A 288,358-nucleotide genomic window follows, 5' to 3' on the forward strand; every position below is an offset into this window, starting at 1 on the left:
AACGGTCACATTTTATCAAATACTTTCCAAAAATTTAAATGCAATGCTGGTACAAATCGTTTAGCAAAAAAAAAAATAATTAACTCCCTTGCGGCGGTATGGCGGCCATTTGGAACCGTCCGAAGAGTATGGCATGGTGATGTCCATGAATGGCTGTTCGACGATGATCACCTGTGCAAAAATTAGCTTGGCACAAATGGTTGAATTGTTTTTTTTTAAATTAATGTGTTCGCCTCAGTATGGCGGGCTGTAAGTCACACCGGAGAAGTATGGCATTACGCTACCGCCTACTTCTTTTTTATGGACTATCGGAAAATACGAGGATTTTTGTGGAACAAATCGTTCGACACTCGTATTTTATCCGACACGTTCGACTAACGCCCACGCGATTGGGCCGCCGGTACCAGCGCTATGACCATCATTTTTCTTTCCTTCATTACATGCTTAGACCCCTGACGAACCGCCATACTGGTACAAATGATCCAGTAAAATGTGTCACTATCTCCCGGTCTAATAAGATAATTCATGTATTTTCTATGAATAAGTAGGATAAGTAGGTAGAATACGTTACTATAGAAATCTCAGTCAAATACTTCTTGTATTTTTTAACTCGAATATTAATTTACTCAAACACGCATTTAGCTGTGTGCATGTTTGTATTAATTCACCACACACTTCGCACAGAGTTTACAAGCTGAACTAGATGGCGCTATAAGACGCCATGTTTTGTAGTAGCCGAAATGTATATAAAATGTCAACAATTGACAACCCAAGGTACCATCGCCCACACTGTTAACTCTACATCGGTGGACCTTATGCCTTTTGTAATAAGGTCGACCATATAGAATGATTGACAGTTAGGAGTGATGCTGTTTGTACCACGTAACCATCACTAGCTCAGAAATTCGAAAAACCAATATTTTGAAGACTACACCTCTTACTATTAATTAGTTTAATTATTCGTTGATTTTAACTTTATCTATACAAATAGATGTCTAATGTCACTAGGTCGGGCTACTCGATCTGATCGAGTTGGCTCGTGAGCCAACCCGGTATCCATTGCGCGCGGCTGCCTCGCGAGCCAATGTTCGATAGTTTGCCGCGCAATATGGAGACAGGCCTTCATATTAATAATTTCATAATATTGTATATCGCCTGAACAACCTTCTAAATACCAAAAGGTACATTCTTGCTATGTACAAAGTAAGCTTTACCACGCGATCCAAGGGGGTTGGTTCATTTTGCTAATAGGTACGTGCGTCATATTGACGGGCAGGTTGATGACCGCGTGGTTCCTCTTGAGCCGGCGCAGCGTTCGCAGGATGGTGGCGCCACTGCGGCCGAGCAGGAAACCTGCAGGGATGTTTACTTCTGTATCCATCCTGAAAATTAAAACATTATATTTAAGTAATTGTACTTGTGACATAATCATGTGACTGACACCGATGGCCAACTTGAAGCGCGAGCAGTAAGTAATCACTTTGTTAAACACAAAATAGGTTTTATTATTCTTTAAACATATTTAATTATGTACAATACAGTACATAGTACATATAATATTAGTATGGGCAGAGATTCATCGATTGTGTAAAATGTGTTAAATCTAAGACAATTTCATGCTTTGAATTGCTAAACGGCACACGGCACTGTGCAATATGCGGTAACTCTGGTTATCAGAATTAACCTATCCAGTTACCACAAAACATGGTGCAGTATATACTGCCAACTTTATCCCAGATTACATCCCTTCTACGATCAATAAGTAACTCTTTCAACACTCTTGTATGGGTGTCCCACCCACCTGTCATCCACCATTTCAATGAGATGGTCCATTGAGTCCTCCCACTTGTCCACAGACTCCGTGATGATCATCGCTCTGGCACCAGCCTGCTGGGCCTTCACAGTCTTGAATACGAATGAACATTCACTGTAAGTAATAACAAAACTTGTGAAAAAACAAAAAAATGTATATTTATAAAAAAAATAATGTAAATTTTGGTAATTCTCCGATAATTTTTGGCATATTCATTTTTACCGCATTGTTTTATTTGGTTGTAATCAACAAACAGACCAATTTTCAGTACCTACCCTCTCTCAGACAACGCAATATGGCCGGTAAGCTCATCAGTATTCAAAATATCTGAGCAACTATGGATGGGGACAGTTGGCACTAAACGGGCTTTTTCGAAGTGAAAGCTCTGGTTCTGAAATCAAAAGATGTCACATGTCAACAAATAAGAATATAAGAGTTAATTTAAAAAGTAAAATTTATATTTAACATACAAAGAAGGAAGTCAAGGAATGAGAGGTGACTTGTTGTGACAAGGGGGAGGGGGAACTTGTGATGTCACTGTAACTTTGTATGTAATCCAACATTGTTTTGTTTTATTTCATTCTCTGTACTGTTAAATTACTCGTTTTTACAATGATACCCAATCGTTTTTATTCATGTAATTTTATTCATAATTGGTTTTGTTCCTTTATATCATGTTATATTCTCTTTATTTATTTTTCTTCTTAAGTTAGGTTAATTATAATATGAATATAAAAGTAAAATATAAAAACACTTACAAAACAATAAAAAAAATTATAAACACATTATAAAAAACCTAACCTAGGGTGCCGCCGGCAGCGGGGCAGGGCCCAAGCTGCCGGTGGTCAGGGCCGCAGAGTGAGGAATCGACGTACTATACGCGCCATGTCCAAAATTACCGCCTTCTGCATCTGACCCTTGATCCAACCACCTAGCGAGAGTCTCTCTAGGTGTTGGTCGAGACTCTTCGCTATGAGACCGTTCACTGACACAACTATAGGAACAATGATCGTCGAGTCAACATCCCACAAGGCGGTTATCTCGTGAGCTAAGTCTAGGTACTTGCTGGACTTGTCCTTCTCGGCCTTCACGAGATTCTCATCATGGGGGATGGTGACGTCGACGAGCACGGCCCGGCGCTGCGATCGATCTATCAGCACGATGTCAGGCTTATTGGCTACAATAGTCCTGGCAGTGATGATAGATCGATCCCAATAGAGCGTGGCACGACCATTTTCGAGAACTGGCGCAGGTGAGTACTTGTAGTAGGCACTTCACGGTCCACAAGGCCGTATAGGAGGGCAAGTTGCTACTGAATAATTCTGGCTACGAGATTATGTCTGTGCAAGTACTCGCCGTTAGCAAGATGAGAACAACCGGAGATAATATGCCTGAGTGACTCTCCGGGACAGCGGCATGCCCGACAAATGTCGACCGTACCGTCCTTCAGGATATATCTCCGGTAGTTATTTGTCATGATAACTTCGTCCGCAATTGCACAGGCAAAACCCTCGGTTTCTCTGAAGAGGTCCCCGTCATGTTATATTATTATTATGTTATTACACTTATTACTTTAATTGCTTTTATCATAAATATTTTTTATGAAATTAATAATACCTTATATTTGAATTGCAGATTTTGTTGATTTGTGCTGATATAACATCCATGATCCTTCCTAGAGGCCGTGGCACCAGTCACAAATGCTAAAGATGCTGGTCCAAATAATTTATTTCACTTTCTAATTTATATAGCAAAACACTCAAGTTTTTCTACATTCAAAATCACAATTCAAAAAATTTACTAACTCGTAAAACCTGTCTCAATAAATACTTTTTACTTCGTGAAACAGTTCTAAGCATATGAATAGCAAAACTTACAAAAGGAGCACCAAAATCTTTAGCTGGCCGAATCCGAAAGGAGTAGCTCAACTCAGGGGGGTCCACAATCTCGAAGAAAACATCTCCAGCAATGATGTCAGCCGTTGAAGAGCCGTCATAGAAATGGAGATCATTTGCTTAAATATAAAAATAGCAGTTATGTGGTTTTTTTTTCATTCTTTAACCCATCAACTCCCACCGTCGTTACGCGATTTCACAGAAAATGTATAGAAAATTAAACCTCAGTGGATTGGAGGTTTTTCAAAGTGTGAAATAAGACAGTTGATAAGATAAAATCCTTCTTAATTAAAACAACTGCAACGAAATAAGAATATCTTACCACCAGGTGAAACATATGAAGTACACATCAGCAATAACAATAAATGTAACATGGTGAAGGACTTAAATAAAGTCAACATATTAAGAAACAGCATTGCCGATTGTTCTTTGAAACATAATTATGATTTATGATATTCCAAGAATCATTCGCAATTGAGAAAAATAGACTGGTTAAATTCTTCGCCTACTTAGCCAAATTGCCACTTATACGGACTGACATGACATAAGCAAGCTGTATTTTTCTATATTTTTGCGTGGCCACCGTAGAGTCCAAACAATGGTAGCGGATTTCAAATTATAAATGACTCTTTTCATTATATTTTTAACTACGTTGACGTTATATTTATTGTTGATTTTTGACATAAACATGTTGAAGCAATTAAAATATTGTTCATTATCAAGTAAATATTTTAATGACAAATTAAATCTAGCGCAGCGGATCAGCATTGCTATACAACGTGGGCACGGCGATTTGGGGCAAATTTTCTATTCATAGTTTATTTTTAAGCTTAGTTTTTAATTTTAGTTTATATTTTCAATCAAATCTATTATAGGTAATACGGACCGTTATTTTGCACTCAGTGATTGGACTGCCAAGTGCCAAGTGTCAACGTCATACAAGTGTCAAAAAAGGTAAGAAACAAAAACAAAACAAAACCTCAAAACTGCGTGGTATTTAGTTTGATTCCTTGTTTCACAAGTTTATAAAGCAAAGGATTTACCATGGATATTCCTAGCGCAAGTATTTTTTGTAACTATATTGTTGTCAGATAAAAAAATATTTGCATTTAATTTAATGTACACAAATTCAACATTCCAACACATTTGTCAATAAAAAGTTTTTCCACTATGAAAATCTATACCTATTGTTAAAACTGGCCATCAGGTAACATATAATTTTCCAATGTTATTTTGACCGACGTCATTAAAATAGTTCTGTAGGAATATTTGGTTTATCAGGTTATTGTCTTGTGGTTAAATATAGATGGTCAAGCAAATCTTGTCAATAGAAAAAGGCGAGAAATTCAAATTTTCTATGGGACGATATCCTTTCGCGCCTACATTTTTCAAATTTGCCGCCTTTTCTACAATCTGCTTGACCCAGTATATTTACAAAATTAAATATACCTTTTATAGTGAGTTTATAGACATAAGGACCACCTTGCATGGTACAGTAATTTTATTTCACAAATCAACAATTCATTTGATTATATCCTTCTTGTCCACTACTTACATAATTATTTGAAACAAAATCCCAGTAGCACCGACTGTGGTTATTTTTTATTAACTTGTATCTGATACACATACATTGTTTTTAATTTCAGGTACCTCTTGAAGGCCCCGCCGTAAAGTTCAGGCGCACCCAGGCTGCGCGCCTGCGGCAGCAGCATAAACTACTGTTACATACATACAAATGTCAGAAAGAAGAGACACGCGCGCAGGCCAAAGGCCAGAGCTGGCGGTGTCGAGTCATGGGCTGTCAGAAAATGAAGGGATTTCTTAACCATATGGTGTCTTGTCCAGTGGGTATATTGTCACTTTGGTTAGAGAGGTTATTATGTTGTATCCCTTCATTTATTAAAAATGTATTGTATTTATTTATTTATTTATTTTAAACTTTATTGCACATACAAAAAGTACAACAGGCGGACTTAATGCCGGTATAGGCATTCTCTACCCGTCAACCATAGGGCGAAACAGAAAAGCGTCCATGTGGGTGCAGTGAGAAATAAACAGAAAAAAAAACGTAACTTTTGAGCGAATAATTTTGTATCCAATTTGGATACATTTAAACATCCGAGTTAACAATATAAAATTCTCTACTCTACAATGACTTTTTGTTTGCATGAACAGTTCTCTGTTTCTGGTTCTGTTCTCAAAATTTATCTATTATCTCTGCAGGCTGACAAGAAATGTTCTTGGCCATCTGGGTGTTCGTCTTTAAGAAAACTAATGCAGCATTATTCAAAGTGCACAAAAGAATACTGCCCAGCTTGTACACAGAAGACAGAGTGGCAAATGACTGTAACAGAAGAAGAAAGAAGTGAAATTGTTGACCTACTGTAAGTTCTTTATCTTCTCATTCTCAAATGACATCAACTTATCTCATGTGGTTGTAACCAGAGACATATTATAGTAAACCATAGTTTAGACTTACCCTTGGTGCCTAGAATTTTACACACTATAGGAAAGATTACGATTTTATATATAAGTACATATTTACAGTGAGCAAAACTATTAACTTAGCAACCCTTCATACAGATATGTATACTTTGCTGAGTGTGCAGAGTTATGTATACTTGGGTAATAATTATATTTGGGTTGTGTGTTCCACAGTACTGCCTTCATAACTTTAATATCAGAAGAGTGGTATCTCAAAAGAAACAGTTTTGAAAATGGAATTTTAAGATATTACTTATAGTATAAATTGAGGGTAGAAGTTATGGCTATGGAGGGCTGTATATGAAAAAGTTGCCATCAAAAAAAACATTAATATGTGGTGCCACAATACCTAGATTCTTCTTCCTGGCGTTATCCCGGCATTTTGCCACGGCTCATGGGAGCCTGGGTTCCGCTTGACAACTAATCCCATGATTTGACGTAGGCACTAGTTTTTACGAAAGCGTCTACCATCTGACCTTCCAACCCAGAGGGGAAACTAGGCTTTATTGGGATTAGTCCGGTTTCCTCACGATGTTTTCCTTCACCGAAAAGCGACTGGCAAATATCAAATGATATTTCGTACATAAGTTCCGAAAAACTCATTGGTACGAGCCGGGGTTTGAACCCGCGACCTCCGGATTGAAAGTCGCACGCTCTTACCGCTAGGCCACCAGCGCCCACAATACGAGTAGGTACCTAGATTATTTGATAATTTCGAATCATTGACAGCACAGTTCACTCCATAAGCCAAGTTCATAGCTACTCCAGCGCCACTCAGGAGAGATTTGGAACTGTTATTTATAGCTGACATCTGGACACTTTTTGCAACTGTTCTCCCATAAGAGACTTTTCTTTTTACCTCTCCCTGCATAATATAATTAATATAGAATTTATGGTAATGTAATTTACATTGAATTTTGATTTGAGATACCACTTATTGACTTAACAGGGTAGAGTAACGCCATAAATACTGGGGTGAATTCGACTGATGATGTGTCAATTGATTTGTTTATATGTCGCGGATGATATAGGCTTGGCCACGTTTTTTACCATCTTTGGAAGTATTTTTTTTTAGCAAAAAGACCATAGTGGAGTGAAAATCTCTCAAACATTTTGTTTAATGTTGATACTAGTGCAATATGTGCAAATGTCAAATATTGGTGTCACAAGACAAACTAGTGCGATACATACAGATGTCAAATATTGGTGTCACAAGCCATACAAGTGCGACAGACGCAAATCTCAAATATTGGCGTCACAAGCCATACTACAGCGAAATATGTAATGAAAACAGACACAATACAAGACATGAGCATGAGCACGTCACCAGCCTTTCTTAACTTCGTTCCAACCGAGTGTTACACTCACCACTTTTTTAACATTTTTTTTCTTTTTTTTTACAGTGTGAATATGGTTCCAAGTTCAGCTACGTTCTTTACGATGTGGTTTTTGAAGAGTCGCTCCAGCTTTCCTAATGAATCATACATGAAGGTAACGGAACGCTTCGCCTACATCACTGCCAAAAACAGGGACGAGTACTTCCGCTTGCTGGCTACGCACAAATTGGACATAGAAATGGAGATAATGGAAATAGAGAAGGAACTAAAAAAGAGACAAAATGTACAAGATGTACATAGTGCGTCAGAAGAGCCCGACATTCTTGAGCCATTATGAAACATATGTTAGAAGACGCTCATTTTGGTGTTATATTTTTTGTTAGTACTCAGTAAGAATTTGTAAATAAATCATTAAGAATCCACTGTTTTGGTTTTGTGGTTATTTATTTCATTCAGTGAAACGATCGTCACATTATTGGAGCTTTAATATAAACCTTTATAATAGCGAATAACCGATTTTTGCAACCTTTGACGTTGAGTATATAGGTATAGTTCGTTTTGTAGCATTAGAAAGAACTTGCAAGAAGGTAAGCGATCTTGACATGTCTTTTAATTGAAAAACGCTTTTTAAAATTCAAAAACTATTACTTATGAAAGCAGAAGAATATAAATGATCGTATTAGATTCATAATTATTGTTACATATTTGCCGTAACTTATTTTTAAAATGTGGTTTTCAATTAAAAGACACATCAAGATTGTTTACCTAATTTCTAATGCTAAAAAAAACGAACTATAAGTACAAGAATCCTGAAATAACCTGTTGTTGTGTATTCTATTCTGGCCATCATAATTATGTGTAGAAGGTATGACAGTATTCGTTTTTTGAGTATCGATGCATACATAAATATAGAACACTATAGATGGTTAAGCAAACCTTGTCAGTAGAAAAAGGCGCGAAATTCAAATTTTCTATGAGACGCTATCCTCTCGCGCCTACATTTTTCAAATTTGCCGCCTTTTTCTACTGACAAGGTCTGCTTGACCAAGTATATTTAAAAAAATTAAGCAAATCGCTTGAATACATCCCGAAAAACAATACATTAAAGAAAATAAAATAAAAAATCATAAGTCAAAAACTGTTACTAGTAGGATGTTGATACTCAGCAAAAATATCCTTTATCATAAGAGGTACTCACAAAAAAAAACCCGAGTCAAATTGATTTAAGGGCCAACTTACTATAGAAACCCGACTATGGCCTTTACGGGGGGAACAAAAAATATGAGAGACTGTGACAAGGACAAACAATAATAGCGCTTTCGCTGCTACTCCTACTGAAAGATACATAAGACTATCCCGTTCTGTCAGTGATCCCCAGGATCCCCACCATTCATGCCCATCCAGTTTTATACTAGATTCATGATTCTGGCGGTTTTCACATTTCGGTGCTCCGGTGTTCAAGCCGGACATCACTACATAGCGGTACGCAACAAACAATAGCGCTGTCTCGCTCATCTACCGGAATGCGTGTGGATCTGCATCAGTCAGTGGGATAACCACTAACTACGTGAATGACTTGGGCGATCCAGAGGTGCTACCGCGAAAACCGAAATTTGCAAATTGCGGGGATCTTTCTCTTTTACTCCAATGAAGGCGTAATTAGAGTGACAGAGAAAAATGCCCGCGATTTGCGAACTTCGATTTTCGCGGTTATAGCCCAGGAGGCTAATCTAATAGTTTTAATACACCTACCACCGAACCAAAGCAAGATTAGACAACTACAGTTAAATATTGGTTGCGTACTTAGGCATAACATCATGTTTCCTTGAAATAATAGGAAACTAACCGAGGAAACTAACATCAAAAAATCAGCCGTGGATTTTTTTCACAATATTTAGTAGTTCCTAGGTACTACAAATTTGAGCAGCAAGCTCTAGCTATATTGAAATTGCATCCATATTGCATCATTCAATATGGCTATTTCTGTATACTTGGCTTTTGTCCGGGATACAGGGGAGTGTAGGATGTTCTAGAAAAAAGGTATATAAGTTATGGTATATCAACTCGACGTGGCACCCAAACGTAGTGATTATATGCTCAGTGGTGGCACCGATAGAATATGGCCACGTGTAGTGTTGTCTTTGGTAACGGGAATAACCGTGAAATAAAAAACCTTATGTAGCTTTCAAACGCCTAGTTTTACGTATTGTTATTACAAATTACAAATAATTTCAAGCCACTTCAGTTTATTTTAATAATGGTAGTAGATACGCCAGTAAACAATATATTTTGTATTATTAAACTTCGATAAGTATCTAAATATAACCGAAAATACAGGTTGAAACCGGTTTAGTTCAAAATTACATCTGTACGTAGAACGGAATGGCAAGACATTTTTTTACTACAGTGATACCCGCCTTTTATGGATACTCGTTTTTCGGAGTATTTTAAGTAATTTCGTTCGAACATTTGCAAAAACAGTGGTATACCGTAAAACGGGGTGAGTAGGTTTCGCGGGGGAGTTGGATTGCGAATCCAGAATTTCATTTTTGAGTAGCTACTTTAATTTTTGGGCTTAGGTTGCTCTCAAAGTAATTTGATTATATTTTTAGAAATATTTTTTCTTCTTTTTGCAACACTAAGCAGCCAAATCATACAATTTTGAAACACAAATTCACTGTCAAAGTTGATGCTCGAAATCGGCGGATTTTTAGTTGAATTTAACTTTGTTTTTAAGTGATGTTTACCAAAGTAAGTGTTCATCCACCTTTCAGATATCGTTTATATACTAACATGGCTTGTTGGAAACAGAAAAACTTAAGTTATATTTTCTTTATTTATAATGGTTTTAACATAGAAAACGATCCAACCGCATTTGAGGATTTTTATGGGGAGAGTAGGGTTGTACTGAGGGGTGCGTTGGCTCGACAACGGGGACAGTTGGGTCATGAATGGGGAGTGTTGGTGTTACGAACGGGGTGTACCGATTTGATAGAGGGGGGAGTTGGTGTTCGTAGTTCAGGGTTGTCGATTTACATAAGTCGTCAAAAAGTGTCTTACATTATGATAAAATGGTAAATATTATTAAAAAAAAGATTGAAGTAGCGAAGGAATTAAATAAATTGCAAATTAAATAAATATGTTATATTAAAATTTGCATTTTATTTATTTCATACAGTAATTATGGAAGTCGGTAGTCGATATTTAACCATGATTAAATGTCAATGTGCAATGTGCTGTGCTGATCATGCATTTGCATACCTAATTACGACACTACGTCGAAAGACGTCCCTTCTGACAACGCAGTGTTATGCTAGTCATGTGTTTGCACACAAAATTGTGACACTACGGCGATAGACGTTTCTGTCTGTTGACGTGTCAAAGTGTGTCATGCAGGTCATTAATTTCATATTAATGTTTTTGATGGGATTCACCTTACTAATTCCATATAAATTAAAATATATTTTTATAAATTGACCTAAAAAACTATTTATACGTCATAAAAATAAGGGTCACTACTTACAGAAAACATTAAACCGGTTTAAGTAGGAGCATAAATAAAACATAATTTTGCTACATTAATAAAATATTCTCTTGACAAGTCGAGCTATTGTCTTGATCCGAAAGTGTCAACCCTAACAATTTTTCCATCTCACCCCATTGCTAGGCCTTACAACCCCAACTACGGGGTGAGCTGGCTTTACCTACTATTATGAATTTTTCATTGAAACTATGCAATGAAGCAACAAACTATCATTGACAAACTAAAATTCATACCTCCAGAACACTTTTTGTTGTATATAAATCAATGTGCCACATATAAAAATAAACTTTTATCCAGGTTTGAACTTCTATTTCGAGCCAACTCACCCCGTTTTACGGTACCTATCTTATCCAAGATTGATAAATACAAGTTATCAAGCTTATTATTTCCAAACACACATTTAAAACTTATGAATTTATCTAACTCTTCTGAAATACTACTGCTTATGTAATTGTAATAAGAGATTACGAACTGTTGCGGATAGGTCGTCTTCAATGCGATAAAATATTTATAGTCTAGCAAACCCAAATTGTCCATAAATAAGAAGAATATACTATACTTATTGCTTTTTAGCTGCTAGTACTATTAGTGTATGAGACAGTACCTATGATTCTTTCTTTCATCAATTGGTCAGTCCCTGACGTGAAATAATCCCTGGCTAAATCATAGATGGTAGGTATACTATGTTGAATGTTGAAAATAGTGTCCGGAGTTTTTGCTGAAACAGAAACCGAAGGGTAGGTTTTGTTCTTAGTAGTTTGACTAGTTTGTGGCTGAGCCGAACGGAGCCGAGAAAGCCTGAAAGGAAGAGTTTCGCACCCCTACCGAAACTTCGGTTGTGAATAAGCAAACTTTCAGGAGTCTGCACTAGTTAATCTGGTATCCCAAATGTTCAGCTGCTGTCAACTGTCAGACATTAGCAATCGTTTCATTTCATTCAATTTCATTTCATTTCATTGTGTGTACCTAATGTCATGTCCATCGCATATATTATAGTTTACCTTTGTGAAGTGAATAATAATTATATTATAAAGTAATAAATGCTTATTTTTATGCCGGTGTTCACGTTTTTGTGATTTTTTTGAATGAGACATTAGAAAATTTTAAAAATGGAAGAAGAACATTTGATATCTAGGCCCTATCAAGCGCAGCTCGAAGAAGTGGCTATCAACAAGAACACAATTATTCATTTGCCGACAGGTTTGTTTTGAGAAAGATACATATAAATAGCTTTTGTTCTTTAATTATATATCCTTAAATATTTTAATCAGTTTGACTTTGTGTTTGTCTTTCATGATATGAAATGTCATCATAAAGTTCATAAACTTTGGTTTTACACTATTCTTTAACTGATTTTAGTTTAATGCTCCATTCTTCCTTACTGTTGTTACTGTTTAAATTTCCTGCATAATTTTTCTAACTGGATTTAAAATCTATAATTTATACCATAGTTTCTAATGGTCTTTTAAATAATGTTGTAATGCACTATTTTTTGTAGCTCTCTTGCTACATTACCAAGTATGTCACTATAATGTTAGTCATAAAGAATATGTCTAATAGATGTTACAACCAATTAAAATACCATAGGTTCTGGCAAGACTTTTATTGCCATCCGCCTGATCACCCGGTTTCGAGAAGCCCTTCAGAAGCCTTGGGGTGCAGGGGGCAAGCGCACCTTTTTTCTAGTCAACACCATACCTCTGGTGAACCAGCAGGTAAGATAATCTTGAAAACTTTTCCGTTTAACACATTCACTGCCATGAACATGCCAGGTGTGTTTATTTTGTATTAAAAGTGGGGAACTGAAAGTGTTAATATTTATAGGTCCAAAAATATCTCCTATAGTTGGCATACAACTTTAATTTTTTATAACACTTCTTTTGGACTTGGAGTTATACAGCCTATGTATTATAACTAGTACTTACTAAGTACTTGTTTAAACAAGATTAAACATGTTGGAAAACAAAAGTCTGAGTCATAAAAGCATTATTACATAACTCAAAACATGGTGCAATATTTTGTCTGATGCAACACTAATGTGTTATGTAACAGGTTTAGAATACAATTTTAGCCTAATACTCTGCAAAGGGGGGGGGGGGGGTAATAGTTTTAAACATTATGAATAAGTACATTCACTTTGGAACTATCATTACACTCCTAGATCTTCTTCTTCCTCGCGTTATCCCGGCATTTCGCCACGGCTCATGAGAGCCTGGGGTCCGCTTGACAACTAATCCCATGACTTGACGTAGGCACTAGTTTTTACGAAAGCGACTACCATCTGACCTTCCAACCCAGAGGGTAAACTAGGCCTTATTGGGATTAGTCCGGTTTACACTCCTAGATACAATGATATAAAAAGAGAATGGAAAAACCAATTGATTAAAAGATTGTTGCACTGTGATCTATACCAAACAACATTTGGGTAACAGAATCAATGGACGTTAATTTGTGTAAATACATATTGTGACAAATGTTAATTCCTAACATATAATAAATAGTTTGAAGAATACCTATGCCTACCTAATGAAAAAATTGACTTAGGTACAAAGTTAACAGGTTAAATATGCAATCTAAATGGGTCAGGCCTAAAGTTGGGTAGTAGAAAAGAAACATAAATGGGATATTCAAGGCAGATTATAGAAAATATAAAAATGGCATGGGAAGATTTTCAGAAATAGCTAATAGCTAAAGTCTTTTTAGTGGCATCAACGATGTGACTCAGCGTCTGGCCAGCCAGACACAACACCCAATCTTAAGCAATCTTAAGCGACCACTAATATCGCATCGTTCTGTACAAACTGCGTTATGCTAAGCCTGAATTCTTACTTACATGTATGTTTTAACTGTCATAATCCTAAGTTATTATTTCTGTATGCCCTACGTCAGCGGTCGGCAACCTTTTAGCAGCCAAGGGCCAAATAGTAGTTACCGAAGTAGATGCGGGCCGCACTTTGTTAATATTTATGACTTTATCAGACATTGTCGTTTGTCAATATTACATACAAAATAGCCAGGTAGGCTCGCGGGCTGCTTGTTGCCGACCGCTGCCCTACGTGATGACTGACAGAAATTAGTTTCCTTCAGGTATAATGCAAAAAAAAAAATTGTTTTCAGAAAAAAGTAATACAAAAGCTCTGCCCTGTCAATGGAGTCGGAGGATATAGTGGAGAAGACAGGGTGGATTACTGGAAAAAAGAAAAATGGGATGAAGAGCTCGCTAAGAACCAGGTTAGAATTAAAGATATTATGTTTCCACACTGTTCATGTAGCAAAATTTGCTCAAGCTGTTGCTGTAAAATAGTTATTTACGATACAAGTGCGAAAAAGAGGAAATTCGAAACGAGTGGCGATAAATTAAAACACGACCGAAGGTAGTGTTTTAAATCGACACGAGCTGCGAATTACCTATTCGCACGTGTATCGTAAAACGTTTTACAGTACATATGGCCCTTTAAACTTGACATACGCACGAAAATTTCTATTTCACACACTAGTGCGGAAAAGTAGGGCCATATGTACTGTAATAGTTATTTACGATACAAGTGCGTAAAAGAGAAAATTCGAAACGAGTGGCGATAAATTAAAACACGACCGAAGGGAGTGTTTTAAATCGACACGAGTTGCGAATTATCTATTCGCACGTGTATCGTACAACGTTTTACAGTACATATGGCCCTTTAAACTTTTGACATCGCACGAAAAGTGCTATTTTACGCACTAGTACTGCACTATGTACTCTAAAATATTTTTAGGCAAATTATTTTATGAAATGCCCCTAGTTTTAAAGATCCATTGGCTATGGTACGAGTAACCTTAGACCTTTCAATTAACATGATATCATTATATAAATCAATATACTACATATAACAATGAAACCTACCGTTTATAAGCAACTGTTTCTGAAACATAAACATTGGCAGTCATTCATACATTGTCAGAGGAATTCTGCTTATAAACTTTAACACTTCCTGGTACCATTATTTCAGTGAGACGGAGTAATCATCATCATCTTCCTCACGTTGACCCAGCTTTTTACATACATGGACCGAGTTTCAAATTCAAATTCAAAACATATTTTCTCAAAAATGCAATGAAATATTGATGTTATGTTCCCTATAATAGGCTGCGAAGTATGACGTTTCAGGTGCGGCTAGGACAAGAGGTCGTTAATGGAATTTCATACAAATCTTGCAGGCCTAGGCCGGCAAAGTCCTCTTTTTTACTTTCCATTTCACAGATATTTGTGACACAGCATCGTGGCATTCAGCCATAAAAAAAAACTAGAGGCAGTATTTGCTTTATGGTTCGTAATGAGGTAATGACACTCTTGAAAAAATTTCATTCTGTATTTCTGTTTTATTGGATTTATGGTTGTTGATTTTTTTACTTTAATATTAGTTCCGACTAGGTAAATAATGAAATTAATATTAATTGTAATCGTAGGAGTTGGAATTGGCAGCGTAAGCTGAATTGATTTTTATTAACTTGCTGCCTCTGCCGCCAAGTCAAAGACGAAGTACGAGTATGTATATGGTTGCTTATGGCGATTTTATTATTTGAGAAACTAAGAAAAATGGCTTACAGTTTATTAAAAACAGTTTTGTGGCATATTTTAAAGAAATGAAAGTAACTACAAAATGGTCAATGTGGAAATTATACTTATTTTCTCCATGCATAAAGCAACGACGTAAATATGTGAAACATGATATCAACATGAAAGACTATGTAAACTTATGTGACGAAAACGATAGTCAGACGGATACAAGGCGAAAAAATCAAAGATACATGAAAATATACGGATAGTAAAGATACACGACTCGTGTAAAACATACGCGTGATAAAGATACGTGTTAGTTATATTTTGGGTGTAGTTTACTTTTAGTTTTTTCTATAAATAAAACTTGGGTTTCGTGGATTTTTTATTTTATTTATTTCATTGCACGTTTGAGAAAAGCACTATACATGCCTCGGCGGGAAATGGGGTTGCCCGCGCTCAGACCTATCCGGCCTCGCTTCGCTCGGCCGTCTATATGTCTTTGGCCGGCAACCCCTTTCGTCCCGGCCTCTGTAGTAATGTACTATTATTTCATAGCTTGGATGATACATAGATGAAGTACAGTGATACAGTGAGTTATATTAATACATATGTATTTAGTTAAGTGCTCTTACTAACTATGCTAGTAGTAAATTCAAAAACTGTATTATTCTACTTAGCATTCATGATCCTACATGTTTAACCCTTTATAAGGCCCGTTGACAGGGACGTGCTATCGCAGAATTTGTTGCAGCTATCAGAAGCCTACATTTCAAAAATCTATTTTAAAAGCAAGTTGAATATTCAATTAATGCAAACGATTTTGAGCCCTATTATTAAAACAGTATGGTTGAATTTCTGATTGAGCGTATGTGGTCGATATATCGCCTCTGCCTTATAAAGGGTTAAAGCACATTTTTCACACAATTGTTAGTTCATATGATTATGTTCAGAATTTTTAGTTACCTATTACCAAGTAATCACATAACAAACCACTATTATTTATATATTATTATACTGGTACTTACCATTCCAACAATTTTATATTGATTCTTTAACAATTAAAACAAAACATGTTTATTTTCATATAAACAACAAATTAATTTCAGCTTTTAAAAAACGTACTTCACTCACGAGTTGATATAAAACAACTGCATCGTCATGACGTGTGGAAGCCAATATCCCTGGATACTAAAATGGTCATCCTTAGAGCATTAGAATAATGCATAATTAATTAACGTATTGTTCTTTCCCAATCGAGAAACATTTTTGGGTAGGTATTCTGTACTGACAGCAACACTCCTGTGCCATCGATGGACCTTATGCCTTTGTAGTAAGGTTCAGATTATAGTAACTCGCCATATAAGGATGATGTTTACAAATATGGCCTGGCCCTGGCCACAGACGTTCGAATTAAAATTAAAGCCGCAAAAAATACACAGGCTTTATTCCTTAAGACTTAAGGTCACGAAGATTGGTGTGCTTGTCCGTAATCCTAAGTTTATCGACATCGATAGTAATGCTCAGTCAACTTGCTTAAATATTGAAGACATCGCAGATGGACACATGAATTTCAAAGCTTTAAGATTAAGATTCTTTTTAATTCACATCACGTAACTACATCAGCATCACATCATAATGCTTGCTTTTTGGTAGGAACACGTACAATTTACATCCTGTTTATCATGTTATCTTAATTTTGTTAGTTTAGGACAGTGAATGGTTGTGTGGTTCGAAATTATCAATAGTAAAAATATTTCCTGTTAAGCCATTCCAATTTTAATTCTATTGTATGGGCAAGAAGCTTCAAAATTGAAGTGTCAGTTGTTTTAAACTACACTCATTTAAAGTGATCTCACTACACTACATTGTAAATATAATGCCGTTACAGATTACAACTTAGTATAAGTAATATCACTACAAGTATTCTATCAAGAACTACTTAAGTACTACGTATGGTTCCAATAATGTCTTTTTCTGTGTTTTTATGTATAGCTACCTATGCATATCATGTTAGACACCGAATTTAATTGCAATTACCTACATAAGGTTAGCATATCTAACACGTTGATTACTTCACTCAATTTCTGAAAGAAGTAACGGACAGTTTATAAGTAGCCTTTGTTTTATCTGGTATCCGTTTGTAGGACACGTACGATTTGATTATTGTTTACTCATATCAGTGCATGGAATATTGAACCGTACTAGCATAGTCGATAGTGTTGAAACTGGAATGGCTTATATCATTTAATGTTAGGCTTATATTACAAAGTCAATTTCATTTTTATTTCGACGCTTTATCGGATTTCTTGAGTTGATCACATACACTATCATAATACACAATACTTCTAATAAAATCACAGACACCAAGTATGAAGCGTTTACGAAGAGCGTGTGACAAATAAGTAGGTACGATGTATTTTGGTAAATTCTTGGTTGACTGGTAGACACTGCCTCCTGGCATTAAGTCCGCCATTTGTACTTTTTATGTATTGTGCTATTTGTGCTATTGCATACATAAATAAATGAATAAATATGTTAATGAAATTTCAGTCGGAATTTGGAATATTCAGAATTTATCAAAGTACATTTATCGGAAAAAAATTCTACGTGTTTTGATGGCTACCTTTCCTCACCCGACTTATGGATGACCAGGTGACGTTCACGAAACGTCATAACACTTCTTCCTTAAACACTAAACTTGACAAGTTATCGCCAGTGCTTGAAAAATGTCTAACTTTACTTGGTCCGGGGCCAATGATTAAATTTTGCACAGTCACCATTAGATATATTGGTGTAGCCAAGGTGCTAAAATATCGGAACACGCACTGTAGCGCCTTGACAATAGAGGCATGTACAGATATTTTTGAGCACCTTGGCTGCTTCGATATATCTGATGGCGACTGCACAAAAGCACAGAATAAGTAATAAGTAGTATTATCATACAGAACGGCCACGCACCGCCCCGCCCCGACTCGCATTACCTCGCCCTGCGACTGGCCGCGACATGAATCTGGCGGACTTCTGGCGTCCTCTCAGCAAAGCGACTTACCCACACATACCTACACAATGACGCGTGTACAGACACGTATACATATATGTATATATATGTATGGCGTGTCCGCCCTGTGACAAAGGCAGCAACTTGTTGAGATACCTACAATTTTATGGAGTAATGTGGTTCTGTTTCAGGTGATCGTAATGACCTGCCAGATATTGAGCGATATGCTGACGCACCAGTACATACAAATCGAGGATATAAACCTGCTCATTTTCGACGAGTGCCACCACGCGGTCGACGACCATCCCATGCGGCTGGTCATGAAGCATTTCGAACATTGTTCTCCGGACAAACACCCTAGAGTCCTAGGTAAGATATCTTGGCCGCCTCACTTAATTCAATTATAACTGTAAGTACACTTTTTTCCTTCGCCAACAATAGCGTCTATCTATCTCCACGACTCCATGTGTAGCTTAGAGTATTTAAAAAGGAGATGTCATCGCTGTCATTTTCTTTACGAAACAGTCTGCCGATTTTTGCGGGGGAGGGGACGTCAAATGTATTGCTATTTAACCTTTTAACCGCCAGGAATTTTTGAGCGAGCGTGCTCGTGTCGCCACCGGCAGTAATTGTACCACGCAAAGTAAGGTTGGCATAGTTACGGGAGTTATAAATGGGCTGTAAAAACCAAATCAGATCTTTGTGTTATTTATCAGACTGTGGCGAAATGAGCTGGATATGTAATGTCTTATATATCAGACTCTGGCGGTTAAAGGGTTAATCTATATTTTATACATGATTTGTATACGTAACGTACAAATAGCCATGTCAGTCCATACAAAAGTTTGCACAATTGTGCAAGTTTTTCGGCAGAGGGGTTTACTCCTCTCTTAATGGCCACTCCAGTTATTAAATGCTCTAAGATGTGTAGGTACCTAAGTTATTTTAAATGTCAATTTTTTATGAAATTACGACGTATAAATAACACTTGCACTGCGTAAGCTATCAACATCGCTGCAGACTTTTCTTGGTATAACTCTACATATCTTTAGCTTTTTAGGCATATTATTTCTTTGGCATATTCACAGTCATACAGTTTGATGTATTTTACTGAAGACCTTTTTGTTTATTGCACTTGTTTTATGAGCATATTCTATTTACATTTGCTTTTTAGGTCTGACAGCGACGTTATTAAACAGCAACGTTGCAATACCAAGCATTCAACAGTCATTGAAAGATCTTGAGACCACTTTTCATGCGACCATCGCCACTGTAAATGAGATGGGGGAGGTATTGAAGTAAGTATTTTTTTTATTTTTATCATCATATCAGCCCTTTATCACCCACTGCTGAGTATAGGCCTCTCTTCTAGTACGCCACTTGTCCCTGTCCTGAGCTAATATCATCTAGAAGTGACCCGCAATTTCCGGATGTCGTCCACCCAACGAGCCAGCGGACGCCACGCGCTTCTTTCATCTGAAAGCGGCCACCATTCTGTTAACATTTTAGTCCACCTGCCATCACTCTGCCTAGCGACAAGTCCCGCCCAATTCCATTTTTGTTTAGTAATGACGAATTTTTATTATTGGGTCGAAGTGTATAGATATTTAATTGAACAAAAAACATTCAATATTTAACAATAGAAAGTCAGCCCTTTGAAAACGACTGGCTTACAATACAATAATTAAATAAATATAATAACGTAACTAATAAAAGAGCCAATACATATGCCACAGGAATGTCATAGAAACACTTCGAATGAAATCATAGCGGGATCCGATTCTAGTACACTTTTTACTATTTTTTTTTATGTTATAGCTACTCCACGAATCCCAACGAGTTTGTGGAGTTCTACCAGACGCCCCAAGTGACACCAGCGGCCGCGAAAGCCATAGACATCTTAGAGGTGCTGATAAAATACGTACTGTCCGTCGAGCTGCCACAAACGAACCTTACGCCAGATATTAAATTGAAAAAGTACCAGCAGGATATCACGACTGATCCTAAAAAGGTGCGTGTCGAGTAGCTTTATCATCAAGCAACAATTCATCAGGTAAGAGGTGAGGTAAGAGGAGATGGCGTAGTGGCCTACGAAAGTTCACATTTTTATTTAATCTTTATTGCACAAAAGAAAAACCTTACAGTACAAAATGCAGACTTGATGCCATAAGTCATTCTCTACCATTTTCACTCGTCACTATTAGTCTCCGTCTCTCCGCATCATACTTGGATAATAACCAATAGCAGTCCATTGCCATTACAAATGTACAAGTACAATAGGCCTCTTAAATGGCTTCCCTATTGAACCAAAACTATGTGGTTCTATACTATCTTATCTATATGGTGATGAAGTCACAGACACCGCATTATAAAATACCTCGTTTCGAGCAGTACAACTCTTTTCATTTTGTACAGCCCAATATCAACCTTTGTGCGTTCGACAAGGTTCACGATTAATGACGCGCCGAGCACGATGCATGAACTATAGGGGGCAGCATAGGAGCCGTCAAGAGGCGTATATGTGTCGTTGATGCTTCCGATGTAGCCCACAAGATGGCAGAACCTAATATGCACAAGGAAACGTACTGACGAGAACGGTAGATGGTAGCACTTGCTTTGACAATGTACATGTGCATATATGATGTATGAAAAAAATAAACATAAAATATGTTTTCGATTCAGGCCACAAGATGGTAGAACCTCCAACGCGCACGGTCCCTATAGTAGTGGCGTTCAAATGGTTACCAGAGACCAGTGTTGGCCGAACGAAACGTGAATGCGATTCAAAATGTTGGCCATTAACAATTATAAATTGAACCTTGGTTAATGGCCAATATTTTCAATTGCATTAACTTTTCGGCCAACACTGCCAGAGACTCTATGTACCTTAAGGTACCTTGATACATCACTATTAAATAAATATAAAACATTAAATTACCTTAAAAATTATAATACAAACTATCTCTAAACTAAATAAACTTAAAATAAACAGCCTATAAATAAAAAACCGGGCAAGTGCGAGTCGGACTCGCGCACGAAGGGTTCCGTACCATAATGCAAAAAAAAAACAAAAAAAAGCAAAAAGAAAACGGTCACCCATCCAAGTACTGACCCCTCCCGACGTTGCTTAACTTTGGTCAAAAATCACGTTTGTTGTATGGGAGCCCCATTTAAATCTTTATTTTATTCTGTTTTTAGTATTTGTTGTTATAGCGGCAACAGAAATACATCATCTGTGAAAATTTCAACTGTCTAGCTATCACGGTTCGTGAGATACAGCCTGGTGACAGACGGACGGACGGACGGACGGACGGACGGACGGACGGACGGACGGACGGACGGACGGACGGACGGACAGCGAAGTCTTAGTAATAGGGTCCCGTTTTACCCTTTGGGTACGGAACCCTAAAAACGTCCCCCAAGTCACTGCCGATGGGCAGTGTGCCCAGAAGGCTGGCCGCATTGCCATCGAGCTGATCTGATGATGGAGACACGGGGTAGCCATAGGAACTCTGTGATAAAACGACGCGACCTAATTGTGTGTTTTTACAATTGTCTCTTTTCAAAGAAAAGTACAGTCGACAGCGATATTTAAAAGCTTATACCAAAATGGTTTCAGATAATAAAAGCAGTAAAGAACATGATTAATTCGATGATTATGTTTATAAGAGACCTAGGCGTATACGGCGGGTCTTTGAGCATCACCTCATATATTATTCTTTTGGAGCGGCTCAAGCGGAAGTCTCTAAGCAAGGAACAGGAGTTGTTATACGAATTTGTCGTAACACATTTAACCAAGTGAGTGGCTTTTTTTTATTTTTCAAGAGACGTTAAGATAAAGTAAACATAAGCGAAATTACAATTTTCGTGGGAAGGCTCTGTTGTCAGCAACTTTTGATTTGCAGTACAATTTATAACTTCAAAGCGTTAAGTTGTTCCGTACAGCGTACAGTACACAGCTGCCTACCACCATAAGGTGACAAAATCATAATGATTATGAGCTGAAATATAGCGTGCAAGGGGGCAATAACCTCTTATTTGCGTGAAGTGTCAATGTAAACTTTACATTACGTAACGTTTTTCGATTTGGCGATAATGGTAGAACTTCCAATACGCACGATCCTTATACATAGTATTTAAGAGCCAAGGAGGCCAAATTCTGATTTATATTTAACAATTATTGGTGCATGTGAGATGCACTGCGGATCGCGTCGGGGTCATATCATAACATGATCAATACATTAACAAATCGATAAGTCCGAATCGACTTTAAATGTTTAAGAATGCTTTTTCTTTTACAGGGCAAGAATGATATTACTGCTGTCTATGTCAAAAGAAGAAGGGTATGAGAAAATTATCAAACATTCTTCAGATCAGATTATACAGCTGCTAAACGTGCTGAAAGAATTTAACCCCGATTTATATAACAAGCCTGGAGGTAAAATACCCGCATCATACATGTAATAGTACATAACGATAAAAGTCCGAAAAAAAAGGGAATTCGCAATGTATCAAAAGTTACAATGTTCCACTTTAGGGAAGACGAATTAGAACCTAAATTTGTGTATAACCCATCCATATCCTGATAATATGTGGCATTCCATCAGAGAACGGTCCTTAGGCTTCATCCGCATCAAGGACGTGTCTATCAGAATGTCAGATGAATTCTGTGATGGCAAGCCACATCTTTTGTAACCTTAAGAAAAACCGCATACAGAGACATATTTCATTCATGAAACAGGCGAATCGAGGTTTTGTTATATAGATTTTTTTCCAATTTTCAGTTATAAGAAGAAGAAACCAATCGAAGGAACCGCTCTCGGGAATAATCTTCACACAACAGCGATTCACCGCCAAAATCCTCTACAACCTTCTCAAGGATGTGAAAGAAGCTAATCCGGAGGAGTTCAGCTTTCTAAAACACGATTTCTTGGTCGGTTTCAACATCGACCCGTATAAGAGCACTAGGGAACAAGCGTATGTCAAGAAGGCTAGTCATAAAGCATTGCTCATGTTTCGGAATAAGTAAGTTTACTCAATGTTTTTTTAGCGATATCAATGTTAATAAAGGTTTATCTCGCCGCGAGGTACTGTCGCGCCAATCATGTGCTAGCCCGGCTGTCTAACATCAGTTATCGATGTACAGTCGACATCAACAATTATGCCTTATTACAGTACAGTCGACTGTACCACAGACGCCGCACGCAACATATAAAAGTTAATATTTGTTCGGTATCATTTGTCATTTTACGTACGTAGCATTTGACATGGCACGCCTTTAAATCGACAGTGTAGTTCATTCATTCGTCATTTGTGACGTTTTCAACCAAAAATTACATTTTCGGTTGTCGATAAGTTTGATTTCAAGTTAAAGCTATATGGAAATATCGCCTTTTTGACAACCGACAATAAGCACCCTTTTGGTCGATATATGACGATTTTGGCGTTGGGTTTGTAACCAGACGTCGTACGCAACATATCAAAAGTTAGAACTTGATCGTTACTCATTCATCATTTGACTTTTAAGCGTTTGGGGCAGGGCTTTCAGTCGACGTGTTTTGACGTTTTTGGTGTCATGGGATTACAAAGATGCGGTATTTTATTTTGTTCTCTTTTTTTTATATTATTTAATAGGACCTTTATACATTTGTACATATCGGCCCTATAAAGCCGCTTCGTATATCTTCAGAAATAAGTGTACATAAGTGATTTTGTTCTCTTGTTAAATGAAACTGGATAATCTCTTATACGAATTCTGTTTCAGGGAACTCAACTGTTTGATAGCAACGAGTGTAATTGAGGAGGGCGTGGATATTCCCCAGTGCCTCTTGGTACTGCGCTTCGATGCGCCATTGGAATATCGCTCTTATATCCAAAGCAAAGGTACACCGATGATTATTAATTTAGTAACTTGTCTATGTTTAAAGGCCTGTGCACACCGGCTTGCGTGTGCGTGACGTGCACGTGCGCTAAAATGTTGGAGCCGCACACGCACACGTCACGCAAGCGGTGTGCCGTCTCTCATAAGGATCTGTATACTACAACGCTGCACGCGCACGTGCCCGTCACGCACACGCAGCCGGTGTGCACAGGCCTTAAGCCCCATTTAGACGGTTCAACTTGCATGCAATAATCGATACATTCCTAACTACAGAGTGCAATGAATAAAGTCGATCGACCAAACTCCGTAATGTAACGAAAATCGCATGCAAGTCCTTATGGGGCGTCACTGTCGACTTGTTGAGTTTACAGGTGTCTAAACACACATGAAAAAAAAGGTAACTTTACAAATTGACAACTTTTCCATTGCTCTAATAAGTGTAGTTACTAATGGCCACTTGCACCATTCACTAACCCGGGGTTAACTGGTTAAACCTGGAGTTACCATGGTTACCAGTACGGTACTTCTTCACATCTGTGCCCGGCGGGGAGAAATAGGAATACACCATATCGCGCCATTCCTCATCATACCTTTAAAAACATCTTTTTTTAATTGTTACATTATTTTAGGTACAGTGAGCCATTCAAGAGTTCCGCCATCCACCATCCGATCAGATCAGCTGAATTGTACCTGATGATTTAGTTATCACATTAAAAGCAATACGGGTACCAATACCGATTACAATAAATTTGTAAGATTTTATTCCATAAAAATCGGTATAAATTAGAGAAGAAACTACTCGTACTATCATTTACTTCTATCTATACGTAACGCCTAAACCGCACTCAGACTAGATTTTTAATCCAGGAATATTATTTAGAATATAAAATCATGATTACATTTATTTGATTAAGAATAAGATTATTCTTATTCAATTTTTACACATACGAATTATTCCAGACCAAAATTATTTTAATAATTTTAACGGGAATAAAATCAACATGATTTTATTCTTAGAAATTCTTATTCAAATAATGATTTTATTCTTGAATGCCCAACACTGCCAGTACCATTTGACACTGGGTTAACGGTTTAACCGCTTAACCTCGGGTTAATAGAGTGGTGCAAGTGGCCCTAAGTGTAGACTAGACTAGAAATTCTAGACTATAATTTTTTTTTTAATTTTTGACGATCTTTTTGTGAAATCCTTAGTGTTAAATTTGATCTGTATAATAATCCAATATTATTATGGAATAATATTAACATCAATAAATTGCTCTGATAATTAGATTAAGATTAATTACTATTCATAAGAGCTTGTTGCTAGGCCTACATGAATATTTTGAGTTTTGAGTTGAGTTCGAGTTGTATAAAATTTTCAGGTCGAGCAAGGAGTGCAGATTCCAGCTTCGTTTTATTAGTGAACTCTTGCGATCGAGAGAAGTTTATGAATAAATACCATAGCTTCATAAAAACTGAGAAATACATTCAAAAGGTAGGTATTCTGATTTAGCAAAGCCTTGTACTCGTACTTTTTAAAATAAATATTATTTATACGGGGTGTCTCATATCATGAGGCTTTAAATTCAGAATTCGATTCTGACTGAGCTACTTTTATTGTAGGACCAACCCCGAGGTCGCGAAAATATTTAGGCTTCTTCATACATTTTGGCTGATGTCGATGGAAAAGCAAAAAATTTTTTCGCGTGTTCTGGGTTGGTCCCATAGTAAAAGTAAGTCGATTTGTCGAGCAGAATCGGGCCCTGCATTTAAAGCCCCATGGTGGGAGACATACTGTATTTTACTTTTGATTGTATCAATCTAGCCAACACACAGTTTACTATACTTTATTTTATACTTTACTACAATAATATTATTACCTTGAATAATAGTGTATGTTTGCAGTTACTCGTAGGATCCTCGGATACCAGAGAAGCTCCATCAGAGTCTTCCATACAAACCATGTATGACGAGGATGACATTCCCCAGTACAACAATCCTTATGGAAGTAAGTTCACACATTCGCCGTTGAGCTACGGTCATAGCCGATAACATGGGTTTCCCGGTATGTAGCGAAAATGCTTCGTAGAGGCAAAACGGAATCGTGTGATTAGCGCTGAATGGGTTAAAAGAAGCACATATAAGCAAATGATATTGTTTGAGGATAATGCTTTTTAAGGTCTGTCCTCGATAGCTTATCTTGGTTAGGTATGTCTGTAATACCTAGAAGTGGTATGCTTTAACAAGTACTAGTATATTGACCTGACAATTTTGTATGCAACATATGCGTTCAAGTGCTAAAACGCACAACTCAAAGATCGCAAAATGTAAAGGGCCGTGCAACGCCATAATTCGTCGCTGGAAAGCAATAATGATGTAACCCGCACTTAATTTGTATTGAGGGTTACAGCATTATTGCTTTCCAGCGACGAATATTTGAACTAGTCTTTGTTTTTTTGTTTATGGTATTCATTAAATTATATATTTTTACATGTACAGGTTGTCTCCATGCAGTGGGTGCTATAAGCTTGCTGAACCGTTACTGTTCCTGCCTGCCCCATGACCAGTTCACCACGATAACCCCCATGTGGATTAAGGAGTCAGTTTCCGACCATATGGGCCATTATGCGGGAATAGTTGTCACTATCATCATGCCCATAGCTTGCCCTGTTAAAGAACCAATTAAGGTAAACTTAAAAAAAAATCAGATTTATAAAGTTAGACCAAAATCTGCAGTCATTTTGATAGCATACGCAGTGCAAGTGTTATTTTTACGTCATAATTTCATATCTCTTTGTGAAATTCTTAGTGTTAAATTTGATCTGTGCAACAATCCAATGTTATTATGGAATAATATTCACATCAATAAATTGCTCTGATAATTAGATTAAGATTAATTACGATTCATAAGAGCTTGTTGCTAGGCCTACATGAATAAAGTATGTTTTGAATTTGACAGAGAAAGATGCCCGCAATTTGCGAACTTCGATTTCGCGGTTATATTAAATTATCGCGGGTATTTATTTCATTTTTTTTTTTGCATTATTTCTTATAGGGCAAACCCTACTACAACCTGAAGACAGCTAAGCGATCAGCAGCGCTCAATGCCTGCATAAGACTGCATCAGGAGGGCGAACTAGACCGAGTGACCATGCTGCCACGAAATTATGGGTATGATGTTTTGTTTTATCTACTATTCGACTCGTTCAGCCCTTTATCTAATATTTGACTTGTAATCTATTAAAATAATCTATGGAAACAGATTATAGTGAATTTATAATATAGGTACATCCGGACTTCTCAAACACTTTATAGCGGTCATGATCAACGGGTGACTGAGGAAAAAATATATATTAACCTCTATTATGCCTCTATTATTGTTATATGAAAAACTACCCACATACAAAAATAATGAATCATAAACTATACATTTTAATGCTAGTCGATAAATTTACATAATCCGTTTCTATAGTTTTCTTTAATGAGTAACTATTGCGGAAACGGAAGACAATATTTTGCAATATATTATTTATTTTATACTATTTATAGAGTCGATAATCCGTTGAGCATTCAAGATGGTTCTAATCAGTTTTTCCATCGTGTTTTCAGTGATTTCCGGTAAACTTTACAATTGCTTTGTTTTCTTAAGTATGCTTTTACGGGATAAGTTCGCCTTTGTACACATTTATAGTATTCTCTCTGTGTTATGTACTTGTTTTGTGCAATACAGTGTTTACTACTACTACTAATTTCGTGAACAGTTTCGATAATAATTTTTGACTTTGTCGATTCAGTTTTTTTTTCAAAATGACTTAGCGATGGTAGTTATTTATTTATTTTAATCTTTATTGCACAATACATGAAGGTACAAATGGTATAGTTACACGAGGTCTATAGCGCAGAGATCCAGCAGATAAATTATTGGTTCTATAAATTTTGACACTTACAAGTAAGATATAGAGATTACAGAAAAAAATTACAGCGTTAGTCAACAAATGCGTGTCATGGAGGTTAAATTACATAAAAAAAAATAGAATGTTTACAAAGTTAGGGACTATGAATTTGAACCATTGTTTTTGTACAGTAAAGTGGACTTTGAGGTCCCGGACATAAGGTCGTGTTTCTTAAACTGGCCGTGGGACAAGGAAGAGGATGACGACGAAGATGCGTCGCATAAGGCAGGGACTAAGAAGAGAATGCGGAAGCATGAGAAAGCGGTGAGTTGTCTAACACTCTTAAAAATCATACTAAAGGGGCCCACTGATTAACAGTCCGCCGGACGGTATCGGCCTGTCAGTTATAACAAAATGTTGACAGTTCCGAACAACTGACAGGCCGATACCGTTCGGCGGACTGTTAATCAGTGGGCCCCTTAAGAAAATGAAGAGAAAATTCATCCAAAGGTTAACTGGAAGGGATAAGTTCGTACATACATATATACAAAATTCGGCAATATCCAGATAGCTAGTCACGCGATTAAACCGAAATACCGAATCGTATGATTGGTTTTTTCAATGTAAGTCCTAACTAAACTATGCGTCTTTCATCAAAGAGGTCTATAAGTTAACAAAAGTAAACTAAAATTGCTACAAAGACCAGAATCAGCTCTGTAGGTTTAATTCTTAATGAGCTCTTCACTCAAGCAAGTCTTCAAAGATAGGCAATTTTGTCCAGTATAGTGAAAGTTTAAGATTTACCTTTTTGATAAGAAACGCATACTTAGGACGTACGAGTATTTAGAGAAAACCAAAAAAAAGTACGAAAACCTGTTGTCATTATCAGTCCTTGTCTTACGCGTAGAAAGGCGTATGTTAACACAGACGCATTGCCTTGATCTTAGTATAAGTTTATAGATTTATTTCTTGTCTATCTACTGATTCTATATATATTTATTGGTTTCCAGTTCCCATTATACCTATCCGGATCCATGGCCGACAGCCAGCAGTATTATTTGCACATAATAAAACTGAAAATCGGATTCGAAAGACCTCAAGAAACTCGCGAGCGCGCACTCTATGACCTTTTACTTAGAGACGAAGGCTATGGATTCATAACGCCAGAAGCGATCCCCAAAATATGCCAGTTTCCGATGTTTTTGGCGGTCGGGGATGTAATGGTGAATGTGCACATGAATTATGCGGTCATACCGCTTAATAGTGATATGGTGGATCTTATAAAAAGGTAAGAAACATGTTTGTTAAAAGGTGCTTCTGGATTATAATTAAATTAAATGGGTAGCCCGGCTAACAGAACCGTATGCGAATAGCACGCACGCTAAACATCCTACCAGTGTTATTTCCCTCAATCGCTTAACTCCTGGCTGCTTTGAGCAGTAATTAAAGACAGTAAAGAAGTCTAATCTAATCCGTGATACTACGAAATGCACTCAGTGCCCTGTTTGTCAAAAGCTTGTAACTTGTAATACAAGTGGAAGTCCCTTTTTTAGAAAGACAGCTTTTGTTAGATAAACAGGACACATATAGCGAACGTTTTGCAATGGTGAGCCAGATGCGGATTCGCCAGATCTGAATGAGATTTTAGTTTTTTCAAATTCTGCTTGTAGAAAAAGTTTAATTGTTCTCTATTGGCTATGCTATAAGTTCTCATGTTTTTTGTATATTATTTAATGTGAACGGTGTTGAACTTCTCAATAAATAAATAAATGATATGAAAGCTTCACATATCTTGTTTAACGTTGATCGGTTCGTCAATGTGCGTAGATGTACATACATCCCGTGTGAATAAAATGATTGCATATTTTAATCGTGGATCGCGTAAACTCAGCCAAAGTGATAAAATGATTTTTTTTATTACTTCAATATTTAACATAATTTCATTTTCTGTAGTGCCCAACCCCCGAAGTAGGTTTATTAATCGTTGTAGGTCTGTTTAATTTTTCACGTTGTATTATTTATCTTAGCTAACAATCTATATAGCGATAAAATTGTACTTTTGTTGAAATAAAAATGTTATTTCAGGTTTCACTTTTTCGTCTTCGATCAAGTCCTCGAAATAGCGAAAAAATTCCTCATCTACGACGGCACAGTCAACAACCTGTTTGTGGTGCCAGTTAAAGGCAGCGCCGGGGGCTACGACATCGACTGGGATGTCATGCAGCAATATAAGGAGATCCCTCCGGTACCCCTTTCAGGGCCACCTTACGAGGTTCATACCTATCGTACCTATTATATTCTTAAATTATAAAAAGTTCCTGATCTACGAGGGCACAGTCAACAACCTGTTTGTAGTGCCAGTTAAAGGCAGCGCCGGGGGCTACGACATAGACTGGGATGTCATGCAGAAATATAAGGAGATCCCTCCGGTACCCCTTTCAGGGCCACCTTACGAGGTTCGTACCAATCGTACCTATTGTACTTATAAATTATAAAAAGTTACTGATCTACGAGGGCACACTCAACAACCTGTTCGTGGTGCCAGTTAAAGGCAGCGTCGGGGGCTTTGACATCGACTGCGATGTCATGCAGAATTATAAGGAGATCCCTCCGGTACCCCTTTCAGGGCCACCTTACGGGGTTTGTACCTATCGTACCTATTATATTCTTAAATTATAAAAAGTTCCTGATCTACGAGGGCACAGTCAACAACCTGTTTGTGGTGCCAGTTAAAGGCAGCGCCGGGGGCTACGACATAGACTGGGATGTCATGCAGAAATATAAGGAGATCCCTCCGGTACCCCTTTCAGGGCCACCTTACGAGGTTCGTACCAATCGTACCTATTGTACTTATAAATTATAAAAAGTTCCTGCTCTACGAGGGCACAGTCAACAACCTGTTTGTAGTGCCAGTTAAAGGCAGCGCCGGGGGCTACGACATGGACTGGGATGTCACACAGCAATATAAGGAGATCCCTCCGGTACCCCTTTCAGGGCCACCTTACGAGGTTCGTACCTATCGTACCTATTATATTTACACATTATAAAAAGTTCCTGATCTACGACGGCACAGTTAACAACCTGTTCGTGGTGCCAGTTAAAGGCAGCGCCTGGGGCTACGACATCGACTGGGATGTCATGCAGAAATATAAAGAGATCCCTCCGGTACCCCTTTCAGGGCCACCTTACGAGGTTCGTACCTATCGTGCCTATTGTATTTATAAATTATAAAAAGTTCCTGATTTACGACGGCACAGTCAACAACCTATCAGTCGAAAGTCAGGTGACAATTGCCACCGTGGTGAAACAGGGGTCTTTGGCTTTTATAGTACAGTCAGCCGCGAGAGATGTCTGACCCCCTCTGCTTAGAAATTTGGTAGCAGGAGGGGGGTCATCTATCTCTGCAGCTAACCATACCTACCCTAACCTTTGGTCTTTAAGGAATTTCAGCATACACATACAATTTGCGATTCCTTAAGTTTTCTACCAATATGTACTGTACTATAATTACTTGTTTTTGTTTGTCTGTTTATGTTTGAGTTTTTTTTTTGCAACAATATCGCATTGGGTTCTGCCTGTAATGATATTTGTATGTGTGGAAATAAATAAAATAAAAATAAAATAAAAATGTTTGGTGACATGTTTGTTTTCCTTCCAGGAGAGAAAAGCGCTGAATGTGACGCAAGAAGATTACCAATATTCTGTAGTGACACCCTGGTACAGAGGCGTTATCTTGCCTAGCCGGTAAGTTCCTAAGAAAATTATACATAAGTTATTTATAAGTTGTCTTGTAAGTGAAATTTCTGTAATTTCTTAGACAATAAAGTTCTTTGAACCAAAATATATCTAAAGTTAAACTATGCATAATTTACAACTTAAGGCCGAGCCACACCGGCTTGCGTGTGCGTGACGTGCGCGTGTGCGTGCGCTAAAATGTTGGAGCCGCACACGCACACGTCACGCAAGCGGTGTGCCGTCTCTCATAAGGATCTGTATACTACAATGCCGCACGCGCACGTGCACGTCACGCACACGCAGCCGGTGTGCACAGGTCTTTACTGTTACGTTTTACTAGGTATATAGTGTCGAAAGTGATAGAGTACATGACGCCACAATCCGCTTTCGACGATTCTTCGTACGACACCTACAAGCAATACTACTCAGCGAAATACAACCTGGAGATTATTGGCGAAAAGGACCAGCCGCTGCTTGAGGTTAGTTTATATTGCTATTCAACAAAATCAAGATTAAAATATTATTTGTTTCCCTTCTTCCTCGCGTTGTCCCGGCATTTTGCCACGGCTCATGGCCTGGGGTCCGCTTGGCAACTAATCCCAAGAATTGTCGTAGGCACTAGGTTTTACGAAAGCGACCGCCATCTGACCTTCCAACCCAGAGAGAGGGTAAACTAGGCCTTATTGGGACTAGTCCGGTTTCCTCACAATGTTTTCCTTCACCGAAAAGCGACTGGTAAATATCAAATGATATTTCGTACATAAGTTCCGAAAAACTCATTGGTACGAGCTGGGGTTTGAACCCGCGACCTCCGGATTGCAAGTCGCGCGCTCTTACCGCTAGGCCACCAGCGCTTTTTCGCGCATTAAAATAGTATTTGTTTATAAAACGAATTATTAGTCTTTTTATTTTTCTCTCTATAATCGTTCCTTGTGGAAAACCAGGAGAGAGAGCTTTGCCCAGCAGTGGGACACTCCAATAGGCTATGAAAACGTCCCTTAGAACACATCAGGCAATTTTTTATAGTTTCTATTTTTTTTTGCCTGCGGCTGTCGTGAATTAACACCCTCGTTTCCAACATTTCACATACCCCCTTGTTGCACAATGTACTATAACATTTTCAGGTTTGCAACATAACCACGCGTATGAACTGCCTCCTACCCCGAGCGGCCACCATCAAAGCCTTCACCGACAAACAGAAAAAGCTGATCTCAGTCTCACAGGGCGACGACAAACCCAAGAGTTTCACGGAGATATTTATTCCCGAGTTCTGTATGAAATACGACTATCCTGGCGTGCTATGGTACAAAGCGACGATGCTGCCTAGCATTATACACAGGTAATTATTCCATGTTTGTTTCCATACATCTATTAACCATTTGATCACCATAGACGCCGCCTGACGCGCGCGGCTATAGCCCATTAAATCACCATAGACGTCGCCTGACGCGCGCGGCTATAGCCCATTAAGTACCTTATTGATTTATATTATTTCAGAGTTCACATGTTACTGATTGCGTACGACCTTCGCGCTGAAATCACAAAATACACTAAATATGGACAGGTCCATTTACCACAAGGTAATTTAAATATACAAATTCATTGATGGATATAGTATTGCACCGTGGAAAGATACTAACGTGCAGTTAGCTCGTGACACATGAAATTGTCAGTGACATTTTAAAATTTAAAATTTCGATACCATTCATTCGCCATTCATAATATTTTCCTCACTCTTGTGCGAGACCCAAAACTAGCCTTCTGATTGTCTAGCCGCGTATAACCATGTTGTTAAAAAAATTGACAAATAGGTATTTGTATTTTTAGGCGAGGAATGGGAGCCAATAACGATAAACATACAAGTCGCGATGAAATCACTGCAGGCGCAAGTTGAAGAGCCTACGACTATCAACAGTATCGACAGGTGATATATTAAACCTTACTTTATAGTTACTTACAAAACATATACTAGGATTTTGTATAGAAAGTGATGCTTTAGGGCCACCCCACATTTAGCGTCTTTCGAGCGTCGGCGTCTATGGCCGCTGCTCGACGCAACGTCGACGCTACTGCGCAGCGACGTCATTTTCCCTAGCGCTGACCAAACGCTGATGCTCGAAAGACGCTAAATGTGGGGTGGCCCTTATAAGGGCTGTCTGTTTTTTTTTGCGCCACATGCTAGGAGGACTGCGATATTTTATAGGAACATAGTGCTGACTTTAAAAATGTTTTCCCTCAAGATAATAATGAATACTTTTTGCAATACCCATGGCAGATAATTTTAAATTTTATCAATATGAATGTACAGTCTTCTTTTTTTTTTTTAATCTGCCTACACACGTTATTTCTTACTTTAAATACCTACGTGATACAATCACTTTTTTGTAAGCCAAAAAACCTATATCCGTACGTGTAGGTACTTTACCTACAGTGTAGGTCCTACACCAACTAAAAGGGAAAGGGAAGAGGTACGGAGAAAGAAGAAGAGTGACAAAAACATGTAAAATAGTGAAAGCTCTTAAAATGCTGTACTGCTGTATGTTACTTTTTGCTCTAGAAGAGTCATATAAAATCCATATTTTAAAGTAAATATTTTCCAGGATAAATAACCCCATAGACCCAGAGAACGCTCCTCGTCGGCCAATCGTGTCCATGAAGGAAAGCCTGTATCAACTGCAACAGAAAAAGATAAACAGGGAATATCCTTGGGATGTAAGTATTTTAGATGCTTAAACCACAGAATAATTAATAGTACTACCGTACAGAACGGAAACTTCCTACAAAACCGAAGTTTGACAGCGGTTCAGGGTCGAATCATGCTGTCTCTTTCTAATATATGGCACTATCCCTTTCGGCTATTTAGGGTTGTCAAAAATCAAGTGATTATCTTATCTGTGGTCGTACACGCAAAAGGAAGTCAAGTGATGCCAACCCTAATAATTGCTCGGAGCAATGCTGAGCCGAGCGGAGCCGAGTTTGACCGAAGTCTGGAGTTTCGCACCCCTGCTTAAACGCACTTTTGACAGTTAGTTAAAACAGCTGCTAATTATTGCAGCCATTAAAAATGTATGCATTGGACATTGACAAACTTTTTTAAGTCGTGCTCTTAACACATTCAGGCCATAATTCAAGCCAGGCCTTTTGACCTAACCTAACCCAGTCTTCAAAATCGTTCCCACGGGACGTTTTCCTAGGAGAAAAGGCTACGTATCCCCCGCAAAAAGGAAACGGTAGCTCCGAAGGACTGGCTTGGCCAAACTAAATCGCAATTTTTCTACCTAGAGTCTTAAGTAGTCTGTAGGTAGGAGGATATTATAGGTCCTAGACAACTCAATTTATTTTTTTACTCACAGGCAACAATGGAACCGATTGACATAGAGCGCAACATATCGTCAGTAACTCTTATGGACATAGAATGCTACGACGAGTTCGTGTCAGCACCTCTCTACGCGCGCGAAGAAATGTCTCAATTGGCGGTTATGCGCTCGCCACCGCGCGTTCCGAGTACTTCGGCAGCGGCCATCTTGCCGCCACCTCTCAAGTGAGCATTGCAATATAGTCTCTACTACTATGATATAAGATCTATATATGATGCTACGTCGAATTCGTATCAGTCCTGACCAACGCACGAGAGAAAATTTCTGGAGAATGGTATGCTTCCTCGCGTTAATACTTTTGGACTTTGTCGCCACCACTTAAATAGAAATACAAGTAGAGGGACTAAACCTTAAGAAATACTCAAACATGTATGTCTATGTATAATGTATGTATAAACTCTTTATTAGACTTATATCGACCGGGATATGAACCGTGATTACCTCTTGTATTGTTTTCGAGCTCCCGATATTTCGACGCAGTTACATGCATTGCATCTTGTTCACGGGTTCATATGCCAGTCGATATAAGTCTAGTGAAACTAACCGTGAATCATTCAAAACTTTTTATTGTTTAAACCACAAAACTAAAAATCTAGGAAGTCGAACCCTATAATTTTAAGGTTTGGTAAAACATAATACTTTAACAGCAGTCAGCAGTATGACTTATATGGCGTCAAGAATCTAATGCATATCATTCTCACCATACTAATTTCTCACCAGATACAACGACAAAATCAAGCTGCTCTCCCTAAAGCCAACGGGCCGTGGTCCCGAATTGCGTGACGTCCTGTTTGCTCTCACAACCATCAATTCTCACGACACGGCCAACTTGGAACGGGCGGAAACCCTAGGAGATTCCTTCTTGAAGTTCGCTGCCAGCTTGTATCTGTACCACAAGTTCCCTAAGCTGAACGAGGGACAGCTGACGAATATTAAAGGCAGATTGATTGGTAACAGGTGAGATTCTTATTATTTAGAATGAAAATGTTCAAAGTTCTCGTTCGACTCTAGAACTACCACAACATGGTCAATTTAACTCTTTCCAGTGAGCAGAAAGTATAAGATTTCTTAAGGGGCCCACAGTCCCCACAGATTACCAGTTCGCCGGACGATATCAGCCTGTCAGTTAATTACAAAAGGTGACAGTTCCGAACAACTGACAGGCTGATATCCTCCGGCAAACTGGTAATCTGTGGGCCCCTTTAGATGTCTTTCTTTCTTAGATTAAAATTCTTGAAATTGCGAAGCTAGACCAAAACAGCTGTTGAATATAAAAGGCAAATTGATTGTCTATTATCACCAGTATTCATAATGTTCATTGCATAGTATGTTATCGCGATATCCAGTGGGATCACCTGAGTGGCTTACTCAAGTAGTCATAGGTATTTTACGGAAGAATCTTAACGAGATTTCCCAGACAAAAACCGACTTCAACCGATTGGTGTGAAAGGCCGTCTTTTTCTAATTAATACAGTTTTCCTCTGTATCTTTAGGCAGTGGGGAGACACTCCTGACTTCGGTCGAACTCGGCTTCGTTCGGCTCAGCATTGCTCCGAGCAGTTATTAGGGTTGGCACCGCGTGCCTTCCTTGTGCGTGCACGACCACAGATAAGATAATCACTTGAATTTTGACAACCCTAAATAGCCGAAAGGGATAGTACCATATATTAGAAAGGGACAGCATGATTCGACCCTGAATCGCTGGAAAACTTCGGGTTTGTAGGAAGTGTTCTTTCTGTACGGTAGTACTATTATTTCTTCTGTGCTTTAGGTATTTAAATAAAAGTAAACAAAATCTACCCTCAAATGGCTCCTTAAGCCAGTTGAGGGTAGATGAAAACATTACATAAGTAATAGTTTTATATTTTTATAAAGCGTTTTTCAATTAAAAGACATGTCAAGATCGCTTACCTTCTTGCAAGTTCTTTCTAATGCTAAAAAAACGAACTATATAGGGGGACTATAGGTTCTGGCGTACTTAGGAGGAGTAAATATTGATTGCAGCCATTTTCGACAGGAACTTATACTACGCTGGGGAAAGGGTGAATCTGGGCGGTCGCATGAAGGTCGAACAATTCAGTCCGAGGAAGGATTTCCTCGTGCCCGGCTTCTTTGCGCCGAGGCAGGTGCAGCAGTTCATGGAGGGCCATTGCGTAAGTAACTTGCTTTTTACTACAAAGGTCGGAATGGCGTTCTAGTGTTCATAAGAAAGTAGAACAATTTGAGCAGCAGCGTCTGGAAGACCTAGATGCTAAGCGTCATATCCGCATGACGAGACCTATGCCCTCCTACACATACACCCGCAACTGGACTGGATAACTCCATTGCGCAACGTGTGACAGCATCTTCAAGACAAAGTTTGGTCTTGCGAGCCACATTAGGGCATTTCATAATCCGGATAACAATTGTTGATGGAGTTGCCATTGCCGGATACGGCAAGGAAGGACTACTAGAATGAACAATTACTCTATAACATAGGTATACAAAAATAAATCTAATAGGAGCCGGACTTCCTTGTTAGTACTTTAGATGTTATCAAGGAAATTAACAGGGAATAAACAATACGCGGTATTATCGCTTTTTAGCGATTAGACCACCTATTGTTATCTAGGCTTAAACATGTATTTAATTTTCTGTGTATTCATTTTAACTTTATGTTCTACAACAAAGAATATTTACGAGCGAGGGAGCGAGGGATACTAAAATAGAATCCTTCGCTTCGTTCAAGATCCAATCGTCCTCGCCGTAAATATGTAATTAATTTTGCTATGATGGATACTTGGTTCCTACTAACGATTATCAGTGGCGTGTTAGACTTGACATCCCTTTATGAATAGCGCCACAATTATTTGAGCACTTCGTTGCTTCGCTTACATCTTTCCATTAGCCTCATGAAATTTCTGGAACTCAGCTCCAGCAGCAAAAACGTCTTCAGCTAATACTTTAGGTACTTCTAGGGCGGCATAATGCCCTCCCAAATCTAAGGTTGTGGACCGCACTAGGTTAGGAAATTTGTCACGAAGAACCCAATCGGGTTGCTACATTATTTCGTACTTCAGCTTGATAGCGGCTGTCGGTACCTTCGTAGGTATCCTGAAAGAATAATACACTGATGTTAATTAAGACGTAATTAAGGGATCCACAAAAATCTATCAGTCAAATTTGAACTTTCTGTCAAAAAGAAAACTTCATTTAAATTACATTGTTGATGGATCCTGTTAGCTAAACTACGTCCATTTGAGTTTAGTATAGTTAAGTGGGCTACGAACGGTTATTTTTCTTGCCAGCTTAAAGCTATTACTGATCATTCATTTAACACCTTGATGGACTCTGGACGCCTATAGGCGTAATCCCATTGTTCTTTTTATTGTGTCTGGAGTAGTGTCCAGCATAGTGTTAAAAAGGAGTTCTTCACTTGTTTCAATGAATACCCCTAAAATTCAGCTGAGCGGTGCCATAAATTAGATTCAAATTAAGCTCCCCGTAATCTTAATTTTCCTTCGGCTTTCAGTTCAAAATGTTTGCCGCGGTAAAGTGTAAACTGCGAACTGGATAGTGCAAAGTATAGAAAAGCAAGTTCTGAATAAGGAAGGCCAGATAAAATTAAAATAATGATGATAACTGTGATCTTATGTGCGTGTACAGAGTTAAATACTGGGTATTATACACGCACTAAGCTAGAATGTCTTGGTCGTGGTTTCATAATAAGACTTATTAACAATACATACATATATAAATAGTGTAAATAAACTTAACTGACACAAGAGAGATGCGCAGAAATCACTACATACAATCTTCAACATTGTTAACTGACAATGAGTTAACTTTGTTGCAATTATATTGATCTATTAGTTTTTGGATATTTTTGGTAAATTACGGAGCTATATTAATTCAATGATAAAAATACAGACTCGCGAGGTGTACAACACCTCACTGCCTGCAGCAACACTCCTAACTTTACATCGGTGGACCTTATTACAATAGACATAAGGTCCACCGATGCGCAGTTAACAGTGTGGACGATGGTACAGCTCACGGAGCGACTAGTTATTATTATCTACCTATGCCTACTTACATTTGTAAAGTATACTGATTTTTGTTTAGGGATATTCTATTATGGACTCACTTGTGCAATTCATAAACCTCTGGTGAACTAGCAGAGTAATCTTCAGCATACACTCTCATGGAGGTGACAGCGCAATTATTTACCCATTGAATAGTGACGGTATCTAACACGTCATCCAATTCCAGGCTTTCCAAACCTCCATGAAGCGTGTCTAATTCATCCCTGTTAGTGCCTACAGCCATTTTTTCTGTTAGGTAAGCCGCCAAACCGGTTGGCGACTCTGTTAAGGCGCTCTTATAGTTGAGTTTTACGTTTCCGAGGGGGTGAAGCAGACGCGTGGTAGAACAGGCGGGCGGGCGCCCCGCGCGCCCCGCCGCACCATTCCCGCGCAGCACGTCTACATCCTTATTCTGGCGCCATCGGTATTCTGAATATTCTGATTTGTCAGTTCCGGGATTTTTTCCGGCAATTAATATCGAATAAGGTTTATTAACAAATTCGTATTTTAATGAGTATTTAATGAAATTATATACAATATGAGAGTATACCCCGACAAACTAAGAACCTAATCAAATTACACCCAATTATTATGAGACAGAAATTGGTACTTACTTACCTTAAAAATATAATAGAGTTAGACCAAGAAAATTCTGCAAGGATTTTGATTGCACACGCAGTGCAAGTGTTATTTTGAACGACAAACCTTTATGAAATTATGATTAACACTTGCACTGCGTGTGCAATCAAAATCGTCGCAGACTTGGTCTAATTCTAGAAGTCAATTTCGGGCAAGTAGGTATTGTAAATAAGGAAGAATACTGTAGTTCGTTTATTTTAAGCATTAGAAAGTACTTGAAAGAAGGTAACCGATCTTGACATGTCTTTTAATTGAAAAGCGCTTTTTAAAAATCAGTAACTATTACATATGAAAGCTTATTTTATATATTAGGACTTTAATTTTATATAAAATCAATCCACATTTGGCATGATGTGTCACATCCCCGTAGCTGCAGGCGTCCATAGCCTATGGTGAATGTGGGTCGTATGCTTGCTTGCCACCAGTGTGGTATATAAAAACAGTATTTTTTGGAATAAATTTCCCATATCGCACGGTACGGACTTGGCGGAAATAAGGTAGAAGTACTAGTGCTCAACGCTGCACTAGTATTCGACACGGGCACTTTATGTCAAAGTGACAAGAACTAAATTTGACTACAGAAAGATCGTCGCCGTTCAAATTTAACCTATATTACTTTGACATAAATTATAGTGTGTAGCTTTCAAATAGAGCTCAACGGCTAATCCTATTGTCTATTGTTAAGGGGCTGTCCATAAATTACGTCATCGATTTTTGACGATTTTAGACCCCCCCCCCCCTTATAATCATCAAAAAATCATGCTCCAAATGACCCCATTGCCTCCTACTTCATGCTACCGTCATCCGATGTCCAGACCCCCCCCCAATTTGAAATGACGTAATTTATGAATAGCCCCTAAGTAAAACCGCACGTGCTACTTACCTGCAAAAAAGGGTCTTAATTATTTTATTTGGCACCTGAGCCACAAAACAGATAGTACAGAAATCAATCTACATACAAAGCGCGCTCGAGCAACGCACACATAGACACTGCTCACGGACACGATATCTCGGACCGGTTGGGACCACTGCGAGCGCGAGTGCCATCCGCTTGAGACACGCGTCTGTGAACATTCTTGTGCAATAATGGAGAAAGAAAACAAAAAGTTATTATAACTGTACAGTGGACGGTTGTTAAAATTCAACATTAAACGGTGAAGTGTCGTTTTTTAAGCTACCAGTGGTTTCAGCGAGAATACGAATGGGAATTTATTACATTGTACATGAGAATGCGTATTTATTATACTTTAAATTATAATAATCGTGCATTTCGCCTATCTCGAAATCATCGCAGGATATTTTCTGTTTGTAATATAACAATGACATTAAAATTAAAATACCTATTTGAGTTATTAATGTTATTACTAATTTATATTTCCATTCTTCCCGTTTCATCCTCAACAAGAAATCAAACAACTAGATACGAGATACGATACGATAGATACGAATGCCACTACCACAATAGTTTTTTGTGCATAAGTCATAGTTCGCAACAATCGCAACCCTAGAGCGACCGCCGAGCGAGCGTAGGTATGAAAAGTAAAGTACATACATGTGATTGACTTCTGTTCCTATCTGTTTTGTGCCTGAGCGCGGACTAGGCCAACGCTCAAAAAACCAGTGTAGGTGCGCTCTCCGATAACGCGCCTTTGTTACGCATCTCGATGACACATTTTAAACTGGTTCTGTAGCGTTCGACTTGCCGGCACTCAGTAACCGAAGTACGTATTTTTTATGCAGGTGGTTGTGGCACGTGGCACGAGCGGTTTTACTTAACAATAGACAATAGGATTAGCCGTCGAGCTCTATTTGAAAGCTACACACTATACCTTGTCAAATACTAGTGCAGCGTCGAGCACTAGTACTTCTACCTTTTTTAGGCATTTGTCGACCACTTCCCTTAAAACGCATGTAGGTAACTCGGAAACTAAAAGCGGTGAAATGGTTACCACCATACACTAAACACTCCCACATAGGTATTTGAATCCCGTACACATATGTTTAAAAATGATTCAATTTGATTAATTTAATAGCCTTTAATAAAATATGTTTACACAATTTATCAATCGTGACTGAATTCCGGATTGGTTAGATGGGTGTGTGCCTTTGCTTCCCAACTTGTTATAAATTGACAATATGACGGGCGAATGTCTGAAATGTCACAATAATTAAGAATTATTTTGCTTTTCTTCGTAAGTATGTTGAAAAACATTGTGTGTAACACATATTTGCATATTTATACAGTGGTTACCCATTTTATGAAACGTCCAGTAAACTAGCATAGGTCCGACGCTGGCAGTGGCCACGGGCGTACTGGCGCGGGGAATGGGCGCAAGGTCGTAGGGTGTAATTTAGTAGGCAAAAGTTGAATTCATAAAATTATGAATGAAAAGATTAACGTATCGATAAAAGGACCAGTAATAACGAAGATTTACTTAAAAGCTATCGAATGAGGTAAGTTTCATATCCATTTTCGTCGTAGTACTTCTAAAATATGGATCAAAAGACAGCTTTAAGCATGTTTTCAACTTAAGATTCTATCGAGAAAATAATGAGCCGTTGTGTTTCTGACAAGCAATAACGTAGTTCAAGGACTAAAGTTATACATACTAGAAAATCATGCTTAAAATCCTTGTAAAAGTCTGTAAATATGGTTACAAAAAAGCGCATTTTACTACACACCGCGCCTTAAGCTGACACCTGGAATATATGTAAAGAACAATATAAAGAAATAAGATAAGATAAGATAAAAGATAAAAAATAGTTTATTCAAGTAGGCATATTACAATGCGCTTATGAACGTCAAATAAACCTTTACCGGCTCCAACCGTACACCTCTGCCCCGAGAAGATTTAAATCCCCCCTCAATTGGAGGAGGGTATCCCAATATGGGACCGGCAACAAACTCGGCGGGACACATCTTTTCAAAACATTATTACATCTTATAATTAACATGCATTACGAGTAATTAAGGAAAATACAATTTAAATTACTATAGAATTCATGCAATTATACTCAGTGAGTACATAACTTTATAGAATTTGATATAAAAAATAAACATATATGTACATGAAATCACAAATACGTAGCTCTTTCAGAAAACATATCAAATCTTACAAAAGGAAAAGAAATTAAAATCAATAAAAGAAATGAGAATACATATTATATGAATCTGACTGATTGTTATGAGATGCTTTCATACAATTTGATGTGCTTTCTTACCTGAGCTGAGTCACCTTTAACTCTACACAACCAATACAATACTAGAAACAATGAATCCTTCAACATCCAATACAATACTAGAAACAATGAATCTTTACTGCTGGTGAAGCTTACCGATTGTGTCTGGTTTAGTCGCCATAAGATGGAAATAACCACTTTCTCTAACAAGATATAATAGCTGACTTAACGGATATAATCGGTGATAATGATCGCCGGTTAAGCTGGGAGCTAGTGACCCTAAGAGGATCTTGAGACCACTTTTAAGGCTTGCTGATAATGGCATATTTGTATGGAATCTGGAAATAAAAGCGCAGCGTAATTAATTTGTTTGTAATTTTACTCAAGAATAGACTTAATTTACATTACCTATCATTTTTTGCCCGTGTATTCGTATTGCGTAGACTTTTAAGTTTGAAGTTATATTTTATGTTGAAATAAGTTATTGAACGTTGATTTAAAAAAATAAATCACGCACGCAGAGTAAGGCGCGAGGTCTACCGCTTAATAGAGCCACTAGTATTTGATTATTTCTATTCTTACCCCATCACTTCATCAGGGAATATGGTGACCATGTGCGTGGCGGCCTGCGAGCCCCAGTCACCAGCGTGGACGTAGAATTTGTTGAAACCAAGTCGTCTCATCAGGTTCCTCATTATTATGCCTATCTGTACTGGATTTAGTCCTGGTTTATTCGTGCCCTGTAATGAGTCAAGAAATATACAAAAACGTATCGTAAAATCGTTTTTCTCTGTATATTTTATTCTTCTTCTTCTTCTACCTAGCGTTATCCCGGCCTTTGCCAGGGTCCGCTTTCCTACTTGCTTTGCTTTGCTGTCGCTGCATATTTTATTATCTTAATATTAACATTAGACTTTTTATGACCTAAGAGACCTGCACGTTTTTCTTAGCCACCGTGATTTACTCATCATCTATAAGAAGCGAGGTTTTAGTTTGCACAATCAAGTAGGATGTCATGATTCATGATGAAATTTGGTATGGAAAAGTTTGAGGCCCGGGGAAAGATATAAATATTAATTTTAACTATATATTTTTATCAATCATCATCATCATCCCCTGCAGACGAAGTCGTGGGGAAAAACTAGTTTATAATTAAACAGTTTGTTGAAACATAGTATAATTAATTATGAATATATATTATTTAACGCCATATTTAATCGATCTAAGAAGTATGAATGAAAATGAGGCAGCATTCACCCTGGGCTTTAGGCCTAAGGTAAGTACCTACGTAAAATAATTTCGTTCATTTGTTTGCCGCCATGTTTTGAATATGAAGTAGGTAACCTTGTCAGGCTTAGGTTATAGTGGAAGGCCGTTGATAGCTATTGTTAACGAGTTTCTATTTCATCAGTTGGTGCCGGTACAGATGTAGTGCATAATTATTATCCATTGTATTTTCACGGAAACTAAACGTGTCTTGCTATTTCAGTCGGTCTCGGTACAAAAAGTACTGGCTGAACAAGGATGACAAATACGAACGTTTCCGAGAAAATACGATGGATAACAATTTTTCGTGTACCAAAGAAGTGAGGACAGTGGTTACGTAATTTTGTTTTGCACTCACTCTTATTATTATAATTCACATTAGCCACGTCAAATTAAGCCGAATTTGGGCAAGCTGCGGAAATAATTCGTGTAGTTTTGAAAATTGGTACAGGCATACCTTGTGGTGTCTAGATAAACATACTAAAAGTCCTCGAGGGTAGGGGGTGTGCTGGGGGTGTAGAGGGGGGTTGAAGGTACCTTTTTTCATACTTTTGCTCATATCTCGAAAATGTGTACGAATTGCATTATAATTACTTCGGACAAAAGTTTTAACATAAAATTTACTACAAATTTGGTTATGTATATTTATACTCTGCGATCAATACTTTAGGAGCTACAGGCTCTTAAAGTTAAATAAGAGATAAAAAAATAGATGGTTTAAAAAAACGTCGTATTTTCATAATTGTTCATCATAAATAAAAAATTTAATTGAGAATAAGCAAGCTAAATGACCTGCTGATAAAATATAAAAAAACCGGCCAAGAGCATGTCGGGTCATGCTCAGTGTAGGGTTCCGTAGTTACCCGTCCGTCAAAATAGACTATTTGCAAAAACTCAAAAACTGCTTAATCGATTAGGTTCGCTATATTTTTCTCTGAAAGTCTTTACTAAGCTGTACTTTCACGATTTTTTTCATATTTTTTGGACCCATGGTTCAAATGTTAGGGGAACTAAAGTGGAAAACACAACTTTTTTTCTTTCAGATCGATTATTTCCGAAAATATTAAGCAGATCAAAAAATGGTTCTCGAAGACCCGTATTCGTTTTAAAAGACCTATCCAACGACACCCCACACTATAGGGTGGAAGCGAAAAAAAATTTCATCCTGATGAAATTTTTTTTCGCTTCCTCCCTATAGTGTGGGGTGTCGTTGGATAGGTCTTTTAAAACGAATAAGGGTCTTCACGAACCATTTTTTGATCAACTTAATATTTTCGGAAATAATCGATCTGAAAGAAAAAAGTTGTGATTTACCCCTTAGTTCCCCTAACATTTGAACCATGGGTCCAAAAAATATGAAAAAAATCGTGAAAACATAACTTAGTAAATACTTTCAAGGAAAAATATAGCGAACCTAATCGGTACAGCTGTTTTTGAGTTATGGCAAATAGTCTATTTTGACAGACGGGTAACTACGGAACCCTACACTGAGCATGGCCCGACATGCATATGGCCTATTTTTTTTATATTTTATCAGCAGGTTGCTTAGCTTGCTTACTCTAAGCTAATTTTTTTATTTGTGATGAACAATTACAAAAAAACGACGTTTTCTTAAACCGTCTATTTTTTTATTGCTTATTTAACTTTAACAGCCTGTAGCCCCTAAAGTATTGATCGCAGAGTAAAAATAAACATAACCAAATTTGTAGTAAATTTTATGTTAATACTTTCGTCTTAAGTAATTATAATGCTATTCGTACAGATATTCGAGATATGAGCAAAAATATGAAAAAAAGTACCTTCAACCCCCCTCTACACCCCCAGCACACCCCCTACCCTCGAGGACTTTTAGTATGTTTATCTGGACACCACAAGGTATACCTGTACCAATTTTCAAAACTACACGAATTAATTCCGCAGATTTTTCTAATTTGCTTAGGCTACATTCACTATTAATATTATAAAATATGTATGTATATTTATTAACAGGCACTGACCTCAGAAAATCCAAATCCAGGTAAATCGGCAGCAATCACTTCGAACACAAAATTGTATCCATCTTTAGGAGTAGTCAATATTGGGATAATTTTGTCAAACTCCTTTGACGAGCTGGGCCAACCATGCAGCATGAGCAAAGGCAATAAGGTAAACGGCCCCAAGTTCGTGTTAGTACGTTATTTCGTTAGTTTTTTTTCTGGCGCAAATAATAAGGAATTCAAATATATTTTATTCAAATTATACATATGAAAAAAATCTGTATTATTTAATCTCTTCAATAAAATAATAACCAATATTTTAGTGATTAAACTGAGAGTAATACGACGGTCGACACTGTCAGACGGCCGCGAACAGCTGTGTTGTATGCGTGCACTTTTTTTAGGCGTAAGGTGCGCGCTCTCACTTGTTAAGCTTATAGGAAGGAAAAGCTAAACCCATTCGAATAAAAGTTATTGGGAGTGTTTCTGTGGGTTCCTTAGTAATTGATTTGATAAGAAAAAAGATTGAATATATGCATAGAAATAACTTAAAATTGCAATAAATCGACTCACGAAATAGCGGTCATTTTATTTTTCGTGTGTCTCCTATTTCGTGCCACTAACGAATCAAGGATTTTCTAGGTATATTTTGAGTGATTGTTTTTAAATATAACAACGAAGATAATTAAAAAAATTAACTAGAAAACAATTAATGTATTTCATGAAGTTTCGTATGAGTGAAATTCGGTATATGTTTTTTTCACTAGAATTCTCATAAAACGAGTTTGAATGTGACCCGAGTAAAAATTTTTAAGGTATGTTCCACGTATATACTCATATTAACTACTAGCACAATTTTATTTATTATTAAATTTATTTGGTTTATTTTTGTGTATGTTTATATTTAACGTATAAGATAGTAAATTATTTTTATTTTTAATTTTTTTTTTATTATTTTTAATTTTAATAATATATTTTTTTTATTTAAATAGTTTGGCTTTTAATCAAGTATTAAAGTACCCATATGGTTTACACAAAGTCTTAATTCAACCATTAAAGTCGACGAGTACAAAAAACTTTAAGCTAGCTCTCAATTTAACATTTTTTAAATATTATTTTTAATTTGACCTTACAATTATTCGTAAGTAGGTAAGACCGTTAAATATTTAAAATGATTATCAGCAAATTATCACCATTTACTCTAAGAAAACTTTATGCCGAAACAGGGGACACGAATTCACGAACTTAGGAGCTGACCTAAATTTGTATCACGAAATGGGAGCCAAATAAGAGGTTCACGAAAAAATTAATATAAAAAAAAAGTTTCAACTAAAACCCCACAGTTTATACATTAAATTATTAACAAAGAACTAATATAACTTATTCAAAAGCTTTCAAGGTATTGATATGCTTAGTAATATTTAAAAAAAATATACAAACTCTCAACTGACTCTCAAGAGCCTTAACCTGCCGAAACAGGGGACCTTTACCTTACTTTGACATTCTTCACTGAGGGCTTCACTCGTATAAATTGGATATCTAGACCTTGTATCTTGGTTTTAAAATGTGGGAATCGGTTCAATAGTTCCGCTCGCTTTTTAAAATCGTATTTTTCTGCCCAATAAGTTAGCAGATTCTCTAAATAGACGGTATTTATTCCATACTCAGAGTGAATGCCGTCTAAGGGCCGTGTAAGGGGCGCCTGTTTTTTATCCTCTGTTTTAAATCAATAATCACCTGAAACATGACATGAGTAATATTTACTTATTATTTTTGAATGTAGTCATAAATAGTTATAGAAGCTAATAAAACGGTAATCATTGAATAATTGTAACAACAAAAACAACATGGTCACATGGTCTTATAAATTTATGCATCATTCTTTAAATTAGTGTTGTTTTTCAATCTGTGGGTCATGACTCGTGGCCTTCTGTGAGGTCGCTTAGGCTCACAAACCGTAAGTAAGAATAGAACAAACATAATACAAACAGCTGAAGTCAGGGTTTGTGAAATTTTATTCAATGCCAAATAGGCTCGCATGTTTTTTTTCAATGGCATCGCGTCATAAAACAGCTTAAACAATACTTTAAAACGCGAGAAACTTAAGAAACATGATCTTGAAACTGCCTATAACTGTTAAAGTTATTATAATACCGGTTATACCTCATTTTTTACCAAACAGCACGGCTGTTATTTCACATAAAACATTTAGCCGAGAATGGTGATGGCGGTATAAATTTCACGTAACAACTTCTGATTTAAATGGTCAATTTAGTTTTTATTCTAACAAAGCCTATACTTAGCTACATTTTGATGATGGTTCGATTAAAAATATTTGAAAAAGCTCTCACAACTTATATTGAAAGAAAGAAAATACATTTTCTCAAACATGCAATGAAATATTGATGTTATGTTCCTTACAGGGCTGCCAGTACATAAATCTTGATTATGCGATCCTGTGCCCGCAATTATACGAAATTCGATTGCATTATACGAGTACAAAAAAAAAACTATTATTTTAATTCGATTTTTTAATAACTGGTGAATTTTTTTCTCTTTTACTCCAATGACAGCGTAATAAGAGTGACAGAGAAAGATGCCCGCAATTTGCCCACTTGGATTTTTGCGGTTATAGCCCGCGTTGACGTGTATTTAAGTATAGTTGCCGTTCCATTAAATCGTATAACAGTATTGGCACACTATTTTTTGAAGCATTGACAGTAGTTTAACATCGGTGTTTTTTTCGTATCCAATTATACCGATTGACCAACTATACGACATGTATACGAAAATAATTTCATTATACGAATTTCGTAGCCTATTATACGATCTGGCAGCCCTGGTTCCTTATAATAGGCTGCGAAGTATGACGTTTCAGGTGCGGCTAGGACAAAAGGTATTTAATGGAATTTCATACAAATCTTGCAGGCCTAGGCCGGCAAAGTCCTCTTTTTTAATTTTCATTTCACAGATATTTCGTTGCTTATCATGAATAGTGACACAAAACAAAATGAAATGCCATTCGATTTTAAATCTTACCAGTAAAAGATAGAATATTAAATGCAATAGCATTTCATTTTGAGTTGGGCCACTGTTAATGATAAGCGTCGATTTGTGACACAGCATCGTGGCATTTATCCATTAAAAAAAAAAACTAGAGGCAGTATTGGCTTTATGGTTCGTAATGACACTGCCACTACGCCTATAAAAAAAAAAACAAAAAACAATGTTTGCTATAATTTGCAGTTTTATTTCTATAAAATCAACATGAACTTAATAAATAATACATTATTAACCAAATTTTATAACTTTAAATTATAAATTTAACTACACAAATAAAAACATTTAAAATATACTTGGTCAAGCAGAGCTTGTCAGTAAAAAAAGGCGGCAAATTTGAAAAATGTAGGCGCGAAGGGATAGCGTCTCATAGAAAATTTGAATTTCGCGCCTTTTTCTACTGACAAGATTTGCTTGACCGTCTATATTTCATCTAAACGTTAGCGGTAAAAAGGTCTACTCAAACACGCGTAGTTATTTTTTTTTAAATTGTTATGGAGGTAAAGTTGAAAAATTTTCATTCTGTTTTATTGGATTTATGGTGCGTTGTTGATTTTTTTTACTTTAATATGAGTTCCGACGAAATAATGAAATTAATTGTAATCGTAGGTGTTGGGATTGGCAGCGTAAGCAGAATTGATTTTAAATAACTTGCTGCCTCTGCCGCCAAGTCAAAGACGAAGTATGTAAGTATATGGTTGCTTATGACAATTTTATTATTTGAGAAACTAAGAAAAATGGCTTACAGTTTATTAGAAACAGTTTAGTGGCATATTTTAAATGAATGTAACTACAAATTCGTCAACACTGTGGAAATTATACTTATTTGCTCCATGCATAAAGCAACGATGTATGTGAAACATGATATCAACATGAAAGGCTATGTAAACTTATGTGACGAAAACGACAGTCAGACGGATACAAGGCGAAAAAATCAAAGATACATGAAAATATACGGGTAGTAAAAATACACGACTCGTGTAAAACATACGCGTGATAATGATATAGGTACGTGTTGGTTATGTTTTGGGTGTAGTTTACTTTTTTAGGGTTCCGTACCCAAAGGGTAAAACGGGACCCTATTACTAAGACTTCGCTGTCCGTCCGTCCGTCCGTCCGTCCGTCCGTCCGTCTGTCACCAGGCTGTATCTCACGAACCGTGATAGCTAGACAGTTGAAATTTTCACAGATGATGTATTTCTGTTGCCGCTATAACAACAAATACTAAAAACAGAATAAAATAAAGATTTAAATGGGGCTCCCATACAACAAACGTGATTTTTGACCAAAGTTAAGCAACGTCGGGAGGGGTCAGTACTTGGATGGGTGACCGTTTTCTTTTTGCTTTTTTTTGTTTTTTTTTTGCATTATGGTACGGAACCCTTCGTGCGCGAGTCCGACTCGCACTTGCCCGGTTTTTTTCTATAAATAAAACTTGGGTTTCGTGGATTTTTTATTTTATTTATTTCATTGCATGTTTGAGAAAAGCACTATACATACCTCGGCGGGAAATGGGGTTGCCCGCGCTCAGACCTATCCGGCCTCGCTTCGCTCGGCCGTCTATATGTCTTCGGCCGGCAACCCCTTTCGTCCCGGCCTCTGTAGTAATGTACTATTATTTACGTCAACAGACCAGTTAAATTACAAATTTTATATCGAGACATAGTCGTTAAATAGGACCCCCACTCAGCGTAATGCTGCGACGGTAAGCTGCAGCGCTGATTTTCTGTGGGGACCTAATATTCTGTAGTTTGTAGTTTTTTCTTCTTACCGTGTCATTAAATTCAATTTTAAATGGTCTAATGGAGGTGTCTTCTTTCTTTGGCCTCGGTGCTTGGCCCCACCACAGATCCCGGTCCAATCGGGGCATATCAGGTACTTTATAGATGTAGTAAGTTAGGAACACCCCATAGCTTATGGCTACGGTGGCTACAAACCATGATATGTACTTAAACATCTGAAATCGTGACAAAAAAAAACCTAGTTTCTTTTTAATTCTTTTTTCTTTTACATGGTGCTTCCTGTAACAGGAGCAATAAATTAAACTAAAGGCTGTAGGTACTCCTCAAACTGACCAACATTTGTTCAGCAACTTTGAAAAATGATGAATCCTTTAGACTTCTTCTTTTTCATACAAAATAAAGATTGCCTTCAATGTACGCTGACATCAGTGTGTTTGACGTTACTTGTCACGCTCTTAACATAACAAAATTTGCAATACATTGCGTCTTAGAATAAACTTTAAAGTGTAATAAAAAACAAAACATGAGTTATTTTCAAAAGTTGCTGAACAAATGTTGGTCAGTTTGAGGAGTACAGCCTACAGTTTAATTTATTGCTCCTGTTACAGAAAACACACTGAATAATAGCAGCCAAAGTCCGAGCTAACTAACGATTTAATTACCTACTAATAGTAATTATTTACTGATAGTGCACAGTTAAATATAGGTACAATTACGTAAAGGAAAACATGCAGTGCAACAATTAATTAAACATTTTAAAAGCAATAATTCGTACTGGTCCTTATAAAAACTATATTTATATCTACTTCCAATTGAAAAAAATAATGATTATTGCAAATATTATAGGTTTGTAAATATGCCATTAGGTTTAAATAAATAAAAAATGTTTTTTGCAACGTATTTTACTGGGCTATTTATGTTGACCCTAATCAAAATTAATTTTAATATAGTTTATATAAAATTGTTGTCAAATGCAACATCTCACCTTTTACACACAAATCACACAAAACTACACGAGTGTTCTGATCAACGTGACTGTTTTAAATACTTGGACATCGGCCTTACGTTGTCTTCGCAAACGTCGCAATCGTGTGTAGGGCGTAAACCGCTACCTAACTATAAAATATGTATTAAAAAAGATATAAAATAGTGTTGCATCGAATAGTACTTTTACAAATACGAATGAAATTTTCTGAATTTTACGAATACGAATAACAGCTATGTTTGAGGTAGGTACAAAATTAACATTTAACCTCACATCTCTGGGTAGCGGCATGGCCGTACAGACCGTCCGGCATTCCTTCAGAGGCCGTGGGTGTCCAGACTGTCTACTTCTCTTTCGCAGGGACAGCAGTGGGAGACAACTATGTATTTCGTTACCTGGCAGAGACTGATAACCAGTCTAAGAGAATTATTATTTGTGATGATCATTTTGAGTTCTGGAAGTAGCTTAGTTAAGGAGCCAGTTGATTCATAATTTCTTACCAAAATCGCTGTAGAGTTAGACCAAGAAAATACTGCAGCGAGTTTGATAGCCCACGCAGTGCAAGCGTTAGTTTAAACGTCAAACTTCTATGAAATTATGTATGACGTATAAATAACACTTGCAATGCGTGAGCTATCAAAATCGCTGCAGACTTTTCTTGGTCTTGTTGGTTTGGTTGGACTTGTCTGTCAACATGTCTTTGCCCGGGCAAACCGAACACAATGCGTTGACTGCGAATTTTAAACTTTCCTCGCGGTGACGTATTTTTCAAACCTGTAAAACTCGCAACAAGAAAAGAAATTGTACATACAAATATCTGCTGCGAGGGCAGATTAACTCATCAGATGGCGCTGATAAGCTGTTACAATTTTTTTGAGATGTTTAAAATGTTGAACATATTATATTATTGAGGATTGAGATACTAAAACTAATCAAGTATTTAAAGTAAATTTATTTTCTAAACTTAACTATAATGCATACTTCGTAAAAAAACTAATATAAAATATTAAATTGTTACAACAAAATCAGTCAGTGTATAAAAAAAGAACAACGTTGTTGTTTTATATACTATTATATTTATATGTATATAATATGATATCTGGGTGACCGAGCTTTGCTCTGAAAACGTATAACTAAAAACTCAAAAATGCGCATTTTCCCAGAGATAAGACCTAACTAGATCGATTTATCGCCCCCGAAAACCCCCATATAGCAAATTTCATCGAAATCGTTAGAGGCGTTTCTAAGATTCCCGAAATGTAGATATAAATAATAAACAAGAATTGTGAAGGTATTAGACGGGTTTCTTAATAGGCGCTGAAATTACTTATACATAATTAACTAATTGCGTAAAAAAAGGAAACTATAACTAACTGAAATGCAAGGTTTTTAAGTTGAATAATACAAAATCTTAACGTACGCTGTAATTGATTCTCTCATCACATGAAACTATATACTTATTAATTACAAGAAAAAAAAACACATACATTATATACACACATAAGTATTATCGCACAGCAATGTCTTCGTCTGCGGTAACTGTATAGTACCTACAAGGCACTAATTTCAACATTATAGATCCATTGGTACATTTTAACTCAAACATTACACAGCCGAAGGTCAGCCAAAACATGTCCACATTTCTAGAGTTTTTGTACCTCCTAGCTGTACTCAGTTTATTATTAACCCTTAACTGTACTTTTTTTTTATAAACCTATTTCTTCGTCTCGTGAAACTTCAGGAATTCAGCTCCAGCCGCGAAAACGTCGTCGGCAAATGGTTTTGGTGTTTGTAAAGCTGCAAAGTGCCCTCCGAAATCCAGGGTTGTGGACCGCACTAAGTTCGGGAATTTGTCCCGGAGAACCCAATCGGGTTGGTACACTACTTCATAAAGGAACTTTATGGCAGCTGTTGGTACTCTTGTGGGTATTCTGAAAGAAAAAAAATCAAATTTAATATTTAACTGGTAGAAACATCTGCCAACGATGCTATTAAGCTTAGAATAACTTTAAAAGTGGAAAACCCCAAGGCAGTAATTTTTCCGCTTAAAAAAATCAACTCAGTCATTAGTGTATTAGCCATTTTCTGAAAGGAATCACTACACCTTATAAAACAAAGTCCTCCGCCGCGTCTGTGGAAGTTTGTCTGTTTATGGAAGTTCGCGATAAACTCAAAAACTATTAACGGATTTTCACGCGGTTTTCATCTATCAATAGAAAGATTCTTGAAGAAGGTTTAGATGTTTAATTTGTTAAGGTTTTGTGTAACCCTGAAGCCGGGGCGGGGTCGCTACATATAAGAACACGTGGGTATGTGTGTTCATTTTGTACTGGAAACGGGGCGCCCGACACCGAGAAACACTCTCGGCTCAGCTTTGTACAAAACATTACTTAATTTACTTACCCATGCAATGCATAGACTTCGGGCGCATTCGTAGAATAACCTTCCGCGTACAACCTCATAGAGGTCACAATGCAGTTGTTCACCCATTGTATGGTCACTGTATCCAGTACGTCGTCCAGTTCCAAGTTTTCCAAACCTCCATGGGCTGTGTGTAATTGATCCCTGTTGCTGCATATAGCCATTTTTTCCATAATGTAAGCGGCCAGGCCTGATGGCGAGTCTGTTAAGCCGACTCCTGAAACAATATTTGCATTTCAGTAAGTTTATAAAAACTCCTCTCTAATCTATAATGACCTCTCAAATTGAATGTATTGACCGAGCGTTAGCGAAAGTCTCCGTTTCGCCTTGGCCAAAATGCTTTTGTATGTACATTCAGCTAGGGTTCTCCTCTAAAGGTCGCATTTCTCAACTGATTCTCGTGAAATTTTGTGAGCAAGTTCGGTGATTTAGTAAATCTTTTTTCAGATTTTTTTCATAATGGCTGAGCCATACATTTATTCAGTATTAAGCTATGTTCACTAGCTAGGTCTACAGCTAACAAAGTCACACTAGAGTAGGGTTTCTGCTCGAGAATTCTCGAGGCGAGAAATCTCGAGAAATTTGTCCTAAGTCGAGACGGGAAAAAAATACTCAATGCCTCGAGAACTCGAGAAATAAAAAAGAAAACACGCGTATAGCACATGATGTGTCTATAATGTATTATCTTTAGGTAGTTAAATAAAAATGAACAATGATTTTTTTTACATTTTAGGTACTTACTTAAAACATTTATTAGGTAGTTATCCAACCAAATAACAAACTACCAGTGATATATAGCTTTATTTTTACGTTTAGTAAGTACGAGTACCTATTAATAATACGTCAGTAGTAAAACTTTTGTAAGTTTTGTCACATCGAGTTAAATTTATTGATAAAACTCAATGCCTAATAAAATATCTTATTGTGGTTTGTTTACATTTTGTACAATACCTTAAGAAATACAGTATAGCAGCGGTCGGCAACCTTTTAACAGCCAAGTGCCACATAGTAGTTAACGAAGTTGACGCGGGCCGCACTTTGGTAATATGTGTGACTAGCATACATTGTCGTTTGACAATATTCCATACAGAATAGCCACGGGCACGGGGGCTCGCTGGCCGCAAGTGAGAGGTTCGCGGGCCGCCTGATGCCGACCGCTGCACTATAGCATTAAGTAACATCGCCAGTGTGCACCACCTGCACCTATGGTTTTTTTTGTTGTTGTGTTTTTGAGTATTAAGTGCAATTTATGGTGACTAAAAATTTACCATATGTTTGGTTATTGATTTCACCTACGATTCCTATGAGTCTGATTTGTAAAAAAGCAAAAAAATTAAAATAACATGGTGTTTTTTGGAACTTTCAAAATTTCTCGAGGTACTCGAGAAACTCGAGAAATCTTGGTCGAGAATTCCCGTGCCTCGAGAAATTAAAAAGGTCGAGAAACCAGAAACCCTACACTAGAGATAGCGCTATTCGGCTTAGGATGGCAGAAGAACGTTACATATTCGAATATGCGGCAGTTCGTGACGCCTACTTGTTTAAATCGACCGCGTGGTTCTTTCAAAGTTCAATTACAAATCACAATTGGAGAATCCATGGGAAAATCTATAAGAATTCAGTTAGTTTAGGTACCTCTTTGTATCTACTATATTCTTGGAGTTTCTTCGTTGTATCCCCTAGATTGTAGTGTTCTTGCCGGTTTGTTACTTACCAACTGTATCAGGTTTAGTCGATTGTATGTGGAAGTAGCCACTCTCTCGTACAAGGTATCGGAACAGATTCTTCAACGGGTATATACGATGCGAATGGTTGCCAAGCAGGCTGGGTGCAAGCGAGCCTAGTAGAAGCTTCACACTGCTTATAGGCATCGACGATAGCGGCATGTTTGTATGGAGTCTAGAATAAATAGGAAATTTGTTTTTATTGTGTTTACAAAGGAAGTTCGACTTTATTGGCAAGGAATAGGAATGATTCCTCGTTGCGTCTATATTGTCAACTGGCTACCGGTTGAAACCACGTGGTTTTAACTGATAACAATTTAGATTCACAATGCTTGCTCGATTATTATTATCAAATAATGTGCAAGTAATCAAAGGTCATTCACATTTGTAAGTATAGCGGTAAGAGATTATGATCGTATCGGGTATTAAAAGTAGGTAGTTTGAATATTACTTTCTTTAAAAGTAACACACTTTTGTAAAATTCCACTGCGTGTTATTGTGCTAGAATTATGTAAGTCAGTCGGACAAGTGGGCCTGAGGGCAATAGCACCTACCCACGATGCTAGGTATAGTTTGCCCCCTATGCGCAGGATTTTTCTTTTCTTATTTTTCGCTCACTTTGGCGCGGTGCCGGAAGACCCTAAGGGTCTCCCCAAATATATCGACGCGCATTCGGCAAAAGCCGACAGGAAAAAGCTTTATGTCCGCGCAATAAGAGCGAAAAAGTCGTCGTTCGGCTCGGCTCGCATCGGCCGGCGCCGGCCGACGCGTCGTCGGCTTCTTCGCTCTTATTGCGTGGACATAAAGCTTTTTCCTATCGGCTTTTGCCGAATGCGCGTCGATATATTTGGGGAGACCCTAAGGCAATAAGTTATTCTAACTAATATGTTGCACCGGCTCAATGCAAGGCTGTCACAATGGCTCAGCTAGTTCAGCTACAAAGGCATATTCTTCTAAATAATAGCTGTTTTCTTGAAGACTGGATTGACCGTCCTGTGGCGCCCTCATTAAGGGAATTGTGTTTTCTAATGAACCAATTTATGTTTAAATCAGTATATTACTAAACACAATTCCCCTAATGAGGTCGCCTCGGGCGCCTATGGACGGTCGACCCTGTCTTAACGTACCTTCAGCAGTTGAATTACAGGAAAAAAACCCTTTTTTTTCCATAAAACAGATTTGAAAAATCATACTTGTACAACCATAATATAAATATGTTGCCGCGGTACGAAACCACATGGCTAATCATTTATGTTGCTAAAAAAGCGGCAGAATTGTAAATTGTTGGTTTGAATGACGTATGGTAATTAGAAATTCTTGAATTATAACGTCGGGTGACAAGCAAAAGTCACTAAGTACTATCAAAAAATTAAAGTAACAATGCACTTTATTACACTTGTAACACGGTTTATTGTCCAATAATTTCAATGGTGTTACTTAGTGACTTTTGCTTGTCACCCGACGATAAGTTATAACTTGTTCTTACCCTAATACGTCATCGGGGTAAATGGTAGCCATATGGGTGGCGACCTGGGAGCCCCAATCGCCCGCTTGGATGTAGAATTTGTTGATTCCCAGCCGCTTCATCAGATTCTTCATTATTATGCCTATGTGTACTGGATTCAGACCCGGCTTGCTCGTACCCTGAAATGCAGTTTTAAAATTTTTATAGAAAAAATATTAAAAATTTGTATGTTATTAGTATAAAAATTGTTAGTATTTGACTTAAATAAGTGACTGAAAACGAAATTTTAAAATATGATTATTCATCAATAATTCTCAAAAATTATAAGCAAAAGGTATTTAACCATTTAACCGCCAGCAATTTTTGATCGAGCGTGCTCGTGTCGCCACCGACAGTAACTGTACAGTCACCTGCAATAATATGTCACTCTTCGAAGGCCGCAGAAATATGAGACACGCTTTTATCGCTCTACAAATAAGATCGTGTCAGATATTTTTGCGGCCTTCAAAGAGTAAGATATTATTGCAGGTGACTGTACCACGCAGAGTAAGGTTGGCATAGTTACGGGAGTTATAAACGTGCTGTAAAAACCATATCAGATCTTTGTCTTATTTATCAGACTGTGGCGAAATGAGCTGGATATGTAATGTCTTATATATCAGACTCTGGCGGTTAAAGGGTTAAGGAAAAAAAAACCGGCTTTAGTTTACACCTAATTTCGTGTACGAGTAAAACCAGAGACACATTTATTTAAATTTCTGTTATTGTAGGTATAACGTGGGTTTTATTTACAAAGACAGTATAATCCGTATGAGTAATCACTAAATAATTATATCTATCAATGGACACAGTATTTATGATACCTATTACGTATAGTTTAGGGTGTCTTTTTCAACTTTACTGTGACCAGACGCGACCAACCCATAAATTGCGTATCGTTTTAGATATCGTTTTTTTCTTCTAAGTACCAAGGCAAGTTGTGCACTATATTACCTGTGTATAGCTGTAGGACCTTAGAGAATATAACCAACGGAGACGACATGTCTAAAATTTTCGGTACAAAATAGTCTGCCGTTTTTTGCGGGGGAGGGGCACATCAAATGTATAGGTACGTCAGGTCAGATAAACGTCAGTCCATACATAAGGTTGACATGTGGTTGACCATTGGCCGCCTATTTTCGACAGAGGGGAACGCCTGTTAATGGCGGCTCCATTGTTAATTACTCTGAGTGTAGGACTGACAAACGAAGAATAAACTAATACGGGTTGTAAACACATTATGTTATACCGACCTCTGAAAATCCAAATCCCGGTAAATCAGCAGCAATTACTTCGAACACAAAATCATATCCATCTCTAGGAGTCGTTAAAATCGGGATAACTTTATCAAACTCCTTCGAGGAGCTGGGCCATCCATGCAGCATGAGCAATGGTAATACTTTCACGTTCTTCACTGTAGGCTTCACTCGTATAAAATGGATATCTAGACCCTGAACCTTGGTCTTGTAATGTGGGAAACGGTTCAGCAGTTCCGCTCGCTTTTTAAAATCGTACTTCTCTGCCCAGTACGATAATAACTTCTCTAAATATGCTGTATTCATGCCATACTCAGAATTGATGCCATCGAGGGGAGGTGTTAGAGGGCGTCTGTTTTTTATCCTCTGCTTTAGGTCAGCGATCATCTAAAAAGAATAATAAGATGTTATGTTTTGATGACTGTGTAACTGCGTGTATAATGTATATGTGCTTATTTATTAAGTTGTTAAGAGTTCATGGCCATCATACTACACAACAATAGTAAGCAATTTAAAATGTTACGATCATTTATGTAATTTTATAATTGAGTATGTTTTGTCTTTTTTAGGGTTCCGTACCTAAAGGGTAATAACGAGACCCTATTACTAACCAGTGTATTAATGTCACCAGACTGTATCTCATGAACCGTGATAGCTAAGCAGTTGAAATTTTCACAGATGATGTATTTCTGTTGCCACCAACAAATACTAAAAACATAGCTCCCATAAAATAAACGTGATTTTTTCGCCGTTTTTTGCGTAATGGCATGGAACCCTTCGTGCGCGACTCCGACTCGTACTTGGCCAGTTTTTTTGTTTTTATTTTCAATTTGGGTATTTAATAATATGAATATAAGACAAACAATAAAAAAACTTATAAACACATTATAAAAAACCTAACCTAGAGTGCCGCCAGCAGCGGGGCAAGGCCCAAGCTGCCGGCGGTCACAGGGCCGCAGAGAGGAGAACCGGCGGACTATCCGCGCCGTGTCCAAGATCACCGCCTTCAGCATCTGACTCTTGATCCAACCACCTAGCATCTCAAGATGTTGGTCGAGACTTCGCTATAAGAGCGTTCGCTGAAACGACTATCGGGACAATGATGTCGAATCAACATCCCACATGGCGGTTATCTCGTGAGCCAAGTCTAGGTACTTACCAGATACAGGTTTATTGTTATGATATGACTTGTATGTTTAAAAATAAACTATCGACGAACATCTATTCTGTTGATTATTATTCTGAGTAATAATTAACAAAGGAAACTTCAATCGGGTACAGTGGGTGGGTACTGTTTTGTGATTAGCTTGTTTACACTCGGCGGTCTAGACTAGCCGCAAAAACTTATATCAAAACGTAAGGTAAACGTACTAGTCCTCGACATGGTAATGCCCAATAGATGACACCTTGCTGTCACCTCTATTGAAATGACTTAAGTTTCAAGATGACATGTACTGGGACTGCGTCGAGCACCAGTACGTTTACCTTATTAATGGCTTGTAATGGACATGGATGACACATGGCGGACACGCCATAGTACGATAATTGTTTCACTGTTTACGAGTATGTGCGCAAGGCATGTCTATATGCGCATGAATTGGTGTGTGTGAGGTGGTTTAAGAAAAAGTTGTTATTCGAAATTAGCAAGAACCCGTACATGGCACGCTTAGAGCATTTATGGCACCTTACTAATCGAACTCAAATTCTATCAATCTGCCGCCGCGGGGTGAAGTAATTTAATTCGGGACGGGGTGGGTCGTGTCCATTCTGTAAGAAATACTATTACATGCTTTATCTGTGTTGACGTAGCTGGGCTATAACCGTGAAAATCGAATATCTCAAATTACTGGCATCTTTCTCCGTCACTATAATTACTTATGCCGTCATTGGAGTAAAAGAGACAGAACCCCACAATTTTCGAATTTCGGTTTTCGCGGAAGGCCCCTAAGGTGGTCATTTATTCCTAGGTAGCTCGTGGTTTTAGGACTTTTTATTGGGCCTATTTATTGGGCGACGTAATCGCGTAACTAACCTACAAAAATATACCGTTCAATTTCCTCCCTTTCCTTTTAAATATCAGTGAAATCCTTTATATGTACCTATAATAGGTTTTCTTTGAAACGTGCATTTTACCGTGTCGTTAAACTCAATTTTGAACGGCCGAATGCTGGTATCCTCTTCTCTTGGCTGTGGTTCTTTTCCCCACCACAGGTTCGGGTCCAGTTGAGGCATTTCAGGTATTCTGTGCAGAGAGTAAGCCAAGAAGACCGCGTAGCCTATGGCCACGGCCGCTACTAACCATGATATGTATTTCAACATCTGAAATTGTGACAAAAATGATTTGTATAATTCATATAGGTACATAAATGTTAGCACCATTCTGACGGCGCGATTCGGGAAATGAAACTCCTTTTGCCGTGGAACGTCACATATCTTTACTATTTCATATCTAGTGAATCTCTAATTCATTTCCCGAATCGCGCTGTGAGTTCCGACTATTCTTATTAATCTGTGGACAAATCGTAAAATCACATATTTGATTGGGTTTTAGGTTCATTTTAGACTATAATAAATATACTCTTTTAAGGCCTGTGCACACCGGCTTGCGTGTGCGTGACGTGCACGTGCGCGTGCGTTAAAATATTGGAGCCGCATACGCACACGTTACGCAAGCGGTGTGCCGTCTCTCATAAGGATCTGTATACTACAACGCCGCACCCGCCACACGCAGCCGGTATGCACAGGCTTTTAAAGTAGGTATCATAAGACGCAGAACATTATTTACGGAGATTTACGATTAATTATTAATTTGTAACGCTTCTAGTGACGTAACCTCATTGAACTCGTAACTAACATATCAAGTCCATCTGATTTGCTTTTTAAATAATGGTACCTACTTATTAGTTTGACATTGACATTTGTATATCATAAATAAATTATACAGTATGTTTTCTTTCTTCGGAAATATGTACATAAAACACGTTAGAAAATAAGTTTTTTTTTTACTTATCGTCTTATTTAACATATTTCACATATTCCTGTAAAGTGACTCTACGTTCACTTTACGATTTTATCCTTTGTTTGGCTCCTCTCAGCTCTGAACATTTGTGCCAATCTCAACCAAAAGGGTACTTAATTTCGGTTGTCGATAAGGCGCTATTTCCATATATCTTCTATTTGAAATCAACATTATCCACAACCGACAATGGTACCTTTTGGTTCAAACGTCACATTTATACATATTTCACGTACCTAATATTTATTATTGTAGATTGCGTAACATTAAGAATGGAATGGCCTTTTATCCGGTTTGATAATGTGCCGATTTATAACAGTAGTAGGTATTACCTACTCTTTGTTGCCAATAAAGGCAACTATTATTTGTTTGTGTTAATTCTCACGATATAAATAAATACCTACGGTGCTACGTCTTCTCACGACCAAAAAAACCTGTGCACCAAATTCATCAAAATTAGTAAATTATCTTTTATCTACAATGCCGTATTGATGCTAGCTTGTGTTGAATATATTATAATAAATATCTACTAAATTTTATGTAAACATACGTATATTTAATTTTAATAAGAAATATATTTTGTTGTTGATATCTTGTTGTTTGATCAAATTAACATAGAGGCTCAATAATTTAAACAGGTTTAAGTACCTGCCAGAACATTGACTACCTAATTACAAAATATGACTAGCCAGAATCGAACTTAACAATAATTAAAGCTGAATGAACCTTATAAATGTATGTAATACGGTTCAAAACCACGGGAATTAACAATGTTTATTAGACACACACTTTTTATTTTTAACACTTTTTCTTATGTTTTTGCGAACTTTCAGAATCATTTTATCTACTAAAATAAACAGAGGATAGGAAGCTAAATGTAATAGATTTTTAGTTTTGTCCCGTTTACGCCCGTTCAACGCTAAGTGATGGCTAATTAGTAATTCTTAAAAATCTGTAAACAATGTATGTACTTACTACGTGTATTTAACTCATAACTTAATTCTGCTGCTAACTAAAAGTGTTACAATAGGCTAAAAAAACTAGACTCAACTTTACAATACGGGACAATTTAAAATTACAAATATTCACAACCTACCTTATACACAAAGAAAATAAACACTATTCACCGGTCTTCATAAATGTGCATAATAATTTAATATGTGGTCTCTTCCGCGAGCGTACTCGGCACGTGCTCGCGCGCACCCGGCACTTGCCAAAATCGCGCTCGAGTTCGTTGGAACAGTTTATTTAGCCTCGACCTTACGTTGTCGTGGTAATCACTGATACCTTCAGAATGAACGATACGCGCCGCATCTATTACCTTACGACACTAACTTGTTTATCTAGTTCCATACACCTATCTAGAGAGGGATAGATACTATGCCACTGATATCATTGATGTCAACGATCTCACGATATATTTTTTTCTGATTGCCATAGAAATGCTTACGTTGTAAAGGAGTATCAGTACTTGTGTTACACTGTGCGTGTCATTTTACGTAACATGTATTGTACGCCTTAGTAACGGGACATTCTGAATAATAAATAGCTGAGCAGCTAGCGGTTTTTGTTCTCTGTAAGAGATACATATATTTTTGAAAGAAAACAAGTTATTTATGTGTGTTTAGTTTTTTGTAAGTATATCTGTTTTTAGTCTTATACTTTTAATTTACCATAATTATTTTATACAAAATTTACAAAACAATATCCCTCTAGATATTTTTTGCAAGTAACTAGGTGAACACAGCAAAAGAGTAAACGGACACTTTCACTACATTTTTCGTTAGAAAGAACTTAAAATTATTTACATGGCTCCTTTACATTTCCTCCTTTTCAATTATATTTTTTTATAAAAAAAAAATCAAACCTCTGCCAGTTTAATATTTTTCCATTCTGGATATTATTAAGAACACATTATTACTAGTAGCAATTTACATTTTCAGTTTTATTTTCTATAAGATCCGTGGGTAGTAAATATAGGTACTTATTCATAAGTGTTGACTGTGTAATAAGAATATATCTACATAATGATACCTAAGTATATCTCGAATTTGTAGTTACACTTTTATTAAATCGATTGATCGATAATCCGATATCTTCAGCATTGTAATACTTGTAATGGGGTTAAATATTGGCAATTACTCACTTCAGAAGATTGGATTGAATTTGGGTCAAACGGTCTGGCCGTGAAAACTGGCCCTCCGAGTGCCTCCGATGAGCAATGACAATATAATACGAGTATGAACCAAACATGAATGTCTCGAGATTTTGCCGCAAATGGACTTACGCTTTCCTTTTTAACCAACATGCTGAAATAACATGAAACATGACATGAACACTCGGAGTAATTAACAATGGAGCCGCCATTAACAGGCGTTCCCCTCTGTCGAAAATAGGCGGCCAATGGTCAACCACATGTCAACCATATGTATGGACTGACGTTTATCTGACATGACGTATAGTTAAAATTTTTCGAACTGATCTTGTTCACTTACCTGTACTAACAATGGCATTGTTCTATTACAATCCTATTATCTGCTTTTGTTCTCGTAGGCGCCAACCAATTTACTTACAAAATAAGTTCGAAGTACATTGCATGTATATTGAATTTTAAACCTTATTTCTTGTTGAATGGGGTTAAAATGGTCTAAAAAGATAATATCATATTCAATCTTTTGGAAAGTCACATGCACCTTAGCCACGACAGGGACGTATTCTGGTGTTAAATAAAATATGTAGAAAGATAAAAATGTATAATTATTAATAATAATTTATTATACATATTAGTTAACAAAAATAATCACATTTAATCAAAATCAACAAGGTCTTATACAAATATATATCAATATTCAATCTGCGAAATGTTTTACATGCTACTAGAGGCAAAAAAAGTTACATAAGTGTATATATAAAAAAATAATCCCATGTGTCCAAAATCAACAGATTCTTATACAAAAATATGCCTATAATCTTAACACACACAATTTGATAACAGGCCAGGTAATTATTTTTTATTGGTGTCTCGCTCGCTCTTTTATTAGGTATAGGTCAGAAAAAATTACCACTAAATAACATTCCGACATAAACAGATAAACCACGTGCTTATCAATTGCAACAATGCGAGTACGACCCTGGCGGCACATCTGTTATCTCTAAATGCAAAACGTATGAAGTGTTATTCTTACCTTCAAAGCAATTTTATCCTTATGATAAGACTATAGAGCCGATAATATAATGAAATTTTATGGTATCTCATAGCTGTTTTTCTACTGAGTGCATTATTTTTGAGTGTCGATGGTTGTTAAATGCAAAAAAGTTAGGTTAGCCATTATTTAATTAGTGTATTTTGTAGTCTATTGTTTAAAGAAATAGAGTCGTTAATCTATACTAACATTTCAAGGCGGTTATAATCCGCTTTTACTACGAGGTGATTATCCTAATTTGTGGTTTACGATCCACCAGATAATAGGATTGTAATAGAACAATGCCATTGTTAGTACAGGTAAGTGAACAAGATCAGTTCAAAAAATTTTAACTATACCTATACATTTGATGTGCCCCTCCCCCGCAAAAAACGGCAGACTATTTTGTACCGAAAATTTTAGACATGGCGTCTCCATTGGTTATATCCTCCAAGCATGAACATAATGTACCTATCTGTCACTACGGTGACAGCGACAATTGTCGACATAACTGTTACTGACGTCAGAGGCCTCTATAGACTACGGTGGTTACCGATGGTAAGCGGACGGACCATCGGACGGGCGGTGGGCTTGTTTGCCACCACAATTCGTTTTAGTTGCTAGAAATTGTGGTCCATCCGCTGGTTGAAAGTATTAAATGCAATTTCTTTTATTCGTATTGCGTTTGTAAAATGGCTACCGACGCAAAGAGAAAGTATGCATTGAGAAAGTGCACTCTTGACTCTAAAATATAGGTCACCATTACAACCCGGTGACCGTTAACTTACAGTTTTACGTGCTTTTGTTATGTTTGTGTATCACTTATATGAGATGATACATTCAACATGACATGTCTATCTGTTAAAATGTCAGAAGGTATTATACATATTTGAGATTTGGTCACGTAATAAGCGCGACTCATAGGTAAGTTGTACGTGGTGAGGCCGGTCCTATGTTGTAAATTCTTTATAATCACTAAGAATGTAGTGTTATTGTTGCTACGAGTTAACCTCTCTTCTCTGTTCTTTGCTTTTCTCTATCCTATTCTCTTCTCTGTTCTTTGCTATCCTTATTCTGTAAATTTCCTTTCCCTTTCGTCCTTGGTGGTGACGGACGTGGCCCTTTCGGCCACGACACCAATCTCTTCACACAAAAAGCAGTCGCTGGTCACTGTGTCGACCAAACTGTGGTAGAATGTATAGAAAAATACCGAAATGTATAGAATAGAAGAAGAATAGAATGTATAGAAATAATATATAGAAGGTGAGCGATCTTCAAATGTCTTTTAATTGAAAAACGCTTTTTAAAAATCAGTAACTATTACTTATGAAAGCAGAAGAATATAAATGATCGTATTATATTCATAATTGTTACATATTTGCGGTAACTCATTTTTAAAATGTGTTATAATTATCACGTCGAAAGACACATCAATTAAAAGACACATCAAGATTGTTTACCTTATTTCTAATGCTAAAAAAACGAACTATAGGTAGGTAGTTAAGTTACAGATTTAAAAAAAATGTACGTAAGTTAAATACTTAATCGAATCAGAACCTATAAGGTAAATGTACGCTTCACCGAATGCTTAAGCCCTAAACTTACGTTTAATTTTTTTATTAGTTCTGATATTTTCTTACGAATATGTTCAATACTAAAATAGAAACATAGATAAATTTGTCCTCATTTAAACATACCTATAAATTACTGAAATGATTGGAAGTGTATTAAAAACATTTTTAAAGTCATTTCTTCCAATTTCCTTGTTTGTACCGTTTACCGAACTAAGAAATGTGATTTGCACATTATACCGAATAGGGAGCCCGCATTACCGAACTAGGAAATAATTGTATGAAAATATGGTGTTGAATGGTGCTCAAACTTCAGTAGTTCACTATTAAATCCCTACTATGCTTCGTTTTTTAGCATTATAAAGATGGTAAGCGATCTTGACGTGTCTTTTTTATTGAAAAATAAGTCAGTAAGTAAGGTACGCAACAATTATAAAACATGTACGCATGTGTTTAAAAAAATTTGGCGGTTTCATAAATTTTGGCTCGTCCATTTTCTATGGAAGGGTAAATTTTTTTTCACGATTTCGGAGTTGGTCCCATAGTAAAAGTTGCTCAGTATAATCCCAAAACCTCCCTGGGAATGGGAATGTAGTTAATTTTTAGCCACCCTGTATGGGAACCCCGGAATTTCATAACAAAAGATAAAAGTTTAAAAAATCACAATCGCCCACGACGAGAGGAATCTAAAAAAAATTTTTGGACATCTAGGTTCGGACCACCCTGTATAAAATATTATTGCTTCATTATTTTTATTATCCTATTCAGTTTTTTTGTCCACATTCCAAGACTATTATCAGGCGTCCAATAAGTATGTCTAAAGTTTGAAAAGCGCTGGCATTGAAATAATGGTCACAAAAAATAACATATAAATATCGACCTAGCCGTTATCGTAATAAGGATTATATTCTCATGAACGTCGAATAGAAACATGGCCAACGCAAACATGAGTTCGGTAGCAGAGACCATGGGTACCATTTACCGAACGGCCGTTCGGTGAACGAAACATGGAAAATATGTGGAACCTATTTCGCGAACGGATTTTGAAAATAGTATTTAAATCGTAATCAATGTGGTATAACTACAAATCTATCATTAAATTTAATACTTGAATCCATTACAAAACCGTACATGTGTAAAGTTCTTGCTAATACTGACGTAAAATATCTAAAATTATTGTTTGATAATAGTCTTGCCAAAAACCTTATTTTGATGCCAAAAAGTCGTAAAACATGAACATTTCAAACGCAGTTTTATAATAATATATATAGGTTATTGTTGTTCGGCAATTGCTCATAAAATTACAAATACATTAAGTTATTTGTGAAATTAGGTAGTTAATCTAAATAGTTCGTAATCAACCATTAAAAAAATTATTTCATAAACATACGCTTTCCCTGATTCCGGACGCTGTTCGATAATACCTTCCAATCAAATTGTCGGTGTACTCATCACCAAACTCACATTAAGCTTAATTTCTGATAATATGACTGCACTAAATTAATTAAATTGACTAAAATACACAAACTAATTAAGTAGTCACACTGAAAAACCATACTTTGAAACACAGAAATAAATTTAAAAGGTTTTATGACCTTAAGAAATATACGCAACTTCTTACCGATTTCTTTAAGGTTGCCCATACAAAGTGGCAATCGGCAGCAACGATCCGTTTCGATCAGTTGCCACGTCCCAACTGCGGGACAAATTGGCCGACTCTGAGGCATAGTGGAAGAGATAGGTATTTAACTCGTGGAAAAAAAATACGCAAGTAAATATCAGCTGTAAATAATCGACTTACAGCCTAAAATAGAAGAAATTCGGTAATACGGACGGATATTGAGCGTTCGGTGGAGCGTACTTTTACCTTAGTAGTTATAATAAGACTTAGTCAGCGTGAGTCTACTGAAAGAATATAAATAATTAAATAATAATCACTCGTGAAATAAACTTAAAAGTCTCGCAAAAGGAATGAATTTGCTGAATTGCTGGTCCTACACGTGTAAGCAAGTGACCCATGGTATCGTTTTCTAAGGGCTTTAGATTTGTCCTTCGAATTCTTTTAGTAGTGTCTAGCCTTACTAAACCTACTTATTCAATAAAATAAGTGTCATAGATTTGTTATGAACAGTAAACTTATAAGTTTTTTTGTTAAAACTTCATTTTCGATATAAAATTTTATCGCCTACTATGTTTTTTCTAATAATCATTGAGATGACAGTAATAAATCCAAAATCAATCACAGAGTTTCTTTTTATGGCCACCGGTCTTCACTATTACATCATCTCGACGCTATCATAATATTTCATTGTCACAATGTCTTTTATAATTTATAAGTACATATATTAAGTATATAAATATGCAAAATTTCAGCTCAAACGGATACCAAGTGGTCGAAAAATGGTTTGAATGAGTTAAGTGTGGAATAGGGACAAATGTAGCTAGTTTTATTGGGAGGTCATTATATTTACCACTAATAGGTACGCGAGTAGCAAATGTACCTAAGAACTCTCAGTAAACACTAGAACAGGCCCCAATGTGAAGGCCAGCCACACTTTGTTCCTATGCCACTGTCACACTTACCCGTATTAACCTTACCTTCTTGCCTATACCTACTATATTATCATACAAACAATTGCAAGTAAAATTAACGCTTGTAAATTTTATCAACATCAGAATATATCCGTATCAAAAATTATTATATCCTCTTATCAACAAAATTAATTTAGGTATTAATTGGAAATATCCCTCCTTTTATTTAGCAAAATGTTATCAGATAGTGAAAGTGAAATGTCCCCGATAAATCGTTATCTTACCTCATCTTTTACCGCGTGTATTTATGCCCTTGACGTTACATTGCAGTTACTGCTACCAAAATCACAAGATATGTTGTGTCTGCTATACGAGTAACTTGACCTGGAGGGCGATTGGAACTTTATATTCCGGGCATGAATATGTTTTTTCCGCTTTCATATCCATAAGTAACAGTTTCATAAACAGGAGTCCTTCCGCGAAAATCGTAATAATGTATATGTGAGAGAGAGGTCTATCACTCGAATATGGAAGAGCGGTAGCGAGGCAGATAATGAAATTTCGATTTTCGTTTTTTGCGGTAGGCCCCCAGATTATACTTAAAGCTCTAATCCGCCTCCTATACAGTGAGCTGCGAAATTGCATGGATAAATTATGAATGAATTCATTGATAAAATCGCCTTGCACTTTTAGGACTGATGGTATACAATACATCCTTAATGACTTATGTAGGTTCAGTATGTACCGTACCTGAGCATTTCTCAAAAAGTTTGTACATTTCGATTACCTCTTAGATTTCTATAAAAATTGGTATGCTGGTAAAGTACATGAAGCTGAACAACTTTCACCATATTTCCCGAAAAGTCCCAGAAAGTTTCTAACTTTTTTGTTACCAAATGTGTCAGGAAATCTGGTAACAAAAAAGGAATGTTTCATACAAACTTCCTGGGACATTTTGGGAATATAGTGGAAGTTGTTCAGCTTCATGTACTTTACCAGCATACATTTTTATAGAAATCTAAGACGTGATCGAAATGTACAAACTATTTGAGAAATGCTCACCTATTAATTCATCACAGAGAACCTCTAAGTTTTAAGCGTTCTAAATAACTGGTAATGGGTGCTCATTCTGAACGACAGAACAGAGCACGAGTGAGGCACATATACCTAAACCATTTTTTTATGTAGAGGCCACGTTACTCTGGTTGACCCAAGGCTGACCCGCGCTAGACGGAGTTTCTTAAAACTGTATCACATGCAAATTGATTTTATTGATATTTATGTTGCTTCTGGGTTTAATAAGTTCCATGCGTATAATTTAGTAAGAATTTGTGACGCATTTTTTCTGTTGCTCGCTACACGTGTTAGATTATTGATAAAACCCGTTCTGAGAATTGGCAAATATTTACCTTACTTTATAGTTACAATATGCAGTGTGTTCAAAATATGGTGTTGATTCCAAGTACCTATGTATTCCATTTGACGGCATCCTAGCCTAGTCGGTAGTGAATCCTGTTAAGAGCGTTTGTGTGAGTTTATTTGTTCCTGAGTCATGGGTGTTTTTAAGTCTATAATTAATACATATATATTGCAACACAAGCCTATTTTTGACAATCCTCGGATTTCATGCGTAATTTTCACTATTAATGCTAGTAATAGAAGTAAGATCTTAAAATACGCGATTTTTAAGATCGCGAACTTACTCGGCGCGACGTCGGTGACACACGTTGAACCTTGCTCATTTAGCTTCACGCGTCTCACCTGCGTCGACCGTCGCTATGTCGTCAACGGAGGATATTTTGTATGTACCTTATAATATAACTAATTCAAATGTTCTTTGCAGCTCCGACCAACGTTCCTGATAGGCATACAGTTCCCCCTACACGAGGCGCTCAGCGGGAACCTTTCCGACGAGAGCTACGAGCAAGTAACTCAGCGGTACAGCGAAAATGGTGTCGTCGAGAGAGAACCTCCAGGCGGCGCGCAGAATGTCATGCAGTGCTACGTGCGCTCCCAAGTTGTATCCGACAAGGTATTTTTGAAGTGAAAACTTGTTTAGCGGCGCTGTTAATCTCACGAGAGCGTAATACGTAAGACGCTTAGTAAGACGGACACGTGACCTGATTGAAAAACTATTACAATGTCATTTGAGTTTTCACTTCTGCCGGCCCTCCCGGAGTGCAACCCGTTGTTTTTTTTTATGGTATGGCTACAAAACTGGTCGCTTACTACAAAAATATTTGTGGAAATATCGATAATAATTAAGGACTATAATTTAATATCTAGGGAAAAGCAAGTCTAGGGAATCTCCAGTGTACAGGAAGTACACTTCTTTGGACAGTCATAGATAATATGTTTTATGATGGACACACGCCGATTAGTTTCTCCAGGCACACTTAAACATGTAGTCCTCGCAGTGTCCATGTTCTGTTCTAAGCCGGTTGAACAGGCACCAAATCCGGATGGACACTTGTCGGCAAATCCACCTATGTGGCATCTCTAAGTGTAAGGCCTGAGTGGACGCTCGAGTTGAGCGTGCAGCGAGGCGGGGGGTGCGTCAACAAATGCAAACGTATAGGAGCGGCCTTAGTGCACGCTGCTCAAATCACTTGTGAGCCCGACGCCACGCTGCACGCCCCGTCGAACGCTCCGCGCTCCGAGCGTCCACTCAGGCCTTACACTAAGATGTAACATAGGACAGCGAGAATAACAGAGTATGAGCGACAACATGTCGTCAGATGACAACCAAAACTCACTAATTACTACCACAAGTTCAGAGCCATGAGTGAACCTGAACAGTAACCTACTCGTATTTACTATTTAGTACCAAAACAAAGTTGATTTCTGAATTGTAGGTGTACCTAATTTGATAATGAACTCTTAGTTCAGAGTTTAGCTCGGGCGGCTCGGCGCGGCGCTGGGTTAATTGTCTAAGCGCCACTTGCACCATTACACTAACCCGGGGTTAACCGATTAAGCCTGGAGTTACCATGGTTACCAGTACAATTTGACACTGGGTTAACGGTTCAACCGGTTAGCCCCGGGTTAGTGGGATGGTGCAAGTCGCGCTAAGTCGATCAATTTGTTTTGCTTGTTTTGCCAATTTAAATATGTATTCGATATCTGTTATACCCTGTGTATAATTTCAGAGCGTGGCGGACTGTGTGGAGGCGATCATCGGCACTTATCTGCTGCACGGCGGCGTACTCGGCGCCGTCAAAGTTCTCGAGTGGCTGCGTGTCCTACCTCCCCAGGTAAGTTTTAGGCTGGTTTTAGTGTCACGCGGACCGTCCGTGCGGATCGCTCCGCACCGGACCAATATAATTCAAGTTCAGGGAGCGTTACAAAGGTGACGGGTCCGCGCGGACAGCTTTCTCATAGGCTGGTTTTAGTGTCACGCGGACCGTCCGTGCGGATCGCTCGGCACCGGACCAATATGTGTTAAGTTCAGGGAACGTTACAGAGTAAAGCTGACGGGTCCGCGCGGACAGCTTTCACATACAATTTGGCGGTGCGGAGCTATCCGCACGGACGGTCCGCGTGACACTAAAACCAGCCGTAAAGTCACCGCACGGGATTGTTATGCCATTTAGGGTTCTTGCTAAATTGGATATTCCATAGCGTAAGTATTAAACAACCAATTCAGCTAGGACCTTATATCGCGGAGTGTGATGGTACAGACAAGTTCATAAATAACAAGCCAATGTTCCAAATAACGGATTGTGTCAAGGGAGCAAAATTACATAAGTATTTATGACGAGGGCATACATTGAACCCCGAACGAAGCGAAGGATTCTAAAATAGGATCCCGAGCGTAGTGGTGAAAGATGTTTTAAATTAAATTATAATCTCTCTCTCTCTTCAATCGGTCCCTCATTGCTGAGGATCGTGACTCCGTTTGATTCCGTCAACTAGTTGTCTCCATCCGTCCCGTTCTGTAGCTTGGTGGAGTGCGTCGCTGACAGGTATTTTTAGTTCCTTCGCTATTTGGTCCGACCATCGTTTGGGACTTCTACCCCTAGGCCTTTTTCCCTCTATTTTACCGGTCACGATAAGGCGTTCCAAATTGCTGGTATCCCTGCGTGCAACATGGCCAAAGTACCGCAATATTCGTTGCAAGCAGGTTGTGGATAGACGTTGAGTCTTTTCTATTTTTAATTGTTTTAGAATAGATATGTTGGTGCGGCGGGCCGTCCATGGTATTCTTAGCATACGTCGGAAGCACCACATCTCAAAGCGTCGATTCTCTGTCTATCAGCGGCTTTGAATGTCCACGTCTCTGTACTGTATAGAGCAATGGAGAAGAAAAGGGTGCGGACCAGGTGTATTTTAGTCCGGTGGCTAATATTACGGTCTCTCCAAATTTTGCTCAGTTAGGTCATTGCAGATTTTGCCATGCCAATCCGTCTACGTATCTCAGGTACGCTACTTCCTTTGTTGGTAATCAGTGAGCCAAGGTATTGGAACTTGGTTACGGTTTCGTAGTCACGTAGGAGATTGGTGTATTGGATAGCTGTGAAACGGTCAATGATCATGAGCTCAAATTATAAAACTTAATAATTAAGATGTATAGTTGGTATGTTCAACTGTAATATAGCCTCCTCAGCCCCTGACGCCGTTATAAAGGATTTAATCCAAATCGAATTTTCAATTAAAATGAAATACAAGAAGGTTCCAATTTCAAAACTGCAATAATGACAAGGGGGGACTCAGGAGGATAGAGTATGTGCGGAAAGAGAAGAGTCGTGGGATTTGAGGGCGCGCCAGTGCTATTTTATGGTTTTTGCTATGCTGACAACACTGGTCACGTGATTATAGTACGACACTAAAGGTCATGATACTTGTATCCCTTTTGTTTCGGTTTCTTACCACGGCTTACTAAACGGAGCCTGGTGGTGGTGTCGGCTCGTCAAATCAATCCTCTGATTTAGCGCAGGCACTAGTTTTCTTTTTAAAACACACTCTTGTTTTTATGTCTCAGATACTAAAAAGTGACAGTGCGATTGACAAAACTGCTAAAACTAGTTATAATACAGTAAAATTATACATTTTGCGTTTGCGTCAAATCCGGTAGTTCTGATTTTTTGCAGGCTTGTTTATGATGTTGGCCCAATGAATAATCCAAGTTTGTGACCTCGAGCGCCGAATGCAACTTTGTCAAAAATCGAATAAACCGCAATTTTTTTTAGATTTGGGCGATTATAACCCTAAAGTACTAGTTTTTGATAGTAACTTCCTTAGGGCGCTTTTAAAGTAGACTAAATTTGCTACAATAAGACACTGGAATTGTCTCTGTACATCTAATATTTTCCGAGATAAAGCCTTTCAAAATTTTATAATTTTACATCAGTTCTTAGCTATAATATAAGTGTTAGGTAGGTAATTTATATGGAATTCATCACCGGCACGTTCTACAAAATATTTATTTTCCATAAAAAAATGTATGAGTGCCTATTCTGAAAAAATATTAAAAAATATAAAAATTTAAATATAAAATTTTGAAAGGCTTTATCTCGGAAAATATTAGATGTACAGAGACAATTCTAGTTTCTTATTGTAGCAAATTTAGTTTACTTTAAAAACGCCCTAGGAAGTTACTACCAAAAACTAGTACTTTAGGGTTATAATCGCCCAAATCTAAAAAAATGCGGTTTATTCGATTTTTGACAAAGTTGCGTTCGGCGCTCGAAGTCACAAACTTGGATTATTCATTGGGCCAACATCATAAACAAGTCTGCAAAAAATCAGAACTACCGGATTTGACGCAAAAGAGCCAGGTTACAAAATTCGACAAATTTACTGGATTATTAAGAATCTGCCCAATACAACTGTAATTTTAGTACCAAACAAGATAGTCTCATTTTATGTACTACCTAATCTGTGCAGTCCAACAGTTATTTTAATACAAAACCGGGTAGAAATTGGGCATTAGAACTGTAATTTTACTATCTGGGATATATTTCACCCATTGTAAACTTGACTTGTAATGTATGTGTACATTATTAATAATAAATATGAATATGAATAAAAATAGTGCATAAGTAGGTAGGCCTTATTGGGATATCTCCGGTTCTCTCATCTCACGATATTTTACTTCGCCGAAAAGTCTGCTAAATATGAAATACTTATAATTTCGTAACTAACAGAACCTAGTAAACGAACTTACAAATAAAGAAATATTTTTATGAAAAAGGTTTATTCTTTGTAATCGACGTCTGAATTAAAATATTCAATGTCACTTATGTTTGCGCTAGCTTCAGAACAACCAGGGACTGATGTGAGGAACTGGATGTGCTTGAATCCGGCACGTAGATTACGAATTCTTGCATAAGGTTTACTCGGGTAATTCCGAATGTCGAAAACTGTCGGATAATTCCGAAATGAGACTTTTATTATGATGGAAATAAGGGTGATTTTCATCTGAATTTCTTTCATGTTTTAGGCGTGTTGTATCAAAGATACTGCAATTAGTTTCCACATATTTAACAAATTAAAACTATGCTTTTTTCTCCAGTCATGGACACCAAAGCTCCAGTAATGGGCCCCCAGTAATGGACGTGGATCCAGTAATGGGCCCCCTATAATGGACATTGCTCTATCAGTATAAAATATTGAAATGGGGAATAAGTTACGGCAAAAAAAAACAATTTTTGGTATAAGCTTTTATCGCTGAATGTATTTTTCTTTCCACAGCCAATTATTATTGTATTAGATCCATCGAGACATTCTAATATACCCAAACACAATTACTTAGGGTTTATTGCGATAAAGTTCCCATGGCCACCTCCTGTCTCCATCATCAGATCAGGTCCATGTTATCATAATATTGCATTATCATCCGATTTGCATACTTAATTACATACTTACACAAAATTTTAACTGAATCGGAAATCAAAAAGTGGCTCAAATTCAGCTACCAAGATTGGACCCACACTAACTAACAGGGCAAGTTAAATAAAAGTTTGGAAAAACGATATTAATTTATCCGAAGTCCGAGAATACCTCCTGGTTGACATATTTCGTAACTACATTTTACTTCTGTATTGTTTAAACATGAAATTATGGCATGGCAAACATCATTCTGTCAAATGTCCCATCATAGGAGGGACGCAGTTTTACAGCTCCTATAATGGGATTGGGCCAAATACCACAATTTTTTACATCTGTGGAGTCACAACATAGTGTGTTGTATACCTTATCTCATGGTAAATGCAATTAACAAAACACATTCAAGTTTTCATCAAGTATTAATTAATTAAAATTTAATAAATTAACTCACCTCTCTTAGCGAAGTTGTTAAGAATTCGTAGTGGTATTTTTTTTCAGTGACACGACAACTTTTGGGTTGACGCCAATTTCTTAAAAAACAACCAAATTTAATGAAACTTCAAACTGAAACAGCTCTAGGACTCTTATTTATGATAATATACAGCCAGTGTTTATAAACTAATTTTAGATACTTATTTTAGAGGAATTATGTTTTTTTGTCCCATTACTGGTTCCACGTCCATTATAGGGTATACTACTATAAATATGCATAAAATGGCAAGTATCAAGACTATTTGTCAGTTATTTTAAAGATCATGAATGACCTGCATATTTATGAAAATTAATATATTTTGAATGAATATACTTACCGATTATGTACCGGAGACAAGTTACTTAGGGGGCTTATTAAATAGGTAATTATTTAATATTAAATACAACATCAATACCCGTGAATAGCGGAAACACGTTCCGCGACTTTTTGTAAGTCGATAGTCGGCTTTTAGCCGTTTTCTTCCCGCTGACAAAACCGAACAATGTTAAATATAATTTTTCTTGTGGTTTTATGTACGGTTTCATCGTGTTATGAAAATATTTTATACATAAAACTTGCGCTTTTTGTTAATAAAAATATACAATGACAGAAGTTTGTTTACTTTTTACAAGACAGGTGTCAAAGGTTTGATTGCCATATAAAATTTAAAATGTTAGTTCCCGTTTCTGCCACGACTCTTCTCTTTCCGCACAGACTCTAGTGTTAAATAGTGTATGACTCACAATAATCCTCATCTAACCATTAAGATACATTTCAGGATGACTTCGCATCATACCTCAACAAAAAAGTGCCCACCGTGATCACAGAGGGAAAGAGCACGCTAGATGAGCTGGACTTCCTTCTCAACAGCTGTCAGAAAGACATCGAGCAAATACTCAACTACAAGTTCAAGGACCCTTCCTTTTTACTTGAGGTTAGATTTTTCGAACCTTATTAAGTCTGAATACTTAACGACTGGGCCGCGACATTGCGCGACTGGGAACGGCGGCGGCGACAACCATAGGTTTGAGCAAGACACCTATAGTTGCCGCCGCCGCCGTCGCCAGTCGCGTAATGTCTTGGCCGAGCCTTAAACGCGAATGTGTCCTTTTCACTATATTAAGGGTCGGTTGCACCAAACCATCTATCACCGTTAAAGAGTCTTAGTATTAAAAAGGTAGTTAACATTCTAATATTTTTCCCAGGCTTTATCGCACCCGTCCTACATACGGAACCGTCTGACTCGCTCCTACGAGCGTCTGGAGTTCCTCGGCGACGCCATCTTGGATTTCCTAATCACATCGCATATATTCGAGAACTGCGATCAGCTGAAGCCGGGAGAGCTCACGGACCTGCGCTCGGCGCTTGTTAACAATGTCACGTTCGCGTCCTACGTCGTCAAACTGGGACTGCACAAGTGAGTAGCTTCACTCTTAGCACGTTACTATGTGTTCGAGAACTGTGATCAGCTGAAGCCGGGAGAACTCACGGACCTGCGCTCGGCGCTTGTTAACAATGTCACGTTCGCGTCCTACGTCGTCAAACTGGGACTGCACAAGTGAGTAGCTTCACTCTTAGCACGTTACTATGTGTTCGAGAACTGTGATCAGCTAAAGCCGGGAGAACTCACGGACCTGCGCTCGGCGCTTGTTAACAATGTCACGTTCGCGTCCTACGTCGTCAAACTGGGACTACACAAGTGAGTAGCTTCACTCTTAGCACGTTACTATGTGTTCGAGAACTGTGATCACCTGAAGCCGGGAGAACTCACGGACCTGCGCTCGGCGCTTGTTAACAATGTCACGTTCGCGTCCTACGTCGTCAAACTGGGACTGCACAAGTGAGTAGCTTCACTCTTAGCACGTTACTATGTGTTCGAGAACTGTGATCAGCTGAAGCCGGGAGAACTCACGGACCTGCGCTCGGCGTTTGTTAACAATATCACCTTCGCGTCCTACGTCGTCAAACCGGGACTGCACAAGTGAGTAGCTTCACTCTTCACGTAACTATATATTCCAGAACTGCGATCAGTTGAAGCCGGGAGAACTCACGGACCTGCGCTCGGGGACTTGATAGCATAAGCAGGGCAAATATTATTTATACGTCATGATTTCATAGAAGGTTGTCGTTTAAAATAACCCTTGCACTGCGTGTGCTATCATTGCAGACTTATCGTAGCGTTCTTGGACTAATTCTCCCGCATATCGGTTCGAAAAAAAACGAATCGTAAATCCCTCTGTAAATGAGTAATACAAGGCAACTCAAAAAATCTCAAAGCTTCTTTTTCGTCGTAACACAACGGTGTATTGGTAGCAAATTGACCCTGTTACTTGATATTTAAAATCGAAGAGCCCTTATTCCTTAGACTCCTTAGAGCGTTCACCGATTTTGCGAAATAACACTCGATAGATGGCGTTAGCGCTCGGTACGCCGTTTCAACGCAGACACTATGTTTCATATAATATTTTCTCGGCAGATTCCTTTGCTCCCAACTGAACCCGAACTTGGATAAGGCGATAATGATGTTCGTCGAGCACCAGGAACAGAGAGACCACGAGATCATCGAGGACGTGCTGTATCTCATCGACGAGGAGGATTGCCACATCGCAGATTACGTGGAAGTGCCTAAGGTAAAAAATAATACTAACTAATACCAAAGAATAAATAATAGTACTAGGTACAGAAGGCCGCAGCAGTAACGCTGGTGCATTACGAATTATGAGTAACTCATAGGTTCTTATTTAGGTTACATTTAGGTTGGCGTGTACTTAGGTAATTACTAGTATTTAAGTACATTACAATAGCGGTCTATGATTATAATGTACTTATATTTCGAAGACCATGCCCGTATAAAATGTTGATACTTTGCTGTCCTCGACAATAGCTAGTGAAGCCATATTAATATTCAAAGCAATCCTGCACTGTCGCTGGATCTGATGTCGCTGGAGACACACTCTCTAACAAAAACCGTCTGTTATGATCAGGACAGATACGGCCGCTAGGTGGCGACAGCGCCACGCGCGGGTTATGGCTAGCCACCAAAATTGATGTGGAACGGATGTACCTGTTGCAAAGCGACGAAATCGCGGCGTGAGCCACGCCTGCTAATACTATAGTTCGTTTTTTTAGCATTAGAAAGAACTTGCAAGAAGGTAAACGATCTTGACATGTCTCTTAATTGAAAAACGCTTTTTAAAAATCAAAAACGATTACTTATGAAAGCAGAAGAATATAAATGATCGTATTAGATTCATAATTGTTACATATTTGCCATAACTTATTTTTAAAATGTGTTTTTCAATTAAAAGATGCATCAATATTGTTTACCTTATTTCTAATGCTAAAAAAAACGAAGTTTAATGTACCATCACGCTCCGCGATTGTTGCGCCATTTAGGGTCCTAGCTAAATTGGTTGTTCAATACTTACGCTACAGAATTTCCAATTTAGCAAGAACCCCAAATGGCATAACAATCCCGTGTGGTGACTGTACATAAGTAAAGTGTACCTACTCATCCTTACTACATTTGATAGGACATATCATGTAAACAAACACTTTTCGAAGACATTATCACACTTTCCTCTGGGATCACACAATAATCATCACTTAAAATGTTATTACACACTTAAATAAACTCACGAAGTACAACCGAATAAACACTGAAAAATATCAATTCTAATAAGATTTTCATCAATAATCGCAGTAACGAACGGATCACCTCAAAAATATGATGCCCAGATTGTTTATGAATCGTATTGTTGGAATGTCACTTTGACGTCACGTTTGTTTACTAGATAAAACACGTAAGGATGAATACACTTTGCATCGGAATTTAAAAACTATTATCATAACTATTCACTAGTAATAGTAGTTTGGTAATTTGTTTTAGTAATTGTTCTTTTCTTTAGTCAATATCTTTATTTAATATTTTTACTATTTTGATGGCAGGTGCTAAGTGACATATTCGAGTCGCTAATGGGCGCGATATACTTAGACAGCGGCGGCGACCTGTCCGCCGTGTGGGCGGTAGTGTACCGCGTCATGCACCGCGAGATCGAGGCCTTCTCTACACGCATCCCGCAGCAGCCCGTGCGGGTACTCTACGAGAGGATACACGCGTGCACCTCGTTCGGGTAAGACACGAGCTCGGTGATATACCTAGACAGCAGCGGCGACCTGTCCGCCGTGTGGGCGGTAGTGTACCGCGTCATGCACCGCGAGATCGAGGCCTTCTCTACACGCATCCCGCAGCAGCCCGTGCGGGTACTCTACGAGAGGATACACGCGTGCACCTCGTTCGGGTAAGACACGAGCTCGGTGATATACCTAGACAGCAGCGGCGACCTGTCCGCCGTGTGGGCGGTAGTGTACCGCGTCATGCACCGCGAGATCGAGGCCTTCTCTACACGCATCCCGCAGCAGCCCGTGCGGGTACTCTACGAGAGGATACACGCGTGCACCTCGTTCGGGTAAGACACCAGCTCAGTGATATACCTAGACAGCGGCGGCGACCTGTCCGCCGTGTGGGCGGTAGTGTACCGCGTTATGCACCGCGAGATCGAAGCCTTCTCTACACGCATCCCGCAGCAGCCCGTGCGGGTACTCTACGAGAGGATACACGCGTGCACCTCGTTCGGGTAAGACACGAGCTCGGTGATATACCTAGACAGCGGCGGCGACCTGTCCGCCGTGTGGGCGGTAGTGTACCGCGTCATGCACCGCGAGATCGAAGCCTTCTCTACACGCATCCCGCAGCAGCCCGTGCGGGTACTCTACGAGAGGATACACGCGTGCACCTCGTTCGGGTAAGACACGAGCTCGGTGATATACCTAGACAGTGGCGGCGACCTGTCCGGCGTGTGGGCGGTAGTGTACCGCGTCATGCACCGCGAGATCGAGGCCTTCTCTACACGCATCCCGCAGCAGCCCGTGCGGGTACTCTACGAGAGGATACACGCGTGGACCTCGTTCGGGTAAGACACGAGCTCGGTATTACATCGAGGCAGCGGCGGCGACCTGTCTCGACTATAATGTATCCTAATATCTTTTAGGGACTAAGTTTAAAAGTAATAAGTCAATTGAAAGGCGTATCCAGTCCAGATGAGTACTTTTTTTGCCAATCTGATTAAATTGCCCGATCGAATCAGGAGGTGCGGACGCAAATACCAATTTGGCTCGCCCAATTCAACCGGCGATAATGACCGATATTACCGATAAAATGGGATGCGGACGCAAGAATACCAATTTGTGAGGCCAGTATTTTCGTTCTGGGGCATTTTTGTAATTTAGAGGGCTCTAATATCACCATAAATTTAAAATAGAAGATTGACGCCAATTTCATTTCTGATCACGTCGACCGATTTGATCAGTCCCGTCTGGATACCACTTTATGTTATAAATTGTATCAGACTAGCAGTGTCCAACAATACTAAGGGCCAGTTGCACTAACCATATTTGACAGACTGATCAATGTCAGCCGGCACGCCCCGGCGCTACTATGAAACTTTCTGGTACTATGAAACTTATGGTACTATGAAATTTTCCATACATAAAAATTTAGCGAACTCTTTAACGATACGACTAGTTCGGTGCAACTCACTCTAAATCGTGTCAATTTTCCACAGAACCGCCAAGGTGGTAGAATGTGGCACGCCGCGCGTAATGGTCCCCGTGACGTTCACCAAGAACGGGCGCCCGCACACGGCGCACGGGTTCGGCGGGAACAAGTTCCAGGCCAAGCGCGCCGCCGCCAAGCTCGCGCTCAAGATACTCGACTCCTAAACTACTACACGTACAGGGCTATAACCGCGAAAATCGAAATTCGCAAATTGCGGGCATTTTTCTCTGTCACTCTAATTACGCCTTCATTGGAGTAGAAGAGAAAGATCCCCGCAATTTGCGAATTTCTGTTTTCGCGGTAGCCCCTCAGGTGTACCCCCTTATTCATAAACAGCTTTGTCTTTAAATTGTTTATACGACAACGGTTTCACTCACTTGAATTTTTAGTCGCTAACTCCGGCTGCGGAGTGCACCGCGCCCCCCCGCCCCCCCCGCCGCCGCTCTCTCAGCGCGCGCGCAACGAGCGACGAGGCGGGCGCGATCAGTGCACGAGTTGCAGTCGCCGCGAGCACTCGAGCCTGAGGAAGGACCCCCCGATGGGCCCGAAACATGTCGCCAATAGCGACTAAAAATTCAAGTGACTGAAACCGATGTCGTATAAACAATTTAAAATATGTCTCACGAAAGTTTAATATCGATTATTGCAGAGCTTTGTCTTTATCTGTATTTGTAAGAAAGAGATAAAACATTATTTAACTAAATTATGGCCGTAAAGTTTTATGAACTAGGGTATTTGACTGTAAGTATTTAAAATAAACTATTTTACACCATGCAAGAAATAAAGTACCAGAAGATTAATAGAGAAACGTAGACAGCAGTTAGTTTTAGACACAATTTCTATTTTCCTTCTTGTCTTTATCTGTCATTTTGACTTATGTATTTGTAAGAAAGGGATAAAATATAATTTAGCTAAATCAGGCCCGTAAAACTTTATTAGTTAGGGGGTTAGTGCATAGTTACTTTCTTTCGCATTTTCACGGAAACGTACGAACGTGTTTTGTTATTCAGTCAGTCTGTACAAAAAGTAGGTACTCAGGTTGACTGAAGTAGCGACGGACGACAGGGCTATAACCGCGAAAATGGAAGTTCGCAAATTGCGGGCATCTTTCTCTGTCACTCTTATTACGCCTTCATTGGAGTAAAAGAGAAAGGTCCCCGTAATTTGCGAATTTCGGTTTTCGCGGTAGCCCCTCTGATCTTCCTGTATTAGGAGTGTAAGACGATATTTACTTGCCAAATTTTATAGGTATAGGGAAATACTTTATAAATTTTGATTCCGTTAAGAGTGTCGTAATTTATGTATCTTGCGGCATCATAAACGGCCGTATCTTTTAGAGTCGGACCAAAAAAAGTCTGCAGCGGATTTGATAGCCCACGCAGTGCAAGTGTCATTTATACGTCATAATTTCATAGAAGTTTGACGTTTAAAATAACACTTTCACTGCGTGGGCTATCAAATCCGCTGCAGACTATTGTTGGTCTGACTCTAGAAGTCTGATCTTTTCAAAGCTTCAGGGGACTGTAGACCTGAGTTTTAATTTCGCGTTTCTGAGATTAAGGGCCTTGACAGACAGACGGACGGACGCACAACAAAGTGATCCTATAAGGGTTCCGTTTTTTCCTAAAGTACGGAACTCGCGGTGGGCGAGTCCGATACGCACTTGTCAGGTTTTATTGCTTATATGTTGTATTTTAGAATGGAATAACAAGTTAGTTCTCTAATTATATGTGTACCAAAGGGTGGATTTCCATCTTTTCAATATATTGGTCCATTGTGCATTGCGTCTCACTCTCTCATTAAGTAAAATGTGAGACAAAATACACATTGGACCAAGAAATTGGACAGGCGGAAAACCACCCTAAAGTTAGATAATTATTTCAGTTGCGGTCAAAAGTTTGAAAACTCATCATTATTTTGCTAGTATTTAACGTTACTATTTACGCAGAAGTCGGGTATCTCTTGCTTCAGGTACGGAACTGATTTTAATTAGAGTTTGTAGCAATATACCTAACTGAGATTTTTAGAACTTTTCGTAGTAACATAAAGGTCTGAATAGTCAGATAAAGTCTATTTCAATAGAACTTGCTAACTATGTAAACAAACCGCCATATTGAATTTGTCTCTGAATGATCAATTTACTAGTGATGGGCAAGACTCCTACTTACTACTTTACTAATGTCAAACCATATCGAATAATAAAATACCAAAAGTAAAAAACAAGTAGTTACTTATTTTTAATTTGTTTAATCACGATCAGAAGACTAAATTAGTACTTAAGAATTATGTATTGATGTATTTTATAACCGTGGCGATAGGTACAGAGCGTGGGTTGGGTAGTGTGTAGCGGGTTTATATTACAAACTTTAGTCACAACACTACCCATCATAGACAATTGTAGAATTTAAAAGAAACAAAACCGCCATTACATCAGGCGCTAATAACCTAACTTATGAAACCATTTTAAACTTTTAATTAAATATCCAAGATACAGGTACATATTTATGTATTTTACGGAACGGACCGTTTCAATAGTGTATATGTGTATGGTTTCAATGGTATTTGATGAAGTGTTGTGAAAATTCAAAGAGAAACAGTGATAAAACAAAATTAGGTTGTTTGTTTACATAGTTAGCAAGTTCTATTGGAATAGACTTTAGGTGTGTTTACATTTGGACCTGCCGGGCTAGCATATGATTGGCGCGACAGTATCTCGCTGCGAGATTACCCGTCCCTCTTTAATTTATTCAGTTAGTAAAAGACGGGTAGTCTATCTCGCGGCGAGATACTGTCGCGCTAATCATGCGCTCCGCCTACTGAACGATTAGAGACTTCAAGACTTGTTATGATTTTTGCAGCATTCCTTAGCTGTTTATTTCGGAAGCCTATGACCTTAAGAAAATAAGCAGGAAATGACTACTCCATTTTAAGAGAGTCTCTGTATTGAAAAGCGGCTCGATTCGGAAAATGAATTAGAGTTTACTAGATATTAAATAGTAAATATATGTGACGTTCCACGGCAAAAGGTACCTTATGGCGGCTGGCGCCGCGATTCGGGAAATGAATTAGAGATTCACTAACTATGAAATAAGTTAAGATATGTGATGTTACACGACAAAAGGTACCTTATGGCGGCTGGCGCTTACGTCGTATAGCGTCGCAATAATATTGTCGCGACATCGCAAAACATCACAAAAGTAGGGACAGATGTATTGCATAATTATTTTCATTCTTATTTTCACGGAAACGTACGAACGTGTCTTGCTATTTCATTCAATCTCGGTACAAAAAGTAGGTACTGACGTTGGCTATAGCAGCATATGACAATACGAACGTTTCCGAAAAAATACGACTGAAAACCATTATGCACTACATCTGTACGTTATATTATTATTTATATTATATTTAATCATAATTACGTCACCTGTCGCTTCTCCATTGAAGCAGATCCCCCGTTATATGAATTATGTTTGTGGTGTGTTTTAATTTGATAGAATTTAAACAAAAACATTTTGGACCTAAAGGGTAAGAAACATTTATTAGGTATAACAATTAAATTGCTATACGTAGTTAGTGACGGTATCCATTTTTAATAATGTCATACTTATTTAATGGAAAATGTAAAATTAAACCTAGATTATAAATTATAAAGATATGTTGAATTGTAAAGCGCAAAAACTAAGTTCTTTAATCGACTGAATAAAATATAGTGTAATGTAATGTGTAATTTTCAGACATCGTAAATTTTATAGCATTTTCGGTGCAGTGTTAACAATTTCAACCCTAATGATTAATTAGCGTTAATTACGTTAATTTCAACCTTAATTTACCATTTCAGTTGGAATTATTTGTACCAATTCCGTTAACACCACTCCGCTGCACCTATTTAATGGCTCCTCTACACGATGGGCCAACGCCGGCCACTCCAAGGGACGCAGCCATGCGGTAGAATGAGTTGGCAATATCACTTGCTCCCTCTAACGCATAAATGCGTCCCTTGGAGTGGCCGGCGTTGGCCCATCATGTAGAGGAGCTATAAAATTTACGATGTCTGGTAATTTTTGACATAATTACAATCCCAAATCTAGAGTCCGTGTAGCTAACATTACAGTTACACCAATTACAGTGAAACCTGGTTAAGTGGGACCTGGATAAGTGAGAAACCTCTATAGCTGGGACTCATGGTGCGGTCCCGACACTTTAGCACTGAATTACCTCTGTCACTGAGAAAAAACGAACCTCTATAACTGGGATTCGTTATTGTGATTTTATAGTCACATTTACCTCTATAACTGAGACAGAGAGAGTGTATTTTACCTCTTTTACTGAGACTATATTTATAAGATTACATTTTCCTAATTGTTTTTTGGAATTTTATAGGGAATTGACTTCTGTATCTGAGATAACGTCAATCTATGACCTCTCTAACTCGGACTTCATTGAACAATTTCCGTATTCTTACTAACTCTTAGTCAATCCACAAATTCCGCATTTGCCTAATTGTGTCTAAACAACTTCAAGTTTGATTTACTTAGTTAATTTATGTAAGTAGTTAAAACTATCGAAACGAAAGCTGAAATTTTGATAAGTAACACGAAAAAATAAATTTTCATTTATTAAATTTCTAATACGCATTGAAGTCCATATCAAATTTAATTTAATTTTGAAATATCTATCCTTTGGAGAATCATTCAAAATTGATTCAAAGAAATATTTAAACTAAAAGACTAAAAAAATATTTAGGGACAAGGATTACTTTACCTAATTTATTTTTAAAGATAATTACTAAATCCCCTTTTAACCACCTCTATAACTGAAATATACTCTATTCTCACCTCTATTAATGGAACCCTCTGTAAATGAGACAGAAATTTATTTGTACCTGGCTAACTGGGAGCCTGGGTAAGTGGAAAACCTCTTTAAGTGAGACAAATTTGCTCGCCCCTTGAGATCTCACTTATCCAGGTTTCACTGTATAACATAAAGTGAGGCGTGTCATTATGAACGTCTTAATTTCATAGAAATTTGACAATAATGATGACATTGCCACACTTTGTCATTGGCAAATACCATGCCGAGTTAATTTCATTAACTTACAGGCTTAGGGCGTAACTGATTAGGTAATAAATTATGGCGAGTGTATGTTAAACTAAATGAAATATTGTCGTCCATTACCAAAATAGCAGTAGGTAGAGTTAAGACCAAGATAAGACTGCTATTTTAAACTTGTATGAAATTATGACATCTATGAATTAACACTTGCATTGCGTGTGCTATCAAAATCGTTTCTGACTTATCTTGGTCTTACTCTTCTATAACATGACCTATATCAATATCAAGGAATAAATAAGAAATGAAATTAAGTATATTTGTGACGTTATCTATGAAAAGGGACTTTATTGTCCTTAAAGGGACCTTATCTTATTGTCTATGGCGCTTACGCCATTATTAGCGATGCTCCGATATAAATTCAATGCCGCGCGACGCTGTGCGGCGTAAGCGCCATCGACAATAAGGTCCCTTTTCATAGATAATGACCCGTCTAACTAAAAAGCACCCATTTTTTTAACTGTAGTTATTAGTTGTTGTGTATTTTTTATTACGTGATGCGATATAATGTGCAGGATATTTTTTAATTGATGAAGTTTTTTGAATTGATGAAATATTATATTTGCATTTAATACCAAATAAATTAGTCAAAAATTCGTAGGATTTTGATATTGAATAAAATGTTTATTTTATCTAACCATTGTTTCATTTTTAGTGTTCCGTACAAAACTTTGTTTACATTAAATATTTCTATCCTAAAGGCAAAGGATATTCCCACCCTAAGGGTCTCCCCAAATATATCGACGCGCATTCGGCAAAAGCCGATAGGAAAAAGCTTTATGTCCACGCAATAAGAGCGAAGAAGCCGACGACGCGTCGGCCGGCGCCGGCCGATGCGAGCCGAGCCGAACGACGACTTTTTCGCTCTTATTGCGCGGACATAAAGCTTTTTCCTATCGGCTTTTGCCGAATGCGCGTCGATATATTTGGGGAGACCCTTATCGTTACTGCTAGGTACATTTTTTAAAGGCCCCTGGTCATATTGGGCCAACGTAGGCCACTCCAAGGGACGCAGCCACGCGGTAGAATGAGATAGCAATATCACTTGCTCCCTCTAACGCATAAATGTGTTCTCCAGACTGGCCCAATATGTATGTACCTACAGGTGCCTTTAGATTAATTGCTCTCAAAATAGTGCCTTGCTATTTAGTGAAAAAAAAAATCTCCAAGTACGTTTGAGCTAATAGTGTTTGTAAAAGTGCCAACAGACTGATGTACCGAACCGCGGCCTTGTTCAGGTCAGCTATCTGTTTCGCTTTGACTCATAGTGGCGTCCTTGACGGATGTACGGTGATCCATTTTCCACTCGATCGAACAGGCCTCGAACCGTACCAAAGTCACAGTCCGGTATGTACGCCAGTCTGTTAGTGCTTTACCTCTGCCACTCAAATCTGCAGCAGAGTAATTAGCTTGATCTCAGTAGTTGCCACAAATTCATTTTGGTGGTAACTACCGTGATTTTCTTTTCTCAGTAGTTACCATTGGTAAAAGATAGGAAGAATAAAGGTTTAATCTCCCGGCCCGCTAACCCCGCGCTGCAGTTTGACGACGCCTCATTTCCCAATATTTACCGCCAAAATATTTTTATTTTAAATGGTCAGGTACAGCTGTACTTGGAGTGGCAGCTGTACCTGACCATTTCCGTGGGAGGCACAAGCTACGTCACTACTATTAAGCTCTATTTAGACGATGCGCGAACTCGTAAGCGAGTGTCTTTACATTGCGGTTTTTGACGTAACCAACAGTCCGCAATGTAACTTTTCGCATGCGAGTCCGTGCACCGTCTAAATCAGCCCTTATGTTTCAAGTGTATCCTTCTTGGACCAGCATGGAATAAAACACATAGTCACGTTAACGTGGTTATAATTATCGCGTAAATTACAGGAAGTAGGTGCTGGGCCTCTTGTACGCGAACTTGTTGAGTCGCTTGTGGTGGTGCACGCGCTTGGGCAGCGGGAAGCGGATCGCGCTGTTGTGGAACTGCTTCACTTGTGGTCGGCGGCAAGCGGCGGCCTTGATCACCTCCACTTTAATGATCTGAAGACAAGAAAAAATACGTTGGATGGATATACCGATACGTCCAACATATACACAAGAAAAGCGAAACGCCGGACGCGGTCGCTGACCTGCGCGGTAGCAAGGTCACATTTTTATCGCCTGTCACTATGCCTGTAACGTTTGAACAAGTATGTAAGAGCGAAAGTGCCGCATCACGCGACATGCGATAAACGCGACCATGCTACCGTCACTGATACATTATACCAGGCGTGGCCCACTCCGCGATTTCGTCGCTTTGCAACAGGTAGCTACAAGTACATACATCCCACAGTGTGGGGCACAATTGGTGTGACACCAATTTTGGTTGTTAGCCATAAGCCGCGCGTGGCGCTGTCGCCACCTAGCGGTCATATAGAAAGAAAGAAAATACATTTATTTACGTCAAACCAACAACTTAAATTACAAGTTTAATATCGAGACATAGACGTTAAATAGGACCCTCACTCAGCGTAATGCTACGACGGTAAGCCGCGGCGCTGTCCTAATCGTAACAGACGCGTTTTGCTAGAGAGTGCATCTTCTGTACCTAGACTATTATTTATTCTGTGATTATACCAGAGTTAATTATTAAAAAAAAACGTGCCCCTAGTTTAGTTTAAGAGTCAAACCAGATGACAAAATGAAAATAAAAATGGAAAACATAAGAAAGCTGGTCAATAATTTCAGTTCCATAAATGTTATCATCATATGTTTGGTAGTCCAGGTGCATTCACCCTAAAGTACAAAGGTAAGTAACATACCTGGATGGAGTGAGCGCGGGCCCTGTGGCGAGCGCCCATGTCGCGGTAGCACGTGGTGACGGCGCCGCCGACGCTGAGGTCGCGGTACTCGCGGTACATGTTGTGCACGCCCGACCGGGACTCGTAGCGCAGCCAGATGCCGAAGTTCTTTATCTTGACTGGGGTCTTCTCTGGGATTTCCTGGAATGTCAACGTATTTCGAATTTAATGGGTGCTTTACATACAGCTTGTAACAAAAATAGTGTGGATCCGTTTAAGGGGTTCATTATCGCGTTCTGCAGGCGTATTATGGATGGTTTTATCCATCTTCTTCTTGTTCCTCGCGTTATCCCGGCATTTTGCCACAGCTCACATAATATGAGCCTGGGGTCTGCTTGACAACTATCCATCTATTGGATGGTTTTATCAATGTGACAAAATAACCGTTATATACTTTTTAACAACACGCGATTGAAACTGACGGACACCGTTTTATCATGTTGTCACATAGACAAGAACAACCATAATATCCATAAATCGGGGTTTTCGGTGCGGGAATGATTTTGTGTTTTATAACTTTGTTTATTGTAAAATAATTACTAAACTATGAATTAATACAAGGTCCTTAATGTGCTTAGAAATGTTAAATTAGTATCGTTTTTTACAGTTTTTACCTGTAATTTGACTAGTGTAAAACATTCCTGCACCGAAAACCCTGATGTATCATAATATCCACACTGATATTCATACAAAAATTCAAACCTCAAAAATAATTGCTTTACCCTTTACAGAAAAGGAAATAAACACCACTCACAATGTCAAGTAGTCTGCAAGTCTGTTATGTACATAGGTATTATAGCCCAAATAGAAGTATTTGTGAGACATAAACATTTCCTACTAAATTTAATTACAATAAGGCCAATGTAGATGTGCCTCGCGTCCACCGTCGCCGAGGCATGTCTACACTGGTCGTTTTGTACGCGAGGAAATAGCGTCGCGCCTGCCTATGCCTAGCGTATGCCTGCTCTGTGTGGACCTGGAGTGACCAGGCTAATGTAATGTTTTGTCAGTGATTTTTCAAGGTTTTAGAAATTATGTAGGATTTGTATCAGAGCTATTCTGCTTTAAACAGGACACATTTAGTACCTGGAAGTCAACAAGTATCTAGGTAACCGGTTTAACAAATATAAATGCAAACCTTGATGGAGACAATTTCTCCAGTGGTCTTCTTGAACTTCTTCAGCTGACGCAGGAAGTACCAGAAGCGGGACTTGGCCACAATTGGGTCTGGAGAGAAGATTCTCATTTTGTACAGTGGCGTCTTGGGCTCACTCTCAGAGGGCAGTTTTCGCCCAATGACTTCATATTCCTTCAACTGGAAATTAAAAAAAAATAGGTTTATTTACTACACTTTCGATAGGAAAAGCTGAAATATAGTACCTATCATTAATTTAGTTAGCAGTAGTTTTGATTGCCACTCAGGGTAAATCACCTCAAACTGCTTATTTAATGTTGTATATTTTATGAATATGTTATCTATACTCAAATCGCATTTTTTTCAAGCAGCTTAAAGGTATAGCGGACTTCAAGGTGTATTCATATTAACTTGATCTGCAGTGTGACATCCAAAACCCCGATCCTAATATAACAAAATTTTGCGTCATAAAAATCAGGTCCCAGAAGTTATAATTTGGTTTTAAGTACTTTAATTTTGTATTTGCAAAGTGTTCTGTTCAGAATGCAAATTCAATAAATGCAGCTAATGAGTTTGTATACGTTGAGCTTACTGCTGTTTAACAATATAAAAAAACCGGGCAAGTGCGAGTCGGACTCGCGCACGAAGGGTTCCGTACCATAATGCAAAAAAAAAAAAACAAAAAAAGCAAAAAGAAAACGGTCACCCATCCAAGTACTGACCCCTCCCGACTTTGCTTAACTTTGGTCAAAAATCACGTTTGTTGTATGGGAGCCCTATTTAAATCTTTATTTTATTCTGTTTTTAGTATTTGTTGTTATAGCGGCAACAGAAATACATCATCTGTGAAAATTTCAACTGTCTAGCTATCACGGTTCGTGAGATACAGCCTGGTGAGAGACGGACGGACGGACGGACGGACGGACAGCGAAGTCTTAGTAATAGGGTCCCGTTTTACCCTTTGGGTACGGAACCCTAAAAATATGATAACAAAAGATGGGACAAGTGGCTTGCCCTGAATAAAGTAAAACTTTTAGTAGTTACATGTCCATACCATACAATGGAACCATATCACAACATGACATAACCTCAAACTAAATTTTCGTTCTTAGTTAATTTCACTTCATTAACACAGCGGAATGAAATAATTATCGTTAAAATCCGACACGTTGGCACTTTCTGGGCGCAAATCAGTCTTGCTATATTCTTATTCACACAAGAAACCACTAAATTGAAGTAGCCGCAACGTGTACTTCACACGCGAAAATGAACCTGTCCGTTTAAAGCTTCGTTTCACATTTTAAGGTATTAAAAAATATAATTTTATGTTTATATAAATCATTAGGCATTAATTTCCACATATTGTATGTTTTTTCACAATTCTTACCTCTCCTTTAGCCTTCATTTTCAGAGGATTTTACCTAAAAAGAATCTGTCAATGGAAGCGGACAGACGCAAAAGAAAGATGGAGGCTGGGTAGCCAGCCTGTATAAAATGTTACAGCTTATAAAAATGCACACTTAGCATAAGGCACCTACAGACCTTGCAACAATTTTTTTTATTGCATGTGTGGCCTAAGCTCTCATTAGCACGAGCGCTTTTTCAACGCACTTAAAAAAGCGTTTGAATGACACAAATGGAAACGTGTGTAGTCGGACTAAAAAAAATGTCTGCAGCGGATTTGATAGCCCACGCAGTACAAGTGTAATTTATACGTCATAATTTCATAGAAGTTGGACTTTTAAAATAACACTTTCACTGCGTGGGCTATCAAATCCGCTACAGACTCTATTGGTATTTGTAGCTTGGTCTGACTTTATTTGTTCACACGATGGCGGTGGCGCTTTTTATCGAGCGTTCTTGGATTTTCGACTTTAAGCGTTGGTCGTTAAGCCCCCTCCAGACTATGTGCGTGAATCGCGGGCGAAGCCGCGAACGCGAGTGTGGAGTCGATTTCGCTGTCTGCGAAAATCGACGACACACTTGCGTTCGCGGCTTTGCGCCGCGATTCGCGCACGAGTGTGGAGGGGGCTTTAGATCGAATTTAGCGTGTGGAGGGATTCAAGCGCTTTTTTCACACGCGTTGAAAAAGCTCTCGTAATATGGGAGCTATTGTAAGCCCCCATTCGTACGGCAGCTTTTTCAACGCGCGTTAAAAAAGCATTTGAATGACAAATGGATAACCAGGTATGTATTCACATATCAGCGGTGACGCTTTTTAACAAGCGTTGTTGGATTATCGACTTTAAGCCTTGGTCGTTAAATTGAATTTAGAGTGCGGTCAGATTCAAGCGCTTTTTTAACGCGCGTTGAAAAAGCTGCCGTGAGAATGGGGGCTTATGCAAGTAGGTCACTAGGTCACTCATTTCATTATTTGAGTAGATGTTGAACGGAGACAGCCTGTCATTGTCAAATAGTTTCTATTGACGTTGACGTTTAACGTCATCTAAAACTCAAATTCCTTTCATACTCAGTAGACATTTATATTCGCATACTTAGATTGAGTAATACACTAAAGTTATCATGTAATATTTATTATACGAGGAATCTATCTCTACAATCGTATATTTTGTTGTATTTGCATACAAATTCAAAGTGCTTTCGTTATAGAACTAAATGTAAAATTCTATTATGACATAATATCCGTGATACCTACTAGTATTTTTGTAATCGAAAATGATTCGTAAACTTTTTCCAAAAGTGGTCAAATATGGGTTAGTCAGTGGTGTAGCAATCGGTAGTGCTGCGTATGCTTTGAATTATGATTACAATAGTAATGTGTTGGTGAGGATTTCAAGGACGTCAGTGACGGCTATAGATATTGGCAAAACCTATAATGATATGTTGTATAGCAAAGAATGGGATAAGGAATCGAAGGAATACAATCAAATTAAAAGTGCAGCCCACCTTATATGCGCGGAGAAATTGTTGGAGCTCTGCAAAGCTAACAAAGGTGTTTATATTAAGGTTGGACAGCACGTTGGAGCATTAGAATACTTATTACCCACTGAATATGTCACCACTATGCGTGTTTTGCATAAAGATGCGCCGCAGAACACTGTAGAAGAACTTTATAAAGTTATTAAGGAAGACCTGAAGAAAGATGTAAGTTCAGCTTCAAGTGTTTATCAAGCTATTTGAAGTAATTAGTGTTACAAAATATATGTGGCTATTTTTTACTTATAGCTTTCACCTTTCAGTCTTCTAACCAGGATGGAACAGTAATAGGGTATTAAAGTATAAAAAAGTTGGGGATTTTTTAAATAACACTTCTTAAATTTTTCGCCTATTATTGCTAACATTAGTTGATCTTATCTTATGCATGCACAGCACACTTAGATAGGTCTATGGCAGCGGTCGGCAACAGGTGGCCCACGAACCTTTCACTTGGGCCCGTGAGCCTCCCTAGCTATTTTGTATGTAATATTCACCAACAACAATGTCTGATAAAATCACAAATGTTAATAAAGCACGGCCTGATTCAACTTCATTAATTACTATGTGGCCCTTGGCCCCCTTGGCTACTAAAAGGTTGCCGATTCCAGGTCTATGGCCAATTACTGTTTTTTTAATACACTGGACCATTGGACCAATTCTAGACAGGTAGCTGTGTTAGCACATGTTTAATTTAAGACTATTGTATTAAAAATATGTACAGTCACCATCATATATATCGAAGCTGCCAAGGTGGTCAAAAATATCTGTACATGCACTTTAATGACATGCGTCTACTGGCTTTCTTCAGATATTTGTGCACACGCTGGCCGCTCTGATATATAATAAATAATTTTTCACATTTTCTTATATTTCAGCCTGACACTTTGTTTGACGAATTCGATGAGAAACCACTAGGAACGGCCTCACTAGCTCAAGTACATAAAGCCAAACTAAAAGATGGAACACCAGTTGCTGTCAAAGTTCAGCACCATTTTGTGAAAAAGCACATTGAAATAGACATCATATGGATGGAATTTGTTTTGAGAATGATGATGAAAGTATTTCCAGATTTTGAACTCACTTGGCTCATAGATGAAACAAAGAGGAATATTGCTAAAGAATTGGACTTTTTACAAGAAGGCAGAAATGCTGAAAAAGTTTCCAAAATGTTCAGCCATTACAAATGGCTGAAGGTTCCTAAGATATATTGGGATTTCAGCACTTCAAGGGTTTTGGTTATGGATTATGTGGAAGGGGGCTATGTTAATGATCTAAAATATATTGATGTAAGTATCCAGGATTTCATTTTTATACTAGCTCTCACAAAATTAATTTCTAAAATACCAAATATCAATATTATGTCACACTGTCATGTCTAGACATGAACAACCATCATATCTGTACTGGTAAAATTTATCCAACCATCTTAAAGAAAAATTATACATTTTTGATGATGGGTTTAAAGTCATCAGCCTATCTGCTGTCAGCATGTCTTCATATATTTTCTTATAATTATAGAGTCACAAGATAGACCGCGCAGATTTGTGCCGGAAACTGGGCGACCTGTACTCCCATATGATCTTCATCAGTGGGTTTGTGCACAGTGACCCGCATCCTGGCAACATTTTGCTCAGAAAAGAGCCTGGCGAGAAGGAAACTACCATGTATCTGCTGGATCACGGTTTGTATGCTGTAAGTTCTATATTTCAGCAGTGTAAAATACTATTATCTATTTATCAGTCTAATTTATGGTATTTGGACTGGTATGACTGCTATTTGCAATCTGAAAGAAAGAAATTACTCTGGAATATATGAGCAAATACAACCGATGTGTGTTGGTATTTTGTATTCATTTCATTATTTGTATAGGTATGTATAATTTACGTTCTCTTTCTATTCGTTCGTTTATCGTACGTAAATAGCAAGACATGTGCGTACGTTGCCGTGACGATGGAAAATAATTGAGACGTTCCATGGGAAAAGGTACCTTATGGCGGCTGGCGCTTACGTCGCATAGCACCGCAAGAATATTGGAGCGGCGTTAATAAAAGCGTAAGCGCCAACCGCCATAAGATACCTTTACCCCTTACCAGGGACAGGAACCGGTTACCTTAACCGGGGTTTTTCATAGGGTTATTTTAGAAGCGGTTGTAAAAACCCCTACCATAACGGTAACCGTATGATAAGGTAACACTTTGATTCGGTAACCGTATCAGATACGGTTAACCTCTGTTACCGGTAACCGAAATAAAAACCCAGTCTATTCAGTTACCTCATTATAAGGTTTTTGACTAGTTCAAACGATTGCAATCTTTACGCCCACTTAAATTCAACTTGTTATTGAATAACCGAGGTTGGCATGGGCGATCTATGAAGCCTCCAGCACAAACAAGTTTTTTTGCCGTTCCTTTGCTTGTCTTTATACCTACCCGTGTGGTGTGTTCTTATTTTAAATCTTATTATATTATAAATAAAATAATTAAAATAAATAATGTTAATAAATAAATAATTTAAATAAAATATATAAAGTAATAAAAAAATAAAAAATAAAATAAAATAAATAAAATAAATAAAATAAATAAAATAAATAAAATAAATAAAATAAATAAAATAAATAAAATAAATAAAATAAATAAAATAAATAAAATAAATAAAATAAATAAAATAAATAAAATAAATAAAATAAATAAAATAAATAAAATAAATAAAATAAATAAAATAAATAAAATAAATAAAATAAATAAAATAAATAAAATAAATAAAATAAATAAAATAAATAAAATAAATAAAATAAATAAAATAAATAAAATAAATAAAATAAATAAAATAAATAAAATAAATAAAATAAATAAAATAAATAAAATAAATAAAATAAATAAAATAAATAAAATAAATAAAATAAATAAAATAAATAAAATAAATAAAATAAATAAAATAAATAAAATAAATAAAATAAATAAAATAAATAAAATAAATAAAATAAATAAAATAAATAAAATAAATAAAATAAATAAAATAAATAAAATAAATAAAATAAATAAAATAAATAAAATAAATAAAATAAATAAAATAAATAAAATAAATAAAATAAATAAAATAAATAAAATAAATAAAATAAATAAAATAAATAAAATAAATAAAATAAATAAAATAAGAAATAAAATAAATACAATAAATAACATATATAATATATAAAATAAATACTTCCGGTCCTGTAATAATAAAATTATAGGTCGCCCGTTTAAAACGAATCCTCAGCCCGCAAGTAGCTTCCGAGCCTCGACAATAATGTACTAAAAATGTAGCAAACCAATAAGCAACGGATAATAAAGGTTACCATAACCTGTTGAAAACTTAAAAGAACTTAAAAAAAAATAAAAGAATGAAAACCTGTTGAAAACCCTTAACAATGTTAGGGTTACCGTTTCAATAAGCTTACCATTACAATCAGGTAACCGTATGATAGGGTTACCGAATGATAAGGTAACCGAAACGATTGGGTTACCGAATTGATAGGATTAAGCGTAAAGAGGGGTTTTCCGGTCCTTGCCCCTTACGTCACAATCATGCACTACATCAGTACATAGTTGTTAAAAGAAATGGACAGCCTGTCAGGACAGCTTGTATTGAGAATAATTTTTTGCTAATGCTGTTTTGCAGAATCTCACAGATAAGTTCCGGTACCACTACTCGAAGCTGTGGCTGGCCATAATTGCGCGGGACCGCGAGGAAATGCGGCTGCACTCCGAAGCCCTGGGGATTCGGAGCCAGCTGTACGGGCTGTTCGCGTGCATTGTCACCGGTCGCCCGTGGGAGTCCATCATGAAGGGCATCGATAATACCAGGCCGTCTAGCAGTGAGGTGTGTTGATAAGCAAAGCCCGGACGACGGGAGCAAAAATGCACTTTTCACTAGTGCTCTCACATCTTCTCACATTAAATATCGACTATTCTATAGTCAACCAAGAGAGCAAGCGGGCTTCAGGAGCGGGTACTCGACTGTGGACCACATTCATGTCATCAAACAATTGTTCGAAAAAGGCAAGGAATACAACATAACATTCTACTGCTGCTTCGTGGATTACAGTAAAGCTTTCGATACAATAGAGCACGAGAATATCTGGCAGGCACTCAAAAACCAAGGTATCGAAAATAAATACATCAGAATACTAAAAAACATTTACAACAACAGCAAGGCCACAATAAAACTAGAGCAGGAAGGCAAAGAGATCAGAATAGAAAGAGGCGTACGTCAGGGGGACCCACTATCGCCGAAACTCTTCACAGCCGTCCTAGAAGAAGTCTTTCGCCAATTAGACTGGGAGAATTGTGGACTATCTATTAACGGTGAAAACCTTTCACATTTGAGATTTGCGGATGACCTGATCATACTCTCATCATCAAGTGAGGAATTGCAAATAATGCTGAATGACCTAGTTAGAGAAAGTGGGAAGGTGGGATTGGTTATGAACACACTAAAGACCAAGGCTATGACTAACGACAAGCAAAAACCTATTCTCATCAATAATAACCCAATTGATTACGTAAATGAGTACATCTATTTAGGCCAGATAATCTCTCCGGTAGATCTAACCTCAAAAGAAATAGATAGACGTATTGGAAATGCTTGGAAGACATATTGGAGCCTAAAGGAAATAATGAAAAATAAAGATATCAATGTAACTATCAAGCGGAAACTCTTTGATACCAGCATACTTCCTATACTTACTTACGGCTGCCAAACCTGGGCTCTCACTAAAACACACATTAGAAAGCTAGAAACTTGCCAAAACTCCATGGAAAGAAGTATGCTGGGGAAAAGACTATCGGATAAAATAAGAATAAAATCCATAAAGAAGATCACCAAAACAAAAGATGTCACAAAAACAATAAAAAAGTTAAAATGGAAATGGTCAGGACATACAATTAGAGGCAAAGAAAAATGGTCGAAATCGATACTGAACTGGTTCACAGGCCATAAGAAAAGGAAAAGAGGTAGACCATTTAGAAGATGGGTGGACGACATCAAAGCCACAGCAGGAACCACATGGACGAGAGTTGCCAAGGATAGAGAGGAATGGAGAAGGTTGGAGGAGGCCTTTTGCCAATAAATGGCACACAGACAGAAAAAAAAAACGCAAGAACTGTAGAAAATAATGCAATCTACTGTCTGAAATAAAGGATTATTACAATTACAATTCTATCGACATCCATACGAACAATTTTTGAATCAATGGATTCAATGGATCAATGGATTCAAAAATTGTTCGTATGGATGTCGATAGAATAGTCGATATTTGACTAAGCACTAGTGAAAAGTGCATTTTTGCTCCCGTCGTCCAGGCTTTGTTGATAAGTTTTCATTTTTAAGCTGTGATGAATTTAATATCGTCTTTGGTTAGCGCGATAAGTGATAATTATTCATTAAAACAATTTAAACTCACACACTTTACCCATTGGCCAAAAACTGTAAAGGTTTTGAAACGTTGGGATGTAGGTATTTTAAATTTTTTAAATTATTTATACGCGATATAATCCTTTCATGTTTTAGCTCGATAAAGTTTTCTCTGTAGAGTTTAGTGTGGAACCTTGAGTTTACTTTTAGGTATTGTTTATTCAACTATTATTTAGCAACATTAATCAGAGCGGCTACCGCGAAAATCGAAATTCGCAAATTGCGGGGATCTTTTTCTTTTACTCCAATGAAGGCGTAATTAGAGCGACAGAGAAAAATCCCCGCAATTTGCGAACTTCGATTTTCACGGTTATAGCCCTGTAGGAGTGGTAATAGATTGCGTAAATCTCAATTACCACATTATTTACATGGTAAATAACTCAAATGTGCGTATTGTATTGAAATAGGCGCCAAATTGTTTGCCTAATGCTTGACAAATATTGCTAGCACACGCGACTGCAAGGTCTCTAATAACGTTTGACTTTTCAAAATGTAGGCTAAATTTTATTCAAGTTTTAAGATTTACCTCCGATTCGATTGAGTCTTCACCGAGACCACGGGCACAACGCCGTCCTCGAAACGTCGGAGATAAATCTTAAAAGAGTACGGTAACAATATCAAATACTCGTAGCATAAATCATACGCGATTAAGTCCCGTTTTACATTTAATAATGTATAAGTACACATCTTGAAATATATCGTTTAATAATGTAAATCAGTGAAGGCTAAAATCTCAGACATGTAATTGTATAGTCGTGCGAAACAGTGACGAACTGATGACAAACATGCCCTGAATGAATATTTTTATTATTATTTATGAACACTGATTTCTACAATCATGTAGGTATCCGCAGATTCGTAGTAAAGTAAGGATGATAAGCCCGCGGAATTTCTTACTTTGATTCGACATCTCCTATCTATAGTACTAGGTACAGAGGGTTCACTCTCTAACAAAACGCATCTATTACGACCGGAAGGTGGCGCAAGCGCGAACAGGCGTCCGTTCCGTAGCGGTGCGTGGCAACTACTACTGCTAGACACCAAAATTGGTGTTGGCCGCATGTTCTTGTAGCGACGCGACGAAATCGCGTAGTGAGCCACGCCTGACACTACATATTTAATTGCCCGGCCGTTCTGAATCCCAATATCTTTCATATTTGCTTTAATGTCACAATCTCCATTTCCAGAAAACAGTATTCCAAAACGAGCTCCCAAACTTCGCGCACTACATAACGCAATGCTTGGAGCACGTCGACCGGCAGGCTCTGCTAGTACTAAAAACCAATGACTTGATCCGGAGCATCGAGTATGCAGTCGGTATGGAGGAGCGGATGTGCGGCTTCTTAGTTATGACGAAATGCTGTATGGAGAGCGTCTACAAGGTCGAATACGAGGTATTAAAACTAATATACATATTCATAAAACTTTATGGGCCTGAAGCGGTATTTTTATCACCTCATGTCATACATGTCATGGCATGTCATACATCACTTTCGCACTTATATACTTGTTGGAACGTGTCAGGCATGGTGACAAATGATAAAGAGCCGGCCTAGCATCTTAGCCATCTTAGGCCTTACCTAAATTATGTTTTATCCCTTTTTTGTAAATATAAAATTCAGAATGACAGATAAAGACAGATAAATGATTATTAGCTCATTGAGGGTTGTAGTGCGTTTATGAATAAGGGGATAAGTAAAAATTGTGAATCACAACGCTAGTGTGAAGGGTTGATGATGAAAATGTAGATTCATTGAACTATTTTATACCCCAATAAAATTTCAAAAAAAAATTCAACCGGGCTAGCACATGATTGGCGCGACAGTATTTCGCCCGCGAGATAAGACAACCCTTCCCTCTTTTAATTAATACAGTTAGAAAAAGACGGGTAGTCCATCTCGCGGGTGAGATACTGTCGTGCCAATCATGTGCTAGGCCTACTGTAGAGAGGCTATAACTAAAATAATGTATATCGCCTCCAAAAAAAGTTATCACATCAGATAATACCTCACTAAAAAACTATAAAGACTTAACGGTATTGACCTACCTATATAAAGTAAGTAGGTACGTACGTAGTGCGGCTGGATAACAATATCAAATACTCGTAGCATATATATTTTTTTTTAATCTTCGTATTTTAAAGGGAACCTTTATCAAACGGGACATGTCGGCTCCGTTGGGCCTCTACATTACCTACATCACATTACATTATCTAGTTTTAATAAATGTTATACTAGTTATCAAAAAAATGGTACACTAATTTTGCAGTTTTAGATAGGGGTTCCGCCAAAATCGACTGAAAAACCCCAACATCCATTTCTTTATAGCCCCCAGCTTCAAATAATTGTGCCCTCTTGTCTCGAGTCCGGACACATTCCATTAAGAAGTGTTGTACATCTTCGACGGAGCCGCAGATATCGCAATTGGGCGAATCTGCTTTCCCCATCAGATGAGCAAACTTATTTAATGGAATGTGACCGGATCGAAGCCTGTGGGCACGTACAATATTCGCCCGGTTTAAGTCAGCCACTTCCCACCAAGGTATCCGAGGAGGCTCACATTGAATGGTCTTGTACCAAATTCCTTTCTCTTGTGATCTTTCATCAAAGAACTCCTTCCAGCGACCATACATTTTACTTTTATACTTTGCGACTATTTCTGAGAAGTCTGGAGCGACATCGACTTCAGTTCCCTCAGAAGCAGCCGCTGCCGCCAAGCGGTCAGCCTCCTCGTTTCCTATCAAGCCGATATGTGACGGAACCCACTGTATTTTTAAACACCTTCCGCAATTTCGGAGCTTAAAAATTTGCATTAAGATTTTGTATGCCAGTGAAAAGCACCGTTCACCTGAGGCACATCGGCTCAAATGCTGAATGGAGCTTTTACTGTCTGTGAAAATTGCCACTGGGATAATTTTGATTTTCAATAAACACTAAAGCCTGATAAATCGCACTGAGTTCCGCGGTCATTATAGAAACTCCAGTTGAAATTTTATATTGTGCTCTTGTGGCACTAAAAGGATCAAAAAAGGCAGCCCCTATTTTTTTATCACACTTTGACGCATCAGTAAATATTCTATAGAAATTGATATATTTTCTATTCAGTTCTTGAACCACATCGATACGCAGAGCATCGGCGTTGTGTTTGTGTTTTGCACCAACAACAGATTCTAAACCGCTGTACAAGACGTCATGTAATTCAATTTTTGACACCCAAACTTCTAATTGAAACATTGGTAATGGGAATGACGACTGAATATGCTCTTCAGAGGTTTCCTCATTTACGACAGCTAGCAAAGGCTTTTTCCTTATCTTAGTCCAGTACCCTCTTTGGCATGAGGCTCGCAACTCCAGAACCTCATCAACCGTGGCGCTATTTGAACAGGTCAGTGATTTTAAGCAAAACCTAGTGGCCAGGAACCATCTACGGAGATGCAGTGGCACAAGACATAGTTCACCTTGCATAACATGAATCGGTGTAGACCTGATAAAGCCTCCGATTACCCTTAGACCTTGGTTTTGAATTTTTTCAAGCTTATAGATATGTCTGTTGGCGCTATTGTGAAAAAGTGCACTCGCGTAATCCAGCCTACTTCTAATCAAGGAGATGTACAACCTCCGCAGGTGCTTAGGATGTATTCCCCAAGACGCGCCAGCTAAAGTTTTCAAAATGCTAAGGTATTTTTGGGTTTTTCGACTACACGACTACATAGTTAACATACTCGTAGCATAATAAAAATCGTTTCCGTTGAAGCGATTAGCATAAAAATCTATGATTAAAATTGTAATGATTTTGAATAATATACGTCAATTTAGTTTTAATGAATATAATTGCATTTGGCCTTGCACACACAAACGTACCAACGTTTTACCTATCATCCTAAGGCGCAGCCGTACCAGGAAAAAATCCAAAATTTGTCAGTGAAATTTGAATCTACAGTGTAAGAAACAAAGTTGATTTAGTTTTGTTTGAAAATTTTACGGAACAAAACAAATGTAACTCTGTCCCTTTAGAAAATTATTTACGTTTTATCGAACTTAATAAGTCCTATAGTTCGTTTTTTTAGCATTAGAAAGAACTTCGCAGAAGTAAGCTTGTGGTTCCAAATCCGGCACTTTTAACGGTAATAAATTGAAGTAAATTATATGTATTGACCGTGCTACATTAGATAATTCAATAATTATTAAGAATTAAAGAGGCTGATAGAAACTGTACGCTTACTTCTGTGGAGTTCTTTCTAATGCTAAAAAAAACGAACTATACAGTAGGCCAAGCACATGATTGGCGAGACAGTGTCTCGCCGCGATATAGACTACCAGTATTATTAAAGAGAGACGGGTAGTCTATCTCGCGGCGAGATACTATCGCGCCAGTCATGTGCTACAGGTAGGACCGTGAGGCTATTACAACTATTTCCTAGTACTAAAACTAAACTACGTATTTGAATTATCATTCAATACTTTCCTCTCTAAAAGTTTAACACGGATAATTTAACATTATAATCCTTTTTGTTTCAGAACGCCAATTCAGTGTTGAGAAGGCAGTACCTCAGCCTGAAATTTAGATGGTCCATATTGACTCTCTATCTGTACTCCGTGTTTCTGTCTTTGAAAGAAAAGTTCACATCACCCAGCCTGCGCGTTACAGTTCATTCCACGGTCAACCAAACCTTAATACACTAAACTGAGCGAAAACTGCAAAATGCGCTAAGACATCAACGCCATCTCTTGCGAGTTATCACTTTATTTATATTCACTGTTACTCGTTAAGATGTTTCTTATGCTAGAGCTTAGTTAGACTATATTATAGTATATATATGTGAAGTGAAAAGTCTGACCATTCACCAAATAGCCTCATTTATTCAGTTTTACATTATCATTTTCTATTGTAGCTTTAAAAACTAGCGTTATTAAATTATTTCATTAACTATACTAAACTCTAGCAATTATGAGTAAAGTAATGTTATCGTGTTGTCTTTATGATATTAACTAACAATTTTTAAGCCTTATTATATTGGGATAAGGTTTACAAATCGTCTGATTAATTTGTCTTCGACTGTACTGGGTCTGTACCTAGAATTTACAGAATCTACGAAAAAAACAGTATAATAATCTCATTTATTATTATACTGGCAGTTAGCTAGTTTTTTTATTAGATTTCATGCCGTTTTTGAGCACTTTTATGAAATATTAGTGCAGACAAAACCAATTCCTAGTCACGGGTAGTCCATATCATACCTCAAAGGCTTATAATTAAGATAAGAGTGTGTACTGCAAAAGTATTTATTTAAAGAAACGCTACCAAAGGGTTGAAAAATGAAAACTGGTTTAAGAAGTCAAAACTAACCTATTTCCATAGAAAACATACCGCACCTTCATGTCACAAAAAAAAACCGAAAAAAAATGTTTTTTTATGGTAGCTCCTGTACAAAAAAAATATTTTTAATTTTTTTTTCATTTAATCCTGTGATGTGGGGTGTCGTTGGATAGATCTTTCAAAATGAATAGGTGTCACCATCAACAAGTTTTTGATTAAGTGAATATTTTCGGAAATATTCGCATCGAAAGAAAAATAATTATGATATCTTCGAGAAACAGTTTTTATTGTTAAGATAATGTATTTTAAAATAATTCAGCATTTATTACTTATATTTTTAATCGAATTTATTAAAAAGACAATAATTTCAATAAAATGAGCCATAATTTCGTATAAATCTGTCTTAATTTCGTACTCGTAACACCCGAAACGAACCATGAGTAACACCCGAAACAGGTAATTTATTTTATTAAAATTAAATAAGAAGTGATACTAAGTGTTACTTCAGTGTTTCAGTAGACTATACTAACTATTATTACTTGACATAAATAAAACTGGAGCTTACTTGATAAAATTCGCTTAATTATGCATTTTGGTACTGATGGTCAGAAGGTATAGGCCAATTCGCGTAACGCCCGAAACAGCTACTTTTTAGTGATTCTCTCGTTATTTCTCTTATACTTTAATAATGTGCGTACAGGAAAGGAAAATATTATCAAAGTAGTAGATGAATCAATAGTTATAACCTCCTAGTTCCTGTTACAATATCGAATAAAACCTTATTTTATGAGTTCAAGTGTAACACCCGAAACGGTGGAATGACCCTTCTATGTATATTTTGATAATTGTAAGTATAAAATCACTATGCGCTCAAATCTACAAGTTAATTTTATATTGTAACATGTTTTAGAGACCGTTTTCATGAAGTCCAATGTTAAGTTATTTAAATAAATTATTTTATTAAAAAAACTTTGTTTTGTTTGGCATTACTGCGTATATTTGTGTAGGTATGTGCTTCAAATCTTGTACCTAACTTAAAAATGAACCATTTCCTGATATCTGATTCAGAAAAAAATTCTACTACCGGAGACCCATGGCAATACAATAATAATGCTAACATGGAGCTAATCTCATAATGTAGTAGGAAGTAGCAAACGGAACTCCTTGATGGAAAAATACAAACACATCGAGTGTCGATAGACGTGCAAATGAGAAGTACCTAGTACAGTCAGCAATAAAAGTGTCACAAAAACTTTTTGACAGTCATTTATTTCACAACACAAGGTACTACGTTTTAATTTTATCCTCTATAATCGACAATTTCTCGCTTAGAGCCATTAGGTCGTCTTGAAGCTTGAGTAAGACAATTCCGAAGTTTTCTCGATTCCTTCGACTGGGTAATTTGAATAATAAGGACGTTGAGGAAATTTTGCAAGAAAGCTCGGAGCTCTTGTATTCCGGTGGCAAGGTGTTCATAAAACACTTCTGTCGTAACTTATTGACTTCTTTAGAGGGTGCCAACATGGTTTGGGCTGAAAAACATAATAATTAATTAATAGTGTCGGTATTTTAAATCTTAGAATAGAATTAGAATTCTTTATTGCGTAACCATGGTAATTTACTTATATTATATATTAATAAAGGTTGTGAGAACACATGGCACCCTGTTAGGCCATTGCAAATAAATCTTACATCTAGCTAGTTGAATATTAGAACTATGCCTAATTTTAAATTTAATTAAAACATTTTCTTAACTTATTTCTACTAACAATTAAATAGTTGTATGCACTAAATCTGTAACTAATGTTAAATAAAGTGCCTACGAGCGGATCTTTGAGGTATTTTTTGGGTATGTCAATAAATTCTAGCAGATCAAAGCGAATTAAGACTTACTTGATTCGATGTCTTTGAAATCCTGTTGAGACTCTGCTTGTGTTGTGGAAAAATTGTCACAATCTGTTACGGACGCCGCGGCGTTGGAACGAATGTCGCTACCCATCGTCAACATGTTATGTTTGAATGCTGTTAACAATGCGAGTCATCGTCATTATTAATATTACTATACTACGATTATTTACTTCGACTACCTACCTACTTAATGATTATACTGCGCCGGAACTAAACAGTCATGATACTCGTGATGTATACAAAGTCCAAATATCTACGGCTATTTATTAAGCTCTTAAGCAGATATTAATTAGGTACATTAATAATATACCTATACATATTCGATAGGCAAGGAACCCAACAAACAAATCGGTAGTAGGTTGGTTGTACCAGAATTTATAATTCATGATCAACTCTACGGGCCCGATTCGGATTTTGAAATAGACATCTATTAGACATCACCAAGATACGATAACGATATGTTTAAGATCTAACCTGTCAAATTTGACATTTGGGCGATTCTGGAGATACTCTTGAACGATTTCCACAGGATATGACTTAGAGATCTAATTCACATCGAATAGATATCTTACTCTATCTAACGTAAAAGTGACATTGGTTGCCCGAATTGCGCTGCAAAAGAGAACTATAGTTCGTTTTTATAGCATTAGAAAGAACTTGCAAGAAGGTAAGCGATCTTGACGTGTCCTTTAATTGAAAAACGCTTTTTAAAAATCAGTAATTATATATTACTTATGAAAGCAGAAGAATATAAATGATCGAAGAAAAAAAAGAAGATTCATAATTGTTACATATTTGTAATAACTTATTTTTGAAATGTGTTTTTCAGTTAAAAGACACATCAAGATTGTTTACCTTATTTCTAATGCTTAAAAAAAACGAACTATAGTGTAGGTATCTAGAATGGATCTAGTTCGTGTCGCCTCTTGTCAATATCTTGAAGTTCGAATACGGCAGTATAGTCTGCTTGGATTCCAAATCCCTTCAGCGAACTTCCTAATGTCTTAAGGTTCCAGAATGATTATAAAACGTGAAACTCTTATCAAAAAGGACTATAGCTACCTATACTATACTATGTACCTTTTTTACCAATAGGTATTTTTACTTACTTTGCATGTTTTTCGCCGGCCACACCTCCAGTATGAACGGTTTCTGAGGATCGTTCCCTTTCCTTAGTTCTGTTAAAGGTAACTCGACATCGTTCGACTTGAGAACGATAATCTCTTCGCAGAAATCCGGCAGGTCTAGCAAGTGCCATATTTTCTGCCGCAGAACCGATATGGAGGCTGAGGGTTTTACTGATATGTAGCGCAGATTGTCGTTGGGAACTGAGAAGAGGTAGAGGTGTAATTAATTTTGTGGCACCCCTGCATAGGGACACATTTATAGCCAGTTTTGCTGACTGTAGATACATATAATATAAGGCGTGGCGTTCAAAGGGATATCAGCGAGCTCTAAGCAAAAAAAGTAATATGGATTTTCGTGCTCGCCCTCTGAATGAGACACTATACAGTCAGCAGCAGAAGTTGCTAAGCGGGCGCGGTGTTCAAGATTACTTGACACGCTCTTATTTTCTTAACCATAAAGTCGCGTAAAGATCATTTTGAACACTTCGCCCGCTTAGCAACTTCTGCACACTGTACTTACCACCGATATCGTATCGACGAATTATAAGAAACGATATATTTTCCTTCCTAAACAGTCTGCCAGGCGCCTTCAGGATTTTCGTCAAAGACATGGCTGATGTGAAATTTCACATCGGTTATTTACGTGTTTTTTGCCATGAATTTCTCAATAAAATGGTTAAAAATAAATAATGACCTCAATTTTTTCTCAATATCATGACAGATTTTTGATTGAAATAATCAAGTTTTTTTTCGACTATGACCAATGACAGAAGAGTGATTCATGAAGGTTTTACAGGTGGCGCCCACACTAACTTATTTTTTGGGGTCACCATGGTCACCATATGGTCTCCAGCATAGTGTCACTCATTGACATAGACATAGAAATAGTCACTCACCTTGCTCCGTCGTGAAGTGTTATGTAAACTTATGTATAAACCGACCGCTTAAGGAGTCCTCGCCTGCCGCCCCCATTAGTCGTCCTATCCCGTGGCCCCCGTACCGCGCAGGCCTCATTTATTAAGCGGTCGGTCTATAGGTAGGTATTATTATTATATACTCGTAATTAATGTTTTGATTTGTCTAATTAATTGTAATAATAATATACTAATATACTTAAGTTATTGTATTCCCTAACCCTATTGGACTTCAAGTTTAAAATAAAAATATTTAATTTCATTCTTTTCATATATTAGGTATACGATACGACTAGAAAGTATAAGAACATTCACGTTAAGTTGGTTATCTGGGCAAGGATTCTTCATCTAGTTTAATGGCTTGCAGAGCAAAGAATAAGGTGGTGGAGCTGATCCAATGCCACTTGTTCTGGAGTATGTTGTAGAAGCTGCCGAGAACCGCCTCCACGTGACAATTGTCTGCAAATAAAAATAAACAATTGAATATACTTGACAGCAAAAGTTAAAAAAATCTATGACTTTGCAAATTGCACGGCGCGCTCATTCTTTCTTCCGTGGCAAATTGTCACCAAATTTTTTAGGTAAAGTCAGACCAAGAAAAATCTGCAGCGATTTGATAGCCCACGCAGTGGAAGTGTTATTTACGTCAAACTTTTATGAAAGTATGACGTATAAATGACACTTGTACTGCGCGGGCTATCAAATCCGCTGCAGACTTTTTTTGGTCCGAATATAAGTACTTTCTTACTTTCATGTTTTTGACGACCGGTTTGGCCTACTGGGTAGTGACTCTATGAAGTCGATGGTCCTGGATTCGAATCCCGGTAAGGGCATTTATTCCCGAGTTATGGGAGTTTTCTAAGTATTTAAGCATTTGTATATTCACACAACACAAGCTTTCGTGGACTATTGGTGAATAGCCCCACCAGCAGCCAGCGCTTATTAGTATAGAAAATTAGAAAAACCGGCAGATTTTTGGCCGAAATGGCACCTTTGGCCGAAACTTGAAATATCGGGCGGAGACTATAGTTCGTTTTTTTAGCATTAGAAATAAGGTAAACAATCTTGATGTGTCTTTTAATTGAAAAACACATTTTAAAAATAAGTTACGGCAAATATGTAACAATTATGATTCTAATACGGTCATTTATATTCTTCTGCTTTCGTAATTAATAGTTACTGATTTTTAAAAAGCGGATTTCAATTAAAAGACATGTCAAGATTGCTTACCTTCTTTCAAGTTTTTTTCTAATGCTAAAAAAAACGAACTATACTACGTTGGCTAGTTAGACTTTATGTACTCACTTCTCTCTAATAACAACGTCATTTCGTTCGGCGTGGTGAGCTTCTCATACTGGTGTGTGCCCCTCGGTATAGCATTCAGCACGTTCTCCGCTAAGCAGATCGATGTGAACTGTGTCAACCTGGTTCTGGTGGGTGTCGTGAAGAAAATCCTTCCGCCCGGCTTCAGCGTGTGTATGCAGGATTTCACGAACAATTCCTTTTTGTCGTTTTCGATGTGTTCTATTATTTCCGAAGCCACTACTCCGTCGTAGACGTTGGCGTGATCTTTTGCGTGTTCCTGATAAAAAAATACATTTTCTCAAAAATGGACGGCAAAGTCGACCTTGCCGTCTAAAAAATAGGTCGCGAAGCGCGTAGTTTATGGTTAGTCAAAAATTAAAAAGTTAAAAACATTGCAGTCTCGATTTTGGGACTGCAATGTTGCATACAAATTCCATTATTTGTCGTGTTCCAAACTTTTTAAAAATTCTAATGGCCATATCAAATAAAGGCACCGGCCCATTAAACAGCCAAACAGATGATAAGTACAGCGACTATTTAGCTGTCTCAAATAGGTTGGCGTATTTTTGGCAGAAAAATACACTTCTATCTTTTTATTAAAAAAATAAAAAGGCGGCAAGGGCTTTTTTCTGTGAAAATATATACGTAAGAACGTTGCTTTTGTAAAATATTTCTATGATATTTATGTTTCTTGCATCATTTTTGAGAAAAGCACTATATATGACTCGGCTGGAAGGCTACTTGCTGGCTTCGGATTCAATTAAACGGACTCCCAAGGTCGTCCGTTTAAAACGAATCCTCAGCCTGCAAGTAGCTACTTCCGAGCCTCGACAATAATGTACTATTAAAAGACAGTGAACAAGAAATATTAGGTACCTACCTATATTTGTAACGATTATCTGTTCACATGAGGCAGTAAATAAGCTTCCTAATAGTTCTCTTTCTACCACAAAACAAAATATATTGCTTGGCTTAGTTGGCTCAGAGAAAATAGGGTTAACCTGTCTATTCTTGGCGCTCCTCCAATAGGCTCGTTTCCTAATGGAACAAAACAGGTCTCATTATACTTCGTTTTTTTTAGCATTAGAAATTAGGTAAACAATCTTGATGTGCCTTTTAATTGAAAAACACGTTTTAAAAATAAGTCACGGCAAATATGTAACAATTATGAATCTAATACGATTATTTATATTCTTCTGCTTTCATAAGTAATAGTTTTTGATTTTTAAAAAGCGTTTTTCAATTAAAAGACATGTCAAGATCGCTTACCTTCTTGCAAGTTCTTTCTAATGCTAAAAAAAACGAACTGTACGTAATGTCAAAATGTTTATGAGAAACACGGACCTGGTTTATACAGCGAACGAAACAATCGCTTCTACTCGTAATTTAATAAAGTTGTGATTGGTCACCAAAAATGTTGGATTGGCTAAAATAAAATTCCAGGTATATGTCAAATCCCTTGCGCGGCATTGCAATCATTGTTATCAAGCAGCGCGGTGATCAGTTGAGTCGCTCGCGGCATTCTTCTTCTTGTTATATGCTCCACAACCTATACCATAATCAGTATCACTGCGACCATTCCTGATCTATTGTGATCGTCACCTACTACAACTCTCGTTCCAAACCTGCAACTTCAAACAGCTGCAGAATCTTTTTGATCTCGAGAGACTTTAACTCCTCCAGGCGCAATACGTGTCTGCCCAGGATTAAGTCACGAGTGTGCAAGGGCACTCTGTGAGGATGTGCAAGGGCGTCTCCTCTGCCTCCATACAGAGCCTGCACCGCCCCATGTCACGTTTCCCCATAGTGTGCATGTACCTACTTACTTAGGCCGCGAAGCCCAGTATGCATCCTTACCATGTTGCGCAGTTGGTTCCTAGACAGCACTAAGGCGTTCGAAGACATATTTCGCTCGCAGTATATTTCGTGCGGTCATTTTTGAGATCTAATAAGACTGTCATAGTTATTCCTGTTCTTTGGTTTACCTCAATCGACGTGCATATGTAAGTGGGGGGTTTCCCAGGTGCAGGGGGGTGCGCCTGGCTGTATTCTTGAGCCATTTCTATCAGCTCCTTACTGGCGTCGACGCCGGTTACCTCGGCGCCTAGTTTGGCTAAAGGCTGCAATGTAGTTAAAACTGAATTTATATTTTGAATTTATACAAACTAACTGTCTGAGATATTTTTTACAATTTGGTTTTACATATTTCAAATCAACGCAAATTCTCTATTCTGTATTATACTGAAAATCGTAATTCACGACTAAATAAAAAAGTTAAACAATGTTGCCACTGCAATAATTTGTTTGTAAAATTGTAAATTCCTTTTTATAAATAAACACGCCAAGATTATTTATTTATTGGTAATTTTACTTCTACGATTTAAAAAAGTGTATTTTTACTATGTAATAATACTTATATTGTATATTAATTTCCATTTTGTAATCTTAATTTTATTTTAATTACAGTAACATTGTATTGTATTTCAAATGGATTATAATATAACTGTATGTCAAGCTTACTTGATCACGATCTGTTACTAGCTCAATAGTGGGACCGGATTTTTGCACGAAAAGTTTTGATAATTCTAAAGTTGAAAAAGTGATACTTATCTGATATAGGACATATTTTTAAGCATATATGCTATATATGATGAAAAGTTAGAACGAGCGTTAGATATAAATTAGGTATTTATATATTTTTAGTAATGATTTTTTAATATTGAATTAAAGTGCAATGTTTAAGTTCCATTGTTTATAATATGTATGACGCTTTATAATGTAAAATTATTAGAAATTTTTTTAACGTGCTTCTTTGTCAAACTACAATTAGCTTATTATTTTGTCGATATTGAATTAAAGTTTAATAAATCCACAACAACATATCTAAATTTATAAGTTAATAGGCAAGCTAAAAAGCTAGAAGAATAAGATATATGCTTTAGAATTAATATGCGTTTTTTGTCCTATAAGATCTAATATTGAATTAGAGTCTGTAAAAATAAGTCTATTACTATAAAATAATATATGCAGCGTATATATGGAAAGTAAGAAATTTCTGTGTGTAGCTTGCATTGTAATAGTAAAATCTAGTTAAAAAGGCGCGAAATTCATAGATACGCCGCGCTGGTCCGTCCGTCGCCGGCGCGGCGCTCGAGAGCCTATCATACCTCGCCCCTCGCACCACCTCCCGCTCAGTAACAGTCTGTCTTTTTTATCATTCATTTGTTTGTTTACCGTGCACATATATAAATTATATGCGGACATTACGTGAAATTAAAATATCTTATTAAGTAAAAATACCTACAGCTGGTCAATCGGATCTTGTCAGTAGAAAGAGGCGGCAAATTTAAAAATGTAGGCGCGAAGGGATATCGTTCCATAGAAAATTTGAATTTCGCGCCTTTTTTTAGTGACAAGATTTGCTTGACCAGCTATATTTCATTATCTTGACTAATATTGTAATAAAAATGTACAAGATATTCACAACTATTTTTTACTATAAAATAAAATAAAATAATCTTTATTGCAACTTTGAGTTGTTACATAACATTGGTTCCTGGCTCTCAAAGTAGGTTTCCCTGTGTCTCAAGAGCCAGTTCCTTCCCAATTACAAGCGTAGGTAATGTTACAATGTTAGACATTTTATACGACATATTAACAATATTAAAATTAATTTTAAAGAAAGATGAAACTGTGATGTGTGTGTACGCGCGCGTGTGTGAGTATTCTGTGTCTGATTTTTAGAATATGTGTGTGTTTCTGTGTGTTTACGCGCGTGTGTGTCTGGTTATTTTAGAATGTTTGTACTAGAACACGCATCGTAATAGCTCTTCTGCTTCAGTATAACTTAATGATTTTAACCAAATCTTAATTTTGTTTTTTAATTGAAAATTACTAATGTTGTTTATATTAAGGGTTTTGTGTGCTTTGTTATATAAGTATGGTGCCAAAAATGAAAAATGCCTTTTAGACCATGCACTATTACAGCGAGGTACGGGGTAGTGAGCTATGCGTTTGTTGCCAAATGTGATTGTAGGGGCTATTAGTCTGTGGTATCTGCGTAATGTTTGATAAATGATAAAACTATACATAGTTTGTCAAAGGACTGTCTCATTTCAAACATAGACAGGGAGAATCATCATACTATCTTTGACTTACACTAGTACTAGCACCCAAAAGAAAAGGATGAATATAGTTTTTTGTTTTTATTTACTGACAAATTGGTTTGACCAACTATACCTATTTCTGGTTCCTATTGTCATGTCCTGTCCTATTCAACGTCAATATCATAATATGTATATTATAAACCAACTGCTCAATATTACACGGTATACATCCTGAATATACAATAAGGTAAGTGGCCTCACTTACCTTATTGTATATTCCGTGTGGGCCGTATATGCCTATACGGCCCACACGGAATACGTATGCCTCACCTTAAATTAAAATGGTTTTTTTTTAATAAACAGGACATGAAGTATGAAAAACTCACTCAAATAGGTTTCTCATTTATTTAAGTTTCTTCATTATACCAAAATAGTTATAAAAATATTACGATACTCTTGGAAAATATACCTTTTATAAAAGTCCTATTATGGGCCTTATTGAACACTACCAGAGTATTACTTAATCCCGCAAAAAATAATCATTTTGACAGTAGGTAATAACAGATTTTATTGTTTTTAACTTAAGAGTTATACATATACAAATAACAATATTTGATACTTCATAACAGGAGGATTTATTTATAATAAGTGAAAATAATTATTTTGGGTCTTAACCTCGTAAGGCCCAACGTCCTATTTTTAGGACTGAGAAATGTAGTCCTTCCGGTCCAAGCAACTATATTAATTTATCAATTAGCGGCCCAGAGTCCTAAAATTAGGTCATTCACTTCTGACACGTACCGATCCTAAATCTTTGCGTGTAAAGAAACCTTTATTTCTTAAATATGGCGGTACTGAACGCAGCTATTATGATTACCTGTCAGTTTGACGTTTGACAATCAAATGACAGTCTTTTGGCACGCGGATGTTGGGAAGATGGCGTCCTCGCGAAAACGTTGTAAGTAAATCCGTTTTTTTCACCAGAATCTTAAATTATTTTAACCTAAATTTAAACAAAAATACTTATTTAAGCTTTGTTTTATGACGATCACTAAAAATTTTTTTCCGTTATGATTTATTTCGAGCAGGAGATGCGAGCAAATTTCGATGTCCTAAAATTAGGTCGATGGAATGTTATTGCATTAGTACAATATAATTGTTTTGTCATAAATTTGGGACATCGGGCGTTTATTCCGAGTGTTGCATTGTTACAGGCTTGAGGGATGCAGAATTAGAAAATTATTTAAATCTAAACGAATCCGACTTAGAAATAAGTGATTACGATGATGACATATTTGATGCGGATTTTCAACCCCCGAGACGTGATCAGCCTTCTTACTCCTCAACATCTTCGTCATCTGAAGATGAAAATGAACTAGTTCCTCCAGAGACCCAGATGGTTACTGCTTCGGTTGGAAATAAAAATGTCACGCCTGCAGAATCTCACATTTCACGCCGTTCTCGTGGAAATTCAAGGACTCGAAGCTGCTCACGTGCTCGTGGTCGGGAAAGGTCATCGCGTGGACGTGGAAGGTCTCAAAGCATGTCCCAAGAAAATCATTCTGTTGTTATCCAAGATATTTCAACTAATGAGTGGACAGAAGGAGAATTCATTCCCAAGTGTATTCCATTTACACAACCAGCATATTTACCAATAAATCCAGAGCATTTGTTCGAGAAATACGATTATCTGCGGCAGTATATAAATGACAGCTTATTGCAAATTATTGTGGACAAATCCAATGAGATGTATTTTGCAAGAAATGGTCGGTTACTGAATTCTATAGTAATACTATAGTAATGTTACAGGAAAAACTATTTTTTATGATGTTTAATTGTTTATGTAAGTAATGTGAGAAACTTGATCTCATCCTTAATAAAGACTAAAGTGCAATTGTTAAACAAAGTTGAGGCTGATGTGATAATATTTTAGAAGAAAGTACTTTTTGTTGATGTTTAGAATACATAAGTTTAGATTTTTTGTACAACTGTAATGTACTACCTGCCTATACATAAATAAAAATAATTATGAAATATGTATGTTCGTTTTTATTTAATGATTCACAGCTATTTCATTGGTTTATTGCAAATGTAGTGACTAGATAAAATAACAAATATTGACAAAATATAATCCCAGTGACCTAAAAATAGGACATTTTTTTTTCGAGTTATTTTTTAATTAATTTTATTCATAATACTTACATTTACAGTACTTAATAAGACTTCAGCTAAAAACATGCCAATTTCAGATTTTATAGCAAGTAGAAGGTCTGGGCCGCTAGTATAAGTACCTAAAATTAGGCCGTTGGGTAGATATGATAAACGTCCTAAAAATAGCTTGGGCCTTACGAGGCTCAAATAGGTTTCTCATTTATTTAAGTTTCTTCATTATACCAAAATAGTTATAAAAATATTACGATACTCTTGGAAAATATACCTTTTATAAAAGTCCTATTATGGGCCTTATTGAACACTACCAGAGTATTACTTAATCCCGCAAAAAATAATCATTTTGACAGTAGGTAATAACAGATTTTATTGTTTTTAACTTAAGAGTTATACATATACAAATAACAATATTTGATACTTCATAACAGGAGGATTTATTTATAATAAGTGAAAATAATTATTTTGGGTCTTAAACTATTTTTTATGATGTTTAATTGTTTATGTAAGTAATGTGAGAAACTTGATCTCATCCTTAATAAAGACTAAAGTGCAATTGTTAAACAAAGTTGAGGCTGATGTGATAATATTTTAGAAGAAAGTACTTTTTGTTGATGTTTAGAATACATAAGTTTAGATTTTTTGTACAACTGTAATGTACTACCTACCTATACATAAATAAAAATAATTATGAAATATGTATGTTCGTTTTTATTTAATGATTCACAGCTATTTCATTGGTTTATTGCAAATGTAGTGACTAGATAAAATAACAAATATTTACAAAATATAATCCCAGTGACCTAAAAATAGGACATTTTTTTTTCGAGTTATTTTTTAATTAATTTTATTCATAATACTTACATTTACAGTACTTAATAAGACTTCAGCTAAAAACATGCCAATTTCAGATTTTATAGCAAGTAGAAGGTCTGGGCCGCTAGTATAAGTACCTAAAATTAGGCCGTTGGGTAGATATGATAAACGTCCTAAAAATAGCTTGGGCCTTACGAGGCTCAAATAGGTTTCTCATTTATTTAAGTTTCTTCATTATACCAAAATAGTTATAAAAATATTACGATACTCTTGGAAAATATACCTTTTATAAAAGTCCTATTATGGGCCTTATTGAACACTACCAGAGTATTACTTAATCCCGCAAAAAATAATCATTTTGACAGTAGGTAATAACAGATTTTATTGTTTTTAACTTAAGAGTTATACATATACAAATAACAATATTTGATACTTCATAACAGGAGGATTTATTTATAATAAGTGAAAATAATTATTTTGGGTCTTAATAACTAAAGATATAAAAATTGTCTATTTTACGCGAAAATAGTAGGTAACTAAACATAAATCTTTATTAGTTACAGTAGTCTCATCCTTTAACATCTGGGGGCACGGCAGTGCCCCCGCCAAGACGAGAAAAGCGCAAGGGCACTATCTACCTTTTCTCGAAGCGCTTTGTCGTTTTTTGGAACCCTCATAACTTGGGGTTGGATTATACCAGATAAACAAAGTTCTCGGACTTATTAAGCATATCAATTGCATAGCTCTTATACTTTAGATTTTATTCATATCTAAAAACTTCGATTTCGTCACTGACTCACTCACTTGATGATCATCAATACCGGGTACTTCCTGAAGTCCTCTAAGAAGCTGAAATTTGGTATGTAAGATAGTTTTAGTACACAAACAATAAATAAATTCAAAAAAATTTTATCCCTAAGGGGATGAAGATGGGGTTTAATTTTGTATGGGAAATCAATAATCACTGAACCGATTTAGTTGAAATTTGGTATGTAGATAGGTATTGTTATGGGGAAGGATATAGAATAGATTTCAACCTCAAAGTTTACCCTTACGGGGTGAAGGCAGATTTCAACCCCAAAGTTTACCCTTACGGGGTGAAGGGTTTATATGGGGAATCAGTAAGAAGTACATTGTGTAACAGATGCCCCCAGATACTTATTTGAGGATTTTTAATATTAAATCACCCCCAACCCTTTAAATTAGGGGATGGAAGATTGTCATAAACAACTTACAAAAAGAAGTGAAATCCCATCAAAAACATTTTGATGTAAAATGTTGCCCAAACGAAACCATAAGGCTCGCACTGTCAAAAAGTTATCAGATCTCTTGCTAAGCTTCTAACTCTACAAGCCCTCTAACTTTACTAGCTCTACATCAAAAGTGTGTGGCTTGGCCGTTTCGTTTCTACAAGAACTATTGTATGTAAGTATAATACAAAAACCGCCCAAATGCGAGTCGCACTCGCGTTCCAAGGGTTCTGTACATTACACAATTTTTAACAATATATTTTTTTTAGAGAAAAGTGAGTAAAATGTCTTTAAAAAACCCCGTAGGGATCGGAAAACTAGGTACTTAAGTCCGACTCACGCTTGACTGCACATTTCTAATAGGTTTTCCTGTCATCTATAGGAAAAGACCTAATATGTGTATTTTTTTCATAATTTTAGACCCAGTAGATTCGGAGATAAGGGGGGGGGGGGCGGAATGGTAATTTTTTGCGTATTTCCTTAAATAACTTCTAAACTATTTATTTTAAAATTATGAATAAATATATCTGACATTCTTACAATGAGCCCCTTCATTTGATATATATATATATATTTTTGAATTTCTATTATTTACTTTACATGTATGTCCTTGGGCTATAGACTTACATGTGTACCTATACCAAATTTCAACTTATTGGTGCAGTAGTTGCGGAGCAAATAGGCTGTGACAGACGGACAGCCAGACACACGAGTGATCCTATAAGGGTTCAGTATTTTTCCTTTTGAGGTACGGAACCCTAAAAATAATGAAATTAATAAATTTTTCACCTTATGCCCATGTGGCGGTAGCGAAACAGTCAAGCCACATATTTTGACTAAGGTGTAGAGTTAGTGAAGTTAGGGCTTGTAGAGTTTGAAGCTTGGCTCGACAAGAGATCTGACAACTTTTTGACAGTGCTAGTCTTATGGTTTCGTCTTAGCAACAAAATTTACATGAAAATGTGTTTGGTGGGATATTTTTTTACAGTATAAATATTTATTCGTAACAGTAAGTATTATCTTTTAACATAATTTTTACAGTACATCTGGTGCTACATTACGACACCGGTGCTATAATAAGCACGTTAAAACACTCCCTTTGACCGTGTTTTAAAATTCGTCACTTGTTGCAAAATATCGATTTTTCGCAATTCTATCGTAAAAGAAAAGAAAACTAACGAAGAGGTTTTACGCATACTGAAAGTTTTGCGTAACTTTTGAATAAAACCATTTATAACCATAATAATACATTTATTGCTTCTCAAAATGTTTCCCTTTACATTCTATGCACATATATTCACTCGCTCGGACCATTTTTGGAAGCATGAGGCCCAATCACTTGACTGCAATTTTTCGACGTGGTGATGAAACGTAGTAACTGCCTTATCCGGGGTCTTAAATGTCAAACCCCAAATTAAATCCTTAATTTTGGGAAATAGATAGAAGTCACAGGGTGCAATGTCTGGATGTTATGGTCGCGCTGATAACGGAAACACCTTTTAAAACGAAACACAATTTTATTTACAGACAATTACACTAATAGGGTCTTGTTAAGACGAGGCTGTTTGTTAGACTGCTATGGTAACGTAAAATTCTAATTATTGAAAGCGACAGGGTTCTAAATCCAAATATAAAATTATGAATATAAAACACAGTATAAAACCTCTTTAGAAGAGCAGGAATACGTCACACTCCCGAGCGGGAAGAACCGGAAGGTTAAGCTACTCTTATTAGTCCAAAATATAATCAAACAGGTGTTGTGGCAACCTCCTGGCTCTTGTTGCTCGTACCTCATTAGTTACATTACAATCATTGCTCTCATTTGTCTCAGTTTGTGTTTGTTCGGTAGAGTCAGTACCAACTAACCTCAAAGACGAGTCAAGTCTGTCATGCGAGTTTAACTCCAGTGGAAAAATGCGTTGAACAGGTCTTACCTTTGTTCCGGCTGCAGTTCTAACACGAACCACTCTACTAACGCCATCAGCACCAGGGTAAACCTCTTCAATTATGGCCAGTGGCCATGACACACGCTTGTCTTCAGTCTCCACCAAGACGACGTCTCCAGGCTGAAGTTGTACAGGTCCATTCCGCTCACGCTTTTGTATGAGTGAACTTATGTACTCGTCCCTGAAACGTTTACGCAAATGTTCACGTAAATCTTGACAATATTGTTGCCGGACGTTGAGAGCTACTCTGTCGACTTCATCAAAGTCGGTTGAATGATTTGACAGCAGCGGCTGAATAAACATTGACGGCGTCAACGGTTGCAGATCCTTCTGACCACCTATGTATGTGAGTGGCCTGCTGTTTATGACCGCTTCACAGTCGCAGAGTACCGTTTGCAGCTCCATAAGCGAGATAGATGCCCTTCCTAAGACTCGACGAAGGATTTGTTTTAGGAATCCTATCAATCTTTCGTAGAACCCTCCCCACCAAGGAGCAGCTGGAGGCAAAAAGTTCCATTTAATCCGCGTAATTGAGGAAAACCGCTGTATTTCGTCCCAATCTAGGGAACCAAACGCATTGTCCAGGCCGCGAAAATTTGTACCGTTGTCGCTGAATATCGTTTCTACCCGTCCTCGACGCGCTACAAATCTCCGAAGTGCCATTAAAAACTCACCAGTTGACAGCGACTCCACAACTTCTAGGTGCACAGCACGGTAAGTAGCACAGGTAAATAGAACGATCCACGCTTTAGCACCAGAGCGTAAAGTCAAAGGTCCAGCTAGATCGGCACCTGAATGTTGAAAAGCCGTGCTCGCCTCCATTCGTTCGTTCGGTAAAACACCGGTGGGCGCTTGGCATCGTTTTGCTTTAAATCGTTTGCATCTTATACAGCGATGTATAATATTCCGAACTAAATTTCTGACGCCGATAATCCAAAATTTCTGGCGTAGATTATTGAGTAGCGTTTGTGCGCCAGCGTGCTTCAGCTCGATGTGTCTGCACTCAACAAGACGCCGAACTATCGGGTCAGATCCGGGAAGAATCACGGGGAACTTGAAATTATAATTTTCATTGCCGAGTGACAGTTTCGTGTTTAGACGTAAAATGTCATTTTCATCTATAAAGGTTTGTATGTTGCGATCATTTACTAAAGAGTTTATGCACCTTTTTTGTACTAACCTTATTAATATATTCTCAGCGTATTCGAACTCTTCGTAAGTTAGCTCCTTCGATGTCGATTTTTTCTTGAATCGTAACATCCAGCAAATCATTCTTACTAGCTTGATGTAGCTTGAGAAGTAGGTTAGCCTGTCTAGGAAAGATTCTTCTTCAACGTGCATGGCGACAGTAACAGTCTTCTTACGTTCGAGATCAGCTTCTGACGAGTTGAGTGCGAAATTTGCAATCGGCCAATGTTCCTCATCCAATCGTAACCACTCTGGGCCCTCCCACCATCGACTTTCTAGGAGTCCCTTGGGGTTGATACCTCTTGAAGGTAGATCAGCAGGGTTCAGATGGCCAGGGACGTGTCTCCAAGCGGAAGTGGGGCTCAAGTTTCTTATCTCCTTCACTCGGTTGGAAACAAAGACGCTCCAAGGTCCTTCACACTTTATCCACGTTATAACGACACTTGAATCTGACCAGTAGTACACCGCACAGTTGGGTAGGGCCAGAGATTCAATAGCTGTCACGGATAGTCTACACGCCAATGTTGCAGCAATCAGCTCCTGTCTCGGAATCGTAATTTTATTAACTGGTGTCACTCTTGAGCGTGCTAGGACAAGGCTTAAATTGACGTCATCACCCTGTTTTGACCGCAAAAATATAGAAGCTGAGTAAGCATCCTTGCTTGCGTCAGAAAATACGTGCAAAGAGGTTTCGCACTCCTGTATGGACACGCTTGTAAGTCGTCTGGGAATAACGCAGTCGTTGATGGCGTAAGCTTGTTCTATCCATTTTCTAAATTCTTTGGCCAAATCTTCAGGTAGTTCTTGATCCCAGGTCAATTTCTTACACCACGTTGCCTGCAAGATCTTCTTAGGGATTATGGTCGTGGGGCAGGTAAAACCGATAGGATCGAAAACCCTTTGCGCTACTGAAAGTAACGTTCGTTTGGTCAATTTTTGTTCAACATTATTAAAGTTGACGTTACATTGTAGGGTATCATTTTTCACGTTCCAGATTACACCTAGTATTGACGTGTTTTCGACGTTATTATCTACCAAAATGGGACTAGAGATCCAACCTCTAAGGTCAAATTTACCGTCTAGCATTACCTTTTTTGATTCGCTTATGAATTTGTTGAGCTCTTCTTCTGATTCCACACTTGTGACGCAGTTGTCTACATAAAACGATTTCTTCAATTTTGCTGCTGTTGCCTGTCACGGTCGCCAGATGTTATGGTCGCGCTGATAACGGAAACACCTTTTAAAACGAAACACAATTTTATTTACAGACAATTACACTAATAGGGTCTTGTTAAGACGAGGCTGTTTGTTAGACTGCTATGGTAACGTAAAATTCTAATTGTTGAAAGCGACAGGGTTCTAAATCCAAATATAAAATTATGAATATAAAACACAGTATAAAACCTCTTTAGAAGAGCAGGAATACGTCACAATCCGTATAAGAGACATTTTCCACGTTTTCGTAATTAAAAAATGTTTTTGCCTTTATTGCGGTATCGGTGGACGCATTATTATGACGCAGGAGGATGCGGCTTCTCGGTCGTCTCTCGCGGTCTTTTTCAATGACTGCGAGCACACAAATGGTAGTGTACTGCTCAGTATTTAACGTTCTTTTATTATTTAAAAGTACGGTACAAAAATGTCGCGTTTAAAAAAAACAGACGATCAAAATGTTTGGCAACGCTTTTGGCTTGTTGAACTTGTATGGGCCTCTTGTCACCTTCGAAAGACCCATTGACTGGACTAATGCCTTTTTTCCGGATCGTAGCAGTAAATCCAGGTTTCATCTCCTGTAACGATGTTATATACAGCATTTGAACTTCCTTGCATATACTTACGCAGCATTTCTCGGCACCAGTCAAAAAGTACCTGTTTTTGGACTGAAGTTAATTCGTGAGGAATCCAAAGACAACAAGGCTTCCTGACTTTTAAATATTCTTGTAAAATCTTTTGTATTTGTCTGAACCTATCCCTAATTGTCCTCAAATTTCGTCATAGGTGATTCGTGGGTTTTCTTCAATGAGTCGTCTCACAGTAGCCACGTTTCCTTGAATGATCGCCGTGGACGGTCGACCATCACGAAAATCATTACCTAGAATAATACTGTCTCTACTAAATTCACCATACCAACGCCTCACGATGCTCAGATGTGGTGCTTCAATCCCAAAAGCATTTTGAAGGCAAGCACTACACTCTTGCGGAGTAAGCGAACTTTTAAAATCATAACAAAATCATAGCTCTAAAAATATTTTCGCGTTAAAGCCACGTTCAACGCACTGACTTACTTTGACAAGCCATTAAAAACAAAAGACGATCGATTTGTCGCCAAAATTTGTCACATTCCATAATCAAAAGCCTGTATTTTTTTTAAATATACAATTCATAATTTAAATGTTTACCAGTGGCCAATAGTGCAAAACATTCAGTATGGCCTATGTAGTAGGAGAGAGGGGGAGTTTGTTAAGAACTATAGACAATAGAAGAGGAAGGATGCTTGGGCACCTGATACGACACGACGAATTTATCAAAAATATCATAGAAGGGAAAGTTGAAGCAAACAGGAAGAGGGGAAGACCAAGGAGAGCGTACATGGATCAAATAAAGGAAAAGATCAACGTCGTGTCGTATCGGGCTGTCAAAGAGAAAGCGGAGGACCGCCAAACATGGAAATTCCACCGACCTATGTATTAACAAAAAAAAGTCACTTGTAATTAGTTACTGCCTTTAAAAAGTATAAGTGCCTCAATGTTATTAGACTTTTTGATTCTTTAAAACGTCTTTAGGTCAATAAAGCAAGTGAAAAAATATTAGAGTTAGACCAAGAAAAGTCTGCAGCAATTTTGACAGCCCACACAGTGCAAGTGTTATTTATAAGTCATAATTTCATAGAAGTTTCTTCAAATCGACCTTATTAATAAGAGATTAAAAATATTGAAAATTATCTTAAAATATTTTAATCCAATATTTCATCTCATACGTTCAATAAGGCCCGGGACTAGACCTTTTTACCTGCACTGACAGTGGGCCTTCTTAGCAACAAGTACAAATTCAGAATAATTGGGAATAATAGGGAGCAACTGCTATTTTTGAATGCTGGGCCTTGTTACCCGCCGGGCCTCATATGCCTGCACCTCACCTACCTTATTTATTTGTTTTACAAGGGGAAAAGTTGTTGATTAACCGCTCGTGCTAATATTGATACCCAAACAAGCGAAACAATTTTTTTTATTAAATAGGAGGCAAACGAGCAGACGGATCACCTGGTGGTTAGCGATTACCGCCGCCCATGGACACCCGCAACACCAGAAGGGTTGCAAGCACGTTGCCGACCTTTAAGATGGGGGTCTTTGAAGGTTTGAAGGTCGTATCGGACAGTTCATTCCACAGTTTGGCTGTGCGAGGCAGGAAGCACATTCACAAATTCAAACATTCTAAAATTGAACCACGAGCGGAGCGAGTGGTTCGTAAAGTTGAACCTTGAGTGTAGTGAAGGTTTCAAGGGACGAAGGTTAAAGAAAATTTTCACCACATCAGCTCGTAAAGGCCCTCTTGATTGTTCGAAACGGATAAGAAAAGTGGCATTTAATTTGATGCAAATTTTGAGTTGTTACCGTAGGTAAATTGGATCAGTTGGTTGGTAATATTGACTTTAAAATGATAAATATTGAATAACGTTAGTTTGAAATTGATTTTATGATAAAGTAAATATTATCGGAGATGATCGCTCTTATAAAATGTGTAAATGTATGTCATTTATAACCTAAAAGCGCCAAATTAAGCAAAATTATATTGAAATGACACCTGTGTATTGAATTTGAAGAATACTTTAACAAGGGTAGTTATCTGTATGACAATGCACCTAAAATAATTTTCAAATGTATCTATTATTTCTATACTTAACACGATAACGAATTCTACGTAAACGAAACCGCGGGCAATCCCTAGTACATATAGAAATAAATAAGGGAAGGTAATATAATATTTTAAACTTTCGCGTTTTGAATACATATTAACTCACATTATAGACGGGTCTAACGCGAATTATATTCAATTACCTTTATTTACCGACGTTTCGACACAGGTTTCACTGGTCGTGGTCAGCCGCGACCACGACCAGTGAAACCTGTGTCGAAACGTCGGTAAATAAAGGTAATTGAATATAATTCGCGTTAGACCCGTCTATAATGTGAGTTAATAAGGGAAGGTAAGTTTCCATTAGTGTACTGTGTAAAATAACTATTTACCATTGATAATAATTTTATAAACGCTTTGCGTATTTTTAAGGGCACCGCGCTAACCGCTAGCCCGCGACCGTCGATCGCTGCCTCCTGCCACGGCGCACAGCGCGGCGCGCGCAAACGCCGCGCGTTTGAAATGTAACTTAATATAAGCTCGGAATGCATACTTACGTATCAGTATTTAGTGTCGCCGTGATTTTATATTTCTAATCTTTTGTGTGAGAAGTAAGATCTTTATTATGACCGTGTAATATTAACTCTACAAACTTTAATTCAATATTGGCTATACTGCTTAACGAGAAATCAATATCTAGACAAGCACATTGTCTACATTTCTAACTTTTTACATGTATACTAAGTTGATAGATAATATCGTAATTTTGCAATATCAGCTACTCTAATTCTGTATTTACATAATAATTCCTGTTTTTACGTTCACCAGAAAGCAGCTGTTCCAGATTTCTAAAAACCGAATATTGTGAATAAATTAAAGTGTTATTGAATATGTTAAAGTTTTTTGTAACTTTAATTTTATATTTACATAGTTATTTAGCAAAAATTGAAAATTTAAATATGGCCGAACGCTCCACCTAAAATTTTCTAACTTTTTACATGAATGTTATTTAACATGCTTACAATAACATATCAAAAAAGAAAAAACTTTAATGTTATCAAAACCCATTTTTGTTCCACCGCTGGTCTATACGTGATTGCCAACTTTTTAATTTTGCCTACATTTCGAAGAGTTAGTATAACTATGTTCATTTTGACTACTTTTCAACTACTGTATACTGATAGTTACATTTCGCCATCTTTACCATTTGGCCAACTTTTAACCTTCCTCATATGATTTGATTATTTTTGCCGAATAATAAACTTGCCCATATATTTTTTTTCACATTGCAATATTATTGTACAGGCCATAACAAACGTGTTATACATATAGGTAATTAATAAATTTTAATATAGTTTTTGTACACGAGTATAATAACAATAATTATGAATATTAAATAATAACAATAACTAGCGATAATCCTTCGTACTTATATATTTATTTCAGAATAGAGGATACAGTGAAATTTATAATTTCGAGAATATTTCTAAAAATATTAATTATATCTTGCATGTGATACATATTGAAATCCTTTAAATTGTCGTCGGCATTTAAAAACATGCTTAGAAAGGCTGTCTAAAGTTCGATTATTCAATAAATTTTAAAGTTTATTAACTTTTTATGACACAAATATAACATACAGATAAATATGTTATTTTATTTAGCAGGAGAAATATAATATGTATTTTATGTTTTATTGGTAAATAAATAAACGTCAATAAATTTAATTTTGTCATTTCACTTTTATCTACGACTGTTCACTGACTACACTTGCACTGCACTTCCTACCTTTTGTAATGAAACACTTTCTTGACAACTTAATACTCATTTATTCCGAAACCAAATTTACTATATATAGGGGCTGTGGAAAAATCTTAATAGCGCGATGTAGCCGACAGAACAGCGACATCTACCGTGAAATTGGGCAACTATAAAAACTAAACATTACTACATTCAACATTATCGGCCCCCAAGGACGACTAGTCCTTCATAAAGATCCATGTAAATAAAACTAAACCAGAATAGTGAAGTTAGTAACACGTGAAAATCTACACGAATCAATAATAAAAGGTTAAATCACACAGTGAAACTCAAATAGAGCTATTCCTCAAAACTAAAAAAAAACACATTAACTTCTTAACAAATAGTTAAAGAGTCCAGAGGTAGAGGGCAAATTTTAGCAATAGGTCCACGCAAAGTACCATTCTTTACTTTCAACGTAACCACTCGTGTTAAACCATCTCTACCAGGATGCTTATCTATTACACGACCTAACAACCACTTTCCGGGAGGGAGTCTTTCATCCTTGACCAAAACTACTGTTCCAATATCAGGATCAGGATTAGTAACGTTCCATTTATACCGGTTTTGTAGTTGTGTTAAATACTCAGAACTCCAACGAGCCCAAAGCGATTGCAACATCCTTTGGAGTAATTGCCACCGATCCAAACGGGATACTGGCACAGTAGTGAGACTTTCTTCCGGAACAGTGATAGGAGCTTCGCCTATAAGAAAATGTCCCGGTGTAATTGGAGAAGCATCATCAATTGAGTTACTAATGGGAGTTAACGGTCGAGAATTTACACAAGACTCCACTTGAGTCAAAAGTGTGGAATACTCTTCGAACGTAAGAAGAGTCTGTCCGATTACACGCTTAAGGTGAGACTTGATCGATTTCACACCGGCTTCCCAGAGTCCACCAAAATGTGGTGAGCCAGGAGGAATAAAGTGCCATGTAGCTTGGTCGTTTGCCAAAATCTCAGTTATTTCTCCAACTACTTCTGAGTTCCTATTCCTAAACATAGTGTCAAGCTCTTTAGAGGCTCCAACGAAGTTGGTACCACAGTCGCTCCACAGATCACTACAATGACCGCGTCTAGAAGTGAAACGACGAAAAGCGGCAATAAAAGCAGCCGTGGACAAGTCACTCACAAGTTCTAGATGAATGGCTTTGGTCACGGTGCACACAAACAAAGCAATATAGGCTTTACAAGTGCGTTGACATCTACCAGGGTACAGCAAACCACTGACTGACCTGGACTGGACCAGCAAAATCCACTCCACTTTTACGGAAGGGCTTATCTGGCGTTACACGACACGCAGGTAACTGACCCATCAATTGGTTGATCGGTGTTGCAGACTGTTTGAAACAAGGAATGCATTTATGAATAACTTTCCTAACTAAATTCTTAGCACCGATTATCCAGTATTTACAACGAATTCCATTCAGAGTCAGTTGTGGACCTCCGTGCAAACAATGAATATGAGCATCATTCACAATCAATACAGCTAAATTACATTTCGAGGTTAGAACGACAGGTGATTTTGTATCAAAGTGTACATTTGCATTACGTATACGTCCTGTCACTCGAATAATGCCACTTTCATCTATAAACGGGGTAAGTGGGGTCAAAACATCAGATTTCGGAAGCCTTTGGCCTTTTCTCAGCATTTGTAACTCTTCCTGAAACCAAAACTCCTGAGAGAGTCGAATGCAAACCTTTGTAGTATGTCTTAATTCAGTAACTGTAAGATGCTGAGGAAAAGTCTCAGGAACTGTCTGAGTAAGTTTTGCATCAATGTGTGCTTTACACAGCTTTACAAATCGCAATATGTACGCTGTAACGCGAATCAATTTTGTCAGAGTAGAGTATCTAGGTAAATAAAGTAAACCAAATAGGTAAGTCGATCATCACTCTCATTCGATACACCAGCTTTAAGTGCTACTATCTTACTATCATTTCCTTTCGAATTTTCTTTGGCTTCTAGTTGTGTTGTTGGTATGTCGAGAGAGAGCGAGCGACATTTATCAAAATCATTCGTTTGGTGAAGTACAGTGGGTCCGCGCCACCACAACTCGCAGTCTTTAAACAGATCGGGACGAATGCCACGCGACGCAACGTCTGCAGGGTTTTCTGCCGATTTGATGTGGTGCCACCGGCCACTACTTACATTATTAATAATCTCAGTGACTCGATTAGCTACGTACGTTTTCCAATTGCTAGGGTTTCTTCGAAGCCACGCTAAGACAATCATTGAATCTGTCCACGCAAAGACAGATTCTTCAGGCAAACGAAGACTGTGTTGAACATCTTTGAGTAACTTCGAAAGCAGTACCGCGCCACACAGTTCCAATCGTGGGACGGAGACTTGTTTTACAGGTGCCACTTTTGTTTTGGCAATTACTAGTGACACGTGGATTCCGTGGGGCGTGATAACTCGTAAGTAAACAACAGCAGCGTAAGCTAAACAAGAGGCATCACTGAACCCGTGAATTTCCACTCTTTCCTTGCCGTCTAATTGTGTGTGAACCCAACGATCTAAATACAAGGTCGGCATGTGACAGAGCTGGTCCCTGTAGCTTGACCACTCTGTGGCAAGTTCGAGAGGAAGTTCATCAGTCCAACCAATACCACTCAACCAAAGTTTTTGCAAAGACATTTTTGCAGTGATAATCACAGGCCCCAAAAAACCTAAAGGGTCATATGATTTCGCAATGTCCGACAGTACTGACGTTTTGGTATAACGGTCTGTGGGTTCTAAAATATCTACCTTAAGTTCGAAGACATCGTGATGTGAGTTCCATTTGATACCTAAAGCTTTGATGGTATCATCAAGCTTGATCTCGACACTTTGTTGATTTGTTTTTTCTGCGCTAGGTATATTCTTCAAGACGTCAGGACTGTTGGATGCCCATTTGTGCATCTCAAATTTACCATTAGCCATAGCTTGTGTGATACGACTCTGTAACCTAGTAGCTTGTTCCACGTCATTCGCACCTGTGAGTAAGTCATCCATATAAAAGTCATTACTTATGACTTCAACTAAGTCTGGGAATTCCTCTTTTTCATCTTGTGCAAGCTGCTTCAGGGTGCGGATAGCGAGGAACGGAGCACATGACGTACCATATTTCACAGTTAACAAACGTTTCTCGACGATTTCATCTTGTGGAGATGCGCGCCACAGTATGCGCTGATAGTCTACATCTTCTTTAGCGACGAGTATTTGGCGATACATTTGCTTTACGTCAGCAAGCAGACATATCTTGTGAGTACGCCAACGAATAATGAGATCTCGTAAGTCTTGCAATAGTGATGGTCCTATGAGTAATTCGTCGTTCAGAGATGAGCCATTTGACGGCTGCGCAGTGCCATCAAAGACCACACGAAGCTTTGTGGTGCTGCTGGATTCTCTTATCACAGCGTGATGTGGGAGATGGTAGACTTTGTGAGTTGGCTTATGTTGTGGGTCTACATCTTCTAAGTGATTCAGCTTCTGATATTGATCTATGAAGTCCGCATAATCCTTCTGAAATTTAGGCTTGTTTGCGAATCTCTTCTCCATGTGCATCAGTCTCTGTAGTGCGATTTGTCGAGAATCGCCTAAGTTCTTTTCGTGGTCATCTTTGAACGGTAAGCGTACGACGTAACGACCATCTTCTTGTCTGGAGTGAGTTTCTTTATAGTGCTCTTCACATTGTGCCTCAAGATGTGTCATAGGTTTCTCATGTGGCTTGTACTCTTCAGTCTCCCAGAATTTGCGTAGGAGTTGATCTACCTCGATAAGTGCGTGGTGTGCTATGATATTGTGAGGTGGTAGATCACTTCGTGATTGAGACGCTCCAGAGACAAACCATCCGAGTTTAGAGTTTTGTGCTATAAGCTTGTCATCATTATATTTGTGTAGTCCGTCTAGCAAAATAAATGCATAGACCTCGGCGCCCAGTAGAACATCAATAGGTCCCGGCGATTGCATGTGAGGGTCTGCTAGTTGCAATTGGGACAGGGCAGGCCATTGTGAGATGTCAAACTCCTTTGAGGGTAACCAACTATTAATCTTCGAGAGTACGTGAGCGTCAACTTGCATTACATAGTGAGTGTCTATCGGTGAGTAAATATCTAAGTTAACGACGTATCGTGGCCCTGAAGTTTGATTTTCAAGACCCGTGATATTAGCTGGCTGGAAAGTCTTCTTCAGTCGCAGCAGTTGCACTGCAGACTCCGTAATGAAGGTGCCTTCTGAGCCTTGGTCAACAAGGGCTCTAAGTTGTACGAGAGAACCACTGCTATCCTTCACATATATCTGTGCCGTGGCCAATATCACTTTCTTGCCTTTTTGTGAAACCTTCAGACTTGTGAGTTCCTTAATTTGTGTGTCTTCAGGTTCTGTGGGTGTCTCCATAGTGACTGTATTCGCAGTTATACTCTGGTAGTGCAAAAGCGTATGGTGTTTGCGATTACAGGTTTTACACGTTGTGGCTTGTCTACAATTCCGTATGGAATGTCCTTTGACAAGGCAATTGGAGCATAAGTTGTTGTTCTTTACAAATTCTTTACGTTGATCTATGTCGAGTTGTGCAAATTCAGTGCAGTGACAGATGTAGTGACTTTTCTTACAATACGTGCATTCCGTATCAACTTCAGCGGTGAAAGATCTCACATTCTTTATTTTAGGTGCAGTAGCTGGTTGTTGTAATGTGGTCTCTTTCTTATCTTTCTTCTGTGTCGCTTGTACCATTTCCATCGCTCTGAATCGTCCCTCTAAGTATGATGTGAGCTTCTTATAACTGGGTAACTCTATAGAAGAACCAAGTGATTGCTCCCAAGCTTTGTGAGTTTCATTATCTAACTTGGATACTACAATATGCACGATGATCGAATCCCAAGTAGTTGTGTCAATCTTCAAATTCGCTAGACTACTGAGACACTGGTTTGTAGTATCAAGAAGATCCTTGAGGCCTTTAGAGCATTCGTACGTGAGTTTCTTCTGATTGAGCAGGCGATTCAGTATGGTATTAGCTATAACCCTATCATTGCTGTAGCGGCAGACTAAGGCGTTCCAAGCCTTCCCATAGTTGGCAGCTGTGAGTTCGAAATGACGGACGACTTGTTCTGCTTCACCCTTCAAGCTTGACCTCAAATAATGATGCTTGTGTATGTCACTCAGACCCGGCTCATTGTGTACCATAGAGATAAACAAATCCTTGAAGTGCATCCATTCTTGGTAATCACCGGAAAACGAAGGGAGGTTTATCGGCGGGAGTTTACTCTTTGTGACAACTTGAGGTTGTGATGCTTGAGGCACTTGAGGTGAGGCACCTTCTTTAATTGTGACAGATTCCGTCAGTTCTAACAAACTAGTCTTGAACTCCATATAGAAATCTTCGACATCATTGTAGAGCGCTTTCAGTTCCTTTTTCTCATCGACGCTTACTGAAGACTTCAAAATTTCTCGGTGCTCAGTAAGGAATTGATTCCAGTATTCTTCAAGCGACTCTATGCGTATTTTCAAGTAACTTGCTGTATAACGCGTTAACGAAGTTTTCTTGTGATTAGTGAGAAGTCTTTTAATCTGACTAAAAAGTTCTTCTTGTGATGTTATGTTAGCCATTTTGTTTAAAATTTGCTAAGTGAGTGACAGATTTCAAAGTCTATTTTTATTCTAAGTTTATTTTTGAACACAATTTTTCCCTCCAGGACCACAAGGTTGAATTCCTAAAATGTTGAAATCCCGAAATGTTGACTTTCCCAGAAAGTTGAATATATTTAGTTTCGCAAAATGTTGAATTCTTATAATGTTGAAATATTAAAAAGTTGAATTATCAAAATGTATAATTTCAACATACTGGGAAAGTCAACATTTTAGGAATTCGGCTTTCATTAGTTTACTGGTAGATAATGTTTTAAAGTATACGACCGCTTTAGCCTAGTTGGTAGTGACCCTACCTACGAAGCTGGAGGTCCCGGGTTCGAATCCCGGTAAGGGCATTTATTTGTGTGCTTATCACGAATATTTGTTCCTGAGTTATGGATGTTATACATGTATATAAGTATGTATTTATCTATATAAGTATGTATATCGTCACCTAGTACCCATAGTACAAGCTTTGCTTAGTTTGGGACTAGGTCGATTTGTGTAAGAATGTTCCCTAATATTTATTTATTTATTATTTATTTAATTATAAAGTCCGCCAGTTACTTATACTTCTGTATTGAGAAATAAAGTTTAAATAAATAAATAAAAAAGTGGCCCCCACTTAGGTATATTACAACGTTAAAAAATACCCAAATACATATGTAGGTACTAATTTAAAATGATCCAAGACACTTTCTTCATTTTCACAAAACAAAAACACGACTAAGTATAGTTTGATATATCTACCTATGCTATAATGTTTATGATGATAAAGATGAACAGGAAGTACTGCAAACCTTCTTTAGATAAGATGATAATACTCTTTAGAAAACAATTAATTGTCATTGTCAATGCCAGACAATGTCAATGAATTATTGCGAATTTATGTTCTAATCAGTAAATAAGAATTTTAAGTATTAAAATCTTGAGAGAATAAACGAAAACATAATTAATACACTTTGGATTCAAAATGAATCCTTTTAAAACAGTTTCCTTTATGACTAATAAAAAGAAACGCAAACTTCTTGTAATCAGAGGTAAATATACCCTGACAAAAGATGGAAGATCAAACCAGAACGGTACTTCGCGATGGAAGTGCACGAATCGGGAAGTTTGTTCTGCCACAGTGACATTAAGTAAAGATGAACGTGAGATAAAGCGGGAAACTAAGCATTCATGTAGACCGGACAAAAATAAAATTAAAATTACAGAGCTAATAAATAATATGAAGCGGGAAGTATGTTTTAATTTACACCCAATAGAGCAAATATATGAAGGAATGGTGCAAAAGTTTGTCGAAAGTAATGTTTTTTTTCCTGTGACCGAAATTCCATCATTTGCCTCGATCAAAAGTACTCTATACAGGACGCGAAAAGAGTACTTGGGTACTAGTTCGCTTGTTTACAAGAAAATAGAAGACGTAAAAATTCCAAAGGAAATACCTAAACATTTCAAGGTTATAGAAGATGGAGATCAAGAAAAAATTATTATCCTCTGCTCTGAAACGGCAATATCGGCAATAAAATCATCAAAACGTTGTAGTTACAGTGGTGACGGTACATTCAAAACAGCTCCGCGTCCTTTTAGCCAGCTTTATATTATTCATCTAGACATATATTCAGACCAAAGAACGGTTAACGTATTCCCGGTTATATACGCATTTCTTCCTAATAAAACACAAGAAACATATATGAGATTATTTAACTTGATAAAAGAAAATCTGCCTGTCGTCATAAAATCCTATAAGTGTGATTTCGAAATTGCCCCGATCAATGCCGTAAAGTCTACTTTTCCAGATGTTAAATTAACTGGCTGCTATCAACACTTCAACAAAGCCATCTGGCGAAAGGCAAAAAAAATTAAAATAGCAAAGATCCGAAGACCTACTAGTGATGACAGGAGTGCAAGAAATATTGTAAGAATTTGCTCAAATTTTGTTTTACTTCCACCCACTTCTATGTCACAAGCATGGATTGCCATTCAAAATGCTGCACCGACTACAACGAAAATGAAGTTATTTTTTAAATACTTTAAGGATACATGGTATAACAGCAACCACAGTTTGATAAGTTGTGCAGGAGACACTCATCGCACAACAAACAGTTGTGAGGGTTACCACAGTCGAATTAATTCAAGATTACCTCTAAATCCAAACTGGTACTTGGTGTTCAACACACTTATAAAAGAAATGCAACATTACGACAGGAAAATCGAACGATATATGTTGTTCGTGCCTTTTAAAAAGAACAGGCGTATAAGAGATATCCTTTTTGATAAAAAATATTTACATTTATTGAAAAAGCTGGAAAAAAAAGCAGTATCACCTATAAAGGAGGAACGATGTTTTGTTTTTTCTTGTTTGATTTACTATTTAGGTTTCAATAAACCCCATAAGTAAACCTTTTTTCTGTATTTTTTTTGTATTTTTACACTTTTAGCTGGTCATATATGGTCGGGCATTATCTTATTGACTTTTAATATAATTTAAATGAAAAAATACTTTACAGTTGGTAAGTACCGCAAATTCAATTTTATGCAAATTCAACATTTTAGGATTCAACATATCGCAAATTCAACTTTCTGCAAATTCAACTTTATGCGAATTGGACATAAAAAGAACTCAACATTATGCAAATTCAACATTTTAACATTCAACATGCTGCAAATTCAACTTTATGCAAATCCAACATTTTAGGAATTCAACCTTGTGGTCCTGGAGGTTTTTCCCTCCAGGACCACAAGGTTGAATTCCTAAAATGTTGAAATCCCGAAATGTTGACTTTCCCAGAAAGTTGAATATATTTAGTTTCGCAAAATGTTGAATTCTTATAATGTTGAAATATTAAAAAGTTGAATTATCAAAATGTATAATTTCAACATACTGGGAAAGTCAACATTTTAGGAATTCGGCTTTCATTAGTTTACTGGTAGATAATGTTTTAAAGTATACGACCGCTTTAGCCTAGTTGGTAGTGACCCTACCTACGAAGCTGGAGGTCCCGGGTTCGAATCCCGGTAAGGGCATTTATTTGTGTGCTTATCACGAATATTTGTTCCTGAGTTATGGATGTTATACATGTATATAAGTATGTATTTATCTATATAAGTATGTATATCGTCACCTAGTACCCATAGTACAAGCTTTGCTTAGTTTGGGACTAGGTCGATTTGTGTAAGAATGTTCCCTAATATTTATTTATTTATTATTTATTTAATTATAAAGTCCGCCAGTTACTTATACTTCTGTATTGAGAAATAAAGTTTAAATAAATAAATAAAAAAGTGGCCCCCACTTAGGTATATTACAACGTTAAAAAATACCCAAATACATATGTAGGTACTAATTTAAAATGATCCAAGACACTTTCTTCATTTTCACAAAACAAAAACACGACTAAGTATAGTTTGATATATCTACCTATGCTATAATGTTTATGATGATAAAGATGAACAGGAAGTACTGCAAACCTTCTTTAGATAAGATGATAATACTCTTTAGAAAACAATTAATTGTCATTGTCAATGCCAGACAATGTCAATGAATTATTGCGAATTTATGTTCTAATCAGTAAATAAGAATTTTAAGTATTAAAATCTTGAGAGAATAAACGAAAACATAATTAATACACTTTGGATTCAAAATGAATCCTTTTAAAACAGTTTCCTTTATGACTAATAAAAAGAAACGCAAACTTCTTGTAATCAGAGGTAAATATACCCTGACAAAAGATGGAAGATCAAACCAGAACGGTACTTCGCGATGGAAGTGCACGAATCGGGAAGTTTGTTCTGCCACAGTGACATTAAGTAAAGATGAACGTGAGATAAAGCGGGAAACTAAGCATTCATGTAGACCGGACAAAAATAAAATTAAAATTACAGAGCTAATAAATAATATGAAGCGGGAAGTATGTTTTAATTTACACCCAATAGAGCAAATATATGAAGGAATGGTGCAAAAGTTTGTCGAAAGTAATGTTTTTTTTCCTGTGACCGAAATTCCATCATTTGCCTCGATCAAAAGTACTCTATACAGGACGCGAAAAGAGTACTTGGGTACTAGTTCGCTTGTTTACAAGAAAATAGAAGACGTAAAAATTCCAAAGGAAATACCTAAACATTTCAAGGTTATAGAAGATGGAGATCAAGAAAAAATTATTATCCTCTGCTCTGAAACGGCAATATCGGCAATAAAATCATCAAAACGTTGTAGTTACAGTGGTGACGGTACATTCAAAACAGCTCCGCGTCCTTTTAGCCAGCTTTATATTATTCATCTAGACATATATTCAGACCAAAGAACGGTTAACGTATTCCCGGTTATATACGCATTTCTTCCTAATAAAACACAAGAAACATATATGAGATTATTTAACTTGATAAAAGAAAATCTGCCTGTCGTCATAAAATCCTATAAGTGTGATTTCGAAATTGCCCCGATCAATGCCGTAAAGTCTACTTTTCCAGATGTTAAATTAACTGGCTGCTATCAACACTTCAACAAAGCCATCTGGCGAAAGGCAAAAAAAATTAAAATAGCAAAGATCCGAAGACCTACTAGTGATGACAGGAGTGCAAGAAATATTGTAAGAATTTGCTCAAATTTTGTTTTACTTCCACCCACTTCTATGTCACAAGCATGGATTGCCATTCAAAATGCTGCACCGACTACAACGAAAATGAAGTTATTTTTTAAATACTTTAAGGATACATCGTATAACAGCAACCACAGTTTGATAAGTTGTGCAGGAGACACTCATCGCACAACAAACAGTTGTGAGGGTTACCACAGTCGAATTAATTCAAGATTACCTCTAAATCCAAACTGGTACTTGGTGTTCAACACACTTATAAAAGAAATGCAACATTACGACAGGAAAATCGAACGATATATGTTGTTCGTGCCTTTTAAAAAGAACAGGCGTATAAGAGATATCCTTTTTGATAAAAAATATTTACATTTATTGAAAAAGCTGGAAAAAAAAGCAGTATCACCTATAAAGGAGGAACGATGTTTTGTTTTTTCTTGTTTGATTTACTATTTAGGTTTCAATAAACCCCATAAGTAAACCTTTTTTCTGTATTTTTTTTGTATTTTTACACTTTTAGCTGGTCATATATGGTCGGGCATTATCTTATTGACTTTTAATATAATTTAAATGAAAAAATACTTTACAGTTGGTAAGTACCGCAAATTCAATTTTATGCAAATTCAACATTTTAGGATTCAACATATCGCAAATTCAACTTTCTGCAAATTCAACTTTATGCGAATTGGACATAAAAAGAACTCAACATTATGCAAATTCAACATTTTAACATTCAACATGCTGCAAATTCAACTTTATGCAAATCCAACATTTTAGGAATTCAACCTTGTGGTCCTGGAGGAATTTTTCAACCGAAATTACGCTATGTCCAAGAAATTCACAAAATCGACTAAGTCCAAATTTAAGCAAATTATTCTAAGTGTTTTTTCAGCGGTTTTTTTCTAAGTCCTAAATTCACTCGAAATTGCACTGTCTTTTTTCACGCGAAATATTCTAAGTGTTTGTTACCGCGAAAATTCACTAAGTCTTTGACACTTCACATTTCCACTGTCACTGTACTCACGATTATCCTGTTCCGAAGGACCAATGTTCACTGACTACACTTGCACTGCACTTCCTACCTTTTGTAATGAAACACTTTCTTGACAACTTAATACTCATTTATTCCGAAACCAAATTTACTATATATAGGGGCTGTGGAAAAATCTTAATAGCGCGATGTAGCCGACAGAACAGCGACATCTACCGTAAAATTGGGCAACTATAAAAACTAAACATTACTACATTCAACAACGACTGTCTATAGATTGACAAACAGAGACTGTTAATGGGTCAATTTAATAACATTGGCAAATAAGGAAAAATAAAGTTAAATGACATAAAGTTGGCGAAATGTAACAATCAGTATAGAGGAGTTGAAAAGTAGCCAAAATGAACATACTTATACTAACTCTTCGAAATGTAGGCAAACTTAAAAAGTTGGCAATCACATAACAGATCGAAATCTGATCTATCTGAAGCTTATTTTGCAGAATAACTAAAAATAGCCTTAATGATACTTAATATGAATCTTTTTCAATTTAGTCTAAAATAATTTCCGTACCTAACATAATATTAGGCTAAAGTGAAGATTACGAAAACAAATTAACCATGTTTATTAAAGCATTAAAGAACCAATGAACCTCTTCTAATTTTTATGTGTGTAATAAATGGATGGGTACACCTGAACGTACCATTGATAAAATTCCTCCTCCACACCCAATGTCCAAGATCTTCTTTCCCAAGAGCGGTGTACTGGTTCTCTGATCTGGTGGAGAGTGGACTAAGCCATCTCTTACAAATGGCACTCTGGAACAGAAAAAGACTAAGTATATGGTAGGCACTCGCCAATCCGCACATCCAGTGATCCGGCAATTAGCAAATGCCAGATTACAAAAGGGTCTTACCCTTTTATATTTGATACACCGCTTTTATTTGTCATGCAAATTCAATAATCCTACAGTTCAAACAATCAAGTGAGCTACTATTCTCTATTGTCTTTGTTTATGTTATTGTACATTTATTGTAAACTATGTGTATGTGAGGTGTGCAATAAGGAATATTGTATTGTATGTATTCTCTTTTTCGGCACTATTGTCAATCTACCACTGATAAATTCATTATAAATATGTTAAGCAATTGTCGAATTAAAATAAGTGAGTGAACTGTTTTAATATATTTAATATGTCTGTATCTCATGGAAGTTTTATTTGAACACTTTGAGAAAATTTCAATGTCCTACTTTCAGAAATTTAGCACTGCCTGTCAGTATTGTAATACATAATCAATACTTGCCTAATCATATTGAAAGCATGTAATGGTTTCATGGGTCCGTTGGTGTCCCACCATTGGTCCCTTAATTTGGCATGCAGTTTCACATCTCCGGCATTAACAGTTGATTCGTCTTTATTTTCTTTTTTGGCTAATAATGTGGAATACCCCAGTGTGTGAGTTTGTGGTGACCTTAATCTTCTGAAAGAAATTGACAATACATTTATTTTATTAACACAAGTTTTTTAGCTTGCTTTTGAGGTCATTTTAAAAAGCTAATTTACAATTCAAATTGAGGACCATAATTTCACACAATGTATTATGAAGTAATGACTCAAGAAACAGGTTTTACGTATATTCTAAGACTTAAGTGTAGGTTTAGATTTAAATAAGTGTTCCGTGAGGGTAAGTGATGCAATCTCTGGCAAATGAGAGCATGCGCGTCGGACTGTACATGAACATAGAAAAGACTAAAGTAATGACCAACTCTAAAACTCGGATAATAAAAGTGAATGGAAGCGAAGTGGAGTACGTAAATGACTATATTTATCTAGGCAAACAAGTGTCCTTCAATAAAAAACAAAATGAAGAAGAAGTCGACAGAAGAATAAACAACACATGGAGAAAATACTGGTCACAAAAAGAAGTACTTAAAGGCGACTACCATCCAAAGTTAAAAAAGATAATAATGGACACTTGCATACTACCTTGTCTGACATATGGTTGTCAAACATGGACATACACAAATACAATAAAAAATAAAATTTCCACATGTCAGCATGCCATGGAAAGGAGTATGTTGAAGTTAAGACGAATACATAAAGTCAGAAATGAAGAGATCAGGAAAAGAACTAAACTTGTGGATGCCCTAAAACAAACACTGCGTCTAAAATGGCAATGGGCTGGTCATGTGTCAAGATATACAGACAAAAGATGGACTAAGACTGTGACTGAATGGACAGGACCACCTGGAAAAAGACATCAAGGAAGGCCACAGAAGCGCTGGTCAGACGACATAGTTCAAATAGTTGGAAAAACAGGAATAAATTGGATGAAATTAGCTACAGATAGAGAACAATGGAAGGGACTCGAGGAGGCTTTTACCCAATAGGGATCAGTGAAAAGAATTAACAAATAATACAACAACATATAAACAAACATTATATTCGCTGAAATAAATAAAGCTGTAATAATAAAAAAAGTGTTCCGTGAACAATGTTTTGTACGGAACACTAAAAATTTAGACCTAGTAGTTTCAGAGATAAAGGGGGGGGGGGGAATGGTCATTTTTTGCCTATTTTCTTAAATTACTTCTAAATTATTTATCTTATCTCACAATGAGCTCTTTCATTTGATATATAACACAATATAGTTTGCAAATCTTTGTTTTTTAATTGTGTTATTGTTTTTCCTTCTGAGGTATGGAACCCTAGAAAGGAGAGAGGATATGGATAATGGATCTAGGATGAAGTGTGAAAGTAACTCTGTCTGTTTTTAACACTTAAACCTCAGTGGTTTAGATTAGAGACCTATTTAGATGAAATATCATATGGAAATTGTTTGAGGCCCAAGGTAGGGCATAGGATAGTGTTTCAATTATTATCATCATCATCTGACGCAGAAGACGTCGCGGCCAGTAGTGGAGAATTAATTTATTTGCAAAGTAATTGAACTGGAGATAACCAACCCCACAAGCCCGCAACATCCCAAAATCTTAGTAATATTATATCAGTACTTACAATGAACAAAACATATTTTTGCTGGCACGAAATTGAAGCAAAGACATCTTGACTGATAATGATTACTTATTCTTGTTTACAATAACGATATTTCATAGTTTTCCAAGCACAAATTCGTATGTGCTGGTGGTAACTTTTAATCGATTTTCAGCTCCTGAAAAACGGTTCTTAATGCTAGATTCACACTGGGAAATAATAGTTTTCAGGCACTTATTTAAATATCTTCGTCTCACAATATTTATATCTTTGATTTCCCATTAAAATACTATTTCTAGCTCAACTCCGCTATACACCAACACGAATTTGAAGATTTGACGCGAGTGGTGACAAAAACGTCAGTGTCAAGTTGACAGCCTGATGCGTGCGAGCCTAATAATGTACAGCTATAATAATATCTAGCCGGATAGACTAAGTCGATAGTTTTAGGCGATCCAAGGCAAAGAATATAATACTCACTATCCAAGGCAAGAGTTTTATCTTGGTACGGCATGGCATTTACAACAACAACGACAAAGGGTGGCCATGTCGAATTTCTATAAAAATAATATATGACTTTTATATAGTCTGTCAAACCATTTCAGTCAGTAGAAAAGAGCGGCAAATTAAAAAAAAAATAGGCTTAAAGGTTCATCGTCCCGTTTTCTACTGACAAAGTTGTTTGACCGGCTGTAATAACACGCCTAACTTGGGTATATTTATCTCTCTAGCATCCCACATTGACATCCGTCCCAAGCTCCAAGGATCTAAGGGGTTGTACCTATACACTTACTTTACTCTTTGCCATTGGGGCTCCTCGGCTCCTCCCGGAGCTGGAGGTTTTATGTAGCTATTCTATTAACTATATTGTTTGTGACGTTATGTGACATGTTTTTGAAACATTTACTAATGTGTCATATTGTAAATGATAAATCATTTATTAACATACAATATATATATAGATAAATGATTTTTAGTGGATAGATATATTATTGTGTGTTCTTATTAATGGCTAAGCCTGCACCAATAACTTCTAATATAAATGAATCACCTGTCGATGCAAGTATATTCACTTTAACCTTTGCAATAGAATTACTCGGAATAGATGTTTGGCATGATTGCAACGAAGGTTGGCTAGATCTTGGGCCCTGTACTCAAGGCATGAAGGTTCAGTACCAATTGTATCCTGGATATCATTTTGAGTTAGATATTCTCATATGGCCCCATGCTGTCAAAGTGAGTAAGGTTAATATATAGCCAATAATTAAGTTAGGAAGGATGAGGTGTGGCGATTAGGTGTTAGTAGTTAGTAGTGTTGAGTAGAAGATTTATTTGCAAAACGTTTATACTTGGTCAAGCAAAACTTGTCAGTAGAAAAAGGCGGCAAATTTAAAAAATGTAGGCGCGAAGGGTTGTCGTCCCATAGAAAAATTTAAATTCGCGCCTTTTTTTACTGACAAGATTTGCTTGACCAAGATTACTCGCTGTAATGTGTAATATTATATATAATGTTATATAATCAATGAAAACAGCTACCAGTCACATTTTAGTGCGAGAGCGCCACGATAGTATTTCGCGCGCAAAAGATAGTCTATATACCCGTCTTTTTCTAACTATATTTATTTTCCAAATTTTATATTAAAGGAATATATAATTTGAAAAATCCATTCGTGGCGAGGTTCTGGTAGGTCCGTAGCTCAATTGGTTAAGACCAAACGTACGGATTGGATTGTGGAGGTTTCGGGTTGAAGTCCTGCCGGAAGCGTTTTTTTTTCCATCTTTTCCTATAATATAAAATTTGGAATATCGATCGCAGACGTATCTGCTTGTTTAATATCTATCTGCTGCTATATATCTGCTTGGTTTATATATACTCGTATTTATTATGGGGTATGGGCGCCAGATACTGTCTCGCCGCGACATATCTATTGTCTATACCCATTACCCGCCCCTAGGCGAAAAACAGCATCTAATAACCTCTTTAGTACACCGTTCTTCGTTTTATTTCAGATATGGTGTGGTATGAACTCCGGTTGGGTTCGCACGTGGCAGTTCTTGGATCGTCGATGGCTGGCATTTGATATTTGCCATATATTTACCGTAAAGGTTGTGCAGCTGAAAGCCTTTGTAGCGACTGTTAACCCTATATTTGGAGTTGCCGCTCTCGGATCCATGTAACTAATATATTAAATGCTAGGCTACTCTGAGGGCCTAGGGGTCTGCTCAAGAAAAGTCTGCAGAGATTTTGATAGCCGCAGACGCAGTGCAAGTGTTATTTTAAACGTCAAACTTATATGAAATTACATTATGACGTATAAATAACACTTGCACTGCGTGTGGTACGAAAATCGCTGCAGATTTTTCATGGTGTAACTTTAGACGATATCTATATATAGTCATGGCTAAGTTTATTATTGAGATAATGTAGCCAAGTGCCAACTACCTACCCACCCATAATAGGCACTTGGCTACATTATCTGTTGTATAGAGCACAAGTACGCGTCGGCTTGGATTTATGTATATTCTTTTTATGGTGCTACCCCTTACTAACTTGTCAAGTACTTAGTACTGAGTACGCTTATTAACAATGATTTGCTAAATTGCAACCATCGTGAATATACATAAATACTTACCTACTAATAATTCATGCACTATTATTATGGTGCGGACGAGACGAGACAGCAAGCAATGATAAATGCCCGACGCCTTCGAATCAAGTCGCGCTAATTGAAATATTAATTACCTACTTATATCTTGTTTGCATGTACCTATAGTGAAGTGCTTATACGGTGCGATTCGGGAAATGAATTAGAGATTCACTAGATACGATATAGTAAAAATATGTGACGTCCTACGGGTAAAGGTACCTTATAGCGGTTAGAGCCAATAGTAGCAAGTGATCTTAGTAAGGTCAAGGTCTTACTTCATTATCAGCAGTCAGAACTTAGATAAGTTCCCATCTCTCAGATTATTCACTGTTTGTTGTAGTGCAAAAAATGACAAGGTCCCAGAAGTATTCCTACCACGTCTAATGTTTGGGCAACAACGATATTTCGCTCCAGTAATAGGAGAGGAGCCAAGCCTCGACACTTTCATCAACGATTTAATATGGCAGACAGTGGAGGGTTATATACCCGTCTCTTATTTGGACGGTTTGTTTGATGTTCCACATCCTGTGACAGGTATTATTGTCACGTTTCTTTGCACGGTATGAAAGTGGCTAGATATAAAATGATACAGTAGAAGGGAGGTAAATAACTACTACAAATACCTAGAACTCCGTTGCTCACCTAAGAGCACGTACACAATTATCTTAAACGACAACGGAGCGTCAACGGGCCATTTTAAATATATATAAATACTATAGAACCTTAATAGCAAAAATCTCACGGAAAATGCAAAATAAGTAATTTGTTTTACGAGAGGGCAAAGTTGTTGTTTAACTTTCGTGCTAATATTGAACCACGAGCGTAGCGAGTGGTACGAGAAATGTACCTGACCTTGGGCGTTGCGAGGGTTAAAGAAATTTTGCCACCGCGTGAAACAAAAGTTCATACTACCAAAAGAGAGAAGTTCGGATTGTTTTCTTGAATTTCAGAGGTTAGTTAGTAAATATTATTATAGAGTTATAGGTTATAGAGGTGATAAAATAATACGTCTATTGTTTTGAGTTAAGAATATTTAGAGATGACGACGAGTTTATCGAGTTTCGGATAGGGTAGTAAAAATTGCACTGAATAACTTTGAAGGGATGGGAATAGGTACCGTTTATTTCGTGTTAACGAAGATTTCGCCTTATCGAGGTTCCACTGTAGTATGAAATAAATATTTCACCATGTCGAGAACTACGACGTTTACTCTATTGATTATTTAATCAGCCGTATTCGAACAATGAGATACGTCAAATACTAGACATTGAAACGATATGGATTAGATATGTCGGTGTCAACAAGTGTCAAAATTGACATTTCTTCAAACAAAAACGTCACTTTTGACACTTGTTTGACACTGACATATCTATTCCATATCGTTTCAATACCTAGTAGGTATTTGACGTATCTCATTGTTCGAATATGGCTGTTTGTGTGATTCTTGTTGTAGACGTAAGACATCAAGATGCCGTATTACATCGCGTCAGGGAATCCGCGCTCAGTCGCAACTTGTCTGAACAATCCGAGCCAGAAGTATCAAGCCCAACAAAAAAAACATTACCAAACCATGGGAAGAAAGCAGAAGCGGCCAAATTTGAAATTAAATTGTCGGGGAATAATATTTTAGCGGGTAGGTGCTTTTATTTCCTACACATACGAATGGTGTATTATGTATCATTTATTTACTATCTATACGTGCTACTGATTCATCTTTTTTTTAAACATTTTGTTTTTCCTGATAATTAAAAAAAATACAGTAGGGTGTAATTTTAAGGTATTTCCAACTGTTCGTGAACTTTCAGCGAGTTTAAAATGTATAAAAACGTGGTGGTTAAAAATCTTTATGTTTGACGATTCAGTTCAACTCTTGGGCACGATTTTATGTAGGGAAAATTTATGTTAATACCAAAATATCACAATTTCAACTTTCGTCGCATATCCTCCAAGTTTTGTCTATTTAAGGCCACTTGCACCATTCCACTAACCCGGGGTTAACCGGTTAAATCTGGAGTTACCATGGTTACCAGTATAATTTGACACTGGGTTAACGGTTTAACCGGTTAACCTCGGATTAGTGGGACGGTGCAAGTGGCGCTTAGTAATGCTAAGTCTAAATTGAAGTGTATCTTGCGATTGGCATAAATCGATAATTCCTAATCGGTCGCGTAACTAATGTGTCGAGTTCTAAAATGACCGAATGCAAAACGCGTCGCGTCGTACCGCTACGGGCTACTGTGCGCAACGTCGCGTAGCGGAAGGCTACGCTACGAGTTTTGTTTTGTATCCCAGATAATAAATTGACAGTTTGATTGGGCAATCTACTATCCAGTCATACTGTTTTTGCACTAAAATGTTAGCGGACAAATTCAGACAAATGAACTTTTCATATTGGCGTCTGGCCTATAACCGCGAAAATCGAAGTTCGCAAATTGCGGGCATTTTTCTCTGTCACTCTAATTACGCCTTCATTGGAGTAAAAGAGAAAGATCCCCGCAATTTGCAAATTTCGGTTTTCGCGGTAGCCCCTCTGTACTTTACGGTACGGTACGGTACTTTAGCACGAACGCGCCGCGACAGTACCTCGCGCTCGATATACATAGGTAGAGACCAGTCTTTTACTGGGCGTATTAATGAGTAAGAGACGGGTACCTACATTTTTTTCTTAAACTTTACATAGAGAAACTCCGTCTTCCACCTTACTCAACTCTTACCGAGAACTATGTTTATTATCGGCTCGATTCGGAAAATGAATTATATTTCTCCTAGACTTCAACAAGTTACGATATGGATACGAGTAATTTAAAGATATTTGTAAGATAGATATGTCAAATTTGACGTTTCCGCGATTCTGGAGGTCCTCTTGAACGATTTCGACAAGTTATGACTTACACGCGTATTCGGGAAACGAGATAATCACAAGATCTAGAAACGATATATAGAGATCAACTAGATTTACATTAGATATCGACTAGATGTGACTTGGATATCTAAGTCATAACTTGTCGAAATCATTCAAGAGGGCCTCCAGAATCGCGGAAACGTCAAATTTGACATATCTATCTTACAAATATCTTTAAATTATCCATATCGTAACTTGTTGAGGTCTAGTAGAGATCTAATACATTTTCAGAATCGAGCCGTTAGATATCCAAGTCACATCTAGTCGATATCTAATGTAGATCTAGTTGATCTCTAAATCGTCTTTAGATCTTGTGATTATCTCGAAATCCGAATAGGCCTGGTAACGAAAAGTGACATTCGCAATTCGTTAAATGTTGCAGGAGCTGGTCGGCAAGTTGCTTTTCAATCGGTCGGCGACCGGCCGCCGGAATTAGGGGAGTTTCTTGTCTTCATCTCCAGTCAGAATTTGCCCGCCTCCGACGACTATCCGATACTTTTTGTAAACATCGATTCTCTATTCGATGTGCCTGCAGAGGCGTTGAAGAAATATCAGTATGTATAGCTATAGTTCGTTTTTTTAGCATTAGAAATAAGGTAAACAATCTTGATGTGTCTTTTAATTGAAAAACACATTTTAAAAATAAGTTACGGCAAATATGTAACAATTATGAATCTAATATGATCATTTATATTTATATTCTTCTGCTTTCATGAGTAATAGTTTTTAATTTTTAAAAAGCGTTTTTCAATTAAAAGACATGTCAAGATCGCTTACCTTTTTTCTTGCAAGTTCTTTCTAATGCTAAAAAATACGAATTATAAGTAAAGGTGTACCCGTCTGTATAACCAGGCGTATCTACACCGTACAGGAAATCAAGATGTATGCAGCTGACGTAGAGGGAAGTGCACAATTTATGCAAATTACAGGGAGGATATTGTTGCAGACATATTCCTATTCCTGTAAGGTGTACGACATCGGGGGCTCGATTCGGATTTTGAAATAGACATCTATGAGATATCTTTTAGAGATCACCAAGATACGATAAAGATATGTTTAAGATCTAACATTTGCGATTCTGGAGATACTCTTGAACGATTTCCACAGGATATGACTTAGAGATCCAATTCACATCTAATAGATATCTTACTCTATCTAACGTAAAAGTGACATTGGTTCCCGAATTGCGCTGCAAAAGAGAACTAGTTGATATCTAAACTATAACGTATCTAGAATGGATCTAGTACGTGTCGTCTCTTGTGAATATCTTGAAGTTCGAATACGACATCGGGTTTGTTAAGACGGTTGCAGTGTGTTAAACTTCTGTGGATATTTACTAAGTCCTATCTTGATTAGGTAATACATTTATTTTATTAAGCTACTAAGTCCTATCTTGGTGATTAAGTAATAAATTTGTTTTATTAAGTTTTATCATAAGTTCATTTTAGAATATCGCACATTTATACACGCTGGTCTATGGGAGAAGACACTCATGACTCGGAACATCAGCTTATAGGAAAAAAAACAACGTATGATTTCAATGATCACCACGTCTTGCCGTTACCCCGCGATGTGGCTTTCAAAATTGTCTGTGGTCTCATGGATGACGATTTCCGTATTCAGGTTAGTGATCAATATACTTATGTTTGTAAAAATTTCAATACATGTAATTATATTCGATACTTAGATACACAATTGTATGAAATTTGATTGGCTATCTGGCTATCACGCACATCACGTCTACGTGTTTCCAATAATTTTAACCAGTTATTCCTTTTTTACTGATTTCTAATTTATTACAGTCTGAAAATTAATATTATTCGTGACTGCTTCGATATCAGATATGATATCGAATAATTTTACAGACATATTCCGGTGTCGGAGCCGACATGAGTATTGGGTAGTTTGGAAAATCTCTTAGTATATTTTGGTAATCAAGTAATTATAATTATTAGATATAGTGAGTTGCAAAATTGTATGCACAATTGCACACATATGAAGGAAATTATTCATAAAATGGTCATGCCATTTTGCAGCCGGGTACAAGTAAGGTGTAATGTGAGTGAGATGACATTAGCAGTATTATTACAGCTTCGTGGAATAAGACAGGCCCAAAAACCATATAATGACCCAAGTTTTTTCGGGTATGACAATAAAGACCGCTTATTTGCTACCAACGCTCCGCCCAAATTCAAACATTACGAAACTGACTTTATAATAGCTGAAACTAAGATCAACGCACGGTCTCTTGGAAAAGGAGTTAGTGGTGTAGTCCAAGGAGAATTCGCGTTGTCGCCTCCAAACTTCGCAGTGAAGAGATTAGACCGTCAAGCATTCTGCACAAATGATCAGAACGGCATCAACTTGCCAGTTAATCCTGAACAAATTGTTCCATCATACGTTGTCCTGGACGCTCAAATGACTTTGGAAGTACGCATAGGCTATGCTGGATGCAGGCCGCAAAGATCGGAAAAGAGTTATTCCAGAATGATCTGCCTTATTTCTGATCAATGGTTGATAATGGAATTGTTAATTCTAGTTACTGACATTAACCGGGATTTGAACAGTCCCAATGATAGCGATGATTTTCTGTCGGGTTTTGCCATTGACACAGGTGATACCGTAATTTTTTACGTCGAGGGGCCTAAGGATGGAGTAATTTTACAGATATGGGAAAAAACTGGAGACTATTATCCTCACTCTAACCCGTTGTTTTCCTCGTCAGTAAAATATGCATCCAGGGTTTATCCGGGTAAGTTCGACAAAAACTCCTTATTCTCAAAGTTGTCTAAAGATTTCTAAGTGAAAAGTTTTATTTAAGTACATAATTCTAATTCAAAAGTAGTCAAACAACAACATATGTTAACATACTATAATATGTCACTGTGATTTATAGGTATTAAATCGATGTTACGCTTCTTTCAGAGTTAACGTTCGCTGGCACGCCTGCATTTTTCAATATAATGAAGATGTTTGTTCCTCTGTCGGCAGTTTTGGCTTGTCCCCCTGTTTACGCGAAACCATGCTTGCCTATTTTAGCTCGATATGTTAGAACCTTTATTATTTCGCTTTTATTTAAATAAAATCAAAGCATGTGTGTAGCTATTGCTGATTACAGCTATAGATGTACAATTTATGAAGCTTCGGTACTTAGCTCAGTTGGTTAAAAGCGATCGGATCGGTGTTCCAAATGGTCGCAAGTTCGAGTCTTTCCAGAAGCGGTGAATTTTATCATGTTCACGTTGGCAGACGTATAGCACATAAAAAAATTGTTAAATATTATTTGTAATGTTTTACAGTTAGTGTTTTACTCGCGTGGTGAAAAAAATTGTGTTTCACGCGGGAGCAAAGTTTGTTTAACCCTCGTGCCTTGAATTCGCTACGCTCGTGGTTCAATTTTGGAATCCTTTGTTTGCTCATTTATTTATATTAGCACCAGGAGTTAAACGACAAGTTGTTGTAAATCAATAGTACATTATTGTCGAGGCTCGGAAGTAGCTACTTGCAGGCTGAGGATTCGTTTTAAACGGACGACCTTGGGAGTCCGTTTAATTGAATCCGAAGTCAGCAAGTAGCCTTCCAGCCGAGTCATATATAGTGCTTTTCTCAAAAATGGTGCAAGAAATATTAATATCATAGAAATATTTTACAAAAGCAACATTCTTACGTATATATTTTCACAGAAAAAAGCCCTTGCCGCCTTTTTATTTTTTTTAATAAAAAAATAAAATTCGCCAACCTATTTGAGACAACTAAATAGTCGCGGTACTAATCATCTGTTTGCCTGTGCCTTCATTTGATATGGCCATTTCAACTTTTAAAAAGTTTGGAACCCGACAAATAATGGAATTTGTATGCAACATTGCAGTCCCAAAATCGAGACTGCAATGTTTTTAACTTTTTAATTTTTGACTGACCATAAACTACACGCTTCGCGACCTATTTTTTAGAGGGCAAAGTCGACTTTGCCGTCCATTTTTGAGAAAAAATCTATTAGATGTTTAGCATGAACACATTTTTCATCAATAGGAATATTAAGAGATGTGTTGCGACACATGTATTTGGTAACGTTGGCGGTGAGTAATAATAGTACATTATTGTCGAGGCTCGGAAGTAGCTACTTGCAGGCTGAGGATTCGTTTTAAACGGACGACCTTGGGAGTCCGTTTAATTGAATCCGAAGCCAGCAAGTAGCCTTCCAGCCGAGTCATATATAGTGCTTTTCTCAAAAATGGTGCAAGAAATATAAATATCATAGAAATATTTTACAAAAGCAACGTTCTTACATATATATTTTGACAGAAAAAAGCCCTTGCCGCCTTTTTATTTTTTTTAATAAAAAAATAGAAGTGTATTTTTCTGCCAAAAATACGCCAACCTATTTGAGACATCTAAATAGTCGCGGTACTAATCATCTGTTTGGCTGTTTAATGGGCCTGTGCCTTCATTTGATATGGTCATTTCAATTTTTAAAAAGTTTGGAACTCGACAAATAATGGAATTTGTATGCAACATTGCAGTCCCAAAATCGAGACTGCAATGTTTTTAACTTTTTAATTTTTGACTGACCATAAACTACGCGCTTCGCGACCTATTTTTTAGACGGCAAAGTCGACTTTGCCGTCCATTTTTGAGAAAATTTATTAGATGACTGTACCTATAACCTAATTATACTACTACATATTAAGTTATTTAATGTAACTTTTGCTTAAAACATCTTCCAGAGGAAGTCGGTACTTACTCCTTTTAAACGAATATTATGTATGCGTCTCACGAAAATGTCCAACAATATCCCAACTCTCTCGCATGCGACTAAAACTTTCTCCCTAATTGCGCTTCATTTAGTCCAACTCACTGCTGTAATGAATTTATATTTAGAATTTCTCAATCCCCAATCCGTGCCATTTTGTGTCAGAACTAAGTGCTATCTTGATCGTGACAAGCTCTTAAGACTTTCCATTTTAAGAGGAAAACAATTGAGTAAGATCTAGGTTTTTTTTTCAAACCATGAGTGAATGGAAATGGTTACCGATTGAGGGAGCTTCATCTTAGGTTCTGTCTTCAGTATAATCAGGTGGTTTAAGATCAATCACTAAGTAGTTATTGATGAGTTACCTGTTAGGTGTCGAGTTAAAATCCGTGCCTTATACGTTCATAGTACGGTCATGGTACCTTTAACCTTTTCGACGCCGTGTCAAACACAAAAGCTGTCACTCGGACGCCACGCCCGCCACGCTAAGTGTCAAAATTGAAATTGAATATTATGCATATGCACGTAGGTCTATATTGCTATGTGGTCTGTGACCGATTAATCCGTCTTTGGCGTTGGACCTGCGGTGCGGATATATCGGTCATTGTCGTCCAAAAGGTTAATAATACCCCAATATGTATTAGTTTGTCTAAGCCTCTGTTCTATTTTCAGGCTGCATTGAAGCTAGGTCGGTTGCTAAGCAACAAGCGGTGGTGGCGGCTCGGGCCGCCGACCAGCGAGCTGCCCACCGGCCCGGAGTTGGTCAGTTTTCGTCAGGAACTCTGCACTGCGCCCCGACCGTCCCAAGCGGTGAGCGCTCTGGGTGCCGCGCTACACAAATATCGTAAGCATTTATAGTCGTCCATACAACTTTGGGCCCGATTCGGTTTTTGAAATAGACATCTATTAGATATTTTTTAGACATCACCAAGATACGATAACGATATGTTTAAGATCTAACCTGTCAAATTTGACATTTGCGCGATTCTGTAGATAGTTACTCTTGAACGATTTCCACAGGATATAACTTAGAGATCCAATTCACATCTAATAGATATCTTACTCTATCTAACGTAAAAGTGACATTGGTTGCCCGAATTGCGCTGCAAAAGAGAACTAGTTGATATCTAAATGTTTTGCGATTATCATGTTTTGCGAATATGATGTTTAGTGACGGAAGGACTATAACGTATCTAGAATGGATCTAGTACGTGTCGACTCTTGTGAATATCTTCATCATCATCATCATCATCAGGCTATATTAGTCCACTGCTGGACATAGCCCTCCCCTAAAGAGCGCCATAGCGCCCTGTCTTCAGCTTGCCGCATCCAGCATCTGCCTGCAGTCTTTCGCAGATCGTCATCCCACCTGGCCGAAGGGCGTCCTACACTACGTTTGCCGAGTCGCGGTCTCCACTCAAGAACACGTTTCCCCCAGCGGTTGTCGGTTCTTCGTGCGATATGGCCAGCCCACTGCCACTTCAGCTTGCTAATTCTTTGAGCTATGTCGATAACTTTGGTTCTCTGTCGAATGTATTCGTTACGAATCTTATCCTTCAGAGAAACTCCGAGCATAGCTCTCTCCATAGCTCGCTGAGCGACTTTGAACTGGTGGACCAACCCTACCGTGAGTGTCCATGTCTCGGCTCCGTAGGTCATGACGGGTAGGACGCACTGATTGAAAACTTTTGTTTTCAAGCATTGCGGTATGGATGACGAGAAGACTCGGCGTAGTTTCCCAAACGCTGCCCAGCCCAGCTGGATCCTCCTCTTGGCCTCCTTCTCGAAATTGTTTTTACCTAACTGTAGAATCTGCCCGAGGTAAGTATATTCCGAAACGATTTCGAGAAGGTGGCCATTGGTGGTTGTGAATATCTTGAAGTTCGAATATAGAGTAATAGTAGATTGTTAACCAAGGGTGGAAAGGCACCCATTTCTGTTGAGGTAGTTTGGCGCTCTTACGCAGTGAGAGCGCCAATAGTCCGAGACAGAAATGATGCCTTTCACCCGAGTTAAACACTCTACTTTTCATATCGAATGCGAGGAAGCCAAACAAGACAAGGCAATTTCGCAAAATCAGTAATGGAAGTACCTAATAGATCTACGGCCATGATTTATTTTCCTTAGGACTTACTTGCAATCGGAGACTTTACAGGTGTGATTAATAATCCCTAGCGAAAATCATTTAGATTGCAATATTTACGAAAACACACATGTTTTAACAAACTGCAGTAATTTTTAAATGATTTGTTCATTATAGTATGAAAATCAGCGGGATTGCCTCTTACTTTTTAATCGACTTCCAAATCCCAAAGGAGGAGGTTATCAATTCGGTTGTATGTTATTTTTAACCGACTTCCAAATCCCAAAGGAGGAGGTTGTCAATTCGGTTGTATGTTTTTTATTTTTTTTATTTTTTTTATTTTTTATGTTTGTTACTCTATATCTCCGTCATTACTGGACCGATTTTGAAAATTATTTTTTTGATTGAATGTATATGCATACAGATTGGTCCCGTTTCTGTCAAAACCCAGTTCTGATGATGGGTTCCATGAGGAATTGAGGGAACTCCTCAAATCTTAAAGGCATACATATAGTGATTTTTGGGTTTTTATCATCAAATCAAGCATATACATCCAAAAGAGTGACATTTGATGAAGTGGAACTGCTGATGATGATCAGAACGGAACTCCTCAACGACGCATAGTTCACGGTTGGCGATTTGTCCTCTTCGTTATGTTTGTTAAGCAAGTTCAGTTTTTAATGCACATTTTTGTCAAGCTCGAGTTCTGATGATGGGATCCATGAGGAATCGAGAGAACTCCTCAAATCTTAAAGGCATGCGTATAGAGATTTTTGTATTTACATCAGAAAATTAAGCATTTTCATTAAAAACTATCACATTTGATGAAGTGGAACTGCTGATGATGATCAGAACAGAACTCTTCAACGACGCATAGTTCACGTTTCGAGATTTTTCCTCTTCGTTATGTTTGTTAAGCAAGTTAAGTTTTTAATGCACATTTTTGTCAAGCTCGAGTTCTGATGATGGGATCCATAAGGAATCGAGGGAACTCCTCAAATATTAAAGGCATACGCATAGATTTTTTTGTATTTTCATAATAAAATCAAGCATTTACATTAAAAACTGTTGCATTTGATGAAATGGAAATGCTGATGATGACCAGAATAGAACTCTTCAACAACGCATAGTACACATTTGGTGATTACGAATTTCGATTTTGACTTGGACTGGGTCCCGGACTCGGACCCAGAACCGGACTCATACCCGGATCCGGTTCGGACCCGGACCCGGACCTGGACTCGAACCCGGGCTCGGACCCGGACTCGGACCCGGACCTTGACCCGGAAAACCACTATGATACCTTAACTAAATAAACCACTATGATTACCTACCATAAAATGTGTAAGTATATAAGTATGATGATGCCAATCTTACTAGCCCCTCCCGCTTAAACCCCCGTACACCGCACCGCATGCGCCGTTAAGTGGGTTAGGTTAGGTTTGAACTGCGATCCTCACAGAACCGAACTGCTATCGGAGAAGTGGGTTAGGTTAGGCTAGAACTACGACCCTTACAGAAGCGAAATGCCAGTAGAAAAGTGGGTGGTTTTACCTCCTTTTCTACATAGTGTACCATCTACAATAATCTTTCACCGGCCCCCATAGAAGTCGGTTTTTTTTTCTTAAAAATTATTATTTTTAATTTTTTTTTTTTTTTTTTTTTATTTTTTTTTATGTTTGTTACTCCATATCTCCGTCATTACTAGACCGATTTTGAAAATTATTTTTTTGATTGTATGTATATGCATACAGATTGGTCCCGTTTTTGTCAAAATCCAGTTCTGATGATGGGATCCATGAGGAATCGACGGAACTCCTCAAATCTTAAAGGCATACATATGGTGATTTTTGTGTTTTTATCAACAAATCAAGCATATACATTAAAAAACGTGACATTTGATGAAGTGGAACTGCTGATGATGATCAGAACGGAACTCTTCAACGACGCATAGTTCACCTTTGGCGATTTGTCCTCTTCGTTATGTTTGTTAAGCAAGTTAAGTTTTTAAGCCACAATTTTATCAAGCTTGAGTTCTGATGATGGGATCCATGAGAAATCGAGGGAACTCCTCAAATTTTAAAGGCATGCGTATAGAGATTTTTGTATTTTCATCAGAAAATCAAGCATTTTCATTAAAAACTGTCGCATTTGATGAAGTGGAACTGCTGATGATGATCAGAACGGAACTCTTCAACGACGCATAGTTCACGTTTGGCGATTTGTCCTCTTCGTTATGTTTGTTAAGCAAGTTTAGTTTTTAAGCCACATTTCTGCCAAGCTCGAGTTCTGATGATGGGATCCATAAGGAATCGAGGGAACTCCTCAAATCTTAAAGGCATACGTATAGAATTTTTTGTATTTTCGTCATAAAATCAAGCATTTACATTAAAAACTGTCGCATTTGATGAAGTGGAACTGCTGATGATGATCAGAACAGAACTCTTCAACGACGCATAGTACATGTTTGGTGATTTTGAATTTCGATTTTGACTTGGGCTGGGACCCGGACTCATACCCGGATCCGGTTCGGACCCGGACTCGGACCCGGACTCGGACCCGGACTCGGACCCAGACTCGGACCCGGACTCGGACCCGGACTCGGACCCGGGCTCGGACCCGGACTCGGACCCGGACCCGGACTTGGACCGGGACTCGGACCCGGACTCTGACTCAGAGACCCGGACCTTGACCCGGAAAACCACTATGATACCTAAACTAAATAAACCACTATGATTACCTACCATAAAATGTGGGTATGATGATGCCAAACCCCTCCCGCTCAAACTCCCGTACACCGCACCGCATGCGCCGTTAAGTGGGTTAGGTTAGGTTTGAACTGCGATCCTCACAGAACCGAACAAAAGTGGGTTAAGTTTGGTTAGAACTGCGAGTCTTACAGAAACGAAATGCTACTAGAAAAGTGGGTTTGATTAGGTTCGAACTGCGATCCTCACAGAACCGAACTGCTATCAGAGAAGTGGGTTAGGTTAGGCTAGATAACTACGACCCTTACGGAAACGAAATGCTACTAGAAAGTAGGTACTGGTTTCACCTCCTTTTCTACATAGTGCACCATCTACCATAATCTTTCACCGGGCCCCATAGAAGTCGGTTTTTTTTTCTTAAAAATTATTAATTTTATACTTTTTCGTTCTAAAAGCCGCAACAGACTACCGGACCGCACCGCGACCTTGGTGCGCCGCACCACGTAATAACATAATAAAAGTATTTTAAATATTAAATAACAATCTAATTAATAATATAAGTAATTTTTTTCTTGTATTTTATTTTATTTTCATTAATATAGTGCTAAATATCTTTAAAAATCAATTTAATATCGTACAAACGTTTAACTGTGGCTGTATAAGATTCTGCCTTTGCCCATTTACGCAAGTGTAAGGTTTAAAAAAATATTTTTGGTGTATTCCTTTTGGTTCCCGCCTTATGAAATCGAGTAAATAGAATTCAACGAAATAAATCAAGAATAATTTGTTTTTAACAATTCACATATATAATTTTTTATTAAAAAAGGATCAACTTGGGATTAATAAAATTAAACAATTACCAATTGTTCCAGGCGAGAAATTAAAGACACTATTTTTCCATTTTGTTTCCACCCAGTTGTTCGTGGGACGGGGACGCAGAGGAGTACACCACTTTTCTGCACTAGAGCATAAACGTATCACTTTCTGCGCACCTTTTAGAACAACAACGACCCACTTTCAGAGCATGAGATATGAAATAATAGTTTGCACTACTCGCTTTTTGAAAGTACGCACTGTTTAAAAATACCACTGTTTTCTATTCAGTAAATTTGGCACGTTCTACCATACCTATGTTGACAATTTTTTATCGTCATATTGCGCTGAATGAATACTTACCGCAGTTTAAATTCGTATTAGGTTTATTTATTTCTAGGGCTTTGTCCGGATTATATAATTGCCCAAAGTTGTTTTCAACTAACAAAAGCCTCAATAATCAATTCCCGCTGGCGCGTCTTAGAAAATGTTAAGTGGGGAATAAAAAATAAATGTAGCGTGTACATTTAATAAAGCTTCCTGGTTAAAAATAAATATTTGGACCTCGGAGCTCTGCTAAGTTTCCAAATATATTGTTACTTACCATAGATACATACATTGTGACATATGATATAAATATGTGTTACGTTATATATAATACATGTTTTTAGGTTCTGTTCGTTGTGCTAGTACCTACCTACTTTAGTTTTGGACAGACTTTTTGTAATTCAGAAACGAATATTAAAATTACTTGAAATTAGGTTGATGATTTCATATTTCTAGAAGTCTTTATTCAAATTATTACTTTACCATTTTGCGTAGGCCTCTCGTAGGTATGGACCTACTTAATTTAATAGGCTTAATGGTAGATGTTACAGCTTGGCAAAAAAGAGTAGAAATTATAAAGTGGCAACACTGTAGTGTCGTCCCTTTTAGACCAACTTATATAAGAAAACGAGACGACACTACAGAGTTGCCTCTTTTTAATTTCTACTCTTTTTTGCCAAGCTGTAGTTCCTTCTATTGACGCCAGCCTTCAATCAGTTATCTTTATGATATCATATCTGATGAACAGAATAATTCCTAACTTATTAATGGACTGAACATTTATTTATTGAACAAATATTGCGTAAAAGGCGGTTTCGTTTCATCATGGCCTCTTTATGATGAAACGATACTGCGTATCTATTTAATTATTCATGCCTCGATTAATACCAATCGCAGTAGCGCTTATTTGACGTTCGAATATCCATAAAGGTATGTTATGACGCATCAATTGAGACTGACAAATATAGCCTCTGCCAGGCGCTGTCGCCACCTAACGGCCATATCTGTCCTGATCGTATTAAGAAAGAAAGAAAGAAAATACATTTATTTACGTCAAACCAACAACTTAAATTACAAATTATTATTATTAGTATTATTATTTATTATTGTGGTGTTGTGGGCCTTTGAGTGTCGCATCGACCAGCATTGATCTATTGTGACGGCCCTTTAAAGATCATCACTGATGCCCGTTGCATCCAGAAAGTTCTAGATTCTTTGGGCCGTAATCCTCAACCTCATTTGGTTGCACGACGTGTTCTGATCGTAACAGACGCGTTTTGTTAGTGAGTGAGTCTTCTGTACCTAGTACTATTATTTATTCTGTGCATCTGCTTAGAAGTCGTAAATTAAACAGACCTTACAACCTCTTACCGTTAGTATTCCCTATAATCCTCCATTTCACCCCCAATAGCCGGCCGCTCCCATACAATCGAAAACACGCTCTCATTTTTAATAGACATGCTGAAATGATATGAAACTTTTATGAAACATATTATGTCGTTTTTATATGAGAGCTACGATCATAGGCGTACCCAGCATTTTTTAAAGGGTGGGGCAGAAGTAGGGTTACGTGCCTTAATTGTTCCTAAAAAATTTTAGCTTCTCGTCAGACCACAGACCAGGGTGGGGCAAGTTGCCCCACTTGCCCCACCGTGCGTACGCCTATGGCTACGATTGTATGGCGGCTAAACATGCATGCCTTGTAATGTGACTCTTAATCATCCAAGTAATCAGTCGTGTTTAAATTTCTCATCGAGATCTGTGAAACAGTTTCTGCGATTGAGTAACCAACGTGCGAACATCCAGACAACTAAATACACAAGTATTCTTATATACCTACGGGGCCTAGTTTCTTTGATCCTTTTACTCACCTTTGCTATGAAATAAGCTTGGCTACTACTGCAAACAAAATTGATCAGAAATCAGAATCATGACCGTTTCACGCCTCGTTTCAAACAAATGTGTAAGCGCCAGACTAGATACAGTATCCGTATTAGATTGGATTTATATTTATTTATCCACTGAATGCCGGCCCGGTTTTGGACATTGCTGCATTCGCAACGCATGTGATCATTAATTATTGCACACGTTTCCGGAGTGATAAATTATAAGCATAGCAACGATAAACCCCTAGTTTAGTGCTCTTTAGAGAGTTACGGCTGTGGTGGATATTTATCATTTTCATATTTTGAGAGATGAGATGAGGTTTCGGAACCTCTTTGGATCGCCTGCGGTCTCGTGAAAATTTGTTTAAAACAGGCGGGACGTATTGCAGTGCACGTAGGGTTGCCATATGGAAGAATTAAATGTCCTGATAAAAATCCTGACATCACCCTAAAAATCCGGCCATTTCTTGTGACAGAGATTTGGCGTAGTTTGAACGGCGCCCCGGCGGCGCGCTGCTCTCTGCGGTGTACTGTATCGTGGATCTACCTTTCCCTTTCCCTGCGCCCGACCCCGTAGCCCCCTCCCCGCGCGCGCACGAACCGCTCCCGCGCCGCATCGCATTCGTTACGCAGTATATCACGTAAACATTTTTTTATAAGGTCATTCCTAAAAATCCGGACACTTGCCAAGTCCGGTCGCAATCCGGACAAGGGGTCAAAATCCTGACATGTCCGGACAAATCCGGACGTATGGCAACCCTAAGTGCACGCAACGCACATGAATCATGCTCCCTCAAAATTGCTCGAACGTGCGTACCTTGGCTGTGCATTGGTGTGGGAGGGTCGGTATTATTTGAAATACGAAACGAAGTTTACTAAAGTTAAGGAGACATTCAGACTGCCCGTGTGATAGCTTAAGATAAAGATAAAATTTATTTCATTGAAAAATATCCAAAAATTACAACATTTAGATATAAATGAACTTCTAAATTTAACATAGGTACAATTTCTTTTGTTACAGTGCCGCACAAGCATACTGGCCACGACTGAAGAGACCTAGAATATTATATTAGGGTAGATCGTTAATATTGTATTATTTTTGTTGTTTTATATTATTTTGTATTGTCAAATGTGTTGGTTAACCTTTCACGCTCCGAATTAAATTTTGTGACTCCAATAAATGCTGTGTCAAAAAGCAGAGTTTATTTCACGTAATGTCGTCGGGTGACAGAACTAAAACTCAGTGATACACTTTTATGAAAAAATGTTGTTGAATGAAATGTTTTCTTAAAGAGGTACACGTAGTCCGGAAAATTTAGATTTTTAATAAAACCGCCTGTTATTGTATTATCTGTCTTAATTTCTATTTTAAATATTTGAATTGTAAACGTCAGAATTAGCGATGCATAAGACTATGTCATCAAAAAAATTTACAAATGTTTACTATTGTTTATGTGTACAAATTTCGTAATTCCTTTACCTCTCCTGTACTTGTGCTATAAAACATTCCTTCTTTTTTATTTTTGATTGAATTGTGCGAGAGATACAAACGGACGTAATGAAAATGTTGATTGCGATTGATTAATTAAACGAATTTTTCCATTATTCCTTTATTTTTAAGCATCGTGGTATTGTTTGCAGACGTTTCTGCAATACAAAATTAATCTATCTGATATTTGATATGCGTGCATACACAGATACCTAACTCATTAACTCCTTTGCCGTAAACTTTTAACAACTGACGTGTTTCCCATTTCGAATTTCAATCAGAGGTTCAATCTGTGTATTCGTAAGCGAAACAGGCGCCGGCAAAGTGTGGAAAATAAACGTAAACCCGGGATTCGTTTGCCGTGAAGAGCAACAAATCATTCGCGTCTGTAGTTATGGAAGTGTAAGGTTTGTGAAGGCTTTTATTTTACGAGATTTTATTCAATATACACGGTGTAACATGAAGAAACCGAATAATTTTAACCACGCATTTCAGAGGTCAAAAGAAGGAAAAAAAGTAATATGAGTTTAGGTCAATTTCGCCAAAAAAAAAATGTTTTTTGTTTATTTTTTTGTATGTATTTGTACATAAAAAATAAATGTTATTAGTAAACTTGTCACTTAAAATTCATTTTTACATTTTTTTTCGTAAAACCTACTTTTTGAAAAGTGTTACTTGTCACTTTTTGACATCTATCAATAAGGATATTTAGACTACGTCCCATAGCAGCAACATCACCATCAAAAAGGCCTTATGCAGTATGTAACAATAAAAACTTGTTTTTTTTTTATTAATATTATCTCTGAAACTAGGCGAATTTGGATAAAGTATATAGGACATTTTTGTCTCTAAATATGATCAGGAATATGCTTTAAAATTATTCGGTTTCCTCATGTTACAACGTGTATGTTTGAAGCAGTGTAAGTTTGAAGTTTGTTGTGCCGAGGGTTACTAATTACTACGGCGATAGATGTCTCCACAAACGCCTTCCCTATATACTCAACAGCCTGCCCTCTGACATTAGACAGGAAGCCAATAAAGTAATATTTGGTAAAAAGCTGCGTAGTTACCTCGTAAATCGCGTATAGCAATTGATGACATTATTACTAATGATAGATGTTAACTTTTTTTTTTCTAATATAAGAGAGTAGAGACTGCACGATCCCACAGTCAAACCGTGTAAACTGTTTTGTGGGACACTGTAATTGTATAAGATGTATATTTTTATGTTAATAAATAAATAAAATAAAGCAGAAAACCTAATACTTTGCTAGTAAGAGTAAAAAAAACTATGTTACTTAACACGTTAACACCTTTAGAGACAGAAGTCGCAATAAGTGGCGAGTATTCATTATGTCAAGTTTAGGCACATCACACAGTCATGAGCTAATTTCAGAAATTTAGAGCCTGGGTGTCTATGATTATATAGAGGTTTTTCTATATAAAAAGGCAGGGGCCAGAGATAATAGAGAAATTTATTAAGATTGAATTTATTATGAAGTGAATTTATGAGTGAGTTGTATTCATCATCCGATACTCATCCTGCAAACGTCAAATCAATATTGTATCACATAAAAATGTAAGTAAAGCTAATGTAATGGAAGATAGATTCGACATTAGCTAGCAACTAATGTGTTTCGTGGGTATTTACGATAGAATGATGACCGAATTGATGACATTTAAAAGGCTCTAATGGCGTCTGCCACCGAACCGCGAAATATCCGACGCTAGGGTTCCGATAAGTGCGGTGATAGGTTCGTCTCGAGCCTATTCCGCGTCTATAAGCTTCTATCTGCTTTATAAGATACTACAATAGAACCTGCTGATTTTAATTCCAACCCAAGTGCCAATATGTGAATGGCACACAATACCGTATAGCTTGAAAGCAACGCGGAAAATTGGATGTGTCGCCGAACATACGAGGTCTCAACTTACGCGCCCAGATTCGGAACAAATAAACCTGGGGAGCGTGTAGGGTTGCCAGATCGAAAGGCGCTGTATCGGGAAAAAATAAAAAAAATTCGGGATTTTGAGGCTTAAGTCGAGAAAAAAACATTCAAATTAAAGTAATTGTATTAAAAACAACGATATTTGACATTATTGGCACTACGTCAGCTGCTCTGCCCATAGACGTTTTTATATAAAAAAAGTATAATAAATTCTTTGAGATCCTGAACAAACAAAAAAAAAATTCGCGGCGGCGAGCAGTACGACGCAGGTAGGGTTGCCATACGTCCGGATTTGTCCGGATTTTTGACCCTTTGTCCGGATTGCGGCCGGACTTGACATGTGTCCGGATTTTTAGGAATGACGTTATAAAAATAAAATGCGCGCCCGGGGAGGGGGCTACGGGATCGGGGAAGGGAAAGGGAAAAGTAGATCCACGATACAGTACGCCAAATCTCTGCTACAAGAAATGTCCGGAATTTTAGGGTGATGTCCGGATTTTTATCAGGACATTTAATTCTTCCCTAAACCCTAGACGCAGGTCGCTCGCTCGTTCGACGACAGTTCGGAACTTAAAATTATTGTTTTATAACGTGAAGCTGTTTTTCGGGATAGTTTCCACTTTGTCGGGAATCGGGAACACGTGCTAAAAATCGGGAGAATCCCGCCAAATCCCGACCATCTGGCAACCCTAAGCGTAGGTTGAGAAAAGAAATTATAATATTAAAATTTACTAACACTTTTAATCTAAATGTCAGTATTGCCCTCGAACATATTATATCAAGTGGCTAATGAGGGACTTTTATGCAGGCTACATACTTCATTTTCATTCAGTTTTTAACCACGTTAATATTTCGAACCCTTTTACAGATACAGTTTCTTAAAAAACATAAATGCATGTTTTTGTATGTTTCAACCCTAGCAAGTAAGGGGGATGCCTATGTTCAGCGGTGGACTTCTTATGGCTGAGATGATGATGATGATCAACCCTAGCAAGTAGATCCTGTGAATGGTATGACATGTGTCAATTTAAAATGTAAATAACTTTCTAGGGTTGTCACTGATATAAAAATATTTCATTTTAATGATTTTGTTTTACTTTTTAATCCAGCTTTATAATTATTGTAGATCACTATAATTTTAGCTCAGTCTGGATATGTTCCACTCTGTATAGACCTGCTTTTGAGAGAGCAAGCGCCCGCGTCAAAAACGTTTTCGATAATATAACGTTGATACGCCGTGGATACGCCGACTGCACAAGATTAATGCTTTGAATTTGTATCGAACATCCAATCTCGTGGTAATGTTATATATGTAGGTACCTGCTAATTTTGTGATACCATTTCACTTTGATTTGAACATTGCCAATATTTCAAATGCCTGGCAGAATTGAAGTACCATTCATAAAGTTCCTAGTATATACCTACTATTTTCTTCTTTAGATGTATTCACACTGATAGTTTTATTAGACTCATGGATCTGGTCTGAGCAAGGTATGTTTTATGTACAGTCGCCATCAGATATATTGGAGCGGCCGAGGTGCTCAAAAATATCTGAACACGCACTCTAGCGCCTTGGCAATAGAGGCGTGTCCAGATATTTGTGAACACCTTGGCTGCTCCGATATATCTGATGGTGACTGTACTGTTCTTTTTCTGGATTTACACCAGTCGTGTGAGTCAGGTTGCCTTCAATTCACCGCACAAAAGGCTGATTGAGTCGAGAGGCAATAACAGAATGCGGGTGGGTACAGATAACCCTGATTCTTTTTTTCGAATCGATAGGGCTTAGTGTTATACCGGGTGTGGCCTGTAATATGAGCAAAAAATTTAACTGTAGGCTGTATTCGTCATACTGATCAACATTTGTTCGGCAACTTTTAAAAATAACTTGTAGTTTGATTTTTAATACACTTTAAAAGTTATTAAAAGACGCAATGTATTGCAAATTTTGTTATGTTTAAGGCTTGACAAGCAACGTCAATCACAATGATATGGCGTGGCGATGGCGTCCATTGAAGATAATATTTATTTTGTGTGAAAAATAGGGAGTCTTAATACATAATAATTTTTAAAAGTTGTTGAACAAAAGTGTCACCGTTTGAGGAGTACAATCTGTTTTAATTATTTGCTCGTGTTGCAGGCGTGTGTCCCTTTATATGTAAAAATAGTAGTAAGTTTTATTTTATTTTAGTAATTTAATTTTGCAAGATGTTAACATGCCGAGTCGGCAACAGGCGCGTATAAAAATAAAAACCGGGCAAGTGCGAGTCGGACTCGCGCACGAAGGGTTCCGTACCATAATGCAAAAAAAAAAACAAAAAAAAAACGGTCACCGATCCAAGTACTGACCACTCCCGACGTTGCTTAACTTTGGTCAAAAATCACGTTTGTTGTATGGGGGCCCCATTTAAATCTTTATTTTATTCTGTTTTTAGTATTTGTTGTTATAGCGGCAACAGAAATACATCACGTCTAGTTATCACGGTTCGTGAGATACAGCCTGGTGACAGACGGACGGACGGACGGACGGACGGACAGCGAAGTCTTAGTAATAGGGTCCCGTTTTACCCTTTGGGTACGGAACCCTAAAAAGCGGCCAAGTGTGGGTCGGACTCGCCCATGAAGGGTTCCGTAGCAGCAAGTAACATAATAAAATTGCGGTTTCCCTTACTATTGCGGAACCCCCAAAAATCTTAATGCGGTTCACAGAATACATCTACTTATCAAGTTTCAACAGTATAGTTCTTATAGTTGCGGAAAAGAGTGGCTGTGACATACAGACGGACAGACAGACAGACATGACGAATCCATAAGGGTTCCGTTTTTTGCCATTTGGCTACGGAACCCTAAAAATGCAAAATTGTGTTAATGATAAGAAACAGTTATACCTACTGTATATGAACATAATGTGCCTAATAAGTCTTCAGTAAGTACATATTGTTGTATTAATTAGACAATGTTGAGAGCAGAGAGCTCATGAATACCGTGCTTAATATTGCTTCCTACAAACAATGACGCCTATCATTGGATGGGCCTTTGTGTTATACCTGAACGAGGGCTGATTTAGACGATGCGAGAACTCGCATGCGAGTTTCATGCCATTGTGGGTTTTGATCGGTCGGTTGAACTGAACGTAACCAACAGTCCGCATTGTAACTAAAATTGCATGCGAGTTCGCGCGCCGTCAAAATCAGCCCTTGCTTGGTTAAGGCATTAACTCTTTAGGAAGACCCAAAATGAAATTGGGTAATTACATGACAAGTATTTTGTTATTCCTAAATATTTAAACTTTCACCATTAAAAATTAAGTCGTGACTATTTCGTGGAATTACCCCAATCGTGATGCAACAGACCTCTAGCCAAATAAATTATGTTAACTTATATAGCTGAAAAGAGGACCTCCCACTAGTTATTTTATATTTTCGATTATATGTATATTCATTTTGTAGCTTAATGGGTTTGATGGATTTTAGTTAGAGCTGTGGAGCATAAGATACGTCTGGAAACCGACGCGCTTCCTACCGATTTTAGAGCATTGATTTACATGTCTGCGCCTAATGACGTGACCGATAATGAATGATGACTAAAATGCTTCGTTATTACACTACTCAACTCAAGACAGGAGGATTAGGCCCGTCAATATGTTTGTTGGGTGCAATTTTAGAGTACCGTATAGATGGACCTCTTTATTCATATTTATAATTAGACTCATGGTTCCTAAGAACAAATTTTAGCTACAACTTATGTATAATCATCCGTCATCTGTATTCCCTGAGAAATATGACCTCGGTCTCTTTAAAGCTAGAGTGAATAGGCTATTACTGAACCGGTGAGCTCCATCTTAGGCTCTGTCTTCACTTTCCATCAGGTGTGTCTAGAGCCAATCGTCGATCAGTTTATAATAAAAAAAAAAAAACATCTGACCACTGCCCAATTTATTTAGCCAATTAATTCAAGAGGTATAAAAAATACGAACTTGGCTGTATTTCAGAAGATTATATTGTCTGAGCTGCTATAACGGCAGCGGCTACGGAACCCTACATTGCTCGATATATTATTCTCTTGATAATTACGTTTAGTACAGTCGACTACAAATAAGTGTATCCACTTTTTCACCTTGTAATAAATTGAAAAAGTGGATACCTACATCCCTTTGTAGTCGACTGTACCTATACGTTTGAGCCGAAAATGCAAAGTTTGCAGTAAGTAAATGTTATCTCTCGTTAATTATTTCCTATTGGTTTACTGTTACTTTGCAACTTTGATTAAAAATGTGATGTTCCACGGCAAAAGGTACTTTATGGCGGCTGGCGCTTACGTCCCATAGCGCCGCAATAATATTGGAGCGGCGTTAATAATAGCGTAAGCGCCAACCGCCATAAGGTACCTTTACCCATGGGACGTCACAAATATTGCCAGTGAACGAACGCCGTAAGGCTTTTATGTTAGCGTTTTTCTTACGAAATTTGTTCATTAATATTAGCTTAACTCTCGTGTACTTGTTTTTCAATATTATTTAATTTAATTTTGAAAGATCCAATTTTCCGTATGGTTTTACTTGTGTTTCGTTGCCTATGTTTTCTTTCAAGGTACCCATCTAATTACTCATCGAGACAATTCTAATTAATCCGAACACAATTAGGTTGCGTTGTTTTATCACAGAGTTTCTATGGCCACGTCCTGTATCCATCATTATGGCTCCTCTACACGATGGGCCAGCGCCGGCCACTCCAAGGGACGCAGCCATGCAGTATTAGAATGAGATGGCAATATCACTTGGAATGGCCGGCGTTGGCCCATCGTGTATAGGAGCTATTAGATCAGCTCAACAGTACATGCAATGCAACCCGTTACTTTTATATGACAAATATTATATGAAGTTTCAACTCCATCAAATAATGGGAAGTGGCTCTAATTTATATTGCAAGATTTGACGCATACATACCTACATACAAACATTCCAAGTTAATTAAAAGCTCGTAAATAGCTGTAGGACGCAAATGCAGTTTGCGTCCTCATCAGGTAACAAGTACGTAATTTGCTTTCAATAATTCTCGGCCTCTAATTCCGTGAAGCGCAAAATGGGTGCTAAATTGACTGAACTGCATCCATTGTGATGATTTCAACCGTGTAGGAAATCATGAGCATTCGAAATTGCCTGCGACATCCAATCAATTGAACAAACAATTGTTTACTGGTTGTGCCTGCTTTGTTGCGCGTGTCAACAAAACTGGAGGCATAATAGGCGTTTTATAATCTGTTCGAACCATGGGATTTCTATTAATCTATCGTCTCGTTCCGTTTTGCACTGTTGTCCTGGTGCACTTGTTTAATGGTCGCGGAATATTCGTGGTTTTTAATTTTTTGCATTATGTGTGTAGGTATTAAGTATTGCTTACTGAATATACTCCCGCAATACCTGTTGTAAATTCGCGGATCTTAAAGACAAGTATATTAGTCAATTAATGTAAAACCACTACTTGCGTCTATAAAGCCTCATAAAAACTCAGCGAACAAAATGTACTTAAGTAAAATAAGAATAAAATATATAGAAATGCAGGTCTGGACGAGGATCGTGAAGACTTGAAAGCTTTTTTACAACTTCTTTTAACATTCCGTTTTGTGTAAAGGCGTGTTTTCATCAGACTTTTGTGAAGTACCGACTACTTAGTATTAAGCAGGTGTTTTTGAATAAAAAAATTGATACATTCAACAAAAATATAAATAAATTAAATATATGTATGTATATACCTAAAAACTAAGAAAAAAATAGCAATTAATTCTGAATTGAATTTAGTATTTTGAGATATTTCTTGATTTAAGTCTTACTATTTTCTTTCTACAGGAATTCCGATATCAGATCTAAATATTGCATTTTCATGTTATCAGAAAAAACTGCAACAAACGTCAAGGAAGCCGCGATACGTGCAAACAAATTATATTAGAATTTAAGATCGATAAGTATTTCAAATTCTATTTTAGCTCATTCGAGAATACGTCGCTATTTAATATAAAAAAAACGCAATTTAGTTAATTTGAGGTTACAAATGAGTTAATCGAGTCTCTTTAATATTTCATGTTTAAACGCTTTCGGCTGAGCACGGTAGGTAGGTATTTAATATTTTACTAGGTACACAATGAAACGACTTTGTTCTACAAGACTTACTTGAAATACCCAGTGGAGCAATTTGTCTTTCTGCACGGTGCAAAAAGTAATTTGATACACAATTGGCTCTCTTTACCCGGGAAAGTTAACTTCAGCTCATTCTATTACCTACAGTTTTTTGAATTTCAGTTTTTAAGATGATAATTAACGGTATAGGTACTTACTTAGATAGAAAAAAAAACGCCAAAATACCTACCGGCCGTCCGTAATCCGTGACGTTGATGGTCCCTGGCCTTAACCGCGAACATCGAAGTTCACAAATTGCGGGCATTTTTCTGTCACTCTTATTACCACTTCATTGGAGTAAAAGAAAAAGATCCCCGCAATTTGCGAATTTCGGTTTTCGCGGTAGCCCCTCTGGTTGTATTTAGAGCCATTAGAAGTACGCACGTAAGTTACTTTCGACACCCTACTGAATTCGCTTCCTCGCCCATCGCCCATGGGCTAATTTGTATAAATTATCTTTTCCGTGAGTTATTTCATTATATTTATCAAATAATTTCGATTTTCGTGTCCCGGACACCCGAGACTTCCATTAATATCAATTTTTCATGCGAGTATACAAACAGGAATTTATTTATGGTACGAAAGAGTTAAAAGGACTTAGTTTTAAAGAGTACCTGCCCTGTATGGGCTATCCACCAAGGTGGCAACATACAAGCGGTCTCAAATATTTTTCACTTTTTTTAATCAAACTTGTTTCTCAAACAGGATTACATTTGTCAGAATTGAATTGTACCAGTGTTTGCTAAAGTGTGGTCCATACTCCGTGGATCCCTGTGAGTTTGTGGCATTTTTAAATGGTCTATCTGACAAGCTAGTTACTTATGTTATGTTAGGTAGGTAATAAAATATCACGGAGAGATTCTGCAAAATAAAATGATTTTGAAAAGGGTCACGACACCCTTAGATAAGACTCATAATACATTTGAGAGCAATAAGAACAAATGCACCCATTTTAACTGCATTAGTCCACGAGCTGTGATTACTATGACGTCTATCTATGACACTGATAGGTAATGGTTTCATTCTAATATCGGTACAGAAATAAGTCCACGATGCAATAAAGGCGCAAGAATTTATCTTATCGGCTCCATGCCAACTTACGAAATTTAGGTTTTCGTTTTCATATCGCAGCTAATTTTAAGTTCACATTTCCTTTTAACGAAACGTTTCGTGTGAGTGAAACGAGCAGTTGAACAGTTCAATGTACCGTTACCGTCGCGTCGTTGCCTTATAAACGAGTTTTTCTTAAGAAAGGCAACGTTTTGGAAAGATAATGAATAGAGAAAAGTTTCAAAGCGCAATTACGCTATTCAAATACTATACCATTTAAGCGTTTTAAAGTTCAATGTAGTTGTTACGAAGAATATGCAATTGCATATTCTTTATAGTCAAGTTTGTCTTTAATTGTCATTGTTATTTTAATTGAAATTTTATTGTATGTACAACATTATAAGAAATATTAAATTACATAAATTACTAAAAGACATAAATAGGAATGTAAAACTAAAACTAACTACAATTAAAATAATTAAAACTAAAAATTAAAAATACCTATCAAAATTTGGTGCCCTCGGGAGGGTGCCCAACACGCAGGCAGCGTTCCCGCGCTGGATTGCGATGGCAATTCGCTGTGCGAGAAAGCTGCCCGCGCGGGGGTCACCCGTTGCCTCCCTCAACCTTTTCCCAAGCTCCTTAAGGAGCATGTGTGCGCCTCTGCCCCACGAACCAAGTGTCTCGACGCCAAATGCAACGAATTCGTATTGGGCGCCGAGACAGCTGTACTTGGCTACCTTTAGACGCTCCCGGGTGTCCGCCGCCGCGCCAGCACGCCTGCTGAAATTGAAATTATTTAATTGAATTTAGACACTAAGCAATAGTATATTTTATATGTTAATATTAAGATTAACTGGCTATACCCTATTAAGGGTTCATCATGCTGTTCTGATTTAGTAACATAACAGCTGTATTATCATGGATATGTATATACCTAGTTACCATGGATAGCAATGATAAAATTGGAAAAAGAAACTTTCCCGATCGATTAACATCGGATTTAAAGACGTCCAATTAACTGTGGGATATACATAGTTATTAAAACAAATATAAGAGATCCTATTAAAATCCGAAATATAGAAATTGAACATTATATAGGAGGTATGCAACTCCAGATGCACTTTGGATATCATCACACGTACCTGTAGCCATAGCTAAAATAGCTTACGACACCTAAAAAAACCTATTCAAAGCGAAATGCCGAAATATCAGAATGCGATTTATCAAGACCTACGTAGGTCTGGAATATACCGATATACGAAAGTGATACGTGGACATTAACCCAGCGTGATAGAGATAGATTGAAGGCTTTTAATATGTGGACATGGAGAAGAATGAAAGATAAGTTTGAGCTGGAAAAAGTATTAGATTTGGTAGGTAAAAAGAGAACTTTCCTGAAATGATTTAAAACAGAAGGGGAAATATGTTGGGGCACCTGAAGAATAGAATATTTATACACTTGCATTTTTGGACCAAACTAAAAAAAAAAACAATGTAACGTATCAAGCCGCGTAGCCAAGATGCCTATCGCTTACGCTCCGTAGCGATCGAAACGCAACTGTCACTGTCACACTAATATGGAAGAGTGATAGAGATACATAATGCTTTTCGTCGTCCAAGCGATAGCGATTGTAACCTTGGCTAGGCCGGCAGGAGCTCAAACAGTGACAGAGAGAAGAACGGAATGGCAATTATTCCACCGACAAGAGCAAGGCCTGTTCACTTCCTAAGAAAGTTATGTCCCCAAATAATTGCGCATGTGTGCGCCTGAAGCTTCTATGTGTGCGTTGGCCTCCGAGAAAAAGTTGCGAGTAATAAAAATAAAAACATTTATCTACAGCAACATTGCTCCCAACTCTGATTTAAATTATCACGAATTTTATACATAATTAATCATAAAACGGGACTTAAAACTTTTAAAACTTAATTACACGCGATTAAGTTTTATAATTGAATATTTGCTTCCAACTGTCTTTATCAATATTCATAAAATATATGGAGGGTAGGTACGTCTACCCACCATAATAAAAAAAAATATTTGTCAATGACTCTGTCCAACTGCTGTGGTTAAAGTTCATAACGAAAATTTTATTTATTAAATCTTTAAATAATAAATACAACGTAGCGGTACAACCACTTAAGACTGTAAGTCTGTACCTACATAGATTACAGCAATGCACATAGAACATGTGCTATATGCGGAGCAACGGCTGTTGAAGCAGCCAGAGTGAAATTTATACAGCTTTAGTGGGTTCAGAAGGGACCGAGTCATAACGCATCTGGAAAGCGTATTAATTAACCGTGAAGAAATGTGTGAATGAATACAAGTTAGAAATCTGTGTAAAATGCCGTGTGTAAAGTGTAGTGTATCTGTGTGTAAAGTGTAATAGGTAGGCAATAGGCATGCCTAATGTTATTTGTATAATACTGAAAACTTTGTGAATGCGCTTTATTAATGTCTATTTTTATTAAGTTGTCAGGGTTTAATTTTCAGTGTATATTTCTATATGTAAAACATAATACAATGTTATAAACATAAATATGCCTTTTATTTAAATCAATAGATAATACCACAAACAAGGGGTAATATTTGCATCTTTCATATATTTCGTGATATGAAGATAACAAATATGTTTATCAACATAATTACTATATACCTATAATACCAATACCCGCCAGGCTAAACCGGTTGTCAACTTTAGTTCCATTGGTACACATCGAGGGCGCCAGTAGTATAAACGTATAAACGGTTGGGGACATTTTTTTGTATGGAGTTACCGTTCTTCTCCTAGTGAGTATTATATTCTTTGGACAAGAGCCAGGATCTTAAAATTATGATGATGATGATAGTTATGTTGAGATATTTTTCTAACATTTTACTTATTCAAAACTTTGTCCATGTGAAATTTTCATTCCCCGTACGTTACAGGCGAACAGACTGAAATTTACTTAGCGCCACTTGCACCATCCCACTAACCCGGGGTTAACCAGTTAAACCCGGAGTTGCCATGGTTACCAGTACAATTTGTCACTGGGTTAACGGTTTAACCAGTTAACCCCGGGTGGTGCAAGTGGGCCTTATTGTTTGCACTTGACCCTTCTAACTCCAAACTCCAGCGCTAAAGCAATTTTTCAGGACACGCGTAGGATTTTAACCAACGCCCGCTGCCAAGCGGTTAGACCTTGTATTCCTATGGCATGCACGAGTCCGAGTGAGTCGAGATATTGGACTAACTGCCGTATTCGAACTTCAAGATATTCACAAGAGACGACACGTACTAGATCCATTCTAGATACGTTATAGTTTAGATATCAATTTGTTCTCTTTTGCAGCGCAATTCGGGCAACCAATGTCACTTTTACGTTAGATAGAGTAAGATATCTATTAGATGTGAATTGGATCTCTAAGTCATATCCTGTGGAAATCGTTCAAGAGTATCTCCAGAATCGAGCAAATGTCATATTTGACAGGTTAGATCTTAAACTTGGTGATGTCTAAAAGATATCTAATAGATGTCTATTTCAAAATCCGGATCGGGCCCTAAGTATTGTATCAGAGCCTCATTATTCGATAGAAGGCAGTGTTATTGGTTGGCTTGAGTGCTCGACGCGCCCGAGCTGTCAAACTACTGGAATGCACCTTTTGGCTACAGGATTTATTGTTCAGTAATGCGCCATGATTTACAATAGCCATAATTAAGCGGCCCTCGCTACACCAGTTCAAATTTTCACATAGAATAATTGTTTGTTAGTGGTAATCTTATATCTCTTTTTCAACAGACGAAAGTACGTTTTAATTCGTTGTGCTAAAATAGCTTTACCGTTGTACCGTTGTTTACTTTGATCAGTTATTTATCTAGCGTTAGATCAAGAAAAGTTTGCAGTGTCTTTGATAGCCCACTCAGTGTAAGTGTTATTTATACGACGTCATTTCATAGAAGTTTGAATTTTAAAATAACACTTGCACTGCGTGGGCTATCAAAAGCGCTGCAGACTTCTTGGTCTAACTCTAGTTATTTGCGGTTAAAATCATGCAAAAGATCTATTCCCATTGACATGGATATTCCTCCAGATTTCTAATTGAAATTTGAAATACGGAGCGGGTATTGCAACGAGAATGCAACGAGATACTGTACCCCATACACCTGCACCCTGCACCCACTGCTTTTGAATAGCAAAAGCGGTCTAATGATGGAGTTTCGGAGAAATTAGTATTCAACACAGTTTATGACATATCAAGTTCGAATATTCTATTTCAAATCAAAGAGAATTAAATCACTACGTTTTCAAATATTATACGTATCCGAATATACTTCTTTAGTACCTAATTAATATGGTTGACTTTTAAAGTCTACTGAGTATATGCTACTGTCTACTGACTGATACGTAGTTACGTACTTCTTTCTGAATAAGTATAGGTACACATTTGTAAAACAAAACAAGGTTACTTTATATTTGACACAGAAAATATTATTATTATAGAATGCGAATTTTTGGATTCGCAAAAATTATAGCTATCTTTTAATCATTTATGATATTTATGTTACATCCGTCACTTCGAAGACATCCGTAATATATTTATATCCTTTCTATTTAGAGAGAAAACCGAATTTCAATAGAAATGCCTATAGATCTTGTATTCTCATATACATACGAGAGCAAGTTATTTATTTATTGTGTTCAACTCAAACCATTTCGGATATTACAAAGGCATAAGGTGCAAAAGTGTAAACATATCTTTGACGTCGAGTGTACCTCTTTATTACATTATAAGAAGGTCGAGGAGTAGGAAGCTTACTTGACGTGTTTGCGCGGCGAGCTGCGGTCAGCTCAATTATCAGCGCTTAGCTTGTTGTGCTGAAAAGATAATCCTAGCTTTAATTATCTCTTTCGTTGAGTTTCCTGTATTGCCACATTTTGCAACAGTAAACTATTTTACTGTTCCACTCTAAGAGTTTCGCGGTTTCGAGGAAAAATGGGCCCTTGAAACGTCAGGGTGCTTATTTAAATATTAAAACATTGTAATAACTTCCCGATAAATAGTTTTATAAAAATAAATGAAGTGTAGTGAAGTACCTAGGTATTTTGGGAAGCATACCTTTTAGTTCGTGATATAATAAATTTAACCATTGATATTGGTACGAATGCTTTTGATTATTGTTAATATAATAAAATAATCTTTAATTTATTTTAATTACACACTATGGTACGCACATATTACTTTATTTTGAACTAGCTTCTGCCCGCCACTTCTTCTGCATGGAAAGATGATGATGACATTGATGATCGATAAAAACTATCCTGTCATTCCCCGGGCCGCAAACTATCTCCATACTTCGAATGAATACGAATGAAATGAAATTAATTGAAGATTAAAAACAATTTTCAAAACCGTTTTCTCCAAGTACAAGTATCATAACATTATCATCATACTTGTACACAGTTATCTTAAGGCTTTCCTCTGAAAACCAAGTCAAATTAAGAAAGAAATAAAAAGGGTTGTAACACTAACCCCTTTCATTAAGACGATAGGATCCTGTAGCAATAAAGGTCCCATTTGAGGCTTGTGTGTGCCGCCTTGCAACCTCTATATGGCTCTAACTGGCTCTGCGGAACTTGGGACAAGTTTGATTGGGGTCTAAAATTAATTCTCCTTAGGGACATCCCGAAGTAATTTCGCGAACAGTTATCAAGTGACTTGGAAGTGCTGGGGAATCGAATAAATATCTAGTGTGGGTAAATCAAGATACCGCGACGCGAATAGTGAAATCCGTCGCCGTACGAACGTATCTTACTTTACAATCGGAACAATCGGAACAGTACATAGTATAAAAAAAAAACACAAAATAAGATTAAAGTGCCACGAAATGGCCCCATCTCAGCATGTTGCTGGTGGCTTCCAGCGCTGATCTTCCGATGAGACCATCAAGTGAGAAGAATCACGGAAGGTAACAAACAAGAAGAAAAAAGACAGAAATAACATACAGTCAACAGTTAATTAAATAAGAAAAAAAAGTTATACAGCAAGAAGATACAACATAATATAACATTACTTTAGGTAAACAAACAGCCCTGTAACAAAAACATAAACATAAAATACAGAAAATAAATAAAAAATAGACAGTTTGCATGCAGGAAGTTACTATAATAATGGAGAGACTAGCGAATGACCCAAAAACAAAATATTTGTCCGAGTAACAAGCCCATTCTATTGACTATTGTGGTGCGATTGGGTATTTTAGTACAGTAAGTTGTGCGGAAAACGAATTACGATACAATATAGGAGCATACAAAGGTAAATATTTCAAGCTAGGTTCAATTATTAAAAAATAGCTTCTTGTTTTTGGTCAATAAAAAAATCTTAAACAAAGTTTCAGAGCAAACAAACATAGCGATACTTGGAGATGCAAGCAAGCATATACATTATGGAAAAAATAGATGCATGCCATTCATTAGGCTAGTCATACCTTATTAGGGTGGTATTCCACCTGTCCAATGTGAGCCGCAATAGCAAAAAAAGTCCAAAGATCGGGCTGTTAACTTGGCGTGGAGGATCCACCGCCGCAGCCACACCTACACCAACGCTTCTCTCGCCAGTCGGAAGACCACCCCGTCTCAAGCACCGGGCGGCCCTGAGTACAGTCGGCCACAGTTTAGCGCCCGCGCACACCCAGGCGAGAGTACCTAACCGCAGAGTAGAAAGGATATTGTGTGGATTTATAAAACCAAACCTACGACCCACTTGGCCTTTTAGTTTTTTTTAGTTAGATTAAATTTTCTTTTGAACGAATCTAGATTACTCATTTCTCTCTTCTTGTAAGTAGTTAAGATCCTAATCGTGACACTGATTACATAGCAATTGCAATTGCATAGATGGAATACCACCCTTAGCCACCGACTTCGTGTCCTTCCCTGGAAATGTGATCGTACCTAAACCCTTTACTGCCATTACCCATAGTTGTAGCACTTAGTTTGATTAGCTATGTCAGTCACTTAAGAGCACACCAACGACGCTCGTACCTTCAGAAGCAATCAATCACTGGGGCCGAATATTGGATGACGGTTATTGGATGATGAATGCTAATAATAATAACACCTAATACGAATTTCTCTAGAGACGCTCGAAGCGAAAAATACAGTTCATCTGCACCTTTACAAATAACGTAACATAATTAGTTAGCAGAAACGAGAGTCGTTTCGTTTATTCCGAAATTTAATAGTTACTAGAAACCGCCGCCAAAAAGCCTGTTAGTTACGCTCACATTTTAAAAACCTGTTCACTATTTCATTTCTTTTGTTTATGATTAAAAAGTAAAGTTTAAGTTATACCTAGCTGTTTATATTTTTTTACACAATTTTCAAACATTCCGTGGCTGTATGCTGAATGTGTTTCTGTCTTTTAGTCCTGTACGCTTTTGCCTTTGCTATGGCCGTAGGACTTTCTTAATTTGTCCTATGTAACATTTGACGCTTATTAAAAATAAACATTTTCCGATTCACGGCAAATATAATTCTCCATATTGCAACATAAACATTATAAACAAGCTAACCCAGAAAAATCAAGCACTCGACCGTTCTTTTAATCTCGACTCGTCAGCAAAACGAAAGAGAAAAACAGGCTTTTCTTCCGGCAAGCGGAATGCAACCGCTTTGGGTTCGGGAAATTCGCTCGAAATTAACATAAGTGGTTTTCGTTCCACTTCGGTGTTGGCTAGGACCCGCGTCACGCTTAATTAAATTAAAACATCCGTGATGAGATGAAACTTGCTAATTTCAAGGATGGTGTTGCTGTTAATTATTAAATTTAGTTTTTGATCTTCGTATTCGTAACATAAGCATGTATGAAAAGTTAAACTGTATAATGTTTTCACCACACCAGGTGCTGCTGGTAAAAGGTCTCTTGATTGTTCAAAAACCGATGAAAAAGTAGCATTTTATCCACATGTGGGGCAAAGTAATCACTAATCAGATGCAAATTTTGAGTTGTATCTTATGTTAGCTGGTACAATTGATTTTGATTGATATCTAGAATAAATAGGTAAAATCAGATTGCCTTTTATCAGAGATTTTCTTTTGAATGTAATATAAAATCGATTTCGATATTATAATTACGAATTACGCAATAATAACATTTTCACAGATAAAAAATTCGTTGTAACAAAACAGTTTATCGTAATGCTGGCCATTATTTGCGGATTTTGAAAGTATCATAGAGGGTTTATGACATTTCGTCAAACAAAAACGTCACTTTTGACACTTGTTTGACACTGACATATCTATTCCATATCGTTTCAATATCTAGTATTTGACGTATCTTTTTATTCGAATACGGCTGTTAGTCTTGCAGGAAGACTAATCCCCTTGTGTCAAGACTAAACTTTGATCCCTGCTCGCTTGCGCAAGGACGCGTCTTTATCAAGTTAATGAGAATAATGAGCTCCCAAGTATGCATTGTGCTAACATCAAGAGCCTTGCATTTGTCCATTACACTGTTAGTACTGCAGTATAAATCTCAAATGGCGTGGTTGAGCGCCGATCCATCGTGCCTTAGTGTGATAAATTAATGTACTTAAGTAATTAATTATGTAGTGTATATATAACCACATTGTAAAACTAAAAATATGGGCGTATTCGCCTGATAGTAATGATGAGGAGAGAAGTTGGACTATGAGTATTTATTCTTAATAATAACGATTTAAAATCAATAATTTGTCAATAATGTGTTGACCGTAATAATGCGGTTAGTAAACAAACGGCAAAAGGAGATCGTATTTTATTCCGGCATCTAAAGGGTTCATTCTATCTCAGTGGAAGTGTCTCCATCCATTCGTCTTTTGCGACAAGGAATCTCGATTGAATGTATGGTGCGAGAGCAGTATTTACTAAAGCTAATAGAATCAATGATCACGATAAAACTTCTTTGTTTTTTTTTGTGTTGTAACTGTGTTATTTAAACGTTATAATATCATATCATAAAAGCACGGTAAAACAATTGAAAATAAATTAGTTTTAGACGTGTTTGCGCGATTTTTTCTATCGAGACAACTTTAACCTATTAAGATTTTTCTTGGAGTCTGCCCTTGGAAATATAGTCTAGTTTCCGTATCATTTTTTTCATTGCATTTGCCCTTCATTAAAACGTGTAAAAATCCAAAATAAACTATAAACGACATTTTGAAAGCGAACAGATTTATCTCGGTTTCGAAAAGAATTCGAAAGTGACAGATACTTTTGGCGTGTAGTTTCATCTGCTACTGTTAATGCTGACTGTACATATTTTTATCAGTAGGTAAAGGGTTTTTCACCTCAGCAGCTCGAACAATGGTACTTTGCTTCTTAAAAACAGTGAGCAAAATGCGATTTTGCTCACTGAGTCATTTTGTCTCACTCAGTGAGCAAAATCGCATTTTGCTCACTGAGTGAGGCATAATGAGTGAGCAAAATCGCATTTTGCTCACTAAGTGAGACAAAATGTCATTCAAGTGACCTTTATAGTCAAATGTCATTTCAGCATGCGGGGTCTAATACAAGTTCGATATACTTGGGTTCTATTATCTCTGTCCCTCTAGGTATGTTCTCACTGCTTAGGGTGAAAAATTTTGTGTACTACACGAGATCAAAGTTATTTACATCTCGTGCGCTTTTGAATCCCTTACTAGTTACGCTCAAGATTCTAAATTAGATTCACTCGCTACGCTCGTGAATCTATTATAGAATCTTTCGCTTGCACGGGACTCAAAATAAGCACTCGAAGAAATATCAAACTTTGATCTCTTGTTGTACAAATAACTATTTCTGGCTTTTTAAATTAGGTTTTCCTTTTTGTATTGTAATATGTACTTGTACATACACTCTAATTTAGAACTTGCATTTCCATGGTAATCAAGCACACTTAAAAACAGTTTAGGTAAGTAGTTATTTTCCATAGACGGGAAACATAAAATGCCTAATTGACTAAACATCACAAATGTTCCTAGATAAGAATCTGGTAATGTACCAACAATCAAACATAAACGAGAATTTTAGCATTTTGACCACGACAGTTTATTTGCATAAGTAACGAAGTACACGGTGTTCTATTTGCCGTATTTTTTTAGTAACATAGAATTTCGGTATTTACTCTTCTTATTCATAGTTATGCAACGATACTCATTATGTCACAGTGGGTACCAAGCCACTTTAATCAGTGTTAAGCCGTGTGACAAGCCTGATCCGCCTTACGAGAAAGACAGAATGTTTCTAACAAATGTTTCTACGTATGTAAAAGATAACGATACACTTCTTAAAGGCGATATAACTGTAAAAAATGATCTGGGCGGAAAATGCAAATTTATGAAATACAGTTTGGACACTAAAGGTATGAGTTGTAAAAACGTTATAGTTCGAATAGTTACAAAGTCATTAAAAATTAAAATTGATAATGCCTGTAAAATTTACAAAGGCTCTTACGTTTTTGACAATTTTGACATAAACAAGATTGAAAAAGCTGTTAATTTCATACCACTAAGAGTAATGGGCTTAAACAGTTGGCTGTTTTCGCTATATGGACCTGGAGGGACGAATATGTGTTATGATGTCCGCATTATGTTGAAATATTTAAAGTGATAAGATAGGGTCCAAGAAGCAAAAATAAATAATATGTCACTCCATGGAAGTTTTTTATTTAATTCTTATTGTCTTACTAGCGACCCGCCCCGGTTTCGCACGGGTTACACAAAACCTTGACAAATTAAACACCTCAACCTTCCTCAAGAATCACTCTATTGATAAGTGAAAAGCGCATGACAATCCGTTCAGTAGTGTTTGAGTTTATAGCAAACGTACATGCATAGAAACAGACAGACGCGGCGGTGGACTTTGTAAGTGTAGTGATGAGTTGTAAATGTTTTAATTTGTATTATTAGTCCGAGTTCTTAGTTTAAACAGTACCTATGGTCCTATCCAACATAAAATAATAAAACATGGAATGCCAAAGCTTCTGAAAGCACAAACATTTTCATACCTAACTTTCATGCTTTCTGGTTCACTGTATGTATAATTAGTGTCCGAGGTATTCTAATATTTTACTGCATTTTCTATAATCACATAATTTGCATTTATTTTGCTGTGCTCTGAAACTATATAATTCGAAAATCTTTAATTTCCTTACCTGTGGCCTGTGTTCCAGCAGGCGCAGCATGGTTCCAATTTTATCGCCTAAAAAAAAATATCGCCTGTCACTATGCCCGACACTTTCGCACTTATATGCTTGTTAGAATCTGACAGGCATGATGACAAGTCATAAAAATGCGACCGTGCTACTGCCGCAGGTCACCGCACTGTACAGGAGAACTCATGTTAGATCATATTCATTCGGAGGTCTAGCTGCATTCATTTGTTGTGAAGACGTTTAATTTATATAATAATAATACGAGCAAAAAATTAAACTGTAGGCTGTACTCCTCATAATGACCAACATTTGTTCGGCAACTTTTAAAAATAACTTGTGGTTTGATGTTTAATACACTTTCAAGTTTATTCTAAGACGCAATGTATTGCGAATTTTGTTATGTATAAAGCATGAAACGTCAATCATAATGATATAGCGTGGTGATGGCGTCCATTGAAGATAATATTTATTTTGTATGAAAAATAGGGAGTCTAAATACTTCATTTTTTTTTAAAGTTGTTGAACAAAAGTCTCACCGTTTGAAGAGTACAATCCATGTTTTAATTATTTCTCATGTTACAGGCCACACCCGTTATAGTTTCTCGAATTCGCTATAAAAGTGTAACTTACATATTAAGTGAAAACACTGATTTAAAAAAATGTACGTATTTATTTATCGTACTAAATAACATATTATATACACATTATATAGCGTCTTAAAGGCTAACTAGGTATTGTAAGTCTTATTTTATTATTCCTCTTTTATTTCATCTGTCGTATTCTGAGGTTGCTCTACAGTCACAGTCTTGTTAACCCGTCTCCTTGCGTGGCGGCCACCTCTGAATCTCGCCGGTTCTTCAACGCCGTCTGATGATACCTATAATAAAATAAGTTACAAAATTAATAGAAAAATATTTATATTCAAAGAAGTAGTAAAATAAAATAAAATAATAACCATCGAGTATAGGTTACCAAGATTAAATTTCAATTTCGATGAATAGATAAGACTGAATAATTCACTAGTAAAATACCTTTAACCGAAAATACAATGAAAAAGAAAACCAAATTGGGAATAGGTAATATATTAATTAAGCCAAACTAGTATTTATAATATATTATGTATTTACCTGAATTTTTTTTCTAGCTGGGACATTGTTTTCCAGGAACTTGTTTACAGCGCCCAGCGTATTTATGGGTATCTATAAAAATATTGGAAAATATATTAAATGTAAAATTGCAAGACGTGGGTTGCGTCATTAACAAACTAAAATGGAGTTGCGCTTGACATGTTGCTAGGCAGTGATGGCAGGACTAAAATGTTAACAGAATGGTGGCCGCTCTCGGATGAAAGAAACCCGGCGTCCGTTGGCGCGATGGGTGGACGGCATTCGGATTGCGGGTCATTTCTGGATGAGATTAGATCAGGACATGTGTCGTACTAGAAGAGGCCTATACTCAGCAGTGGGTGATAAATTGCCGATAAGATGATGATGATGAAGGTCGGTTTGTGTAAGATCGTCCTATAATATTAACGAAGCAAAAATGATTCTCTTTTTTTACTTTGCCGTTTAATTACTACATTTACTAATCGCACTTAAACTCACAATTATAGCGTTAATTATTTCTGAGGAAACTTTAATTAACGCCAAAATAATTAATAAGAATATTAATGAAGTACTTTCACTAGACGTGCAATTAAAATGTTTGCGTAAGTACCTAATGTTTCTGTTAAAAGCAAATAATAAGAAGCAAACGTTTTTAATACGTACGAGTAATAGTGATTTTGAATTTTGGGGTCAAATAAGGGTCGTTTGTTCATGTTCTGCTTATCTTATGAAACGTCCAAATAGCTTAACATCGGGTACATGGATACTAAATATGTTACACATATCGTATAGGTGTGTCAAAATTCCAAAGAGAATTTTTTTCTTAATTCACATTACTGAAACAGTGTGGAAGCGAATTTCCGTTAGCTTCTGCCCAATAATTTATAACTCATTAGCAAATAACCCTTATTTATATGAAAGAACATTTATATTGTAAAAAGTAATGAAATAAACGCATTTGTGTTTGTATTTATGAAATAATTCAGCAGCACAAAATCGAGATAGATGTCGTGTTCTCACTTCGGAGCCTCTTTGAAGCACTGAGTCACAATAAATAGACAATAAAGAGTTGTTACGCGTAGTAGAGCTGGGGGCGATCTTTGAATTTCGATCGCTCGATTTCGTCACTCGAAAATCGGTGGAAAAAAGCACAATGCTAATTATTGAAATACGAGCGATAAAAATTGGGAATGTAGTGGTACTGATTGACCACTCGTTTTCAGTTGGATTAGTAGATTTAAATGCCTGGTAGTGGAGATATTCTTGAACGAAATACACGAAATCGAGTGGTCGAAATTCAAAAATCGGCCTCTAAGAGTCATACTCACAGTAGGTACTTACATGGTCATCCAAAACATTGGCAGCAATAGCAGCAAACCAGCACTAGTTCCGCTAGATACCGCAACCGGGGTGCCCAAAGCATAATGTAGCAAATTCCCTTAATTCGTGTAAGTACCAAAACCAGCACTCAAAGTAAACCACTACTGAATTACCTTCATCTTCCTTAAGTTGCTGTTAAGTTCTAGTTTCAGGTACGGTCGGTCTCGAACTCGCTCTTTATACAATTAAGCACTTTGTTACAGTGCAAGCAATGGATATGTATAATTGTATATAATTATACGTATTTTAAGAAATAATAAGTTGCTTATACGTCCAGCGACTTTCGATGCCGATCAAACAACTTCGACTTTTGCATTATTGTCCCGAACAGCTCATTGTTTCGGTCGCCAACTTTAATCCGGATATAACATAAGTTCATGAACCCGTGAAACGCTTCTGATATTATACATAGCGGGTTCAAAGATAAATGTAGGAAAAAACTAACATGTCACTTTAGGGCGAGGGCGTTTTCGGGTTAATGAAATCTTTACTTACCTTTTCTGTATAAAATACTAAGAAAAATACAAAACAAAACCTCTACCTGTGGTTGGTGCCTAAAATTGCATTGAAAATTACCAGTGATGGATTATGGATAGGAAAATGAAATAATGTTGTGAAAATAAGGTTGATGTGCTAACTAGTTCCCAGCAGACTGATTAATATCAAAATAATATAATTATTACCAAAAGAAGAATGCATGCAGTGACTTTTGAACAAAATCTTAGTGTCTTTCTTGAAATACAACTCATATTTATATTTAATACAATCGAAACCCGCTTCTTTAAGTTCGGTATTCGTGATGGAGTTGTTAAACGTGTTGTGTAGCACGACCTTTAATGTTGCAGGCATTGGTCCGCTACTAAAATTAGAAATTGGTAATAAATATTTTTCTTTTTGATGTTTAATATGATGGAGTAAGCTGACAGCTTGTTTTTGTGAATCTGATTTTATGTTACGTTATAAAAATATTTCAAAGGTTTCTTGCTACTATTTTTATGAAATAAAGTCTGCACACTATTGAAATTAATTGGAATTTAATATTTTACTTTAGAAAACTCATATATTGGAGGTTATTCCTAAAGTCAATATTGTCACCTGTCAGTTTGTTCTTCGTTCAATATATAACTAGAGGCTGGAGTCTACGAATAATTGTCATAAACTTAGCAAGAGAAATATCTGTTTTTTTTCCGATATCATAAAGTTTTTTTTAATAATACAATGAGGGTGGCAAACAGGAATACGGCCCGCCCGATGGTAAGCGGTAACCGTAGCCCATGGATGCCTGTGACGTCAGCAACAGTGATTTTACAATTCGTCGCACCTGTCACGTTGGTGAAACAGGGGCCAGATTGTTAATGCGTATTGAAAAGGCTGGTATTAATATTTACTGAATGATTCGAACGCATTGGGTATTTATTTAGTCGTATGGCATATAATTCACGGCCGCTTTATAAATTTACAAATTAATATCTAGATTAGGTATTCTTCCACGGGAATTAAATACTTGCTGCAACGCAAAAGAGTTTGCTTTCAACCGTCGAAAAATAATTAGCGACCCATTCGAAACTTGTGACTTCCAATGTATGGGTTTACCTAACTGTTGTACTTTAAGCAATCTTATACTTAATCAGTATGACGCCCGATATAATTACTACCTAGTTATAATTTTATTTACACCATCTTATTAAAATTAGACTGTCGGCGCGATTCGACGATTCGATTTCCACGGCAAAAGGTACCATCGCCTCGGCTGAATATTGGAGCGGCGTTAATAATAGCGTAAGCGCCAGCAGCCAATAAGGTACCTTTTTTCGTTGAACGTCACATATCTTTACTATTTCATATCTAGTGAATCTCTAAATCATTTCCCAAATCGCGCCGTGTATGTGACCAAGAGAATAAGCGACAAACGTGCAAGTTAGTAACGTAAATATGAAAGGAAAATTAAATGATAAAATGAACTTACAGCGAAAATGTCGTCAATGAGTTTGGATGCATCCGGTGTCTGTATGGACACTTGGGTCTGTTTAGATGAATCTGATGATAGACCATCAACATCATGCTTCGGTGATTCTGAGGAAATGAATTATAAGGGTCAATTATGTAGGTACATATGTGACAAGAGAATTACAAACTATCTTAAAGTTACATTATATACTTGTTCATAGTACCTTTAATATATAACTTATATATTTATATTATAATTTTTAAGAAAAAAAACCGACTTCCATGGGGGCCGATGAAAGATTATTGTAGATGGTACACTATGTAGAAAAGGAGGTAAAACCACCCACTTTTCTACTAGCATTTCGCTTCTGTAAAATGGCTCCTCTACAGGATGGGCCAACGCCGGCCACTCCAAGGGACGCAGCCATGCGGTAGAATGAGAAATATCACTTGCTCCCTCTAACGCATAAATGCGTCCCTTGGAGTGACCGGCGTTGGCCCATCGTGAAGAGGAGCCATGAGGGTCGTAGTTCTAGCCTAACCTAACCCACTCCTCAGATAGCAGTTCGGTTCTGTGCGGATCGCAGTTCGAACCTAATCAAACCCACTTTTCAAGTAGCATTTCGTTTCTGTAAGGCTCGCAGTTCTAACCCCTAATCCTTGTTCGGTTCTGTGAGGATCGCAGTTCAAACCTAACCTAACCCACTTAATGGCGCATGCCGTGCGGTGTACGGGGGTTTAAGCGGGAGGGGCTAGTAAGATTGGCATCATCGTACTTTATACCTACATTAATTTTATGGTAGGTAATCATAGTTGTTTATTTAGTTAAGGTATCATAGTGGTTTTCTGGGTCAAGGTCCGGGTCCGAGTCCGGGACCAAGTCCGGGTCCGAGTCCGGGTCCGAATCCGGGTCCGAGTACGGGTCCGAGTCCGGGTCCGAGTCCGGGTCCGAGTCCGGGTCCGTGTCCGGGTCCGAGACCGGGTCCGAGTCCGGATCCGAGTCCGGATCCGAGTCCGGTTCCGAGTCCGGGTCCGAGTCCGAGTCCGGGTCCGAATCCGGATCCGAGTCCAGGTCCGGGTCCGAACCGGATCCGGGTCCGAACCGGATCCGGGTATGAGTCCGAGTCCGGGTCCCAGTCCAAGTCAAAATCGAAATTCGTAATCACCAAACGTGTACCATGCGTCATTGAAGAGTTCTGTTCTGGTCATCATCAGCAGTTCCACTTCATCAAATGCGACAGTTTTTAATGTAAATGCTTGATTTTATGATGAAAACACAAAAAAATCTATACGTATGCCTTTAATATTTGAGGAGTTCCCTCGATTCCTTATGGATCCCATCATCAGAACTCGAGCTTGACAAAAATGTGGCTTAAAAGAAAAGGAAAAATCGCCAAACGTGAACTATGCGTCGTTTAAGAGTTCTGTTCTGATCATCATCAGCAGTTCCACTTCATCAAATGCAACAGTTTTTAATGAAAATGCTTGATTTTCTGATGTAAATACAAAAATCTCTATACGCATGCCTTTAAGATTTAAGGAGTTCCCTTGATTCCTCATGGATCCCATCATCAGAACTCGAGCTTGACAAAAATGTGGCTTAAAAACTTAACTTGCTTAACAAACATAACGACGAGGACAAATCGCCAACCGTGAACTATGCGTCGTTGAAGAGTTCTGTTCTGATCATCATCAGCAGTTCCACTTCATCAAATGCAACAGTTTTTAATGAAAATGCTTGATTTTCTGATGTAAATACAAAAATTTCTATACGCATGCCTTTAAGATTTGAGGAGTTCCCTTGATTCCTCATGGATCCCATTATCAGAACTCGAACTTGACAAAAATGTGGCTTAAAAACTTAACTTGCTTAACAAACATAACGAAGAGGACAAATCGCCAACCGTGAACTATGCGTCGTTAAAGAGTTCCGTTCTGATCATCATCAGCAGTTCCACTTCATCAAATGTCACTTTTTTGGGTGTATATGCTTGATTTGTTGATATAAACCCAAAAATCACTATATGTATGCCTTTAAGATTTGAGGAGTTCCCTCGATTCCTCATGGATCCCATCATCAGAACTGGGTTTTGACAAAAACGGGACCAATCTGTATGCATATACATTCAATCAAAAAAAGAATTTTCAAAATCGATCTAGTAATGACGGAGATATGGAGTAACAAACATAAAAAAAAATAAAAAAAAAATAAAAAAAATAAAAAAAAACATACAACCGAATTGATAACCTCCTTCTTTGAGATTTGGAAGTCGGTTAAAAAGCACATTACAAAAGAAATATCTCTAAGTTTTAAGTGTTGCAGTAGGTATTTCAGTTTTATCTTCAACTACAGCACAATAAGAAAGGCTTGCGCATTTATTTGGTCCAAGATACTACTCTCCAATTTTTTACGCCACTCCAAAAGCGTGTGTACATAAGGGAAGGAATGGAAAAAATTTCGTGGTTCTGGTAGGTTTTCGTAGCTCAATGGTTAAGAGCAACGCACGGATTGCGGTGGTTGCGGGTTCAAGTCCTGCCGGAAGCGTAACTTTTCCATTTTTTCCTTTAATATAAAATTTAGACTATTCTCCATAGGAATATATAAATGTATTTTTGTAACTGTGCTTGATTTAATAAGTGCGGGTTTAACCAATCGGATATTTCGAGAATATCATTTATCATCTTAAGAAGTCGCGTAAATCCATGCCGGCTTCCGTCCCAGGGATTACTCGTAAAAAATAAAACGCAATAAATGCTCTTAGATAAAAATATCATCAAAATTACGAGCGGAAAAAGCCGCTGGGGATCGTTGCTCCCTGCCTCTTATACTGCCTTATCTTGGACATAAAATGCTGCTATAAATACTTCTTATTAAAAATTAGAAAACGTTAAGCTGCTTGCTTTAGTTATTACAAGAAAAGTTTGTATTATGTTTTGAGGGTTCCAAACCAAGAAAGTAAAAATTAATAAAAAAAATATGGCGATTGTCTAAGAAACCTGTGAGCTGTCTAATGCTTTGTAGACATTTGGCAACACTACGCATTTAAGGGTTAAAGTACTTAGTGGTGTAGCTCGTGACAACGCAAATCATGTTAAGCGGTCTGATACAGTAATTCCTTTGTCCTTTTCTAATTTTCAATACATTCAAATCAAGAGACTGTCAACAAAATTCATTCTAAATGATAGTGTCTGGTCCGCATAAGAGAGCATACCTAAGGCATAAATAATATGAGAACACTATTGCATATACTTTATTACCTTAGCTTTTCTATAAAACACATATAAAAATACACTGTTTAAATTTAATAGAAACCCGCACCTGCGCCCGCTTGCACCGACGCGGACTTTTGGACCGAAACGCTGGTGCTCCCGGCTGTGTTGCCCAGGAAATTCCCCACCGCTTTCAAAGTAGAAATTGGAATCTGTGAACATTAAAATTTCGTTTAGGAACACAAAGAAAAAACATAAAAAAAGTAGAAGCAATGTTCAGTGATTTGGACAAGTTACATACTGTAATTTATGACACCTTCATTTCGCCAATTTCCTTGAATTTCGGGAGACAAAGGACATGTTATAAGCTAAATTGTATGTCCCAGTTAGCATTTATAATGGATCTTTTTCAGCTACCCTTGGAGTAATGAACCGAGAAGGGATATAGGTATGTAATCTGTTTCCTCATTATAGTCGATTTACCGAGAATGAAGGGATCCGTTTTTATTCATATCAGAAATTTTAATTTCCTGTAATTATTCACATAGATAAAAAATATCGACATTAGCTTTAACTAATATGTTACAAAAGTAAATTTAAGTTGTAGCAAAATAAAACTTACGTTGAATATATCGGCAAAGAATTGCGGATTCCTTTGGAAATTAACTTGCTTGGTGTAAGAGACTTGGTGGTTACCACCGTGGGCAACCCCAGCATCAGCTCCAGCACTGGCATAGTTCTCGACTCCAACATCAATCCTCTTTTCAATCGGAGGGGGAGGAGGTAACGCCCCAGCTCCACCTATGTATCCGTGGACTGACACCTTGTTATGAAAACGATGCGGCTTCTTGTGGTAGATGTGCTTTTCTACAACCACGGGTTGTTCGTGGTAAACATGCTTCTCAACCACTACCGGTTGAGGCTGGATGAAGTGTTTTTCAACGACCACCGGCGGAGGTTGTTCAACGTGTACCTGTAAACAATCTCAATTCAAATTACGTCAGTCTACTTTTTATAATAAATAATTTTAGTGGCTTCGACAAATATTAGGTACGTGTTGGAAGTATTTTCCATGTCAATAAAATAATATTTGATCATTTGAAGTATCTCCTTGACGAACCCGCTGTGGATAGTCAAACAAGCGGTTCCACTTTAATTATGAAAAGTATTGTTAGCACAGTCAGTGGTTCTGGTGAAATAGGTGGATTTATTTTAATTTTAATTTCTACTTCATTTTGCAGGTAGAAGTAGAAAATGGCAATGAAAATGATTGTGTCGTACGGAGTTAAAGCTGTCTGGAAGCTTCTGGTGCAATTATCTTTCATCCTCTAAAAAAACAAACCTTTTGCATTTGCATAAAACCAGACTGTTGCGGAAAGTGAAATACGGGCTGTCTGAACACTTCTGGAACTCTAAACAAAGATCTAAACATTGCGTCAAAATTAAAAATTGATCTGGTATTACTGCGGAATAAGTCTGGTTCCCCATAGTTACTCACTTCCTTGACTTTGGTCTTGGATTTTACAACGGTACTAGTTAAAGGTACAACGGGCGATGCAGCATTGAAATCGAATTCAGTGTGCACTTTTTTGTCGACGTGACTGACGGGTTGCTCAACAGCTCCAGACGAAAGCCCGAATGACTTGCTGCTTGAGTAAGTAAATCCTGATGATCCTGCAACACCGGATTCACCGCCCTGAAAATAAAAATACATATTTTTTATACTAACTGGTAATAATCTAAATCAATAATTAAAACATAACCATGTAGACTGTAGACATTGTAGATGTATTCAGTATAAAAAACATTAAAGCACAAAATGTGACAACAAGGTAAGTTTTTTGTTAGCATTTAAATAAGTAAAAACGATACATGATCAAGATTAATTACCCACTTTGAGGTAAGTACAGCCAGCGAAATATTTGTATGCCAAGTTGATAAAATAATAGTTTTGCTGATTGTAAGGCCTTGACATATTTGTAAGGAGTTCTTACCAATCCAGCAGCAGCGTTGCGATTGCCAGCGGAAGCTCCAGCGAACCCAACGCCACCAGATTTCTCAGCATCGGCGCCTCCGGCGAGTCCCGCGGCCGCTTTCACGTTGCCTCCGGCGGTCGCGCCGGCGTATAAACCACCTGATAACACACACACGTCATAATCAACAATACACAACCACACACGTCATAATTCATAATAAATACAGTTTCTTTAATTTCATGTATCTAGTCTGGCTGGATAGAGTTGACATTAACAGAAAAACTGGCGTATGAAAAACATGACAATGATGATGAATATTTCAACAATTTAATTTCCTTGAGGAACTATTTTTATGTAAGATAAAAGAGACCTACGCTCTATAAAGATGGTATAATCATAATTAAAATCATACACATACATATGTACCTATTTACATACATGTCATTTATTTACGTCTATTTAAATAGCTTACCTATGGCATGCACGATACTTACGAATTTTACGATAATATTTCTGTTGGCAATAAGTTGCCTGAGGACTATTGAAAACCCTAACGGTACAACAATTACAGTCTGGGACATTACAAGAAAGACCTAGGATAAGGCTAATTGGCACGCCATGTTAGAAGCCAATTTCAGTAGCCTTGTTAAGGCTTATGATGTACGAATTATTTTAATTACTTATATACACTAGTCATATGTTTAATACCAGTCACCAGCTAATTGCGTACTTGTCTGTTATGTAATCTTAGTAACATTCTGCGTTTGTATCTTTGCCATCATTAAACCGAGGTGACTTTTAATTACTATTCTTGTATCTACCACTATTGTCTTCGTGTCTAGGTCGGAGACATTAAAATTGCTTTGATACTATTTATTCATCAAGCAACTGGATATTTTTATAAGATGTGTGCAGTTCTGAAGGAATTCAGTTAATCAATAACTATAATAAGGAGGTACACAATCTATCTAATAGAAAATAATAGTATTTCAACGGTACAGACAAGGTATTAAATATCGACACGGACAGAGTGCCAAAAGTGTATACAGTATACGACAATGTATTGGTATAACGTACATATTTTTATATTAAATTTAAGTAACAAACTTTTAGTATAATATTATTAATCTGCATAACAAATACTTACGTAAAGAACATAACTCATCGGAACCAGATTGCGCAGTATAAATGTTCATTAATTAATCTATGCAATTAATCTAAGCGGTGCGCGCGTTCATTTTCAAGCGTTATTCACCTTCCATTTACTTAAACGTCTTGTTTTCTACAATATCTATTTTTATAAGTACTTGTTGGACTTTAAATACATGTACCTCCTACATTGACCGCAGTAAAATGATTATGTATGTTGGAAATAGGTATATTATGTCTTGAGCAACAAGCAGGAAAATATATGAATGTAGGTACCTATCCACTCTATCTAGTGACTGTAGTGATTGCTGAAAAATAAAATAAAATAATAATATGTTTTGTTGTTTTTATTCTTGCTGACTTTTTTTCAAATAAGTTCGTTCACTTATTTAATCCCCCTTGGACACAAAATCGAATTCTATCTAAGCGCCAACCAAACATCGAATCGAATTGACAGCTTAGTAGACGGTGACTGTTAATAAAATTATATAATTTACTAGCTTATTTGAATGAATATCAAACTTAGGTACGTAATAGTCCTTTAGGAAATTCCATTACTCACACTATTACCTACCTGACAATACCGACACAATCCATCGGGATACTTAATGACATTATCACTTTACGTATCGGGTGTTCACTGGATTTACAGAATAATTATTAGTTTCTAGTTACCAATTAGAAATACTAATTTGGTTTAATTTAATTCTATAAATGTAAAGTGTGCCGTCTCGTAATATGTAATTAGAACTCGCTAATTATTTATTAGATACTCCCAAGGAATTCGAATTTAATTAGTGTTGATTTACAATTGAAACCTTATTTAAAATAAAATTTCGTAGGTAACGATATGCATAACGGCTTCATGATACAATTAAGTGATTTACTTATCAGATGTAGTGTCAGCAGGTAAGTAAAAAATAATTTCGTAAAACAAGTAGGTACCTACTTTGGAACTTAATATCAAAACCATACGCTGTAACTTATTGGCGGTGTGCTTTTTTAGAACATGTATTATGTTGCCAAAAATATGAGTAGCAATGTTAAGGCCTTTCTCTAGATACTTTATCTATTCGAATCCTATGATTTCTTGACTTTTGCTCTATTATAGAGTCTATAGAAAATAAAATACGAACGCCCTTTGAAATTTATTGCACAACAGCTATATCAAAATTGCTTTTAAATTCGATTAAGTACTTAAAAATAACAACTCAAAACATGATATTCGCGATCCCGGGCCTATGCCCGGGCATGCTATATGCCCGGTATGCACAGCCGTCTCGCTATCAAGGTAGTCAGAGTTAGAGAAAAACATGAACCGACGCGACGGGGTCTTAAATATTGTATTGTATTTGTTAAGCCCCCTCCAGACTATGCGCGTGAATCGCGGGCGAAGCCGCGAACGCAAGTGTGGCGTCGATTTCGCAGATTGTTCACGCCTTCGCGCCTTGTTCTCCGTTTTTTGTCGGTATTTCGGCCCGCGTCAAAGGAGACGCGAAGCGCGAACTTGCAAGACTCCACATTACACAATATTTTGGCTCCTCTGTGGTAAGATAAATATGAATTATATTATGATTATATTATACTAAGCAGCTATATTTTACGGTTTTACAATAAAACAAAATGGAAAAACAGCTAAATCACGTCTGATGCCATAGATAACTAACAGTTAAACTCGATCAGCTGATGCTTTTCCGCCATATTGCCGCAAACCAAACTGCGAAATCGCCATGAAGTATGCGATTGTGGAGTCATACGTCAACTTCGCGATATGTTCGCTCCGCGACGTCGCGCCGCGATTCACGCACATAGTTTGGAGGGGGCTTTAGTTTTTAAATGCACCTGCGTTGTCAGATAAGACAGCGTTAGATCGGACATAGAAATAGGACCAGTACGGATATTATGATGGTCGTCTTTGTCTACGTGACAGCGTGATAAAACGGTGTCCGTCTCTTTCTATCCCGCAGAGTTAAAAAGTGACAGTTGTTTTATCACGTGGATAAATGTGAATAAAGCGATCCATAATAGGCTTGCAGGTCAAGCGCAATTAAGTATGATATAGATGAAGAGACGTTACCTCCACTCCCACCACCGCTGGCTCCACCGCCTAGCCCGGCAGCCGCCGCTTGCCCGTGAGGAGTGCCGGCCTCGGCAAACAGCCCACCGGCTCCGCCGTTACCTAAACAAATTAAGTTTTTATTACGGCAGTTATAAATATTTTTTATTACAGGTATTATAAAATAAATGCAGACAGCAGTTAACTTTAACACAAGTAGGTACGATTCAGTATATAAATGCCGTGATGTAGCTCAATTCGTTGTATTCATGGTCGTTGTAATTGTGATGTTATACTGCCCTGTCAGTGTTGAGACATATTAGCATGGAACAAAGTATGCGCGTGCCGCGTTACTTCTTTGTTTTGTGCATATTAGTTTTCGGACAGTTGACCTGTCAAATAGTTTGAAGATATTCCATGAAAGTTTACATTTTTCTCCGCCGTGCGAAGTTTTAATTTATTTATAGGTAGGTATAGTTGTACCAAGAAAAGTCTGCAGCGGATTTGATAGCCCATGCAGTGTAAGTGTTATTTGTACGTCATAATTTCATAGAAGTTTGACGTTTAAAATTACACTTGCATTGCGTGGGCTATCAAAATCGCTGCAGACTTTACACGGTCTGACTTTACTATATTTCTTTCATCATGTAGTTCGCATTTGCTATTTAGCATGATTTAGGAAATGTGATCTGATCTTACCCTTTCCGATTTCATAAACTCTCCTCTTCTTCCTCGCGTTATCCCGGCATTTTGCCACGGCTCACATAGGAGCCTGGGGTCCGCTTGACAACTAATCCCATGATTTGACGTAGGCACTAGTTTTTACGAAAGCGACTGCCATCTGACCTCCCAACCCAGAGGGGAAACTAGGCCTTATTGGGATTAGTCCGGTTTCCTCACGATGTTTTCCTTCACCGAAAAGCGACTAGTAAATATCAAATGATATTTCGAACATAAGTTCCGAAAAACTCATTGGTACGAGCCGGGGTTTGAACCCGCGACCTCCGGATTGCAAGTCGCACGCTCTTACCGCTAGGCCACCAGCGCTTTTTTTCCGATTTCATAAATTACAAGCATAAATTAAATGTTTAAATGCAGTAGATGTACGAATGTGTACAACTAAAATTGTATGGAAGTACACCTAGTATATAATATATAGTTTTTAGGGTTCCGTACCCAAAGGGTAAAATGGGACCCTATTACTAAGACTTCGCTGTCCGTCCGTCCGTCTGTCCGTCTGTCTGTCACCAGGCTGTATCTCACGAACCGTGATAGCTAGACAGTTGAAATTTTCACAGATGATGTATTTCTGTTGCCGCTATAACAACAAATATTAAAAACAGAATAAAATAAAGATTTAAGTGGGGCTCCCACACAGCAAACGTGATTTTTGACCAAAGTTAAGCAACGTCGGGCGTGGTCAGTACTTGGATGGGTGACCGTTTTCTTTGTGCATTTTTTCCCGTTTTTTTTTGCTTTATGGTACGGAACCCTTCGTGCGCGAGTCCGACTCGCACTTGCCCGGTTTTTAAATTTTGTCTTGAGGAATTAAGGTTATATTGCTACATACATATAGGATGTTTAGGAGACTTTCCTAAGAAGGGGAGTTAAGCCATGTTTAAAAATTTAGGAGACTTTAGCGCAAACTAAAAGATGACGCAGCTTACTACGGTAGAGGGTACTTATAATATAATCTCTCAGTAGCAACGAACGCCCTTGGTATTATTTGATATTATATTTTATTTGGTTGAAGATATTATTAATATACTGAGTTATAGAACTCAGAATACAATCATAAATACAACATACAAAATACACACATAATCCTATTTAAAATTAAAAGCGTATGTAAATAGTCTACAATTTAATTTACTTAAAAATGTGCATATTTAAAATCGTCTGGCTGCTATTTCTATAATAAACTTTTTTTACCTTCAAGTTATAAATAGCAGTAAAATGACGGTTTTCATTTGCAGATTGATAGATAAAAACGAGTTAATCCAACTTAAAATATGATGAGACACGCTGAGTGGCTTTGTGTTTTTTATATTTATATTTAGTAACTTCCTAATGGAACTGAAATCAAATTGTTAAATTGACCTCGGTAGCTATATGCCGATGGTATCATTTGTTCCCTAAATCGGAGCCTAGTTTTATTATAAATCCAGCCTTAATAAATTAATGATAGTTTTTGTGTTACTGCGAAAATGTTTACAACGGTTTCTAAGGTTGCCTGTACATGATTTCATTTCATGGAAAATTAAAGTCGCTAACCGATTTATAGTTTAATCACTGAAACCTTCTCAAATGTTGTGGTGTTAAATTACTTCTAACTAGAGTTAGAAATTTAATGTTTAATTTTAATATGATTTTGATTACCTAAATATGTTAGGTTATTTCTTAATTTATATTTTGAAATGTTAATAAAGTTTAAAATTGATTATTAAATAATAAATAAATATGAAGCTATATATTTATGTAATGATTTTTTTTTGTAATGGAAGCAATTTTTTAACCGACTTCCATTTCATAGAAGGAGGAGGTTCTGTATTCGGTTGTGGCTATTTTTTTTTTTTTTTTTCTATGTACGTTCACCGATTACTCCGACATCCGTAGTCCGATTTGAGTAATTCTTTTTTTGTTTGAAAGGAGCTACCTCCGAGTTGGTCCCATTTTAATTTGGTTCTGTTCTGATGATGGGATCCATGAGGAATTGAGGGAACTCCTCAATTTTTAAAGGCACATCCATGGTGATTTGGGTGTTTTCTTAAGCAACTCGAGCATTTTCTCCAGAAAACCACCACTTTGATGAAGTAGACCTGATGATGATGATTGTTTTGATGATAATGATGATGATTTATTAAATGTAGTATGTTCAGCGATTACTCCGGCACCTGTGATCCGATTTGAGTAATTCTTTTTTTGTTTGGAAGGAGTTGCCTCCAAGGTGTTTCCGTATTATTTTTGGTTCTGGTCTGATGATGGAATCCATGAGGAATTGAGGGAACTCCTCAGTTTTTAAAGGCACGTGTAAAGTGATTTCGGTGTTTTCTAAAGTAACTCGAGCATTTGCTTCCGAACACCGCCAATTTGATGTAGTGCAAGTGTAGCCTTACCACGAGTTTGACATTGACATATTCGCTAAGTTAGCGACGCTAACGTCTTCGTAACTTACTTTTTATGCATCTCGCTCGCACTAATATTCCAGTACGAGCGAGATGCAAAGAAAGTAAGTTACACACACGCTAGCGAATAAATCAATGTCAAACTCTTGGTAAGCTGGTAAGGCTACTGATCGGGGGTTAGGGTTAGGAGTTAAGGGGTCGGGTAATGGTGGTTGAAGGGGTGCTGGTTCAGGGCCGAGGGGTACATGGATCAGGGGTTGACACGCTATGAGGTTGAGTGATCGGGGGGGTTGAGGGATTGGGTCAGTGGCGGGGCGGAGGATGGATTTAGTGTAGTGACAGGAATTATAATTTCCCAGGCGGACTCGAGAAAATTCCAGATTACATATTTATTAAAGTAGATACACGAATTTAGTGTTAATCATGATGTTGTTTTTCATTCACGCGTCGCGCTATTAACAATGCGTTAAAACTAAAAATGGAAAAATAAAAACTTTTTACAAAAAAAAGAAAACCGACTTCAAAAAGGATGAAATAAAATATTATCCTTTTTAAGTCTATGCGTTACCAACTGATATGTTTGAAGTCGGTGCCAAGCCAAGTACTAAAGAATACCCGTCAAAAATAATCAGCTTTATGACTATAAATCCCATTAGAACTGTACCATTAGAACTATTATAAATGTGTAAGTAATTCTGTCTGCCTCTTTGTCGCCTTTTCATGGCTAAACAACTGAACCGCTTTAGGTGAAATTTGGCAAGAACGTAAATTCCTTGAATTGTTTTATATTTTGAAATGTAGTCCTCTGAATAAGGGACGGGAAATAACTTCAGTCCCAATCCCACGCTTGCGTGCCGACAAACATGGTACGGACTGTGCCAAGAAGGTTTGATCGTGTGTTCTTAGGTACAGTCGACGTCAAAGATATGTCTTATACACTTTTGCACCTTACTCCTTTGTAATAAGACGAAAAGTGTAAACATATTTTTAACGTCGACTGTACCTACAGAAAGTACGTTCATTGTAAGGCAATACAACGTACATCAAAATCATGATATGCTTCAAAAGTTGGCTTGGCACCGACTTCAAACATATCAGTTGGTAACGCATAGACTTAAAAAGGATAATATTTTATTTCATCCTTTTTGAAGTCGGTTTTCTTTTTTTTGTAAAAAGTTTTTATTAAATACTAATATTGCAAAGTTTTTACGGTTCTATTTATTTACTTTAAGGCAAGATTTTTGAAGTGGTTTTCTCATAAAATTATTATTGTTTAGTTTGATACTAAGTTGGTACCTACTACCTAGGTACTAATTATTTGACTACCTACGTATTGCGCATTACATTGCACGAACTTTCTGCATAATTTTATTGCCTACCTACATAATAATAGTAACATCATAGCGCCACTTGCACCAACCCATTAACCCGGGGTTAACCGGTTAAACCGTTAACCCAGTGTCAAATTGTAATGGAATCCCATGGTAAAGAGAGGTTTAACCGGTTAACCCGGGTTAGTGAATGGTGTAAGTGGCCCTTACAAAAGTAGCAAAATATGAAACCAACCACGCTTCTTGAGAACCACACAGATTAAGTATCCCTTCGTCTTCAATTAGGTAAGTATACCGTTTTAAAAACAATTGCGTGTCAATCATTTGTCATATTTCAGAGCAACCATTATTGACAACCAAATTAGCTTGAACCCTAAATGGCTCAACATTAAAGTCCGTGACTGGTCAAGTGTAAAAATATGGGTACATACAACTTACTCAAAATATGTCCCATACTCTTCTTAATTCACCGACATAAGAGCTATATTTTTGAGTAAGATGTGGGCACCCATATTACACTTTGACTTTACAATAATTTACCACCGAATAATTGGTGGGATGTCATAGTGTTGGGCGGGTTTAATATCTCTCACCGTACTGCCTGATTCAAACGTTTCTTAATACAAAAACTTCACTTTTGACACACATCTAATCCATCTAATTCATAATATATAATATCTAGACGTAATATTTGACGTATCTTAAAATTCGAATCGAGCCGTTAGCGGTTTCGTGCTGAGTAAGAGGAATCGATCAAAACACGACACGAACGACCTTAATTTGAACTCAGGACTCTTGATAAGGTTTATGAATAATCAATCTTTGTGATTCTAACAGCCTGCGATTTAATACGCGATCTAACAAACAACGATTTAAAAAATAAGATACCAACATAATAGAATAATATGAGTGTAGATGGGTCTCTCGCTCTTACTAATTCTAATTACCATTGATGCGAGAGAGATGGACTAAGATTGCTATCACGTTGAAATAATGTTTTTAGATTCGGTATACTTACTAGTGATGTGATGGCAAAAATCTCTATCGAGATAGTTGCATGCGCCTGACGAGAATTTGTCAAGGGTCATTTTGGGAGGCAAAATTAAGTGTACGATGAAAAACTTTCTTTAGACCTATGCGTAGACCTAAACCACTAGACTATAAGTATACTTACTGGAATTAATAACTTCAGATTTGTAAAATATGACTATTTAATTTTAGAATAGCGGTGTCGCCTCACTCTCATTACTTATAATTGTGACGTCCCACGGGCAAAGGTACCTTATGGCGGGTATGGAGTTATGCATACCCCAGTAATCTACAATAAATAAGCTATCGATAACACAAAAGATCAACCTTCTAAGTTGCGTAGTTACAGAGATATGATTTTTTGAAAATAATGTTGTGAAATGAGCAACTTTACGATAGAGAAGTTTTAAGTTTAGCCGCCTAAAAAACTATGTTCCTGAAGTAAGTTACATAGTTGACTACAAATAATAATACCTTATATATCTGAGATTAAAAAAATGTTGCGACTTGTTCTGTAATGCAAATAGAAACCTTTGATATCGACTGATTTATGTGTATACTAACCAATCTCTTGAAAATAAAGTTTTATTTCATTTTCACGATTGATTGCAATGAGCTCTTAAGATTTAAATTGTATCTATTAGAAAACGACACTGAGAGACAATTTAAGCAAAAAACAATACCGATTTAGAGGTGAAAATGTATTATCTGACTTTTTCATATAAAATCAGAAAATTTAATATTTTTACTTTTAATGTAACACACAATCAATTTTTCTGAGCACATATGAAAGAAATTCTGTCATTCAAATGAAATAAATCCTTAAACCCCAACTAAATACTATATTTAACCCCTTTAGCCACTTTAAACTTACATAACAATTACAGTATTTGCTCCATACATTTACGAAAAGGTACCTTATGGAAATAAATCTAATAATACATCACTACAAAACATCAATCACATTGAAGTTTATCTTTTATGAATAGAAAATATTAATTTACATTAAACTGCCACAAATTTAATTAGTTCTTCGTCATAATAATCTTAAAAAAGACCAATAATTTGTATGTAATGAAAAGGTACCTTGTGGTTAAGTTACATGATGAGGCATGATGATGATGGAACAGTTAGGATAAACTAATAATATTTTGGGGTAAAGATGGTATAAATCGTCTATTTCTTATCAATAATATATTTTGGTTGCCATTGAAGACAAGCGGCATTGAGGTTCAATGACCTCAGATATTCCATAAGGTAATGCGTCGGGTATTGGCATTTTTCAGCAAACCAATGGCTGATCTATTGCATGCGACCAAACTAAATGAAGATTATACTAGTTAAGAAAGACTTGACGAGAGTAAATTTGGTATAATAGCAGGCTACTTGGATTAGTAATGTCGGTCGATGTACGGTTATAATATTTGCTAGGCGCCCCAACCAGAACTGAAATTATCATATTAGTTTTGCAGAATGCTAATACAGTTCTCTACCAAACTTCTTTTCCCGTATTGACTAGTTTTTTTGGGAATTTTCAATCTTTTTTCCATAAGGTACCTTTTCGACTAAACTCTGAGACGACATTACTAGGCTTATAACTAACTTATAACAAAAATAAAAACAGGTAAACAAACGTTACTCATTAAGGTTTCAGATCACACAATAAAAAAAATTGAGCATTTTTTCACCTCTTTACAAAACATTTCATATCTCCGAAACTAGAAACCCTCATAAGGTACCTTTTCCCGTGGAACGTCACAATTACTTATGTAATAGCACTGTTTATTTGAATGGAATTAATTGTTTTGTTAGTATTAGTTTTATGTAATGTGTAAATGCCTGAAAAGGTAAGATTTTAGTTATATATGTAAGTTATTAATGAACTTAATGTGCTGTACATACTTAGCTTTAATCTATTACACAATAAATTACAATTACAATTACTTATTTATTTTGTTCATTACTTAAGGTAATCTGTTTATCACAGACTAATTTTAATTTTTAACAAGCGGAAATGTCTGCGAACGATGCTATTAAGCTTAGAATAAATTTAAAAGTGGAAAAAATACTCTACAGGGTTATTGGGCGTGATTTGCTGGCTATGGATGAGATCTTGGTGGCTCAGATGGCAGAGCGCTGTGAGTTAAGTCTATACCAATACAGTAATTTTTCCACTTCTAAATTTATCACAGACTAGTTATAAAAATGAAATTCTTGTAAGCACGTAAGTTGCTACAGTTAAGACAAGGGTTTAGTAATCTTTTATCCGACATTTGCCGTAAACCAACCAAATGAATGCGAAGTAAGCTCAATAACAGACCTACTTCAAGTGCCCAAGTTTACATGATTAAGAGAAGTAATTACGTACCTAATACTCCTCCCAGCCCAGCTGCCGCGTGGTAACCGCCGAAGTTTACGCCCACTTTGCCTTCTTTGAATGTAATGAATTGGGGGGCCTGCAAAGAAACAATATTTCATTCAAGTCATGCAGGTTATGGAAACTTTTCTATAGAGGTGTAAACGAGCTAGACAAATACTGTGTATAACAATAAAACAGTTTAATGTGCTTAACATTAATGTGCTAATTATTAATATTTAATAAGTTAGTGGCTAGTGTCTAATTGTGTATAGATATTAGATGCGGATGCGGTAAATATATTAAGGTGCTAATTTATGACATCGGTTCTATAGACCTAAAAAAACACCAATATGCGAAATATATGCGAAAACAATTTTTACTTGAATTTACAACATTAAACCTGCCGTGTAGGTACTTACCGTACACGGAAAGAATATGAACTGAAATAAATGTCATATACTAAGAAAAAGTGACCAAGGCCTTCAGTGCCCCAGGCTGGTGCCTCGCCTGTGCCAGCCGGCCACGGGGCCACAGCAGCAAAGGTCGAGTTTTTCCAAGTATATGCACTTCTTACTGAAGGCTTATGGCTGAAGAATATGTCTGTCACTGTGACAACATTTTGCGTTATCGCGGTTTGAAAGGAACGATGTAAGTAGTTAATAAAACATTCTTTATTTAAATCAAAACATACATACAGTTAATCATACTTACAAACTAAACACACACAAAGTTACTAACTAAACATTGCTGCCGCTCCTAGACGCTTCCGGTGCAAAAGTGCCCATAATACTCGCGGCATTGCCGCGCTGGATGGCTATGGATAGCCTTTGCACCAGAAACGAAGTTAATTATATATGTAGTTAATTAACCATATAATTTCCGTGTATACGAAAAAAACCGGGCAAGTGCGAGTCGGACTCGCGCACGAAGGGTTCCGTACCATAATGCAAAAAAAAAACAAAAAATAACCAAAAAAATAAACGGTCACCCATCCAAGTACTGACCACTCCCGACGTTGCTTAACTTTGGTCAAAAATCACGTTTGTTGTATGGGAGCCCCATTTAAATCTTTATTTTATTCTGTTTTTAGTATTTGTTGTTACAGCGGCAACAGAAATACATCATCTGTGAAAATTTCAACTGTCTAGCTATCACGGTTCGTGAGATACAGCCTGGTGACAGACGGATGGACGGACTGACGGACGGACGGACGGACGGACGGACAGCGATGTCTTAGTAATAGGGTCCCGTTTTACCCTTTGGGTACGGAACCCTAAAAAAGAAGTTATAACTAATATGTAGTTTATTGAGGGCTCTACATTTTGAGATTATAATTTCATTTACCAATAAAAGTGACTAGAAATGTTCTTTTCGTACACTTTAATTATAAATTGTTAAGAGCTGCCCCTGATTATTGGCAAAAACATATGAGGCTAAGCTAGGAGCAACTCCTAATTACGATCAAAACAGGTCGACGATAAACCATTGAACCACAGTTCTGAGCGAAACGAGCCATAGACACAATTCAGGTTCATTACCGCTGCACGCTGGAAATGGTAACTACATTGAAATGACTCACTGATCGGGCACGCGGCACGTGGCATAATTAGCTTTTGAATTAGAATCGCAATTGAATCTAACATCGGTCATAACGAATGTTGTGACTGATACACGTATATGGTCCACTAGCTGCTCATAGGTTAGAATATACTTATATCTACTAGGAATTAAATGATGTCTTGGAAGAAATAAGTTTGTAAGACTAGACATGATAATTTAAAAAGCAACTAGGTACCTATCTACTCCGGTACCTACCTACGGTTTTACGTAAAAATAGTGTAATCTAATCAAACTATACACCCAATCCGAACGAACAGGCCTATAACCGCGAAAATCGAAGTTCGCAAATTGCAGGCATTTTTTTCTGTCACTATAATTACGCCGTCATCGGAGTAAAAGAGAAAGATCCCCGCATTTTGCGAATTTCGGTTTTCGCGGTAGCCCCTCTGTTTTCAGCTTTTCAGTACCCTGTAAGTGTTATATCGAAACCTAGAAAATTAAGACCTCAAATTTGCAGTTGTCTACGTAGCTACAGTTTTTATTAGTGTTATGAAACCTGCTTTTAGTTGCAATGTGCATAAAGTTAAAATCACAAATTTTTTAACACGAACGTCATATTGTTCAAAGTTCTGAGACGTTCACTGAATTTTTGAAATATACAACAAATGTATATCAACTGCTCAAGGTGCAGGGCCGTTTTAGAATTATGTTTAAAAGTTAAGTTCAAAATAAATACATATTTACTTATGTACGTTATACGATAGTGTCATTGTATTGATTGATTGCTTCAGAAACGTGGCTCGAAAGCTTAATACAGTATCACAAAGTATCAAATGATACCCGATTACTTTGGCAATACATTATTTGGTTTTTATATAAGCATTTTTTAAATTATTCTATACTAAATTAATGAAATAACTAGTTATGCGTGCACAATGCACATTCTACAATTTCTACATGGATCCGTCATCGTCATAAGACCGTCTTCACGATTTACTTTCTGGGCAGAAAGTCCCATCATATTGGGACTCTAAAACATGTGGAAATTCAAAACCACATTAGCAAGTTAGTTACCGTCTCTATAAACCCTAGTTCATAAGTGATAAGATAATAACTTAAAGCGCCAACACTTGATGTACTCGTACTCAGTGCATTCGTAAACACTATCTGAGCTCTTACTGAGAGTGCCACATGAATAACCATTAGCAGATGATGTTCCACCTCGTTACCTGGTGATGCTGAATAATATTTAGAACTTTGGTTAGTTTCCTGGCATCCTAAATATTCAAACAACTGGGCACCAAACTTTGACGTTGAGTAAAGTTATGTAAGGATGTAAGGATATATTTCTTGTAAGAAAGAGACATAGTTTTAGTGATGACACTTTGACACATGCCTATTGTGTATCATTGTATAATTAGTAAGTTTAGGTTTCTTATGTTAAGAAAGTAACAAAACAAACTCATTTATTTTGCATATATTCAGGTAAGTTTTACCAATTACATACACTATATGATCCTTTTAAGGATACAGCAAATATAATACTTTATATAATACATAATTATAATCAAACTTAACCTGATAAAGTAAGAAACCACAATTAGGTACGTAGAGTTAGATTAATTGCTAGAATCTATATATAAAGTTTATATTTTGATGTGCAATAGAGCTTTTGCATTGTAGAAGTGACCCAATTAAATACTGCAACAATTCCTAGTTCCATGGACGCTGGGTCTGCAATAAACTCGAGAAACTCTGTACTTTGTGCACAATATAACTTTAGCGTTTTACAGCTAGAAAGTCAGACATCTTTAATGAGTCACAGTTTGACGGGGTTGGCGTTCATTTTAAAAGACACATTCATTTTAAAGTGATTACTAGAGAGACATTTGAAGCGTACAAACGTGTATACTTTTGTATTAACACTTCCAATCTTTATCATAAATATAAACAATACATATAAATTATCTTTTCACGATAAAATGCCTAATACGTTAAATATTTTTTTTAAACTAACTACTCTCAGTTTCTTCTTTAACAGTGGAAAAGTTACTTGACTTTAAGACGTCAAAGTGCAACAAAGGCATGTGTCTTTTAATTAATTATAAATACATAATTAATTGACATAAATTAAGCTTTATAATTCTGAATCATAAGGGAAACCCGTATGACGCACGAATTGGCTTTGATCAATACCCATTACATAAATGACTGTAAATTAGACTTTTAACTGTGGTTATTATCCAGAGAATATTATTGGAATTGTAGTTGTTACTACAATGTTAAATTCGCTATTTGAAATAGCTAAAATTCCTACTATCTAAACGTTAATCGTACATTGTAAGCGTATTCACAAACAAGCTTAATTTATCCAGCTAGGGAACAAATTAAATTATTTATGAAACTTCATTTGTTTAATCAGTTTTTATGTAATCATTTTAGTTAGTAACAATAGGTAAGTTTGAAATAAACAAAGAACAATAAACTATAATAAGCTTAACTACAATAATTCAAACTAGGTATAAATAAACTTAAAATAAAGTTTTAATGAAAATATGTACGTCATGGCCGACTTTAAAGTATTAGCTTGATCAAAGTAAGCTGACAACACGTAGCACGTCTGTTATTACCCGATTTTTGTAGTATTAATTTGACGCTTAACAAAGAATTGATGTTACCTTGTACAATTTTGCGTGTACAGTCGACGTCAAAGATATGTTTACACTTTTTGCCTTATTACAAAGGAGTAAGGTGCAATAGTGTAAACATATTTTTGACGTTGACTACAGTACAGTCTAAATTAGAGAAGAGACTAATACGAGTAGCTCTTCAAGCTATTGTGGTAAGTCGTGCGATATAGCATTTTCGTGTTTTTAATTGCATGAGATAGGTTATTAAAAGTTTTTACGGAGCCCTTGGTACGCGAGTTAAATTATCACCCACTTGACCGGTGTTTTAAAGTAAGTAGGTTTTAAGCATTCGTTGATACTAGCCACAGCCTTATAACTTACTTCAGAGTCAACTCACTGTACTTAATACTTGAGGCGATTACAAACGATTGCATTATAAAGACGCATTGTCTAATGATCATTATCTTGATGCCTTTGTTCAAGTAATGTGCAGAAAAAATTATACGTTCATACTAATTTTCTGACAACACTTAAACTTAGATAGTCATTAGTTGCTCAAATAATTACGAAATTCAACGGGTGATGAGCGTAAACTCCACATGATTGCTTACGAAAAAGAAGAAATTTACGTTCAGATTGCAAAAATTCGCATTCTTAAATAAATAATAGGAGTGGGTGATTATCTCAAAATTATTTTTTAGTTGTAGAGTTGATAACTAAAACTAACTTTTATTGATAGCATTATATATTTACAAACAACATAGGTAAGTGTTGGAAATAGGTATCAAATGTGGCATTATCTATGAAAAGGGACCTTATTGTCTATGGCGCTTACGACGCACATGTCGCGCGGCGTGGTATTTATATCAGAACATCGTTGATAATGGCGGAAGCGCCATCGACAATAAGGTCCCTTTTCATAGATAACGTCGCAAATATTGCGATGTTTACGTTATGCCATTCGGTTATTTCGGTAATGTCACGGGTACTATCTGATGACATTCATAATCTTTCATGCATACACAAAATAATTACTTACGCCAAGGTCTAATCTATTATTGCACAATGGGATATTGCCAACAACGCAATTACGAGTATATAGTAGATTTACCTGTATAATCGGATATCCGAATATTAACGAGTCATAATTGCTTAGTTACGTTCCTTGTATTTGGTTACTTCTAAAAATAATATCAGCAGGTATAATTATCATAAACGGGGCTTATTCTATTATTGTACTGTTCAAAGTTTATCATTGGTGGGTGCTAGTAAAAATTGAGATTAAAACCTAATAAATAAATAAATATAATAATAATAATAAACCCGCGGGGTCAGCTTGTGTCGAGCTGACGGTGAGTGGCGATGGCGACACCGCGGACCTCTATTCCAGAGGGCCCTGTCATCTGGCCCTCGCCTCTGTGCTTGCCTTGACTGGCCGGCCAGAGTGGAGTCGCAAGAGCGGGACCTATGCTCCAGGTTGGAAGTGTAAAATGTCATAACGCCGGCGGCCCGCTGAACGGATTACCGGGATCTGGCTACCGCAGACTCACCTCTCGACAACCTCACAGTCACTCCAAAGTGTTGCCCTGTTGTCGCACTGTGCGTGCGGCCATTGCGGGGCCCACTCAATGAGTTGGCGAGTCACCACCAGTCTTACACAATTTTGAGACTGATTGTCACGGCAGGTGTTCGCTAGTCTCTCCCATAGCCCATTATCCAGTCCATCCAACTTTCAAATCTATAGCCCATGACCTTAGTTCCCATCGCAGCACATAAGTGCTGCACTGCAATAGTCTTTGCACCTGGCGGGGACCATCTCCGGATGTTTCACATTGTGCGTTCGGGGATGGTATCCGCCACGTGTATCCCTTGCTTTTAGATTAAAGTGTCTTAAAGGGCCTCTGCGCTGTTGGCTTCGGCCCCACGTACGCCTCCCAAAGGTCCGGGACCCCATGGTCCCGAGATATGGAAAAGACATACAAATAATAATAATACGCGTCAATAATAACTACCTTTTCTTCAATAGACGTATCTCTATATGTGGAACAATTAGATTGTAGGAAACACTTTTGCGCGCAAACTATGCAGTTTGATCTCTAATTTTAAAAGTATAAAGGAGTGGCGGATTCTTTTGTCGTGTTGTATCGTCCGCTACTATTGAAGCTGACTGTATTACTTGACCCTGCTACTCCGCCTACTTGGGATTCGGTCTGTGTCATTTCCTCTCCCTCCCCTTTGGGAAATAAAATAAAATAAATTAATTTGCAATAGCGAAATTAAAGATTCCGACGAATTTAGAATCTATTCCTTTTTTGAAGCCAGTAAAAGAGTTAATATCGTACATCGTACTATGTATTCACACCCCTATGAAGTTAAGATTTCTTAATTAAATCATCTTAAAACATAACGTTAATAAGAACTTGTATGTTAATAATATCCGATTAAAATTCAACTATGTATATATTAAAGTATGTACTCAGGCAGTTAGGTACTCTTCGACCTCCACACCTGCGTAATCATACTACATTCTAAAAAACTAAAGACGTCAGTATATAAATAAATGATACATAAAGCCGCGATTATTATTAAAATAGTCTTTTATAGATGATAATTATACCGAGTGTTGCCACTACATTTAATGATAGGTACATGTTATGACGCATTTCCTGTTCTAGCAGCAACATCAATGCTACAAGCCGATCCTGTTGGCTCTTATTACGAAGATGTTAAAGTCTAATTCTGTACCTATTCGCTGTCGGAAGCAACATCTGAATTAACATACACTAGATTTATTAGATAACGCGGTATTTCAGTAGCGGTAAAACCGTATGCAATCGGCTGTGCTAGGATTTATCGAAGAATAATCGGAAAATCTAATAAGAGAAGACAAAATACCTAGACGAAGAACATATACTGTAGGTAACGCGCAATGAATGACGCAATAAAAGTATTTGAGTAGATAATGTAGGTATTTAACTTGACAACTTGACAAGCCGAAAAACAACCTATCGTATTTGTTTATATGACCGAAAAAAATGATTCAACTGAAAATGATTACCTATTTAAGTTTCTTCGGTTTGATAGGCATAATTGCTTAGATATGGATATCTAAGCAATTATGGTTTAGCTACAGTGTAAAATTGGAAGCGCTGGTGGTATGTAAGAACGTGAAACTTTCAATCCGGAGGTCGCGGATTCTAACCCTGGCTGAGTTTTTCAGAACTTATGTACGAAATATCATTTGATATTTACCAGTTGTTTTTCGGTAAAGGATAACATCGTGCGAATCTTCGGATCTTGTTTACCCTCAGTGTTGAAAGGTCAGATGGCAGTCGTTTTCGTATAAACTAGTGCCTACGCCAAATCTTAGGATAAGTTGCCAAGCGGATCACATGCTCCCAAGTCCCATGAGGAATATGATAGACGATACAGCGTCAAATTGTATTAGGAAAATACATGTAGCACCACGCGTACTGTATAGTACAGTAGACCAAGTTAAATGATTTTTTTTTAAGTGAAAGTGAGTGTTATGTTATGTATGATAATCGTATTTTTTTCTCAATGCATCCTTGAGATGGAAAGGTGATATGTAACATATAGTATGCAGCTTCTTTGTACATATAATTTACATGCCTTGTTGTATACATTTTTCAAGTTGCTCTAAAAGCTAAAATTTGGTTATGTACCTAATACCAAACAATGTGCATTTTATTTATGTTATAACTAAAATTCGCTTTCTCTCCAGTCAGTGCAGCGCATTAACATATCTAATGAATGTATTGGCTCTAATGGATGTATTGTTCGTATAAATATTTGCGCCAGCGACTGATTTTTTGCCGCCATGTACGTAAGTACCTATACGTATATATAAATCTCTGTACATATAATTAACCTACCAATCACAATATATAGATGACAAAAAAGATAATAATATTCCAAACATGAGTGACATTGTAAACATGGAGTACCAAAACACATTATGCATTATTCATTTTTATTATTTAAGGATCACGAACATCAAAATGACTCGTCTTTGTTTGATAGGGAAAAAATATATCTGTCGTAGTTTCTAACTCGGTTTTTGTATTGGTGGTTGTTAAATGTTAATGACTAGTAATGACGTGATAGTTCTGTCATACCTACTATACTTACAATTTTATACGACGTCTTAGACCGGGAGATAGTGACACATTTTACTGGGTCATTTGTACCAGTATGGCGGTTCGTCAGGGGTCTAAGCATGTAATGAAGGAAAGAAAAATGATGGTCATAGCGCTGGTACCGGCGGCCCAATCGCGTGGGCGTTAGTCGAACGTGTCGGATAAAATACGAGTGTCGAACGATTTGTTCCACAAAAATCCTCGTATTATTCGATAGTCCATAAAAAAGAAGTAGACGGTAGCGTAATGCCATACTTCTCCGGTGTGACTTACAGCCCGCCATACTGAGGCGAACACGTTAATTTAAAAACAACAATTCAATCATTTGTGCCAAGCTAATTTTTGCACAGGTGATCATCTTCGAGCAGCCATTCATGGACATCACCATGCCATACTCTTCGGACGGTTCCAAATGCCCGCCATATTATCCGACACGTTCGACTAACGCCCACGCGATTGGGCCGCCGGTACCAGCGCTATGACCATCATTTTTATTTCGTTCATTACGTACTTAGACCCCTGACGAACCGCCATACTGGTACAAATGACCCAGTAAAATGTGTCACTATCTCCCGGTCTATCTTATTGTAAGCGGTCACCGTACCCACCAACTCCAGGGGTGTTACATGCACGTTGCCGACCCTTTAAAAACCTGTACACTCCTTTTTTGAAGAACCCCGTTCTGTGGTCCTAGATCGGCAGGCGGCTCATGTCACTTGACAGTTGGAGCGTTCGCAGGAGGAAATTCAACACGTGGCGCGACCATAGGTTCTAGCAGGGGTGCGAAACTCCTGACCTCGGTCAAACTCGGCTCCGCTCGGCTCAGCATAGTTCCGAGCAATTATTAGGGTTGGCACCACTTGACTTCCTTTTGCGTGCACGACCACAGATAAGATAATCACTTGATTTTTGACAACTCTAACTAGCCGGAAGGGATAGTGCCATATATTAGAAAGGGACAGCATGATTTGACCCTGAACCGCTGTCAAACTTCGGTTTTGTAGGAAGTTTCCTTTCTGTACGGTAGTACTATTAATTATTCTGTGGTTCTGAGGGAGTAAGGATATACACCCTGCCGACGGCGAGCGATGTGGTGATAGAAAACTATGCATACTACTAAAAAACTTAATTGATAGGTATTATTGGCGTTCGAAATTCAAAACCAATTGTTTATATTTCTCGTGAATACGGTAAACAATTAATTGAGTATCGCGGCATTCGCAGCACAGTATGAATGCATTCAGCTAAAATTTTAAACATGAACTCGATGTCAACGTTAATTTTGTGGGCGAGTATCTATCTAAATGTAAGCAATATTACCCTCAAACAAATGATTGAACAGGCAATTTTTTTACCAAAACCGTTTTAAATCGCTTAAAGAAACCTTCGAACTTTTAAATTCCTTTAATACTTTTTCAAGTTAGTGAAGTTGAAAATCTAAAATTGGAATCTTTGAAAGAATTCCTTTGTTTCAAATAGGTAGCTTTTGAATACTGGGGAAGTTGGTAAAGAAAACTTTTATGGTTCCGTTTTAACTCATTTTCAACTTGATAGATAGAAATGACAATATCTAAACTATCTATTAAGTACTCTTGCGATCATTCCGTGTATATAATTGGATTCTCCGACGAACCTTTGGACAAAATATGTAATGCCGACAGTACATACAACTAATATTATTATGGAATCAGTGTCCAAATTTCAAAGCTGTTCGTAGTAGGTACTTATAGAAAACGTTACGTAACAAGCCACACCTGGGCGGTGCTTCCTTTTCTCACGGAGATGTACGGCTCGATTCGGGAAATGAATTAGAGGCTCACTAGATATGAAATAGTAAAGATATGTGACGTTCCACTACAAAAGGTACCTTATGGCGGCTGGCGCCGCGATTCGGGAAATGAATTAGGGATTCACTAGATATGAAATAGTGAAGATATGTGACGTTCCACGGGTAAAGGTACCTTATGGCAGCCGGCGCTTACGTCGCATAGTGCCGCAATAATATTGGGGCGGCGTTGATAATACCGTAAGCGCCAACCGCCATAGAGTACCTTTACCCGTGGGACGTCACATATCTTTACTATATCGTATCTAGTTAATCTCTAATTCATTTCCCGAATCGCGCCGGTAGTACCCGAAAGCTCGTATGCGATCATAATAACGTCTTTAAACATGAGTTACGTGTATAGTAGAAACCTGAAAATATTACACAATATAAGGCAACGTTCGATGCAGTGAATACTTTACGTTGGTACATTTTCCGAACATGTATCTGTATTGGAAAATTCGTTTCGTTAACACCTCTAGTATTTTTAATAAGGCAAACAAAATATGGAAATGTAAAGAAAAAAATATCCGTACAACATTTTGGATCTGAATACATTTTTCAATGTTAAATTAATCCATGATCAAATATGCTGAATTAATGATAAAATATTTCGTTGTTATAATAGTACATTATTGCAGAGGCCGGGAAAGGGCAATTCGTGGATGAGTTTCGATTTTGTCGGACGACGCGAAGCGGAGTCCGACAAAGAAGGCGAATCCACGAATTGCTATTCCTGCCGAGGCATATATAGTGCTTTTCTCCAAACATGCGAGGAAATAAGCTAAAATAATTATTATTTAAGCATCAAGCATCACTCAAATCAAACCTTCACATCCAAAATGTCAAAAACAATTTCCCTCTTTAATTAATTTTTAAAAGTTAAAGGCACAAACTTATTCTGCCATTCAGTACCATTCAATATTCGTTCATTCAATATAATTGCGCAATATAGTTTGTCAAACCAACTTTTCAGTCAGTAAGAACCAGGAAAACTACACCCATCCTTTTCTTTTGGGTGCTAGTACTAGTGTAAGACAAAGATAGTATGATTCTCTTTGTCTATGTTTGAAATGAGAAAGTCCTTTGACAAACTATGTAAGCTTTATGAACACGGATGAGATTTAAAAAAAATATAAAAATAATCTTTGATTTTATTAAGCAGTATTCGCACGATCATACACGCTGATCGGGTCGTGTAGAAGCGGCTCGCGGCAATAATAATTGGCTGTTTGCGTTTTTTATTATTAAAAAGTAAAAAACACTACAGTAATAAGTTATTACTGTAGTGTTTTTTTACTTCCCGTCCGCTAGAACAGGACAGCGATAGTTTGATGTTTTTTAGTTAGAGTTTGACATTAACGAAGAACTTCCCGTACTATTTTTGCTACAGTAAGGTGAACATTTCCGAGCATATTGGAGAAAATGTATATTATTTATTTATTCATTCAAAAAGTTTATATATATAGATTAAACAAAATTGGTAGTTGTACGTTTTGTATTTTTTTATGTTAGATTACTTACCTACTCACGTTTTAGGTAAATTAAAATATAATAATTATTAAAATTATTCGGTTTACTCATGTTACACCGTGTATATAGGACATTATTACTATGTTTATGACGAATATTTTGTTCCTGAGTAACAGATGTTATCTGTGTATCATATACCTAAGTAATATATATTGCTCGTTCAAAGGTATTAAGATAAATATTTATCATCGCCTAGTACAGTCGCCATCAAATATATCGGAGCGGCCGAGGTGTTCACAATATCTGAATACGCACTCTAACGCGTTAACAATAGAGGCGTGTTCAGATATTTGTGAGCACCTTGACCACTCCGATATATCTGATGGCGGCTGTACCCAGTGTACTGTGGGTAGTACACGCTTTGCTTAGTTTCGTGCTAGGTCGATCCGTGTAAGACTGTCATCAATTTTTTTTATTGTTTTAAGGGGAGCCAAAACTGCGTTAGTACGAGGATATCAGAGGAAGAGCTGCATCGAAATGAATACATAGAAGAGCGCAAAAAAGACCAGAATGGCAAAAATTTTAGGAGGTCTATACATCGAATTTAAACTGGTGTGAGACTTTTTACGGTACGGTTTTAGGCTCTCCGAGTGAATAAAGTGAGGGTCTATGATTGAAAAGGGCTAAAAAGAAGAGAGAAGATTTATTTTATAATCAAATGCAACACGTGCTACCTAACCCATCAATCTGACTTATAGACGATACCAGTACCTAAATCCACGGCGGAGCAAATACATATTCTAATCACAATACATCATTTAGCATATTCGAGAGAATCCTATATTTTGTGCCAATATTCGGCCTGTCTTCCAACAATAATTCATGAACATTGGCTTCCTATTTTGAACGTGCATCGCCAGTTTGGTATCAATCTTCGCTGAACTAGGTCAAACTTAGGACACATACTTACTACCTATCTCGCAAGAAATATTTATAACCTCTAGCCGCCCAGACGTCAAAACTTGCCAATAAAAATACAATTTTGATTTGTCAAAACAAAGATTCAAATTAGAATGGAACAGGAGACCTTTTTATAGGTCTCTGGGCGGCTGGAGGATAAATCTGAAACCTTCTCAATCTCCGACTATTTTTTGCAAGATGGTTCTGTAGCCTGTGGACGTATCAAGAAATTTACGGCTTGATTCGGGAAATGAATTAGAGATTTACTAGATGTGAAATAGTGAATATAATATAGCTTTATTATATGGTAGGGGAGACCGAGGTGAGTTGTGACAGAGGAGAGTTGGAACATCGTCGATTTTTTGGAATCTATTAAATACAGGTAAGTTAGTTCAAGTTACGAGCTAACAAACGCACACTGTTGCGACCTAGTTTCTAGTAAAAATCGACGATGTTCCAACTCTCCTCTGTTGCAACTCACCTCGCTCTCCCCTATACAATTGAGGCATCCACTCAGGATGCGAGTTTCAGCAGCTTGGCTAATTTAAGATACAATTTTTTTTTTAAAGAGCACGGTATCTTACAGATAAAAATATTAAACTCCGGTTTTCCCAATCGAAATGCTTTACGACCAGCCACTGTTACATGTAAGGCGGTTATCAGGTTATCACAACTGGATGTGGATTCGCACGTCGTCACTCCGATGTTTTATGACTCCTCTACACGATGGCCCAGCGTCGGTACTCCAAGGGACGCATTTATGCGTTAGAGGGAGCAAGTGATATTGCTATCTCATTCTACCGCATGGCTGCGTTTCTTGGAGAGGCCGGCGCTGGGCCATCGTGTAGAGGAGCCATTACCTAGACAACGCTATGCGCTATGACTTTTTTTTACTATAGACGGTCAAGCAAATCTTGTCAGTAGAAAAAGGCGCGAAATTCAAATTTTCTATGAGATGATATCCCTTCGCGCCTACAATTTTCAAATTTGCCGCCTTTTTCTACTGACAAGATCTGCTTGACCAAGTATATATCCTCATGTTTATATTTATGTTATCCTGTATGTGTTGTCAATTTAATTATCTTCTTATTAGTTTTAAGTTAGGTCCCCACCGAAAATCAGCGCTACGGCTTACCGTCGTAGCATTACGCTATTTAACATTTATGTATGTGCCTATGTAAAATTTATAATTTAATGATTGACTGGCGTAAATAAATGTATTTTCTTTCTTTCTTTATTTCTATACGCGTATTATAGCGACATCCCGCTCGCAGATCGGACCTATGTGCGAATCACATTAAGAGTGATAATCGCCTTAAGCGGCTTACTTAGGTATAAGATATGAACTACTTACCGCAAATACTTGTGATGCTATACATAGCAATACAATTGCTGTGCTTGAGAACCCCATCTTTCCTGTAACAGAACAAATACATTTTAAAAACTAAAAATCGTTGTTTATCATATATAAAATACGTACAATGATATTAAATATAATTAACTGAATTAATATTTACGTACTTATACTTTTTTCAAGCATCGCTGGCATACGTAAGCTTAATTTTAATTTCATAGATAAAACCTACGAAATACTAGATTGACAACTTACAAAACCGTACGTAGTAGCGTACGTAAAAAAAAGTTTAGATGCCTATGTTATATATGAACGTAATGATAGTAATGATACAACAACAATTTTTAATAAAAATTAATAGTTCATTTGTTTTAAGTACGAGTAGTTGTCGATCATATTTAATTTCGTAAGTATAAGTACTACGGTAAATTCAAAAATAAAATGGAAGAATATAATTTAAAAATATATTAAAATAATCTAAGTACCTATAGGTATCTATGCGTATGTTCGTATTCTTAATCCGTGCAAAACAGTAGCGTCAAAACTATAGAGCGGATTTTAATGTAATGAGTCAGATTTTAATAAGATTAGATTTGGCATTCTATGGCCCGAAAAAGGTTACATTTTAATCGATTTACAAAAGAATAGGATCTATGTAACATAATATAAAAAAAGCCTAGAATTATAAATATAATAATAGTTACTGTACAAGTGTACACTACAATTATAGGTTATTAAAAAAACCGCAATATTCATTTCTGGCTATCAAACTATATTATTTATCTATTTTATTTCGACGTTTCGATTATTCATCTCCGTTATGACACAGTATTTACTGTATTTAGTTATTCTTGATTACATCAACTTTGTAATGTGACGTCACCATCACTTTCACTCGTCTTGATGTCTCTTGCATCATTTTATCTGTGCCATAAACTTACAAGTGACCGGGCTATTCTCTACGCTTATGGTTTTTAGGATTCCGTAGTCAACTGGGAACTGTTATAGTTTCGCCCTGTCCGTCTGTCGGTCTATCTAACTGTCTGTCCGTTCGCCGCTAAGCTCACTGACCGTTAGTGCTAGTTTTAATTACAAACTGACCATGGTCTCTATGTTCGCACCATAAGAGTTCATTTTTACCTTTTTGGTACGGAACCCTTAAGGAACCTAAGACCGCAGTATTATACTGTAAATCACAATTCTTCACAATCATTCTTAGAATTGTTACAATCGCTAGGAACATTTTATTTTATTTTGTTGTACATATAAGTTCCTATAACGGATAAATAAGTATACAAATACAAAAAAATAATTTTAGTCTTGTTGTATCCTGGTGATAAATTATATTGAAGCTTCTTTAATAATAGCTTAACCACCGATCCCCCAAATTTCCATTTATTCATGAAATGTCACAAAAAATATAATATAATGTTGAATATTAATAAGTATTTTGATAGACCCCGTCTTCTAGATATATTTTAGTTGTATTTAGTTTTTAGTTTTAATTTAGTTTTGATTTATAGATAAGTTCGTATTCGTATCTAAAATGTATTGTTATTCCTTTAATAAAAGCAAATTAAAGAATATGTGACCATAAAAATATATTTTGATTGGCAAATATTAAAATTATGTAGGTACCTACCTACTCTGATTTCTTTAAGTCTCTAAAACCGTGAATGAGATATATAAATATTTGAATTAGCTAATATTTAGTAGGTATCTTATTTATAAAAAAAAAACATCAATAATTCACGGCTGGAACCAATATTTAAATTAGGTATCGACTAGCCATTGATATCCAGCGACAGCTATAGTTAGTAGATATGGCAATAGCTTATAACTACCACAAAAATGCATGATTGGTAAATGTATACATATACAGTATGTAAATTAACGAAAAACATTTACTCAAACCCGTTAATGTATAATGTGTGACCTACACTGAGCAAGTTTTACTACGCCACTGACCCCGAAAAAAAATCATGCAAAATTAATATTTCCGAGCTAATTATAAAATTAGAAACTTCTGTTCTATTATAAAACGTCGTCTTTACATTGTGATCGTGGCAACAGATAATGTCTTTAATTAGTGAGTTTCTTCTTTTATTAGTTAATTAATAATTATTTTTAGATAAATCATTTCATTGCCAAATTATAATTGTCCTTTGTAAAGAGATCACAATTTTTCTAAGTGGGGTGTATTGGGGTAACTTTGAAAACGGGTTAATCATGAAAATTGCAAATACATATCTATTAAATTAGAAGCACTTTGTATAGTACAGTAAACATATATATGTGGTATATGCCTTAATAAGCGTTGTAGTAACGTCAGTACTGACAAAGTTTCAAGTGTTTCTGGTTTAGCAGCTATTAGCTATTTTCAAAATTATTTATCCGCTTTCGTTACCTTACACCTTACGTGTAATATGCAATACTTTTTTATCGGGCATTTGTTATTAATTTATATTCGTGCTTAGGCACGTTTTTCGTTTTTAAGTAAGTATAACTTTTTAATATTATTTTCCGTATGTTGTTTTAACTTTATTTTATTTATAAGTGTTTTGAGTCCTATGTTAAAAAGGGCTGTATCCTAGTAATCGTAATCAATAGGCAGTTGACTTGTATCACTAAGTACATGAAACTTTATCGTTGGTACTACTTTTTAATACTAATAAAAAAAAGAATTATGAAGGGGTTCCATAATATTACAGAAATACTGTTATTATCAATTCCATTTGTTCATTAAACTTAGAGTATAATAATTTAAGTAAACCGCGGTTTAAGAATCAGTCATCATGCTCAATATATGCTTTATACTGCAAAAATAGTAATATTATTAAGGAGTCATGGAAAAATATCAAAACGATATTGTTAATTTCATATCATAAATAACTTTAATACGTGTTGGATGGAAATAAAATAACCATCGGAGCGCTGCGACTCGAACTTGAACGATTTTTTTTCCTGTTTGAAGGCTGTTTTTGCATAAAACCGCTCTGGCATTAAGAGCAAACCCAGAAGTTATATAAAACCGGTCTAACCAGTCCTTTACCTACGTCAAAAAAGTATTATTAAACTTCTACCATCAAGCATGAATTAAGTTTAAGCTGTAGTAGGCATTGGTCCTAGCGGCCGATTTTAAGCCGGCAGTATTCTGGGTTCAATCCCTGCATTGTTACAATAAGCATCAAATATCAAACAACAATATTTATTCATCAAATAGGCCACAAGGGCACTTTTACACGTCAACATGGAATTTACATACAAGCAAAAAAATACATCAAATAGTACTTTATGCAACCGTTGTATACGAAGGGTTAAAAAAGGCAGTGGCGTGGGTTAAAAGGAATACGCCACGAGCATTTTTTGACCTACTTATACACACTATACTATACCATATTGCCACTTTAACTAATACTAACCTAACTTAATCTATATTTTTACTTTGTACTAATGACGAATGTTATTTTTCCTGTTTTGTTCTGATTTTTGTAAAACAAAGTGTTTTACTACTTAACTTTACTTAAAGATTACATATTTACATGGGGTTAAATTATGGCTTTAGAAGAGACACTCAGACTTTGATTGTACAAATAAAGGTAAATATGGGTTTGCGGTTTAAATGGGGCAATTTAAATCGGAAGGGATTAGCTAAGTACACATTGCCATTTATAATTTTACCCAAAAGGTAAATCGAAGTTTTAATTTGTTGGATCACCTGTTCGACTCGTATTTATTATTATTGGCTCTATATTTGTATTTGTCGGGTATCTCGATAATAACCGGGTATTCTATTTAACCTTCTAACCCAAAGTAAATCTTCAACTTATTTTAACTATTACCTACAGCTATAAAAGTATCTAAAAATTAGCTATTCTATCTGTTCTATTCTGTAAGTATAAGTAATTGATTATTTTGCACTATTGTTTAAAAAAGACCAACTTATTAATGACTGAACTGTGTAAAGTAGATGGTAGCACATGGCCATAAATGAAACCGCTTTTAAGATGGAGATGAATGCATCAAGTTCTAGCTACAGTAGATTGCTCTTTAAACGAATGTCCAAGGAAGGCAACCGTGCCAAAGAACGGCGGTGCGGCGTGTTGTGAAGCTCGTCAACAACAGCTGAAATTATGGGCATGATAAGTGTCAAGAGTGAAACGAAAAATAATAAGCATATTCCGAAATGTAAACATCCAATATAACTGACAAAACTGGCTTGTAAATATGCCACGTGCCATACACGAGTATGCCAATGTGGTATGAATACATAATATGGCTACATGGCACCGAAAATTGGATTATGTTTTGGATTTGTATTCGCGTGAGATTCTTTGCAATCTTTTTCCCCACGAAAATTCGATCTCTCAAAATGTATTAAAGTCAGAAAGTGTACAATACTTTCGTTATAGTTTGATGTTATAAAGTTTGATAAATTATATTTAACTCATTCATTTTAATTTTGTTTTATTTAGAGGCTGTTTCAATATTTATAAGTTTTCTCACATACGCATCGTATCTTGCATACAATGTAAGCAGATAGGTATGGACTATAGGTATTTACCTACAGGAATCTCTGCTCCGTATTCACCCACAAAGCTAATCAGATCCAGCGACAGTGCAGGATTGCTTTGAATATTAATATGACTTCACTAGCCATTGTCGAGGAACAGCGAAGTATCAATATTTTATATGGTGTGGGCATTAGAAATATAATTATAATTATAGACCGCTATTGTAATGTACTTAAATACTCGTAATTACCTAAGTACAGTCGCCTTCAGATATATCGGAGCGGCCAAATTGCTCACAAATATCTGAACACGCCCCTATTGTCAAGGCGTTAGAGTGCGTGTTCAGATATTTTTGAGCACCTCGGCAGCTCCGATATATCTGATGGCGACTGTACATGCTAATGAAATCACATTTGCTCATATTTTGCTTAATGAGATATAAGGACGCAATGGCATTGGATATTGTCATTGGAATTTGTCTTATCTATCTATCTATCTATCTATCTATCTATCTATCTATCTATACACATAATAAAGCTGTAGAGGGTCGAAAGTCTGTACATGGAAGATATTTGAAAAAAAGTTGACTGGGGATACTTAGAATCGATAACAGAACACGTTCCAACAGTTTTTAGAATTTTTGTCTGTTTGTCTGTTTATCTGTTTTTCTGTTTATCTGTTTGTCTGTTTATTTGAACGCGCATCACGTGAAAACGGCTGAACGGATTTTGATGCAAACTTTACTAATCTGTCGAGAAAATCTCTGGCCAGGTTATAGGCTATAAAAATTCAACCTTTAAAAGGGGGGGGGGGGGTAGCCACAATCCTCGCTTGATTTAAGTTTGCCCCTGAATCTTATGGCGCTACTTAGGAAGGAGGGGCAAACTTTTTTCAAATATGTGCTATCACTATTGAGTACCCTGGTAAACTAACAGATGGCGCTGAATTTAATACGTAGTGACATGAATAGCCACCGAGGAAGGTTTTTGCCAAATTAACTCTTAAGTTTAGATGAGGGGGTACGGACATCAACAAATTTAATTGAATAATTATGTCGAATTAATAATCATCATCATCTCAGCCTATATACGTCCCACTGCTGGGCACAGGCCTCCTCTCGAGCGCGAGAGGGCTTGGGCTATAGTCCCCACGCTAGCCCAATGCGGATTGGGGACTTCACATACACCTTTGAATTTCTTCGCAGATGTATGCAGGTTTCCTCACGATGTTTTCCTTCACCGAAAAGCGACTGGTAAATATCAAATGATATTTCGTACATAAGTTCCGAAAAACTCATTGGTACGAGCCGGGGTTTGAACCCGCGACCTCCGGATTGCAAGGCGCACGCTCTTACCGCTAGGCCACCAGCGCTCAATATACAACAAAATCAAACGACAGTAAATTAATTACCCCTCACTGCACAGTGCCATCTTTTTCACGACTACCCAGAAAAAAGAGAAAGAGAGAGTGTATTGTGTTTTCAGCGTTCGTGTTTGTATGTAGGTATATATTTATTTATCTGAGTTTCTTTATTACACCTTAACTTCTGAATACCTTAACCTTAGCCCGAAGCCCGACGTACGTGACACGCTGTACGCTTACCAACGCCAGGCGCCGAAGGCGCCCTCATAGTCAAACCTTCGGACCAGTGCCGGATTAACCATAAACAAAACAAGCACGTGCTTAGGGCATCACGTTCAGGGGGGGCACCAAAATGCCAGGTTGAACACATCGTTTTTACCACGCGATTTTTTTTAGCTGCCCAAAAGCTAATTTGCAAAAATAATGGTGCGTAATTCTTTGGGAAACAATCGGTAGCAGTAGAAGAGTCGTGATTACATGCATAGATTCGATTTCAACCCACTCTTTTGCGGTTCGGCGTTAGGTCTTATGCGAGGCCTTCTGCCTTACGGCAAAGTTGATCTTCTGCCTTAATTACACTTGGGCGTGGATCCAAATCCAAGCTTTCCTCTTTCGCAGCTGGGCCTACTGCCTTACTCACACTTCGCCAATTCAATTCACTTGGTCAATTCCAAGCTCTGCTTTCTTGCATCTTTTATGCATGAAAACAACCTCGCTGAGACCCTTAAATATCGAGCCCTATGCGAAGCTTGGCTGATAGAAAACTGTCCCATCCCTTCTTTGTATGAAATCCTGGATTCGCGCCTGGTTGGGACTAAAAGTAAAATTGCGTTTTTTATATCGAAAAATTGTCGCGCTCGCTTCGCTCGCGTTGTTAATAACTTTCTAAGGTATGATAAAGGTGACCTTCGGGTGGCGATTGCAGCAGGATTACTCTGTTGCAATGTTACTGCTGCGGTACTGTCAATTTTCGTCATAAAATGATGTGACTGATTTCCATACAAAAGTAAAAATGTACAACTGTCTATCAAATTGCGTTTTTATGTCGAAAAATTTTCGCCCTCGCTTCGCTCGCGATTTCAATTACGTTCTAACCTAACATATGATAAAAGTGACATTCGGGTGGCGACTGCAGCAGCATTAGGTACTCTGTTGCAACATTACTGATGCGGCACTGTCAATTTTCGTGATAAAATGATGTGACTGATTTCCATTCTCAGCTGTAATGCGGCAATGAACTTCACTCAATTTACCATAAAAAATAATGTACTCTTAATGACCCTAGGGAGAGGGGGCACCATGGTCTAGAAATGCTTAGGGCATCAAAATATCTTAATCCGGCACTGCTTCGGACTTAACCCGACGTACGTGTCGCGCTGTACGTGTTCCAAAGCCGGGCGCCTTCGGCGCCCTCATACTAAAAGAATCTAGCGTAGTCCGACAACTTGGCGCGCTGCACGCGTTTCAAAGCCAGGCGACTTCGACTTTCTCATACTAAAAGAGACGTACGTGACACGCTGTACGCATTCCAAAGCCGGGCGCCTGCGGCGCCCTCATACTCAGAGCGTCGGGCGTAACGTACGCGTTTCAAAGCTGGGCATCTTCTGCGCCCTCATTCTAAAAGTGTCGGGCGTAGACCGACATACGTGACACGCTGTACGCGTTACAAAGCCGGGCGCCTCCCTCATACTCAAAGCGTCGGGCGTAACCCGACATACGTGACACGCTGTACGCTTGCCAAAGTTGGGAGCCGAGGGCACCCTCATACTCAAAGCATCGGGCTAAGCCTGACGCACGTGGCGCGCTGAATGCGTTCCAAAGCCGGGCTCCTTCGGCGCCCTCATTCTAAAAGAGTCGGGAATTGCCCGACGTATGTGGCGCACTGCACGCGGTCCAAAGCTAGGCGACTTCGACTTTCTCATACTAAAAGAGTCGGGCGTAGTCGGACTACTACAAATCGCGCTCTAAAAAGTATGAAACAATAAGATATAATTATTTTAAGAAATTATAAATGTTATAATTTCTTGAATAAAAACATACAGCGTAATGTAATTTACTATTTTTTATATATTTAGCAGCTTACTGACACAAACCGAATTCCACGCGGGCGGAGCCGCGGGCACAGCTAGTGACAAATATACCGTATTAACACAGGATGGGGCAGTTGCCCTTAATGCAATAAGTACCTATTAGTTATTTATTCGTAATGCACCAGTGTTACAGAGGGCCTAACGCAAAAACCGAAATCCGCAAATTGCGGGGATCTTTCCCTTTTACTCCAATGATGGCGTAATAAGAGTGACAGAGAAAGATGCCCGCAATTTGTGAACTTCGATTTTCGCGGTTATAGCCCTGCTGCAGCAGTAATACTTACTGCACAACCAAAGTGACGTTACGGTTACGGTAACGATAGTGCAATCGCAATCTAAAGAAACCTTCACTGTACGCGTAGGTAAAATAAAAAAACCGGGCAAGTGCTAGTCGGACTCGCCCACCGAGGGTTCCGTGCTTTTTAGTATTTGTTGTTATAGCGGCAACTGAAATACATCATCTGTGGAAATTTCAACTGTCTATTAGCTGTCACGGTTCATGAGATACAGCCAGGTGACAGAAAGACGGACTGTGGAGTCTTAGTAATAACGATCAAATCGTAACGAAAGATTAATTAATTAAATAATTGCAAGAAAGATTAATTTCCAGAGAGGTAATCTTATTAAATTGAATATTAGTAAACTTTCTAAAAACTTATAAATTAATAACAATGGCCCTAAATGATGATGATAATGATCGCTCAGTAGCTAGTAAGTAGGGGCCCAGAAAGCTGGCCGCATCGCCCCTCTGGATACCGATGCTGATCCGCTGAGTGAAATATAGACCAGCCCCATGGTCACCCGAAGCCTCTACAAGGCGTTTTGCTAACTCCTTTATAAGTTTGTAATATATTATAAAAAATGAAAATCCGACTGCATTCGCTTCAACTCACAAATAAAAATATGGATGATTTTAGAAACTCCTCATTTTTGGAAGCTTTCGATTGAGAATTACTGATAAACTTTATGAACATTGATCTTAGTAAAATTAAATAATAAGTATAAAACAGGTTTCCTGAGGTAGACTTATATTTATTTATTATTTATTCAAATGGCATATACAAACGGATGTAGGTACATTTGTGTTATACTGCTTACTTTTGCGCTGCAGGTTATAAATTTAACGTTTTTTTATTGAATTGTTGTAAATTATTTATATTTGGTAAATAAATAGATCAAAAAGCTTTTCAAACGTTTCTAACTATAAAAATAAAACATATAATTAATTAATCTCCTCACCTTTTAAGTCAAACACTATCCACTTAACATGAACACAATATACACCAAAATTTGTTTTCGAAAACTATAGCGTAGGCAGTTTGTACTTCGCGTGCGTCAAGGGAGGCTTTGCGGATAAAACTACTTTTGAATGCGTGCGAGCACCCAGTGCCGTTCACTCTGACTGCCGTATTCGAACTTCAAGATATTCACAAGAGACGATACGTACTAGATCCATTCTAGATACGTCATAGTTTAGATATCAACTAGTTCTCTTTTGCAGCGCAATTCGGGCAACCAATGTCACTTTTACGATAGATAGAGTAAGATATCTATTAGATGTGAATTGGATCTCTAAGTCATATCCTGTGGAAATCTTTCCAAAGTATTTCCAGAATCGCGCAAATGTCAAATTTAATAGGTTAGATCTTAAACATATCGTTATCGTATCTTGGTGATGTCTAAAAGATATCTAATATATGTCTATTTCAAAATCCGAATCGGGCCCTGAGTCCGGTTTTGTTCATCAGAACGCGGACCGGTTGCTTTGCACCACTAGCATACCAAAATTCTATGAAAACGCGTAATATGTCCCACTTTTAAGAGGAAAGCCTGCGATAATTTTTCGATTTTGTTTTTGGGTAATACTTACAAAGAAATTATATCAAACTTAGGGTCTCTATATAGAGATGACGATCGGATTCGGACTGCAGCAGAATTCCTGCTGCAGTATTGCAGTGTGACATAGGTAACTGCCGCTAATGTCAAAATCAATTTTGCTGCCGGGAATTTTGACATTTGCGGCAATAATGGAACAGGAAAAATGACGCCTAGTACAGTCGCCATCAGATATATCGGAGCGGCCAAGGTGCTCACAAATACCTGAACACGCCTCTATTGTCAGGGCGTTAGAGTGCGTGTTCAGATATTGTGAACACCTCGGCCGCTCCGATATATCTGATGGCGACTGTACCAGTACCTGTATAACGTGTACATTACTAGTCCTATGATGTTTCGTCGTCGTCATTAGAGTCTTTGTTGGTTTTATGAATGGTCGAGAGCTACCGTACAAAACCAAAAAAATAAATATCGTAACTGGTATAAAAAGAAAATAGTTTTTGATCGCAACCAGTTTCGTAGAAGACCGAAAAAGTTTTCCATCGCACTTAGGGCCTACCGCGAACTACGTTAGCCTCTCTGTCGCACTTGTTATTCATACGTAAGTGTGACAGGGAAGCAACACGTTGAACGTGGTTCGCGGTAGGCCCCCTGGTTAAAAAGCTCCTCCGGTTGCGTAGGCGGCTGAAGGGACGCGGCGAACGTCACTCATTTGATTAAGAAAATTGACAGTTACAGCGGCCGCGTATCTACGCCGCATCAATAATGTCGCCACAGTAATGGTAACATTCCATTTCTAACCGCAGCTGCACTACCGGTACTGAACGCGTCGCTGTCATTGTCAATTTCCATAGTAAAATGAACAGTAGTGCAGCTGTCGTTGGAAATGGATTGTCACCTTAAAGCAGCTGCATTTGCTTACCGAATGTCACCTTTAGAGTGACATTCCATTTCCAACTGCAACTGCAATACTGTTCATTTTACTATGGAAATTGACAATGACAGCGACGCGTTTCCATAGTAAAATGAACAGTATTGCAGCTGCAGTTGGAAATGGAATGCCACTCTTACACGTAGGTAAATTAGAAACGTAAAATATAATTTACCTGACTGTTGTCACAGGCACAAAACTACCTACTAGAGTCTGTGCACTGACTCTACCACTTGTAAAACACAAGCCATGGAAGTTAATACTCGTATAGGTGGTGAGTAGTGACATAGTCTAATAAAACATGGTCTTCTCTTCCCAGAGTGACACAAGCCTACGTCACAATAACATTGACACTTTATATAGCGCTATCGCATATTATCATATAGCGTTGTCGCATGATGATGTAGGCTTGTGTCAGTCACGTGACCACGAAAAGACGGGAAGAGTACCAGGCGGAGTATATTATTATACTATACCATGGGTAGTGATGTCTTTGCGAGGGTTAAATAAAACTAAAAATAGTTACAAGGGGTAGTGACCCAAGTAGATAGCATATTGATATTGTAATTTGACTACGGGTACCCACTGTATGGCGTCATAATTTTGTTTTTTGGGTATACCAAATATAAGGTCAGTGTATACAGTAATTCGTTTGATTGGAAGGAAAATCCCGCTGTTACGGCTTTAAACAGGTTTTTTCAGACAAACAGCCGCATAATTAAAATTAAATGACGCGTGGGTCGTGGACTTGTGTCTCATTCGAGAGCGTATGACGCACTTATTGAGATAAAATTGGTTTGGGTCCCCGGCTTCCACTCTATGAGCAGGCTATGGGCCCGATTCGGATTTTGAAATAGACATCTATTAGATATCTTTTAGACATCACCAAGATACGATAACGATATGTTTAAGATCTAACCTGTCAAATTTGACATTTGCGCGATCCTGGAGATACTCTTGAACGATATCCACTGGATATGACTTAGAGATCCAATTCACATCTAATAGATATCTTAGGGTAACATTCCATTTCCAACGACAGCTGCACTACTGTCAATTTTACTATGGAAATTGACAATGACAGCGACGCGTTCAGTACCGGTAGTGCAGCTGCGGTTAGAAATGGAATGTTACCATAATTCTAACGTAAAAGTGACATTGGTTGCCCGAATTGCGCTGCAAAAGAGAACTAGTTGATATCTAAACTAAAACGTATCTAGAATGGATCTAGTACGTGTCGTCTCTTGTGAATATCTTGAAGTGCGAATACGGCAGTATGTACTCAACATGCATATTAGATTGAAATTATATTTCACTATGCTGAGCAACCACATTTAGGTAATTACTCTGTATAAAGGTAGAATACATTTTACGAGTATGTGATTTCAATTTCATTAAATTTTCTATTTGAGTCTCTTTCTATTTTATTATATTTATCAGTAAAACCTTTTTTGTTCGAGTTAAAGTTATTTATGCGTTTGTGTCCTGTGGATCCTTACAGGCAAGTTAATACTTCTATGTCCTAAAAGCTGAATGTAAAATGCATCCAAATCGTAACTATTGAAGTGTCCACAGGAATGACGCCCGATTTCCTCCACATTTTGGCCCACATAGGATGTATTATTTATAGTTTTTTTTAGAATCAAACATATCGCAATATCCCTATAGATACCTTCTTCTTCCTGGCGTTATCCCGGCATTTTGCCACGGCTCATGGGAGCCTGGGGTCCGCTTGACAACTAATCCCATGATTTGACGTAGGCACTAGTTTTTACGAAAGCGAATGCCATCTGACCTTCCAACCCAGAAGGGAAACTAGACCTTATTGGGATTAGTCAGGTTCTCTCACGATGTTTTCCTTCACCGAAAAGCGACTGGCAAATATCAAATGATATTTCGTACATAAGTTCCGAAAAATTCATTGGTACGAGCCGGGGTTTGAACCGGCGACCTCCGGATTGAAAGTCGCACGCTCTTACCGCTAGGCCACCAGCGCTTGTGCCTATGTGCCTACCTACGGTCAATTTAGTAATCTTCATAAATATCTTAGGTAACATGCATAAGTGTGATTTTACCTGAATTTGAATGTGTTCGATCGATCTCAGGTATTCATTCGTTCAACCATGACGCCCGCGTGTGCGTGGAATATTTTATAATTCGTTTGCGTAATAAAGTACCGTTCTGGGATTTCCGCAACTTAATCGAGATTTGATGTTTATAACGTAATGGTAGGAAAATGATATTGCAAGGTCTACTTTGGGTAAATTCATATTTTATAATCTCTCTTAGGTAGTCAACAAATGATCATAACATAAGTTTGATGACAAAAGTCTTACATGTGCTATAGTCAGCGTCATTATTATCAAAGTAGCGGATCATTATAGGCGTCAAAAGTATTAACCATGCTCTAATTACTTAACAAAATATATATTGTCTCTATATGTAGAACAATCACACTGTGCTGTGACATATACTTTTGATCGCGAACCGTAGATATATAATAGCTCTATTTGAAATAGTAGCATCCAACTTTAACTAGCATAAGAAGCCATTTGAGGGCAAATTTTGTTTATATTCTTTTTGAAATACCTAAAGATACAGACTTTAGTATGGACATTTTTCAGTTCCATTTTATTTAATTCCTCCTGTTTTATGTCGCACTATACAACGAATCTATTGCCATAGACGTTACAGGGTTCGAAGCCAACATGCAATCGCTCCGTAGCGAGCACATTGGCTAGGCGTCGCTGATATGATACTACCTATTTATTTATTTTATCTAAACAGAGCCGTGAAATCGGGGCATGTTTAAATAAATCCCTATAATTGGCAAGAGTACTCTCAAGTGCCCTCGTCCCTCGGGGCACTTCGCCACAATATCTGGTTTTACCAACTTATTCGTATACCCCACTTCACGTAAGTGCAATCGAGTTGTACGATCAGCAAATTAAACTTGAGACTCGGTATATGTAACTTGTATCAATACTTAAGTACGGTTTGCGCTTTATATACCTACCCTTAATATCAGGTAACTATTACATATACTTAGTCCTTTAATACAACTATAGTCCAGTTTTTAACGTTGACTAACAAAGAGCCTTTATTGATTTGTACTCGTTACATTTATTTTGTTGCTTAGATACATATACCTACTAATGCTTTTTATTCTATATTAGATACTCATTATAATTTGAAAAATATTTATTCATTATTATTTTACTGGAACTTGAACTTGGACATACATGGTTGTAAGTTGTGGATTAAATGTTACCTGATTCTACGGTACCTATTTATACATTTATTATTATAGTAAAACCTGGATAAATTATGTTTTAGTTTAATCTATAAAAGCGTATTTGTATTTTGTATCTACAAGAGGTTCTTCATAAGATCACATGGAACTATAGATATCATAGGACCGTTTAATGAACTTATTTACGTGCCTACTGTTGCCACATACTATACAATATACTTTGATTTGATGGCCACCATTGTCCAGTTGGAAACGATATGAAAAGTAACTAATGTACAAAGCCTAAAATTTTAGTAAGATGAACTCCTGCTCCGCTTCACTCAGTCAACGGGAATCGTACAATCAACACAATGGCAGGGCTGTGTTGTATTTTGTCGTGTTTTGCTAAAGAAAACTACTTTGTAAAGACAAAGACTATCGCCGCGCGTCTTGGCTCTCCTTCAATTTACAAATAAATACCCCCGAGAACCCAAATGTACCTAAACATGAACCAAATCTAAATTATCTGACGGGCGTTCAAGTTCTACAGTTTGCATTAAGCACGGAGCTTTTATTTATGTACTTACCTAAATACAAGCGACTTGAGCACTTTAACGTTATTCAGAGTTTAAAATCTGTTAGGATTTGATATTGACGCTTAGTGGCTTATTGGTATGCCTTGAACCGAAAAAAATATATTTTTGGAAGCTTCTAACGTTTATAATGGACATTGCCTTCAGTTACCACGATAGTTATGAGTTATGAAATAAAACCCGCCCGTTGACCACGAAGGCTGTAAAGGGTTCGAACCGTCAGGATGTACTTAGTAGTATAATATATGTATTCATTATACGCGATATACGCGGTTTTATTTCATTTTATAATGGAATTGAAAAATCTAAAAAATCACACTCCTTCGTTTGATTATGTTTATCCATAAGCCCATAGCTACGAGTATGTTGGATATCGAAAAATGGGGACTACGGAAATATGGACTACGTTCGCCATCAACTGTAATATCGTTTCCGTATTAATTTTCAGCACCTTAAAAGCTATAAATATACGAGATAAAGGCTGTATAGAAGTCATATAGAAGGAATAAAGACAAAATATCCCACCCTTTCAAGTTAACACGCCGTAATCAAAAGTTTTATCTGAATCGCTTAAGTTCGTGTCGAAAACGACACAAATGGTCGAACTTTCTTCCATGCGACAGTAGTTCTTATCTACTAACCTATCTTGTTCTTTGTGTATCACTACTTACGTGACTTACGTGTATTGACTTTTATACTATAGTTCGTTTTTTTTAGCATTATAAAGAACTTGGAAGAAGGTAAGCGATTTTGGCATGTCTTTTAATTGAAAAACGCTTATTAAAAATCAGTAACTATCATTTATGAAAGTAGAAGAATATAAATGATTGTATTAGATTCATAATTTTTACATATTTGCCGTAACTTATTTTTAAAATTAGTTTTTCAATTAAAAGACACATCAAGATTGTTTACCTAATTTCTAATGCTAAAAAAACGAGGTATACATTTTATTTCGCTTTCGCATATTCTGCTTTAACTTATATTTTCAAACTCGAAGGGTAGGATGACAACTGTCTTTACAATACAATTTTGTCGAGATTTGGCGATTTTAGGTTATAAATTAGATTGGAGATGACAGGTCTAGTGTCATCCTATCCTTCAAGTTTGAAAAATACCCATCATTTCAATATGTATAGTCTTTAGGTATATAAAAAAAATATTACACGATCAATTATTGTAGGTTAAAGTCAGGTCGTTTAGTGACAGATCCAGGTGGTTTTGTATTTGGTTGGTTAATCAATAAATGTTATAACTACCCGAAAATATACAAATTATTTGTTTACTTTTATTTAAGTACCTAACGATACAGAGAATAGTGTTTTCTAAAATAAAATTGTTCAATTAGAAATAAGAGCTCCAACTAACAATTGCAATTATCCAGACTTAGAGTCAGACGGTCATTGGCCCAATTCGATGGTTGCTCAGCCACGGTCGCAGCGGCAAATGGAGCGATTTCGGCACCATTCGCTGGATAATACACCCGTCGCGTCGTTCAGCCTAGTTTCAATGGTCTGCCGCTCGCAATTAGACTTGAGGGGCAAAATCCTTATGTACTATCTTGTTGGATTTTGCTAGGTTTCTTTATCCTTCCAGCCCATTGAATTTTTGTTTGTAAGAATTTTAAGACACCAGGCGTAGCAGACGCAACAACCAATGAAAAATTTAGTGTAATTCTTAACCTAATTGGACGAGAATACGGTAACCACTTTTTTTTCCTAATTTATTTTTAAATTTAAATTTAAAAGAGTATTCCGGTTAAAAGCAGTGAGGAAAAGATTGCCTCTCCAGTTACATCACGGACAGACTCATTTAATGATGAATTGTAAATTTTGTTGTAGAATTCCTATGCCAAATGTTCTTTTGTATGCAAATATTTAACAGTACTCAGCGCCAGTACCTAGTAGGCCAGCGTTTTCCCTTTTCTAATTGTAAGTTACGTTTGCAACGGTACACACTATTATTATTGTATTTTTAGTATTAAAACTGTTTATTCCCGTGCTACGTCACGAAAATATTTAAGTATCCATGAAAATTTTAATTTGCAAAGCAGTAAAAAAACTCGTGTGGTATAATTAATTTATCGACAATTATTAAATCTTTATATTACGTGGTGGTGTCACCGACAGTTTGTTCAAATGTCCTTTTAGTAGTTATTAAAAATGCCTACCTACACGACTCCTTGGGAAAACAGATCGTGATAGAGCCCTATCTCTACCCTACAGCCGTAAGCCGTAAGGTGTTACGAAATACGAGACTAACGACGTCGTTTGACAATTAGTGAAATCGAGTAATCAAAACGAGATGCAATTATGTAGTTTGACTTCACACGGTCACATTTTTTGGTCTGAACAGTCTGCTGCTGAATGCATTTATGATGAAAACTCGGAAATGATTTATGCCTTTTTAGCTGGTATTCCGTGAAACTGCTCGAAATTATTGCAGCGGTTCTTCAGAATTTATTCGCAGAAATAATTATTCCTTATTTATTAATAGGTGAAGTTTAGTATGTTGGCAAATAAGGATAACTGTGAGAACTTTTACATATTTAAAATATTTACATAAGATTCAAGGACGGGTGTACAAGGACAGCGGCGCGCCTTATAGACGCCACAAGGGACCAGAGGGCTGGCAGTATTTTGCTCAACGCATTAGCATTGCCATTCAACGTGGCAATGCGGCCAGCCTTCTGGGCACACTGCCCATCGGCAGTGACTTGGAGGACGTGTTTTATTTATAAGGCCTTTATTTAAAGTTTATTTACATGGACCTGGTTTGTATTATTATTTTTAAGCCTATTAATAGTTTATTGCATATTGTCGTCCAGTACCAAGTTCTCTTCCGAGATTTGTCAAACACAGTGAGGCAATAGGATATTTTTTAGAAAGTAACATTTCGTCGGGTGGCAAGCAAAAATCACTAACTAACGCCATTGAAATTATTGGACAATAAACTGTGTTACAAGTGTAATAAAGTGCATTGTTACTTTAATTTTTTGATAGTACTTAGTGACTTTTTCTTGTCACCCGACGATTTGTTTATTTACTAACCAACTTATATTAGATATCTACATCTTGATATGAAATAACTAAAATACATATAATTATTTGTATTATTTTAACGTTAATTCATGCATGTTGTAGTAGGTAATAAAGTTATTTGTACCAAAGCAATATGATCAAAAGTACGTAGTAACAATATCAATATTATTTGTTTCTCCATTTTGGAATTCACGGGCCTACAAATCCCGGTCTTTTTATAGGCTTGCGTGGGGATATAAATATTATTATTAGCCCTATCTTACTATATAAGTACGTACTTAAATAACAGTACTTATAGCGTCTTATTTTAAGGGCTCCATACATTAGAAACAAAAAAGCGGTACTTAATTTAACTCAGCAGATAAGTACGTAATAATAAGCAGGGTCGTAGACACGATTACGTGACACGCATTTCGGCTCAAACAAAGGATACCTGCATGAATGGAGTTAATGTGAGATTGTTACTTACATCTTCCTTTGTACTTGAGTTTCCATTATGACACTATGGCGCAATTATGTTAATAACACGTTGCGAAATATTCCATCAATGCCCAGAGTATAATGACGGCAAGTGCCATTAATGGAATCTTTACGACGTTTCATGCAACCCGGTTTTACAAGTAGAATCGTTTAATAATAACGATTGGTCCCTATGGGCCCGATTCGGATTTTGAAATAGACATCTATTAGATATCTTTTAGACATCACCAAGATACGATAACGTCGATAACGATATGTTTAAGATCTAACCAGTCAAATTTGACATTTGCGCGATTCTGGAGATACTCTTGAACGATTTCCACAGGATATGACTTAGAGATCCAATTCACATCTAATAGATATCTTACTCTATCTAACGTCTGAATTGCACTGCAAAAGAGAACTAGTAAAGTTGATATCTAAACTAGGTATAACGTATCTAGAATGGATCTAGTACGTGTCGTCTCTTGTGAATATCTTGAAGTTCGAATACGGCAGTATGATGTTCCGGCTCTCCCAGCGGTTTAAGACATTCCTGTATTGTGAAATAGCCATTTTATAGTCACTGTCTAATGTCTATATTATAAGTTGATTGGACTTTTTTAAATGAGTAACATCTTTATCTTTCTTCTTAGGCTAGGTCATTTATAATATGAATATAAAAGTAAAATATAAAAACACTAACGGGACATTTTTATTTATTATTAAACATACAATAATAACATTTGTAACAATAGAAATTAATAAAAAAATACTATGAATTAACTTAGAATTAAAAATTAATAATAAATTAGTATCTACCTAGCGTATTTACTGGACTTTTGTCAAATTAAACTACTTAAGTATTTTACATTAACAAAAAAAACACAAGCAAAACCTTAACATAGGTACCTACATAAGTGTTTGTGTATCTAAACTTTAGCTCAGTTTACAATTTTGACGATTTACAATAGTAATAAAATTAAATATTCGTTTTCTGACTTACCTATTAGTAGTCATATTATGGTATTTGGCAAATTGACGTCAAATGGCGGTCATTATACTATACTAATATCGAATAGTTTAAACACTTCAAAAAAGTAACTAATTTGACTTATCGTTATTCTCTATTATCTTGACATCGCGATAATCGTAGAGTCGGCAAACACTTCGAAAAAGTAACTAATTTGACTTATCGTTATTCTCTATTATCTTGACATCGCGATATCTAGTATCGCGAGTCTAGTATTTAGACTACAGTCGACTTCATAAATATGTAGGTAAGTATAAATTTTTTCACCTTATTGCAATGGATTGAGGTGAAGAAATTATACATATTTATGACAGGATTGTGCCTTAGTTGTCGAGGTCTAGGTAGGTTTTATATTTTTTGTATTTTTGACAATGCTTTTGTTTGTCATAAATATATTTCTGAAAGCCGGTGGTTGTGCCCACCTAAGCTATCCCTAAATTTCCAGTATTTCCACCAAGTTCCCAAAGAAACTGTGATGCGGTGCGGTTTCATCAACCGTCATTAGTTCGGTACAATGTGCTATTTAACTTCCAAAATACAATTTGTTGTCAAATACAACTTGTAACCAATACAAGTCTCGCTGAACTTCGATGTTCAGCAAAACAACACCCGTCTATAAATAGCTTTATCACGTATGTAGGTATCTCTTTGTACGATCTCACGTGTAAGCTAATTGTGTTTGTTAGCTTAACTGTTAACCCCTCGTAAGCTTAGACAGGATCCGTGCGTGTGAATTTAAATCTATTGTTTTAAATGTCAAGGTCACTTTTTCAATGATTATATTTGACAGGCCGCATACGAAGGGTTAAAACACTTCCAAAATGTTATAACGCCTTTTACATTGAATAGCAAATACTTTTTTACATTACTTATAATATTTGCTAACCAGATGAAAGTTTTTTAGAGGCGCGCACCTACTTAGGAATTTGAATGTTTTTAAGACAAAAGGGGACGACCTGCCACGAAACCGGTTTTCCATACAAACATATTTCCTGTTTTCCTCTCTGGATATTATTGAAAAAAAAATACACAATTTGATGTATTTGAATCATAGCTATGCGGTCGGGCCGTTTGATTATTTTAGATTTTTTAATTATTATTAGACTTAGAAGCGAAAAACAGTTTTCAAACAAATTTATAAAAGCTCCTAACTCTTTTATAGTAAAGTAAACATCGAAGAAATAAAACGGTCGGGCATAGCTATAATTAAAATTTATTAAATTGTGTAAATGGAGAGTAGTCCATAATGTCAAATATCCAGGGAGGAAATGAGGACTTCGTTTGTATGGAGAATGGATCGTTCCTCCTCTTAAGCCTTACTAGAATGCTAAAACCTTGCTTAAAACTTTCTTTATATCGACCTAGGCAACATGTGTACCAGGATGAGATGCTTTCACGTGCAATATAAGTACGTACACGTCGTACAGTCACCTGCAATATTATGTTACTCCTCGAAGGCTGCAAAAATATGTGATACGCTCTTATGGCTCTACAAATAAGATCGTGTCAGATATTTTTGCGGCCTTTGTTGTGTCACATATTATTGCAGGTGTACATTGTTGCTAACACCACTCAACGTTAGATTAACCTCTTATTATAATCGGCTCGACTCGATTCGGGAAATGAATTAGATACTCACTAGATATGAAATAGTAAAGATAGGTATGTGACGTTCCACTGCAAAAGACACCTTCTGGCGGCTGGCGCCGCGATTCGGGAAATTAATTCGATATTCACTAGATATGAAATAGTGAAGATATGTGACGTTCCACAGAAAAAGGTACATTATGGCGGCCTGAGCTTACGTTGCTTAGCGCCGCAATAATATTGGAGCGGCGTAAATGATAGCGTAAGCGCCAACCGCCATAAGGTAGGTAAGGTACCTTTACCCGTGGGACGTCACATATCTTTACTATATCGTTTCTATTTAATCTCTAATTCATTTCCCGAATCGCGCCGAATGTGTACTAGCGTCCCGCTCTGGCTTCGCACGGGTTAACAAATTATACACCTAAGCCTTCTTCAAGCATCACTCAATTGATAGGTGAAAACCGTATGAAAATCCGTTCAGTAGTTTTTTAATTTATCGCGAACATACAAACACACAAACAGACGCGGCGGGGGATTTTGTTTTATAAGGTTTGTCTAGTGATCATGTATGTGAGCTGTGAGCTTCATGTTGGTAGGCATTTAAAATACACATATCCAAGTTAATTACCAGTGGCCACGCGTAGGTCTTCATTCTGAAAACCTACTTATACGAAAATGTTAACAAGGTTTAGATTTCCAGTGACCCGCAAAGGGAAAGTCAGAAGTTTTACCTAATTGGGTATGTTGAACCATCTCAATATTTTATCATAATTTTTGCTAATAAAACGATTATATGATATTTTATTTAAAGTCAATGTCAATATGGTCTCCCTTAAACTATCAATGACGGTTCGGTGACGGTTACTTATATTTAGCAGTGGAACTCTCTCTGCCAACGCAACGGTTAAAATGTCCAGAGTTCTTCCTTCACAAATAGGAAAGTATACGTCATACTTATATACCTATAATATATTATACTAACAGTGTATTGCAGATACATCAGAAACCTCTTTTACTCTAGTTCCGTATGTACATAGTTTGTCCGGAATAATATCCTTGGTGTATAAGTTTATAAAAGCATTCAATGCCCCTAGGAATATTTTGTTTTCAGTAATCTTCAGGGAATAAAACTTCTGCCTGCTTCAAACCACTGGATATTGTTAAAGCACTGAAGAAAGGCACGAAACGAGAGATAAAGAATTTTTTATGTTCTCACAGCAGTTTTTGAAACTTTTCAAACTTGTACGAAATTTTTCATTCAGTTTTAACGTAGTTGTTCTACGATTACGAGTATACGACTTTTTATATGACCGCTTCCTATTTATTAAATATTTCTTGACTGTTATATATTTTCCCACAAAATGTGGCGTAAAGCCAAGAGTGTGGACTGTAGTTTCTGTAAGTTCCTAACTATCGTAACACTATACTGAGGTACAAAAGGGTGAGCGCGCTTACCGTTAGTCTTGTGGTCTGCAGCTGGCAGAGGCCTCTGCGGGTGGATTGCTGCTTCCTCGTTATTTACACGCACTATTTTACTGTATTTCTTGCGAATTCAGCGATCTCTTCTTTCGCGATTTTACGGTGACATGATAGGTATAAATGGTATAATTGATAAGGACAGTAGGAATAATTGATACAAGAGTTTAACCTTCCATAATTCAGAGTGAGTAACGGACATTTACCGAATTCATTGTAAAAAACTCGATCGTTTATCAAACTGGGTTTTTTAGAAAGAATAAGACGTAAATATACTTACCTACGAGTGATAGTACATTGTAGGAGAGGACGGAAAATCGCTAAAAGATGGACGAGTGAGTTCGAGGGCCGACACGTTAGTGGAGGCCCTCGAATAATACGAGTCCATCTTTAGCGTTTCCGGCCGAGGCATTACATAGTGCTTTTCACGACTACTGCGAGGAAATAAGAAAACATTTGCATAACTATAAGTACTAGCCCGCGATTTCTCTGGTAGCAAATTACTAGCCACTGCCTGTACTGTCTCTTGAATTTCGGTAGGCGTAAGAATATCATTTTCTTCACTAGAAGAACTCATTTTTATAGCGAGCGTAGATACGCGTTTCTTATATTTTTTAGTCAAACATAATTTACACTATCCAATTCAGTAGGTATTTTCAGATCCCGCCTTTTTTTACTTTTTTTACCACTTTTAAGAGGCGTTTTTCTGTTATTTGCTTCAAACCGACTCTAAAATTAGAAGCGTTTTTGCTGATACAACCACAAACAGCTACAAAAGTAAAAAACGCCTTAAGCGTGAACTGAATGGATAATTGTTAAAAAAAATGAAGTGAATGGTTTTGATATTTCTTTTTTTTTTAAACAAGAAATTGGTGCTATAAATAACCTAATTTTATTTTTGAAGGAAAAAGTTGCGCAAAAAAAGACCTTTTATTGATTTTTATGTTTTAAATGATACTCATTGCTGTAGCGGACTGTCACCAATGACAGATGATGACAACAATGAAACATTGTAGTAGTGGTGCTTCAGGTACTACAGCTATTGCCTACTTTCCAGCTTGGTTTTAGACCATCTATTGCCACATTTCCGAACAGTGGCGTGAAAAATATATTCCTCAGCAAAGGGTGCTATAATACCGCGGACAAATGTAGATAGTCAAACGTTAAAGCGAACCAAATTCCGTATGCTCTCCGATTGCGCATAGTTGCGGGAACTCTATAGTTACGGCAGTAGGGAGACACTCCTCCTTTCGGGTATTCTCGGCTCCGTTCGGCTCAGCATTGCTCTGAGCAATTATTAGGGTTGGCACAACTTGACGTCCCTGTAGTTGCGTGCACGACCAAAGATAAGACAATGAATTGAATTTTTACAACCCGAAATAGCCGAAAGAAAATAGTGTCATAGATTAGAAAGGAATGATTCGTCCCTGAATCGCTGTCAAACTTTTGTAGGGAGTGTCATTTCTGTATGGTAGTACTATGTATTATTTGTTCTGTAGTTACAGTTAGACTGGTTCGCCTTAGCATTCGGCTCTCTTTGTACACAGCCAACTAATGGGTATTCACGCCAAGTTGCTTAGGGCCAGCCCGAGTGTCGTGGTCTGTTGAGCAGAAGATATTGCTGCGCTGTATTTTATGCGAATATAGCGTAATGGGAGGTCGAGCCATGGGAGGTTGCCTAACATTTTTCTATTTTAATAATACGTAGTATAGATTTTAGTTCGAAACAAATTTCCTCGTAGAAATAAAAATCCGCTAACGTTTGGTTTATGGCCCTGGTTTACTTTTTTGCATAAAGTGTAGGTACTTATTGAAAACTTGCATGTAAATAATTGATTCGAATTACCGCGTTTGAGTTCTTTCCCCCAGGCCCCAGTTCTATTAGCGACTTCCAAAAAGGAGGAGGTTATCACTTCAAAAACTACAGATAACTCGATGCTAACCAGTCAATAATAATCCACTAAATAAACTATGAAGATGGCAGGGAAACTAACTTAATTCGGAATAGTTTCCGTATTATTAACTTACGATTAACATGTTAAAAAAATACTCCCTTATTTCAACGTTGATACGTTTGAATTTCGAATACCTACATGCTTTCCCGAAGAACAGACTATAAATAGTTTCGTAAGAATCAATTTCACCGCTAACAACCCCTGACAGCTTCAACGGGCCCCGCTGGGTATAGTTCACCTTCTGCCATCTTGGAACAGGAGTTGGTGACTGAAATCTACTACGTAGGTACTACCGGTATAACTAAAAATAAAAATAACACATAACATTAACAATATTTCTTTGATTACTTATTCTAGAGTAGTATTTAGGAAAGGATAATTGATCAGATCAGATTAGCTTAATCAAATAAAAAAATACAGAAACAACCGAGATACCGAAATTGAATACCGGTTAATTTGTATGAATAATAAACCGGTATTCGGTCTCAGCACTAACACAAATGGGGTTGGAGGGATGGAGGGTCTTTTCGTTAATATTTAAGTACACAAAGGTTTGCGCGACTTTGCTCCCGGACCGGACGCAAGTCGTCAATTTGCATTGACAGGAAATGGCTAAGTTGTAGCTTTGAATACTTGCCTTTTTATGTCTTGGTAATTTGTTTTTTCCTGTATAAATAATTTTGTGACATTAAGGGACATCTATCATGACAGCCACGATTAATAAATATAAGCTTTTATCGCTGACTGTACTTTTCTTTCCACGGGCAACTAATGCTCATCGAGACAATTATAAAAACCCCAAACACAATTAGGTTGCTTTGTTTTAAGAGTTCCTATATCCACCTTCTGTCTCCATCATCAGATCAGCTCGATGGTTCCATAATATTGTATTGTGACCCGACTAAATATTTAAGCAAAATTTCATCTCAACCGAAATCGAGAGTTGATTAGTGATTACAGACGCACAGACAACGGGACAGATGAAACTAAATAATAGCTTGTAAAAAACAGTAAGAACATAATTACTAGAGGAAAACAATCAATCAGAAACAAAATAAATCTTTCTTTGGTAAATATGTATCTCCTAACAATGAATTTAAATTAAACATAAAAAGGAACAAAAACATTCAAATAACGTATAACTTACAAGTAACGAGACTTAATATAATATTTTGTGCCAGACAGTAGGTATTAGACAGTATTATGTGCCAGAATGTTGGTCTTCCAAATCGCGGGTCGTTGGGATTTTCAGTGTGCACGCATCGCTGAATTGACTTCTAACAATAATTGTACCCAAACATACTTAGTTATGCTGAATACCTTCTTGGAAATCATGTACAGTCGGTCCCCTAACATAAGTATCCACTTTTCTATACAATTAGTATGCCAACTTGGGTTCTTGAGTTGGGGCACCGACCGTTCATACTTGACCGTGGCTTTCGGAGTTGGTAAGTGAGAGTTGTGTCGTCTCAAGCTCAGAAAATGTAAAACATATAGTAAATGTAAATATAGGTAGGTACGAGTACATTATGAAGTACGGCTACCATCAGTTTGGCATTGACATAAACGCTATCGCGAACGTAATTTACTTTCTATATATCTCTTTCGCACTAATTTGTCAGTACGAGCGAGATGCATAGAAAGTAAATTACGTTCAGCATAGCGTTTATGTCAATGCCAAACTGATGGTAATAGCCGTAACGTAGTAGTAGTAGAAGTAATATTTAGTAGTAAACTCTTTATTGTACAAAAAGACATACTAAAAATAAAACATACAATTAGTAAGAAGTACAAAGGCGAAGTTATCTCTTTGAGGGATCTCTTCTAGTTAACCATTAGATATATTCACAGCATACCTATATGTATTCTGTTCGGTGTGTTAAATACGAGTATATAGTTAAAATTGTTCAATAATAGTGTAGTTGTAATTTTTTGTCTACCTGTCGGTCGGTCGGATAATAATTCTTTTGTTACCTACTTACTCATTTAAGTAGCGGAGGTGACCCTGCCTGTTTTAAATGGATGTTTATGTTTTTTTTTATGAATTTAAGTAAATTCATATGAATCCCACCTATTGTTTTTGTATTGTCCAAATTAGTCTACAATAATGTTTTAACTGAATGTAGGTACCTCGTTTGACCGTGATCAATAGAATGATGACATGTAATTAAATAAATATTTTGTTAATTAGAACATAGCACCTTCCATGTATGACTATCAACTTAAATAAATCAAAATAATTGACTTGCAATAAATATGTTTCGATAACTAATTTAACTTCAGACATAAATACAAAATTAGAGGCAAGTCATTAGTAGGATATAGATTGCAACATTCGCAACAGCCGCTGAGGAACTTTAATTGGTCTTGTGATTAGTTGTCGTAAGGCCCGATTCGGATTTTGAAATAGACATTAGACATCTATTAGAAATCTTTTAGACTTCACCAAGATACGATAACGATATGTTTAAGATCTAACCTGTCAAATTTGACATTTGCGCGATTCTGGAGATACTGTTGAACGATTTCCACAAGATATGACTTAGAGATCCAATTCACATCTAATAGATATCTTACTCTATCTAACGTAAAAGTGACATTGGTTGCCCGAACTGCGCTGCAAAGGAGAACTACAGCCCCGACACTATCATGGATACTGACATTACTTTGACGGAATTACGTTTTTAGTGATAGTGTAGGGAGTGTCATGAAGGAATGACGGCAAGTAATGAAGTTTATTTTAATAATTTCCGTCAGTATTGGAGTTATGTCAAAGTAATGATACTAGAAATGACATTATACTGACAGTGAATTGGTTAGAATGATGGAATCAGAAATGACAGAAAGAATGATGGACGATAATGAAGTTATTAAACATTTTTAATATTTTTGAAGAAATGTCAAAATAATGACATTATACTGATAGTGAGTGGAGCGCATCACTCTAATCCCTCATTCCGTCATTTAAAGTACTTTAGAAGAAGGTTTTATACTAACAAGAGTCATTACTGGCATTTAAATCAATAAGTGAATTATACCTACTCTATTATCATTGCTCTAAAGTTTGTTTTTACTTGACTCTCAAGAAAAAAGGAAAACATGCAGAATACGATGCATAAAGAAAATCTCTGTCCCTTTCTAAAAATTTTCTAAATGAAATAAAAATTAAAAACCTTTTAAGTTGTTTACAACAATTTAATTATATTTTTACCGGGAAACGCGAAAATCGAAATTTAGTTATCTGCCTCTTTATCGTTCGAATATGCAAAAGTGAGGATGATGATGATGAAAAGTGATAGAGAGGTTAGATAACGAAATTTCGTGTTTCGCGGTAGACCCCCAGATTGTGATGGATTGTGGTAGTGGCGCCCCCTACGCAGAGTTTCGAGTAATATTCCCTATTCAGGGAAATAGAATAATATTACGCAATACTCTGCGTAGGGGGCGCCCCTAGCACATACTGAGGGCTTACCGCGTAATTTCGTTTTCTGCCTCTTTATCACTCTTGCGTATTCGAGCGTTAGAGACTGATAACGAAATTTAGATTTTCGCATTTCGAAGTAGACCCTCTGAATTTGCTAGTGGACCCTACGCCGACTTTTGCGTAATATTCCCTTTTGCGTTTTATTTCGTGCATGGAGTTCAATATATTTTTTAAAATATGGTCAACATCCCTATTTCGTATATTCTGTATATGGCCTTATATAATAACATGTTGTAAGTATGCACCTATCCTATAAGTAAACTCTCTGGTTTATGGCATTAGGGGTCATCCATTAATTACATCACACGTTTAAGGGGAGGGAGGGGGTCAAGAAAATTTGACATATTGTGACATGGGGGACGGGGGAGACACAAACTTTGTGACGTCACTTTAACTTCATTAGTAACCGAAAATTTATTTATAAATTATTTTATTAGCTGTACATTTAAATAACAAGTTTTTAAAACCATAATCGTTTTTATTCGTTTAATTTTCTTTCCTAAGCAGTTTTGAGTAATAAAATTACTAATATTTATATCGCCAAAATATTTTGATAAAATATTAATAATACTTAGGTACTTACTTAATTCGATTTGGCCATTTCGTAGAAAAAATGTGACGTCACACTAGGGGGGAGGAGTTTGCCAAATGTGACCAAGTGTGACAAGGAGGGGGGGAGGGGTCAAAAAACCTAGAAATTCGTGTGACGTAATTAATGGATGACCCCTTATTCATAAACGCGTTACTGGCCTGAATTAGCTATGAATAGTTTTGATCTTCTCGTTTTGGTCTTTATCTCTCATTTTGACTTATGTATTTGTAAGAAAGGGATAAAACATATTAACTAAATCAGGCCTGTAAAGCTTAAAAAGTTTTATGACTAATAATCTAATTGAGAATGAATAGTTAGTGTTTATGGTTGAATGTTCCATATAAGACTATCGCGTTCGAACTTGCTTTATGACCGTCTCTTTTTTTATACCTCCTTACTTCGAACCTCCACAGATATTGTTTTTACTAAACGTCAGGTCAACCGCAGAAACCCCGACTAGTTTTAATCAGCAAAATCCTAACCTTTTTTTTAATAATTATGTACAAGTATTAGTATTTCGGATACCCCAAAAACCTGTGTTTTAAAGGTCCTTCCCTCAGCATAATATATAGAATGCGACAGAATAATGCGGTACTAAAGACTTTTTCATAAGGATCTGAAACGAAAAGAGATACTCAGATAAAGTTCGAAGGAACACAATATAGATCTTTAAAACGAAATAAATTGCATTCAGTTTTCTTCAAAACATCAATTAAATTTCTGCCATAGCCGTTTTTATTTTACTAACAAAATAAAAACAAAGTATTTTTATTATAGGTAAGTTAACTAGGTTACATATCAGGTACCTTTTTTCTTAACCAAATACGTATACATTCTTACATAAAAGAAGAATCCAGTAGGTACAGTCAGCGTCGTATAGTAGGTAGCATCCAAAGTATTCAAATAGTTCGGTACACCATATAATAATAGGTATGTATGGCGTACCGAACTATTTGGATAGGTACTTTGGATGCTACCTACTATGTGATGCTGATCGTACTTTAAGAATAGTTTGATTCCCGGTTCGTGGTAAGAATAAAAAATTTAAATTGTATACATTTTTTAACTACCAGTCTTTCACACAGTCATGACGCACGCACGCACGAAAAGGTTGAAACAAATAAATATTCTTTTTAGTTACCTATTTCTTTTTCTGTATTTTTTTGGCTCATCGGGTAAAGAGTTGCCACAGTACATAGTATATTTAGTTACGACAGGTTAGAAATATTTGAATCGATGCTTGAATAATGTCTTGGTTTTGTGTTCTTCAAAACGTACACTACAACATAACTAAGAACGGTTAGGAAAATAATAACTTAAAATTCCCCGTGACAAGTAATGATGAAAATACTGATAGAAATACTGATAAGTGTGTGGGGAGATTTAAGAATGTCATGACCTGACTGGACCAAACGCTGGAGAGTCATGAAATTTCATGTCATTGCTAATGATAGTGTCGGGGCCGTAAACTAGTTGATATCTAAACTATAACGTATCTAGAATGGATCTAGTACGTGTCGTCTCTTGTGAATATCTTGAAGGTCGAATACGGCAGGTAGTCTCGAGATCGGAATAAATACAATTTACGTATTATATAACGTACATAGTACAACGGAATATATATATATATATATGTTTAGGCTGAAAAGTTTTAGGTTTTTGAGTAAAAAATGATTTAAACGAATAAAATTGTGTTCCAATTATGTTAACCTAAAGTTAAGTCTGACGAGATTCTATGGTTGTGTGGTCTGAGGTTATGTTGCCACAAGCACCTTACATATTATGTGATGCGTAGGTACTTCATGCATAATGCATATAAATTAATCATGTGAAATGTCAGTTCAGTACCGTCAATATAACTGATATTATAATTTGAGAAAAAGACTTACCCCCTTATTCATAGACGACTACTAAATTTGACAAGCCGATATTCGTTTGTCCCTTTCCGACATATTGGTATGATGAAAAGAAACAAACGATTATTATCCGCTTGTCAACTTTAGCAGACGCTTATGAATAAAGGGGTTAATTGATCATAGCGTCACCACTTTTCAGCAATCTGGCTTCTGGCCCTCTGATTGTTGTCACGAACTTCACACGAAGTGTTATTAATAGTGATTGTCTGTAAGGAAGTACCATAAGTATTTATTTTATTAACATATCAGTATTAATAATTACGATACAAGTGCGAAAAGTAGGAAATACCTTTTCCCATGTGTATTGTACAACGTTTTACAAGTGGTAAAGTAGCACCATAAGTACTGTGAAACAAGTTATTAAGCGCCCCTGATAATAGAGGTAGAGAATGCTCCAAATTGAATGTAGTATCAGATTACACGGCCATTGTCTCATTGTACCCCTGTGTGTGCGTCCCATTGTCATTGAAATCATAATATATTGGGCTGTCACTGAAATCGACGTATACGAATGTCGGAATTGGGTTTGCTTCATCTAATAAAGATTAACGAGAATAAATTGTTCTAATATCTCTGACAAGATAATCTCCCCTGCCGTTATATTTGCGAACGTAATTAGAAAGACACAAAGGGCTTTTCATGAAATCATAATTAGATGGGTATTTCATTTACTGTTTTAGGGATAAGTCAAAATAATGTCTAAATATTTCCAGAGCTCATTTTGACTACAGATTAATAATAACATGGAGCGTCGGACATAGGGATTAAGCACAATTATTTGGGCCCCCAATAACTTGGTGCCAGGCTAAAACCGATTAACAGCCCAATTCGAACAAACACTGATATGAAATTCTAACTGATGTCATTCAGTTATTGATTAATTAATACATGTATTAATCACGATATGTTTTCTTAATAAAACCAATTTATTAGCGTGGACGAGATGCACGCTAAATACGGCTAGCGTATCTTGTCATGAGTACCCTGCAATGCACAAATTGGCGCGATATGAAGTCGCGAGAGTCCCATCAAAATGTGCTTGGATTGCCTGGAGCCGCTTATACTAAAATATGCAAAGCGTCGACCAGTAAACAAAATAAAAGAGAAATAGATTGATTCCATCCAAGCTTCTTATTTATGGACGACGCTTAGGCTGAGGTTCTGATAAAATAAGATGAATTTATTTACGTAGGATGAGGAGGAGTTATTAAACTTTTTATAACAATGGCTATAAAAATAGCTGCTTAATAAAAACATATTTAGAGATAGACCAAGAAAAGTCTGCAGGGATTATGATAGCTCACACAGTACAAGTGTGTTATTTATAAATACTAATTCATAGAAGTTTGGCGTTTAAAATAACACTGGCACTGCGTGGGCTATCAAAAACTCTGCAGAATTTTCTTGGTCTAACTATAGCGATGCTTTCGCGAATGTTATATTTTTTTAAATCTGTTTTAGACATACTACATTCTTATAAATATTATATTCTTATAAAGAAAAATAATTTGAAATCTTAAATGAACCAAATCTTTAAAAGCAGTCGCAATAAATAAATCGAATGGGTAAGGGCATTGAGCCAAATTCGTTTAGTGAAAAATTGTCTTATTTTGTGCATACAGTGTATACACCCAACTAGCAAAAAAGTCTCAGATTGCGCACTTTATAAGAGTAGTGAGCTTATAGCGCTCTTATTTTTGTTTTGAACTTGTCATCGCTCTTATATTAGTCTTAGACAAGCTAATACGCACTTTAGTAAGTTTAGTCTTATTACCTAGTCTTATATATGTATATAAGAGCATTTTATAATACCATTATAAGCCTCTCGCTCTTACAATAACATTTACTAAGTCTCATTGAACTTGAGAGTACCTGGTCTTATATCCACATTCTCTAAGTTCATTTGATCTTATAATAGACTTTCTAAATGCTATTATAAGAATGTAAGACTAATATCAACATGGCATAATACTATTATGAGCCTCTCGCTCTTACAATAACATTTACTAAGTCTCATTGAACTTGAGAGTACTTGGTCTTATATCCACATTCTCTAAGTTCATTTGATCTTATATTAGACTTTCTAAATGCTATTATAAGAATGTAAGGCTAATATCAACATAGCATAATACTATTATAAGTCTCTTGCTCTTACAACAACATTTACGAAGTCTCATTGAACTTGAGAGTACGTGGTCTTATATCCACATTCTCTAAGTTCATTTGATCTTATATTAGACTTTATAAATGCTATTATAAGAATGTAAGACTAATATCAACATAGCATAATACTATTATAAGCCTCTTGCTCTTACAACAACATTTACGAAGTCTCATTGAACTTGAGAGTACCTGGTCTTATATCCACATTCTCTTAGTTCATTTGATCTTATATTAGACTTTCTAAATGCTATTATAAGAATGTAAGACTAATATCAACATAGCATAATACTATTATAAGCCTCTTGCTCTTACAACAACATTTACGAAGTCTCATTGAACTTGAGAGTACCTGGTCTTATATCCTCATTCTCTTAGTTCATTTGATTTTATATTAGATTTCTAAATGCTATTGTAAGAATGTAAGACTAATATTAACATAGCATAAGAACACTGTAAGTAAGTACGTACTTTTCTGATCTTACTAAAGCTATAATAAGATCAACAGCAGCACTTTAGTAAGATATTAGAGTGATATAAGATCAAGACACTTATATCACAATAGAGAAGATCAATATCAGATGGTTTGATCTTAAATCGTTTTTGGGAACACTATTGTTAGTATAAGTATTCAACATGGCCACATCATTTGTATTCAGAATGCTTAAAATACTCTAATAGTGCGCTTGAAAAATGCACCTACATCAATGGCTGACTATCAATACAAAATAAAGAAATAAAATAATTATAAAAATATTCAAATACCATATTTGAGTAGGCGCATAAAGTTTGAAGTGTAAAACAGGGTCTACTTTACAATAAATAATATTTTCCCATGTGAATACTTACCCTGAAACATAAACAGACGATGATAAACAGCACGTTATTATATTTAAACATAATTCATAAAAAGTTTGATAAACACTTACACTAATATGTTTTTGTCACGTTGCAGTTAATTTCACCCGTATATTTATACTTCACAAATAGAATGTTTCAAACCAAAATAAGCTTATTTAGGCTTACAAGATTCTAACGTTCGACCAATATAAGCCTATGTAGGCTTACAAGATACTTACGTTCGACCAATATAAGCCTATGTAGGCTTACAAGATACTTACGTTCGACCAATATAAGCCTATGTAGGCTTACAAGATACTTACGTAAAAGCGATATTAGCCTAAAGCAGCTTAATATAGTTTTGAAAAAGATTACTGTGAATGCAAACAACATTCAATTAGACTGATATTAGAACGATATTAAAATAAATACGCTTATGCTTTGTGCCCAAACCCGGGCTTATACGATGATATAAAATCAATATAAGAGCGACAAAATTGTAGTCTAGAGACTGTTGTTAGCGTGATTTTGCTAGTTGGGCAGTTAGCCATGTCTTTGCTATTTTTTTACGCTTGTTTCAATCACTTTTCTTGTCGCAATCTTCAATCAATTGTTGTCAAGAAGGTTATCAGTAAAAGAATAAGGATCAAAGTCAAATGGTATTCTAACAGTTTTATGTTTTGTCGAAAGATGGCAGTAAATTTACAGTGGCTACATAATTTACTTTGACAATCCGTCTCTATACACTCTATTCTCTTTAGTACCAATGTAGAGTCTAAAAAGCCTATGTACGTACATTTTATGGCGTATTAATTAAATTACTTAATAATAGTCTATATATAATATATAATAGTCAGGGTTATGCGATGATCATTTAATCTAAGTCTCCCGTTAACCGCAATTTGGCTAGCAGCCGACTGTCAATATTACCAAATTAATTTTCTCTTAAGTGGCCTTATTTGCCAAAATTGGAATCCTCTATCCCTACTAATAAAATATAATTAATGGAAGTAGCACTGTCTGTGTCGAAAATCTCGGTGTCCAAGTCCGACTCGCACTTAACCGGCTTTTTAAGTATATTATTTGAATTTGTTTTATTCCCAGTAATTTCACTAAGCCAATTTTAATAGGCCTAGGCCTAGGCTAGGCTTTAAAATACATTTATAAAATTTTAAGAACAATTTATAAGTATGACTTCAATATGGACTACTAAAAATAGATTTAAATTGCCTACCAGCCTATAAATGCATGGCTGTGAAGGGTTGTGAAGTTGTGATGGATGATACAGTTTGCAGTAAAAATGACACGGAGCAAAAATATTATTTTTGGAGCCTGCACCGTGTCAGTATATTTTCATATTGATTTTGCACTTTAAACTTTCCACCAGTTTTTTTTTAATTTATTTTAACACGTCCGGATGTAATATTTTATACCGAACATGGCATTGTGGTTTTAACTTTTTAGGACATCGTAACAGAGGTGTGAAACAGATTCCACGAATAAAATGAATTTTCAAATGCTGACTGAACAATGTCTGCTTTTCATACAATAATTTGTTTTCAAGTTTACAGTTCAAATAATAAAAAAAACATACCAATAAGTTGATTTTTTCCACGTACAACAAATAAACATATTGTAAAATAACTGTTTGATGTCGATCCCTCCTTGGTAAAAGCTTTCTTGACATAATGTCACATGAAAGTCTTTTTTTGTAGGTATACATTTATGATTATGACATTGCAATTTCCCTTCTGTCTTCTTATTTATGCCTGCCAAAGCTACGCTTACTGAAAGGTAAGTATTATAGTTATAATAAAAAAAATCGTTCGCATTACCTTTTTATTCTAGATAGAAATGGAGTAGCTTTATCGCCCAAAACACTTTCTCAGTTTGGATAATATGTGTCAAAAAAGTATTTTTTAATACAGTTGCTCAAAAAGTGCTACTTTACGTAGCTGTTTAGCGTGCGGAAAGTTGGTTATCTCGAACTAGTGCTTTTTACTTTTCCAATTTTTTTAAATTTATACTTGTTCCAATTCACGACTACTTATTGATGAGTGTTAATATTAGTTTCCTTTAAACGTCGTAATCAGCATAAAAACCTACCGTTAATGTAAGAATACGAAAAATATTACATATTTCATATTTAATTACTTACCTCTTCATCATTATAACACGTTTATTTTTTAATATTCAATATTGAAAATTCCGTTCTTAATAAGTTGACTGAATGGAACGGAATAGCTGCCAAACGCCCATAGATATAATATACTTAAAGACGACGTCTAACCGAGCTGTCACTGTTACCACTTTTGTTTAGTGTACGATTAACAATGTTTTTCTAATTTTTTCGCAACTGTATTAAAAAACGTCGTTCGATACACGTGCGGAAATGTCATTCTTCACTCGTCCCGAGTCTTGCCACTCGCCTGCGGCTCGTGGCAAGATATCTCGGTACTCGTGTAGTAATGATATACCTTCCGCACTAGCATCGAAATGTACTATTCATTGAATGCCTACTTATATTCATAATTCATATTACTACAATACACCTTATTCACATATAACACTTTGCATAAGTAGTTCTTTCTAATGTACGTAATATACAGACACTCAAATAAAGAAAATGATTTGGGTATATGGCATAACAGGGCGATCGCTACACAGCGACCATTTCCAGACAACGTTAGAGCTTCTATATATTTATTTACAGTGTTAAACGATAGTGTACATAAATGTGACAAAATGTCATTTGTTTACTTTTGTATGTTATTTACATGCCTTTGAAAGACACGCAGCGATAACTATATCCCACCAAAAACATAAATGTAAAAAAGGAGAGCCAAGTTCAATACAAAAATTATGCTTGGCTGTGGGGCTCGTCGCAAAAAGAATGGAGATCTAAATGAGTGCCACTGCCAAGTTCTATGCAAAATCCAAATATGTATTTATAGGAACAAAATAACATTATAAACAAGTATTAAACTCTATTTCTTTGCTTTATTGGATACCTATAACAATTGCTGTTATTTAAAAAAATGTGAGATCTTAAAGTAGGTTAGATTTGACTTGGCCAGTTTTCATTACATCAATCATTTTATATATATTGTAATTCTGATAAAATCTGGCCAAGCCAAATCTAACCTACTTTAAGATCTCACATTTTTTTAAATAACAGCAATTGTTATAGGTATCCAATAAAGCAAAGAAATAGAGTTTAATACTTGTTTATAATGTTATTTTGTTCCTATAAATACATATTTGGATTTTGCATAGAACTTGGCAGTGGCACTCATTTAAATCTCCATTCTTTTTGCGACGAGCCCCACAGCCAAGCATAATTTTTGTATTGAACTTGGCTCTCCTTTTTTACATTTATGTTTTTGGTGGGATATCAATACTTTTTGTAAAGAAAACTAGGCAGGTATTGAGATTTAATGTTTTTTCTTGTGTTTCCGCTGTATGGTTTTTACTTCTGTTCTTTGTATAATTATGTGGTGCCGCGCGCCGCCGACGACACACCGTTGGCCGGTTGTTTAGAGCGTATTACAAGTTTTTTGTATGGGGACACCACTTATTTTTTGACTAAACTTTATTTTAATATAGCAAGTATAATAATACATATATTGGGGTAGTTTCAAATATCTGCTTGTAACGGTTCCAACGCTACAATAAAAAAATATTTTTTTGTATGGGGACCCCCCTATTTTTTAACTTTTTTTTATTTTTAGATTTTTTCCTACGCTTACACACAATAACCGAGCTGGATTCCAAATTTCATCCTTCTAGGTCATCTGGAAGTAGGTTAGGTTTAGGTACTTATATGTCAGTCCCAATAAAAAATGTTTTTTTTGTATGGGGACCCCCCCTATTTTTAAACTTTATTTTATTTTTAGATTTTTTCCTACGGTTACACACAATAAACGAGCTGGATTCCAAATTTCATCCTTCTAGGTCATCTGGAAGTAGGTTAGGTTTAGGTACTTATATGTCAGTCCCAATAAAAAATGTTTTTTTTGTATGGGGACCCCCTCTATTTTTTAACTTTATTTTATTTTTAGATTTTTTCCTACGGTTACACACAATAACCAAGCTGGATTCCAAATTTCATCCTTCTAGGTCATCTGGAAGTAGGTTAGGTTTAGGTACTATAAGTCATAAGTCAGTCTTAAAATTTACGACTTTTTGACCTTCATACCTTTATAACCGTTTGAGCTAGCTTCATGAAATTTGGGCTTCTAGATATCCTTATGGATATAATTAAACACACGTAGTTTTATGTGTTTACGTCAAAGATGTTTTGAGTTAAAGAAGGGTCAAAACTGGCACCAAGTGGTTCGTGTAATATTACACTCGGCGCTGGCTAGCCAGTTCCTTTGCTTGAACTTGGCTTGACACGCTGCCGCGTGTCTAGATACTTATAGTAAATGCGTACCTACTTTTTTATTGACGCTACAGAGGGCTAAGCTAACTAACATGTCATTTCCAACAATAAAATCTGATACTGATCTAACGTGAATCTGATCATTCCAATGGCTCCGATCGCCTTTTGAGTACCTGCTGAATTGCGCAATAGGTATGTCCACGTTCAACAAAAAAACGTCACTTTTGACACTAACAGATCAGTATCTTATTGGAATTAGATTTAATAACTAAAACTCGAATTGGCCTGTAAATATATTGATATATCATCGGTAACAATAGGCTACCCCACAGGTATCTGCTTAATCCGTGCTTTACAAGGACCAATTAGTTTGTTCCCATTTAAAAAAAAAAAACCTATCTAGGTATTACATGACGGGGCCATCTGAATTTTTTGCGTAGTTCACTTAATTACGCTCATTTATTTTCGGACTAAGACTAAGATTAATCGAACTGTGTCAGACCGACCGTGCGAGTTTTATAGACGTCAAGTTTTAGTTGGGAGGCAAAGTTTGGCTATCCGTTATCACTTTTCAGCGTTTCGAACTGTAAATACTTCACTCTCGTAAATCACGCTGGTGACAACAGTTTTTCGTAAGCGTGCAGTTTCCATGTTAGTTATGGTAACGATGTGAATACATCAATTTGTACGAACTTTTAAGCCTCGAATTTTGTCCAATAAACGTGTCAGAAAAAAATAGTTTACTTTTTTTAACGAACATATTTTTATTTGTTCCGTTGACGAAAACAGGATTAACATTTTGCTACATTTCGTTAGTCTATCAATTCGTGTATTAACTGTAATTAGTGTACGTTCATAGGTATGTTATGTATTTAGTTTTTTCGTTTCATTTTTTAAATGTATCTGTAATTATTCCGGTTTTGAGTTCAGGTAAGTGATAGATATTAACAAAATTTTTAAATGTAACATTTTTTCATTACTGGTTTTAATATCGTTTCGTAAGACTACCCAAATATGTAATACAAAGTTACTTATATTGCAAATAAATGCTTCACTAACACGTAAACGATTAGTCCTTTCGCACGCGGGGCAATCATAAAATGTAAGTCGTCTACAGCAACACGTTTATTTAAATGACATGTCTCACACGAAGCAAAATTAAAAACCGTTTTTCGATAAGTTACGTGTGAGAGCCTTCACTTGTAACGGAATTGTATAGGTATGCTTGTTTCGGATCGATTGCTAATCGCTCACAATTTTCACGGGGAATCGCGTGACCGAACTAGTTTCGATATAAACGAGTTCCACTAACTTGTTATACGGTCGGTTGGAACTTTGTAGTATTAAATACGAGTAGGTAGATGATAAATCAAGTAACACCCCCTATTGGGTAGGCGGAGATATATTAGTATCCCCTCTTGTTTGGCTTACGCTAAGGATTAGGTACTGTGTCTGGTGGCGTACATTGTACGAGGGGCGGCTGATAAGTTTGCGGCCTGAGACAGAAAGTTGAAAAATACGTTAAAATAAAAGTGTACCCCTATTTTTTTCGGCCTTTTTGGTAGTTCGACACTAACAAATAAAAATCAGATCTCCTCCGATCTCCGTGCGAATGTATTTTACCTTTTTTCAAATGAGCAAAAATAATTACGGGGCCGACGTTTTGTCGCTGAAAATGGCATCAAGGCAGTGGTAAGCATGTTCAATCGAAAGTAATAGATTTTCTTTGAGGTATTAAACCGTCATGTACACAAAGCGAGAACTGCATATTATCATTTGATCATGACTGAATTTAAAAATTAAAAATATTTACTTTAGTATTAAAGACAGTATTGTCTTTCACATATCTTTTTAATGCCGCAAACTTTTCATCCGACCCTTGTAGTAAGTAAAATTATGATGGCTAATTGGTTTCATTATTATATATTAAAAGTCCCACGGTCTAGCCTACTACACATATCAACACATACTATTATTATTACACACACAGTGACAATCGAAAACACATACTATTATTTCCCGTAGTCTCGCGCACCAAGTAAAGTCCAAGTTCCGACTCTTCTTCTTCTTCGGTACTGTGCCACGGCTAATAGAAACCTGGGGTCCGCTTGGTAACTAAATAAATTAAATTCCAGGTTCCGACTGATTTTCTAACATACCTTCTAGAACATAGGTTTCAAATTGACGTGGATCAATATGGAAAAGACCGATTTTTTTCCCATCCCATCATAAGATTTTTATATTTTTTATTTTAAAGAAGTTAATCGTACTCGATATTAAATTATGACCACATGACATCCCTATAAACCCATATACGACTACCCTAATTTTTTCATTTAATAAAAGGATCATGATGAAATTTTCTTTTTGAGACGCGGAAGTGAAATCTAATATCCGTTCCTTAAGCTTCGGGAAGCGATTAAAATAAGACTGGATTGGTCCAAATCTTATTGGAAATTGCAATTCTGCAATCAGACGAAGCTGGACTTGAATCAGGATACCATCTAACTTTTATAAAAAGTCAAAAGGATTCAGTCTTCATTTGAATTTATTCGAAATTTCAATCTAAACTGTCGACGGTTTGTTAGCGTTAATATTTAAATCAACACGGTTTTGAAATGTCGTTAAGCTGGTAAGGGTCAGTCTGGAGTCTAGAAGTGTCTTTTTATTTATTGTCGAAGAAGGATTGATGATGAATTACTACCTAGTTTGTGGACACGCCCTACAATAGCCTGCAATATTGAACAGTTCACATTTTGATTCGTCTCAGTTGTGATATCAGGTACCTAATGTCAATTAAAATTGTACATGTAGAGAAGTAATATTTATCCAAAAACTAACTAGTTGAGTGTCATAATTAAGGCTTTTACGTTTAAACAACTTATAAATTTAAGTAATTTAAATGTTGTTTGGCAAAGATTAAATTGCTTACAAAGCCAAAAAATCCCCTTTGCTTTTCAATATTTTTTTAATTCCACTGAAGAGCGGGGATTTTTTATTACTGTGATAAAATTTGTAATGTATTCGTATTGCGTTTTACGAAGTGGCTTGTGTAATGATTGAGTAATTGCTATAATTATTATATATGTACTAACTAGTGTGCTGTATTGGCTGTGAGGGACCTACTACATTTGTGTCATAACCTGTCAACACTCCACGGTTCGACAATGTGTTTGATTCCAGGGTTACAAGTCTATAACGCTGCAGTGTTCTCTTACCAACCATACACACAAAACAAACGGTAAGATTTTAAAAAGCGCAATCATGAGCGGTACTAACAGATCCGAATGCTAACTAGTTGCATTTGCAATTCACCGCCGCCATATTTTGAATAAAATAAGCCACGTCTTGCGACGCTTGAAATGTTGCACGCTGATGAGCCAAGATTTTACATAAGACTGAAAATACCTTAATTTTATAGGAAATGCCTGCTAAATTAGATACTTGAAGCTTGAAGTAAAATTTACAAGATTTTCAGCGTAATTGAAAATTAATATACAACTAAAATACGAGGATTAATATACAGCTAAAACCAGTCCATTAAGTAAATTTGCACTCTTAAGGATGACTCACACGCTAGAACGGCCCGGTCCGGGCCGAGTCCGGGCCGAGGCAACCGACACTACATATTCTATGTCAGAGGTAACCGTGATCACGTAATGCTTTTTATAGAAAACGAAGTGTCTGATGCCTCGGCCCGGACCCGGGCCATTCTAACGTTATTATTGACTCGGTGCCTTACGAATATATTAGGCTTCGTATGGGTTTACAAATAATACAACTAAACCTTCCTCAAGAACCACTATATTGATAGGTGAAAACCGCGTGAAAATTCGTTCAGTAGTTATTGAGATTATCGCGATGAAACATACAAACACAAAAAACACAAACAGACAGACGCGGCGGGGGACTTTGTTCTATAAGGTGGAGTGATGATATTAATAACCATATTTTTATTAAGTACAACATTGCATCAAACTTTGCGTGTGCACCCCACGCACGCCCACAATTTGCCGGCAGCATGCATGCCGCTAGCGTGAGCAATGAGCAAAGTGTGAACACTCGCTGCTCTAAATAACGCGACGGCATAGTTTACGGCAACATTTCCGGCAACATTGCTCAGCTCACTGTCTTGTTCCTAGCAGCCAAGTTGAAACAGGGTTATATAAAGGTCCTTTAAAAGATTAAGCCTCTTGGGATTTTTATTTACTGTGGTGTATGTATGTGTATGTTCTAGCTATGTTCCTTTTAATTTAAGGTTTTTTTTTCTGTATCTTTCAAGACGCCAATATATGGTAGCTGACCACATGCAGCAATAAAACTGACTAAAAAAACGTGTTCGTGTAACATCAAACTTCTATAGAATTATGACGTATAAAATAATAACAGTTGCACTGCGTGGGCTATCAAAATCGCTGCAGGCTTTTTTGGTCTAAACTATAGTGGAGTTTAATAGAAAAGATAAATGGTGTAAACAAACCAATTTACCCGTTTTTGTAAGTAATCTGGCACTAGTGTGGACATTACCAACTTTTTATATCCTTAGACTTTTTATTCATTTCAATTACTAGTTAAAATATGTGAATTATTAAAATTTTAACTAAAATAACCATCGTTAATTTTTTACATTATTCGTCTTTTTTACTGGACTCCAATTTAGACTATAACATTTAAGCATTTATACGTATAAGTTATCCGATTGTTATTGTCAATGTTGAAAAAAAAAACAAAATGTCCTTGGTATCTTTGCGAAGACCGCCCGATAAAAGCTCGCTATTTAATTTGATTGAAGAAATCTTTCTTTGTCGCATAATTGGATCAACGGAGTACAGAGATTGAAAAAAATGAACCGAATTGGATTTTATTTAACGTTCTGTCTTATTCTAATTGTTCTGCCTGAAATAACAACGATAATAGTTTCCTATTTTTGTATGTATTTTGCAAGATAAAAAGGAATTTTCTTCTGTCCTATAATTCATTACATTTACCATGGTCATGACAAATGACAAATCCGACGAATTGGGAATAGATTTGGTTGGGTTTTATATGGATAGTATACACATAGAAAGACATTAAAATATATACAAAAAACGCTTGTTTTCGTTTTTGCATAATCTCTAATCAGTTCTAAAAATGTATGTAGGTAATTTGTTCGACTCCTTGGAAGCTAAAAACAAAATCATTCTGCCTTTGTCGTGTATCGGAAGATAACACATAATTTTAATTTTTACAACTCATTTCAATCGTAGACAAAGAGAATCATACTATCTTCCTCTTACACTAGTACTAGCACCCAAAAGAAAAGGATAAGTATAGTTTTCCTGGTTCGTAATGACTGACAAATTGGTTTGACCAACTATAAGTACATTGCGACCATTCTGAGTCGCCGCTTCAACTCCAAATTTCAACTGAATCAGATTCAGATACCGAGAAGTGGTTCAAATTTAGTTACAAGTAAAAATGTGTGTGTAATAATACCAGTGTTTGCCGCCGTCAATCCTCTGTCATCAACTGTTTTACAATTTAGTTTACTAATTTACATTGTACTACAGGGTAAGCAGCAACTAATTTAAGAGACAGTTTCTCCGGAGAGGATGACACAAATAGAATTAATGGAAGGGACCCAATTTTCGGAACAAGGTTATAAATTCATGCTGTGTTACATTTATTTAAATATGTAGAGTATTTTTCTGTGATTTCTATAGCTAATTTAGATTAACATACTGATCACCATTTTGGAATTTGTTAAAGCACCAATTTTTCATACAGAATAATCCAAATGGGACAGTGAGAGAAAATCTAGAACTACATATAAGGGATAAATACATTTTCTAGGTCTAATGAAGTTTGAAAAATAAGAACTAACTACCCAAACTTACCCTATTACACGTATTATTTAACGTATATTTGTGTATTACATGTACATATGTATTATATGAAACGATATGAAAATATAAATATTGTAGCGTGATAAATCGTATTTACAAATCGACCACACAATAAGCTCAATTAGGGTAAGTAAGAACGCCCGATTTTATGTCCACTTAAACGTACAAGTTTTTACGTATATATTTGAAACGGCCAACTAACGCTGTTATGAAAACTACATATAACGTTGGTTACCTATGCACGCAGTTTGTGTTTCAGAATACTTCATTCAGTTTGTCTTCGTTCAACCCCATTTCAGTTTCAATACAATTATTATGATTGTTTATTGGTATGTCTCGTTCGCACAAATTTGGTTGTTCTTTAGTGGAAGTAGGTGCGCACAATTCGATACTATACTAATCTAATACTGATTCATCACATGGTCTGAATAAGGTATCTAGGATTAATAAAAACCGGTATGTGAGCGGACGCGGTCGTTAGCGGCAGCCGTTTCATGACCTCACACTTTGTTTTAAAATTCAATCATAACGGCCACCCTGTGTTTACAGTCGGCAATCTCGATACGAATAAAGTATGTTGGGCTAAGAGTGGACTTTTTTGTGAGCTAAGTTTGAGAACCATCACTATTTTTTTGGTTTGCCTTTTTGATGGATTATCCGTAGATGGTCTAGAACGCAAAATGACTAGTGTGTTGTTTTGCCTAAATCGCAAACGGTCTAGAACGCAAAATGCCCGAATTGTTTTATCTTAACTTTATAGCGATGTCGACGGAGCCCCGCTTCCGCGGGGCTCCTATGCTGTGTAGTTTGGCCTTCGGCCATTTGAAGATACCTGACGAACCTAACCTACTTATACTTATAAAATGTGGTGATATAAAAAGTGGGCATTTTGCGTCCTAGACCATTTGCGATGTAGACTAATTGCGATTTAGGCAAAACAACACACTAGTCATTTTGCGTTCTAGACGATCTGCGGATAACCCTTTTTGATTTCACTAATATTATTATATACACTCAGCATCACGGAAATCGCACACCTTCGTATGGTGCGAACAATTGCGAGCAATTCTGGCTCTTAGTGAAATGGTTTAGCCTTATTCAATTTCACATTTAAATCTAATTAAAGGTTATTAAATTAGTTTAAAATCTAATTTAATAACCTTTAATCTGATATCTCTTTTGTTTACGTGTTTTATTTATTGTGAAGATTGTCGGCCTTTGATAGAATCGCTTGCTTTCGAAAGTGTGCGATTTCCGTGAATTTTTATCAAGCAGATACGAGGGATACTACGTTTACTACGTTATTTTATAGTACCTAAATAGAACCGTTTTTCCCCCGAAGGGTAAAAAACGGATATTTAGGTTCCTGCCGAAGCTTGAACCACATTATGAGATAACACCCTTGTAACTCAGCCCTAATCAAGCGAATTCATCAACTAGTAGCGCCATCTATCGCGCCACTCAAGTACTAATGTCGCCCGGTTGCCAGCGCTCGGCTGCTTTCTCTTCAGTACCACATAAGCCGGCAAGGCCCTTAGGTGTGGTTCAAGCTTCGGCAGGAACCTAAATATCCGTTTTTTACCCTTCGGGGGAAAAACGGTTCTATTTAGGTGTCCGTGCCTTCGCTTGAACCACATTATGAGACGTGTTTAAACCTCTGCCGGCGCTGGTCCGGGCGTACTGTGACTGATAATATTTATTATTTATGCAAAAATCACATAATAAGAACGTGGTCTTGAAATTTATTCCATATAGATATACTAAAGGATTGTTTGCGTCAAACTAGATTTTCCTTATTTGAAATTACCGATAGATGAGACAATTGTTAGCACTGACTGGCAACATATTAAGTTATCCGTTGCGACTATAAAATTACTTAACTTTTTATATAAAACAAAACTGTGTAATTATTAGTTGAAAAACTGTCCCTAAAATCATAATTAAAGATATAAGAAGGTACTTGTAGGTCGTACAATTTTTAAGTGTAACCACTATCTGTAGTAGTAGCTCTGATGCATGTAACGTGAACCACATCGAGTGAGTTTTACATTAAACCCGTCCAAACTACCTCTGATGCTTTCCTTACAATAGCCCACTAGGTGATAAAAAGGTTTTGTTGTATGATGTAATGATATTACTACTACTTATCTACTGCTTACCACAAAAATAGCACTGTCGGCCCATCAACTGTTTAAAATTTGTAACTAATTGGAAAAGCTTGGGTCCTCTCTGATCTCTGATTTATCGTATTTTCCAACAATTTAATATAAATTGGTAAGTTGCATCATATGATAGGCCAGATGTAATGTTATATACATCTATGTGGACAAATAACCAAATGTTCGTAAGTATAGGTACCCACTAGAATACGTCATTGTCATTATTTAGATATAAATAGTTATTGACTAGGTATACCAGGTTTATTTGTTAATGGGCTATCATTACATAAGGACAACATATTCCGTAAACAAATGAGTAAAACCAAAAAATTATAAACATGATGTACTTATTTGTGGAAGCCATTGAGATTTATTTCGAATCGAGTACTCCTCTGCCTGAAAGTAGCGTCAGAAAGTGAAGAAGAAAATACAACACTTCATGATTTAATGTATGCGTTACTAACTAGTAACAACTCTCAGCAGTAGTTTCAACTGAGCCGATAATACATCCTACCTTACTGATTAGTTTTAGGCGAGGGTTGCTTTAAAAACAACCATATTAATAGTAATTCATGAATAGATATTAATTCTTATATGAAAAGGCCTCCTAGTCCTCCTACCTATTTCAAGTGTCAATTATGAATCACAGATAACTGGAAACATGCCAATTAAGCTGGTGCCGGGTCAACCAAGCTTTTATATTATATGCTTGTCAGTCATGTATTTAACGAATGAACAAAATCACTGACACGCAGGTGACAATAGTATGAAGGCGATGATTATGAATTTAAAGTGATGCTGACAACTCCAGTTGTTGTGGATGACATCTCTCCATGATATTGTGCGTAGACTGAAGATCCGTCTACCAAGTAGAATATTTTAGAAGATTTTTTAATCTTTGAATAATTCCAATGCCTTCACCTATAATTTTTAGGCTAATTATAACATAGGCTTGTAATTGTAGGTTGTTTAAAGTTCACTCTTTCTGGTGGCAAGCTGATTCCCAAACTGAAGATTTTATGGTTCGCGCGCTGGTAATGGATTGTACGATGCTTTATTGTTAGACTTAGCACGATTTGTGAGTTTTTAATGCTTTTGTATACATACAATATTCTATAAGAGTGTAAAAACCCCTTGACTGATGATGGAAGACTCTTTGACTAAGAAAAGAGGAGGTGGACCTATCCACTTTAAATTGTAGTGCAACCTTTACAAACCAATTGCGAAACTTTCGTAACACCCAGACAAATTAAAACATTATTATTATTTGTATATGGTGAGAACCAATAAGTTCTTGGCATTATAGCATTGTAGTTGCACAAACCACGGGTGTCTCATGATATCATCTAATCTCAAGTGCAGCGCCAGCACCGGCGCGCGCGGGCGATGCTGTGGCACAATTCCTGTCAAACCTTAACATGTGTATACGCATTCATTACCAAATATTAATTTGATTACTTAATTTGTACTTTGAAGCCCCAATCCGCATTAGGCCAGCATGGGGACCCTAGCCCAAGCCCTCTCGCGAGTGAAAAGAGGCCTGTGCCCCGTAGTGGGACGTATATAGGCTGAATTATTATTATTAATAATTTGTAGGTACTTTGGTTAGAAATTTAGGAATACAAGGAATGAAGGAGGTATGTTGTTTATTGGCTTTCGTGCAATTAAGTTGTGTATCAATTGATTTTAGACTGTTTTTATTGTCGTGAGGGAACCCTAGGGTTAATTAGGCATCATGATGCCCACAAATAAACAATTATTTGATGATCTTGGCCTTTCTGCGACATATTATATTTATGTCACTACCTTGACGTAATCATAGAATAAATAATAGTATGTACTGTAGGTACAGAAGGTTCACTCTCTAACAAAACGCGTCTATTACGACAGATTATGACCGCAAGGTGGCGCAAACGCGAGCAGGTGTCCGTTACATAGCGGTGCGCGGCAACTACTAGTGCTAGACACCAAAATTGGTGTGGGCCGCATGTACTTGGAGCGACGCGACAAAATCGCGAAGTGAGCTACGCCTGACGTAACACTGATATATGTCTACAGATATCTTATATTCAATGATGTAAGCATATTATCATGAATATATGAATATATGAATTGTAGTTGTCTTCACAACTAATGCTGTAATTATATTAGCAGCACATCTGCCCTATAACCAAGATACGATGATTTTGTAGGGTACTACACCTGGAACTCTAATTGATTGCATTGACGATGATGTTTCCAATTACATGCCCTACTAGACTTGTTACAACAGTATGCTGTAAACCCTGGAGTCCCTGGACTACTACCTTTCAGCTAAGCTTGTAGTACTTAGATCTGGCAATGCTGCAATGTCAGCAGAACTAGTGTTGATTTTTAGAGTAAATTGCAGGCTCTATTTAATCGGCGAACATATTTGTAGTCATGATTCACTACCAGGATCACATTTTGGTTAGATCTTGCATTTTGCCTGAACCACCGTATGTTGTTATTCTTTATAAAATCATGTGAGTACTTCCTTATCTGCCAAGGAAGCCTCTCATCTGGAAATCGAAAGAAGGATATTTCTGATCCGTGTTCTTTCAGAATCCGGTATCTGCTATCGGTGACTGCCTGCAAATATTTTCTACATATTACGGATAGTATGTACGTTTACGTACGTTGTACATTTGTATGTATATTGGCTTGCTCCGCAGTCCACTTGGTTTCAAAGTTTCTGAAGTGACTTCATTTTAATTTATCTATTTGGAAAAATTAAACAATCATAATTTAGATGAAGGTAAAGCCGTGGACCGTGGCTGTTGGTTCGACAGTTTAGTCCCTTAGTCGGCTTCACCTCTAATTCAATACGCGATTTTTCGAAACAGAATCAGTAACTCCACTCTAACTCAACTTACGAAAAATCTTTTCATAAATTCTTTATTTATTTACATAAGTAATTTGAAGGGGCGCTTCATCGTCTACATAGGCATAACAATTACCACTAAAGAAGCCGATGTTTCACCTCCTATTGAACAATCATGGGTAACTATGCGGATTGCCATACTAAATTAAAATTGTACTATATAGGGTCCTTTTAGACATTATGTAAAAGCACCTCCTACAAATGCCGTCTATTTCCGATAGTTATATCACCAGTAGTAGTTCATTTCCTTTGAAATTGAACTATGTAACGTTTACGGTCAACGTTTTATGATGCATGATTGTTATACCGACGGCGCAGGTTGATTCACAACCCGCTGCTTAGATACTCTTCCGAAGTGGAGCTTGTTGCTTACAGCATTAAAAATGCCTTTGTCAGTTCGGTCTCTTGGACGGAATGCGATCCTGCCCCTGTGTTTTCAAGAACTTACTCTTAGTTCAGTGGTCTCAGTTTCACAGCTACATAGTAGACGATTTAACCTAAGTAAAAGATTTATCTGTGACAGGTCGCAATTTTTTAGCTAATGGTCAATATTTAGAGATGCTTCAGTATTCCCAAAGACACTATTAAGTCTCATAGTCATTCATCATTTAAGAGAGGGATTTAGTGCGATGATTATACACTCATATATATCATTAACTCTTTATTTATTTTCAGGTTTAGAGCCGCAATAAAGAGATATCTTTTGTTAGCCTATGACAGAGCCGTTAATGAATTGGCATTATACGTGTATTGGTATTCCTATTTAGAAGAGAGAGTTTTAGTCTTCTTTCCTTCTTTAAAGCTAACGTCAATTTTTTCTTGCCTCCCCCTCTCTCTTTTTGGTATAGGATCTAGTTGGGCAAAGTATAACACACGGTTTTTCACTTTGTACTCTTCCCTTTTAACAGTTTCTTAACTGCTATTTTCCATGGCCAGTTAGTCATTCAGTTTAGGATCCTCAGAATGTATATTTTTGGTTTGTTTGGTATCTCACGGCAATTGAGATGGCAGTTATCGACCAAGACCAACATTTGTACACGACCAAGACGGAAACCGTCCTTTTTTTCCCGGCAGGTTGAAACAATTACTGTAACTACATTTCGTTATCAATTTCGCGCCAAACCCGCCAATAGAAATTCTGCTGCTCGTCGTTCTAAAAGGTGACACACCATTTGGTCGGCTACAATGATGATGACGTCTACTAACTGGGTCGCACATTGGTTCATGACCATGCAGATTTTAAATGCGAGTCCGGCCGTGCAGCCATCGATCGATAAAGCGACCAATAAGTCGTCCACTACCGTGTTAGTGGTAGGCCATGAGACTGATGAGACAACGGTTTTTGTTTAACAAGATAACGTCATTTCAATGTCATTTCAGAGGACGATGCGATATCGTCTTATAGGACGACGCATTAATGTCTCACGATACGACAAAATGTAGTCTTATGGAACAACGCAATGTAGTCCCTTGGGACGCAATATCCTCTTACGGGACGATACCACAAGATGGCGCAATGTCTTCTCACATGATGACGTAATTCATCGCGATGCCTGTCGTATCACAGGATGACGCCCGATGTCCCACAGGGCGATGTCATGTCATCTCACGGGACTACGCTATGGCGTCTCACGCAACGACGCTTGTCGTCCAACGAGACGACGCCATGTGCCATTTATACCCGTATTCTGTTCAATGATGATGGCCATTGGCCATAGGAGCTCACTTAGTCTCATCGCTGGTCCACGGGCACTGAGCGAAATGTCACAAGGTCTTTTAACGAGTCGATGCTCGTTGTCTTACAAGACGCTGCCATGTCATCTGTCAGGACGATCACGGGACGACGCCATGTCGTCTCGCGGGACGACGCCTTGTAGTCTCGCGGGACGACGCCTTGTCGTCTCACGAGACGACGCCATGTCGTCTCACGAGACACGAGACGACGCTTGTCGTCTCACGGGACGACGCCATGTCGTCTCACGGGACGACGCCCTGTCGTCTCACGGGACGACGCTTGTTGTCCCACAGGACAAGGCCATGAGGCGTAAGTACCCGTGTACTTTTTATGACGGTGCCTGTAGGAAGGTCACTGCGTCTCGTCGCTGGGCCATGGGCACCGAGCGGAATGTCACGAAGTCGGAGATTTACAAAATATTTTTTCGATTTAAATTTCTCGATCTTTTTATACTTGCTTTGTAAACGTGTTGCTCGGCTGAGTTACAAAAGCGTACTGAAGAGAAAGCAGCCGAGCGCTGGCAACCGGGCGACATTAGTACTTGAGTGGCGCGATAGATGGCGCTACTAGTTGATGAATTCGCTTGATTAGGGCTGAGTTACAAGGGTGTTATCTCATAATGTGGTTCAAGCGAAGGCACGGACACCTAAATTAAAAATTTACCGCTTCCGGCGAAGATTTAAACTTGCGACCTTTGGGAATGGTCCGATCGCTCTTAACCAACTGAGCTACAGAAGCTGACCAAAAACGTGTGAATCTTCTATTCTTTTCATTTTGTTGACACACCTTTGGGCCTTTAATAAAAAAAATATTTAAAATTTACTTAATCGTAATTAACAAAGTGTCATTTGTTTAGTTTCCTACATGTTTCCGGTTTCATAATATGAGTTCGATTTCATTCCACAAATGACTTGAATGTATACTTAAAATTCTAACTTAGTCATAAGATAAACAGCATTGAAAATAATTATAAAATAAGACTACATTATGATTCTGCTGTTGTAAGTATTTAATTTTAAATATTTAATCAGAAATCTTTTTAAGACCATTTCGTTTCAAAGTAATATGCAAAAATGTTTAACGAATTACAGGAGTCAAAGAAACTTATATCTTTAAATGCGCTTGCAATTAGATAATATCTGTCTACTAATGCATGATGGTTATTATGTAAAACATATGAGAGAATCTCTATGAGTGATGAACGTTAGGTAATTTATAAAAGCGTGACATAATATCCTTTACGAAACGAACATCCATTAAGCAGAGCAGTACTCCGATTCATTCTTTCGCAAATTATAAACCCGTATTTGTTCCTCTTCTTAAAAGCAATGTAGCTCTGTGTCTATAAAAGAAAAAAATATCGGCGTTTCACATTGGAGCAAGCTCTTAATTTGTGGCATGATTTAGCACAAAAACATCCTAAATAAAATCATGATACACCTGCAACGTGTAAATCACTTTTATGTACGAATCCTGGAGCTTGGACGGAAAGTGCTGGTATTTTTGAGAAATATGCGGAAAGTTAACTGGTTTTACTGTCTCTTCTATTTTCATTTAGAATTTTATGGATAGCCACAAATCTAGGTAGCTCATAAAAACTGTTTCTGGATTTAATGTATTTAAAAAGTTCGTTTTAATCTATGGATAGGTAACCAATCACTTCATGACTTCAGAAGCACAAACTTCCTACGAATTTTATTCGGGTCAAAAGCTTTAATCTGAGATCAAAATGAATGAAAGCCCGCGCATAGGAGCTTTGAACTCACAGTCTTTGTTATAAAGTTTACTTTAGGAAAGCGCCCATTGATTTCTGGGTGTTTTATAGTGGTCTCTTCATCATTAATGCAGCAATGCTGGCAACGTTTAGTCCGTCGGGATCCCGCCCCTAATTACGTTAGCTCGGCAGTGCCCGGCATTACGAATGCAGGCATTGACAATGTCCAAAGGTCGATTACGAACCATGTTTGAGAGCCAAGGGAACAATCGTCTAGAAAACGTACCCTATTAAATAAAATGCGACAAAACAAAGAGAGGTTGGCTTTTCCGCTGTGATGCGTGAAGTCTCGGTACCTACATTTATTAACTTTGTAATTTTATGCATTATAAAATAAATAGTCATAATCATAAAAGATCCAGTTTCTCACACAATAATGCAATAAATAATTTTTCCGTTACATATTACGTGTTCAGATATAATGGGAATGATATCACGTTACATTTTAATCATGTTTTGCTTATTATTACGTATTAATATTTAATAGTGAAATAATTATGCCACGTTTTTGATATCGCTCTGGGAATCATGTGATACCCTAAATGCGTATACTAAATAGGCACAATAAAATTCTATGTCGCCCAAAAGAGTTTAATATACGATGGATATTTTATAAGTATTTTCTTCTTAATAACCTATGTTTCTTTTTAACGAAACTTATCTATATTTTTCGATAAGCAAGAGTTATATCAATGTTAGTCTAACTTTCTCTAGTAAAACGGCGGTATATCTCGTAAGACATTTATTGTGTGTGTACACTGGAATGACTTTGGACTATCACACTGACGACGTCAAATAAATTTCGGTCGTAGGTTGCCCATTAAAACTTTGGCTTGCCGCTTGTATGAAGGAAAACCTTTTTAGCCATATATTAAATGCTTTTGTTGGGGCGAAAATGCTCACTAGTTAAAATGGGGATATCCGCAGGATTTATCATTTTCCAGTGACTTGCCTTCGGGCACGGATCGCTTTTATCTACCACCCTTGCCAACAAGCGAAAAAAATATTCGCTTTCTCTCGATTTGGTCAAAAATGTGATAAGCGTAACCTTAAGGCTTTTACATAAATTTTACGATGCGTTAACGGTTAGATAACATTATTTGTTTGTATTTGAATGAGGGAAATTAGCTTTTAAGCGACTATATAAAAACATGATGACGTTGCACATTTGTGGCTGAATTAAATTAGCTGTTATTTTTCAGAAGTTACTGCTACATTGTGTATACTTACGTACTTATAAGAAAACGGTGTTTTGATACCGCTACTATAATAAATAGTTATTATTAATATGTAGGTATCTTATATTTCATGTATCTGTTCAGATAAATATGACACATGCAATGAAAATACAAACAAGAATCGGTTCAGATAAGATATAAGTGAAATTCGCGTTGATTGGATTCCCAGCAATCGCCGTAGGCAGAAGTTGTTCTACATGGAGAATGCTAAGTTCGATACCATGTTAAAGGATTTTATTCACTTTTTTCTTCATTACACCTTTTACGCTTTCCTGTCCAATTTATTATATTCTCTTGGATTAATGGACTCTTGGTTGTATTGAACAGTAATTAAATGGTTACGTCGTATTACAACACTAATTTGTTAAATTGAATGCGCGATATACTGCGGTGTAATTTCTGTACATTTGTTTGAAAAGTATTCTTTTTTGTGTATCCGTATAAACTTTGTACCTAACTACTTACCAATTTTTTAACATTTCACACAAAAGTTGGGTTTCTGAAGCTGTTTGTACAATATTTAATGCAAATCTGTACTGCAGAAATGCTGCAAGGAGTCGTAAAATTCCTAATTTGTGTTGAAACTCAGATTTTCACTCAGTTGCTGAATCACGTTTTCTTTTATTCCGCCTGTGGGGCCGTGATAATAGAATTTTTTATTTCAGTACCTCCTGAAACCTAAGGTTTCATGTCTTGGGAGAATGTTACTATAAGATTTACAAAACAGTTGGTTTGAGGTGCTATTCTGTTCATGGGACTATTTTTTCATGATCACAAGTCGAAAGCAGCAATTCTAGCAAGCGTGTAAAATGTTTTCTTAACATCGCGTTGGACGCCGTAATTCACACCCTCTTTTTTATTTGAACCTCTTTTTCATCCTTTAATAGCGGCATTTTCAAGGTCTACATTATTCGGATGGCAACCTGTGCAGTAGCATCACGGTATACGAGAAGGCAGACGCTGGCGCTGTCACTGTATTATTTTCTTGATAAAGTGAGTGACGGATTGAACATTATTTCACGTTGAACGACATCAACGCAATTTATCAAGGCAATTGACACAAACATCGCCCCCGCCAACCCCTCAGCAGTAAGGGTAACATTCCATTTCCAACGACAGCTGCACTACTGTCAATTTTACTATGGAAATTGACAATGACAGCGATGCGTTCATTACCGGTAGTGCAGCTGCGGTTAGAAATGGAATGTTACCATAAGAGTGACATTCCATTTCCAACTGCAGCTGCAATACTGTTCATTTTACTATGGAAACGCGTCGCTATCATTGTCAATTTCCATAGTAAAATGAACAGTATTGCAGCTGCAGTTGGAAATGGAATGTCACTCTAACGCTCCGAATATAACCTTAAAGGTGACATACGGATGTCAACTGCATTTATTTTCTGTTGCAATATTAGGTATGCTGACCTTAACTTCACCTTAACTTTTCATAACATTTTCATAATCACTCCGGAACCTTAACGGCCCGATTCGAAGTTTAAGATATGTCAATTAATAGATTTAGAAACGATATGGATGTGACCTTTCTTCAAACAAAAATGTCACTTTCGCACAAAAAATGTCACAAAAATGTCAATATTGACTCTATTAATCGACGTATCTTAAAGTTCGAATCGGGCAGTAGGTAACATAACTTTACAGAATATAGTTAATCAAATTAGTTATTGCGGCCAATTTGAATGCATTGTCAGAATTCATTCAAATGTTATTAAATGATTTCTATAGTTAATCAAGTAGCGCAGACAAAGGGAAATTAAGTACGTAACGTTCAGAAGGAATTTCCTTTTACCGTCTGCTGGATACAAAAGGCCCTTTGTACGGACATAATTTGTGGAAGTGAATTGTTTAATGGACATAGTGCGAGTATCTTTGTAAAGAAATAAATTATTTTCTTCTGCTAAAGATCAACCACATAGGAGTTTAAATAAGTTTTCTGACAAAAAATTCATTTTTAGTGTACCGCACAAAACTTTGTTCGCGGTACACTTATTGATACACGCTTTTATTCATGACTGTACTTTTCATTCAACATGCAACCCAAACACAATGGGTTGCGTTGTTTTATTACTTCGATCGCTCCAACTTACATAAAAGTATGTGAAGTTTTAGCTCAACCGAACCGAATAATGGGAAGGAGGTGTGTCTTGATTTTTATTACAAACATATTGATGATTTCAGCTTCGCCGACGTCTGAGGTTAATAATTTACTGTTTAAGCAAAATTTCTATGTAACGTTTGGTATCATTTTATCATAACTACTACGGTGCTTAATCGCGTACCTAACACGAAGTTTTGAACGAATCGTTACGTTCGTGGTCACACGCAGATTGACGAGGAATTGTATCAACATCTTCTTACTGCGCGGGTTTTGCGAACTACCCGCACTGATCTTGATTAATCACTTGTCCGCTAGGGTTGTCACTTTTCCTACACATAACATTCACGACATCCTATGATATGTGATGGGATGTTTTTTCACGGTTACATTTCCACTGGATTCCACGAAGACGAAATCCCCTGTCCCTCATTCTGATTCAAATTTCGATGTTTTATGATTTCAATCCACGTATTTTCCTGCTGTGTACTTTCTAGATTATGGAGCTTAATCCAATGGTTAACTCCCGTGTTAGTTATAAAAGCATGAGTGAAAATCTTGTTAGTTTAAATCAATATAAAATCAAAGATGTTGACCATACCAAATGTTACTAAAAACATACCTACAAAATTGTAAATAAATATTCTGATGCAGATTTTATGGTCAGTAAAAGTTATGTACCTACCTACCTAGGCCTAGACTAATTCAAAATCAAATCTATCTAACTCCATCGACATAAAATAACCTCCGCATTTTAAGGGTAGGTAGGCACGCGCCGATATCTCTGCGATCGACCGTGGCTCATGCCGCTGCCGTGCCATTTATGGCACATTCACGAAAAATGGTTTTGCCACTTGGCGGCAACAAAAATCCGATAGATTGATTATCGCGAGGTTGGGATATTATCGGTCCCTGTGGCTTACACTTTGACCTGGGTAAACGCCGCAAGCTACATGCGAAAAGATCCATAAATTTTGCAAATTGCTCTACGAGTATCTAATTACATAGGACAATTTAGTGGCTTTAATAATATAGTAATAAGGACGAATCGCTGCTATAAATAATTTTGATAAATGCTTAAACTACACTCTTAGTGATTAACGTGAGACCTAAGTTATTTTTAGGGCTCCGTACCCAAAGGGTAAAACGGGACCCTATTACTAAGGCTTCGCTGTCCGTCCGTCCGTCCGTCCGTCCGTCCGTCCGTCCGTCCGTCCGTCCGTCCGTCCGTCCGTCTGTCACCAGGCTGTATCTCACGTACCGTGATAGCTAGACAGTTGAAATTTTCACAGATGATGTATTTCTGTTGCCGCTATAACAACAAATACTAAAAACAGAATAAAATAAAGATTTAAATGGGGCTCCCATACAACAAACGTGATTTTTGACCAAAGTTAAGCAACGTCGGGAGGGGTCAGTACTTGGATGGGTGACCGTTTTCTTTTTGCTTTTTTTTGTTTTTTTTTTGCATTATGGTACGGAACCCTTCGTGCGCGAGTCCGACTCGCACTTGCCCGGTTTTTAGATTTATGTCAATAGATTTACCTCGGACTTCTGTCATTTAGCCTTTTTGTTTTTATTTATTTTAAAGTTCAAACTCTTCGGGTTCTGTAAAATGAGATACAACAAAGGATAGAGACCTGTAGCAAAAAGAATAGATAGTATAGAGGGGTCCTGTCATTGTCAATTTTGTAGTCACGGTACATTTACTGCCATCTATCGACACACGATTAAAACTTAAAATAAAATTGAAAATGTATAAAATAATCAAAATATGTTTACGGATAAATGATTTTTAATTTTTATTGTTCCCTACTGACCCATGTTCTTTCACTGATATGTGTTAAAATTGTTAAATACCAAACGGTGTCGTTAACGCCATCTAGCCGAGAATAGTAAAAAGGTAATGGCGCCATCTATTCGAGAACGACTTTTCCTTGGCCGTCCGAGGCACGTTTTTTTCTTAGACTTTATTTATCTTATACGGAGTTATATATATCTCTGCCTGTAGATAGATGATATACATTATAATATTATAAATTATAGTATTTTAGTTTTTTTTTAAGTACTTATTCGACTAGAAGAGGAAGGTATTCTAACTAATAAAATGGACAGTCCTTAAAGGTAACTTTCGGATAGCGACTGCAGCAGCATTGCTGGTGCAGAGTTGTTGCGGGCGTTGTAACTGACAAAGTCTTGTTAAAAAGTTTTGTCGGTGACAGACGGTTTACAACAGACTACAAGATGGATAGCCTATGTAAGCATCTAACGTTTATGTTAAGTTAATGTATATCTAGGCAACATTAGGAATGATTGTGTACTCTCTTCTTAAAAAAACACATTTAACCCTCTGTAATAGCGGAGGCAGTTATAAAGTTGACCCAAAAATTTTTTATTAAGCTATGAGCTTCATCACATATGTTCCTTGAGTAATTCTAAGCATTTCAAGCCTGGGAGGCAATAAGAAATGTGCGTCTACTCGGATTTGTAATGGATTCAAACTTTCAACCCCTTTTTAACCCTGTTAGGGGATGAATTTTACAAAACGCTGAAATTACTTTTCCTGTCTTTTAATAATATCCCCAAATACAAAGATTCAAGTCCCGCAATCGAATTTTTTTTTGATATCCATACAAACTTTCAACCCCTTTTTCACCACCTTAGGGGATGAATTTTCAAAAACGCTGAAATTAGTTTACTTGTATTTTAATAATATATCGTTTAACGAAGTTTCAAATTCCTAGCTTAAAATAAAACTTGAACCCCATACAAACTTTCATCCCCTTTTTAACCCCCTTAGGGGTTGAATTTCTCAAAATCGCTTCTTATCTCTTGTACACTTTATAAATGTAATCTAGTGTGCAAATTTCAACTTACTATCTTTTGTAGTTTCGGCTCCGCGTAGCAAAAATCTCCAACCAAATTTTTTACCTTTTTACGTTTTTCTTGTAAAATTACTATGAAACTGAAAAAAACAAATATCAGCAATGAATTATTATACGTCTTTGGTTTATACGAAAATGATACCAAACTTGCCCTTGTAGCCACCAGGATCAGAATAGATTTTTTTGAAAGATCCCATCCTCCCCGACTAGACGCACGCTTCTTTTTGCCTCCCAGGCTAGAAATGCTTAGAATTACTCAAATATCAAATGTGATGAAGCTCATAGCTTAATAAAAAAATTTTGGGTCATGTATGGCAGCGTTACATAACTGACTCCAGTATAAGAAGTGGTGGGCGAGTGGATATGACGTCTGACTTTCAATCCGGAGGTCGCGGGTTCAAATCCTGGCTCGTACCAATGAGTTTTTCGGAACTTATGTACGAAATATCATTTGATATTTACCACTAGCTTTTCGGTGAAGGAAAACATCGTGAGGAAACCTGCATACATCTGCGAAGAAATTCAAAAGGTATATGTGAAGTCCCCAATCCACATTGGGCTAGCGTGGGGACTATAGCCCAAGCCCTCTCGCGCATGAGAGGAGGCCTGTGCTCAGCAGTGGGACGTATATAGGCTGAAATGATGATGATGATGATGAAGTACACTTTTATTCATGTTTTCTGTCAAATTAACAACAGATTTACGAAAATAGCACTCACTCTTAATTTGCCGTAATATTCGTCAGCTTGACATAGTTTCTCCATTAACGCCCAGAGCGGGTTTAATTTGGGCGCCATGATTGAGCGTTTACGAGCAACATCTTTACAAGAATTTAAGATTTATATTCAAATTTATACTTCCATTTGCAAGTAATTTGACATATTCATGCTGATCATAGCAAACGGGCCGCTTTGTATGAACTCTTTACCAAGTGCCCCATTCAATCATTGATTTTAAAATATCTATTCACTATGTACCTACTTGTACAGGATGGCTAAAAAATAACTGCATTCCCGTTGTCAGGGCGATCTTGGGATTATACTTAGCAACTCTTACTGTGGGACCAACCCCGAAATTACAAAGCAAATTTTCATAGAATCAAACGTCTTCCGCGTCTTTTCCTGCAGGAAGGACCAATGCAACACAACAATACCACCAATTATCGAAATATTGTTACTGCTAATTGGTTTATTTATTAGTTTGCTACAAGTGATATATTTGTAAGTAGGTACATTCTCATTTTTCAAAATGGGCTAAGTAGTTGTGACGCTACATTGTAGATGAAATCATAATACAAACAAAAAAATAATGTACCCCTAGAGCTGATTTCTTCGGGCTTAAACATTTGCAATTTTATTGCAAACCTTAAGTGAAATTATAATCCTAATACCAAATAAAGATTAGCTCGCAACTTTCTGGTTTTTATAAAACGTTAAAAACGAGAATCGCCTATTTTTCTTTTTAATTGTTTACAAAATGGAATCATTTTTCAATTAATTCGTGAAAGTGTTTAGGTTTTGTTTAATCCGACAATTTTTTTAATATGAGTTTTAATTATCTTAGTTGATGAAGCAGAAAGATTGGGATTGAATTTTCGTAATTGAAAAATTTTAATTCTTATTTCAATATAATGCTTTTGCTGGATGAATAGATTCAAGTGCATTTGATAAAGCTGTGGTACAGTCAGCATTAAAAGAGGCGAATAAAATGGAATATGACATTTTAATTTGATTTCTATTCTATTTTATTTTTGACATTATTGATTCACAATTTACTATTATTTTTATTATTCTTTTAATTTTGTTTGTATACACTTGACGATCTTTTTGTGAATTTCTGCTATTTTTAAGGAAGAATAACATGTAAATTTTCAATCAGAAATAAATATTATCTATCTATCTATCTATCTATCTATCTATCTATCTATGTACTTCTCCAAATAAATATAATATCTCTACAGTTTGCGTTCAAAAGTATTTGCCACAATCTAATTGTTCACCGATGGCCGTTGGGGCGGAAAGGTTCTCGAGTGGCGACTAGGTACTGGAAGGCGCAGCGTGCGTAGACCCCCGCAAGGTGGACTAACGACGTGGTAAAGGTCGCGGGAGTCCGCTGGATGCGGGTGGCGCAAGACCGGTCATTGTGGCACTGTTTGAGGCCTATGTCCAGCAGTGAACCTCATCTGGCTGATATGTAGACGATGATGAATTGTTCACCATACTAGTATGTCTTTGTGTTAAGCTATGCTGCAAGTCGCACTCGTGGACTAAGAGTTATTAAATAACATCCGTAATCACACTGGTAAAATTTACGCTAATTTCTTAAAATAACTTTAAAATTATCTACGTAATTTTAATTAAAATAAAAGAAGATATACACCGTGTGCTTTAATAACCCAACAGTTTTTAAAGGTGTATTCTTGACCGCATTTAGAAACTAAAATGTCATACAAAGTTTTCTGAATTCAGTCTTGTTTTAGAGATAACGACCATTCTTGTGAAATTTTTTTTTGTGTAAATAACTTGACTGTAATGAGAGATGATAAAAACACGTGTTATAAAGTACTTATTTTTATAAAATAATACGATTAATTATGTATAATTAAGGAAATACAACACAATTCCTATCAGTGACAACGGCAGACTGACATAGAACACAAAAGATTTTACAAGGAAACGCAAAAGAGGTCGCATGCCGGATGCATATGAAACGTTATTGTTTTAGGGTTCCGTACCCAAAGGGTAAAAACGGGACCCTATTACTAAGACTCCTCTGTTCGTCCGTCTGTCCGTCTGTCTGTCTGTCGGTCACCAGGCTGCAACTCATGAACAGTGATAGCTAACAGTTGAAATTTTCACATTTGATGTATTTCTGTTGCCGCTATAACAAAAAACACTAAAAACCAAATAAATTATTTTTTTGCCTAATAATGGGCGGCGTACCATTACTCATAAAATGACAAAATAATCACCGTTCCGTAGAACCCTCGGTGGGTGAGTCCGAATCACACTTGGCCGGTTTTATTATACTTAAAACCTGTATAAAAGAGTCTCTCAAATTGGATGTCAGTGTTATTGCAGTTCAAATTTAGCCAAATCCCGTCCTGGGCGTTAGCCCGTAATTCACAGACGCAATCCAATTTGGTCGCAGTTCGGATACACCTACATAAAAAGCGGGCGTGTATGCGTCACAGCGTTTTACGCGGCCCGCATAATTCACCATAAAAAAAATACTACACCTAAAATAAAAACCGGCTAAGTGCGACTCAAACAACGCCAAAAATCGAGTTTGTTGTATGGGAGTCCCACTTCAATATTTATTTTATTCTGTTTTTAGTATTTGTACAGAAATATATCATCATCACGGTTCATAAGATACAGCCTGGTGACAGACAGACAGATTGGATGCAAGCATTATCGTTCCCGAGATTCCCAAGTTGAATATATAGCAACTTCTGCACCAGAAACGATCCGGAGCGGGGGTCCTCACTCTTTTGTCTGATCCTCTGTTTCATTTACGATAGATTGTGCCTCGACTTTGGGTCCATTTTCGCTATAAACTTCTACATTGGTATTTTACTCCTAGTGTTAGGCCTGTGACCATGCGCCCGGTGTACTTTTGCAGAGATAATTTCATATTCATTTAGATTCCCAAATTTGGTTACGATTGGTTAAGTTTTGAAGGAGGAAAGGAAACAGTCGAGTACGAAACTTCGATTTTTGAGATTTTTACGCAGGATTTTTTGCCTTGTCCTTATCGCAGTAGTTTTAGGAGCCGCTTCCGTTAGCGAGATGGGTATATTTATCTAAAATATTTAAAACTCAGCTCCTGTTTCGTCTTAATGTTAACAGCCCGGAGATAGACTCGAGGAAACCTGTATCTATATCTAAGTGTGCTCTCTGATTATACATATTGCTAGGGTTGTAGAGATAGGGTTACATTGATTTGCTTAAATTATAAAATCGCCCGCGTTCACACTAGCGAATGCACTTATTAGCCTAGCGGTTTGCTTTCCTTTCATGCGACATGGTAAAAAAACGACACATTTGAATTAAATTTTATTTAAAAAAGCTAAAAGTTTTTACTAACCAAAGTAATACATACTTTTTCTTTATTTAATGTACCTATACGACTTAAAGATAACTATATACGAGTACAAGTACGAAACAAGCATAAGTAACATACATCTGGTAACGTCTTGCAACTTTGTTCAGGAGCAATTTGAGAAGCAGGGATGTCAAAATATCTAAGTGACATAAATTAGCAAGTTCGAAATTGGCCTCCTGGCGACCACACTCCAGCACTAAGGATTAAAAAAGCCAGTACTTGAATAATGAATAAGTTATTGGCTAATCTCAATACTAAATAATCGTTTGTCCCAGGCATTACTTTAGAAGTCAAAGTCGTTTATTGCTCAAAATCTTGAATTACGATTCTTTTATTATTCACGCAAAGCGATCTCATTTGAATCTCATTATATTTGTTTCTACGGTGTTTTAGCAAAGGGAAAAAAGAATCTGAGATGTTACAACATTTTTACTTGATATGAATTTTGGAGCCTGAAGGGATTTTATTAAGGGGAACATTTTCAGTAGATATAATTTTCTTTATTTTTAGCCTGCTGATAATATCGCAAATTCTGTGACATTACAAGTGTAATATCACAGAAACGATGACAAATGCGTGTTATCAATGTATATCAAGTTTAACTATACAATCACACTTATCTAACTACATAATTATCACAAATCTCTTTCTATTACTTAGGTACACAAAAAGGTTTAATCATGATTGCCATATCACAAGTTATAGTTTGTCAACGGACTGTCTCATTTCAAACATGGATAGAGAGAATCATTCTATCTTTGTCTTACACTAGTACTAGCACCGAAAAGGAAAGGATGAGTATAGTTTTTTGTTCTTACGAGTATTAACTGACAAAGACTATATTAACACAACGTCCACGCATAAATTTTGTGAACCGCAATCTTAGATTTTTATTTGTAGTGGACGTCGCAGTGAAACCTAACCCTACATATTACGTAGGGACATTCTAGGAGTGCACAATAAAACATGAGTGAACAGTCTAAATCTAATACAAGTTTGTGTTCAAACTAATTTGTCGCCTAGATTTCCTAGAAACTGACACACCTAATCTGCCTCAACAATCACTCTATTGATGGGTGAAGATCGCATGAAAATCTGTTCAGTAGTTTTTGAGTTTATCGCAAACATACAAACACATAAGGCGTCAGACGCGGCGGGGACTTGGTTTTATAAGGTGTAGTGATGTGCTAACACTGATTTTGACATGAGTTAATATGCGACAACTTAAGTTTGTATCGGAAAATGGCCGGCACTTTTCCACTTAAGATTAAGTGTCGGATAATGTTATTATGATACCTACTCACGCCTCCGCTTTTTAAAAGAAAAATAATAATTGAATAACGGGCGCATGTAGCATAAATAGAATAGCGTAAAAGAAAATGAAATAATACTGTTGATATGGAGGAAAATTATATTGATTTAATCTTATACACAGTTTGTTGATTATGCATAGTGCACCCTGCCCTAGCAATTCACTTGTAGCTTGCTCTTTTCACCAAATAGACGAATAGAAACAAAAGTCACTATTTCGGGCTCATGAATCCAGAAGACGTTACATTTGTCTTCTCGTCGTCCTGTAATAAAATAAATATTTACGAAGTGGTTAAGCTCTAGTCGTTTACCTCTTCTATTTAACTTTCAGCTTTATTTTCGTATACCTGTTGGTTGTATAGACCACTGAAAAAGTAATTAAAACAAATAAAACACATTTGATGTTTTGTAATGTAAAGTTTCGTACGAGGTGCAGTTTTGCAACATCCACGATTAAAATAGTTCAACAAGCCGTGTAGCATTGTATTGTCTACACGAGCAGATTTTACGCTTAAGCGTTAAGAGCGCTCTTACAAGAAAAGTCGAAATAATGCAAAATTGATGATACTAGTCGACGAAATTCAGGACTTTGTGCTCATTATTAGAAACAATGAGTACTTGTTCCAGTAAAAGCGTCTTCTTATCTTTTTAAATATCGTTGTAAATATTAGAAAAAGGACTTATTAAATTAGTAATGAATTTTTTTTCTGATGGTCGTTTCCGAAAAACCGCGTGAAGCACTGAACGGCAAGCTCTTATTTGGAAATGTTGAGAAGTTTACTCTGCTAAACCTGGCTATTTTGTATTACTAATACCCTGTACTTTAGGCATATCAAACGATATTTTTCCTACATACCTTTGAGAAAGAGAAAATCAAAGTAAAACGAACTCAATTTTCTCTCCGAAACAAGTGTCAATTTCTACGAAAATCTACTTAATATCGAAGTCATTTTCATACTCAAGCAATCTGCAACGTTTGCTTATACTGTTGGTATACATTAGTGTTTATGAAATTCTACTGTAATTTTTTGACAATTTTTTGAAAACTACTCTATATTACCGATGACGCGCGCTCGCCAGCTCAGTGCCGCGGCAGAGCTTGTACAGGCAGGACGTGTGTCGGTCGGCTCCGCACATTTTCAACGTCGACGACGAGGTTTTTTATCATTGTGTGCGGCGGGCGCCGTGTAAAACGCTATACTGTGTGCGTGTAAACCGCAACGAGAGACTTTGATCCTAGCACTGTTTTTATAGTATTATAATTTTTAATACCAGTTTAATAAACTACCGGACAGGATTAAAAATATTTGAAACGACCTGACATTCTATATGTATTTATTTGACTCAAGATAGTACTCAGGGTCTGATGATGGAGCCGGAAGGTGGTCACCGGTACCAATCAACCATGCAACTAAACCACTTCGTGTTTGGGCACGTTTGATTCGGCTCAACAAGATCTTTGACTTAAGATAGTACTCAGGGTCTGATGATGGAGCCGGAAGGTGGTCACCAGTACCAGTCAACCATGCAACTAAACCACTTCGTGCTTGGGCTCGTTTGATTCGTCTCAACAAGATCTTTGACACAAGATAGTACTCAGGGTCTGATGATGGAGCCGGAAGGTGGTCACCGGTACTAATCAACCATGCAACTAAACCATTTCGTGTTTGGGCTCGTTTGATTCGTCTCAACAAGATCTTTGACACAAGATAGTACTCAGGGTCTGATGATGGAGCTGGAAGGTGGTCACCGGTACCAATCAACCATGCAACTAAACCACTTCGTGTTTAGGCTCGTTTTATTCGTCTCAACAAGATCTTTGACACAAGATAGTACTCAGGGTCTGATGATGGAGCCAGAAGGTGGTCACCGGTACCAATCAACCATGCAACTAAACCACTTCGTGTTTAGGCTCGTTTTATTCGTCTTAACAAGATCTTTGACACAAAATAGTACTCAGGGTCTGATGATGGAGCCGAAAGGTGGTCACCGGTACCAATCAACCATGCAACTAAACCACTTCGTGTTTGGGCTCGTTTGATTCATCTCAACAAGATCTTTGACACAAGATAGTACTCAGGGTCTGATGATGGAGCCGGAATGTGGTCACCGGTACTAAGCAACCATGCAACTAAACCATTTCGTGTTTGGGCTCGTTTGATTCATCTCAACAAGATCTTTGACACAAGATAGTACTCAGGGTCTGATGATGGAGCCGGAATGTGGTCACCGGTACTAATCAACCATGCAACTAAACCATTTCGTGTTTGGGCTCGTTTGATTCGTCTCAACAAGATCTTTGACACAAGATAGTACTCAGGGTCTGATGATGGAGCCGGAAGGTGGTCACCGGTACCAATCTACCATGCAACTAAACCACTTCGTGTTTGGGCTCGTTTGATTCGTCTCAACAAGATCTTTGACACAAGATAGTACTCAGGGTCTGATGATGGAGCCGAAAGGTGGTCACCGGTACCAATCAACCATGCAACTAAACCACTTCGTGTTTGGGCTCGTTTGATTCGTCTCAACAAGATCTTTGACACAAGATAGTACTCAGGGTCTGATGATGGAGCCGGAATGTGGTCACCGGTACTAATCAACCATGCAACTAAACCATTTCGTGTTTGGGCTCGTTTGATTCGTCTCAACAAGATCTTTGACACAAGATAGTACTCAGGGTCTGATGATGGAGCCGGAAGGTGGTCACCGGTACCAATCTACCATGCAACTAAACCACTTCGTGTTTGGGCTCGTTTGATTCGTCTCAACAAGATCTTTGACACAAGATAGTACTCAGGGTCTAATGATGGAGCCGGAAGGTGGTCACCAGTACCAATCAACCATGCAACTAAACCACTTCGTGTTTAGGCTCGTTTTATTCGTCTCAACAAGATCTTTGACACTGAAGATACACAGGGTCTGATGATGGAGCTGGAAGGTGGCCACGGGTACCAGTCTATCCTGTAACTAAATCACTTCGTGTTTGGGCTCGTTTGATTTCTCTCAACAAGATCTTTGACACAAGACAGTACTCAGGGTCTGATGATGGAGCCGGAAGGTGGTCACCGGTACCAATCTACCATGCAACTAAACCACTTCGTGTTTGGGCTCGTTTGATTCGTCTCAACAAGATCTTTGACACAAGATAGTACTCAGGGTCTAATGATGGAGCCGGAAGGTGGTCACCAGTACCAATCAACCATGCAACTAAACCACTTCGTGTTTAGGATCGTCTTATTCGTCTCAACAAGATCTTTGACACTGAAGATACACAGGGTCTGATGATGGAGCTGGAAGGTGGCCACGGGTACCAGTCTATCCTGTAACTAAATCACTTCGTGTTTGGGCTCGTTTGATTTCTCTCAACAAGATCTTTGACACAAGACAGTACTCAGGGTCTGATGATGGAGCCGGAAGGTGGTCACCGGTACCAATCTACCATGCAACTAAACCACTTCGTGTTTGGGCTCGTTTGATTCGTCTCAACAAGATCTTTGACACAAGATAGTACTCAGGGTCTGATGATGGAGCCGAAAGGTGGTCACCGGTACCAATCAACCATGAAACTAAACCACTTCGTGTTTAGGATCGTCTTATTCGTCTCAACAAGATCTTTGACACTGAAGATACACAGGGTCAGGGTCAGATACAAAGAATGTCACTAAAATGTCCCAAAACAGGACACCTTTCAATATTGCAGTTGAAAAAATGTTTAGAAACCTCTGTTTACCTCAGATATCGATTTTAAACGCAATCGGGTAATTTCTAGAAATGTCCCAAAAAAGGACATCTCTCAATATTTCCCTCGGAAACAAGTTTCGAAACCTTTGAGCACCTCAGATATCGATTTTGAACGCTATCGGTTAATTTCAAGGAAAGTCCCGAAAATGTTCCAAAAAGGACATCCTTCATATAGCCATCGGAAACATGTTTCGGAACCTTTGGTAAACTCAGACACCGCTTTTGAACGCATTTGGTCAGTTTCACAAAAATGGCCTAAATAAAAAGGACATTAGGTAGGTACATACAAAGTAATCGTCAATCCGAATTGACGATTGAGGATTGACCGATCAATTCGAATTAACGATTAGTAATCGTCAATCTTCAATCAGTAGATTTAGAATTAGTTTCGTCCATCGTCAATTCGAATTGATCGGTCAGTTCTCAATCGTCAATTCGAATTGATTTTTTGCCAACACTGCTATCATGTAACTGAACCACTTCATGTTTGGGCTCGTTTGATTCCTCTCAACAAGACCTTGGACACAAGTTAGTACTCAGGGTCTGATGATGGAGCTGGACTGTGGCCACGGGTACCAGTCTACCATGTAACTGAACCACTTCGTGTTTGGGCTCGTTTGATTCGTCGCAACAAGATCTTTGACACAAGATACTACTCAGGGTCTGATGATGGAGCTCGAAGGTCGCGACGGGTACCAGTCTATCACATAACTGAACCACTTCTTGTTTTGGCTTCGTGTTTGGTTTATCACCTAGTGTCAAAGATCTTGTTGAGACGAATCAAACGAGCCTAAACACGAAGTGGTTTAGTTGCATGGTTGATTGGTACCGGTGACCACCTTCCAGCTCCATCATCAGACTCTGAGTATCACCTAGTGTCAAAGATCTTGTTGAGACTAATCAAACGAGCCTAAACATGAAGTGGTTTAGTTGCATGGTTGATTGGTACCGGTGACCACCTTCCGGCTCCTTCATCAGACTCTGAGTATCACCTAGTGTCAAAGATCTTGTTGAGACTAGTCAAACGAGCCTAAACATGAAGTGGTTTAGTTGCATGGTTGATTGGTACCGGTAACCAACTTCCAGCTCCATCATCAGACTCTGAGTATCACCTATATAGTGTCAAAGATCTTGTTGAGATGAATAAAACGAGCCTAAACACGATGTGGTTTAGTTGTATGGTTGATTGGTAATGGTGACCACCTTCCAGCTCCATCATCAGACCCTGAGTACTGTCTTGTGTCAAAGATCTTGTTGAGACGAATCAAACGAGCCCAAACACGAAGTGGTTTAGTTACATGATAGACTGGTACCCGTGGCCACCTTCCAGCTCCATCGTCAGACCCTGTGTATCTTCAGTTTCTTGTAACTTGTTTCTTGTAAATAAGCGAGTACCTATAATTTCTTTCGAGTAATACACGTTCATAAGTACGAGTATGGGGCTATTCATAAATTACGTCGTTTCAAATGGGAGGAGGGGGGGAGGGGGTCTGGACATCGGATGATGGTAGCATGACGTAGGAGGAAACAGAGTCATCCGAAGCATGATTTTTGGATGATTTGAGGGATGGGGGGGGTCAAAAATAGATGACGTAATTTATGAACAGCCCCTATGTACATTTGCACTGCATTTAGTATTTTCGTACTTACCAAATAACAGTTTTAGGACTTTATACGTTAAGTACAGTTAGTGTTGTTATGGTTGATTTCAATATGCTTCGCGAAGGATCAAGAATGTTTAATCCATCATGGTAGTGCGAGTGTGGTAGAAGGGATCGGAATACTGAGCTCGCACGGCCTGCCGCAGCGCGTAAAATACCTAAACTCGCTCAACCCCGAAATGTAATAGCACTCTTAAACGTTTGCTAGGTCATTAATAAGGGCCAGGCCGGCAAACAATGGCCCGGCCCTATTGTTGCCGCGTTGTAGTGCACGGGGACTTTCCGGCACAATGCTCTACAGAGTGACTTTCGGGTGGGTAATCCTCTTATTCTTGCACTGGTTTATCGGGGCTAATTACTTAATATGTTAACATAAGAGTAGGTATATCGATGCTTATAGTTATAATACGACAGCACAACACGACGGCGTGGGTCGTGGGTCGGGTATAATATACCTAAGAGGGAGTTAAAAGGCTGGCCCAGCAAAGAAGAGTGGCGATTAATTGACAATTTTTCGTACTTGACTTATCATGTAAGTTAGTTATTAGAGTTCCGCATTCAACAAGTTTTTAAAAGAGCACAGATAAATCTGCAATATCTCATTCGAAGACAATATAAAAAGATGTAAGTAAGTAGTTCAGTCGTTATAGCCTTTCCCATATTTCTCTAAGGTACAGATAAAACTGTCTTCGAAGTGCGGATGTGGCTGTACGAGTATATGCTTCAAATCCCATAGCATGGAGCGTACGCTATAGTAATATCTCAAATTGTAAAACTAATCAGGATTATCCGCCTGTTTCCTCAGTGACTTCAGCTTGCAGTGACCCATTACGACCCTTCCCTTTTTTCCATTCATTCACGAGTTCTGAATTATTTAAAAAATGCCTGTGCATATTAGTAGCAGCTACATTTGTATTATATCTCCCATGACTTCATATCTTGTTTCATTCATGTGAAATGTATCACCACACTTATTTTCGACACTTCCTTTTCTATGACGGGTAATTGATGAAAACGTCATGCTTTCAATAGAAAATGGCTGTCGGAAGTCTCGGTACGGACCCGGACGATTCTAACATCCTTTAGTGTGTGTATCGTTACTGTCGTCACAAAGTTATAATAGACCTCGATACCTGGTACTGACGCTGTGTTCTATGTACTCGTAGGTACCGTATAGAAAATTGCCGTCAGCCGCATGGGACTACTAGTTCACGCCGCAGTGATGTAGTACATAGCAACGTGTCTAGTAAGAACACTCTTCGGGCGATTTAGTTCTTTCGGTCGTGGAACTCACGGTTCAAAATGCCGTGAGCTGTGTGCACATCGTCATAAGATGATGAATGCGCTATGCATGTCAGTGCATATAAAATGTGTTTTAAAATATATATTTTTAAATGTTAACCGATTTTCTCTTCATTTTCTATTATTAATAGGTACCTATATGTATAATATTTATTGGAAAGGTAAAACGTCCAAGTGTTCCAGTAGGTAATGTCACCTGTAGATAGAGGTAACAGCAGAGTGTCATCTATGTACATTGGACATTACATTAGCTGCTAATGATTAGCATACCTCATATAAGTAAGTAATGATTTTATTACACAGGTTATATATTTAGACGTATGTTTGTTATTGTGTTTCTATGGAGTTAAATTCAAAATCTCAGATTTCAAATCGGTGGAGTCTCTAGAGAAAGGCCTCAAAATTGCTAATTAATTTTTTGCCAACCGTATGGTGATCTAAAAAAGCGCTACGACTTTTCAAAAACTCCGTTCTCTGAGCTTACTGCATTTTAATTTGCCTGGGCCATATACATAAATGTGTAGTTCTGTTTGAGAGTTAAGTAAACCTAGATACAATGTTCATTTTGATTGACGGTGTGTAGGTAGTATGTGGGTGAAACGCTAGATCAGATTTCAGCTTACTGCGGGGGCTCTTCTTTGTCTAGGTAATGAGGCAACTGATGGAGGTAAGTAATTATTAATAATTTGTAATTGTAACTGTTCTATTTGTGTGTATATTCATATTAACTGTGTTGTATACATATGTATGTATATGCTTTTTTTTACGCCCAACGGTCAAATCAAAGATGTAAAATGTAAAATGGCAATGTTGGTAAATTAGCTTTTATATCAAGTAAATTGTAGTCTCATTATAGCACACCATAGAATTTGAGTAGGTAATAACATTTTATATTTTAGTTACGAACAATTCTCAAGGGTAAATGTCCAAGTCTTCGAGGGTAAATATGCTGTAATAACTTTTCTAGAAGACGCTTCAATCTGCCAAGAATTTTTCATTTGCGCGTCTGAAAGTAAGCGTGAAGTACGATCCTGCCAGTCATTCTGCGTACTTTTTCATTACGCATCACTATTCTGGAAACAATAGTGCCGCCCTCGAGCTGTTTCTTGTTTTTTGTCTCCACGTTCCCCGCGATTTTTGTGAAAATATCAGCAGGTTTACAATAAGACTTGCATGGCTTCATTTATCAAGTAAGTAATTATTTTATTTAAATTAATAGGAGTTTGCTCCATCCGCGGACGTGTGCATCAATATTTGCTCTATTTGCTTGTAGATCGAAAACAGTACGTTCGATGAAAAATTTGTTCTCATCATGATGAAAATGGATATCCAAGGATCCGAAAGTTACCTTAATAAAATGTAAATAGTCAAAGTTTGCAAAAAATGGCCGCCACTTTGAATTTATTTTTATGGTCCGATCTACCAAACCTTGCTAATAGTGCCATTGTAAATTGATGGTGGGTTCTTTCCACATCGAGTGGTTTGGCAAAACAAGCAAAAATGTATTTCCTAAAGGCTCCCTAACTATGTATTCAAGCTACGGGTGAAGGCTGCATAGTTTTTGTTAAAAGTGTAATAAATAGCTTTCACGCACACTATTTAAA

General features: G+C 37.0%; 10 protein-coding genes, 1 long non-coding RNA gene and 1 pseudogene across 13 annotated transcripts; 5 read left to right on the forward strand and 7 right to left on the reverse strand.

Annotated features, from left to right (window-relative positions):
• Window positions 1–471: 471 nt before the first annotated feature.
• Window positions 472–4,225, reverse strand: LOC134668220 (PRADC1-like protein). The gene is made up of 5 exons (XM_063525722.1): window positions 4,031–4,225; window positions 3,691–3,827; window positions 2,089–2,204; window positions 1,802–1,927; window positions 472–1,382 (listed from the first exon to the last, which is right to left on the reverse strand). The coding sequence occupies exons 1-5, from the start codon at window positions 4,122–4,124 to the stop codon at window positions 1,211–1,213; spliced, it is 645 nt and encodes a 214-aa protein (XP_063381792.1). The 5' UTR covers window positions 4,125–4,225; the 3' UTR covers window positions 472–1,210.
• A 1,106-nt stretch (window positions 4,226–5,331) lies between these two features.
• LOC134668221 (uncharacterized) lies at window positions 5,332–7,952 on the forward strand. Its single transcript, XM_063525723.1, has 3 exons — window positions 5,332–5,552; window positions 5,932–6,092; window positions 7,596–7,952. Exons 1-3 carry the CDS (start codon window positions 5,502–5,504, stop codon window positions 7,864–7,866), a joined length of 483 nt encoding a protein of 160 aa, XP_063381793.1. The 5' UTR covers window positions 5,332–5,501; the 3' UTR covers window positions 7,867–7,952.
• Window positions 7,953–12,136: 4,184 nt separating this feature from the next.
• On the forward strand, window positions 12,137–82,729 carry LOC134668151 (endoribonuclease Dicer). Its single transcript, XM_063525669.1, has 33 exons — window positions 12,137–12,273; window positions 12,661–12,788; window positions 14,191–14,304; window positions 18,803–18,980; window positions 19,786–19,909; window positions 20,430–20,622; window positions 22,231–22,409; window positions 22,913–23,049; window positions 23,396–23,636; window positions 24,376–24,494; window positions 25,875–25,987; window positions 26,398–26,500; window positions 26,992–27,179; window positions 27,548–27,663; window positions 28,577–28,709; window positions 29,396–29,673; window positions 30,471–30,657; window positions 32,044–32,129; window positions 32,461–32,599; window positions 33,245–33,459; window positions 33,618–33,700; window positions 33,948–34,044; window positions 34,721–34,832; window positions 35,474–35,661; window positions 36,218–36,454; window positions 37,515–37,650; window positions 71,459–71,647; window positions 72,765–72,869; window positions 77,694–77,849; window positions 78,121–78,332; window positions 79,392–79,545; window positions 80,864–81,048; window positions 82,540–82,729. Exons 1-33 carry the CDS (start codon window positions 12,183–12,185, stop codon window positions 82,694–82,696), a joined length of 5,073 nt encoding a protein of 1,690 aa, XP_063381739.1. The 5' UTR covers window positions 12,137–12,182; the 3' UTR covers window positions 82,697–82,729.
• LOC134668159 (juvenile hormone epoxide hydrolase-like) lies at window positions 38,199–52,517 on the reverse strand (annotated as a pseudogene).
• LOC134668097 (juvenile hormone epoxide hydrolase-like) lies at window positions 53,526–63,629 on the reverse strand. The gene is made up of 7 exons (XM_063525581.1): window positions 63,427–63,629; window positions 61,448–61,633; window positions 59,312–59,701; window positions 58,041–58,198; window positions 56,545–56,729; window positions 54,813–55,047; window positions 53,526–54,340 (listed from the first exon to the last, which is right to left on the reverse strand). The coding sequence occupies exons 2-7, from the start codon at window positions 61,631–61,633 to the stop codon at window positions 54,124–54,126; spliced, it is 1,371 nt and encodes a 456-aa protein (XP_063381651.1). The 5' UTR covers window positions 63,427–63,629; the 3' UTR covers window positions 53,526–54,123.
• Window positions 82,730–86,567: 3,838 nt separating the features above from the next.
• On the forward strand, window positions 86,568–88,278 carry LOC134668222 (uncharacterized). Its single transcript, XR_010098740.1, has 2 exons — window positions 86,568–86,672; window positions 87,523–88,278. It is a non-coding gene; the product is annotated as an uncharacterized LOC134668222 (long non-coding RNA).
• A 1,209-nt stretch (window positions 88,279–89,487) lies between these two features.
• On the reverse strand, window positions 89,488–93,132 carry LOC134667854 (large ribosomal subunit protein eL20). The gene is made up of 4 exons (XM_063525244.1): window positions 93,001–93,132; window positions 91,617–91,793; window positions 90,440–90,619; window positions 89,488–89,678 (listed from the first exon to the last, which is right to left on the reverse strand). Exons 1-4 carry the CDS (start codon window positions 93,016–93,018, stop codon window positions 89,520–89,522), a joined length of 534 nt encoding a protein of 177 aa, XP_063381314.1. The 5' UTR covers window positions 93,019–93,132; the 3' UTR covers window positions 89,488–89,519.
• A 958-nt stretch (window positions 93,133–94,090) lies between these two features.
• On the forward strand, window positions 94,091–106,298 carry LOC134667855 (aarF domain-containing kinase 1). Its single transcript, XM_063525245.1, has 6 exons — window positions 94,091–94,718; window positions 95,426–95,836; window positions 96,069–96,242; window positions 98,211–98,411; window positions 101,192–101,398; window positions 104,522–106,298. The coding sequence occupies exons 1-6, from the start codon at window positions 94,290–94,292 to the stop codon at window positions 104,684–104,686; spliced, it is 1,587 nt and encodes a 528-aa protein (XP_063381315.1). The 5' UTR covers window positions 94,091–94,289; the 3' UTR covers window positions 104,687–106,298.
• A 90-nt stretch (window positions 106,299–106,388) lies between these two features.
• LOC134667856 (uncharacterized) lies at window positions 106,389–109,102 on the reverse strand. The gene is made up of 4 exons (XM_063525246.1): window positions 108,876–109,102; window positions 108,338–108,556; window positions 107,214–107,342; window positions 106,389–106,852 (listed from the first exon to the last, which is right to left on the reverse strand). The coding sequence occupies exons 1-4, from the start codon at window positions 108,964–108,966 to the stop codon at window positions 106,608–106,610; spliced, it is 684 nt and encodes a 227-aa protein (XP_063381316.1). The 5' UTR covers window positions 108,967–109,102; the 3' UTR covers window positions 106,389–106,607.
• Window positions 109,103–109,537: 435 nt separating this feature from the next.
• LOC134667858 (ubiquinone biosynthesis O-methyltransferase, mitochondrial) lies at window positions 109,538–142,225 on the reverse strand. Its single transcript, XM_063525247.1, has 6 exons — window positions 141,911–142,225; window positions 140,196–140,372; window positions 139,595–139,709; window positions 112,560–112,694; window positions 110,575–110,851; window positions 109,538–109,728 (listed from the first exon to the last, which is right to left on the reverse strand). Exons 1-6 carry the CDS (start codon window positions 141,955–141,957, stop codon window positions 109,595–109,597), a joined length of 885 nt encoding a protein of 294 aa, XP_063381317.1. The 5' UTR covers window positions 141,958–142,225; the 3' UTR covers window positions 109,538–109,594.
• Window positions 142,226–142,755: 530 nt separating this feature from the next.
• Window positions 142,756–161,434, forward strand: LOC134667859 (uncharacterized). 3 transcript variants are annotated; one of them, XM_063525248.1, is made up of 11 exons: window positions 142,756–142,807; window positions 142,849–143,122; window positions 143,897–144,060; window positions 144,875–145,068; window positions 145,988–146,167; window positions 147,819–147,990; window positions 148,885–149,059; window positions 149,528–150,188; window positions 150,362–150,483; window positions 152,859–153,030; window positions 161,025–161,434. In XM_063525248.1, exons 2-11 carry the CDS (start codon window positions 142,895–142,897, stop codon window positions 161,051–161,053), a joined length of 2,097 nt encoding a protein of 698 aa, XP_063381318.1. In that variant the 5' UTR covers window positions 142,756–142,807; window positions 142,849–142,894; the 3' UTR covers window positions 161,054–161,434. The 3 variants fall into 3 exon arrangements, with proteins under 3 accessions (XP_063381318.1, XP_063381319.1, XP_063381320.1); XM_063525249.1 differs by having other exon boundaries at window positions 142,797–143,122; XM_063525250.1 differs by lacking the exon at window positions 142,756–142,807 and having other exon boundaries at window positions 143,005–143,126; window positions 161,025–161,433.
• Window positions 161,435–189,486: 28,052 nt separating this feature from the next.
• On the reverse strand, window positions 189,487–225,807 carry LOC134667860 (pupal cuticle protein 36a). The gene is made up of 8 exons (XM_063525252.1): window positions 225,651–225,807; window positions 216,446–216,507; window positions 202,493–202,580; window positions 194,661–194,762; window positions 191,453–191,592; window positions 190,957–191,154; window positions 190,081–190,431; window positions 189,487–189,670 (listed from the first exon to the last, which is right to left on the reverse strand). The coding sequence occupies exons 2-8, from the start codon at window positions 216,500–216,502 to the stop codon at window positions 189,551–189,553; spliced, it is 1,056 nt and encodes a 351-aa protein (XP_063381322.1). The 5' UTR covers window positions 216,503–216,507; window positions 225,651–225,807; the 3' UTR covers window positions 189,487–189,550.
• Between the last annotated feature and the right edge of the window lie 62,551 nt (window positions 225,808–288,358).

Source organism: Cydia fagiglandana, chromosome 10 (assembly GCF_963556715.1).
Source record: "Cydia fagiglandana chromosome 10, ilCydFagi1.1, whole genome shotgun sequence".
NCBI lineage: Eukaryota > Metazoa > Arthropoda > Insecta > Lepidoptera > Tortricidae > Cydia > Cydia fagiglandana.

Coding starts and splice junctions, on each gene's coding strand:
- LOC134668220 (XM_063525722.1), bottom strand. CDS start 4,124: ATGCTGTTTCTTAATATGTTGACTTTATTTAAGTCCTTCACCATGTTA. Junction 3,828..4,030: donor TTCATATGTTTCACCTGGTG/GTAAGATATTCT, acceptor TTTATATTTAAG/CAAATGATCTCCATTTCTAT. Junction 2,205..3,690: donor AAGATTTTGGTGCTCCTTTT/GTAAGTTTTGCT, acceptor TTTTGATTTCAG/AACCAGAGCTTTCACTTCGA.
- LOC134668221 (XM_063525723.1), top strand. CDS start 5,502: ATGGGCTGTCAGAAAATGAAGGGATTTCTTAACCATATGGTGTCTTGT. Junction 5,553..5,931: donor ACCATATGGTGTCTTGTCCA/GTGGGTATATTG, acceptor TTATCTCTGCAG/GCTGACAAGAAATGTTCTTG. Junction 6,093..7,595: donor AGTGAAATTGTTGACCTACT/GTAAGTTCTTTA, acceptor TTTTTTTTACAG/TGTGAATATGGTTCCAAGTT.
- LOC134668151 (XM_063525669.1), top strand. CDS start 12,183: ATGGAAGAAGAACATTTGATATCTAGGCCCTATCAAGCGCAGCTCGAA. Junction 24,495..25,874: donor CTCTTATATCCAAAGCAAAG/GTACACCGATGA, acceptor TAAAATTTTCAG/GTCGAGCAAGGAGTGCAGAT. Junction 71,648..72,764: donor CCCAAGTTGTATCCGACAAG/GTATTTTTGAAG, acceptor GTATAATTTCAG/AGCGTGGCGGACTGTGTGGA.
- LOC134668097 (XM_063525581.1), bottom strand. CDS start 61,633: ATGTTGAAATACATATCATGGTTAGTAGCGGCCGTGGCCATAGGCTAC. Junction 56,730..58,040: donor TACCCCGATGACGTATTAGG/GTAAGAACAAGT, acceptor TATTTATTCTAG/ACTCCATACAAACATGCCGC. Junction 55,048..56,544: donor GACTAAACCTGATACAGTTG/GTAAGTAACAAA, acceptor ATATTGTTTCAG/GAGTCGGCTTAACAGACTCG.
- LOC134667854 (XM_063525244.1), bottom strand. Junction 90,620..91,616: donor GAGAAATTGTCTCCATCAAG/GTTTGCATTTAT, acceptor TTGACATTCCAG/GAAATCCCAGAGAAGACCCC. Junction 89,679..90,439: donor CCCGCGCTCACTCCATCCAG/GTATGTTACTTA, acceptor TCTTGTCTTCAG/ATCATTAAAGTGGAGGTGAT.
- LOC134667855 (XM_063525245.1), top strand. CDS start 94,290: ATGATTCGTAAACTTTTTCCAAAAGTGGTCAAATATGGGTTAGTCAGT. Junction 95,837..96,068: donor ATGATCTAAAATATATTGAT/GTAAGTATCCAG, acceptor TTATAATTATAG/AGTCACAAGATAGACCGCGC. Junction 101,399..104,521: donor TCTACAAGGTCGAATACGAG/GTATTAAAACTA, acceptor TTTTTGTTTCAG/AACGCCAATTCAGTGTTGAG.
- LOC134667856 (XM_063525246.1), bottom strand. CDS start 108,966: ATGTCTTTGACGAAAATCCTGAAGGCGCCTGGCAGACTGTTTAGGAAG. Junction 108,557..108,875: donor TCGTCGATACGATATCGGTG/GTAAGTACAGTG, acceptor ACCTCTTCTCAG/TTCCCAACGACAATCTGCGC. Junction 107,343..108,337: donor GCCGGCGAAAAACATGCAAA/GTAAGTAAAAAT, acceptor CATTGTTAACAG/CATTCAAACATAACATGTTG.
- LOC134667858 (XM_063525247.1), bottom strand. CDS start 141,957: ATGTCTTTGCTTCAATTTCGTGCCAGCAAAAATATGTTTTGTTCATT. Junction 140,373..141,910: donor AAAAATATGTTTTGTTCATT/GTAAGTACTGAT, acceptor AATTTCTTTCAG/AAGATTAAGGTCACCACAAA. Junction 139,710..140,195: donor CATGCTTTCAATATGATTAG/GCAAGTATTGAT, acceptor TTTCTGTTCCAG/AGTGCCATTTGTAAGAGATG.
- LOC134667859 (XM_063525248.1), top strand. CDS start 142,895: ATGGCTAAGCCTGCACCAATAACTTCTAATATAAATGAATCACCTGTC. Junction 143,123..143,896: donor TATGGCCCCATGCTGTCAAA/GTGAGTAAGGTT, acceptor GTTTTATTTCAG/ATATGGTGTGGTATGAACTC. Junction 149,060..149,527: donor ATGACGATTTCCGTATTCAG/GTTAGTGATCAA, acceptor GTATTATTACAG/CTTCGTGGAATAAGACAGGC.
- LOC134667860 (XM_063525252.1), bottom strand. CDS start 216,502: ATGGGGTTCTCAAGCACAGCAATTGTATTGCTATGTATAGCATCACAA. Junction 202,581..216,445: donor TAGCATCACAAGTATTTGCG/GTAAGTAGTTCA, acceptor GTTTCTTTGCAG/GCCCCCCAATTCATTACATT. Junction 189,671..190,080: donor TCTTTGCCGATATATTCAAC/GTAAGTTTTATT, acceptor TAATGTTCACAG/ATTCCAATTTCTACTTTGAA.